Source organism: Phocoena sinus, chromosome 9, assembly GCF_008692025.1.
Source record: "Phocoena sinus isolate mPhoSin1 chromosome 9, mPhoSin1.pri, whole genome shotgun sequence".
Classification (NCBI taxonomy): Eukaryota; Metazoa; Chordata; class Mammalia; order Artiodactyla; family Phocoenidae; genus Phocoena; species Phocoena sinus.
In genome coordinates, this window is record NC_045771.1 from 52,434,996 (window position 1) to 52,679,672 (window position 244,677).

Genomic DNA, 244,677 nt, shown 5'->3' on the forward strand with positions numbered 1-244,677 from the left:
TTCAGCTATAAGACGAATAATATCTGAGATCTAATGTAAAAAATGGTGACTACAGTTGATAAAAACGGTATTAAATAGAGATTTGCTAAGCATAGAACTTAAATGTTCTCATCAAAAAAAAGAGAAATATGCGAGGTGAGAAATGTGTTAATGAACTAGCTAGTGGGAATCAAATGAAAGAAGAAAAAACAGCAAAATTCCCACAAATATGTAGATATATATATGAAATAGGAAAGATGTTGCCCGAAATGCACTACCTTCCAAGAGATTCAAAGGAGATTGTGTCCCTATAGGATGGGATGCTGTGTTTTGAAGTGCTACTGAGACAAGCTTATTCCCACTCCTCTGCCCCCATAACACATTGCTTGGGAAACTGTAGCTTAGTGCCAGAGGAATCTTCTCACTTACCTTGCCTCTTAGGAGGTCCATTCTGTCCCAGGGAGATGGAATGGTTTAAAGGCATGTATTTATTACATTTAAAAAACGCGCAAACCCTGTGAACCAAGCAATTTCTTGTTTTGGTATCTGCCTTAGAGAAATGCTCACAACACATGCGCAGGGAGGCATTGTTCATAACAGCAATATATTTAAATTTAAAAATTGTGGGGTATACTTAGAGAAGCAGAACAGTTACAAAACCTGTAAAATTAATTTTCCCAACTGAGAGAACTGGGGTAAGGATTTGGGTCCATAATGCAGGGAATGAAGGTAAAGGGCTTTTCCAGGCCCTTGGGTTCTAGTTTTATTTTACTGTAACTATTACGGAAACTTCTGCATCAAGGTCTAAAGTGCACTATTGAAATTTCGTAGTCCTTATTCAGGCTTCAGTTGCATGTCATATATAGAATTCCTAAGGGTCTCATTAGTTGAAGATTTGGGGGAAATTTTTTGAAGTGACAATAAGCTTAGTGAGATGCGGTTACTGAAATATGATAGATTTTTCTCTTAGGCAAGAATTTAGGATAACAGAAAAAAGAGTCCCTCTCTACTGTTTGCTTGGGAAACCATGTCTAAGTTGTATTTAATTCTGGATAACACAATTGGGCTGGGACACTGACACACCGGAGAGTATTTTCAAATCACCATGATGGTGCATGGACTTGAAACCATGTCAATAGAGGCAGAGACTAAAAAAAAAATTCTTCCAGGGAAGGAGGAAAACATCTCTGTACTGTACAAAACGGTATTCACTCAATATATCTGACAGCAGTTGCCTCATACCCGTGTCCTTCACTGTTGTGTCCCTTGCTCTTGTCAACTGCCATGCACATAGTAGGTGCTCAAACAATGTTTGTTGAATGATTAACTTACCATGTACTCTTGAGGGCATGATTGCCTGGTAATAATTTAAATTAACTACTAAATCTGCAGGAAACATTATTACAGTTCTTTGGCGACGCAGTGCCTGAATCCCGGCTCCCGCGTCGGCGCATTCGGGCATGCTTGGTGCCCGGAGGCCTTGCCATGGATGACCTTTCTTTCTTTCGACCTTTTCCGCCCTCCCGTGTCCAGTTTGTAAATGACCCTGTGCTCACGAGGTCGCGACAGTCCGCGCCGTCTTGGAGATGAGCGGGAAGTGGAGAGAGAACTACATTTCCCAGCTGACTCTCGTGCGCGCGCCCCTGCCCGCGCACGGAGGAAAGTGCACCCGGCGCTCGCTCCCCGCCGAGCTCTCGTCGCCCTCCGGAACCTCTGCCAGGGTATGAGGTGGGTGGCGCTAGAAACCACTTAGCTACAGCCAACCGCCCAATGCAGCACTCGCTCGCTCCCCCCGCCAGCGGAAGCGCCCGCGGAGCACAATGCAGCACTGAGGCAGCGCCGCGGTGGAGGCTGCAGCGCCGCGGTCGCCGCAACACCGGCAGGGGCTGGGAGGGGGCGGCCCAGGCGAGCCGGGGCTGCGGGGCGCGGGACCCGGACGCGGCTGCCCGGGCATGAGGAGCTGAGCGTCTCGGGCGAGGAGGGCTGACGGCTGCACCATGCAGGCGGCGGCGGCTGTATCCGTGCCCTTCTTGCTGCTCTGCGCCCTGGGGACCTGTCCCCCGGCGGGCTGCGGCCGGGCAGGTAAGTTCGCCGCCCTCTGTGGCTCCAGGACGTACTATTTTCCGGGCATCTTTGCAGCCCTCAAGCGCATTTGTAAAGAGGCATCTCCATTTCCCGAGTGCGCAGGGAGATTTTTTTGTTTTTTTAGAAGGGTGGAGAGAAGTGAAGCAAAAATACGGTGTGGATGCATTAGAAGCTTTAGGTCAAATGCCTGTTTTTCTTCTGAAGTAAAAGAGGAATGCGGAGGATGGGAGAGGGGTGCTCTGCTTCTGGGCCCCGATCCTGGATGCTCTCAGATTAGCTGGTCCAAGGCTCTGCGTCTTGTGTCTCTGCATCCTTACCAGATGGGGTCCGGGAGGGAGGGGGAGGTGGGATCTTCATAAGGGAGACGTTGGACCGCAGGATGGACGATTGTGGGTCAGGGTAATTATTTTCGCCTTTTCTCCCCAATTCCTCCTTCCCCCTTTCCTGCCTGGAGGAGACGCCTCGTTGACGGAGCTGGAGAGGAGGGAAGAAAACCGCTTCTTGGAGCGCCAGAGCATCGTGCCACTCCGGCTCATCTACAGCTCGGGCGAAGACGAAACTGGGCACGACGCGCTCGATACGCGGGTGCGGGGCGACCCCGGCGGCGGGCAGGTGAGAGGCGTGGTGCTGGGGGTGGTCCTCCGCGCGGCCCGGCCCACCCCGACCCCGCGTTTGCTCTCCGTTGCCCTGGAGATGCAATGTCTTGGGTGAAACCAGTGCAATTCTAATGCGAGTCATGCGTGGCGCTCCCTGTGCAAAAAAGAAGAGAAAGGGGCAACAAACCCCAAAAGAGCCACAGGCCGGGGGCTTTGCTGGAGAGGAGTCTGTGCGGGTTGCCTCCAGTTGTGTGGCAACCTGAGCGAAAGGGCAGAGACCCTCTCACCTCTGCCAGGCAAAAGCCATGCATAGGCAAGAAGGGATATAATATTTGAGCAGGATTTGCATCATCATTATTGTTGTTGTGGTTGTTTTAATTTTCAAAGAGAAGACTTTATGTGATTTAAGCCAAGATTGGTACTGTAGGAAAATTGGAAAAACAAGCCTAGACATCCCTAACTAAACTCAAACCTTAAAATTAAGCTGAACTGCAACGTTCTCAGCTCACTCAATTTGTGGACATCAGAGATGTACCCATTCACCTCCACCTTCCAGAAAAGGTGTCCGGCTCCCCCCTTTCTTCATTGGTAACAGTCCTCTGGGTGTAATTAGGGCCCTGTTGCTTATTGGGCATTTATAAAGTATGTTTTTAAATAAAAATCTAACTGCCGTTTACCCATATTTAGGTCAATATCACACATCCACAGATATACTTGAAAATTATTTTGAATTTACTGGTTAATTTAAGGAAATATTTGGGGGCTATGTAAGCATTTTTTGTATTTACATGTATCAACCTGGCAACCAGTTCACCCACCTGTAAGTACATATTAAGGTAGAACTTGTTCATGTAGTTGAAAATTTTGCACACTTCACTGAAGCAAAGGCAGGCTGAACATTTTCACATGTATAAATATATTCTTAATACTTTAAGATGTATCTTGATGTTGTGATACTCAGTAATTTATCTGTAAGTGTAAAATAAGTAAAAATAGAAAAATACTACTTAAATCTGTATTTGTAGCCAAGTACTTAGTACTGTTAACATTTTAACGGGATAGAAATTAATTTAAAGGGCTATAGTAATATCCATTAGTTACATTAATATAGTAGAAAATCTAATATGCCAAGCATTAATGAAGAATCCCATCATTTGAATTGTTTGGTAAATACCTATTTTATTTATTTTTTATTTGAATTTTATTTACTTATTTGAATTAATGTTTGAATTAACCTTTTCCATTTTGACTTTTTTCCATAGTAAGACTGAAAAAGCATAGGACACTGTCTTATTTTTCAATACATTAGAATTATTTCTGTAGAGGAATATTCTCATGCTCAGTTACAACTTTTGATTATAAAAAATTTCAAACACACACACAAAAGTAGACAGACTATTATAATGGACTCCCAGCTTCAACCATTAGCATCTCATAGCCAATCTCGTTTTATCTACATCCTACCTATTTTTTCTCCCTTTCTGTATTATTTTGAAGCAAATCATATCATTTCAGTTATAAAATTTCACTATGCACCTCTAAAAGATGAAGATTTTTTAGAAAATGTAACCATGATATTATCATAGCTAATATGTATTAAATATATAAATGTGTTAAATATATGTAAATATATAAAATAGATATATAAGTATTATATATATATTTAAGTTTGTTTGATCCGGGACCCAGATAATGTCTATAAACTGCAATTAGGTTTTTTTTGTTTTTAAAGTCTCTTTAATGCATGGTTTCCCCCTCCATTTCCTTGCTTTTTTCCATGCAATTTATTCATTGAAGATGTGGGGTCTTTTATCCAGTAGACTCTTTCACAATCTGAATTTTTACTGATATAGACAGTGCTTTAAAACAAGTCAGAAGGAGTTTCTCAGAGAGGAAGAAAGTAGAGATGCAGAAAATGCTGCAGGATTGCACCTCTAAACTCTGGAGTCTCTGTCTCATGCTGGTGATGTCTTTAGGTACCCTCTGCCCTTCTCTGTGTTGGTAAAGACCACCACTCTTGGACAACAGGCACTGGTCAGTCCTCCTTTTTCTCCCCATTTCTGAAATACCACTTCTGTAGATTTTTTGGTTCCTAGGCCTCTCTACTTGGGGCAGAAGATACTTGGGGCCTGTGCAGCTTCTTCTACTTCCTATAAGAATAAACCTCACTATTGAGAAGAATGACTCTGGCTTTTGGTGAGGTGTGAATGAATCGGTAGGATTTAGGTTAAACAGTGTGAGTAGATTATTCATTCAAGTCAGAAATGACAGTGAAGATCCTGTCTTATCATCAAAGTAATTATGACAAGCAATTATCTCACATGGTGAGGTATACATAGTGCATCTGGTTGGATGCCTGGATCACCTGGGAGCTGTAGCAGTTTACCATGCTCCTCAACTACAGTTAGTGATTACTGACTAGTAGGACTGAATCTGGCAGTTAGAGTTGTAAAGACTTAGTTGTCATAAGCCAACACTTCCTACAGTTAGGAAACTAAGGAGTGGTCCTGCAATTTGTCATTTCTTGTTTCGTTGAGAGCTGTCATTGAACCCCAAAACATAAGTTAATTCTGTATGGACCTTGTTATTTCTTTGATGATTAAAATAGACATAATTTATACTCATAAATATGTTTAGCAACTTCCTTTCTACTTCAGAAAAAAAATTAGGATGTTTTTCTATCAGCTCACAAAGGTATATATTGATTTGTTTATTTGTTTATTAAAAAGACATTTATATACTTGAGCTCATACTGTGTACCAATTTTTTGCAAGACCCTGGGGATTAAGAGATAAAAGACCCAGTTCTAGCCTTTAAGGAATTTACAGACAGGTAGGAAGATGGATGAGTGGATAGGCAATTACACTCTGTACTTGTGTGTGATTTTCTGGAGGTGATCACAGAGAGCTGTGGAAGAGAGAAGACAGTGCTTAACACACATGAGCAGTCAGGGCTCTCAGAGAGAGGTGTTACCTGAGCTGTGTTTTGAGGGTGAGTAGGAAGTGGCCAAATTAAAGGGAAGGGGTGGGCATATCAAACAGAAGGGGCAGGAGGTACATGGGCATGTGACATCAAGACACATTTTAAACTGCAAATAGTTAGGATTTAAGGGACAGATGAAACAAAACGGGAAACCAGAAAATAGATGCTGCAGCACCTTCATGACTTGCTGAGGAATTTGGACTTGTCCTGAAAGCGATTCAAGGATTTCAGTAAGGAGAGTTACTGACCAGATTCATGTTGTCGTGGAATAACCCTAATTGTTAGAAATGAATAATCTTTTTGTTTTGCTGCATTGGGTCTTCGTTGTTGTGCGTGTGCTTTCTCTAGTTGCGGCAAGCGGGGGCTACTCTTCATTGCAGTGCATGGGCTTCTCATTGTGGTGGCTTCTCATTGCAGAGCACAGGCTATAGGCGTGTGGGCTTCAGTAGTTGTGGCACGCGGGCTCAGTAGTTGTGGCTTGCGGGCTCTAGAGCACAGGCTTAGTAGTTGTGGCGCGGGTGCTTAGTTGCTCCACGGCATGTGGGATCTTCCCAGACCAGGGATCGAACCCATGTCCCCTGAATTGGCAGGCAGATTCTTAACCACTGTGCCACCAGGGAAGTCCTAGAAATGAATTATCTTAATTTCAAAGACTGAGTGAAAGTGGTTGTTCACGTTAATTCATTGTTAAATGCCAATTCACATACTCATTAAGCTTGTAAGAACTTAGTTACTAAGTATACTGAGCTGCTTAGTATAAATGAGTTAATATTTATAAAGCACTTAGAACAGTGCTGCATATTCTGTAAGCACTATATGAGTTTTTGTTAAATAACATTAACTCCCCCAGGCTGCTTGAGTACTGTTTAGAAATTTTATGACATTGCCTTAATGCAATATGGTGCCCTAATTACCTGAATTTAACACATTCCCAGAAGTTACAAATTACTCGAATTTACGTAAGTGGCATCTTAACAGTTGTAGAGATGGAAGAAATGTTATAAGTCATCTAATCTCATTCAAGAATCACTTCTCACCAGGTAAGATAGAGCCATTAACCTAGAGTAAGGAAACCAGCAATGTTTTACTTAATGTTTCAGAAAGCTCACAAGAACTGTGATGGTATAAGACACCTTAATTTTACTTTTAATGTGTCCTTACTTCAGTTTTCATCACTAAATGGAACTGCACAGTTATATTTTTGGAAAAAATTTTAATATTTTCTGTGGAAATACTGGCAGTTTGATTGGTGTGAAATAATCATTCTGTTTGTATGAGTCCATATTGTAAAAGATTTCTGTACTACCTGGCCAGTTACTTGAACGCATACTTTATTTTTGTCCTGAATCAGATGATCAGCCCATACTGAAAGCTTATTGTGCCATGAAGGTCTAGAAATGGTAGTCAAAGAAATTATATTTGATTGTGGGTAACCTTGTTGTCCTAAAGATCGTCTGCCTAGTCTGAAGTAATTTCAGCCCTGTAAAATAGCACTCAAAACTAGACTATTCAAAGTATTTCAGTCTTCCTTTCCTCTGGCTTGAAATGTTTTGTGCTGAAAAAATTGTATGTTGCCGATAATAGGATAAAATATATTTTTAATTGGACACCCGTGTGGGCAAGATATCACCTACTGAGTCCTACTGTTGGTTTGATACTGATGATCACATAATTTCTGTTTCTAAGGGTGAGCACCTTAATGGTTACTCCTTCTTTGCTAGCCAGGCATGATAGTTTTACTGTAGCATCAGAGGTTATTTGGTGGTTTACTTTGCTGTGTGGTCACCCCATACATTTTCAATAATTTGTTTTGCAGCCAGTAATTGCTTTTCTCCACAAGTAGCAGAATTTCTTTTTGTCAGAAGTCTTTATTGCCGGTGAATAGAGGGGGTACTTATTTTTCTATCTCATTCCCTGGAAAGTGTTGTAAGCTTCTCAAGTAGTCAAGTGCCAAGAACATAGATCTACCATTTATTATAGTTTTGATAATCAGTAGTGAATGGGGAAATGCAAGATGGTCGCAGGATGGCAAGCAGTAGCTGTGCTCCATTCGTTTTTAAAATAATTAATTAATTAATTTTTGGCTGCGTTGGGTCTTCGTTGCTGTGCGCAGGCTTTTCTCTAGTTGCGGCGAGCGGGGGCTGCTCTTTGTTGCAGTGCATGGGCTTCTCATCGCGGTGGCTTTTGTTGCAGAGCACGGGCTCTAGGTGGGGGGCTTCAGTAGTTGTGGCACACAGGCTCAGTAGTTGTGGTTCACGGGCTCTAGAGCGCAGGCTCAGTAGTTGTTGTGCATGGGCTTAGTTGCTCTGCAGCATGTAGGATCTTCCTGGACCAGGGCTTGAACCCATGTCCCCTGCTTCAGCAGGCAGATTCTTAACCACTGTGCCACCAGGGAAGTGCCTGTGCTCTGTTCTTATGAATATAATTATCCATATGCCTAAGCATGGATGAGCTGTACTTAAAATTGGGTTGTTTCACTTGGGAGCACTGAGTCAGCTTAACCATAAGTTGTCTGCAGTACTGCTTCCCTGGCGGAAAAGGACTCCTAGGAATTACAGCTTTAGAAGTATTTTGCAAGGATAGCACAAACATCTTCTTTTTTCCTTAATGTGCATTTGTTAAACCTAAGTAGCTCAATATTGATAAAGTTTGCCACCAATCAAAACTTTGTTCCACTGACATAAATAGGAAGGAGACATTTCCCAGCACATTTTTATTCTCCTGTCAACCTTCTCTTACAGTTAAATAGTTAAAGGAAAATAAAATTTAGAATTGTAGTTTTCCTTACATCTTGCTTTTAGTCTGTGAGATCCCAATTTGTATATATTTCTTTTGGGCATCTTTGAAATTCTGCCCAGTGGTTTTACCATGCATTCCGTGCACAGAAGAATCTTGTCTTTCATTGCTTCTTTACAGCTACACATGGAAAACTATGAATGACTCTAAAAGCTTATGGGATGATACAAATTGTCCTTAAGTTTTATTTCTTTCCTCTTATTTCAAAGAATGCCAAGTGTTCTATCATTTTTAATGATTAAAGCCCCTTCTAAAAGTACATGGAGGGAGGTCTGCTTTCTTGTCATATAGGGTTAGTAGTACTCTATAACTCCAGTGGGGCCCAGATATTGCCACATTTGTCATTGAGGATTATGCATAAGCCCCAAAGGGAAAAAGGATGTTATTAAAAAGAGTGGGGGAGGGCAGAAGAAGAGGAAGAGACCTTGAGGAGAATGGCAAGAAGAAGGAAGGAAAGAGAAAACCAGGAAAAGAGAAATACTTATAATAGTGTTATCATGTTATAGTATACACTAAAATATTTAATAAATTTAATAAACGGTAACTCATGTGGTTACTTTTTATGTGCTGAACAGTTTTCTGAGTACTTTTGATCTGTACAGTCTCATTACATCCTCACAAGAATCACGTGACAGGTAATATTTAGCTGCAAAATCACAAAGCTGGTAGGTAGCAGAGAGGGTATTTGAACCCAGACACTTCAGCTCCACTGCACTGCCTATGTGCTGAAGCACTAGGCTAACCTAGCCTTAGCACAGGAGGTCACCAACATTTCCTTAGATATCTTTCAATGGCACTGGGGGTAAAAGATGTCTTACATCTGTCCCATTGGAACTATATATTTCTTGCAGCACTTGAAAATGTTTTTAAAAGTTGTATAGTAGTGAAGAAGCTTGCGGAACACAGTAGGAATGCTTCATTTCTACTACCTTGAGAATGAGAATGGAATATATAAAGATATTTAACATTTAAAAGGTTAGAAACACCTCTCAAAGGATGTGTGTTTTGTTTTGGAACTGCATGTGAACATTGATTGTTATAATCTTTCTTCGTAAATCAAAGATTTCAGGATCCAGTTGTCAGTACCAAAATTATACATGCTCTTCTTCTGCTTTAAGTTTCATAAAGCAGAAACATGAAATGTTAAAAAGGGGGCTTCCCTGGTGGCGCAGTGATTGAGAGTCTGCGTGCTAATGCAGGGGACATGGGTTCGTGCCCCGGTCCGGGAAGATCCCACATGCCGCGGAGCGGCTGGGCCCGTGAGCCATGGCTGCTGAGCCTGTGCGTCTGGAGAGACCACAGCAGTAAGAGGCCCGCGTACCGCAAAAAAAAAAAAAAAAAAAAAGAAATGTTAAAAAGGAATCCATGTTTGCGTATCCTTCTCCAAATGAAAAGATACAAAATATCTTTTGTGTCTTCATAGAACAAGTAGCTCTAGAGTCCCAGATGTCAAAGCATTCAGGTCAAAGACATATGTAATAATAATAACCAAAATGATAGCTTCTGTGAACATCTAGCTGGATGTGTTTACTTTGGTAATAAAAGCATTAGAAAGCAAATATTGAGGGAAAGAGTTGAAAATAAGAATTAATACTTACTGAATATTTACCGTGTGTTAGACACTGTGCTGAGCGATTTACATGTGTTATCTCGCATTATGGGGTAGATATTATTATACCCATTTTATAGATGAGGAAACTGAGGCTTAAGGAAGCTAATTAACCAGCCCAAGGTCATACAACTGACAAGTAGTAGAATTGGGTTAAGAGTTCTCAAAGAAAATGTTAGAGATCCACATAAAATAAGCCTCTTGTAATCTTTCTTATTTAACATGTGGTTACTGTGTCATCTATGTATTGGAACAGACCTAACATTTCTCTGAAACTCTTGGCCCTGCCCTGGTCTCCTCCCTCACTAGCTTCATTCAGGGGTGAATTGATGTCCTGTTTCACACTTGTTATATGTCTTCATTTCTAGAAATGGGTATAATTTCTACCTCTACCTCAGATATTCTTTTAACCACATGGAAATATCTGAATCTTCTAAATGGCAGCAGAGAACATCTGCACTCTGAATACTTGTTGGAGTTTAATCTGCCAGAAATTCACTTAACAGAAACTATTTATGGAGAATTATCATCTATTCCTCCATACTGCATTCTGGGGTGGGAGTATTTTAAAAAGTCTCTCCAGGGGATTCCAGTTTGTACCCAGGGTCTAGGAACTCTTTGTATTCTCAAGGTTTAAGATATTTTTTCTTAAATCTCCTTGGATTTCAGTTAGTCACAAGGGAGTTTGGTATCTGAATTGGTATCAGTTTTCTCAGTCACTTCCCTGACCTCTTCAATCACCTTCCAGGCTTTTCTAAAGGATATTTTGAAGGACATTGTAAGAAATATTCCTGAGAAACCAGTTACATTATTCATTGAAGTCTTGGAGAACATTACACATGGTGTCTCAGCATGACCAAGAGGAGAGATCTATCTTGTAACTGTGTTTCCTTCCTTGATTTGGATGTCAAAAGTTTCAAGGCGAATTGTGTCCTCCTCCAAAGCGGAAGTCCCAGCATAAGTTTTCATAGCAGCTTCATTACTAGCTCATTGTCCTGTTCCTTCTCATCATCCCTATTTCAATGCAAAAGTCATCTGAAATCTCTCTCAACTAGTGATAATTTATCAATCTGGGAAGTCATAACTGTGCACGTTTTCAAGCGCACGTTAGACTAAATTAATATTAGGCTTAAAAAAAAGTGATCTCAACAGGTTTTCTCTGTCCACTTTTCTAAAGTATTCCCGTTCCACTCTCCTCCTTGTCACCATTAGTCTTTTTTCTTCCTAGCACTTGACATTCTTTTTTTTTTTTTTTTTTTTTTTTGCGGTACTCGGGCCTCTCACTGTTGTGGCCTCTCCCGTTGCGGAGCACAGGCTCCGGATGCGCAGGCTCAGCAGCCATGGCTCACCGGCCTAGCTGCTCCGCGGCATGTGGGATTCTCCCGGATGGGGCACGAACCCGTGTCACCTGCATCGGCAGGCGGACTCTCAACCACTGCGCCACCAGGGAAGCCCCTGACATTCTTTTTAACGATTGACTTGTTTATTGTCCTTCTTTCAGTATGCCATCACTGGACGGTAAACTACATGAAAATAGTGATCGTGTCTGTTCCGTCACCACACATCTCCACTGCACAGAGTTGGTGCTTAATAAATATTTATTGAATTAAAGAGTTTTCCGTCTCCCCTGGGTTCCTCATCTACTTAAAAATTTTATTTTATCTTGTAATTGTCCACATAAAACAAGCTGAAATCTTTTTTGGAATAAGGTTGGGCTCCATATGAATAAATGCATGAATAATTTCAGTCTTTTCAAATATTGAATTTACAACCCCTTTGATAATTACAATTATTTGACACAGAAATGGAGTTCAATATGCTGTATTTTAAAAAATATGAAAACATCATATAGAAAAACTGATTTTAAACTTCTAGGTGTCCTTTACTTTTTTTTTTGCGGTACGTGGGCTTCTCACTGTTGTGGCCTCTCCCTTTGCAGAGCACAGGCTCTGGACGTGCAGGCTCAGCGGCCAGGGCTCACGGGCCTAGCCGCTCTGAGGCATGTGGGATCTTCCCGGATCGGGGCATGAACCTGTGTCCCCTGCATCGACAGGCGGACTCTCAGCCACTGCACCACCAGGGAAGCCCAGTGTCCTTTACTTTTTGATTTTACCTTCTGAGTTGCTTTGAAGACAGAAATCTGTTTTCCCTAGAGCAGAGTATTATATGTAACTTGAGTTTGAAGATAAAATTTTAAATGTTGTACCATGATTCAGAAATATCAGCAGTTCTAAAGCTAGACAGAGAAAGAGTAAGGAGCTTTAATCCTTCCCTCCCCCTGCCCCATCCTGTCTCACAATCTATTTGTTGTTTGTATTGAAACGATGTTTCAGAATCATATTCATCTGTAAGGATAAATCAACATTTTTATTCTCCTTTTTAAAAATCAATTTTGTATGAGGGGATTTTAGCACTTAGCAGTAGTTGCCCTTTTGCTGCATTTTTTTTTTTTTTTTTTGTCCCAAGTAAGGAACATTAGATGACTCTTTGAAGATGGGAAATCGATGATACTTCCCTGAAGCTAGACCTCAAGAGCTCACATTTTGCAAGTCGTTTTAAAATTTTCTACCCAAGGCAGTAGAACCAGTTGACAGTTTTCTTCGACCTCTTATTCTGTTTGGCACTGAATCATGCCTCTAGCTGGTCAATTTCTATTCTTATGTATTTTTTTTTTTAATTTGCCTTTTAAGCAAGGCTCTTTGGGAGAAATTGCCTTCATTTCCTCCTCTAGTGAGGTGAGGATTTTGGGGTCAGGCTGGTACACACCAGTTGCTACTCCTGGTCAGAGCTCAAGCTTTGCTCTCAGTGGTTTCTCTTTTTTTGGATTAGATAGCAAGATGCTGCACAGAGAGCTGCCACTTCATAGACCTGGTGTCCATGAATTCCCTGGTGGATTTTTAATGCCTTTGGACTATCCTGTCAGGAGTCTGGCCTGGAACCTAGCTGTGGATCCATAGCAGTCAAGGTTATGCAGGGTAGTATTAACCTAGGGTAGGCTGGAGTCGTAGCAGTTTGCAGAAGAGTAATCTTGGGTCATCAGGCCATGGGGCAGGAGCAGGCTATGGGTAAAAGGGTAGTGGAAGGCGAGGGTCAGGGAAGTAAAAAAAAAAAAAAATCAGGTCTGGAGAGGGTCCACTGGGTCCACTGTGCCAGCTCAGTCCAGTATCCTCCTGGCTCAACTAGAGAGAGTAACCTGAAAAATTCTGAGAAACTTTCTGAGTTTTTGATCTCAGCCCATTGAGGTTTCAGGGATTGGCTCCACTCTTGACTCAGGTCTCGTGTTTTTAAAGAGAACCGTGTGTGTTTTAGCCAGACTCGCTCTAATGGCCCTTGGGATTGTTTCCACGCCCTCAGGAGCTTTAAGTGTTTGGTTCAGAGGGAGGGACCACTTTCTCCTCCTTCTGCCCCCCTACTCCTGTCCCACTCCCTCTTCCTCCACTTCATTCTCTTCTCTGCCTCCTCTTCCTCCTCTTCTTCTCCTCCTTCCTATTCTTCTTCTTTATTCCTTATTTTCCCTCCTTCCTTCCTCCCCCAAGATCATATTCTTTCTTCACTGGTCTTGTCTAAGGCTCTGCAGGCTAGTGGGAGGGGGCTTTCAGGGGCCTGCTGTTTTCCCCACTAACGTAGTTCAGATTGCAGACTGTGCCTGCCCTGGATCAGGAGATGACACTTACATAAAGATTGATTTCCTAACTCATGTGACAGCTGATGCTCTGAAAAATCACACTTAGCTTGTGCAAAATGGGCAACAAGCTCATTTTACATGGCATGTGGTACGTGTTTAAAAAAAAAATGTATGTTAATAATGGAAGAGTGTTTGTAAGTGGGAGTTTGGAAAATTTGTTCTTATTGAGATGGATAATTTTGGTGTCAGTGTCCATTTGTTATAAATAGTGGGTTATTTTCAAGATTAGTTTGGTATCACCTGCAGTTTAGCAATAGTTAGGAGTACTTTGATGTGCTTTTCAAGAAAACTTTAGGGAAGTGTTTAAGAAGAAGAATGGGAAATTTTTTTTTACAGATACATTAACAAATTTACCATTGTGTTAAGTAATCAAGCCATCATTTCTTAGAAAGAGTTTTATTGACTATGATAGAAACTTAAACACCTTTGAAGGTAATGGAAGTTTTGATGCAGGACAGGAAAATCGTTCTTATGTGTTACAAAAGTATACAGCTTGTTTAGCTATAAATAGCAGATTGCTTTTTTTCAAACTGATTTCCTCATAAAAGTACCTGAAAGCTTGGACAGATTGATTGATAAGAAGGTGGGCAAAATTCAAGTTGTGTTCATTGCTATCACCAAAGGTGAAGCCATTTCTGACTGGATGAGTGACTAGAGACGAGGCTATTTCACCATGGTGTGTAGCAACTTTTGTTGGTCCTCAGCATCCTCCAGGGTAAAAAGAGGTGCTGAGATACTATGAATTTTTCATTTAATTTAATTTCTGAGGTAAGTTTAGCATGATGTCCTTATAGTTCTTAATGATCTTGCATGGACAATGTTCTCTCATAATTAATGAAGGGAAGGTACTATTCATTCATAACTTAACCAATTTAATATGAAATCTACTTGAGGTCATTGACTAATGAGTTTTTTAGGACTTTTTTTAAATGTTCTGATTATGAAATCCTGAAGTTTGCAGTTGTCCCAGGGTGACGGGGTAAGAATTATTTCATTTTAATTTAGGGAAAAACATGGTGTGAGGGCATAAATAAAAAAATACACATTTTTATTTCTTCCCAGCATTGAGCTCAGAGCCTTGTACATAGCAAGTGCTCAAAAAGCAAATGAGAACTGGATGACATCATTGATGCCATGACTTAGAGAGCCCTGTTCCGTTCTTATGCCTCTAGACCCCTGTTGTTATATCAGGTTTTCCCTGGTCGATTATTTTTTTTCTTTTCTCTCATCTCTTTCTTTTCTCATTTCTCAGTTCAGGCTCTGTCACGTTCCTGTTGCCTCTTTCCATTTATCGTTTTCCTGTGAACATAGCCTTGCTCTGTTCACTTTCCCTATGACCCTTGGTTTATTTTGTATTTTTTCCCCTACTCTCTTTCTGTCAAATGCCTCTTTTTCTCTTAGCAACTAAAGTAAAGACAAGTCTCTGAAAGGTTATTTATATTCAGTGTTGGGAACCATCCCTGTTGCCTGTTGCTAGACTGACTTATTTTGGGATTTGCAAAATGTGTTATAGTTCAACAAGCTTCCCACTCTACTACTTACCTTTAAACCTGTTTTTAATGTGGTTTTTCTTTTTCATTTGTTGTTTCTTTTATTCCCCTTAAATTGTCCCTCATTCATTCCCTTCTTTGGGTGTGGATTGCAGTGAGTTTCACTTCTGCTCTTTGCTGTTGGAATAGTTGCCTTCCGAAAATCATTCTCCTTGTTCTCTCTGCTCATAATCCCCTGGACTTAAACTCTGAGTTATGTGTCTGGTCCATCCTGCACAATTTCTGAGCGTGTCACTTCTCAGAGTCTTCCAGAGGGGTCCATTGCTCCATTGCTGCAGGATTCAGACTCAGCATTGAGCAATGACGAGGCACTTTTACAGGTATACTAATAGTTCAACTTGCCTCACAGGCTTGGCATAAAATTATTCCTGCTCGTGTGTGTGTGTTGGTGCAGGGGTATTGGTGCACTGATCGTTTGGGTGGGTTAATAGAAGGTGCCCCCATGAGATGGACCCTAATGTTGGGCTGGAGCTTTGTCATTCGTTTTCACCATTATTTGTTCACTGCTTAACACTCTGCCTGATGGATAGGTAGTACTCAGCCAATATTTATGGTCCGCCTTTGTTTCAATTTTCAATCTCAAAGATGCAGAAAAAGTGTTCTGTGACCATTTATGTTCTTCTGATGTATTTCCAACCATCACAGTATTTCTTTCCTCCGGATTGTTAAAATCTTTTGTTGGGATGGGTTCGAGAGGAGCACGGGCCTCCTTCCACATTTATACCTTATCCCTGACCTCTTTCTTCCCCTTCCCTCGGCGTACATTCTTTTTTTATTATTATTAAAAAAAAATTTTTTTTCTCTCCGCGTACATTCTTGCCGGCCTGACAGAGCCACCCTGTCTATATAGAACGCCCAGGTTCTGTGAGGATCCCATCACAGTGAGCACCTGAACTGCAGTAGCTGTCCCCCTTGCTTCACGTGTGAGGCAGGGCCATGAGGATAGGAGAGAGAAGACTGGAGAAAGCAGTGGGAACTTGGACGATGATTGGCAGACTGATATTCTACCATCTAAAGCCACCTTGCTATCTCCCGGCTGCTTTAATCACTGTGACAAAATCATTCATGTCAATTTCTAGCCCTGTCTCTCCCAACACAAATAAATCCAAGCTATTTAACCTTTGTGTGTGACTTTATTCATCAGACTTTGCCATTTGCTGCCTGGAGCTGCATTTTCTTTAAGACAATGATGTCTGTCTTCTGGGAAAGTGACATATAGTATTTCTGATAGTTCTGAACTCGTATGACATATTTAGCTAAGGAGTTTTTCTGATATTTGTTCGTGGAGTTTTGATTTTTTTTTGAACCAGGGACAGCATCCTCTTTTTTTCCCTGTAACTAAGCCTCCAATACTTTCTTGTCTAATATTTTGTTTTATTTTTATTTTTTTCTCAATCTTTACCTCCCTATTGTGGACTAACAAGTTAATATAAAATATTTACTTTCTGGAACTTCCCCGGCCATCCAGTGGTTAAGACTCCGCACTTCCACTGCAGGGGGCACGGGTTCAATCCCAGGTTGGGGAACCAAGATCCCACATGCCAAGTGGCAAAAAACAAACAAACAAAACTCCAGGGAATTATGCTGAGTAAAAAATATTTGCTTCCTTTATTTCTTAGGTGGTAGATACTACTCTTATAGAACTATTACTCTATGAAACCTCCATGCTCTAAAAGATATGCACATTTGATTTAAATCAGAAAACACACTACTTGAGAATAGCCACTTTGGTATAAGCAGAGACCCTAGAGAGGGATGGCCCTCTGAGCTGTTTTCAAGCATTAATATCTTAGTGTGAATGAAGGATTGATCTGAAAGTAGGTTTATGATGAGAAAAGAAAGTAAGGGCTTGTGTCAGGAAGGGGGTCCCATGTCAAAATGTTAAGATTAAGTAACTGGCCCACAAAAATGAACTCTTTAACATGACTTCAGCTGATTTAGTATAATCTCAGGAACAAAATAATTCATATTTTCATTATATATAGTTATAAGGCCACTATTGAAGTATAATTTGCATACCATAGAATTCACCCATTTAACATTAGTGTACAATTCAAAGTTTATTAGTATATTCAAGCAATTGTGCAAGCATCACCATAGTCAGTTTTAAACATTTTCCTCACCTTAAAAAGAAATCCCATACACATTCCCCAGACTCTCTCCCGCCCTGCCTAGCTGCACCCCCAGCCCTGGGCAACCACTAATCTGCTTTCTGTCTTTATAGCTTTGCCTATTCTAGACATTTCATAAAATGGAATCATAGACTATCTGGTCTTTTGTGACTAGCTTTTGTTACTTAGCATAATGATTTCAAGGTTTATCCATGTTGTAGCATGCGTTTTTACCTCATTCCTTTTTTTAAAAAAGTTATTTTATTTATTTATTTTTGTCTGCGTTGGGTCTTCGTTGCTGCGCCCAGGCTTTCTCTAGTTGTGGCGAGTGGGGGCTACTCTTTGTTGTGGTGTGTGGGCTTCTCATTGTAGTGGCTTCTCTTTGTTGTGGAGCGCAGGCTCTAGGCGTGTGGGCTTCAGTAGTTGTGGCATGCGGTCTCAGTAGTTGTGGCTCGCAGGCTCTAGAATGCCGGCTCAGTAGTTGAGGCGCAGGGGCTCAGTTGCTCCGCGGCATGTGGGAATCTTCCTGGACCAGGGCTCGAACCTGTGTCCCCTGCGTTGGCAGGCAGATTCTTAACCACTGTACCACCACGGAAGTCCCCTCATTCCTGTTTATTGATGAATAACATCCGTTATTTATCCATTCACTTTGATGGAGATTTGGGTTGTTTCCACTTTGGGGGAATCACGCATAATACTGCTATGAATGTTTGTGTTAAAGTTTTCGTATGAACAAGTGAAAACACACACATACACCAAAGATCAAAACAAGTGTGTTGTGAAACAATACTTATCCTTGAAGCATGCAGTGTATGCTTTTCATTCTACTCTGTTCTTTGACATTTTCTAAAAAATCCTGGCATGGTTCATTAAAGTGATCGCAGAGCCTTCTAATGGGTCATGATCTGATCCACAGTTTAAAAAACTGTCCTACAGGATTCCTTACAGGGGAGCCTAGCAGTACCTGTGAGGCAGCTCTGGCTAAGGTTTTAAAGATTGAGTCATGTGCCTCCTGGCAGCTTCCAGCTGTTAATTTTTGTTTCTTATAGTTTTCTTGGCAACAGTATTAAAGACATCTCTGTGGCTGTGTTACTCACCCCTGAGCTGTTATGTGTGGCATCAGTGAAATCAAGCACATGAAGGTGCATATGAAAATTTCTTCAAGACAACTTTTGTTACTTTTTTTAATTTTAAAAAGCTTATGTTTTGAAATAGTTTAAATATACCAAAAAGTAGATAGAATAATGTGACAGACTTTGATTTTCAGTCTCTTATCTTGATACAGGTAAAGTAATTGAATTCATTCCTTTTTATTGCTGTCTGGCTTACCATTTTATAAACCTACCCTCATCTATGTATTTATTTTCCTATCAATGGCATTTATAGATTGACCCTGTTTTTTTTTTTTTTTTTTTTTTTGCGGTACGTGGGCCTCTCACTGTTGTGGCCTCTCCCGTTGCGGAGCACAGGCTCCAGACGCGCAGGCTCAGTGGCCATGGCTCACGGGCCTAGCCGCTCCCCGGCATGTGGGATCTTCCCAGACCGGGGCACGAACCCGTGTCCCCTGCATCGGCAGGCGGACTCTCAACCACTGTACCACCAGGGAAGCCTGACCCTGATTTTTTGATGTTATAAGCAGTGTACGCCATTAATGCGTACATGTGCGTGTGTTTCTGTGGGGCATATATTTAGAAGTGAAATTGTTGATTCTTAGGGTTTGTCCCTTCTCAACTTCTCCACATATTGACAAATCACACAACGATATACCAATTTATACTCCACCCATGGTGCATGAGAATTTCTGTGTATCCCCATCTTTATCATCATCTGGAATCATAAGACTTTAAAATTTCTAACAATATTATGGCTGTGAAATAGTGTCTGATTACTTTGCTTTCCATTTCCCTGATGACTAATGAGGTAGAACACCTTTGGTAATCTGTATTTCTTCCTTTGAATGGCCTAGTTATATACTTTCCCCATTTCTCAAGTGTCTTTTTCTTATTGATTTACAGGCATTTTAAGTATGTTATGGATTCTCTCCTATTGTTTATCTCTGTTGCAAATACTTTAAAAATTGTGGCTTATCTATTCATTCTCATGGTATCTTTTGTTGTAACAGATTAAAAAAAATTTTCTTGCTGTTATCCATATCGATTCTTTTCTACATGATTGTGTTTCTGTATTACTATACTACTGCCGAATCTACTATAGTTTTAGAATAAGTCTTCATTTTTAGTAAAACAACTCCCTGATATATAGTTTTCTTCTAAGAAAGTATTGTAGGATGGTGATTAAGAGTTTAAGAACCTGGAATTAGAGTGCATGGATTCAAAGCCCACCTTTGCCACTAACTGCACTTAATTTCTCTAATCCTGAGTTTTTACACCAATAAAATAGGAATAAGAATAGCGCCCAGCTTATATGTTGTGAGGATTAAGGAGCTAAAATGCATAAAGTTTGTAGCTGAGCATTTGGTCTATGGTAAGGGCTCCGTACATGTTAGCTCTTTTTTTTGTTGTCGTTTTTTTAGCTCCCATAATGATTATATCTTGGTATAAAACTGTTTGCCCAGTTTCTTGTGTACACAGATCACTAGATTTCTTCGATTGTTTTCACAAGAGCTGTGATTTGCATCAAATGTTTCAGGAGGGTAGAACAATTTGGACCCTCGTTCTAATTCTGGGTGCCAGCTTTGGTCTCACTGCATTTTTTCTAGGAATTTAACAAACCAAGTTTTGTTAAATATTTGTTTATTAATTAATTTGTTAAATATTGGTTTGTTAACCCCCAATATAATATTTGTTCAAACATCAGGTGGGATTTTTTTTTTTTTAATTAAATGAGTAACAATGCAGCTCCATTACTTTGGGATGGGAAGCATCTCTGCCTTAGTTGAGCCCTCAATAGTCTGTATCCTCATAGGGCTGCTCCCAGCTGGGAAGTGAGGAAAGGAAGGGAGGGCACAACATGAAGAGATTAACGGGCAGTGAGATAAAGGTTGGACTCATAGTTCCCAAACTAGGCTGAGTGTTGGAAGCTATATTTTTAATTTTAGTAGAGGATAGGATGCTCCATTTAATAGCTTGTTTTATTTTATTTTAAAAAAAACATGTTTTAAAAACATGTTCAAAAGACAAAAATCGGGCTTCCCTGGTGACGCAGTGGTTGAGAGTCTGCCTGCTGATGTAGGGGACACGGGTTCGTGCCTCGGTCCGGGAAGATCCCACATGTCGCGGAGCAGCTGGGCCCATGAGCCATGGCCGCTGGGCCTGTGCATCCGGAGCCTGTGCTCCGCAATGGGAGAGGCCACAACGGTGATAGGCCCGCGTACCACCAAAAAAAAAAGACAAAAATCTAAGAACTTCAGAAGACAAAAATCTAAGGGAACAGACAGTTGAGGAAGAAGGGCTCCCAGAATTTTATAAAAGGTAGCAGTTATTATAACAAAGACCATTCCTCTTCTGCATTTGAATTATATTTATGACCACAATCTTTAATTTTTAATATAGTTTTTTAATAACAGCTTTATTGAAATATAATTCACGTACCATAAAATTCATCCTTTTAAAGCATACGATCAGTGGTTTTTAATATAGCTTTTAAAGAAACTTTTAGTCATCCTCAGTTCTCAGTTTTCCCTTTCTCTTTTGGCTCTCTACTTTTGTCATTCTATTGTTTTTGGTCCCGTTGTAAACCAGTCATGATAATCAGTTCCTTTGCTCAGCTTCTTGCTAAGCCGACGCAGCCCAGCATTAGATGTGGCCTTCAGCTCCATGGAAGAACTTCCATTTTCTTGTAGTGGATTCCCATATTTAATAAATATTTTAACACTTAATCAATCAACCATGTGTTCCTGAATTTCCAACAGTTTTCAACAGTCTTTCCAAAATCTGTTATTCCAAAGTTAATTGTTTGTGTTATTTCTTTCTCAAGAAATAATTGGGTTAGAAGAAGCCCATATGCTTTTCTTTTAGCATCATATGCTCACTGCAGAAAGTGTTCAGCAAGAGCAGCTCCAAGTGCAGATATTATTGTTGCTGGTGGTGGTAGTGGTGTGTGTGTGTGTGTGTGTGTGTCTGTCTGTCTGTCTGTCTGGAGAGTCTTCGTGGAATAGCCCATCTCCATAGGGCCATTGAGTCTGTTTTAGTTCTCACATTTCGCTCAATGAGAGAAAAAGCTACACTTGTCTCTGCACCTTCTGGCCCTTGTGCAGTTGGGTATTTTAGTTATGTTTGAGCTATTAATCATGCCTTTTTATAGCTCCTGTTCTCTGCAGCGTGTTTTCACTAGAACTAGAGATTCTTGATTTCTCTTTTCCTTGTTCTATCTTTGAATAATGAGGGAACTGAGAAGACTGAAAATATTTAATAGACTTAGATTCCTGTTCCTTTTATGATAAAGTTTAAACTTGCCAGATTTGCAATTAAAATTTTTCCATTGGTTCTTTTATTTTTCAGATTAAGGCTCAATAACTGTTTTGGGCAATTTTAACATTGTGTGTGTATGTGTGTGTGTGTGTGTGTGTGAGAGAGAGAGAGAGAGAGAGAGAGAGAGAGAGAGAGAGAGATGGAATTAATTCCTGTGATTTGGTTTTTGAACTGACGTTTAAAAAATTTACTCCCCAAATATTTATTGAGGATCTACTACAGGCAGGCACTATCTGACTTCTTATGATACATCAATGAATTAAAAAAAAAAACAAATTTGTTTCTTCATGGGACTTATGTTCTAGTAGATAGACAAAAACATAATAAAGGATAAATTATTTAGTATATTAGAAGGTGGTAAGTACTATGGAAAAGAAAAGAAAAAATTATAGCATGGTAATGGACATTGGGAGTGCCGGGGTTGTAGGGGACATAGGTTGTAATTTTTAATAGGGTGATCCAATAGGCCTCACAGAGAAGATGACATTGGGAAAAGCTTGAAGGGAGTGGGACGTGAGCCAGGCTCTTCTGTGGAAGAGCCTTTCTGGAGGAGAGAACAGTTGATACAATGACTCCAAGGCTAGAGCATGACTGTCAAGTTTGAGTAACAAGACTACTACTCCAAAGAAGGTGGGTGATGGAGGATCTCAATGAAAACTGGATTGGGGGCTTTCCCAGTGAAGTTATTTGAAAGTATCCATATCTCTGGCGGTATTTTCAGTTTCATTATATGTTCTCAAAGGATTGTATTATCTCACCAAAGAAGACCACACAAATTTTCACTTGAGTGGCTGAATGTAATTCATCTACCACCCCCAATGTACATTTCCCCCAATGTATTGCACTTGGATTCTTCTTTGCAAGAGGGTATTACTTTGGTGCACTTAAATGTACTTCTCTTTTATGTTTATACATGCATGGCTATGGATCACTCTTTCTGCAGGATGTTTTATCCTGTGTAGTTGGTAGATATTTTTAGTGCTAGCCTGCCATAAAGCTTACAAAGTAACACATAGTTTCTGCTGTGCCTAACAGATGAGAGGCATACTTTCAAGTCATCTTTGAACGTATCCTATTTCACAAATGGAGGAAATAGGTCTAAATTGCACTAAGAGAGTTCTGTTAGCTATTGAAGAGGGGAAAGAAGATGATTCAGCATTGGGACAAACTACAGTTAGAGGTTGAGGAAATGTCTCAAAAACATGCAAAATAGGCTCAGCAATCATTTTTTCAAGATGGTTTTGAGTAGATGTTTTCTCATAGGTGGGAACTGAATCACATAACTCACTGAGGTTCCCTAAAGCTCAAAGTTCCATCCTTCTCCCTCTGAACTATAGATAATACACATTTCAAGTCATGTAGCCAAGTGGCTACAAACTCACCAACAAATGTTGATTGAATAAAATGAGCACAGGGACACAGGTAAGAACTTTTTAAGGAACAGAGTGCATATGCTGGTAAAGGTTTTACCCTCTGTAACAGTGATAGTGCCTATAAACTACTGGAGAACTAACAAAGAACCCAATAAAATAATGGGTTTAACTGACGGTATGAAAGCAGCCTTTGTTAGGGTTATATTCCTGAGAACTAGCAATACTTCCCATTTTGGGCTAATTTACAGTTTGCAACTCCATCTTATTGTCAGATGAGAGTCGTCAGATTTGTTTTAAATTTGTAAGTGAGCATGGACTTTGTGTCACACGAGGTACTGAATGCTGGGAATACAGAGGCACTTGGTCCAGAGTTGAGAATGGAGGGTGGTATAGCTGGTGAGGCGTGGACCTCCAGGAGAGAGGAATAGAGGAACTGTCATCTGGAAGTGACAAGGGGGAAGCAAGAATAATTCTGACTTCAGGACGTAACACAGAATTCTCGTCACGCACCCTCAGACTTCGGCCGCTCATGTGGTGTAATAATAAATAACATTGAGGGAACTAGACTGTTCTATATACTTTATAGGTATTCAGTCTTCTCAGCAATCCTCAGAAGTTGATACTGTTGTTCCCATTTACTAAATGGAGAAACGGAGGCACAGGGAGCTTAAATGACTTGCCCAAGATTGTTCAGTTTGGGAAGGGGTGGAATTTGAAACAGGAAATTTGGCTGTGGAATCTGGAGTCTTAGCCACTACCCTCTGCCGCTTTTCATAAGTAACTGCTCACGGTTCTAAAAGAGAGGGGATACTCTTCAGGACAAAAGAGTTTAGTACTACTGGATTATGTCACTGCCTTGTACAAGAGTAACATGTTTTACCAGACCATACAGATCTGTGGGCAGGGGTTGTATCTTTCATAACATCCGCTATGGTCCTCATGGAGTCCTGAGCACAGGTAGGGTTCAGGACGTGATGGTGGTGAGGGAGGGGATGGGACCTGCAGGGGAAGCCAGAGAAGGACAGAAAGGATGGCTTGGCGGCAGTTTGCTGATCTAGGGAACATTTTGGTCAGGAGGCTTTGCCAGGAGGCAGCTTCCCAGAAGCTCAGTGGGGTAGTTCAGAGTGACGACGTACACACTTCTCAGAAGTAAAGACATTCTCCCATTTTCTCCCAAAAAGACATTTCAATTAATAAATGAATTGAAAAGTGACTTCTGTGTTACTTCAAAGTATTCATTTGCTTCAGAGCAACAAGAAGTAAAAAGAAACAAACAAACAAAAGCTGTTATAAAACGAACAGAAAGAAAGGCTGTGCCCAGAATTTTTCCTTTATAAAAGAGAATCAGGATATCTTGTAGGGATCCTTTCTTTAACCCAGTGTGTCAGAGGCACAGAGGCCTCGTTAAACTGCCGTAATTTGCCCCCGATAGAGGCAACTATAGAGTTTGGTTTATTCAGCTTTATGTCAAAACACATCAACAGCATAGAAGCCTGTGTCATGTATGGAACATTGAAAACAGTTCAGTGCCCCTGCATGCTTACTCTTTTGTTAAGGCAGAGAGTTTAAACAGAGGGAAGTATGAATGGCTCTAATCAAGCTATTGGCTCCCAAGCTCCACTGACGCGCCTTCACAAGGTCGTGGCTCCCTGTGATCCTATCTGTGAATCTTTTTTGTTTTTTGGATCTTTTGTTTTTGGTGTTGTTGTTTTGGTTACACCACACGGGTTGTGAGATCTTAGTTCCCCGACCAGGGATTGCACCCAGGCCCTCAGCAGTGAAAGCACCAAGTCCTAACCACTGGACATCAGGGAATTCCCTGCCCTTTGTTTCTAACACAGAGGAGGTCAAGTTCCATCAACCTTTGACATGATACTGTTCCTATCAAGAGCCGAGTTCATGCCAGTGAAAAAAAGAGTGGTCAGACCTGGATTTTCTTTCTTTTTATTCAGACACAAAGTCATAACAATAGTTAGAAATCTCCGAAGTTTTGTCTTGGTTTTTTCTTGTAATGAAGACATATTTCAGGCCTAAGGGATAGTCTACATTTGATTCTGACTTTACATCACTAGACACTGTTACCTTGTCCTAGGTCTAGAGACCCTCCAGTGAGGATTTATATCCTGTCTCCATTTTAGAGCAGCAGTTATTCCTTCTATTAGATCTTTTTAGAGTTGAACTCACCAGCACTACAGAGTTTACTTGTTTTAAGTAGTAATTATTTTCTAGGTTACAGCTGACTACAAGCTATTCCTGCCATGATGTATACACAGGTATGCACACACATGCACGTGCGAGCATTATTGGATGTACAATGGATAATGTGACTTGGTTTGTTGAGGTTTTCTATCTCTCTCAATAGCAGTATCTCTTAGAATTCCTGCTTTAAGAGATTATTTACAGTCAATGTACTTTTAAAAGGCATTTCACTTTTCTAGGGAAAGTGTTTAGTGCTAAGGATTAAGTAACACGATTGATCTACTTATTGCAAGGGGCAGTAGTCACTAGTGCCAATAAATAATGGAAGTGCAAGGAAAAGTAATGTCTAGAGTTTTTTCATTACTCTTGTCCAACAGAGTAATTTCATTATTTTGCTACCCCTTAGATATTTCCTAGTAGCGTGTTTGAAAATTTTTACTCTTTAATTTCTTTAGATTCAGATGCTTTTGAAGTCCATATCCCAGAAAAACTATAGATCTGATACATGTAATGCAGCACATTTAACAAAAATTTTCTCATTGGGTATTCGTTTTCTAATAAACATGCATCATGAATGGATTCTTTCAATTTCCCTATAATTAAAGGGCAAGGAGTTACCCTTAAAAGCAGCTTGGAGACACCAGCTGGTAGTATGCGGAAGCCCATCAATTTAAGAATTTGGGGGCAGATTCATGTCATACTAAATCTCTGTAGCAGATTCTTGCTATGTTCTAACCTATGCACGCATTGAAAGATTCCATATTTCTGAGACATGGTTTCCTTAGGGATGGCTGGTAATCTGCATGCTTGCTCTTAATTGGTCAAGTTCTCTCTCTCTCTCTCTCTCTCTCTCTCACACACACACACACACACACATATCCATTCCTTCCTTCATTTCATAATTGTGGTAATTGAGATAACTGGTGTGTTCTTCCAACCAATCTTCGTTCTAGCTACTTGGGAAATCCCCAAAAATAAATAGATATTTTTGCAAGGTTTGTGTCTCATTTTGTGTCCCAGTAAAGAAAGCCTTTGGTGGGTGACTGTCAAGTTACAGATAAAAATATATCTTTTGAAGATTCTTGATATTAGAGACATTGCCTTTTTCTTCTTTTTCTTTTAAGCAGGAGCTTTGCTCTTGCAGTATTTTACTATTTCTCGACTGTGTTCTTGGAAAACTCTTGAACAGTTGAGATACTAAAGAAAGAATCTGCTCCTTCTAAGGTTTAGTATGCATGTGTATATATGTATATGTGTGAGCAGAAAGTCTTCTATAATTATGTAGTTTTAGTCTTTAGTTCTAGGAGAGAAAAAACTTTCTTACCCTATGTAAATTTGTTTCTTAAAGAAAATACTGTGGAATTCTTACATGTCAGCTATTTATCATGGCATTTTGGTCAGTGATAGCCATGATTTTTCTTTCTTCAAACACTGGGAGCTGGCCCTTTCACGGAAGTGAGCCTTAACTCTCAGATGCCTCTAATATCTATATAAGGAAGGTGAAATTAAGCAAGCAAGCAGACAAAAACCCATTGCCTTAACAACTGGGTGAAGTGAATGTTGATGTGAAGAACTCACCATTCTTAATTTTCTTCTTTAGACTTGGCCTATTTCTGATGTTGCCTCCAGGAAAGACTGTGACCCAGCTGGCAGAGATGACACTTATTTCCAGGCCTGCTTTTCTTTTTATTTTTTTAAACAAATTTTATTTATTCATTTTATATCTTTTGGCTGCGCCGTGCAGCATGTGGGATCTTATTCCCTGACAAGGGATCGAACCCACGCCCCCTGCACTGGAAGCGCAGAGTCTTAACGACTGCACCACCAGGGAAGTTCCAGACCTGCTTTTAAAATCATCCGATTTAGAGCTGAACTGACTAGTTATTCATTTGATAATATAATAGCTTAACTGCTTTTCCCCTCCTCTGTTCTTTTTTAATGTACTTTTTTTTTTTTTTTTTTTTTTTGGTACGCGGGCCTCTCACTGTTGTGGCCTCTCCCGTCGTGGAGCACAGGCTCCGGACGCGCAGGCTCAGCGGCCATGGCTCACGTGCCCAGCCGCTCCGCGGCATGTGGGATCCTCCCGGACCGGAGCACGAACCCGTGTCCCCTGCATCGGCAGGCGGACTCTCAACCACTGCGCCACCAGGGAAGCCCCTCCTCTGTTCTTTTTACCTGTGTTTTATTTAACTCTCAGTAGTTACATTATTCTTTGCAACAAGATTTTATATACTCTTTCACCATAAACAAAAATATAAGGTGTTTTTCTCACAGCATTCTATAATTCATACTATTTTCAGATCACCTTTGGGGAAAAACAGGATGAAGCATAGAAAGTTTTAGTAACTCCAAAAATCAAATGTCAAGTCAGCAGTGAGGCCAGGAAGACCTGTAATTTTTCTCCCAAGCCTTTCTTGCATTAAGGTAGAGTATCTGTTTCCCAGGACTGGTTCATCTGAGGGATTTTGTCTGCTGATTTTGTTGCATCCAAACGTTGGAGTTCCTTGCACTCAGATTAAATTACAGCTCAATATGACTACATATGGTATTATTCTCAGGATGCTAAAGATCGTAAAGGTCTGCTCCGACTTTCAGGCTTCTGAGAGAAAGTGTTTTCTTGTTCAGGCCCAAAATGAAGGCCTAGTAATGGGCGGTTAATAGCCAGGATGATGGAGAGACTGATGTATCAGAAGATAGCAGAGCATAAATAGGTAATGAGGCTGCCTGACTTCCTGAATGGAGAGGAGGAAATCAGAGCTGAAGCCAGTGTTGGCCCAGCCCCTCCACCTCCATTTTGTTGGAGCGGGGGCCACTGGAGAGAGGGGTCCTCTGCCGCTAGGAATCACAGAGTCGAGGGCTTTCAGTGACGTCAGAACTGGAAACTCAGCAAGGCAAATTCACAGAATGCCTCTCACCTAAGAAAAGCCTTTTTTTTTTTTGGCAGTGTATGTGGCTTCACCTAGGGCTCCTGGCTGCTGAGATCTATATGACATAATCTCTGTCCTTGGGTAGTACATCCCCAAACAGGCGCATGTCCACAACAGTGGAACACGTTTACATCAATTGTAAAAATTTTTACTTCAAATAATAGCAAGAACCGGCATTTGAATTATAGAGCAAGTGTGACTAGAGAGGAATTCCATGGGAATTGGTTACTCATTAGACCGACATGGTTAGCTCTTTAAAAATTCCCGTGGGAGTTACAATCTATTGCTCCTTGTCCTTCCTTTTTTTTTCTAATAGTGTGTTGAGAGTCTGCTGTGCGCAAAATAGTGTGCTAAGGTGCTTGTAGAGATGTTTCTTGGCCCTCACTTAATTTATCTAGGGAGGCCACCAGCTGGAATCCCTTTTACCTCCTTTTTTGGCCTTCTCTTACTCTCCCTCTCTATTTTTTTTAAACCTTTTTTTTCTTTTTTTACATCTTTATTGGGGTATTAATTGCTTTACAATGGTGTATTAGTTTCTGCTTTATAACAAAGTGAATCAGTTATACATATACATATGTTCCAATATCTCTTCCCTCTTGCGTCTCCCTCCCTCCCACCCTCCCTATCCCACCCCTCTAGGTGGTCACAAAGGACCGAGCTGATCTCCCTGTGCTATGCGGATGTTTCCCACTAGCTATCTGTTTTACGTTTGGTAGTGTATATATGTCCATGCCACTCTCTCACTTTCTTCCAGCTTACCCTGCCCCCTCCCCATATCCTCAAGTCCATGCTCTAGTAGGTCTGCATCTTTATTCCTGTCTTACTCCTAGGTTCTTCATGACATTTTTTTTTCTTAAATTCCATATATATGTGTTAGCATACGGTATTTGTCTTTCTCTTTCTGACTTACTTCACTCTGTATGACAGACTCTAGGTCCGTCCACCTCATTACAAATAGCTCAATTTCGTTTCTTTTTATGGCTGAGTTATATTCCATTGTATATATGTGCCACATCTTCTTTATCCATTCATCCGATGATGGACACTTAGGTTGTTTCCATCTCCAGGCTATTGTAAATAGAGCTGCAATGAACATTTTGGTACATGAGTCTTTTTGAATTATGGTTTTCTCAGGGTATATGCCCAGTAGTGGGATTGCTGGGTCATATGGTAGTTCTATTTTTAGTTTTTAAAGGAACCTCCATACTGTTCTCCATAGTGGTTGTACCAGTTCACATTCCCACCAGCAGTGCAAGAGGGTTCCCTTTTCTCCACACCCTCTCCAGCATTTATTGTTTCTAGATTTTTTGATGATGGCCATTCTGACTGGTGTGAGAAGATAACTCATTGTAGTTTTGATTTGCATTTCTCTTATGATTAATGATGTTGAGCATTCTTTCATGTGTTTGTTGGCAGTTTGTATATCTTCTTTGGAGAAATGTCTATTTAGGGCTTCTGCCCATTTTTGGATTGGCTTGTTTGTTTTTTGGATATTGAGCTGCATGAGCTGCTTGTAAATTTTGGAGACTAATCCTTTGTCAGTTGCTTCATTTGCAAATATTTTCTCCCATTCTGAGGGTTGTCTTTTGGTCTTGTTTATGGTTTCCTTTGCTGTGCAAAAGCTTTGCAGTTTCATTAGGTCCCATTTGTTTATTTTTGTTTTTATTTCCATTTCTCTAGGAGGTGGGTCAAAAAGGATCTTGCTGTGATTTATGTCATAGAGTGTTCTGCCTATGTTTTCCTCTAAGAGTTTGATAGTTTCTGGCCTTACATTTAGGTCTTTAACCCATTTTGAGCGTATTTTTGTGTATGGTGTTAGGGAGTGATCTAATCTCATACTTTTGCATGTACCTGTCCAGTTTTCCCAGCACCACTTATTGAAGAGGCTGTCCTTTCTCCACTGTACATTCCTGCCTCCTTTATCAAAGATAAGGTGACCATATGTGCGTGGGTTTACCTCTGGGCTTTCTATCCTGTTCCATTGATCTATCTTTCTGTTTTTGTGCCAGTACCATACTGTCTTGATTACTGTAGCTTTGTAGTATAGTCTGAAGTCAGGGAGCCTGATTCCTCCAGCTCTGTTTTTCGTTCTCAAGATTGCTTTGGCTATTCGGGGTCTTTTGTGTTTCCATACAAATTGTGAAATTTTTTGTTCTAGTTCTGTGAAAAATGCCATTGGTAGTTTGATAGGGATTGCATTGAATGTGTAGATTGATTTGGGTAGTAGAGTCATTTTCACAATGTTGATTCTTCCAATCCAAGAACATGGTATATCTCTCCATCTATTTGTATCATCTTTAATTTCTTTCATCAGTGTCTTATAATTTTCTGCATACAGGTCTTTTGTCTCCTTAGGTAGGTTTATTCCTAGATATTTTATTCTTTTTGTTGCAATGGTAAATGAGTGTGTTTCCTTGATTTCACTTTCAGATTTTTCATCATTAGTGTATAGGAATGCCAGAGATTTCTGTGCAACAATTTTGTATCCTGCTACTTTACCAAATTCATTGATTAGCTCTAGTAGTTTTCTGGTAGCATCTTTAGGATTCTCTATGTACAGTATCATGTCATCTGTAAACAGTGACAGCTTTACTTCTTCTTTTCCGATTTGGATTCCTTTTATTTCCTTTTCTTCTCTGATTGCTGTGGCTAAAACTTCCAAAACTATGTTGAATAAGAGTGGTGACAGTGGGCAACCTTGTCTTGTTCCTGATCTTAGTGGAAATGCTTTCAGTTTTTCACCATTGAGGATGATGTTGGCTGTGGGTTTGTCATATATGGCCTTTATTATGTTGAGGAAAGTTCCCTCTATGCCTACTTTCTGCAGGGTTTTTATCATAAATGGGTGTTGAATTTTGTCGAAAGCTTTCTCTGCATCTATTGAGATGACCATATGGTTTTTCTCCTTCAATTTGTTAATATGGTGTATCACATTGATTGATTTGCATATTTTGAAGAATCCTTGCATTCCTGGAATAAACCCCACTTGTTCATGGTGTATGATCCTTTTAATGTGCTGTTGGATTCTGTTTGCTAGTATTTTGTTGAGGATTTTTGCATCTATGTTCATCAGTGATATTGGCCTGTAGTTTTCTTTCTTTGTGACATTCTTGTCTGGTTTTGGTATCAGGGTGATGGTGACCTCGTAGAATGAGTTTGGGAGTGTTCCTCCCTCTGCTATATTTTGGAGGAGTTTGAGAAGGATAGGTGTTAGCTCTTCTCTAAATGTTTGATAGAATTCGCCTGTGAAGCCATCTGGTCCTGGGCTTTTGTTTGTTGGAAGATTTTTAATCACAGTTTCAATTTCAGTGCTTGTGATTGGTCTGTCCATATTTTCTATTTGTTCCTGATTCAGTCTTGGCAGCTTGTGCATTTCTAAGAATTTGTCCATTTCTTCCAGGTTTTCCATTTTATTGGCATAGAGCTGCTTGTAGTAATCTCTCATGATCTCTTGTATTTCTGCAGTGTCAGTTGTTACTTCTCCTTTTTCATTTCTAAGTCTATTGATTTGAGTCTTCTCCCTTTTTTTCTTGATGAGTCTGCCTAATGGTTTATCAATTTTGTTTACCTTCTCAAAGAACCAGCTTTTAGTTTTATTGATCTTTGCTATCGTTTCCTTCATTTCTTTTTCATTTATTTCTGATCTGATCTTTATGATTTCTTTCCTTCTGCTAACTTCGGGGTTTTTTTGTTCTTCTTTCTCTAATTGCTTTAGGTGCAAGATTAGGTTGTTTATTTGAGATGTTTCCTGTTTCTTAAGGTAGGATTGTATTGCTATAAACTTCCCTCTTAGAACTGCTTTTGCTTCATCCGATAGGTTTTGGGCCGTCGTGTCTCCATTGTCATTTGTTTCTAGGTATTTTTTGATTTCCTCTTTGATTTCTTCAGTGATCACTTCGTTATTAAGTAGTGTATTGTTTAGCCTCCATGTGTTTGAGTTTTTTACAGATCTTTTCCTGTAATTGATATCTAGTCTCATAGTGTTGTGGTCGGGAAAGATACTTGATACAATTTCAATTTTCTTAAATTTACCAAGGCTTTATTTGTGACCCAAGATATGATCTGTCCTGGAGAATGTTCCATGAGCACTTGAGAAAAATGTGTATTCTGTTGTTTATGGATGGAATATCCTATTAATATCAATTAAGTCCATCTTGTTTAATGTATCATTCAAAGCTTGTGTTTCCTTATTTATTTTCATTTTGGATGATCTGTCCATTGGTGAAAGTGGGGTGTTAAAGTCCCCTACTATGAATGTGTTACTGTAGATTTTCCCTTTTATGGCTGTTAGTATTTGCCTCATGTATTGAGATGCTCCTATGTTAGGTGCATAAATATTTACAATTGTTTTATTTTCCTCTTGGATCGATCCCTTGATCATTATGTAGTGTCCTTCTTTGTCTCTTCTAATAGTCTTTATTTTGAAGTCTATTTTGTCTGATATGAGAATTGCTACTCCAGCTTTCTTTTGGTTTCCATTTGCGTGGAATATCTTTTTCCATCCCCTCACTTTCAGTCTGTATGTTTCTCTAGGTCTGACGTGGGTCTCTTGTAGACAGCATATATATGGGTCTTGTTTTTGTATCCATTCAGCCAATCTGTGTGTTTTGGTGGGAGCATTTAATCCATTTACATTTAAGGTAATTATTGATATGTATGTTCCTATTTCCATTTTCTTAATTGTTTTGTGTTTGTTATTATAGGTCTTTTCCTTCTCTTGTGTTTCTTGCCTAGAGAAGATCCTTTAGCATTTGTTGTAAAGCTGGTTTGGTGGTGCTGTTTTTTTTAACTTTTAAGACTTTTATTATTTTGGTTGAACTCAACAACAAAATTCAGGCAATAAATTGTCAAAAGAACATATTTTACTTGCAAGAAATATAGGGGGATTCAATAAGTAGATCATCAGTTTCAAAACTAAACATATTTTGTCTTAAATTGTGAAGATAAGGGAAAGGAGCTATTGTTTATTGAACATCTATCATCTCAAAGCTTTTTACATCCATTTCTTATTGTTTCCAGGTTAAAGAGTACATTTCTTTCATGGTTTTATACTAGTGGTTCTGAACCCTTGGCCACCCCTCAGAATCACGCGTAGCTCTTTAAAAAATATTGATGCCCAGGATCCATCCCAGACTAAAAGAATTAGAATCTCTGAGTTTGGGGCCCAGTCAGTGGTATTTTTAAAAAAGCTTCCTGAGCAAGGCTAATATGCAATCAGGATTGAGAACCACTGGTTTGGAAGTTCTATGGCATTTGGGGTTCCAGCCTGTTCTCCCACAATAGATGCCTCACATCTTCTGTCTCAGGAATATAGCATTTCCTACAATCCCTGAGTGTGTTGAGTTTCTCATTTTTGTGCCTTTGTAGGGTCTTTTACCAGGAGTGCTTTCCCCTGCATTCTTGGTCTGAGGAGTACCTCCCCAACTCTCTGTAATCCTGTAGTCAGACGGCTGCTGTTATACCTTGTACATATATCTATTATTGGACTTTCAAATATTTTGTAATAATTTGTGTAGCAGCTCCCCTTTTTGACTGTGAGTTTCCTGGGTGTAGGGGCCATGTCTGACTGTTCTGGGTATCCCCAGAGCCTGGTGTATTTCCTGAGGTATGGTCAGTGCTCCATAAAGGTTGAATGGATTGTAACTTATCCTTTAGTTTTCACAATAAAGCTACAGAGTGTGTATTATTATTTTTGGTCTTTTAGAGACAAGGACTTTCAGTTCAGAGACATTAAACAATTTGCCCTAGTTTGTTCCATTAATAAATGGAAGACCCAGAATTCAAACCCAGTTCTGCCTGGCTTTAAAGGCTATGCTTTTTTGTTTTCTTTCATTTTGTTTAAAAATGTCCTGTTGCTGGACACTGTTTGGTTCTTGCAATACTAAATATAGAAGGTTGGATTCTAAGAGCCTTTTTGTTAAAGCTAATATGTAAATTAAGTTCAATATATGCTACAGATTATGACAACTATGGACATGATTGAGTTGACCACATGAAAAGAGGGAGACATTTAACATAGAGTCATAGATATACAATTATGAATAGAAAACACTAATGCTCTTACATATGTATTGTGCTAATTTATGTATTAGGTAGATCTATTTGGTAGAATCCTCTGTTAAAAAAGGCCATTGTTATACAATTCTGCTTCAGTAAGTTCCATATCGTAAGTAACAGACAGGGGAAAACAATATTGTTGATGTGGCTACAGGAAATTCTAGAATGAGGAATCTTAATAGGTTGTAGTATCAGTCTGTTTGAACTGTTTTGTCAGAAGTCCACATAAGGCAATGGAGTAATTACAGTCAGGTTATGGTGATTCTTCAGTTGCCTTGTCTGATGTAGAAGACCAGGCAAAATAGTTAAAAGTAATTATTGGTATTTTGTTTTTTACTGACCTCAAAGTATTTGATACCAGGAATTACACTTGTAGTTTTTAAAAAACTAAATAGAAGCAATCAAATGGCAAAGAAGAATTTAGGATGCAGAATAGCTAAATATTCTGTTACATACATTGAAGACTTCGTTTTAATTATGTAAATTATTTTCAGAATTATCCTGTTGTATAATACTGTTTAGTAATACTCCCACACCACTGATATTCATTGATTCATTATTCAGGTTGGGCTTAATTAAAAACCCAAACTACCTGTCTTTCTCCTTGTGTCAAAGTTCTGATTCTACCATGACAGTTTTAGTGTCATCTTTGCTTTAAATAAAGGTTGTAAGGACTTCCCTGGCCGTCCAGTGGTTAAGACTTCGCCTTCCAATGCAGGGTGCGGGTTCGATACCTGGTCGGGGAGCTAAGATCCCACATGCCTGGCAGCCAAAAAAAAAAGCCAAAAACGTAAAACAGAAGCAACATTGTAACAAATTCAATGAAGACTTTAAAAATGGTCCACATCAACAACAACAAAATCTTTAAAAAAAAAAAAGGTTGTAAGTAAGACAAGCTTGAAAAATTCATTTATATCTGCTCTTTGTAATATGTAGGGTTGCTCTAGTTCATGACTCTAGGAGATGTGAGGAGAAAAAGATAGGTTGTCAAGAAGCAAAATGCATAAGGAGCTTGAGGGTTATATTAACTTCACATTTAAATTTCAACTATTGCCCATGGATAATAAAGAGGCCTCAATCTGGGGATTGTATCAGGTTCTTCTGGTCCTAAAATTCTATGATTCATTTTTGAAATTTAAATTATCCTTATGTAATTATATTGATTTATTAAGTTTTCTTGCCATCTCGATAGTTATTTTATATTTTTGCCTTTTTCTCCCTCAATCTTTTTTCACAGCTATGATCAAAATCAGCCTCACTGCTTAAAACACACACACTTTACCATACCTGTTTAATTTTTTTCCTTAAAAAATGGATTTCCATGTGTATTGTAAAGTATAATGCTTAATTTCTAAGGTTGTGCTTTGTGTCAGGTGTGATAATGTTATTGACTTTTCTGATGAAGTCAGAGTTCCAAAGATTGTTTTTCATGGTTTGATTTTCTTCTAACTGCTCTAGAAGTGCTCTTTAGAACCCAGTAAAACCTGCAAGCACCTCCAAACTGCAGAATGATAGCAAAGATGAAGCATTATGGAAGAGGCCTGCCAGGAGGTGAAATGCTGCCCTACTACCAAACAGGGTGATTTGGAAATGACATTTACCCACATGCCTCAGTTTCCTTATTTGTAAAATAAGGATGTGTATTATATGACCTCTAGGTTATTCTAGGGTAACAAAGCATTTGGTTAATAGATTTTAAAATCACAAGTCATTCTTATATAGTAATTTGAAAAAATGCATTTGTGCAAAATAATAATAATTTTCAAATGTCTCTAAGAGCCATTACTACCTTTTAATCTTCTTAATAATCTTCTTAATAAAAATAATCTTCTTAATAAATATTAGATATCTAATAAATAATAACTAATATTAGTTAATAGATATTAGAATTTGGGGGGTCAATATATGTTAGGCACTCCCCCACCAAAATAAAGAGGAAAATCCTGATTAGACTAGTTCTCTCTTAAACATTTTCTTTTCTTTTGAGCTAAGAAGCTAAGAAGGTCTAAGATTAAGGTGTTGAATAATAAGCTGGATTGTTAATTGCATGAGTTCAGTGTAATTCTACTTAATTTATAATTTCTCCAAGATAACCTAAAGAAGTAAATATGTTTCTTCTCTTCAGCCGACTTGTTAAGTCAGACATTTGGGGATGGCAGGTGCCTGATTGGTAGATGACCATCCAGAATGCAAGGAAACCAAGCTAACATGTATTTTCGTGATTACTACTGCAAATTTGTTTTGGCTGGGAAGTCCTATGTTTGGAGTTGATCCTTTTGCCTTCATGAGTGTCAGTTCTACTGGTGCAGGTGCCTTGGTTTTAACCCAGCCACGGAGGAAAATGACATTGAACACTGATGCAATCAACTCGTTATTGGAGTTGCTTTTCTAAATGTTCAGGGACATTGCCAGTGATGCTGTATTAGTTTCCCATTGCTGCTGTAACACGTTATACCACAAACTTAATGTCATAAAACAACTAAAATGAATTTTCTTACAGTTCTAGAGATCAGAAGCCTGAATTAGGTCTTAAAAGGCTAAAATGAAGGTGTTCTCAGGGCTGTGCTCCTTTTGGGGGCTTTAGGGGAAAATTGTTCCTTGTTTCTTCCAGTTTCTGGGGGCTGCCAACATTCCTTGGCATGTGGCCTTTTCCTAACCTCATTTTAATCTCTACTTCCATTATCACATCTCCTTTTGTGACTCTGATCCTTATAAGACTCTGGTGACTACATTGGGTCCACCTGGATAATCCAGTATACTCTCCCCATCTCAGGGTCCCTAACTTTATCACATCTGCAAAGTCCCTTTTGCTGTGTGAGGTAACATGTTCACAAGTTCCAGAGATTAGAGTGTGGTCATCTTTGGGGCCGTCAGTCTGTCTGCCATAGATCCCTTCTAATCATCCAGATGTCATCTCCTCAGAGAGGCCTCCATACCACCTAGAACCCTGTCTACCCTGGTTACCTGTTTACCCTGTTTTATTAAATCTGAGAACAATGTATTTATATTCTAAGTTTATTTTTTATCTAATTGTTCATTTTCTGTCATTTTATTTGTCACTTTCTATCTCCTTCCCCTAGAAGATAAGCCCCACTAGAGCGGAAACATGATCAGTCTTCTTCATCTTGCCCCCCAGATCAGAAGAGTTCCCAGCACTTGGTAGACTCTCAGAAGATGTTTGTTGAATGAGTCAATCTGTATACAGTCTAAGGAAGCCTTCCTTACATTAAAACAATATTAATATAATCCCGTTCCTATTACTATCAATAATGCAAACATTTTTCACTAACGGCAGTTAAACATGCTGTCAATAGATTTTCTGTTGAATTTACATAATGGGTTTCTCCTTGGGAAATGGATGAGATCAATAAAGTAAAATACCAGATGTAAACTGAAGCTGCAGGAAAAAGAAAATATAAGAATTAGACAGAATTAATGCAAACAGTAAATATCTTGCTAAAAAAGAATAGTAATGTTTTTTGATCTAGGCTGTAATCATGATGCCGTGATGAATAACATGTGTCCTCTGGCATGTTCACAATAAATGCTGAGAAAGAATGGAGGAGAGAGAGGTTCTTTTTAATTGAGACAGAGCTTTCCTCAGGCTGTTCCCAAACATGGTTGTTAGCACTTCAGGAAACTCAAAGAGCTTTTAGAGAAAAGAAATTATCCATTGAGGTGGCATTAAGAACAACTTGATGGAAGGATGGCATTTCTGTAAGCAGGTAATTTATAGCTGTGTAATTGTTGTTCATGTGTGCATCCAGGTGATTGATCAAACAAACCCTCAAATGAGTCAGTCAGTCAGGACATACTTATTGAATACCTGATGCTGGTCAGTACTGAGGCCCTCATATCAAAATGAACCGTATTGAGGAAGAGGAGAGAAGGAAGCTAAAAGGGTTTGGGAAGACTTCCTGGGAGAGGAAAGTTTGGATTGAATTGTGTCCCCTCCAGAATTTATATATTGAAGCCCTAATGCTAATGGGACTGTATTTGGTGACAGGGTCTTTAAAGAGGTAATTAGATTAAATGAAGTTGTAAGGGTGGATGCTAATCCAATATGACTGATATCCTTAGGGGAGAGAGAGAGAGAGAGAGAGAGAGAGAGAGAGAGAGAGAGAGAGAGAGAGACCTGGGGTACACATGCATAGAGAGGAAACCATGTGGCCATCTGCAAGCCAAGGAGAGAGGCCTCAGGAGAAACCAAATCTGCCAACACCTTGAGCTTGGACTTCCAGCCTACCGAACTGTGAGAAAGCAAATTTCTGTTGTTTACGTCATCCGGTCTGTGGTACTTTCTTATGGTAGCCCGGGTAGACTAATACAAAAAGGAACTTGATCTAAGTCCTGAAGGATGAATAGGGCCATTTCTGGGAAATGGCCATGGTGAAGATCACTACCCCAGGGTCTGGTTTGGAAAAGCACAAGTGATGAATGAAAGCTATAGAAAGAGTTGGAATGCACATAGTTTGTGGAATTAAAGAGTAGAAGAGAGAACTGAGTGTGAATGGGATATGGGTGGGTCCTTGGGAACTTGTGTGCTGTTATGTCTGGGGTGGGGGGAGGTGATTGTGGAGGATCTTGATATGCAGAGAGAGAAAGTTTGTATTTGATGTAGTAGAAAATATAGGACTTACATTTGGGGTTTTGGTAAGGAGTCAGTTTTAGGAAAATCAGGGAGGATATGAACTGTGGCAGATATGAAATAAAGAGTAAAGTGTGGATCCAAGAACCATCATAAAAAGAAAAAAGAAGCCAGAATCTGGTGATAACCTGGGTGTTAATTGGGAAGAGTGAAGAGTTAGGGTTGGATGTTTAATGAGGCTAAGAAGTATCCAGATAGTTCTTCATTCTTGCGGTTTCACGAGGATTGGAATGTGTTAGCAACTGAGGTGTGGCATTCTCCCACTCCCACTTATTTCAAAGATTTTTAAATGGAAAGGTTATCCTTTGTTTCCAGAAAGCTTTATGATTATTAAGCACTCTCCTTTCTCCTGATACCATAGGTTAATGAGTGTGAAAATCCTAGGTATGATTGAGGTGCCCTTTGTGCCCCACAGAATCCTAGAATGTCCCTTCCTAAGATGCGTTGGTTCTCGGGGAGCAGCACGACCATCTGCCTCACTTGCTACATAAATACAGTTGCTCAGATGGTTTATATCTCTAAAATAGTGTATGTTTGCTTTTCTCACTGCAGGAATTATACATGTTTATTGTAGAAATTTTGGATACTATAGACAAATATGAACCAAAAAATTTATAGTTCTACTGCTCAGGTATAGCTACTGTTAATATGGGAAGTCAAAATAAATAGTTCTGCTTCCTTCCTCCTTTCTTTTCAGTTATTACATGTGGTTATTCAATACGCTAATATTAATGTTATTGGTAACACTGTATGTTTTTTAGAGTCCCTTGTGATTTTCTCTGGGAGTCCCTAGATTGGCATAGGAAACAGTGATTTTTTTCCCAATAAACTTTTGATGGGTGATGTTTGCAGTAGATGGGCAGAGGCTCAGTTTTTCTCGTAGGAAATTGTGGAAACCTCTATGAAATTACATTTGGTAAATTAGAACTGAACTATTACTTCGAAAGTATGTATTTGAGATAGGATGAAAAGGGTTTTTTAGAAGTTTAGATGTCCTCCTTGTAAATAGATCACATTCATCATCTTAATTTACTCTTGTATTGAACATATTTTCCCTATTTCTTTTTTAATCTACAAAGCTTAATTTTAAAGGAGTCAGTCATCTAAAACAGAATGAAATGTAGTTCAGTCTTCTTGGAAATGAAATGTTTAACCACTTGAGATAAAGCAGAAAGGGAGGGTACTTGCCCTTCTTGATTAAGTGGTACTTTACTTTAGATTAGTGAATAGCTTCTAAGAAGGTGCAAATTTTACTCTGTTTTTATTTAATTTCTATGTTGAACTGTTTTTCTAATTTATTATAAAACTTTCAAATGATCATGAGAAGTGCTTATCATTTGATCTCTATGGCTGAATAATAAATACCTTTTATCTTTCTGATATTGCAGTTGACTCACGTTGACCAGGCAAGCTTCCTGCTGGGTGCCTTTGGAACATCGTTTATTCTTGATGTCCTGCTAAATCAGTAAGTTTTTCTTGAGCTGCACTCACTGTTTTCAGATACACATTGAATCCAGTTTCTTATCCTGCTGTAAAAATTTTTTCTTAGTATATTTTACTTTGTTTTCTAATATCAGTTAAATACTATATTTAAAACTATTGTATCTATTGACTGTAAGTTATAAAGTCTGGTAAATAACAGAAAATGGGTATCCGCTTGAACTTGAACAACTGTAACAGCTTTAAGAATGTAAAATTGAGGGAAAGATTTACTCCAATATTTTGCATAAAGATATAGATGACCTAAGTTCCTATGAATGACAATAAATTATGAAAATAATACTTTGAGTATTAAAACATCTTTCTTAAGAACAGCAGAAAAGGTAAGTTACCCTTTTTGCTCAGTGAGTCGGGGGACTGGTTGCATGATAGTGTGATTCCAAATGATGCCATTAGATGCTTTGATTTGGGAGTTGAGTTTTGTAAGGTTTAAGGTACTGGAATTATTCTGTAAATACTATATAATTTTGGAAATTGTCATTACCTAGAATTTTAGGTTTGGGATAGTAGAGTTTTAAGTTTGGGAGTGGCTTTTGATAAATCACTGGATTTAATCTCTTCCCTCTGGGTTAGTATCTAAGAAGTCTTACAGGACATTTAGTTGTCTATTACTTTTTAAAAAAAGCATTAGTATCCCACTTCTTATCCTGGGCAAGCAGGAAGAGACCAGGGCTCTGTCAGCCAGTGTTTCTGAGCTGAGCAGCACTGGACCACAGCTTTGCTGAAATCAGCTATGCAACAACTTAGGAAGAAAGTTTGAGGCCAGGAGGACAGTATGGTAGACCGAGAGTGAGAACTAGAGGCTAGTTTGTCTACAGTGGGGAATCAGCCAGGTGGAAGACTCTGAGTTAATAAAAAAAAGGATGCAAGAGGCAGTTCTTAGAGCTGTACTATCTGGGTAGGTAGCCACTAGCCTCTTGCGGCTGTTTAAATTAAAATTAAATAATTAAAATAAAATTAAAAATTCTGTTTCTTAGTTGCATGAACCGCATTTCAAATGCTCAGTAGCCATGTGTAGGTAGTGGTTACCTTATAGGACAAGGCAGAACATTTCCAACATTGCAGAAAGTCCTGTTGCACAGTGCTGGTTTAGAGATTTCCTTTGAGGAAAGGGCACATGTGCACTATTGAGATTATTGAGCGAGGTCAATCAGTATTCAGGAGAATTCACTTCTTCCTTTTAGATTTTAGTCTATGTTTAATAGATTAATTTAATAATTAATTTTACTAGTATCCTAATTTTTCTGGAATTTATTTACAAAGTTGTCATCATACCATAGTTAATTGTTTTAGTGTTTAAGTTATATATTAGTTTATTTTTTAATTAAGCTGCCTTGTAGGTAGGTACATTTTGTAAGTAGTGCTTCCCTCTCCCCACATTTTTTTTTTTTTTTCCCCACATTTTTGTTTCACACACAATTTAAATACTGAAAAGCATGTGTTAGATGGCAGTCTGTTATTTGGGTGATGTAACAATGGGAGTGTTTTGTTCTTTGATCATGCACATTTAAAAAATGTAACATAAGTTGTATTTCTACAATACTCATTAAAATAGTTTCTTACTTTTAAAATTTATGGCTTAGAACATAAATATTAGATGTTTTATACCACACTGTATTTTACCCTAATTTCATAGGGCGTGAATAAGATTGTGTTAATATGATCTGTATTTTATATTCCTGCTTGATGTAAATACCCTAAAATTTATATGTTTGTATGACTCATTTCAGTTTTTCAGCAATTTTAATGTCATAAAGTTTTAAAAAACTCATTATGAAGGAATGCATGCTCCTTTGAAAAATAATGAAAGAGTAGAAAAACAATCTCATATAATTCTACCACTTAGACACTGATTGCCCTGTTTTAAGTTGTAACCCTCTCTGTGCTCACTTTCCCATACACCCTACTACCTATTCTCCCTTGCTTAATTTTTAAAATATTATCACAATTTAATATAAAGGTTGACTCATGAAATTGCCATTTTTGCAGGTCAAAAATTTGTTGACCATCATTGTCATATGGTCAACTAATTCTCTGTATTTTAATTTTTAATTTATTAAAAATTTTTTTTAATTTATTATTTCTTTATCTTTTTCCTCCATCTAGAATTTAAGCTCATTGAGGGCTGAGATGTTTTTTCATTTATTGTTGTATCCTTAGCCCAGAATAGGCACTAAATTCTAGGTTGGGAAGTCATATTGACTTAGAAACTAAAGGCTGGAATAGGCCAGGAGACAGAGGAGATGATGGATGAAGGTGGAGGCTGTCAACTGGGGAAGAGTGAAGCAGCAAAAAAGAAAGAGGGCAAATGTTTGGGGCTGGCTTCTAAAAAAGCTGAGCGTACACATCTAGGTATGATTTGGAAAGTCAGGTTCCTAGGTCTCTATTTCAATGACTCCTTTCCATTCCTTCAAATCATGGTTCTGCTAGATACCCGCTGCCTTGTTTTCTGGTTTCTGACATTTGTAATGCCTTGACTTTCAGTACCCCAAAGAAGAAAGGATATTTATTCATTCTGCCCAAGCCATGTCACTTCCTCTGGAGGAATCCAAGCACTATAGTTTTCTGTTCCTGAAGGGGAGACACATATGGCCATACTTATCAGAGCATGAAGCTTAGAATACTAAGGGTGAAGCAAAATTTCTTTCTAGATACTGGCAAGAACCTCCCTTCTTCTTATTGCAGTACAAAGAAGCTCCATTCTTCTTATTGCAGTACAAAGGATAAAATAATAGCATAAATAGAGATTTCCTGGGCTGAGAAATATGCAAAGTTTTTTGGCCTGGGATCTATATTAAACATAGATGTCAGGTATCTATTTTCTTTATGCTTTATGGTCTAGGATGATTTGATACAAAGGTTTTTTTTCTTATTTTTATGGAGAATGTTTTTATTTCATGGTTTCACTTTATATATTGTCTAGTGGTTATATTGGTTAAGGAGCAGAAAGATGAAAAATCGATGATGCTCTTTAAGTTTTCCTTCCTTCTTTCCTCCCTCCCTCCCTCACTCCTTCCCTCCCTCCCTCTGTTCCTTCCTTCCTTTCTTTTTTTTCCTCACTCATATGCTTACTAACATTTATTTAATGTAGTTTGTTGATTGTTTTTTTTTTACTTTTTCTTCTTAAAACGATTCTTTATTGAGGTATAGCTGATTTACAATATTATAGTCGTTTCAGGTGTACAACATAGTGATTCAAAACTATACTCCATTTAATGTTATTATAAAATAATGACTACACTCCTTGTGCTGTACAGTATATCCTTGTAGATTATTAATTTTATACATAGTCATCTTTACCTCTTAATCCTCTACCCCTGTGTTGCCCCTCCCCGCTTCTTCCCTAGCCCCACTGGAAAGCACTAGTCTGTTCTGTATATCTGTGAGTCTGTTTCTGTTTTGACATATTGATTCATTTATTTTATTTTCTGGTTCCACATATAAATGACAACATAAAGCATTTGTCTTTGTCTGACTTATTTCACTAAGCATAATACCCTCTAGGTCCATCCATGTTGTGGAAAATGCAAAATTTCATCCTTTGTATCTGGTAGGTTGGTTATGTTTCCCAGTGTTAGAGAAGTGGCCTTTTGTAGGAGATATCTTATACGTTCCAGCAGGTCTCCTCACCAGAGCTATGTACTCTAGGGGTTCCCCCTATGTGGGCTGTGTGGGTCCTTCTGTTGTGGTGGGTGGACTACTGTGGACATGCTGGTCGGCATGGCTGGCCCCCTGTTCAGCTGGTTGTCAGGCCCTGCCTTGTGTGGAGGCTGCTGGCCACTGGTTGGTAGGGCTGCATAACGACAAGGCTGGCTGTGGAGCCCCAGCGAGTCCCAGGGCTAGTGCTGGCTCACTGGTGGGTGGAGCTGGATCCTGGGGACTCTGACTGAAGGGCCCTAGGGGTCCCAAAGCTAGTGGGTGGGGCTAGATCCCAGGGCCACTGGCTTAGGTGCCCAAGGTGTCCCAAATCTGGAGTTGACCTGTTGCTGGGCAGGGTCTAGTCCTGGGGTCTCTGGCTGCAGGGTCCAGGGCTCCCAGAGCTGGTGTTGGATCACTGTTGGGTGGGGCCAGTTCCTGACACAGCTGGCTGCAGGGTCCAGGGTATCCCGAAGTTGTGTCTCCCTGCTGAAGAATGGGGTCAGATCCTGGGGCAACTGGCTGAGGGCCCCGAGGTGTCTCAGGGTTGGGGCTGGCCTGCTGGTGAGAGGACTGGGCCCTGCCATGGCAGGCTGCAGGGCTACAGTTGTTTGGGGACAGATGTCCACCTGCTGGTGGGTGAGGCTGGTACCAAGGCTAGAACTGGCTGGCTGATGGGCAGGGCTATAGCCCAGGGGGTTCTGGGATTGGTGCCTGTGCACTGCAGGTGGAGCAGGCTCCCCATGTCTCTAGCTGAAGGACCCTGGGGGGTCCCAGATCTAGTGTTTGCACCCTGGTGTGTGGGGCCATATCCTGGAATCTCTGATGGATAGGGCTGTATCCAGGATTGGCTATGGGCTCAGCAGGTGTTCAGGCAGCTGGCCTGCTGGTGGTGGGTCTGTGTCCCCTTCCAGCTAGTCGCTTGGCTTGAGATGTCTCAGTACTGGTGTCTGCAGGCTGGTGAGTGGGGACGGGGCTGGTTCTTGGAGCTAATAAGCTAGAGGGAGGGTTCCAGAATGGTGCCCGCCAGCACCAGCGTCTCCATGGTAGAACGAGCTCCCCAAAATGGCTGCTGCCGATGTCTCAGTCTCCAGTTTCCTCTTGCCTCTCTGGAACACTTTCCAGTATCAGCAGGTGGGTCTGCCACAGCTTCCTTTCAAATGACTACTTTTGCCCTGAGTCCTAGAGTATGTGAGATTTTGTGTGTACCCTTTAAGAGTGGAGTCTCTATTTCCCACAGCCCTCTGGCTCCCCCAAAAGTAATCCCTGCTGGCCTTTAAAGCCAAACATTCTGGAGGCTCATTTTCCTGGCACTGGACCCTTGGGCTGGGGAGTACAATGTAGGGCTCCAACCCCCCACCCCTTGGGAAGAATCCCTGCAGTTATAGCTATTCTCCCGTTTGTGGCTCGCCCACCCATTGGTATGGGTCTGGACTCTTTCACAATTTTGCCCCTCCTGTCTCGCTGTGGTTCCTTCTTTCTATCTTCAGCCATAGAAGGTCTTTTCTGATAGGCTCTGGTATTTCACATTGGTAGTTTCTTGTATATAAATTTATTTTCATTTTTTGGCTGCATTGGGTCTTTGTTGCTAGGTGCGGGCTTTCTCTAGTTGCGGCAAGTGGGAGCTACTCTTCATTGCAGTGTGCAGGCTTCTCATTGCAGTGGTTTCTCTTTGTTGTGGAGCATGGGCTCTAGGCGTGCACGCTTCAGTAGTTGTGGCATACAGGCTCAGTAGTTGTGGCTTGTGGGCTCTAGAACACAGGCTCAGTAGTTGTGGCACATGGGCTTAGTTGCTCCACGGCTTGTGGGATCTTCCCGGATGAGGGCACGAACACGTCCCCTGCATTGGCAGGTGGATTCTTAAACACTGCACCACCAGGGAAGCCCAGTTTCTTGTAAACAGTTGTCATTTTGGTGTGAGAGACCCTGAGAGAAGGTGAGCGTGGGGTCTTCCTACTCCACCATCTCGGGAACTCTTTAACCTAAGCTTTTTTCCTTATGAAGTAATTTATAGGGCTATGGAACAGGTACAGTTTTTTGTCTTGTTTGAAACTGGAGACAAATTAAGTAAGTCCTTGTGTAGCTGGATTCCAGTTGCAGGATGGATCCAATAATACATATTTTTAGATTGGAAGGAAGGAAAAGTATCATTATATAATATTCCTTCTGAATGTTCAGTAAACAAGGTTATCTGTAACGAAATTATATAGTAATTCAACCTTTAGGTTGTAACTTGTGCAGGAGGCAGATAAAGACTATGGGATGATTAAAAATGAAAAGCACAGCCAGTTCCTGTGTTATTAAGACTATGAAGGGTGGGAAGCAGTTCTCAACTCCTTAAAGCGGTCACACAGGTGTGAAATTTCACTCTTTGGGACAGATATGTTAATAAAACCAATCATATGGCCTGGCCTGGTCAAACTAGTCCTGCGGCCACATTGGATCTTTCTAGAGGTCAAGAACTGGTGTTATACTTTATTGTGAAAGATTCCTCAGAAGGAAAAGGCTCAAGAGGGCAGACAGCAGGAGCGAGAAAAACTACAATCCTGCAGCCTGTGGAACGAAAACCACATTCACAGAAAGATAGACAAAACGAAAAGACAACAGACTGTGGACCAGATGAAGGAACAAGATAAAACCCCAGAAAAACAACTAAATGAAGTGGAGATAGGCAATCTTCCAGAAAAAGAATTCAGAATAATGATAGTGAAGATAATCAAGGACCTTGGAAAAAGAATGGAGGCAAAGATCGAGAAGATGCAAGAAATGTTTAACAAAGACCTAGAAGAATTAAAGAACAAACACCAAGAAGAATTAAAGAACAAACAAACAGAGATGAACAATACAATAAGTGAAATGAAAAATACACTAGAAGGAATCAATAGCAGAATAACTGAGGCAGAAGAATGGATAAGTGACCTGGAAGACAGAATGGTGGAATTCACTGCCATGGAAGAGAATAAAAAAAAAAAAGGAAATGAAGACAGTCTTAAGAGACCTCTCGGACAACATTAAACAAAACAACATTTGCATTATAGGGGTCCCAGAGGAGAATAGAGAGAGAAAGGACCAGAGAAAATCTTTGAAGAGATTATAGTTGAAAACTTCCCTAAAATGGGAAAGGAAATATCCATCCAAGTCCAGGAAGTGCAGAGAATCCCAGGCAGGAAAAACCCAAGGAGAAACACGCCGAGACACATAGTAATCAAATTGACAAAAAATAAAAACTAAGAAAAATTATTAAAAACAACAAGGGAAAAACGACAAATAACATACAAGGGAACTCCCATAAGGTTAACAGCAGAAATTCTACAAGCCAGAGATAGTGGCACGATGTATTTAAGGTGATGAAAGGGAAGAACCTACAGCCAAGATTACTCTACCCAACAAGGGTCTCATTCAGATTCGTTGGAGAAATCAAAAGCTTTACAGACAAGCAAAAGCTAAAAGAATTCAGCACCACCAAACTAGCTCTACAACAAATGCTAAGGGAACTACTCTAAGTGGGAAACACAGAGAAGAAAAGGATCTACAAAAACAAACCCAAAACAATTAAGAAAATGGTCATAGGAACATACATATAGATAATTACCTTAAACATGAATGGATTAAATGCTCCAACAAAAAGACACGGGCTCTCTGAATGGATACAAAAACAAGACCCATATATATGCTGTCTACAAAAGACCCACTTCAGACCTAGGGACACATACAGACTGAAAGTGAGGGGATGGAAAAAGATATTCCATGCAAAGGAAATCAAAAGAAAGCTGGAGTAGCCATACTCGTATCAGGTAAAATAGACTTTAAAATAAAGAATGTTACAAGAGACAAGGAAGGACACTACATAATGATCAAGGGATCAATCCAAGTAGAAGGTATAACAATTATAAATATATATGCACCCAACATAGGAGCACCTCAACACATAAGACAAATGCTAAGAGCCATAATAGAGGAAATCAACACTAACACAATAATAGTGGGGGACTTTAACACCTCACTTACACCAATGGACAGATCATCCAAACAGAAAATTAATAAGTAAACACAAGCTTTAAGTGACACAGTGGACCAGGTAGATTTAATTGATATTTATAGGACATTCCATCCGAAGACAGCAGATTACACTTTCTTCTCAAGTGTACATGGAACATTCTCTGGAATAGATTACATCTTGGGTCACAAATCAAGCCTTGGTAAATTTAAGAAAACTGAAATCATATCAAGCATATTTTCCGACCACAACGCTATGAGATTAGGAATCAATTACAGGGAAAAAACCGTAAAAAACCACAAACACATGGAGTCTAATTAATACGTTACTAAATAACCAAGAGATCACTGAAGAAATCAAAGAGGAAGTCAAAAAACACCTAGAGACAAATGACAACAAAGATATGATGATCCAAGACCTATGGGATGCAGCAAAAGCAGTTCTAAGAGGGAAGTTTATAGCAATACAAGCCTACCTGAAGAAACAAGAAAAATCTCAAAAAACGATCTAACCTTACACCTAAAGGAAATAGAGAAACAAGAACAAACAAAACCCAAAGTTAGTAGAAGGAAAGAAATCATAAAGATCAGAGCAGAAATAAATGAAATAGAAACCAAGAAAACAATAGCAAAGATCAATAAAACTAAAAGCTGGTTCTTTGAGATGATAAACAAAATTGATAAACCATTAGCCAGACTCATCAAGAAAAAGAGGGAGAGGACTTAAATCAATAAAATTAGAAATGAAAAAGAAGTTACAACAGACACCGCAGAAGTACAAAGCATCCTAAGAGATTACTACAAGCAACTCTATGCCAATAAAATAGACAACCTGGAAGAAATGGCAAATTCTTAGAAAAGTATAACCTTCCAAGACTGAACCAGGAAGAAGTAGAAAATATGAACAGACTGATCACAAGTAATGAAAGTGAAACTGTGATTAAAAATCTTCCAACAGGGCTTCCCTGGTGGCACAGTCGTTGAGAATCTGCCTGCTAATGCAGGGGACACGGGTTCGAGCCCTGGTCTGGGAGGATCCCACATGCCGCGGAGCAACTAGCTCCGTGAGCCACAACTACTGAGCCTGCGCGTCTGGAGCCTGTGCTCCGCAACGAGAGAGGCCGCCATAGTGAGAGGCCCGCGCACCGCGATGAAGAATGGCCCCCGCTTGCCACAACTAGAGAAAGCCCTCACACAGAAACGAAGACCCAACACAGCCCAAAATAAATAAATTACTTAAAACTCCTACCCCCAACATCTTCTTTAAAAAAAAAAAAAAAAAAAAGAAGACATACAGATGGCCAAGAGGCACATGAAAAGCTGCTCAGCATCACTAATTGTTAGAGAAATGCAAATCAAAACTACAGTGAGGTATCACCTCACACTGGTTAGAATGGGCATCAGAAAATCTATAAACAACAAATGCTGAAGAGGGTGTGGATTGTTGGTGGGAATGTAAATTGATACAGCCACTATGGAGAACAGTATGGAGGTTCCTTAAAAAACTAAAAATAGAATTACCATACGATCCAGCAATCCCACTGCTGGGCATATACTCAGAGAAAACCATAATTCCAAAAGATGCATGCACCCTAATGTTCATTGCAGCACTATTTACAATAGCCAGTCATGGAAGCAATCTAAATGCCCATCAACAGACAAATGCATAAAGACGATGGGGTACATATATACAATGGAATATTACTCAGCCATAAGAAGGAATGAAATTGGGTCATTTGTAGAGATGTGGATGGACCTAGAGACTGTCATACAGAGTGAAGTAAGAAAGAGAAAAACAAATATATTAATGCCTATATGTGGAATCTAGAAAAATGGGACAGATGAGCCACTTTGCAAGGCAGAAATAGAGACACAGATGTAGAGATCAAATGTATGGACACCAAGGGGGGAAAGTTGGGGGTTGTGGTGGTGGGAAGAATTGGGAGGTTGGGATTTACATATATACACTAATATGTATAAAATAGATAACTAATAAGAACCTGCTCTATAAAAAAAAAAGAAAAGAAAACAAAAGATAAGGGTCAATAAAGATATTTAACTCTATTATTGAAGTAATTCAGGCCAGGTCTGTTCCTGTAACTCTCTCCTGTCTTCTTCACGAAGTGGATAATTAAACTGCCCAAAGTAATGCAAGAATATTGAAAAAATTTCTTTTCAGAACTCCTTGATTTTTTTACAACTGGTGACCTGACAGAAATAAACCACATATACACATACACACACCCCACACAACACACCATGCAAAGAAGCAAATACTCCACGTGGACTGTAGTTGGTTGTTTTAGAACGTGAAACACATAACGATAAAGAGAGAACCCATCTTTTTTTGTCAATAATTTATAAAAATATTTATTTTATATTGAAGTATGGTTGATTAACAGTGTTGATTATCTATTTTAAATATAGTTGTGTGTATGTGGAAGGGATTCTGCTGTCCAGCTATCAGATCTTGAGATGATCCAATGCTTAAATTTTGGCTTTTTAAAAAATAGGTTTTTTCACTTTTATCTTATTTCAATAACAACAAAAATAGTTCCTCTCACTCTGTGATTCTTATATCAGTCTCTTTTTTTTTCCTACTTCACGGGGGCACAGGGGTGTAGGGAGGGCATCCAGGGACTCAAATGTGACAGCTGTTGGGAGATGGGTTGCCCGTGCAGATGGGAGGTGATGTAGAGCCAGGGGTGGGAGATGAGGATGGATGGGAGGAGAAGCAGGAGCCAGGTCAGACAAGGAACACCCAAAATCTATTCAAATGAGGGAATCATCTGCCAATTAGTCATCTTTCGCTTGCTTTCCACTGAGACTCTTGAATTTGCAAGGAAAGTAGGAATCGCAATAGGTAAAAGGCAGGGAATGAATTCAGTTGGAATCGAAGGTTAAGTTTGGAAGAGTCTCATTTACTTAACCATGCCCTATTTTCAATGTGGTAAATAGAATGCTTACAGTGTAGATAAAAATAAGTGATGAGGATAAGATTATAATTAAAAATGATGATGTTATGTGATGATAATGAAAAGCATGAGATCTTTCACTGTTATTAATGAATCTAACTATCTTGCTGTTTAAATTCATTATGGTATTTGTTTATACGTACGTTTAATACAAAATTTTTGTGTAGAGCACAAATCTGTGTTAAATAGTTATTATCAATAATCATCCTTATCTTCATTTTATGCACACACATGTGTATATAAACGTGTGCACATATGTTTATACACAACACACACATATATGTACATAATGCATATGAATGCAGACACACGTGTACATACATACATACATATGTATACATATATATTCATTTCTTAAGCCTCTAGTAATTTCTAAGAGTTCTTCTACACCCTGAGGTCTCAGGACAAACAAGGAAATAAGTACCCTATTCTTAGGGAGTTTGCATTCTAGTCAGAAAAACAATGAACATGTAAACAAATAATTTCAGAGTGATAGTGCCATTAATAGCAAGTGCCTGATATGGAGGTGAGGGTGCTATTTGAGCAGTGGTTGTCAGGGACAGGCCATCTCTGAGGAGATGACTTTTGACTGAAGGGGCAGAGAGAACAGCAGGTATCAAGGCCCTGAGGCAGGAACAAACAGTATATTTGAGGCACAGGAAGATGGCTTAGGAGGTTGGAACTGAAGCCAAGAGGTTATTAAATGAGGTTGGAAAGGTAGAAGGGCCCAAATCATGTAGAAAGTTAGAAGGATCCTCTTAGGCCACAGGAAAGACTTTGGATAACAGTCTAAGCAGAGGTAACTGGTATTTTCTATACCGTAAGTTGCATTATTCATTCTTTTCTGCACTGACTTATGATCCTTTATTCATTGTATTTACTTATTGTGTATTTTAATGTCTTCTCAAAGCAATCTCTTGTAAAGGTCTGTTCATTAGTTATTGGGCCTAGTACCACCATACTATTTATTGTAGCTATATAAGTGTTTCAGTATCTAGCATGGAAAACTCTCTTGTTATTTTAGTTTCATTTTGCAAAATTTCTTAGGTATTTTTGCCTTTTCTTAGGTGGAAATTTAGGGTAATTTTGTCACTTTCTTTTTGGAATTTTAATTGGACTGTCACTAAACCTATAATTTAATTTGAGAAAAGTACACCTTTTATGGTACTAAGTCCTTCCATCAGTATCATTGTGGTTGTTGTTGGGTTTTTTTAATTTAAGCAACATTTTTCTGTCTATCGATAAAATTTAGTACTTTGGTTTTTGTAGGTCCTGCACATTTTATGTAGAACATATTCATGGGAATTGTATTTTTTTTGTTGCTACTGTGGATATTTTTTCCATCATATTTTATAATTAATTATTGGTGTCATTCTTAATATTGCTAATGATTTTTCATTGTTTCTTTTGGGTTTTCTAGTTTGACGATAACATGACTGGAAAATCATGAGAGCTTTATTTTTCTTTTCAAGATGATACTTCTTATTACTATTGTGCACCTTAGTGCTTTTTCTAGAAGTTCCTGAACTCTATTATTTGATGATAATAGCATTTTTGTCTTGGTTCTTTTGGTAATAGGAAAATCTCTAGAATTTGTTGTTAAGTAGGATGTCGATTCTTGATTTTTGAGAGCTAGTCTTTATCTAGTTTATCTAGTTTAACTAGTCTTTAGCTAGTTAAACCAGCATCCTATATCTTGTTTAAATTTTCTCTTTTTTTTAAAGGAATGGGTATTAGATTTTATTGAATGCCTTTTTAATCAATGCAGGTGAACATACGGAATTTCTTATTTGACTTATTGTGATTTAGTACAGTAATGTTTCCTGTTATTAGAAATTATTCTTGACTGTAGAGGATAAACTCTACATTGTTATGTTGGATAACTCGTTGTTCCTGGCCTCTCTCCTTGTGACTATAAAATGGAATCACACCTCCTGTTTTTATCTAAATTACTATGGCACAAGTCCCAGCTGGCCTTCCTTCTGTAAATTACCTCCATCTCCAAGTGTTTTTTTCCCTCAACTGTTTGTGAGATTTGTTCTCTAGTCTTTTACCTTGCCACTCTATTCTTGCCTCCATTAGATCCCCGGCATTGACCCTCATGACAGCTGCGCTGCTGGGCACAGCTGTCCTCCACCAGTGATGACTGCTTATATCTGCCAGGAGCGGTCCCGCTAAGAACCCACAAGTCCAAACCCATCCACAGGCCTTCTTGTAGAGGTCATTGATACCACTGGGAGCACACAGACATATCCTCTGCTCAGAGCCAGGCAGAGAAAAGGGAAAGTCCTTACTTTTCCCGGTCCAAGGCACCTTACATTTTCTTTCAAGGTGAAAAGCAATGGGGACATCCACTCTCAGAAGGTGAAACTGAACCCCTGCTTTCAGAGTTATGATCTGACTTGACTCCCATGGCTTGACAATACCTTTCCCAAAGGATGGCTTATTTTACTTTAAACAACATCCCATGTGGGGTGCCTATAGCTCAGAGCATCGAATACATTTCCTTGTCACAGTTGTTCCTCCTGCATGAAGTGAAGAAAAGATCAGGATTGCACAGCCTTCCTACTTTAACTCGGGCTCCTAGTTTCCTCTGATCCAGTGCTTAGACAAGGACAGACAGTTTTTGGGAGTGGAGCAGTCTGACAAGCAACAGACGTGTAGTGGCTTAACTCTGCAATTAACACCTTGAGGTGAGTGTAATTGCTTTTCTCTGCTGGTTCAAGCTTTCCCCACAGTTCAGACAACTCTGAGGGTTTTCTAGGGGGACCTGCCCTTCCAAAAAGGGAAGGTTGCCCAATCACAAATTCTAGTTTTCATTTTAGAATGCTGCAACTGATTTTTAAGGAGTTTTATAGCTTAAAATTATAAGATCCAGTCTCTTTAGGCACCACATTACTAACTACTAAAATAATTTTGCCGTTACATTATTTAGAATTTTTGCATCCACAGTCATAAATGAGATTGGCATTAGTCTTTTTTATTTTTTTGGTATCAGAGTTAAAAAGCTGTAAAAAATGGTATTTTTCACTTACAAAAAATTCCCTGAAACATTATCTTGTGTGTATAGGACTCATACATATATATTTTAATGTTTAAAAGTCCTTATCTTTATCCTGACTGGTGCTGTAACACTTTTAATAGATAAGACATTGATAAGCTATTTTTTGATGGGTATTGATGTATTCATCTACTTCTTGTTAAGCCAACTTTGGGAAATTGCATTTTCCCAAAGAATTGTCCACATCATTGAGCACGGCTTGTGGGATCTAAGTTCCCCAACCAGGGATTGAACCTGGGCCCCTGGCAGTGGAAGTGTGGAGTAGCCACTGGGAAGCCAGGGAATTCCACACACATGCTTTCTAGAAAATAATTTCTAAAATTTCTTCTGTATCTATTATTATATCTTCTTTCCCAATGCTACTTTTATTTGTGCTTATCTTATCAAATATAACCTGATATGCACAAACTTTTAGAAACATTTATTGCATAAAATTAAAGACTTTTCATTAAATTTTTTTATTGAGGGACTTTGCTGGTGGCTCAGTGGTTAAGAATCTGCCTGCCAATGTAGGGGACACGGGTTCGAGCCCTGGTCCAGGAAGATCCCACATGCTGCGGAACAGCTAAGCCCGTGCGCCACAACTACTGAGGCTGCACTCTAGAGCCCATGAGCCACAACTACTGAAGCCCTCATGCCACAGCTACTGAAGCCCACACGCCTAGAGCCCGTGCTCCGCAAGAGAAGCCACCGCAATGAGAAGCCTGCGCACCACAATGAAGAGTAGCTTGCGCTCGCTGCAACTAGAGAAAGCCCGCGCACAGCAACGAAGACCCAACACAGCCAAAAATAAATAAATAAATAAATTTATTTTTAAAAAAAAGCTTAAAAAAATTTTTATTGAGGTATTTTTACTTGTCATAAAATTCATCCATTTCACATTAAAAGTAACTTTACTGAGTGGTGCAACCATTACCATTACCGTAACATCAGTTTTATTTATTTATCTGTTTATTTTAATTTAAATTTAATTAATTTATTTATGGCTGCACTGGGTCTTCGTTGCTGTGCGCGGGCTTTCTCTAGTTGCGGCGAGCGCGAGCTACTCTTCATCGTGGTGCGCGGGCTTCTCATTGAGGTGGCTTCTCTTGTCGTGGAGCACCGGCTCTAGGTGCGCAGGCTTCAGTAGTTGTGGCTTGAGGGCTCTAGCAAGCAGGTTCAGTAGTTGTGGTGCATGGGCTTAGTTGCTACATGGCATGTGGGATCTTCCCAGACCACGGCTCTAACCTGTGTCCCCTGCATTGGCAGGTGGATTCTTAACCACTGTGCCACCAGGGAAGCCCTACCATAATACCAGTTTTAAAACACTCTTCGGGCTTCCCTGGTGGCATGGTGGTTGAGAGTCCACCTGCTGATGCGGGGGACACGGGTTTGTGCCGCGGTCGGGGAGGATCCCACATGCTGCGGGGCGGCTGGGCCCGTGAGCCATGGCCGCCGAGCCTACGCGTCCGGAGCCTGTGCTCGGCGGCGGGAGAGGCCACAGCGGTGAGAGGCCCGAGTACCGCAAAAAAACAAAACAAAACAAAAAAACCACTTTTCATCTCTCCAAAACAATTTTCATCTCATTTCCATTTAAACTTAATCCCCATTCCTATCTCTAGCCCCAGGCAATCACTAATTTACTTTTTATCTTTATAAATTTGCCTTTTCTGTACATTGTGTCTTTTTTCTTTTATTTGGCATGTTTTTGAAGTTCATCTCTGATGTACATGTGTCAGTACTTCATCCTTTTTATTGTTGAGTGTTACTTCATTGTATAGATATACCACATTATATCTCTCCATTGTTGTTTCTAGTTTGGGGCTATTATGAATAATGCTGCTGTGAAATTCACATGTAAGTCTCTGTGTGGATGTAAGTTTTCATTTCTCTTAGGTAGATACCTAGAAGTGGAATTTTTGAGTCCTGTGGTAGGCTTATGTTTAATTGTTTTGAGAAATGCTAAACTGGTTTCCAGAGTGGACTTTTGAGTTTTTAATAGTGCAGTAACAGCTGTTTTTCTGTAAGCTCTATTTCACAGGCGGGTGGTGTCAAGTATAAACAGTTGCTAAGCTTTCAGGTTTTCCATTCCATGTCCATGGTAAATCTGGAAAGAGTTTCATACTTCTCGTGATTATGATCTTAAGCTCTTTGGTTCATAATAAAGCTCTACCTTTGAAATATATCTTGAACTTTTGACACTTTTTGAAGGGTAGGATTCCACTATTGGTAGATTCCACTATTGGTAGAATAAGGAACTTTAAGCAGACCTCACAACTCTTAGGCCTTAGCTAAAGCATATTTCATTTCTTCTTGTTTATTCTGAATTGAAAAGTGGTAGTTTTAATCTAGGAATCCTAAAACTAGACTTTACAACTTCCTCTCACAGGCAGAAAGTCTCCTGGGCTTAGCCCAGGGTAGCCTCGGTTGTTAGTGGGACAGCTGTGAAGCCCAGAGTAAAGGGAAACTGGGTTGGAAGTTACTGGAAGGGCCATTGGGTATGTCTGACAAAGAGCCAGAAAGTGACCCAAGGCAGAGAGCCAATCCTAAAGCTAAGACCTGGAAGTTGTTTCGGAAGGGGCATCTGGAAGGAATCCTAGAGGCAATAGGACCCTAGGGGCTGGAGCCTTTTATAGGGTTTATAAGGCCAAGCTCATGGGTGAGGAGGAAGCTACTGCAAGGCTCAGGTCAGCCCTTTTATAAGGAGAGATCGGAGCTGAGTAGTGGAGTCAGCTCCCTGTGCATCTTCTTATTAAACTGGTCTATTTAAGCTTTCTGCTTTCTGGCTGGCTTTTTAAAGTACAGCCTTAGTGCAAACACATTGTCTTTAAAATATGACCTTGAGATGTTTTTAGCATTATCTGCTCTTTTAATAGGGGAATCTGGAGATTTCAGCATACTTGTAAGCATATTATTTAAATTGTAAATAAAATAATTACAGAATTATTCAATATAACTAAGACTATTTATGGTGTTAATTCTTCAAGGAAAATACCATATAAATACTATTTTTATAGTTAAAATGATTAATGTATATTTTTGTGTTACAGATTTATTAGATGAGCTGAAAATGTAATTTGCTAGATATAGTAAATAGTCTTAATGTACAACAATGAAACGTGTAATGTTTTTGCATAATTGCATAGAAACTCTTTTGTGCTTTTATAGTGATTAGGAGACATGTTGAAGATTAAATTATCAGCTCACTGCTGTTTTTCTCCCAGGTGCCAAATTACTGAACTCTGTTAAATTATCTAGCAGTGATAGTGGTATAGCCCAACCACAGGGAACTGTGACAGCAGGTACAGCAAATTGGATTCCCCAGATTTATTTAATATAATTTAAGTTTATGATACGATTGTTAAAATACTGAGTGAACAAAATCTTTGCAGTTTGAGTAACGGGACACCTGTTCTGTAATAGCGATATTTGTTTTATAGTAAAGAGCATGTAGAGTGAGGTGTAAGGTACATGCTTACCCAGGTGACACCATCTGCATAGAGCCTGCTTGTTGCTCTTTGTCTCTGAAATATTTTCTCACACATACAAAAGACATGTAAGAATCTGTTATCACACCCTGTGAAAATACCTGTTGGCATATGTTCTCAGCCAGTGAGATCTGATGTGGCAGGTTGTGCTGTATACTCTTGTCCCGTGAGTGTTAACCTTAACTATTCTCAGGCAGAGGGTAATATCTATTGTGTATCCAGAGGGCCAGTACAGACTGGGTACAACCTTTTATAAAGTCCATATTTATACCATTATATAGTTTTACCCCTTATATATGGATCCCTAAACACAAAGGTACATCTCTATCTCTTTTAAAAAATTTGAACATAGGGTAGACTTGTGCATTTTTATTTGTGAAATGTTTACATTCGATCACAGTCATTAGTCTTTGTGATGCTCAAATTATCCCAAAGTTGGCTAGTGGGAACCCTTTCATTTTGGTTCCTGTGTCCTTTTGACATGAACCCATTAATGTTTAAGTGCTTCTTTGCCTTCTGGGCCAACAAGAAAGACTTCTTGGGGCTTCCCTAGTGGCGCAGTGGTTGAGGGTCCGCCTGCCGATGCAGGGGACACGGGTTCGTGTCCCGGTCCAGGAGGATCCCACATGCCACGGAGCAGCTGGGCCCGTAAGCCATGGCCACTGAGCCTGCGCGTCTGGAGCCTGTGCTCCGCAACGGGAGAGGCCACAGCAGTGAGGGGCCCGCGTACCGCAAAAAAAAAAAAAAGAAAGACTTCTTGCCTTCTGGGACAACCGGGTTCACTTTTTACTTTAGAACTGATTTCTATTTGTTAATAGACTGATCCTTATCTTCATTTTGCTAATTCAATTGTATATCATCATCACCTTATTACATAAAAAAGCCAAGGACTGACAGCTGTCACTTATTCTTATTTTTAATCAAATATTGAACCAACACATGAATCAGTAACAAAAGCATTCCAGTTACTTGTCTTTTGGGAGGATTGCCTTACACATAATAATTAAATTAGGTGAAATACAGGATCTCAGATATATCTGCTTTAACAATATTATAATAGTTAGCCATAAGTAGGATTTGAGGTGATAATCAGGATTTTAAAACAACATCAGAATTCTAAGGGAATAAGTTCTTAATATCCTTAAGGTTGAAACAATCAATTAAAAAAGAGCTACATTTGTTTCCCTACCCACCAGTGAAATTCTTCATGTCTTTTTCTCTTCTAACCAAACGAGATTTGATTAGAAATCTGTAAACCCTAATCAGATTCAACTCAGATCAGAGAAATGATCTTGGTGTTCAGGTTACTCTTGACTGTGTGGAGGAAACGAATACCTATCCAGTGATCTATAGAGCAAGATGATCAAAGCTGATTCTAGTGGTATCAATCCAGCGAGGGAATGAACGATCTTGCCCATTAAAGGGCTTTTGATAAAACTTCACAGAAAAATTGATATTTTATTCTGAGTATTAAGCGGTGTAAGACTTTACTAGGACACGGTTTATCTAAAGCAGAGAAAAGAGAACAATGATGCGGTCATATGAAGGTGCCTTGGGGCAGAGTTGTATAAAGTTCAGGCAGCTGGGGAACTAGGAGATTAAGCTATTATATTAGGTTGGGGGCCTGACAGGTATGTCTAAGTGAGTTCTTGATTGCCATACTATCTGGACTTTATCTGGTTGGCAATGGAGGACTGTCAAAGTTTTTAAGCGATTAAGTTGTAAATTCAGAAAGATAACTTTGATAGTAGTATGGAAATCTGATTAATCGTGAAAACAAAAACCTGGTGTGTTTTGAGCTACATATTAAGAAGCTTCTTTTATTAGTGGCTTTGATTCTCAAAAATAATTCCTGAATCCCATAGGTAGTATAACTTTTCAGGTTTACTGTAGGCGGTGATTTTACTTATTCATATTATGAAATGGTTTACCTATAGCACATTTTGATAATGAATTAGTTGGGATTTTTTGGGTTAAAAATGATGGAAAAGTCTGACTCAAAGAATCTTACATAATAGGAGATTCTAATCTCACACAACTGTTAGTCCAGAGGTTGGGCAGCCCCAGGCGTGGCTCCAGCTCTGCTGCTTTGCCACTCTCGTGTCCAGAGGAGACAAAAAGACCTCCTCCCCCTCTGTCTCACTCTGGGGATCCAGGAAAAGCCTTTTTACTGAAACTTCCAAAGTCTTGTTGGCCAGAATTGAGTCAAACCGCTGTTAAACCACTCCTTGGCAAAAGGAAAGTTGTCTCTGTGATGAGTTGATAATAATCAGGGTTACCCTGGAGATGGGTGAGTTCATCTTTCTCCTGTCATATGGGAGAAGGGAGGATCTCTGACCCATTCAGGGTTCTTCTCTTAGCTAGTGGCATATGGAGTGGATATTGAGAGGTAGCCAACAGAGTCTGCCAAAGAGAACATTGGGTAAAGGTGACCTTCAAAGAATAGATTGGAGCGCTATTGCAATACTGAGGCTGAGTTCATTCCACAGACTTGCTGACATGAGAACCCTCTGATCTGCCAAATGCACATCCCTTTATCCTTGATCCGAGAGGGACTGCCTTAACCAAAAATAACGAGTCATGTGACAATAAAACCTGGGAATTCTTACTGAATTTTATTCATTGGCTTTTGTAATCCCATGTACATCTTCTTCTTATTCATATCCACTGAAACCCTGTAATAAATTGCTTTAACTTTTTTTCATTTTAGTAACTTCTGCTGTAAGTAGGTGAGTGATCAGATTAAATGTATCAAATGTCAGGTTTCCTCAGGAAAGCTGTACGAATGCTGTGAAATTCAGCCTTGTGGCTGCCTGACTCTGAACCCCACCAGAGCCCATCACTTCCCTCTGTAGGAAAGTCAGTATGCCTTAGGCCTTTCCAACCCTTGCTTTACCCTTTCCATCCCTTGCTTTACCCTTTCCATTACCTCACCCATCAAGTACACTCTGTCTTGTCCCCTGCTGGGTATCACCCAGCTACCGTGGTCCTGTTAAGAACCTGTTCTCTGATAAATTATTCCATGATGATGTGTTGCCTGGTTTGAGTCCCCTTCTTAGCCCATGTATGTGACTTTTCAGCCTCTTGGAATGACTCCAAGGATTGACTCTAAAATGTGGTATTTCAGGCCACCTAGGACTACACAGAAGGATCTTAAGCACTGTGATATCTCATAATTTTCACTGCACAAAAAGCATGGTATGCATAGAAGTTGCCCTATTCAAAGGATGATGTGAGCCCATGAACCCAGATTTACACTAGACTTCACTGAGAGATTCTGAACACTTAAGCAATAATCATTTAGAGAAAAAACAAAATCAAACCATCTTAATAATGAAAGCTTCTAAGTTTTCTGATATAAATAACATACTAAAAACAACCCCTCTCCTCTTTTTACAAAAATTATTTTGAGGGCTTCCCTGGTCATGCAGTGGTTGAGAGTCCGTCTGCCGATGCAGGGGACACGGGTTTGTGCCCCGGTCCGGGAAGATCCCACATGCCGCGGAGCGGCTAGGCCCGTGAGCCATGGCCGCTGAGCCTGCGCGTCCAGAGCCTGTGCTCCGCAACGGGAGAGGCCACAACAGTGAGAGGCCCACATACCACAAAATATATATATATATATTGAGTAGTTTTGTATTAATTCAAGTCAATTCCACAATGAAAATGATTGATTGTCATTCTTCAGCCAAACTTCATTGCAGAGATCAGGTACTCTGCTGTCGCTTGAGTAATTCTTTCCCCCAGTACTTTCTGCCTCTCTGGATCTAATTTTGATGTGGATGTAATCCATATCTCTTTTTTAAAAATATTTTTTTCTCACTCTGGTCCCACCCCAATTCCTCTTCTAAAGCTTGTGGCTCAGATTGTAACAGACAACAAAGCTTAATAGAGGTCACAGAAAATCCCATTTCTCACTTTGCTATGTACCTTGCATTTAAAGTGCATAATCACATAAACTTCCTAATTAAAATTTATCATGCGAATAAATATTCTTCAAAGTGGTGAAATGGCTTTGAAACAGCCCTCTGGTAGTGGTTTTTTAAAGGTCTTTTATTTAACTAGTAACACATGGCCATGGATATGAATACCAGAGGATTTTAGAGAAATAGCAGATGTGAATTTACTCCTCCCTCTGCAAAATTGATCTTGGAAATTCCAGTGCCTGGATGGAGAGGCTTAGGGTTTTCCCTGAAGTACACTGCTGATTGCTACTGGGCAATGTCCAGAAGGGCTCTCCTTTTGATTCCAAAAGGACTCTTCTCACAGGCCATGAACTAGCCTGCAAGCCCACCCTCAGGGACATCTTAGCTTTTTCATCTTTCCCAGTCATGCAAATTCATGCAAAATTTCTACATTAATGTCTTCCTCATTAACAGTTTTCCTAGCCCAGTGATCTCAACTCTGGCTTCATATTACAATTACTTGGGGAATTGTAAAAACTACCAATGCCTGGGTCCTATTCTAGACCAGCTGATGGTTTCCCAGTTTCGTCCCTGGACGAACAGCATAGCAGCATCCACATCATCTGGGAACTTGTTAGAGATGAACATTCAAGATCCTTACACAGACTTACTGAATCAGAACTTCTGGTGGAGTAGGACTCAGGAAACAGTGTTTTAACAAAAGCCCTCTGAGTGATTTTGATGTGTGTTCAGATTTGAGAACCACTGATCTAGTCCATTTTCCCTCTGACACTCACCTCCAGCTATCAGTTTTATTTCTCATGATCTTGATATAGTCCAGACCCCAACCCTGTATCTGTGTGCCACCCATCTCCTTATGTATATTTCAATAGGAACTTTCCGTTGTTATTGTTCAAGGTTCAATAATTTAACTGTTCTCACTCATATTATAATAAACATAGTGTCTTGTGGGTAAATCCTGTTGAAACCTATGAAGATTTTTTGCTGTTGCTGTTGATTGATTTTTAAAAAAATTTTTTTGCGGTACGCGGGCCTCTCACTGTTGTGGCCTCTCCTGTTGCGGGGCACAGGCTCCGGACGCGCAGGCTCAGTGACCATGGCTCACGGGCCCAGCCACTCCACGCCATGTGGGATCTTCCCGGACCGGGGCACGAACCCGTGTCCCCTGCATCGGCAGGCGGACTCTCAACCACTGTGCCACCAGGGAAGCCCGTGTTGATTGATTTTTTTAAAAAAAATATGCTTGGTTATTCCAAATTAGGTGGAAGAAGACTTCCTGCTGGGCCTTGTATAGCTTGCTTTGACCTGAGGTGTTGTATCCTTGAGCTGGAAGATTGTGAATTGATTCCCGTGGTGAACTCAGCCAGGCACCATGAGTTTATTTTGCACGTCCCTATTATTAATAAGGACACAGCCGTGACACAAGGGAATCTGGGATTTTCGATCCAGTTGTAGGCGTGGCTTTGCAGACTTTCACACTATGATAGGAGGAAAGGCAGCAGATTATGCTGGTTGGTTGGTTAGTGTACTGCAGTTCCGAGAGGAAATATTATTAGGACTTGAGGGGTCAGTGCGAAAGTTTGTGTAGAGAAAGATTTAGCCTGTAGATGCCAGGGCAGCAGGTACTTTGTACTTACTGTGCCAGCTGTAGGTGTGTGATTAAATGGTGCCTGTGCCAACAGAGAGGCAATGTAGCCAGGTGGTTAGCAGCAAAGCCTTTGCAGCTGGACTGCCTGGGTCTAGAAACTGTTCCGCTTCCTAGCTGTGTGACCTCGGGCAAGTCAGCTGCTCGGTACCTGGACTTCTCCACCTGTAACATAGGAAAGGTAGCAGTACTTTTCTCATGGGGTACTCGACAGGTTCAGTGGGTGAATGTATATGAAGAATCCAGAACAGTGCCTGGCTGTGGAGGTGTTCAGTAAGTATTGGCTATTATTAGCTAACAGAGGCACTGTCCTTTAAAGAGCTACTCTGAGGCCAGCTGTCTTGAAGGAACTGGCTAACATTGAAAGCTTTACAACTAAAAGGGACTTAGGTATTGAGATTATTATTGGAGTGTTTTTCTTTTTTTAATGCATATAGAACAAGGTTTTATTGAAAGTTTCAAAGCCTAGTTAGTATTTATTAACTTGGTAAGCTCACTGAACATATTTAAATCACAGAAGTCAATAGTTCTGAATCCCTTCTGTGCAATTCTGAAACCCCAGAAGCTCTGAAAACGGAAAGGTTTTGCACATTTCCAGCAACTCATTTGGACTTAAAAATCTCACTCGAACACACACATATTAGTTTTGTATTGCTGCCATGACAAATTACCCTACATTTAGCAGCTTAAAACAACAAAATTGGGCTTCCCTGGTGGCGCAGTGGTTGAGAGTCCGCCTGCCGATGCAGGGGACACGGGTTCGTGCCCCGGTCCGGGAGGATCCCACATGCTGTGGAGCGGCTGGGCCCGTGAGCCATGGCCGCTGAGCCTGCGCATCTGGAGCCTGTGCTCCACAGCGGGAGAGGCCACAACAGTGAGAGGCCCACATACGGAAAAAAAAAAAAAAAAACAACAAAATTGATTATCTCACAGTTTCCAAAAGTCAGAAGTCCGGCTCAGCTGGATCCCCTGCTTAGAGTCTCACAGGCCTCTGTCAAGGTGTCATCCAGGCTCTGCTCCTTCCTGGAGGCTTTGGGGAAGAATCTACTTCAGGCATTTTTAGATTGTTGGCAAAATTCAGTTCCTTGAGATTATAGGATTGAGGTCCCCACTTCCTTGCTGGCTTTTGGCCATGGACTGTTCTTCTAGGGCTGTCCACATTCCTTGGGCAGTGACCCCCTTCCTCCACCTTCCAAAGCAACAATGGCCGGTCCAGTCTCTCTCTCTGTCCTCCCCTTCTGCTTCAGCCTTGCTTTGCCATTCTCTTCCACCATCCCCCTTCGACTGACTTCTCAGCCTTCCTCTTCTTCTTTTAAGGACTCTTGTGATTACACTGAGCGACCCGGATAATCTAGGACAATCTAGGGTATCTCCGTATTTTAAAGTCAGCTGATTAGTAACTTTAATTCCATCTGCAAAGTCTCTTCGTGTAGTACCTAGATTAGTAGCATTGACCCTTGAACAACAAGGGATTGAACTGGGCGGGTCCACTTAAGGCGGATTCTTTTCCAATAAATATGCAGTCTGCCCTTTATATTTATGGTTTCCCGTCTGCGGAACCAACCACCACGAATTGAAATTTCCATCCACAGTTGGTCGAACCTGAGGATGTGAAACCTGTGAATATGGACGGCCAGCTGTATTCATTGTACTATGACTTTTATGTAAGGGACCTGAGCATCTGTAGATCTTAGTACTCATGGGGGCTTCTGAAACCAAATCCCCCGTAGATACCAAGGGATGACTGTATTCGACAGACTAATCAGAGAATGGGAATCCTGGGGGGATGTCTTGAAAACTGTGCCTATCTCAATGCAGAAAGCTATTTAATAGTCTTTAGCCCACTTTGTGTGACTCTCATTTGGTACAGGAATCACAAGCATACTTCAGAGATATTGTGGGTTTTGCTCTGGACCACTGCAGTAGAGCGAATATCAAAATAAAGCAAGTCATACAAATTGTTTGGTTTCCCAGTGCCTGTAAAAGTTATATTTACACTATACTGTAGTCTGTTAAGTGTGCAATAGCGTTATGTATAAAAAACAATGTATATATCTTAATTTTAAAATAATGCTGTTGGAAAAATGGCACCAATAGACTTGCTTGACACAGGGTTGCCACAAGCATTCAATTTGTAAAATACAGTATCTGGGAAGCACAATAAAATGAGGTATGCCTGTATCAATATGTTAGATAAAGGGTGTTGTCTTTGATCCTTTCATCTTGCTGGGAGCATTATGTAATATAGGGTATATGCACATTGTTACCTTTCTAAAATTAAAACATTTCTAAACTCCAAAACACATCTGGCCTCAAGGGTTGTTGAAGGGATTGTGGATGTGTTGTAAAAAGTTACAGGTAAAAGATATTTTTTAAAGCATTTATATTTATATTTTAAACTACTGTGAAATGGTACCTGTGTAACACTAACTTCTTGAGAAAACAGATATTAATGTGTTCTCCAGATTCATACTTAGAGAACTAGAAGGGACTTTCAAGACAGACTCATTATTTTGAAGATTCAGAAGGGGACATCAGTATTGTAGATAAGAAGGGAAAGGTTGGAAGAAAATAACATTTAATAAACACTATGCTATTGGTTTTATGTACATTCACACAATGTGTGTGTGTGTGTGTGTGTGTGTGTGTGTGTGAGATTTAATGTTTACTACCTGTGTGTGTTGTTAGTTTTTCATTTTACACGTGCTGGAGTTAAGAATCAGGGAAAGTGAGTAACTTGCTCAGGGTCACATGGCTGGTAGGTGTGGAACTGGAATTTGAACTTAGTTCTGACTTCAAAGCCTCCATTCGTCAAAGAAGCTCCTATTTGGAAGCTGATCTGGGATTTAAACTCTAGCCTCCTGCTTCACCCTGTTAAGGTAGTTGTTTTTAATATATAACTATTGATTTACAAGTGCTTTTTGAAATATTTAAAACGTTTTAAAACTTCTTACAGGGGCAATTTAATGATGCTTGGTTTGTTACCAGAATTAATTTGTATTTAGGATTATCAGTTATGTGGGATTACAAATTTCCTTTTTTTAAGGATTTTTTTTTATCAGTTAAACCTTAAAATTAGAGTTGCAATTGAATATTTTGTTCCTGGATGAATTCTCTATTAAAAATGATTTGCTGTAAATTGCCATCTCTTAAAATGAGACAGTTTACCAATTTAGCAGCCATTATTAAACGCTGGAAGCATTATTAAATGTTCCAATACTGGAACATTTCTGTACATTCATTGTTGTTAAGTAATCCCTTATTGTTCCTTGGATATCCAGTTTGTTATTCCTTTGACGTAAAGTATTCTCTTCTGAAAAGTAAACAGCTCCCCTGCTGATTTCTGTTTCATTTCCTCCTTGCTGTTTTGGTCTCTGTTTTCTCTGTGTAGTAAAGTGTTGACGGAAAGCAACTGTACAGAGATAAAAATATGCATCAGTTAGAACAGCAAATCACAGTGTAGTTTTCAAGAGAAGTATTTTAGCTACGATTCGAGAAACACAGCTGTAATAAGTATCTGAATAGGAATTTCTTCCGAATTGTTACTAAAATAATCTTATTGTTTTTCATTTTATAATTGTCACAGGATTAAAAAAGCTGGAATAGGCATGCATATTCAGGATTGTGCGCTGTTTTGAAAAATAAATGTGAAATGAAGACTAAAGATTTTTCTGGTGTCTTCATTCTGTTCCTGTTATTTTGTTTTCATATCCACAAAGAAAATATTCTAACTTAGCATGATTTATTATGATAAAATATTTTAAATCTTGGCTGTTAGGGAACAACTTTATGATTCAAAAAATAAATTTCATTTTACATAACATGGATTCCTTAACAAAAATAACTTTACAAATGAAGCTTTGTGATAGGTGCCTATACTGAATATGATTATTTGAATATTTGTCCATTTAGACTAAAGGTTAGGAAAATTTGTATTTCTTTCAGTAAAAATAAATACAATTTTAATTAACTGTGATATGTTGGGAAGGTAAGAAATGGAATAGTTGACAAGAGACAACTAGGTTTTGTTTTTATCCTGGTCTTAAGGAAGGTTGCTCTCCATTTCTTTTGTTTGTTGTTTATAATTTGCTTTTGCTTTATAGACAAAATGCAGGTCAAGCAATAAGATTATATTATTTTGGAATTGCTTCTATCTTTTTTGGGCTCAGACAAATTGAGATTGGTTATATTTTATGCGATATCATCCAAGGAAGGCAATTTTTACTCTGGTACCTGCTTATCTTTCAGTGACAAGGTATAGAAACATATGCAGAAAAATAATATATAAGCTTTGGGCCAAGATGGCATGACAGACAGCGGAAACTCAAAGATTAAGATATTTAGGAATAAATAATTCCGTCTTCTTTAGAGATCTATTATATCATTGTCTCTTTAGAGAGAGGACCGAGGCTCTCTGTTTTCCTGGTTTTATAGTCTTGTGTTTATACCTGGGGAGTCTGCTGCTCACTCCAAAGCCTGAGGAGATATCATTTTGAGCTTTAACGCTGGAATTGATGTGTGGCACACCATGTACTTTCACTTAATAACTTTGTATTTTCAAGGTCCAGCTTATAGTATAGAAAACAGTGATCATTTCCCCTTTGTTTCCCATGGTGCCTAACAATGTCTGTGATTCTCTTAATTACCAACATGTTAGTATTATTACAGGATCTAGCACTTGGAGAGAGAGCAAGCAGGGTGAGACAGGTGAGAACAAGCACACTGGAAGTTTCTATAAGAAAAATTATGACAGAGCAGGGACTCAGAAGACCCAGGTTTGAGTTGTAGATCTGTAACTTACTAGTGATGCAACCTTGGCCATGCTGTATAATCTCTCTGGAGATCAGGTTCCTTGGCTTTAAAATGGTAAATGTTCTTACTGTACTTGACCTGGCATAGTTGTTGTGAAAGGCAAATGTTTGTAAACTTTGCTGTGTAGTCAAATATGATGTGTATCAGTTGGGAACCTTTCATTTGCAAGTGACAAAACTTTAACTCAAATCTGTAAATGAAAATGAGATTTATTGGCTTATGCAACTGAATCCAGGGGCAGGCCTGGTTTTCAAGTCTTGGGACCCTGTCACTCTCCACTCTCCACAGAGGAGCTCTGCTCCTCTCCATCTTCAGTTTCCAACTCAATGTATACCTCTGGCCACAAGCCCTGATGTGCCTCAAGTTTAGTCCAGTAGGGAGGACTGCCTGCCTCTGTCCCAGTGAGTCTCATTGTCTGCCAACGGCTTTGATTGACTCACATGCCCATCCCTGAACCAGGTACCAAAACCAGGAAATAGGATGTAGCCATTGCCTGAGGTTAGTCTGGACCTACCCCTGGAGCTGGGGATCCTTCCCAAACCACAGGAACTGAATGTGGGGGTAGGTGTGATTCCCCAAAGGACTTTACCAATGTCAGGGAATTCTGTCACAAGAGCAACTTTCGGCTGAACAAGATACTGTTGTTTTCGTCTCTGTGAAGAGAATATTTAATGGCTTAAAAGAAAAGCTAAATAGTTCATGTGCATTTATGAAAGCCAAGAAAGGACACAATTTCGAAGGGAAATTTTATTTGATAAACCAGAGAGGATAAAGACCAGACATGATTGAGGACAGATAAAGTCAGTGAGCTGGGTGAGGCAGGACCCTCTCCTTTAGGCAGCTTGGAAGAAGTGAATCATCATACCTAGAGAAACTGACCTCCACCCTAGTAGATGACCATTTTTTGAGACTGTTTTCACTTCCTTCTTGATCCTAACCCAAGAAACAATTCATTTTTAGGGAGGTTGAGCTCAGTCCAAAGGAGTAGGATTAGGAAAACTTCACCCTTGGCTGAAATAAGAGGAGGATGTAATTTGTGAAGTGTTGGAAGCTTTAGTTAGAACTAGTAATTCTTTGTGAGAAAAGCACACGTTATTGCCAGCAAAGTAGCTACGCGGATTGCAAAATTGATTCTGATTTTGTGACTAAGTGGGGTCAGAATGAAAAAGAGTTGTAGCAGGAAATTATGAAAACGAATAAGATTTTCTTTGGGAAAGGCAAACAGCTGCAGGAGGCATGCTGTTGCTGTCCCTGTGGAGAACAAGGAGTCTTAGGAGATCTGGAAGAAACAAATTTAAAGGAGCAGTAGGGAGGCAGAAAATTAAACAACTATAACTCAAGAAAGAAACTGACCATTTAAAGTGGTCTTCTTTGTGGATTTCCCTGGTGGTCAGCGGCTAAGGCTCCACGTTCCCAATGCGGGGGGCCGGGGTTTGATCCCTGGTCAGGTAACTAAATCCCACATGCCGCAACTAAAGAGTTCACATGCCACAACTAAAAGATCCCGCATGCAGCAACTAAGACCTGTTGCAGCCAAACAAACAAACAAATATTTAAAAAATAAATAAAGTGGCCTTCTTTGTTCCAGAAACTTATGTATATACACCATCTCATTTAAACCTCATGATCATTTTCTTTTACAGATGGGGAAACTCAAGCTTAGGGAAGTTAAATAACTTGCTCAGTTATTACAACTACGAATTATTACATTTACAGCTGCTCAAGGTTAGACATGTGGCTTTACCTGGGAATCAAGTGGATCTGTGGTGCTACCACTGTAGCTCAAATATTCTATGCAGCTTCCAAAGGATTACAATGAACTTCATTCATTTGGATTTTCCTTCAAATTACATGTATCCTGAAAATCATTCTTTGAATTTTTCCAAGACAGAGTTGTAGGCCAGAATTAAATAAGATATTGTAAAATATTTGACTATTTTAAATTTGGGAAACAAATAGAAGACAGATTATCGTGTCCAAAAGCAGAGGAATCTTGTTCAGGGTAGAGAAATCTTGTTCAAAGTAGGGAAATCTTGTTCTTTAAGAAGAGGAGACTCTGAGTCAAAAGACAAGTATTTTCAGAAACTTTGGAAAAAAAATCTTATCACTGTTTAAGGGCAACTGGTATTTCTGGAGATGATTTTCAGTGTTCCTAAAGAAAAGTTTCAATGGTCAGAGAAATTTGGGAAATGCTCTGCACTGTGTCTGCCTCTTGGATTTGTATACAGATGAGCGTGTGGTGCCTGGGGAATGACCTTGATCTACCTGGGAGTCTCAAATGAGCACTTAGCAATGTACAGGATTGTTTTTGGTTGCTTGCATCTCTCTGGTAGGCAGACACAAGGCCTGAGACACAACAGTTAGGAGGGTCTGGGAAGAAAATATAAGAAAGACTTGAAAACCTAAATGAATCTTACACCATTTAAGCAGCACTGCAGCAGCTGGGGCTTTCTTGGAGATTTGAGGGCCTGGGAAGCTGATTTTTCTTCCTAGGACAGATAAAGTCAATGAGCTGGGTGAGGCAGGAGAAGCCCTGAGGTAAAGAAACTTGCTTAATTTAGCATTTCTCAAACTTTCTTGGTCATGTGTTACCTTGGGAGGGGCGGGCAGAGGTGGTGAAAACACCTATTAACATATTCTGGACCACAGTTAGGGAAATAAAGGCCCAAGATATCTAGGATCAAATTATGAATTTTGAGGCCGGAGGCACTGAAGAGAGGATGGTGACCATGTAAAATGTCATTTAAAATAAAAGAACACTAAGCTGTAAAATAAGGAGGTCCCACAAAGTTCTAATTTTCTAAATGATGAAAGCACTTACCACTTACTGTGTGCCAGGCACTGTTCTAAGCATTTCATGTATATAAATGTGTTCAAAATTTACAATAATAAACCGAGGCACAGAGAGATTAAGTAAATTTTATAAGGCCACCCATGAAGTTGGTGGTAGAGCTGAGATTCAAAACAAGACAATTTAGTGCCAGAGTTTATGCTCTTAAGCAATATATATTCTGCTTCTTAGATTAACAGTTTCAATGCTTTTGCAAACATAAGTTGAATTTTTAGTAAAAAATTTTTTTTCTCTATGGCGGGGGGGTGTCTTGCTTTCTAGAGCCCACGCAAGCATCAGCATAGATTGACTTTTGGTTAATTTAGTACTGAATGTGGGAATTTTATGCTCTATTACTATAAAGCAATAATTACCCACTCGCTTCCCAATGCATTTGTATATTATAAGGATAGGAGATTGCCTGGTTGTCCGGTTGGTGTTGCATTTTGTTCTGAATGAAGGAAAAAGAATCAGCGTGTTCTGGGGAAATGCCAGAGCAGAAGAGAAGGCCACTCTGGAGGGAAGGCCAAGTCTACATTTGGGTGGATCATTCCCATCTTCAATTGAAAGTCATTAACCAATAGTGTATAATTCAAGGCTTTGGGGATTGTGAATGGTAGGCTCAGATTAAACTGATGACTTGGTGTTAATGAGGAAGTTATTGGTGACAGTGCGACAAGGAAATGGGGCTTGGAGGAAGGAGATACAGGAAGGGCGCAGCTCCTTAATGTATAGGAATACAAAGCTGCCACCTTCTGCATGTCGGGGCCTGGGGAAGCAGGGAAGCTTCTGGGCATTGCAGGGGGTGTAGAAGGTGTCTAAATGGGCAGAAGTTTCCTACTGAGGAGGGAGATTTTGGAGCCTGTGGGCCCAATGCTGTTGCCCTCACCATGGGATCTATTGCCTTTGAACAATTTAACTTTGAAGGCACTAGAAAAGTACTCTTTCCAGACCTAACTTGCTTTTGGAGGTTTGTATCAGAATATTAACAGGCTCAGATCTTGATTCTTGGACTGGATGGATATGAGATCATAGGAGCCAGAGAGCTCCTAATTAAACACAGATGCCAGATTAGGTGGGTGAAGGGATCAGGCAGAGAGAGATGTTAAATCTGCCACATTAACCTTGACTCATGTAGGCTTAACTTGGAATTTTATTAATATGATACAGGTCTGGATCCATGGTTGGCTCCAGGTTTCCTAAGGCCTGAAAGTTACATAATTTTGATGATCTTTTAAAGAAAAAAGATACAAAATGATAAATACAAAGTTAGGTATGGATATGAACATTTATATAGAATGAGAAAAGAAATTAATATTTTTAAAGGCCAACAAATATAGGAAACATCACAAAATATGGAAAAATAACATTAAAAAATTAATTGCCTGACATACCACTTTACTACTTTATTTTAATTCTATGTACAGTAGCTGCATACTTTCTAATTATCTCTCTCCATATGATAATCATTTTGAAATATAATTTTCTATAGAGAGAATCTAGAGATAATTCAGTCTTTCCAGTAGCAAGGTTGATTGAAATTGACTTTCAATTATTGGTAATTTAGAATATTTTCTTTCAGCTTTCCATCTTGTCATTAATAATGTCTTGTAAATTTAGGGGACTTTGGACCAAATTTGGGAAAACCTCTGTCATAATAAGCAGCAAGATTTTATGGCATTTCAAGTTCTGGGGCGACCATGACTTATCTTAAATACTCTGAATTAATGACCCTAATTAAATGGTTTGTCATCAGTGTCTTTTTTTAGTGACATACTATGAGTTTTGCATTATCTTCACTCATGTCAGTATTTCATATCAAATTAGTAAGGTATTTAAATCTTTTTCTAGTATGATCATATGATTAACTCCTCTTCATAATTATAATTTTTAAACAACTCAAGAACTTATTCATTATTTTTATTTCTTTTTGATGGATTGCTGCCTTTGTTACAATATGAAAAATTTATAACATTTCCTTATCAGTGTCAAGATAATTTCAATTGGTTACATGGCTGTTCTTGGTCGCTTTTGTTTCAGATTCCATTAATTTTTTTTTTGCGGTACGTGGGCCTCTCACTGTTGTGGCCTCTCCTGTTGCAGAGCACAGGCTCCGGACGCGCAGGCTCAGCGGCCATGGCTCACGGGCCTAGCCGCTCCACGGCATGTGGGATCTTCCTGGACCGGGGCACAAACCCGTGTCCCCTGCATCGGCAGGCGGACTCTCAACCACTGCGCCACCAGGAAAGCCCCATTAATTTTTTTAATCTAAATTTTCCTTTAGTTGTTTAATAAATTTAAAAACGACAAAAGAAGGTACCCTTTGTATATATACCCAAATCAAGCATCATAATTTTCTCTAGTTTTATTGAAATATCTTTCAAATTGCAGTTAAAATGATGTATTCAAACTTTATAAAATATACCATTTCCCGTTAAAAAAGAAAAAAGAATAGTGCATTTGTGTTGAATATATTTCTGACAGGAGAGCACTTTGAATTTTGACTAGGCATCGGTGATAATGGAATCCTCTGCTTGTAATTTTAGACCTCAGTGACTGGAAAAATTTCCCACAGATTAGCTTTTATTTCAAACCTTCCATCTCCACCACTGGTATCCTTCAGTGTCAGCTGTCACAGGGCACATCCTTTCAGTGATATGACTTTGGCCCTGCACCTTCTTGTTATATTGATGACTGAGTCGGCATAAGGCTGTGGGAGTGTACCTGGATGCCGTCCCTATACCACTAAGATTAGCAATAACTTAACCCTACACGAAAGTGATGGGAACCACATAAGTGTTTTCCCAATTCTACTTTCCCTTTATCTGGATGCCAAAAATGCCCACAGCTATTTCAGCCCATTGTGGTTAAATATCTTTTGCAAATACAAAAAAAACATAAGACCATGTGAACATATTGCTAAGGTCTTCTGTAGGACTTGGAAGAAAACTGTGCTTGGAAGGGGTTCTTAGATTCAGGATAAACCTGCCTCTGGCTGTACTTCACTTTGAACAAATCGTTTAGGGTAACCATGAAAGGACAGCCAGTGGGACACTCTGGCTCGAGGGTGCCAGAAACTGACCTACTTTCAAATATATCTCATGTGAAATGATCAGAGATCTCTTGTCTGAATTGTATGTTTATGAATTTGGCTCAAGCGTCTTTTGTTTGCATGTGACAGACACCCAATTTTAACTAGTCATGGCTTTGGTGGAAAGAACTTACTGTGCAAGATAACAGAACACTGAAAGGTACACAGGTTGGAGCTAGCTTAAGGGTCATCTGGATATAGTGATTTGAATAGCTTCACATCTATTCATTCTGTCTTTTTTTTTCTTTTCCAATCTGTTTCTCTATGTTAGTTTTATTCTTCACTCCTGAAAATGATATTTTTCTAAAAAATGATTGCAGGCAGCAAGGGGTGGGGCATTGTGATTGACAAGTGATAGTTGGGAGGGAGGAGCAGGTCTCCTATAGAAGCAGGGTACCATTTTGGTCAGACAAAACCATAATTGTCACTGCAGTAGCTCAGGCTGAGTCTTGGTGTGGGGGTGGGCATGGAAATCATACAACTGATGAAGCCCACTGCGTGGAGTGTGCCATTCCTCATGTAGAACTGTAACTTATCCCCACTTTGAAGAAAAATTTAGGCACAAAATTCACTAATTCTCAGAAAGTGACTTCTCTGTGTTTGTTAGGTGTGTGCCTTTTAAAGCGTGTCATAGTGTTTTAAGAGTTAATTCATATAACCTTTCCTTGATGTATGGGTAAAATGGGACGAAATTAGTTCTAAAAATGATTCAAGGCTCAAACTCATATAATTTGGAATATAGCAGCTTGGTTGGCAGTTGGGAAACAAAGAGATTGGAGGGCCAAGGGACTTTTAGAAGCAGCATTGTTAATATTTATACTAAAATGGTTAAAAATGGAGTGTTTACAGAAACATAGACAGGATGAAAAGGCAGAGGGCTATGTAACAGATGAAGGAACAAGATAGAACCCCTGAAAAACAACTAAATGAAGTGGAGATAGGCAACCTTCCAGAAAAAGAATTCAGAATAATTATAGTAAAGATGATCCAGGACCTCAGGAAAAGAATGGAAGCAAAGATCGAGAAGATGCAAAAATGATTAAAAAAGACCTAGAAGAATTAAAGAACAAACAAACAAAGATGAGCAATACAATAACGGAAATGAAAACTACACTAGAAGGAATCAACAGCAGAATAACTGAGGCAGAACGATAAGTGACCTGGAAGACAGAATGGTGGAAGTCACTGCCATGGAACAGAATAAAGAAAAAAGAATGAAAAGAAATGAAGACAGCCTAAGAGACCCCTGGGACAACATTAAATGCAACAACATTTGCATTATAGGGGTCCCAGAAGGAGAAGAGAGAAAGAAAGGACCCGAGAAAATATTCGAAGAGATTATAGTCGAAAACTTCCCTAACATGGGAAAGGATTAGCCATCCAAGTCCAGGAAGCAGAGAGTCCCATACAGGACAAACCCAAGGAGAAACACGCCAAGACACATAGTAATCAAATTGGCAAAAATGAAAGACAAAGAAAAATTATTGAAAGCAGCAAGGGAAAAACGACAAATAACGTACAAGGGAACTCCCATAAGGTTAACAGCTGATTTTTCAGCAGAAACTCTACAAGCCAGAAGGGAGTGGCATGATATACTTAAGAAGAACCTACAACCAAGATTACTCTACCCAGAAAGGATATCATTCAGATACGATGGAGAAATCAAAAGCTTTAAAGACAAGCAAAAGCTAAGAGAATTCAGCACCACCAAACCAGCTCTACAACAAACGCTAAAGGAACTTCTCTAAGTGGGAAACACAAGAGAAGAAAAGGACCTACAAAAACAAACCCAAAACAATTAAGAAAATGGTCATAGGAACATACCTATAGATAATTACCTTAAACGTGAATGGATTAAATGCTCCAACCAAAAGACACAGGCTCGCTGAATGGATACAAAAACAGGACCCATATATATGCTGTCTGCAAGAGACGCACTTCAGACCTAGAGACACATACAGACTGAAAGTGAGGGGATGGAAAATGATATTCCATGCAAAGGAAATCAAAAGAAAGCTGGAGTAGCAATACTCATATCAGATAAAATAGACTTTAAAATAAAGAATGTTACAAGAGACAAGGAAGGACACTACATAATGATCAAGGGGTCATTCCAAGAAGAAGATATAGCAATTATAAATATATACACACCCAACATAGGAGCACATCAATACATAAGGCAACTGCTAACAGCTATAAAAGAAGAAATCGACAGTAACACAATAATAGTGGGAGACTTTAACACCTCATGTAAGCCAATGGACAGATCATGCAAACAGAAAATTAATGAGGAAACACAAGCTTTAAATGACACAATAGACCAGATAGATTTAATTGATATTTATAGGACATTACGTCCAAAAACAGCAGATTACACTTCCTTCTCAAGTGCGCATGGAACATTCTCCAGGATAGATCACATCTTGGGTCACAAATCAAGCCTCAGTAAATTTAAGATAATTGAAATCATATCAAGCATGTTTTATGACCACAACGCTATGAGTTTACAAATGAATTACAGGGAAAAAAATGTAAAAAACACAAACACATGGAGGCTAAACAATACACTACTTAATAACCAAGAGATCACTGAGGAAATCAAAGAGGAAATCAAAAAATACCCAGAGACAAATGACAATGAAAACACGAGGATCCAAAACCTATAGAATGCAGCAAAAGCAGTTCTAAGAGGGCAGTTTATAGCAGTACAAACTTACCTCAAGAAACAAGAAAAATCTCAAATAAACAATCTAACCTTACACCTAAAGGAACTAGAGAAAGAAGAAGAAACAAAACCTAAAGTTAGCAGAAGGAAAGAAATTGTAAAAATTGGGGCAGAAATAAATGAAATAGAAACAAAGAAAACAATAGCAAAGATCAATAAAACTGAAAGCTGGTTCTTTGAGAAGATAAACAAAATTGATAAACCATTACCCAGACTCATCAAGAAACAGAGGGAGAGGACTCAAATCAATAAAATTAGAAATGAAAAAGGAGAAGTTACAAGAGACACCGCAGAAATACAAAGCATCCTAAGAAACTACTACAAGCAACTCTATGCCAATAAAATGGACAACGTGGAAGAAATGGACAAATTCTTAGAAAGGTATAACCTTCCAAAACTGAACCAGGAAGAAATAGAAAATATGAACAGACCAATCACAAGTAATGAAATTGAAACTACAATTAAAAATCTTCAGCAAACAGAAGTCCAGGACCAATTGGCTTCACAGGTGAATTCTATCAAACATATAGAGAAGAGCTAACACCCATCCTTCTCATACTCTTCCAAAAAATTGCAGAGGAAAGAATACTCCTACACTTATTCTCTGAGGCCACCATCACCCTGATACCAAAACCAGACAAAGATACTACAAAAAAAGAAAATTACAGACCAATTTTACTGATGAATATAGATGTAAAAATCCTCAACAAAATACTAGCAAACAGAGTCCAACAACACTTTAAAAGGATCATACACCATGATCAAGTGGGATTTATCCCAGGAATGCAAGGATTCTTCAATATACGCAAATCAATCAATGTGATACACCATATTAACAAATTGAAGAATAAAAATGATATGGTCATCTCAATAAATGCAGAAAAAGCTTTTGACAAAATTCAACATCCATTTGTGATAAAAACTCTCCAGAAAGTGGGCATAGAGGGAACCTACCTCAACATAATAAAGGCCATATATGACAAACCCAAAGCAAACATCCTTGTCATTGGTGAAAAACTAAGATCTGGAAGAAGACAAGGATGTCCACACTCACCACTATTATTCAACATAGTTTTGGGAGTCCTAGCTATGGCAATCAGAGAAGAAAAAGAAATAAAAGGAATACAAATTGGAAAAGAAGAAGTAAAACCATCGCTGTTTGCAGATGACATGATGGTATACATAGAATCCTAAAGATGCTACCAGAAAACTACTAGAGCTAATCAATGAATCTGGTAAAGTTGCAGGATACAAAATTAATGCACAGAAATCTCTTACATTCCTATACACCAATGATGAAAAATCTGAAAGAGAAATTAAGGAAACACTCCCATTTACCACTGCAACAAAAGGAATAAAATAGCTAGGAATAAACCTACCTAGGGAGACAAAAGACCTGTAGGCAGAAAACTATAAGACACTGATGAAAGAAATTAAAGATGATACCAACAGATGGAGAGATATACCATGTTCTTGTATTTGAAGAATCAATATTGTGAAAATGACTGTACTACCCAAAGCAATCTACAGATTTGATACAATCCCTATGAAATTACCAATGGCATATTTTACAGAACCAGAACAAAAAATCTTAAAATTTGTATGGAGACACAAAAGACCTTGAATACCCAAAGCAGTCTTGAGGGAAAAAAATGGAGCTGGAGGAATCAGTCTCCTTGATTTCAGACTATACTACAAAGCTACAGTAAACAAGACAATATAGTACTGGCAGAAAAACAGAAACGTAGATGAATGCAACAGGATAGGAAGCCCAGAGATAAACGCACGCACCTGCAGCTAACTAATCTATGACAAAGGAGGCAAGGATATACAATGGAGAAAAGACATCTCTTCAATAAGTGGTGCTGGGAAATCTGGACAGCTACATATAAAAGTATGAAATTAGAACACTCCCTAACACCATACACAAAAATAAACTCCAAATGGATTAAAGACCTAAATGTAGGACCAGACACTATAAAACTCTTAGAGGAAAACATAGGAAGAACACTCTTTGACATAAATCACAGCAAGATGTTTTTAACCCACCTCCTAGAGTAATGGAAATAAAAAGAAAAATAAACAAATCTGACCTAATGAAAATTAAAAGCTTTTGCACAGCAAAGGAAACTACAAACAAGACAAAAAGACAACCCTCAGAATGGGAGAAAATATTTGCAAACGAATCAACGGACAAAGGATTAATCTCCAAAATATATAAACAGCTCATGTAGCTCAATATTAAAAAAACAAACAACCCAATCCAAAAAAGGTCAGAAGACCTAAATAGACATTTCTCCAAAGAAGACATCCAGATAGATGGCCAAGAAGCACATGAAACGCTGTTCAGCATCACTAATTATTAGAGAAATGCAAATCAAAAGTATAGTGAAGTATCATCTCACACCATTTAGAATGGGCATCATCAAAAAATGTACAAACAGCAAATGCTGTAGAGGGTGTGGAGAAAAGGGAACCCTCTTGCACTGTTGGTGGGAATGTAAATTGATACAGCCACTATGGAGAACAGTATGGAGGTTCCTTAAAAAACTAAAAATAGAATTACCATATGATCCAGCAATCCCAGTACTGGGCCTATACCCAAGGAATACCATAGTTCAAAAAGGCACATGCACCCCAATGTTCATTACAGCACTATTCACAATAGCCAGGTCACAGAAGCAACCTAAATGCCCATCAAGAGATGAATGGTTACAGAAGATGTGGTACATATATCCAATGGAATATTACTCAGCCATAAAAAAGAACGAAATTGGGTCATTTGTATGGATGTGGATGAATCTAGAGACTGTTATACACAATGAAGTAAGTCAGAAAGAGAAGAACAAATATCGTATATTAACGCATATATGTGGAACCTAGAAAAATGGTACAGATGAACCGGTTTGCAGGGCAGAAGTTGAGACACAGATGTAGAGAACAAACATATGGTCACCAAGGAGGGAAAGCAGCAGGGGCCGGGGTGGTGTGTGATGAATTGGGAGTTTGGGATTGACATATATACATTAATGTGTATAAAATGGATAACTAATAAGAACGTGCTGTATAAAAAAATAAAATTAAAGAATTTTTAAAAATTTAAAAAATGGAGTGTTTAAATTAAATTATTATTGATTTCAACTAATTAAATAAGACAACTGATATTGAATATTGAAATGATAGACTCAGCATTTTTGTTCTATTAAGTCAACCTGGTAGGGAACATTATTAGGTAATATTTGTCTTTGAATGGAAGGTGATCCCTGAAAATAACCTTCCTTCTATATCAAATATGACTTAAGCTAGACTGCATTATAATTTGTTTACATTATTAGTTTATAATTATTTCTTAATTATTTGATATTCTTTAGTAATAACATGGTCGTACATTCATTTAAAGAAGTGCAGTTGAGTTTGAACAATGCAGATGTTAATCTGAGTATAATTTATAGTCAGCCTTCTGTATCCTTAATTTCTCCATACCCATGGATTCAACCAAGTGCAGACGGTGTAGTACTCTAATATTTACTATCGAAAAATATCCTTGTATAAGTGGACCCAGTGAATTCAAGCGTCCATTGTTCAAGGGTCAATGTATAAACTTCATGAAAATATAACATAAATTAAACTTCATTCTTCATGTATTGGATCCATACTCTTGTTCTGGAAGAAATCTATTATTCATTGGATAGTACCTTTGTGAGAAACATTCTCAGTGGTAGAATGTTATAATGATATTGTCTTATTCTAGTAGAAGAGAAACAGTATCATAACTTTCAATGAGGTGACATAATTTAGATTTTGCTGGGTGTTATGCATTGTCAACATAGAATATAAAATTTCAAAATTTGATCTTGAAAAAGCATATTTAACACTGTGTATAGACAATTTGTATACTTAACATTAAAAAATATAACTGCTCTTATGGGGGAAAACATGTTTTTGAGTTATTATATTTTACTTAGAGAAAGGGGTTTGTGAAATAGCAGTTTTAGCAGGATAGACCTTGGAGGGGTCATGAAAGAAGTTGAGTATTATTAACTAGAAAGACATAATAAAATTAATAATAGGCAGCATTTATTGAACTTTTACTATGTGTCAGGCCCTATTCTAATAGTTTAACATGTACATATCCTAGTTAATCAATGTAATGCAATAGGTACAATTATTACCTCCATTTTGGAGAAGAAAAAATTGAGGCTCAGAGGGGTTAAAAAATTTGCCCATCACCCAACTAGTAAGTGGTGGAGCTGTCTTTGAACTCAATTAACTTGGCTCCAGAGCTCTTAACTATGCATTGGAAATATCTAGAATGAAAAAGATACTTGTTTCTAGATTTAAAAAAATACATTTAAATTTTGGCCTTATTGTAATATGAACATTACTATATATAATATGGTATATATTATATAATTATTATACAATATTAATAAATATTGTTTTGAAATAGTTAATTACTTCTCTGTTGTTGAGTATTTGAGTTTTCTTTTTTTTTTTTCACTGTTAAGAACAACTCTGATGAATATCCTTCTATGTAAATATTTGTGCCATCCCTAAAAGTTTCCTCAGGATGCATTCTTAAATGTAGGTTTGCTGGTTAAAGAGTGGGAATGTTTTAAAAGTTCTTGACGGGGCTTCCTTGGTGGCGCATTGGTTGAGAGTTTGCCTGCCGATGCAGGGGACACGGGTTCGTGCCCTGGTCCTGGAGGATCCCAAATGCCGCGGAGCGGCTGGGCCCGTGAGCCATGGCCTCTGAGCCTGCGCGTCCGGAGCCTGTGCTCCGCAACGGGAGAGGCCACAACAGTGAGAGGCCCGCGTAAGGAGTAAATAAGCTGCAGAATAGCTGGCTTTCAGGGCAATATTAAGGGTTGGTTAAATAGAGCAATGCAAGAAATAAATGTTTAAAAAAAAAAAAAGTTCTTGACGGTTGCTGCGATGTTCTTCAGAAAAGTACAATGAGAAAAACACCACCACAACTTACATGTGGGGAAGGAGGGTGAGAGAACATTCCATGTGTGTCCTTTTTGTACAGATACTTTTTACAGTAGAGAAATTAATTAGATTCTTCACCAATATTTAAAAGACAAAGACCAAAACAGAACCCTCCTAAGGAAGAGTCGAAATGATAGTTCTTTAGCTAAAAGAAAATAAAATTGAGAAAATTTGGTTGAAAAATTTTAAGTTTATGTTAAAAATTTATTTCAAAAGATTATAAACATTTGTTTTTGTTCAGAAGAATCCTTTTTTTCGTTCTTGCGTTTAGACACAAAGTATGATTTGTGGGAGAATGATGATGATTAAATTTTTCTTAATTCCAGCCTGACATGCCTTGCTTTTCTAGGCACTGAGGCTTTTATTTCTCTCTTATTCACCATTAATGATTATATTTTAAAATGGATTTCTGGAGGGTAAGAATCACTGTTTTTTAGGCACAGTTGCTTCTTATTTATTTTTCAGCCATCAGGAAAGGACTATTAACGAAACAAATTGGTGGATTTTTAAATTTTTTCCCTTTATTTTTAAAATATCTGTGTCTTGGGACTTCCCTGGTTGCTCAGTGGTTAAGAATCTGCCTGCCAATGGAGGGGACATGAGTTCGATCCCTGGCCCATGAAGATCCCACATGCCGCAGAGCTGCTAAGCCTGTTTGCCACAACTCCTGAAGCCCACGCGCCTAGAGCCCGTACTCCACAGCAAGAGAAGCTACCGCAATGAGAAGTTCGTGCACTGCAACGAAGAATAGTCCCCGCTTGCCACAACTAGAGAAAGCCCGTGCACAGCAACAAAGACCCAACACAGCCAAAAATAAATAAATAAATATCTGTGTCTTTATATGTAAATTGGGTTTCTTGTATACAACAACTGTTTTTTGTTAGCTCAGATGATTTCTGTCTTTTAATCAATATATTTAGACCATTCACATTAAAAGTGATTACTGACATAATTGGATTGATATCTATCATGTTTGGAATGTTCTATTTGTTGTACTTATTCTTTGTTCCTTTTTCTCCTTCCCCTCTCCTCTTTTTTGTCATCTCTGGTTTTAATTGAACTTTTTGTATAATTCCATTTTCTCTCCTCTGTTAGCATATCAGTTATACTTATTCAAAAATTTTTTTTGGTATTTCTCTAGAGCTTACAGTATATCTTTACAACCAGTCTAAGTTCACTTTCAACTAAAACTATACCACTTCTCCAGTAGTACAGATATCTTAGAGTATTTCTAATTCCTACTTCCTGTCCCTTATAATGTTGCTGTCATTCATTTCATCTATCCATATGGTATATATTTTTATCATTATTACTGTTAGATAAATTAAAAATAAGAAAAATTGAAGATTTTATTTTACCTTCACTTATTCCTTCTCTGACACTCTATCTTTACATAGAGCTGAGTTTCTGGTGTATATCATTTTCCTTCTCTCTGAAAAATCTCTTTTAACGTTGTTTGCAGGACAGGTGTGCTGGTGAGGAATTCCTTCAATATTTGTCTGAGAAAGTCTTTATATTTCTTCTCTACTTTTAAGAATAATTTAGCTAGACATAGAATTCTAGTTTGCTAGTTTTTTTTTTTCTTTCAGCTTTAGATATTTCATTCCACTCTCTTTTTGCTTGCATGGTTTCTGTAGAAAATTCTACTGTAATTATCATCCTTGTTTCTCTATAGATAAGGTGGATTTTTTTCCCTGTAGCTTCTTTCAAGATTTTCTCTTTGTCTTTGATTTGCTGTAGTTTGAATATGAAATGCCCAAGCATAGATATATTGGTATTTATCCAGCTTTATAGTCTCTGAACTTCCTAGAGCTGTGGTTTGGTGTCTGTCATGTTAATTTTGGAAATTTCTCAGCCAGCATTTCCCAAGTCATCATTCTATTGAGAAATGTGATATTCCAATGACCTCCAAATGCTGATTCTCAGACTGACTGCAGCAGAATCACTTGGGGGACTTTTGGAGAAATGATTCCCAAACCATGTTCCACCCACAGAGGTTCTGATTCAGTAGAACTGTTGGGGAGGACCTGGGAATCTGCTGGCTTGTAGGGCTCCCCAGGTGATCCCCATATAGAGCCATGACTATATATGCTCAGGTCTATGTAGTGATCATTGGTATGGGGTAGAAACATTATCTAATAGTTCAACATATAGTGTGAAACTTTTGACTTCTCATTCTAAATAAAGTACCAAGGATGTAATTAAAAAGAAAAAGAAATCGATTGTGGGTACTGAATATACCATTCTTCTGGAGAGCAAAAGAACTTTAAAAACCATTCAGAAGGAGTTAGGGGGTTAAAGTTGGTTGAGCTGATTTGAACCCTAATAAATGTTATCTGCAGATTGGTATTATGGACTGAATGTGTCCTCCCAAAATTCATTTGTTGAATGCTTATCTTCCAGTGTGATGGCATTAGTAAGTGGGGCCTTTGGGAGATAATTGGGTTTAGACGAGGTCATGAGGATGGAGCCCCTGGATGGGATTAGTGCCCTCATAAGAAGAGGAAGAGACCAAAGCTTTCTCTCTCTCAGCTATGAGAGGATAATCAAGAAGGCCACCATCTGCAAGCTAGGAAGAGTTGTGCTCACCAGACACTGAATCTGTGGGCACCTTGACCTTGGACTTCCCAGCCTCCAAAACTGTGAGAAGTAAATTGTTTAAGCCACTCAAGCTCTGGTATTTTTTTTATAGCAGTTTGGGCAGACTAAGACATTGGGAAGCCCTTAATAAATGGTGATTAGCTATGAAGTAGAAACATCTTGATCTCCTTTTAAAGAGCTAGAAAGATAGTAGTAAAATACCTAAACAATTTCCCCATATCATAGCAAAGTAAAGCAACTGTGGATTCTTGCTCTGTCCATATAACTCGGCTGTCTCTGCCATCCCTGACACCCTTCTCTGTACATTTGGAATCAATCATCACAGGCGTGCATAGCTGCAAGCATTTGGTTTCAGGAAAGAGGTTCAGAGAAGCTAAATGGTAAAAGGAATATGTTGGATCAAATTAAAAAAGCTGCAATGATGCAACTTAAGGAGGAAATGGAACCACAACTCCAACCATCACATTTCATCTTAGTGCATTAAATCTTCTTACCAAAGCCAAGCAAAGCCCAGGAAATATTAAGAGCTTGACTTCTGAAGCTAGGCGGTTTGGATTTTTCCTTGAGCACATGTCCCGGCAAATGATGAGGTTTAATATTCTCATGTATTGTTCTTTTATTACTAATCTAAAAATCTCTATGATTCATTTTGCACTTTGTGGGGTGAAAGAGCAGAGGCATTTATTGTTTTTTCCCTTGGAGTTTTTATTTTTAATCAAGTTTATGTACACACACACACATATTTTTTCGTGGCACCACATGGCTTGCATGATCTTAGTTCCCCGACCAGGGATCGAGCCTAGGCCTCTGAAGTGAAAAACCCCAAGTCCTAACCACTGGACCACCAGGGAATTGCCCAACATATATGCACTTTAAAATGAATTTAATAGTTGTCCACTTTCCCATGAGGCAACCACTTTCAATTCTTCCTTTTTCCTCATATATAATAAATATAGAAGGAAAGATAGAACTAGAAAATGTCTGTTATGCTTTCCCCTAAAACTGTGTTTTTCAAACTCAGTTCTCTGATCACTGTCATCAGTATTACCTGGGATGATTGTTAAAAATGAGGAGTCCCATTCCAGACTTACTAAGTCAGACTTGCTGGGTTGTGGGACCCAGCCATCTGTATTTTAAATAGCTTCAAAGTGATCCTTATGCAAATTAAAGTTTGAAAGTCACTTTCCTAAAGCTTCTTGATTTTTGCCAGGGGATGTGACGTTTTCTGATTTTATTTCTGTCTTCTTATCTGTTGTCATGTGGGTAGGGGCCTTCCTAACAAAGATTATGGCTTTCATGTATGATATTAACACAAACAAGACAGAATAGGAAGTTCACCCCTCCTAGAGCAATGGAAAATGGCTCTGGAGACTGAAATCTGGATCCTGTATGTGTTTATTGCTATTGGGGTATTACTTCTAGGCTCTTTAATGGGACAGATTTAAAAATTGTGAGTTATTTTAAAATTAGAATTATCAATAGGTACTTTACAGTGTATTAAATTCTATATCGTACATCTTTTTTCTTATATACTAAAATTCATAGTTCCTTAAAAAAAAAGTAACCCAATTACTTCTTGCTAATCATAAACTGCTGAATTATGTTTAAAGATTACTTTGTATCTTCTTTGGGTTTTAGATTTCCCAGTAAGGAAGTACAGTCAAAGTACTATACTTTAAATACGTATTTTCTCTGTTTAGTTATATTACCAATTTGGCATATACATAAGTTATCTGTTTCAGTTTGTTTTTGGATACAGCCAACATTTTCTCTTTTGATTTAGTTTTTGAAATATCTAAGACATATACATGTTAAAAACTAGGTAAAATATATAAAGTGTATACTCAGAGCAGTTTCATCTACATCTGTTTTTTCTATCCAGTTTCCACCTCTTCCCTTCTTATAGGTTACCATTTTTTTATTAATTTATCACTTATCCTCTCATTAGTTCTTTTTAAAAATGCAAGCATATATATATATAAAGAAGAAAATTGTATAATTACTTTGCAACAAATGATTAGATATATAATAATGTTTACATAAAGCTTGTTTCTCATACCTTTTTACAAAAAGTACAAATTATTGCTCTGCGCTTTTTTCCTCACATTTTCCCCTCCATATATATCCTGGAGATCAAGGAGAATCCTTGTGAACTACCAGTTTCTCTCAACTCCCTAAAGATTCTGAGATGGTCTCATTAAGTTAATGGTTCATTTTGTTCGTAGATCTTCTCTTGTTTCAGATCTCTAAACTAGACCTTTACTTTACAAAGAGTTGTTGTCCAGGGTCAGCATTTACTACCCATGCCAATGAAAAGGACTTAAGAAATAGCACAGTGTATCTTGTTTGTGTGCTATCTCATACGTAGATTATCCAAACAATATTTTTGTCAGGTGGCCAAGAAAGAAGTGGTTTTGCTTACTTTTGTCCTCTGAAAATAAAAGATCCAGATGTAGCATCCAGAAACCACCGTATTACCTGTTGTTTCAGTTTTTTCTAGATCCCACAGTCTATTGTGTGGCTTTTCTTCCTTAGAACATTGTTGAGAACCATTACAGAGCAGTGCCATTATTTGAGTCCTCTATAAGGGACCTTTTATTTTGTCAATAAATTATATTAGGTAATCTATAGATTGTTTTTTTTTTTTTTGCCCATCACTAGACTGTTCTACTAAATTTGCATATTCACGTTAAGTAGAGCAGAAAAACGTGAAAAAATAAATAAGCCAAATCTAATAGAATACCAATATGATTGGGATTTGGGTAGAAATACAAAGTATTGCTTTTTTCCTTATTTGCAACATGCATTGACAGTAAGGCACATTGTAAAGAAAGAAATCACTCTTTCCAAAAAAAGATTTTCCAATTGAACTAGCTGAGACTCCCAATGGTATGTTCACTTCCTGTTTTCCTGTTTCAGGCACACAAACTTGGAACATGAAAACCCCTGGAGGTCAAATGTTATTTGAATGGTTTCTTAGCAGTGAATAATGGCTCCTTAGCAATAAATAGCTCTGATTCTTACATAGTAATCTTAGAAAGAAAACTGCATAATTACTTTGCAACAAATGATTGGATATATATAATAATGTTTGCATAAAGCTTTAGACAAAGGTGGTATCATTGCACATTCCCTTTGATAGATGGCTTACGAGCTCTAAAACTTTTTGATATAAAAAGATTGAGTTTATTTATAATATCACAATATATATCATGGTTTATATCAAGGTATACTATATACCATGATATATCATACATATTGATTTCCTTTTCTGAAATCTGTTAAAAACGTGTAAAGAATTAAACTAGAAAAAATCATTAACTTTATTCCATTAACTAGCATTCCATTTTTGTATGGTGGGAAAAAACTCAGGCAATTTAGCATTGGGCTAAGGGCAAGATATATTAGCCCTTTTTAAAGTTCAGCATGCTGATTTTAAAATTTTTATGGGGGAAACTTACTTTTAATTATATTTTGTTCTTGGGGCTTCCCTGGTGGCACAGTGGTTAAGAATCCACCTGCTAATGCAGGGGACATGGGTTGGAGCCTTGGTCCGGGAAGATCCCACATGCCACGGAACAACTAAGCCTGTGCACCGCAACTACTGAGCCTGCACTCTGTAGCCTGCGAACCACAACTACTGAGCTCACGTGCCACAAGTACTGAAGCCCGCATGCCTAGAGCCCGTGCTCTGCAGCAAGAGAAGCCACTGCAATGAGAAGCCCGCGTACCACAACGAGGAGTAGCCCCCGCTCGCCGCAACTAGAGAAAAGCCCGTGCGCAGCAAGGAAAACCCAACGCAGCCAAAAATAAAATAAATAAAAATTAAAAAAAAAATTTCCTTCCTTTAAATAAATAAATAAATGTATTTTGTTCTTAAAAAGAGGAAACCTTAAACCATGAAAAACTAGTGTTGTCATCTTCCATAATACTGATGACAGTGGAATAAATGTTAAGTTCCTGAAGTTGACAAAGAATTTTGAAAGCCATCTCTGATGTGGATAGTAAGTTTTTTCTGGGGAATACTAATGATTAATCAGAAAAGGCTGTGCTGTGATACCTGTGACTTGACTGCATTCTCATGACAGCTGGTGTGGCATTAAGAGCAAGCATTAAGTATTACCCTTGGTGGGCTCTCCAACTACCAATGGGAAAGAAATTGACAATGAGAATGACAAGCTTGTTAGTATCTTTTCTCCTGGGGCCTCATTCAGGCCAGACCCATAGTGCGCTTTAAACGGAAGTTGGGACTTGCTGGCGAAAGCCTCATAAGTCTTTAAATGCTCAGCCCATGGTGTGCAGAGCATGTGTAACACTCTTCAGGGGGCGCTATACCTCACAATGCATCTTCACTCAGAAAGGAGGGTTCTTCTGTGCCAAGTGGGTGGATTTGTGATTGTACTTCCCAGCTGTCACTGGGAGAGCAGAAGCAACACTCTTGTCTTCTTGTCTGGTTTGTTTCCTCCAATTTGTATGGACCTTGGCCTCACTCCATCCTTCCCTATTCCAAACTACCTTGGCAGTACTGCTGAAATTTTACCAGGTGAGTTCTCATTAAATCTTTAACTCCTTCATCTGCCTCCCAGTGCAATAGGCCCAGGTAGTCACCAAGTCCTGCAGATTTTTTACTCCAAGATAGCATATTTAAAAAAAAAATTTAATTTATTTATTTTGTCTTCACATAGTATGTAATTCAAAATATGAAAAAGAGTGAATCAGTCAGGGTCCCAGCAGGAAACGGATGGCATTCAAAATAGGTTATTCTGGGAGGGTTAACTTACGATGAAAAATTTTACAAAAGCAGAGGGGTAAGGGAACTTCAAGGGATGATGCAGTAACCTGGCAGTAACCTGGTTAGTACCTGGTTAGTTGGGGATGAGTGTTACACATGCTCTGCACACCATGGGCTGAGCATTTAAAGACTTATGAGGCTTTCGCCAGCAAGTCCCAACTTCCGTTTAAAGCGCACTATGGGTCTGGCCTGAATGAGGCCCCAGGAGAAAAGATACTAACAAGCTTGTCATTCTCATTGTCAATTTCTTTCCCATTGGTAGTTGGAGAGCCCACCAAGGGGGCAAGTCCTATGCTATGGTAGAGTGGTCAGCCCTTGAGGAGCTGTAACCTTCTGTGGAGAGATGGCCAACTTCAGGGAAACTTGAGTGGGAGAGCCCAGAAAAAATACTCTGTCCCTACTCTACTCCCTCCCACTGACCTTCTGTCCTGCTTTCCATTGTCCAACCCAGCCGAATCCAGAGGGCAGGAAACCCTTGATACTACCCCTGCAGGTCAGCCTCCTGGGGCACAAGCACGGTGGCAAGTGGGATCTCAAGGAGCAATTAGAAGATACCTAGCACACAAGCTATATGGGGAAAGTCTCTCTCCTGCCCTGGTGCCCAGTTCCTCAGTGCAAAAGCAACCATTTACCCAAACCTTCCAGAGATCTTAAATCTTGGTATTTTGTAAGTAAACTGAGGGGTGGAGATTCTTTTTACAGATTTGAAAATTTGCCTAAAGCAAACCTTATTGCTGGGAATGATCCCCCTGATGTGTGCCAAAGGTTTGCTGAGGGTTACTTAAGACAATATGACACATATCCCGTTCCTGTGTTCTGGGAGCTTTGAATGGTCCATTTGGGCCTTAAAAATGCTAAATAGGTTAAGGATTTGTGTTATTGCCTTATGTTTCCTATTAGTGATCTGGCTCAGAAATAAAACATGTAAAAATATATTGGCTCTTTTCAGACAAGTGGTTATAGCATTTTTTTCTTAAACAGACTTTTTAATGGATCTAAAGCACAGTTTCATAACCTGCTGTTTAGATGGACACTGACTTTCTGGAACTCCTAAAATCACATATAACGTGTGACATTCAGGACAGCAGGGCCACAGCTTTCATCAGATTCTCACTGAGGACTTTGTGTCATGAAAGACTAAGAACATTGATCTAAAGGAAGTTTTGATTCATTTGGAATTTCTTCTTCCTCTTATTACATATTTTTAATGTGACCTCTGCATTCTTGGGGTTCAGTAGCCTGGACAAAGTGAATGATACCAGATGTTTCTCTTTTTTTTTTTCTTTTTTTTAAAAAATTTATTTATTTTTTAACATCTTTATTGGAGTATAATTGCTTTACAATGGTGTGTTAGTTTCTGCTTTATAACAAAGTGAATCAGTTATACATATATCCCCATATCTCTTACCTCTGGCATCTCCCTCCCTCCCACGCTCCCTATCCCACCCCACCCCTCTATGTGGTCCCAAAGCACCGAGCTGATCTCCCTGTGCTATGCAGCTGCTTCCCACGAGCTATCTATTTTACATTTGGTAGTGTATATATGTCCATGCCACTCTCTCACTTTGTCCCAGCTTATCCTTCCCCCTCCCCATGTCCTCAAGTCCATTCTCTAGTAGGTCTGCATCTTTATTCCATTCTTGCCCCTAGGTTCGTCATAACCATTTTTTTTTTTTTTAGATTTCATATATATGTGTTAGCATACAGTACTTGTTTTTCTCTTTCTGACTTACTTCACTCTGTATAACAGACTCTAGGTCCATCCACCTCACTAAAAATAACTCAATTTCGTTTCTTTTTATGGCTGAGTAATATTCCATTGTATATATGTGCCACATCTTCTTTATCTGTTCATCTGTCAGTGGACACTTAGGTTGCTTCCATGTCCTGGCTATTGTAAATAGAGCTGCAATGAATATTGTGGTACATGACTCTTTTTGAATTATGGTTTTCTCAGGGTATATGCCCAACAGTGGGATTGCTGGGTTGTATGGTAGTTCTATTTTTAGTTTTTTAAGGAACCTCCATACTGTCCTCCATAGTGGCTGTATCAATTTACATTCCCACCAGCAGTGCAAGAGGGTTCTCTTTTCTCCATACCCTCTCCAGCATTTATTGTTTATAGATTTTTTGATGACGGCCATTCTGAATACTGTGAGATGATATCTCATTGTAGTTTTGATTTGCATTTCTCTAATGATTAGTGATGTTGAGCATACTTTCATGTGTTTGTTGTCAATCTGTATATCTTCTTTGGAGAAATGTCTGTTTAGATCTTCTGCCCATTTTTGGATTGGGTTGTTTTTTTGATATTGAGCTGCATGAGCTGCTTGTAAATTTTGGAGATTAATCCTTTGTCAGTTGCTTCATTTGCAAATGTTTTCTCCCATACTGAGGGTTGTCTTTTTGTCTTGTTCATGGTGTCCTTTGCTGTTTTAACTTTCATTAGGTCCCATTTATTTTTGTTTTTATTTCCATTTCTCTAGGAGGTGGGTCAAAAAGGAGCTTGCTGTGATTTACGTCATGGAGTGTTCTGCCTATGTTTTCTTCTAAGAGTTTAATAGTGTCTGGCCTTACATTTAGGTCTTTAATCCATTTTGAGTTTATTTTTGTGTATGGTCTTAGGGAGTGTTCTAATTTCATTCTTTTACATGAAGCTGTCCAGTTTTCCCATCACCACTTATTGAAGAGGCTGTCTTTTCTCCACTGTATATTCTTGCTTCCTTTATCAAAGATACGGTGACCATATGTACGTGAGTTTATCTCTGGGCTTTCTATCCTGTTCCATTGATCTATATTTCTGTTTTTGTGCCAGTACCATACTATCTTGATTACTGTAGCTTTGTAGTATAGCCTGAAGTCAGGGAGCCTGATTCCTCCAGCTCCGTTTTTCTTTCTCAAGATTGCTTTGGCTATTCGGGGTCTTTTGTGTTTCCATACAAATTGTGAAATTTTTTGTTCTAGTTCTGTGAAAAATGCCCGTGGTAGTTTGATAGGGATTGCATTGAATGTGTAGATTGCTTTGGGTAGTAGAGTCATTTTCACAATGTTACTTCTTCCAATCCAAGAACATGGTATATCTCTCCATCTATTTGTATCATCTTTAATTTCTTTCATCAGTGTCTTATAATTTTCTGCATACAGGTCTTTTGTCTCTTTAGGTAGGTTTATTCCTAGATATTCTATTCTTTTTGTTGCAATGGTAAATGGGAGTGTTTTCTTAATTTCACTTTCAGATTTTTCATCATTAGTGTATAGGAATGCCAGAGATTTTTGTGCATTAATTTTGTATCCTGCTACTTTACCAAATTCATTGATTAGCTCTAGTAGTTTTCTTGTAACACCTTTAGGTTTCTCTATGTATAGTATCATGTCATCTGCAAACAGTGACAGCTTTACTTCTTCTTTTCTGATTTGGATTCCTTTTATTTCTTTTTCTTCTCTGATTGCTGGGGCTAAAGCTTCCAAGACTATGTTGAGTAATAGTGGTGAGAGTGGGCAACCTTGTCTTGTTCCTGATCTTAGTGGAAATGGTTTCAGTTTTTCAACATTGAGGATGATGTTGGCTGTGGGTTTGTCATATATGGCCTTTATTATGTTGAGGAAAGTTCCCTCTATGCCTACTTCCTGGAGGGTTTTTATCATAAATGGGTGTTGAATTTTGTCGAAAGCGTTCTCTGCATCTATTAAGATGATCATATGGGTTTTCTCCTTCAGTTTGTTAATATGGTGTATTACGTTGGTTGATTTGCATATTTTGAAGAATCCTTGCATTCCTGGGATAAACCCCGCTTGATCATGGTGTATGATATTTTTAATGTGCTGTTGGACTCTGTTTGCTAGTATTTTCTTGAGGATGTTTGCATCTGTGTTCATCAGTGATACTGGCCTGTAGTTTTCTTTCTTTGTGACATCTTTATCTGGTTTAGGTATCAGGGTGATGGTGGCCTCGTAGAATCAGTTTGGGAGTGTTCCTCCCTCTGCTATATTTTGGAAGAGTTTGGGAAAGATAGGTGTTAGCTCTTCTCTAAATGTTTGACAGAATTCGGCTTTGAAGCCATCTGATCCTGGGCTTTTGTTTGTTGGAATATTTTTTTTTTTTTTTTTTTTTTGCGTTATGTGGGCCTCTCACTGCTGTGGCCTCTCCCGTTGCGGAGCACAGGCTCTGGTCGCGCAGGCTCAGTGGCCATGGCTCACGGGCCCAGCCGCTTCGCGGCATGTGGGATCTTTCTGGGCTGGGGCACGAACCTGTATACCCCTGCATCAGCAGGAGGATTCTCAACCACTGTGCCACCAAGGAAGGCCCTGTTGGAAGATTTTTAATCACAGTTTCAATTTCAATGCTTGTGATTGGTCTGTTCATATTTTCTATTTCTTCCTGGTTCAGTCTCGGAAGATTGTGCGTTTCTAAGAATTTGTCCGTTTCCTCCAGGTTGTCCATTTTATTGGCATAGAGTTGCTTGTAGTAATCTCTCATGATCATTTGTATTTCTGCAGTGTCAGTTGTTACTTCTTTTTCATTTCTAATTCTATTGATTTGAGTCTTCTCTCTTTTTCTCTTGATGAGTCTGGCTAATGGTTTATCAATTATGTTTATCTTCTCAATGAACCAGCTTTTAGTTTTATTGGTCTTTGCTGTAGTTTCCTTCATTTTTTTCCCATTTATTTCTGATCTGATCTTTATGATTTCTTTCCTTCTGCTAACTTTGGGATTTTTTTGTTCTTCTTTCTCTAATTGGTTTAGGTATAAGGTTAGGTATTTTATTTGATATGTTTCTTGTTTGTTAAGGTAGGATTGTATTGCTATAAACTTCCCTCTTAGAACTGCTTTTGCTCCATCCCATAGGGTTTGTGTCATTGTGTTTTCATTGTCATTTGTTTCTAGATATTTTTTGATTTCCTCTTTGATTTCTTTAGTGATCTCTTGGTTATTAAGTAGTGTATTGTTTAGCCTCCATGTGTTTGGATTTTTTACAGATTTTTTCCTGTAGTTGATATCTAGTCCCATAGGGTTGTGGTTGGAAAAGATACTTGATACAATTTCAATTTTCTTAAATTTACCAAGGCTTTATTTGTGACCCAAGATATGATCTATCCTGAAGAATGTTCCATGAGCACTTGAGAAGAAAGTGTATTCTTTTGTTTTTGGATGGAATGTCCTATAAATATCAGTTAAGTCCATCTTGTTTAATGTATCATTTAAAGCTTGTGTTTCCTTATTTATTTTCATTTTGGATGATCTGTCCATTGATGAAAGTGGGGTGTTAAAGTCCCCTACTATGATTGTGTTACTGTCGATTTCCCCTTTTATGGCTGTTAGTATTTGCCTTATGTATTGAGGTGCTCCTATGTTGGGTGCATAAATATTTACAATTTTTATATCTTCTTCTTGGATTAATCCCTTGATCATTATGTAGTGTCCTTTGTCTGTTGTAATAGTCTTTCTTTTAAAGTCTATTTTGTCTGATGTGAGAATTGCTACTCCAGGTTTCTTTTGATTTCCATTGGCATGGAATATGTTTTTCCATCCCCTCACTTTCAGTCTATTTGTGTCCATAGGTCTGAAGTGGGTCTCTTGTAGACAGCATATATACAGGTCTTGTTTTTGGATCCATTCAGCCAGTCTATGTCTTTTGGTTGGAACATGTAATCCATTTACATTTAAGGTAATTATCGATATGTATGTTACTATTACCATTTTCTTCATTGTTTTGGGTTTGTTATTGTAGGTCTTCTCCTTCTCTTGTGTTTCCTGCCAAGAGAAGTTCCTTTAGCATTTGTTGTAAAGCTGGTTTGGTGGTGCTGGATTCTCTTAGGTTTTGCTTGTCTGTAAAGGTTTTAATTTCTCCTTTTTCATTCAGTCAAATTTCAGTCAAATCTGAATGAGATCCTTGCGGGTAGAGTAATCTTGGTTGTAGGTTTTTCCCCTTCATCAATTTTAATATGTCCTGCCACTCCCTTCTGGCTTGCAGAGTTTCTGCTGAAAGATCAGCTGTTAACCTTATGGGGATTCCCTTGTGTGTTATTTGTTGTTTTTCCCTTGCTGCTTTTAATATTTTTTCTTTGTATTTAATTTTTGATAGTTTGATTAATATGTGTCTTGGCATGTTTCTCCTTGGATTTATCGTGTATGGGACTCTCCGTGCTTCCTGGTCTTGATTAACTATTTCCTTTCCCGTATTACGGATGTTTTCAACTATAATCTCTTGAAATATTTTCTCAGTCCCTTTCTTTTTCTCTTCTTCTTCTGGGACCCCTATAATTCGAATGTTGGTGCATTTAATGTTGTCCCAGAGGTCTCTGATACTGTCCTCAAATCTTTTCATTTTTTTTCTTTATTCTGTTCTTCAGTAGTTATTTTCACTATTTTATCTTCCAGGTCACTTGTCCATTATTCTGCCTCAGTTATTGTGTTATTGATCCCTTCTAGAGAATTTTTAATTTCACTTATTGTGTTGTTCATCATGTTTGTTTGCTCTTCGGTTCTTCTAGGTCCTTGTTAAACCTATCTTGTATTTTCTCCATTCTATTTCCAAGATTTTGGAACACCTTTACTATCATTATTCTGAATTCTTTTTCAGGTAGACTGCCTATTTCCTCTTCATTTGTTAGGTCTGTTGGGTTTTTACCTTGCTCCTTCATCTGCTGTGTGTTTTTCTGTCTTCTCATTTTGCTTAACTTACTGTGTTTGGGGTTTCCATTGCAGAGGCTGCAGGTTTGTAGTTTCCGTTGGTTTTGGTGTCTGCCCCCAGTGGCTAAGGTTGGTTCAGTGTGTTGTGTAGGCTTCCTGGTGGAGGGGACTAGTGCCTGTGTTCTGGTGGATGAGGCTGGATCTTGTCTTTCTGGTGGGCAGGTCCATGTCTGGTGGTGTGTTTTGGGGTGTCTGTGACCTTATTATGATTTTAGGCAGCCTCTCTGCTAATGGGTGGGGTTGTGTTCCTGTCTTCCTAATTGTTTGGCATAGGGTGTCCAGCACTGGAGCTTGATGGTCATTGAGTGGGGCTGGGTCTTGGCCTTGAGCTGGAGATCTCTGGGAGATTTTCACTGTTTGATATTATGTGGAGGTGGGAGGTCTCTTGTGGATCAGTGTCCTGAACTTGGCTCTACCACCTCAGAGGCACAACCCTGATTCCTGGCTGGAGCACCAAGAGCCTGCCATCCACACGGCTCAGAATAAAAGGGAGAAAGAAAAGAAAGAAAAAAGAAAGAAGAAGATAAAATAAAATAATTAAAATAAAAAATAATTATTAAATATTTTTAAGTAACAAAAAAAAAAAGGAAAGAAGAGAGCAACCAAACCAAAAAATAAATCCACCAATGATAAGAAGCACTAAAAACTATACTAAAAAAAATAAAAACGGACAGACAGAGCCCTAGGACAAATGGTAAAAGCAAAGGTATACAGACAAAATCACACACAGAAGCATACACATACACACTCACAAAAGGAGAAAAAGGGGAAATATATATATATATCGTTGCTCCTAAAGTCTACCTCCTCCAATGTGGGATGATTAGTTGTCTATTCAGGTATTCCACAGTTGCAGGGTACATCAAGGTGACTGTGGAGATTTAATCTGCTGCTTCTGAGGCTGCTGGGAGAGATTTCCCTTTCTCTTCTTTGTTCGCACAGCTCCCAGGGTTCACCTTTGGATTTGGACCCGCCTCTGCGTGTAGGTCGCCTGAGGGCATCTGTTCTTTGCTCAGACAGGACGGGGTTAAAGGAGCAACTGCTTCAGGGGCTCTAGCTCACTCAGGCCGGGGGGGAGGGAGGGGTACAGAGTGTGGGGTGAGCCTGCGGCGGCAGAGGCTGACGTGACATTGCACCAGCCTGAGTCGCGCCGTGCATTCTCCCGGGGAAGTTGTCCCTGGATCCCTGGACCCTGGCAGTGGCGGGCTGCACAGGCTCCCCAGAAGGGAGGTGTGGAGAGTGACCTGTGCTCGCCCACAGGCTTCTTGGTGGCGGCAGCAGAAGCCTTAGCGACTCATGCCCGTCTCTGGTGTCCATGCTGATAGCCACGGCTCGTGCACGTCTCTGGAGCTCCTTTAAGCGGCGCTGTTAATCCCCTCTTCTCGCGCACCAGGAAACAAAGAGGGAAGAAAAAGTCTCTTGCCTCTTCGGCAGCTCCAGAATTTTTCCCGGACTCCCTCCTGGCTAGCTGTGGCGCACTAACCCCCTTCAGGCAGTGTTCATACAGCCAACCCCAGTCCTCTCCCTGGGATATGACCTCCGAAGCCAGAGCTTCAGCTCCAAGCCCCCGCCCGCCCCGGCGGGTGAGCAGAGAAGCCTCCTGGGCTGGTGAGTGCTGGTCGGCCCCGATCCTCTGTGCGAGAATCTTTCCGCTTTGCCCTCCGCACCCCTGTTGCTGCGCTCTCCTCCGTGGGTCCGAAGCTCCCCGCCTACGCCACCCGCAGCCTCCGCCCGCGAAGGGGCTTCCTAGTGTGTGGAAACCTTTCCTCCTTCACAGCTCCCTCCCACTGGTGCAGGTCCCGTTCCTATTCTTTTGTCTCTGTTTTTTCTTTTTTCTTTTGCCCTGCCCAGGTACGTGGGGAGTTTTTTGCCTTTTGGGAGGTCTGAGGTCTTCGGCCAGCATTCGGTAGGTGTTCTGTAGGAGTTGTTCCACATGTAGATGTATTTCTGAGTATTTGTGGGGAGGAAGGTGATCTCCGCGTCTTACTCTTCTGCCATCTTGAAGCTTCTCCCTAGATGTTTCTTGACATGGAAATTCAAATGCTCTCAGTAACCTACAAAGTAAAATTCTCTAATGTGATCAATTATGTGCTGAATGGTCCTTGAAATAAAACAGTGTGATCTTGGTCAAGAAATCCCACTATGGTCAGTTTACAAGATGATTTGTGTTCAGTGAGAATACTTCATTTGCATTTATCCCAGAGAAAAATGTTTTGCTTACGTGATAGGAAAGAGGATTTAGATAAATGAAAAAGTTACATACTATTTTTTTCTACATGAAATTGTCTAGCAATTTTATAGTATATTCTGTTGTGTGAAAATTGTCATTTTCTTCATATGCATATGTAGACTTGATAAATTCAACAAAGTCTTGATAAATTAAACATATTTAAGATGTTTATCATAAAATTATCGTTGCTTTCTCTGAATGATTTCAAAGGTTTGCCATATTTTGGATTCTTGCTTTATGTACTCTGTCCTCTGGCCAAATATTTTTCTGAGAAGAAAAATTCTAATTTAATATTGAAAATCTCTGAGTGAGTTCAAGATATGATTTTCTAACAGCATTTAAAGGGATGAAACTATTAATGGAGAAATATAATTCCTACTACACTGTAGCACATCATTAGACTAGATTAGATGTATCAACCCTTTACCTCTCCTTATTTCACTTTTCATTTGCTTAGGACTCAGACTACAGATGTCTGAAACCTTACTAACTTAAACAAAACAGGGAATTTCTCTTTATTTACAGGAATTATATTCAGAGCAATGGAGGCCAAGCTGGAGTCAGGCACGACAGCCAAAGTCCCAGTTTCATCAAGTCTCTTCCTTTTTATTTCCTGGCTCTTCTTCTGTCTGTATCAGCCTCATTCTCACTCTCTCTTTTTTTTTTTTTTTTTAATAAATTTATTTATTTTTGGTTGCGTTGGGTCTCTGTTGCTGCGTGTGGGCTTTCTCTAGTTGCAGCAAGAGGAGGCTACTCTTTGTTGCGGTGCGTGGGCTTCTCATTGAGGGCTTCTCTTGTTGCAGAGCATGGGTTCTAGGCACGTGGGCTTCAGTAGTTGTGGCACGTGGGCTCAGTAGTTGTGGCTCACGGGCTCTAGAGCACAGCCTCAGCAGTTGTGGCGCACAGGCTTAGTTGCTCCGCGGCATGTGGATCTTCCTGGACCAGGGCTCGAACCTGTGTTAGAGCAGGTTTGATTTGCAGGCAGATTCTTAACCACTGCACCATCAGGGAAGTCCCAGCCTCATTCTCTTTTAATACAGTTCTTCTTCATGCTGAGAAAGACATGGTTATAGAAAGATCCAGACTTGTAGCATTCCAGGGACCAGCAAACAATGTAGGAAGAAAACTTCCTACATTGTAGGAAGAAAACTTTTCTTTCCTCACTTAAGTGTATATAAAAATCCAAGGGACAGAACTTTATCAGCCTAGCATGTGTCACATGTCCAATTGTTGGATCAAGTGATAGTGCCAGCAGCTTATCCCATGATTAGTAGCCCATTCACTGAATGGTGGAGCCAGTTCCCAAAGGAAGGGGAGGAATACTATTAGCAGAGTAAGGGAATAAGGTTGCTGGACTGAGCTAACCAGCATATGTCCAGTGAGTTAATATATACATGTGTCAGAAAAGCCTGCTGCTGAATTAGTAACTAGAATGCCATCCTCTGGGCTCTGTGAGCTAAGAATTAAATTGCTTGTTCTGTTTTAAGTATAAAAGCACAAAGTCTGGGAAAATAAGGATCTGTTTCATCTCCACATGTTGTTGATCTTACTGTAGAAGAATGTTAAGTAGATAATACTTAAATATAATCACCACATAATCTTCATTGTCACAGAAGGCTTTTAAGTTACTGACTAGCTGGTAAAATCAAATATGAATGCAAATGAAAAATAAGGAGCACATTATGTCTTATGCTTCTGAACACATTTGGAAATAATTCCTGCATGAGTATTTTGAATAGAGTAGGCCTTCACTGCTCATTTTTCCGTATAATCTTCCTTTTTTTATTTTTGAAAATTGAGAAAAACCTTCACTAAAGAATGAAAAGAATCAAGAGTCATAATTGATGCAAGGTTTATTGCCCCTCCCAAAGTTCAGAAGTCCTCTAGAGTGAATGTCTTCATTCCCTTAAGTATTTTGATGGAAAAAAATAATACCTTTCTTATGTGTAGCATTCTACTTAGGGCTAGACACAGACACTAAAAGGAATAAAGGTACAAAATATGTTTCACAATCCCAGTTTCAATATATTAATTCATTTCCTCATTATATTTATTACAGTTTAGTATCCTTGTGATACAGTAACAATACATTAACAGTACAACCAGCCATATACACAGCCACCATGGACTAAAGCTATGAGATAGTTTTCTTGCCACTATTTTACAGTTCATTGGAGCAAACAAAACTGTATCTTTTCCTCTTCTTTGATGTAAAAATCTCTGAGGCCATCCTTAGTCTCTTTTGATTTTAATAATTGTTCTTTGTCATCCCTCCTTCCCACCTGAATGATGAGAAGTGAATTACAATAAAATGAAAAATTCTTCTGATTTAGTCACCCTTTTTTTTTAAAACATCTTTATTGGAGTATAATTGCTTTAGAATGTTGTGTTAGTTTCTGCTGTATAACAAAGTGAATCAGCTATATGTATACATATCTCTCCATATCCTCTCCCTCTTGGCGTCTCCCTCCCACCCTCCCTATCCCACCCCTCTAGGTGGTCACAAAGCACCGAACTGAACTCCCTGCGCTATGCAGCTGCTTCCCACTAGCTATCTATTTTACCTTTGGTAGTGTATATGTCAATGCTACGCTCTCACTTTGTCCCAGCTTACCCTTCCACCTCCCCGTGTCCTTAATAGTCACCCTTTTTTGAATGATTGTTTTATAAAAGATGCCTACAATTTATGACAACAGAAATAAAAAGAAAAAAAGACCTCTTATACAATCTTACTATCCAAAGAAAACAACTGGCTTTTCCCTCTTTGTTTCTTGTCCTTTTCCAGCGAGGGTTTGTGTGTGTGTGTGTGTGTGTGCATGTGTGTGTGTGTGTACACACACATATAGAGACACACACATAAATATATATATGTATACATATATACACAGGTATTTTATGTCATTGTCATCATATTTAGTTAGAATTTGTATTCTGCCCACTTCCTTTAACATTTGTTGTAAATGTTTCCATATGTTGCACATCCAGTTTGGCTACATATGATCTAATTTGCTGATGTTCCATAATTTGCAAAGGAATTAACATTTTATTGGACATGTATATTATTTCTGGACTTGAACTTATAAATGATGCTATTATGAACATATTTGTGTATTAGAGCCTTTTGGAGGATTTTTTCTTCAAGAAAAATTCTAAGTAATGGGGTTACTGGATCAAGGAGTATAGCACTTTTTATAATGTAATTTTACAGTGAATTTGAGATATTTTAAAAATTAGAAATATGTAGCTACCATTACAGTGTTTTAAATTGAGGTTCATGTGAGTGTAGTTTTTATTATTCATTGACTCCATCCCACACGTTCTACCAAATTACCTGTTTTAACTCTGTTAATTATGTGGGGAAACAATGAAAACCGAAAGCATAGATTCACATGTGAAAGAAAGAAAAGAGAGAGAAAGGTGAGGGGCCGTGTATTAATTTTTCTTTTCACCCTGCTGTCTAATTTCCATTAGGTCTGCCCTGATTTCTTTTATCCTTTTTTTGCCCATTGATAAGAGCTTATTTCATGACTGTATCTATGTGTTAACCTTTCAACCCAGTCATTGGTCAGTGAAGAATGATGATTTAATATTTCCCCACCATCTTTCTCTTTAAAAGAAGCTTTTGGATGATTACCCTACCTCTCATCCTTACCATACATATACACACTCTTCTGGGATTTTTTATGAAACTAGGTATTTTAAATTTTTTGTGTGTGGTATAATCATGTATTCCATCTCTCTAAGGCTTTCAGTGGGAAACATTGTGCCAGTATTGAGAAGTCTTCAGTGCCTGTTGGACAACTTGGAAAACCAAGATAATGGATTAATTCTGAACACTATACCTCATTAGCAGTTTTTTTCACCCTGTGGACATTGGATGTTGTGACATACTTCATCTGACATGGAAATGTTCAGGAGTTGTGAGCCACCTGATTGGAGGCTTGGGAAATCAGATATCATCTTGTATTTCATTTTAGCTCAGTCCCTGGCAAGTATGACTTATAGCATTCTCCACATCTCTTGGAAAGATAAGTATATTCCATCTCATTCTGTGAGCGAGAATATAGACTATAAAGGGACAAGTCCCATGAACAATTGGCTTATTTTGACTTAGGGTAAAAAATTATTAAAAAATTAATTCATTCTCTCAACATTTTTAATATACAGTATAAATTCCAGAACATGTTAGCTTATGGTTGTCAGACATATTCATTGCCTTGTCAACTACAAAGTCACTGGATAAAAACATAAGCTAGAGTCTCCATTTATAAGCAAGGTCCAAAAATTTACATGAACAGAAATATACGTCTTTGTTATTCTACCCAGTAATTGCATGCATACATTTCTTAATCCAACTGGCCATTTCCAAATTTTTTCCCAAGACTATAGATCTGCAGAGGATGGTAGCATAATCAACTTTATGAGAAGGAATTCTAAATTAGAAAACAAATAGTTTCCCATAGGGTAGCTATAATCCCACATCTTTCCAAATATTGAAGAATTCAAGAACAGGAACAGATAATAGGATTATACTTGAAATGTTTTTCATTCTTCATACATATGTGTATATTCATTTATAGAATGGTTGTGGTGATTATTATCCAGTATTTATTACCGCTCTAAAAAAGAAAAAATAATGAACCACTTTTTCGTTTTCTGTCTGGTTTCTGCCAGTATTATTCTACTGAATCTGCTCTCTCCCACATTACCAGTAACATACTCGTCTTCTAATTTGATGCCCGTTTTTGTCCTTGGCTTCTCTCTAAGTACGTGAAAAGGTTGATTCTCTCACCCTCAGAACTCTTCTTAATACTAATTCATGGACTTCCCTAGTGGTGCAGTGGTTAAGAATCCACCTGCCAATGCAGGGGACAAGGGTTCGATCCCTGGTCCACGAAGATGCCACATGCCGCGGAGCAAGTAAGCCCATGCGCCACAACTACTGAGCCTGCGCTCTAGAACCTGCAAGTCACCACTGCTGAGCCCACGTGCTGCAACTACTGAAGCCTGTGTTCTCTACAGCCCCGTGTGCCACAACTACTGAGCCCATGAACCACAACTACTGAGCCCATGTGCCACAGCTACTGAAACACATGTGTCTAGAGCCCATGCTCTGCAACAAGAGAAACCACCACAGTGAGAAGCCCGTGCACCGCAATGAAGAGTAGCCCCCGCTCACTGCAACTAGAGGAAGCCCATGCGTAGCAATGAAGACTCAGTGCAGCCAAAAATAAATTAATTAATTAAAAAAAATACTAATTCATCCTTCCTTCTCTCCTACTTCTTTGATATCACTTCTTTCTCTAACTGTGGGCATATCCAAGCCTGAGTCAATGTCCTTTTTATTCTCCCACTTATGTTTCTGAGGATATTTCCTGAACCTGACCTCTTTCATGAGTTTTCTCCCCACACCTCCAGTTCTTATTGCTACCTCTCAACGGACCAGGTTTTCTGTAATCATTTCTGGATCAACATGTTTGTTGCTGAAATCGTCTTTTTCAATATCTTCATATATCTGTACGTGGTTCTACTACTTCCCCAGACATCCAGGCTTATTAGATATCTGTTGCAGATGATTTGGTAAAGAGAAAATTTGAATTTTGATTAGGGTTAGCTTTATATTGCTGTGTAACAAATTAAACGTAGAGGCTTAAAAGAGCACAATTTATTATCTCATCGTTTCTGTGGGTCAGGAGACCATTTTCAGATTAGCTGGGTCTTCTGCTCAGGTTGGAATAAAGGTGCTGGCTGGGGAGGTCATTGCATCTGAGGCTCAGGGTTCTCTTCTGAGGTCATTCAGGTTATTGGCAGAATTCAGAATGAACTTCAGATTATATGACTAAGGTCCCTGTTTTCTTGCTAGCTGTTGTCTGGAGACCTCTCTCAGCTCCTAGACATCACCCTCAGGTGCTCGCTACATAGTCCGTTTCATTGGCAGTTCATAGCATGGCTGTTGTTCTTTCCTGGCCTGCAGGAGACCTTCTGCTGCTGCTTCTCGACCTGATTAGGTGCTCACCTGATTAAGTCAGGCCCAAGGCATATTATCTCCCTTTTCATTAACTCAGAGTCAGCTGATAAAGAACCTTAATTACATCTGCAAAATCCCTTTTTCCATATAACGTACCATAATCATGAGAGTGATAGCCCACCCTATTCGCACTTCTACCCATACTCAGGGGGAAGGGATTATGCAGGGTGCACACATCATGGGGTAAGAATCCTGGGGGCCAACACAGAATTCTGCTTATCTCGGGATGGGTGGAAGCAAGCATGGTCATGACTGCCATCATTAGTTATTTAAATGATGACCTTAAGGTAGTTACACTAACATAGGTGGTGCCAATATAATACCAGTTTAAGATTTCATTTGTGTGTGTGTGTGTCTGTTTATGAAAAATTATACTATTTATATATACATATTGGTATGTATTTTTAAAAAACATACCTAGAAAATGTTTTAATATTCATGCATCGTACATTATACTGTACTAATTTTATCTTCAATCTGTCTTTAATGCTTATTGGTACACATTTCCCACAACTCAACCGTATTTGAATGTGAAATTTAAGATTACTTTTGGAATTATTATGTTTTTATTGAGAGATACAAGTGAATACTTTTCACCCTTATTCTTTGTTATAAAATTCTGGAAAATTATACGTGTTTTTTTCCCTAGCTAACCTGGGTAAAGTATGAGGTGACTGTCTTCATCTATTCTTCCAGATAAGGCTAATTGCTTCTGGTGAATAAGCAGAGTGTGGCTTTCATCCTACTTCACCCTCTGACCTTTGGAGGAAAAACATTCCTCTTATTTTCAGTTGTTTTGCATGTATGTGTGTGAGCCAAACTACATTTGAAATGGTTTTTTTCTTAGCAACAAATCTGTTAAGAAAAGAAATAAAAATGTAGATTTCTTATTTGAATAAAGAGAATAGTGTTTCTGCTCTGGTTTCCCAAAATATATTTATAAATAACATCTGTTTCTACATAAATATAGCAATTTGTTGTTACTTATTTTTTGCTTGTGTTGCTGAAATTGGTGGTAGAGCCTTTCTTTGAGTCATATCTATTTTGTATCCTTTGCTCTGCTGTCTAAACCATTTCCCCAATCTAAGAAGAAGTACCTCTTTAGGGGAGCCACTGTTTTTTGTTGATTTTGCATAAATCAGAGCCTATTGCCAATTTTTGGCTATTTATTCAATAGGCTCTGAAAAAGGAGATATTCAAACTTCTGTTTTACAGAGGCTGGGCTTCAAAAATTTATATGATTTTTTACAAATATGGTATATTAGCCAGAGTATTTTGCAGGAAAAAAGAGGAAGAAGTAAACTTTGTTTTATTTTCAAATCAGTGGGTTATGCTGATAAGGTATTTTGCTGAAATGAAATTAAATACTGATACTTGAAGACCTGTTTTGTTTGTTTAATTTGGAGCTTCTATAGGTATCAAGGCCATTATGTGGAACATTATTTTACATATGTATTCATAGATTACTCTGCTGTAGTCCCTCTAACTTTGTACTTGATCTGAAGGCTTTTAAAATGAAATTGGAAATTAATATGCTTATCTCTACCCACATACACATTCAGTCCTCATTTCTCTTGACTGGTTTTGCATTTTCCCTCTCTTAGGGAAGAAAAAAAAGAAAGATTCATGGCTCCATCAGTAACTGTATTCATCTTCAAATTCAAGTCTTTCTTGAACTTGTTCAGGTCAGGCTGACATTTTGCCACAATTAAGGAAGTCTTGATGATTTTAAGATAATGTCTTGTTCTTGAGTGTCACTAAAATGTGTTTCTAACCCAATCTCAAGGTGTTTGATGTGTTTTAGGCCCTGGTTACCTTGTTCATTCATTGGTATTTCTTCCTATTTTCTGGGTGTTGTACCAGATCTAATTTTGAGGATATTAATAGCCTTCTAAGGAATGGAATATACCACAGCTGTAGAAGGGAGAATTTGTTGCTACTGGTAGCAAGAAGGTGGATGAAACACACTTCTTGGTGCAGTGGTCACTTTTCAAGTAGCTTACTTGTTTTTTCTCTTTGTAAATGTTTGGTGCTGGTTGCATTTTTCAAATCTGCAGTTTCAAACAATAGTGCCATTTCTTATCTGAAACATGCGTATTAGGGAAGTAACTGTTGGGAAAGTCATGAGTAATTCAGTCATTATTTTATTAAATGTGTACATTAACACAGATATATGAAAATATGGATAAGGAACGTTCTATTCTTCATGGTAAGGTTGTAGTATTCCATATTATAAAAAATGTACACTTAGAAATGTACATTCCTTTTCTATTTGAATAAAGATATACGCAACCTACTAAGGAGAGCATTTATATTATTTCAGATCTATCCGTGCTCGTCTACACATATCGACACGTGGGTGGACACTGTGGAAAATTTTTCATCAGTATGTGTACAATTTAGAAGTACAAGAGATCCCAGGGAAAATAATTTCATCCTTAGCATCAAAGATACTTCTTTTCATCTGTTTTTATGTATGTGCATTATATAAATCAAATATGCCATTCTTTTCATCGCTACAATATGGCTTATATTAAAACCAAAGAGAAGTACTTCTTTTTGAAATTGGAATAGGGAAGTGAAACAATATGCAACCTATTAAAAAGTAAATATTTTAAATATTTGTCAAAATTGTAGTCATATTATGGCTGTTTATAACTCTTAGATATTAAGCTGCAGTTTCATTCTTAGTTAAGCTATTGGTAATTACATTATTTAAAGAAAGTGGTTTAAAATTAATGTAGAAGTTATTCTTCCCTTTTAGATTATAGATAGTGCATTCACATATCATCTGTGACTATGATGATAATGGCATTTTTTAGAATGCTCATGAGCTACCATGTTATCTTCTCTTTTAGATGTTCTCATAATGATAATACACAGATGAATATGTGGAATTCCACTAATCTACCTTAAATTGGAGAAATTCATTCTAATGCATGTAATAGAGACTTTTTTTTATCATGAATCTCCTTTGCTAACCCTCTACCTACTGCAGTTAGGTTATTTTTAATAGGACTTTCATCTTGAAGAGTCCTTTCATGTTCATTGGCCATCTTGTTGCTAGAGGATAAAACCCCCAGTAGCCTGTTTTTACCCTTTTCCATTAATAGAGGGATGTGGTTGTTCAGAGTGTGGACTCAGGAATAAGACCTACTGGAAATGAATCTGGTGCTGTCATTGACCAAATGGGGAACTTTGGGCTTCCACTTGACCTCTCTAGGCTTCTGCTTCTTACCTACCAAAAAGGATCATATTTATACCTACCTTATTGGTGGATTATGTACTTCAGTGAGCTACTAATGAATGTAAAGCACCTAGCATAGTACCTGGCACCCAGTAAGCCCTCCACAAACACCAGCTGTTAGTATTATTTCCTCAACTCTAGTCCTCAGGTCTAGGCAGGCTTATCTTTTCACTACCTCTGGAGTTACTTGCAGCCTTGTCCTTCCCACAACTCCACTTTTGTTATTCCTCTCATTTGAAATGTCTTTCTCTGCTTCTCTCCATCCTACTAACATGCTGTCTATATTCTAAGAATGAACTCTTATCCCCTTGGTGAATCCTGAAATGATTGTTCTAATTCACCGAGATCTTTTCTTTTTGTGGATTCCATGTGCCTACCATCAGTTCCATTTACTGTGACTCTCAATACATAGTGCTGAGATCTGTTCTTTGTATTTTCTTGCTTCCATAATAAGACTTGAAGTTTCATGGGTTCAGGTGCCCTTTAAATTCTCACATCTTCCTGAGAACTGAACATGTAGTCATGTTGCTGAACTGTGTTTTGTCTTAAAAAAAAATAGTTTTGTGTTATTTACCATTAATTGTATATATTTGCAAATGAAAACTGAATATTCTACTAAATAGTTTAATTGTTAACAATTTTATTAAATATGTGAGTTTGGTATACATTCATGTAGAAATTTCCTTTGTCACTTATTTTGGCAGGGTCTTTCACAAAGATTTATTTAAAAAGTAAAATTTTAGATTACACATATGTAGGGCACTGTGTATTTATAAATAAATCAATGGATGAAATAAATACATCAAATGTATACATTTAAATAAAATTATGTGTAATACATAAGAAAAAAATTTAATAATTTTTTTTTTTTTTTTTTTTTTTTGCGGTACGCGGGACTCTCACTGTTGTGGCCTCTCCCATTGTGGAGCACAGGCTCTGGACGCGCAGGCTCAGCGGCCATGGCTCACGGGCCTAGCTGCTCCGTGGCATGTGGGATCTTCCCGGACCGGGTCACGAACCCGCGTCCCCTGCATCGGCAGGCGGACTCTCAACCACTGCGCCACCAGGGAAGCCCTAAATACATTTTTTAAAAAGTAAAAGATAAAAGTGGGACTAAGAAAGGTTAGGGTTTTATTTTAGATTCCACATAAAAGTGATAGCATGCAGTATTTGTCTTTCTCTATCTGACTTACTTCACTTAGCGTAATGTCCTCAAGGCCATCCATGTTGTTGCAAATGGCAAGATTTCCTTCTTTTTTATGGCTCAATAATATTCCATGGATACATTTACATTTTCTTTACCCATTCATCTGTCAGTGGACACCTAGGTTGTTTCCATGCCTTGGAAATTTAAAATAATGCTTCAGTTAACATGAATATATTTTTGATATTCTATTTTTGATATTTTATTTTAATAAAAGTGAAAATGGAAGTCCCTTGAACATCTCTGCCTCCGGGTATTCCTCTTCTGCTATGTTTTCTCGGTTTTCTCCTCACGGCCTGCCCTCTTTCTGGACTGCTGCCAACTGCTAAAACAGAATAATGGTGTTCCTTGTTACATGCGTAAAAAGGACAGTATTTGTGCTGTTCTGTTGCCTTTTTTTTTTTACTAACTTCATTTTATAAATATTTCCATATTAAAAGTAGATTCATTTCATCATTTTTAGTGGTTAAATAGTATGCCAATATATGATTGTTCTATAATTTATTTAATAATTAAGCTATTAGTGGATATTTTGATTGTTCCTAATATTTTGCTATTATAATACGAATATCATTATTCATGTATATTAGTGTTCTTGACCAATTATTTTATTCAGATACATCCTTTATTTATGATGCATATTGTCAAACTTCTATCTATAAATGTTCCCTGAAGGTCCAGTGGTTAAGACTCTGCACTTCCAATGCAGGGGGCGTGGGTTCGATCCCTGGTTGGGGAACTGGGATCCCACATGCCATGCTGCACGGCCAAAGAAACAAAATTTACTCTCTCAATATTAGTCTGTGTTCCTATAACTTCATTAATCTTTCAAAATCCTTGCCTATGATAGGTTACTTTTTTTTGTTCTTTTAATATTCTTTTCTTTATTCTTTGATTCTGGAAAAGTTTTAACATATCTTTTGATATGTTTATTGACCATTTGTAGGCATTTTATGAATCACTTCTTCATGTAATCTGCCTGTTTTCTATTGGGATGTTCACCTTTTTCTTGCTGACTTACACATTAAGAATATTAACTCTTTGTTTGATATACAGGATTGTCACCAAGTCTGGAAACACAGAAGAATATATGATGAATTTTTTATAGGTATTATATTATAATTCATGATCAAATAATATTATCTTTGTTTCCATATGTTGTGGCCATCCTATATCTTCTACAAAGAATTCACCTTTCACTCTTTACCCACCAGTGTGTCATTTATCATTAACTGAGTTTGGTGTAGCTTGTCAAAAGGACTACTTAAATTTTTATGTAGCAAAATCTATTAGATGTATTTTCAGTTTTGGTTTTAGAAAGGTCCTCTTCATTGAGGAAATTGAGGAAAGTAGTCATTCAAGTTTTCTCCTACTACTTTATGTTTTTATTTTTAATAATTGTCGGTTTAACCCATGTAGAATTTATATAGGTATTAGTGTGAAGTAAGTCTCCAGCTTTACTTTTTGGAAAGGCCTGCCAATTGTTCTCATTGGAGGCCTCTTGAAGTTTTTTTTTTAATTAATTAATTAACTTTAGGCTGCATTGGGTCTTCATTGCTGCGTGCGGGCTGTCTCTAGCTGCGGCGAGCCAGGGCTACTCTTCGTTGTGGTGCACGGCTTCTCACTGCGGTGGCTTCTCTTGTGGAGTTCAGGCTCTAGGCGTGCCGGCTTCAGTAGTTGCGGCTTATGGGCTCTAGAGCTCAGGCTCAGTAGTTGAGGTGCACGGGCTTATTTGCTCCGCGGCATGTGGGATTTTCCCGGACCAGGGCTCGAACCTGTGTCCCCTGAATTGGCAGGAGGATTCTTAACCACTGCACCACCAGGGAACCCCCTCTTCTTGACATTTTAATGGCTACTAACAGGTTACGAGTTCTGGGAAATCCCTTAACCTCTCTGACTCTCAGTTTTCTTATTTTAATTTAGGGAGTTAGGTTATTTCCCATCTTAAATCGAAGTTCACGGAAGGTAGATTACTTGTCCAGGGTCTGACATATCATCTATTCTGGAACAGAACTTTTCCATGTATACTCTTCCATGTGCCATTTGGATAACTAAAGTTTGGGGTGAATGGGATTTGTCTATCATGACATTGATCATAAATTGAGAAATCTAAGGTTAGAGTTGGTGAGTAGTTGGGACCTTGGTGATTTAATCCATCCAACACATTCACTTTATAAAGTGAAAAACAAAGTTTTTCATCTTAATGTTCTAAATTCAAAAGCAGCAATTCATTGCTTTACTTTTCTTTAAGGGAAGAACTAAAGCCAGTTGGTTTTTACTTGCCTCTGACTCTTTTTCTCTGGGTTCAAATCAGTACCCCAGTACTACAGCCCTTGATGTGGAGGGTTTTTTATAATGAAATATGCTGTTGTTTCTTCAAACTCAGCTAATATTAAAGACCTATTTTTTGCTTCTTTCTATTTTTTTTATTGCTCAATTATCCTTTGTTCTCCAGACCTTTTTTGGAACAAGTTTCCTAGGACCTACCCAAGTTTGGAAGTACTGAGAGATAGACAGGAAGCTGGAGAGCAAAGAATCACTGTTTTTTTTCTGATAAAAACATCATGCATTAGTGAGAAGGCCAGATGATCCTATTAATGCTTCCTGTCTCCATGTCCTCCAGTAACGTCTAGACTCTGGTATTTAGGACAGATTTTGGTCTGTGGAGTGGACACAGTTTCTCAGAATCTCCGTGTTCACATTGGTTGGAGCAGAGAGGAAAAGAAAAGAGAGGAGGTCCTCAGTGTTTACAATCTTTTACAAGGTTAACATTACCCAAGTCAGAAATGTGGACCAGTGTATACCTAACCAGGTCAACTCATTCCTTCAAGACAGGGAGAAGGGTAGGAATCCAGGAAAGAACCCAGTGCTGAGCCCTCACATGAAAGTGAGGAATATGGGAGGGAAAGTGAGGCTCCCAACATCTTTCTTAACCACTTCCCATGTTTAGTTATGGCTCTTTTTTTTTTTTGCCCATACCTTTTGTATGTGTTTTGGGTTTTCTCTGCTTGAACTGTAATAACCCAGTTTTCTTAGTCTCCAGCCTCTCGCCATGACAAATGTTTTACCTACTGTTTGAATTGCTAGTCATCTTTTCAGGCTTTCAAACCCTGATATCATTCCTCATGGCCCCTATGTATAAGAAAAACCCCACATGACTCTCAAGCATTTTGAGAAATGTCCTGTGCAACCTCTAGTTCCCACTTCAATTTCATTTAATTGCATTTTTTTAATATTTATGGAGTCCCTGCTAATTGTTACAGTTTTATACTTCTTAGTAGATCTGAATAGAATATTCATAGATTCTTTCTTCTCCACCTTCTTTATTTAATAAGCAAGAGAAATGCTTAAGTTTTATTAAAACATTCCCTCCAAATGCCTAATTCATTTGATACTGAAACCTAAAATTAGAGCAAAAACAAGACAGTGCCATGTGGGAGATATGTCAGCCTTGTAGATATATGTTTGGTCTTTTTCATTTGCATGTGGGTATTAATAGAGATTATTTTGTTTCAGGATCTCTGCTTATTCCCCAGTAACTGAACATGAAGCCTACCATTATGCATTGATTTCTCTTTTATAAAAACATAATTTGAAATTTATGAATGAAAAGCAGCACTGAAAACACTATTTTTCCTTTTCCTGGGTTGGTGGCTGAATTTAGACTGAGAGGAATACAATGGTTCATCAGATAATTGTGAAAAGAGGTGCCACATACAAAGGCCTTAGATAATCAATCCCTCTGTGTTTGGAGTATAGACATGCACAGCTGATATATATGACACTTTCTCCTTGGCTTTCTTATCTCCTTTTGCATATTTTCAAATGCAAAAAGTTCAGTAATTTTCCACAAGATAATGCACCCCTAAAAGGTTTCCCTAGAGGTTATTTTCTAAAATCTAAGAGAATAGGAGACCAAAGCATCCTTAACTTTTTTTTTTAAAAATTAATTAATTTTTGGCTGCGCTGGGTCTTCATTGCTGCGCGCAGGCTTTTTCTAGTTACGGTGAGTGGGGGCTACTTTTTGTTGTGGAGTGTGGGCTTCTCATCGTGATGGCTTCTCTTGTTGCGAAGCGTGGTCTCCAGGTGCGTGGGCTTCCGTAGTTGTGGCATGCGGGCTCTAGAGTGCAGGTTCAGTAGTTGTGGCACATGGGCTTAGTTATTCTGCAGCATGTGGGATCTTCCTGGACCAGGGCTCGAACCCGTGTCCCCTGCATTGGCAGGCATATTCTTAACCACTGCACCACCAGGGAAGTCCCCATCCTTAACTTTTCTGTTCGCAGTTTTGTGTTTTGATTATTAGCTCTTAGAATATAGACACTAACTCTGGGTCAGGTCATAGTGTCAAGATCCTGATTAGTTTTCTTTCCATTTATTGCTCATTTAAGCCAGTTTGAGGAGTGACTATGAGATGATGAAGCTCTTTTTAAATAAGCTTTTCAAAACTTGTGCAGTCAGGTGAGTTGTCCCATTCAAAGTTGTCACCACAGGAAGGCATTGCACTTATTACAATAACAGCTCTATTGCTCAAAGCAATGTTAGATCTTTTGAGGAGGATTGCTATAAAAGTCTATAGCACATTTTGGGAATCTTTTTTAGTGGTGACATAACATCAGTAAGTACAGGAAAATTTGAATCTCCAAAGTAGCCAACAGCCACTCACAATCATCTCTTCAGTAGGATGGGTGATTGGCCTATTTATTATTTTGAAGATATGGTTAGGGAATAATGAGACTGGTTTTCTCATGTGTCACATAAATCATCTCTGAAGGCAATTCCAAAAGGGAAAGTTTAACAAAGTTTTCAACCATTGCAGTATTACTGGCATAAGTGAAGAGGATCTCAAGAAGACAGTTTTGAAAGTGACAGCATTCAGCTGGTTATTTAGTTCTGCTACAATTTTTAAAAACCACTCTCACTCATTATTAATTGTAGCATTCTGGTATTGTGAAGAAAAAAAGGCATTTTGGTGGAACCAAAATAAAGTAGTTTGACTTGGTGTGATTACCATTTGCACATTAGATGGAAATGGCCCTTGGAATTGAAAGATAGGTAAGGAAATGACAGCTAATGGAATAGAATGAAATGTGTGAGAGCAGAAAGGGCACCTTTTAAGGACTTATTGCTAGAGTTTTGAGACATGGAGAGATATAATTTTCTATCTTTGGTGTCAATTTCATACCCATATGGCCTAGATTTCCTTAGCTCAGGTTTACTCTAATAATTTTCCATCATAAAAATTATATGAGCATGACAGAAAAAGAAACATTTCAAATGCCCTGCATACATATCTGGCAGATTCAACCCTTACATATATCTTTCCTCCGTTATAATGACAGTGAGGGTGTAATAAGCTTACAAGAAGAAAGCAGACAAGAGACATCAATAAAATTTTGGAAGATGTAACAAAAATGGACAAGTGGTAACTGACTTAACCAAGTGGAAAAAGCTGACTCCTAATTGCAATGGGAAGCAGAACCTGGGAAAGACTCTGGAGATGGAGGCTCCAGATATCTCAGAAAACTGGGGTGTGGTGTGGGGCTGAAGAAGGTAGGTTTACCAGCTTAAAAAGATATTAACTCTACAACTTTGTTTTATAATGGCAAGTCCAACAGTCATCCTTTTATTTTGTTTTACATCTATAAACATGGAAGAAGATGGAAGTGCCAGAGATATTCTTTTGGCTTAACAATTATTTGTGCTTTACAGAAAACAGATATGTCTGTTAAATATTTTAATAGGATAACAGATTATTAAGTAAAGCAACTAAATAGAATTACTGACTTTTTGTTTCTCACAGAATATTCTAGATATTGGATATTGGCAAATTCTGAACTCACAGCACAAGCATGAGTTGAGATGGCAGTGCTTTTCCCACTGCTTACAAGAAATACAACTCTCTCCTGCCCCAAGAAGTTTGTGTGGCTAGTAAGGAATTCCTGCCTGATGTTATTCCCTCAGAAGCAGGGCTCCTGGCCTGGATTCTAAAATAAAAGTCTGTCTCATGTTCAAAAAAAAAAAAGAATTACAGACTTTTTTTTTTGCGGTACTGGGGGCTCTCACTGTTGTAGCCTCTCCCGTTGCAGAGAACAGGCTCCGGATGCGCAGGCTCAGTGGCCATGGCTCACGGGCCTAGCTGCTCCGCGACATGTGAGATCTCCCCAGACCGGGGCACGAACCCGTGTCCCCTGCATCGGCAGGCAGACTCTCAACCACTGTGCCACCAGGGAAGCCCTAATTACAGACTTTTTAAAGGCTATACTTACTTTTATAAGACATAGCAACACTTTTTCACATCTGGATTCTGGATAAGAATCTATTGTTGGAAATCATGTTTTCTAAGACTATTCTATGACTTAGATTAGTATTTGCTTTCCTACTGCTCTAGAAGAAGGAATGTTTTCTTTTCATCTTGACAAACTTTCTTTCACCAATAGTTGGAAGAGCCTATCTTGTTAAAGCTGAGTGTTGGAATTCCAGTAGTTAGAAAAAAGCAGGTTTGAAATGCACGAAGCTTATAATATGGATTACCAGATAATTAAGGAGAATATCTAACAAAAAAGGAGGCGATCAAAACAAACAGATGAAAAGAATTCAGTTGAAACAAAGCAAATGAAGGGAACAGAAGAAAATCTTTAAAAACTAACTCAATAATAACATATTCAGAGGTATAAGTACTGCATCTATGAAACAAGAAAGTGCTATTTAAAAATACAAAGAAAACAATTAGAAAAAATATTAGAAACAATAAAAATCAATAGAAGGGTTGAATAATAAAGTTAGGGGAAAAAAAGTCTCTCAGAAAACAGGACTAAAGGTGAAGAAATAGAACATAGGAGAGAAAAGATAAAAATTGTGAGAGGATTAATCCAGGAGATTAAACATCTGACTAGTAAGAATCCCATAAAGAGAGTAGAGAGAAAATAGAGAAAGGAAATTATCAAAGATTATTCTTCATAACTGAAGGACATGAATTTCCAGATTGAAAGGTCTCAAGTGTCCAGAATAATGAATGAATGAAGACCCACATAAAGTCATATAATTTTGAAGTTTTAGGATAGTGGAGATAAAAGAGAAGGTCAAAAAAGCTTCTTTAAACAAGAACTAGGTCACATTGGAAGGAACAGAATCAGAATAACACCCGATTTCTCATTAGTAATACTAGATGCTGGGAGACAGTGGAGCAATGCTGTGTCAATTCTGAGGGATCTCTGTACTTACAAGTCCAAACCAGCAATCAAAGGTGAGTTCTCAAAAAATGTACATGCAAGGTCTGAAATAAATGAACATCATGCATTATTTATTTGGAAGGCACTGGAGACTGAGTCCCACCAAAATAAGAGGGAGAAGATCAAAAAAGATGAAGATGTGAGATATGGAAACAGGTTTACAATGAGAGAATCAAAGAGGATTCCAAGGATCATGGTGAATGAGAGATAATCAGGATTACAGCTGTGCAACAAGCTTAGAGTCCATTAGTCCAGATATGAGCAGGAGGATGGAGGACCACAGGCGGGATGTAGCTAAGAAAAAAAATGAAATTGATGTAGTTCCTGACGTGTTTGAGCACATTGAAGGCTTTGCGGCTCTGTGGGAAAGTTTGGGCTGATTTAGTAACATACGTAGAAAATTAAATAAATGAGAAGGGAAAGTACGTGTTGGGGTTGGGTTTCATTGGGCAAGAGGATGAACTCTGGAGTCAGACCATCTAAATTTGAATCCTGTCTCTACCACTTATCACACTTGAGTGTCCTTCAGTAAGTTACTTATCTCTCTGTGCTTCCGTTTCCTCATCTGTATGGAAATACTAATGATACCTACTTAACAGTATTGTTGTGAAGATTAAATGAGTTAATGCCTGTGAAGCTGTTAGGTCAGTAGTAGTAGTATTAGTAGTAATAGTAGTAGTAAGGGCTCAAAATTATAACCATTATTTTATTATTGCTATTAATTTTAAAATTAAAAAAAAATCCAGACATATAAGTTTAAGCATACTTCTTTTTGAGAAATGTGGTGATAAATACCCAGAAGAAACTGCTTAACAAACTGAAAACAAAACAAAAAATTTTAATATCCTATAGGGCCATCACTCAAAGGTGAATTTTTTAAACATTTGGTTGCATTTCCTTCCAATTGTTTTTTCTATGCATTGTTTTATTTATATAATTGTTCCATTCTTTCTGTATAATTTCATGTACTGCTTTTTTTTGTGTGTGTGGTACGCGGGCTTCTCACTGTTGTGGCCTCTCCCGTTGTGGAGCACAGGCTCCGGACGCGCAGGCTCAGTGGCCATGGTTCACGGGCCCAGCCGCTCCGCGGCATGTGGAATCTTCCCGGACCGGGGCACGAACCCATGTCCCCTGCATCGGCAGGCGGACTCTCAACCACTGCGCCACCAGGGAAGCCCTGCTTTTCTTTTGTAATTTAAGAAGCATTCCCCTGTTAATACAAACTCTTATTAAAACATTTTGTTGAATTCATTATTTTCCACTAAATGGATGGAAAAATAATTTGCTCAACCAATCATCTCTTTTTGTATACTGAGGTTGTTTTGTGAATAACTTTGGGATGATGGCTTTGTGAAATACATTTCAAATTTAGTTTTGTTTATTTCCATGAAATTAAATATGTAACGTTTCTTTAGTTTCTTAAATGTAAAACATGTTTATTGTAGATGTTTTAGATAACATGTAGAAGTAAAACAAGTAAAATAAATGTAGCAGTTAACTAATTACCTGGAGATAAACACTGCTAGCATCTTTTTTTTTTTTAACATCTTTATTGGGGTGTAATTGCTTTACAATGGTGTGTTAGTTTCTGCTTTATAACAAAGTGAATCAGTTATACATATACATATGTTCCCATATCTCTTCCCTCTTGCATCTCCCTCCCTCCCACCCTGCTAGCATCTTAATGTATGCTTTATTCTCTTTTTCCTTCATACATATATATTTTTCTTTTTTTTGCAAAATTTGGAACTTTTATTAAGTAGACATTATGAAAAATCTTTTAATATCTTCAATGACATGTTAGTGTTAGCAGAATATTCAATTCTAAATTGTTGTACCCTATTTACTTAATTGCTTTTCTGTTATTTCCAGTGTTTCTCCATGATAATGTTGTATTGACAATCTTTATGACTAAGCATCTGTACACATTAAAAATTATTTTCCTAGGTTACATTCTTAGAAACAGAGTTGCAGTTAAAAAGGATACACATCATAAAGCAGAAACTAACACACCATTGTAAAGCAATTATACTCCAATAAATATGTTTTTAAAAAAAAGGATACACATTTAATATGTAGTGTCAGACTGTCCTCCATGAAAAGTCTACAAAACTATGCTCACAGTGTTTGCGCTAGTGATTCCCTAGTAGCCTTTCAACACTAGGTTTTCTAATAAAAATTATTTATAAAATGGCATAAAACAACTTCTATGTAGTTGTTTTCCTTCATTAGATTCCTGGGTACGAAGAATATCAGAATTTTAAGACATTTACTAAATTTTGAAAGATTGCTTTCTCAAAAGATGGCAGTAATTGACCATCATTAACAGTGGGTAATAATGCCTAGTAATCTGTGTTCTCACTAAGGATGAGACTGTTCTATTCCTTGCACAGATAAAACATTGACGGGTTGACAGAAAAAGGCATTGTAATAATCCAGGCAAGATATTATGGTGATTCAGAGCAGAGTGGTAGCAATGAAAGTGGTCATATTCTGGATATATTTTGTAAGAGAAATTGAGGAGACAGTGACCACTCCTTGGTTTTTGGCCAGGGTGACTGGAAAGACAAAGTAGCCATTTTTGAAGATGGGAAGACTGTAGGAAAATCCTGTTTGTCAAGCCAGATCAGGGGCTCAGGTTTGGACATATTAAGTGTGATATGCTTATTTGGTAAACGGGAGGAGATGTTGAGTATGGAGCTGGACATATGATTCAGGAATTGAAAGGAGAATTCTAAACTGGAGACATAAATCTAAGGGTCATCAGAATATAGCTGTTATTCAAGGGGAGACGTTAGATGAAATCACCAAAAGAGTGAGAGCAGGATCAAAGACTGAACCTCCAGGCACTACAATGTCTAGAGGTTGGGGGAATGGGAAGAAACTAGCAAAGGGTATGGAAAAACAGCAGCAGGAGAAGTAGGAGAAAAACCAGGAGAGTGTGGTGCCTGGTAGGAAGTCTAAGGAAATATTTCCAAGAGAAGGGGGCGATCAGCTGAGTCAAATGCTGCTTATAGGTCAAGTAATATGAAGATTGAGAAGTGACATTAGATATAACAACATGGAAAGGTAATTAGTGACTTCGATAAGAGTGGTTTTGGTGAAGTGTGATGAAAATCTGATTAGATGGGTTCAAGAGATAAGGGAGGAGAAAAAGGAAAGATAATGACTATGGGTAATTCTCTTGAGTGGTTTTGCTTAATGGACAGAAGGATATATAGCAGTCGTTGGACAGGAAAATTGTGTTGATAATTGTTTTGTTTTTGGAAATGGGAGAAATAACAGAGTTTATTCAGTAATAGTAGGAAAGAGCTAGTAGAATGGGAGAATTTGATGATGCAGGAGAGGGAGGGATATCTGGTGCCATGTTCTTGGATAGGCAAGAAGGGATGGATTGTGGTGACCAGTGTGGGGATTGGCTTTGAATAATTACATGGACAGCTAATTCCTAGGACGGGAGGAAAGGCTGAGCATATGAGTGCAGATGCTGGTGTAGCGAAGTGGTGATGGGAGTCTATGGAACTTACCTTTTGATTGCTTTTTTCTCAGTGATGTAGGGAGCATAATCATTTACTCAGAACAGATGGGGGGTAGATGTTAGAGGTTTGAGAAAAGAGGGAGAAGGTGTGAAATGGTATTGAGACACAGTTGGGGGAGTAAATGTCCTAGAAAAATGAAGTATAATTGCCAGGCAGCTTTAAGGGACCCCTTGAGGTTAGTGGTTTTCCGTGTAAAGTGAGCACAGTCAGCCTGATGATATGCTATTCTTCAGCTTCCTTCAGCTGCACTGAGCGGGCATGAAGCCAGTAAAGAGTTTGTTTCAACTAGGCTTGGTTTAGGGAAGGGAGAATCAGATTTTAGGAGATGGGTAGGGAGATTTGCAAAGCACTGAATATTAAGATTGAATTTAATCTGAGCAAGGAGGGGAGTGAGACATGAGGGAGGTGAAGAAAGTGAAATAGTAGTAAGTTTGTGGGTTATGGGTCTTATTGGGGTCTGAAATGGAGTTTTGAAAGAGAAAGCTAGGATGGATGGAGTTGGTCAGAGAGTGAGATGCTTGAATTTGAGAATATGTTGGGTGGGTGATGTAGAATGGAGAAGATCATTGGAGGAGATGAGTTCAAGTAGCTGAGAAGCCAGAATTGGAACAGTCGCCTAAGTAGATATAAAAATCACCAGTAATTGTATCAGGGGTAGTGCTGGAGAGTGTGATTGTAAACTAGAAGTTAAAATCTTCAGGGAAATGCGGGGAAGTGACCAGGAGGCAATAAATTACTACAGGAATCAATGATAGGTGGTACAGTCTGATGATACAGGATATAAAGTGGGGTTGTTTTTAGTGGAATGAGGGAGAATGGCATGACATGGCAATGAGAAGCAAGAAGGATATCCCCATTCCCCCCACCAAACGTGCAGGGTTTGCAGGAGAAGCATTTCCTCCACTGGAGAGCTGGGTCTCAGGGTAAGATGGTGAAGGAAATATTCAAGGAAGAGACTGGAGATAGGGGATTTTGCTAATGGCATGTGTGAGTTCCAGAAAACATCATCAAAGGGTATCTGGAGATGGTTGGAAAGGGCGACAGAACCTTATGTGGATTAGAGAGCTGGAGATGAAGGATGATTTGGGAGCCTGAGCTTCTTGAGGTGGCAGACATGAATGAGGATAAAGGGCCTCATTAAGTTAATCTTGATGATTTTAAAGCATATGGCCGTGATGAGACTGAGTTGATGGTAGATAGATGTTCTCTTGCCAGGAACTAACAGAATTTGGGACTCCCACTTGACTCCAACTCATAAGGTCATGAAGATGGGGTTGGGGAGCAGTCTTATTTTGAGCCCTGGGCTGTTGATCTCTGAGGATGGAGTCTGGCCATGGGATACGGTCTCACTCCTAGAATGTGGATGTGGAGAGGAAGGAGATAAAGAAGGTAAAGATGTTTATCAGTCAGATGGCAATAGAGAGAATTTGAGGCTAGCTCTGCCTTGCTGATTTTCAACTAATTAATATTATAAAAATTTAATCTTTAATTAATATAATTTATTTGAACCACACCTAAAATTTGCAACTTTATAAAAATACCAAAATCTCCCATTTCTAGGGTACTCACACAAAATTTAAGTAAGTTTTGAAGTAAGTCTGGCAATTGTCTTCTTAAAAAATTAGTTCTTGATTTGGTTGTAATGGAGAGGAACATGCCTCCCTCTGTTGATTATGTGCCATGAGATTTATCAGGGACTTCTTTTAATTGCTTTGCTGTAATGTGTTGCCTGATGTCTTTGGCTTTCAGTGTGGTAATGAGTCACAATGATCAGAATATGTCAACACACCATTATATTAATAGAATTTTACTAGAATGTTTGTAGACTTAATGTGATTATACTTTCATGTCCTGGTAACATTTTTTATATATCAGAATAAACTCAGGAGATTCTGATTTGGTAGGTGTGGGGATGCCCAGGCATAAGGAATAAGGATTTTATAAATAAGAGCTAATGTTAATGATAGTGCCTATTTCAACTTTCATAACCACATTTACTTTAAGTGCCCTAGTCCTGGCATACACGCTGAAAGCTCCCTGAAAATTCTCATCAGAGTATGACTTCCTCAGTAGAATATAGCTAAAGTAGCTTCCCCTGTAGCCACAAGGGTGTACAGAAAATCTCTTGCGTGTGTATAAACAGGAAAGGAATTTTCATGTTTATAAATTGGAAAACAATAAAATGAAACTTTCATCTAAAAGGCAAATTTTGGAAAAGCTTTTAATTCACATTTGTAGTTTCCCTTTAATTTAGTTCAAACAAAATAGGAATTTTAAGTACTAGTTATTACATACTGAGGATATAGATAACAGTTTTTGCACAAAACAAAGCTAAAAACTGGATGATTAATTCTCAGTGGTATGAAAGTTCAGGACATTTATCCATTTTCTGTAGTGAGGATTCTCAGCAAAGACTAGTTTGCCAAAAGGATCTGGAAGGTTAATGCTTGGCTAGACAGAATAAGAAAATAAAGAGAGAGAAGATGAAATGGGGGGAACAATGCAGAGAATGGAGAGAATGGGAAAAATGTTTTCTTTTAAAAAACTTTCTAAGCTTGTAATTTTTTATTCCTCTTAAATAAAATAAAATAATGAAATTTGAGTCCTTACATTTTTCGTTTTCCCAGTTCTGTTCTTCTGAAAAGCTTTTCATGACTTAAATACCTAATGAAATCTCTTAATTTTCCATTGTGACCCATGACCTATGGGAATTTTTACTACTTCACTGGGTGGATTATAGTCATATTTGAAGCTTTTATGATTCTTTTGCAGATCTTCCTCGACTTATGATTGGGTTATGTCTCGATAAACCCATTGTACATTGTAAGTTTAAAATGCATTTAATACACCTAACTTACTGAACATCATAGCTTAGTCTAGCCTACCTTAAATGTGCTCAGAGCACTTACATTTGTCTACTGTTGGGCAGAATCATCTAACACAAAACCTGTTTTATAATAAAGTGTTGAACATCTCATGTAATTTATTGAATACTGTATTGAAAGTGAAAAACAGAAAGGTTGCATGGGTTTGGAATAGTTGTAAGTGTATTGGTTGGTCACCATCGTGATTGCGTGGCTGACTGGGAGCTGCTGCTCACTGCATCATGAGAGAGTGTCATACAGCATACTGCTAGGCCAGGAAATGATCGAAATTCAAAATTTGAAGTATGGTTTCTACTGCATGCATATAGCTTTTGTACCATCATAAAGTCGAAAAATCCTAAATTGTCTGTATGTTAATATTATCCAAAACAAATTATATTGTACTCATTTGGAGGCTGCTCTTTTTTTTTTTTTTTTTTTTTTTTTTAAATGGCCTTGCCATGCAGCTTGTGGGATCTTAGTTCCCCGACCAGGGATCGAACCTCGGCCCCGACAGTGAAAGCACCAAGTCCTAACCACTGGACCGCCAGGGAATTCTCTGTAGACGGCTCTAAGGAAAACATGACGTTGTGCAGTAAAACAATCATTGAATGTTCTAATAAGAAGGCATGATCAACCTATCGCCTTACAGTGTGTTATTTTGTACAATTCTGTGGGTTGACTGGGCAGTTTTGCTTCATGTGATGTTAGCTGGGGCATTATTACATCTGGAAGTTCCAAAATGGCTTCAATCACATGGTTGGACATTAGTGCCAGCACTGGCTGGAAATTCAGCTGGGTCTATCAGCTAGGGACTTTGGTTCTCCTCTACAAGGGCCTTGTTACGTGGTTGCTTAGACTTCCTCACAGCATGGTGGATGGATTCAAATATTCAAAGATGGAGAGTTCCATATGCATGGAAGTGGAAGTTGCAGATCTCAGATGTTATGCAATATTACTTCTGTCTCATTGTGTTTGTTATAGGAACAGCTCAGATGCAAGGAAAGGAGAAATGGTCTCCACTTTACCATGAGAGGAGTCACAAAGCATTTTTAGACATTTTTGTTCAACCACAGTCTATCCTTTGACCACAAATTATTTACGTTTCCCATATATGTAAAATGCACTAATTCCTCCAAAGATTTCCTGAAAAATCTCATTCCATTATACTATCAGGCTCAAACTCAAGGTTCAAATTCTTATCATCTCAATCTGATTAAGGCTTTTAGATGAAGTAACACAGGTACAGACCTTTGAACTAAAATGACAAGTTATCTATTCCATATACACTCAGTATACAGTGGGGAGATGAGGACAGGATGATTGCAGTGGATATTCCTATTTAAAAATGGGAGAAATAGGAGGTACCTAGCTATCATTGGTCCTCTGAAATTCTGATATTCAGCCAGGTGTATGTCACCAATTGCCCCGTTTTGGGAAAGGGAATGTATCTTGAGTAAAACTCTGTTCTAATTCCTGATAGTGGTTGCCTTTGGTTCTTGGTTCCACCCTTTGAGTCACCATTTCTTTTCCATGAGAAATCACCCAGGCCTTAATCTAAGTATATTTCTAGGTCTGCTTCCTGACTGTAAAAGGTTTGAATTGACTTATCCATTTTAATCCAAGCTGGTGGTGTTTCCATTGGTGGGTTTCATGTGTATCTGAGGGATTTACCCCATCAGACAAAACCACATCCACAAATCGTCTTGAGATAGGCCTTTCTCTACTTTGGACTGTGAGTTAAGATGCCCTTAAGATTCTGAGAAGTCTTTTGTTTAGGTGAGAATATCTATGAGTCATACCTTAAGGTTCTTAGAAACTTTATGGTGTAGCTGAGGATCTATCAATAATAGGCAGGCTCTTAAGAATCTCAGAAACTTTTTAAATATAGATGATATAGTCTAGGCAAAACAGCATTAAAAGTCCTTCTGAGGTCTTATCAAAGTGTCTTACAACCATACCCTTGATTTGATCTTGACCTTGAGGTCACATTTGAATGGCAGCACTTTGGATTAGATCTTTGCTCTGAAGCTATTTCTTTGAAAAGCTATTGCTGATTCAGGCTTCTCTATTCATTTGTTTCTTTCTTTCTTATGCATTTTTAGTGGGAATACTGTAGATGATTTATCCATCTCAGTGCATCACTTTGGGAGCCCATGATTTTGGTTTCTTCCATTATTGGCAATGTTAACTCAGTTAAGGTGATGTCCCCCAGTTTTCTTCACTGTGAAGTTACTAGTAGGATACATTTTGAGTTGGGAATTGACTATTGCGATTTGGCTGAGAGAGTTATGCATTAACCATGTTGAGTTTGAGATGTCTGGCTGCTCGCACCTCGAAAGCCAATACTGGAGAGGCAAGTGTTGCTAGAAAGAAAAGTTTGTTTTACTGCGGAGGCTGGCAGCTGGGGGAGAAGGCAGAATCATTTCCAAAACCCAACTCTCCACTGTTGATCAGTGGGCAAGAGCTTTTAAAGGGGAGTTTCGGGGGTGTATATGCAGAGGGAAAGGGCTACACGCAGAACAGCACGGTCAGCTCTGATTATCATCTTGAAATTAGCCATGTGGTGGTCTGATCAGCATCATCTTGATTGTTTTAGGTACAGTTCATCTTCAGTTGGAGCGTTGGTTTTCTTGAGTCCAGTGCTCAGAATTGTGGCAGCTCATGTCATGGCTACAGTCTGGTCATCCTGTAGTTAACTTCTTCCACCTGGTGGGGGTTTCAGTATCTACAAAACAGCTCCAAGGATGTGGCTCAGAATATTATTTATAGCCCTTGAGGATGAACTAAAGGTCCTTGACTTTTCTTAATGACTAAACTATTATTATTTGGTATTATTTGACTGTTTTCCTTTGCTTCTGCATTTTCTCATTTCTCTCATTAAATTTATTATTTGGCTAAAGTTTTTCTACAGACAAAAGGTGGGCGGTGGACGTGGAGGAAGTTCTGTCCTGGGAAGGCCCCATAGTGTCTTGGTCTGTTTCAGAGACTGGTTCAGAAAACAGGGGTGTTGGTGGATTGGAAAGATGAAGCAGCCCTTTTCTGTTTCCACTTTCTCAGTGGATACAGAAGTGAGGTCATCAGCAGGGAGTGATGATCAAGAAATGCCTTGGAGATTTTAGGAGAGAAAAGTTTGGAAGGGTCTTCTCAGAGTAAATTGTCTAGTAAAATGGACTAGTGGATTTATGGGCAGTATTGTGTTAAGGGGAACCACTTGATATTGTGGTCATAAATTACGTGGTTCAATGTACGACCATTCAGGATGTTCCGCTTCTAGGGGATCAGACTTTGATTCGTAGAAGAGTTAAGTTTTACCATGGTTGAGGTTTGGCCAATGAGCATAGTGGAGAGAGAGAGGAGGAAGGGAGTGATTTTCATGATGAATCATGGACTGTAAGCTAGATTAGGGGGTGTCAGAGGGAGGTGAAGGACAGTGAAAAAGTAGTAGGTAGGGTCAATGGTTTAAGTCTCCAAATGAAATGGAGCTGGACCCCGTGGGGCCCTCCTAGGTATAAATCCTTTCTGTTTCCCCATTTCTTGTTTGTAGGTGATGGGTTTCATTCAGCCCCCTTGACCTTCCTCAAGTTCCAAATGGCAAACAGTTGCTTATCAGGGAATGAACGGAGGGAATGAAGAAACAAAGGAGAAGCAGTCAAGAAACAATAGTGCAGCAATGCAGGAGGGTTCTGGTTCCTCCTCAAGGAATATAATACCCAATACCTTTGAGTTCTTTTGTAGGAACTAAGGTCCCACGCAGGTGGAGGATGGTAACTTCAGGCTGAGCACAAGATTCCTGGAGCACCGCCCTGTTACCTCACTACCAACCAATCAGAAGAAAGTTTGCACACAGTGGAAGATAATGAAGACTCTGACCCCCTCCCCAAATGATTCTCTCTTTAAAAACTTTCATGGTCAAGCAGAATCTTCGGAGTTGGTTTTTGGTCACAAGTCTGCCTTCTCCCCAGGTTGCTGGCCTCCTGATTAAAGCAGCCTTTTCTTTCCTACCAACACGCGTCTCTCAAGTACTGGCTTTCCAGCTGAAGCTGGGTTCCGTAACACAAACAGTTAAAGTGCGAGTTCTAGAGAAAGATGGATAGGAGATGATGAATAAGGAGTGGGATAATTGAAATCAGGATTTGGGAGGCCTTTCACATATGTTCTGATTTAATACCGTACCAACTTTATAAAGAAATTTTTATTATCTTCATTTTAGATATGGGCAAATTGTGTTCATAAAGATTAAATAACTTGGCCAAGGTCACATAGTTAGTAAATGGCAGCGTTTGGATAGGAAATCAGAATATTTGCTCTTTTGTTTTTAAATTCCAAAACCTTTGTACTATACCAGCTGCCTCTGATTCAGTAGCACAATAGACAAAGGATAATCATTATTATGACTGAAAATGTTTACATTGTATTTGTTTTGCTTATTCCAGGCATATTATGGCATGCAAATAAATTTTAAAAAAGGGGCCTCAGAATACATTTCTAATTTTTAAAACATCTCTTTCCTTTAGAAAATGAGAGGGTTTAGAATTTGACTGAAAATGATTTTCACTTCCATCTTTCAAAATTCACAAAGAAGCATTCACACATTAGTTTTGAGTTAGCTGTTAACAGGAAGCAAATTCTACCCGGTCAGATAAAATTTCCCATGTGTTAAGAAGATCCTTCATTTTCCCACACTTAAAATTAAGTAGATTCCTACTTAATGATAAACAATGATCTTAAAAAAAAAATAGAACTTAGGGTAATTTTGATTACCTCTACTTTAGGAGGCTTCAGAAATTTTTACTGAGGTTCTAAGTTGGTGGTAGTAAGGATTTTATGCTTCAGTAGAAGAAAAAATTACTTTTTTTTTTTTACACATCTTTATTGGAGTATAATTGCTTTTCAATGTTGTGTTAGTTTCTGCTGTATAACAAAGTGAATTATCTATACATATACATATATCCCCATATTCCCTCCCGCTTGCGTCTCCCTTCCACCCTCCCTATCCTACCCCTCTGATCTCCCTGTGCTATGCAGCTCCTTCCCACTAGCTATCTATTTTACATTTGGTAGTGTATATATATGTCAGTGCCACCCTCTCACTTAGTCCCAGTTTACCCTTCTCCCTCCCTGTGTCCTCAAGTCCATTCTCTACGACGGCAAACAATGACATTTTAAATAGAAGGTTTTTCAGCCCAATAATTAAAATAACGATACTTAGCAGACTTCCACAATACCGAAAACAAACAAAACCAAAAATTGCATGGGCTGATTTTGGTTTAAATTACAGACAGCCCTTTCTAGCAATACTTGTAGGTATAGAGGCTTGATTGAAATAGCTGCATAATTCCTGAGCAGAGGCTTTTCTTTGCTGTAATTCATGTGGTGACTCATACTCTCTTAATTCCTAGATTTTATAATTCAAAGAAAAATATTCCCTTGAAATTTGAATACCTGGAAGACTCAAAAGCTGTTTGTTTTTTTTAAAAAGTATTATTATTATTACTCCTACTACTATACGATTCTTCCCCACCCCCCCTTTTTTTTTTTTTTTTTTTTTTTTTTTGCGGTACGCGGGTCTCTCACTGTTGCGGCGTCTCGCGTTGCAGAGCACAGGCTCCGGACGCGCAGGCTCAGCAGCCATGGCTCACGGGCCCAGCCGCTCCACGGCATGTGGGATCTTCCCGGACCGGGGCACGAACCCGTGTCCCCTGTATCGGCAGGCGGGCTCTCAACCACTGCGCCACCAGGGAAGCCCCCTCCTCCTTTTTGATCTCACTCCTGCTGGCTCCAGTAATGGGGGTTTACTCACAGGGCAGTGAAGGAGAAAGGTATCCAACATCACGGCTGGGCTGGAGGAAAAGACCAGATACAGGTTTTTGACATAGAAGCCATTTATGATCTAAGCCTGGCCACAGTGCTTACCCTTGAATAGATCTCAGTAATAATGATCTTAAGGGAACAAAGAGTAAGCTGTTTTCAGGCAAGAGAAGTAACAATAGCAAAGATAATAAATCAGTTGTAAAGACTCCTAGTTCTGTTTCAGTGGTAAAGATTAGCCCCAAGCACTTTCTTGAGCCGTTTTGAAGAATTTAAATCCCCCTGGAGCACTCAACCACCCTATGGAATGGAACCTAAGGAATGATGATATTGACCTTTTCTGACCCTCATGACTTCGATCGACTAATGTGTGGACTCTGTTGACCATTGCCCCAATTCTATGCTGAATTTTCTTCACCTCAAGCCCTTTCATGAATATGCATGTAACCTTAGCTTAAAACTTCCCCAGTTTTGCTCTTGGGGGAGACACTGCTTTGGGAAAGATCCCTGGTGTCCTCCCTACTTGCTGCAAGTAATAAATTCTTCCTTCTCCCACTCTTAGGCTTGAGATCCACCAAGAGAGGAACCACTTTTTGGGTAACAGGATTCACCACTGGCACAGCCCAGTTTCTCTCAAGTGACTGCTTATTTTTGACTTTCTGTTTCTCTTTTCTTCATCCACTGAATGATTCTTTTTTTCTGAATTTACTAGTTCAGATTCCCAAGAGAGGGAATCTGGCTGGCTCTGCTAATAAACACTAACTCTGTAGGGTAATTTTTCGCTCTCACTGCTGGAGAAGTTGTTGGAGACTGATAGCAAGGTTAGGGGGCAGTTTTTTGCAGACATCTGTCTGGTACCTCTCCTGTTGAGGGTATGGTCTTGGATAAAGAGTGGGATGTGGATGGTGGAGCAATGACAGGTTTTGCTTCAGCAGATCTTGACCATGAAGCTTCACTATTTTGTTCGAAACCTTGGGAAATTTGTGAAGTATCCAACATACTCATGATAAAAATTATATTAAAAAAAAAAAAAGACAGGGGCTTCCCTGGTGGCGCAGTGGTTGAGAGTCCGCCTGCCGATGCAGGGGACACGGGTTCGTGCCCCGGTCCGGGAAGATCCCACATGCCGCGGAGCGGCTGGGCTCGTGAGCCATGGCCGCTGAGCCTGTGCGTCCGGAGCCTGTGCTCCGCAGCGGGAGAGGCCGCAACAACAACAACAAAAAGACTGGCTTTGGCAGGGCCAAGTAATGTAATCCTGGCAAAACATACTTGAGAAGATGAATGCTAGAGGCTTTTCGTGGAGAGTTTGCTGACTTGTAAAGAAATACGAGGCTTTTTTACCTTGGGATATCTTTATCTGCATGAGATGCTTAGATCTGCAGCAGCCATGTTAGGGTCATGAGAGGAGCCAGTTACAAGTACACGTCACCCACCATTCTGATGGCAGAGCAGAAGGATGGACATGCTCCTGGTCTCATTAATGGTGCTGAGCTACCACATGAACCAGCCCTGGAACTGCTGTGATGTCCAGTGGAAAATTACTCTGCTGCAATGGTTGCCTACAAGTATACTAGCTAGCAAGCTATCCCAGAAGTAAGGGAACAAACAGCAAGCCCTCACAGACCAAATTAAAATCCTCAAATCACATAATTTGCTGAATCAAATTAAAGCACACAGTGAGAAGCAAGAGGAAAGAAAAGGGTAGGTTAGCACGCTTAGGATAGGGTGCAAGTGGGGTGGAAGGACCACTCTAGCTAATGTGTACTGGGATACATTGTATTCTTAGGATCTGCTTCTCTCTCTGCTGCATCTGCCTTCGCTGCTGATATGTAGTTACAAGGACCAGAGATGCGGTTTGGGCAAGCTCCACAGATGCAAGGTGGCCTGAGCTAATGACACCCACGTGCTGTATCTGAGAGACACAGGGACAGATATGCTTGGTCAGGAGCTACAGCCTGCCAATTAGCTTGATGAACAGCCATGAATTCTGTTGGTTCGGAGAAAACATGGGGCAGGAATGGGTGTCAGTAGCAGTTCTTAACCAGGGTAGTTTTACCCCCCAGTGTACATTTGGCAATGTCTGGAGACGTTTGTGATTGTCATGGCTGGTGTGTGTGTGTGTGTGTGTGTGTGTGTGTGTGTGATGTGGCATCTAGTGGGTGGAGGTCATGCATATTGCTAATCATGTGACAATGCATGAGATACTCCCCAAGACCAAGAATTATCTGGCCTGAAATGTCAGTATTGTGGAAGTTGAGAAATCTTGGGTGTTACCAATAGGTGGTTGAAATAAGACCTCATAAATATTAACTGTTTATGTATAAGCATATCTTGCATATATAGCGTCTTTTATATATTTGTTATATCATGAACACTTATTACCCAGGTGCCTTAAAAATGTTACGTATCTTTTGGTCATCCATCCCTTTCTATCAATGTGAGGTACACATATGATCTTCTTACTTATGCTTTACACATCTTATGCATTCTGCCCACATCTAACAAAATTTTGCTTAGTAGCTACTTATCTATATTTAAAACATCTTAAAAAGTGTTTTGCCTATATTTTGTAAACTTTAAATGTATTCACCTACCAGAATTGAAGAGTTGCAGAAGCAAATTCACATCACACCTGCCCTGGAATTTCTAACAAGAAATGATATCAATGTCCTGATTATTTAAGCCACTTTTAGTTGTGTTTTCTACAACTTGCAGCTTAGAGTATTCTAGCTGTTTCCCCGTAGAGTCAATAGGAAAATGTATTCCAAAGACAAATGAAACAAGGACTTAGACTATAATTATAGGTTACCTAGATAGAAATGTAAGCATCAGATACTATAAGAAACTGACTCTCGTGCCTGCATTAATGTAATGCGTGTTTGATCTTTCTGTTTACATTCCAAGCAACTGTAGGCATAGTGCTTATCATGGTAGCTCTTGTGCTTAGAAATTCACCTTCTTTTATGATTGGGACAATTTTGGATGGTGACCTTCAGAGCACTGTGAAACACAGTTTTTTAGTTGGGTGAATGTTTATTAATAGAGGGGTAGATTTAGAAGTTTATATTTTTATTTATTAATGTAAATTTTATCTACATTTTACTGCTTTAAAAATTTAAAGACTTTAAGACTGTTTATTGGAGTTGTGCCTTGAGGTGCCTCTGTTAAAGGGGAAATTTTTTCCTCTTATATAGAATTAAAGAGAAGTATATTTAAGATGATGTAAACATTTAAAAATTATACAAGAAGGTGGTGGTTGTTTAGGAGAGATTTCAAAAAAGCTTGTTTTAAAATGCTGAAAGTATATTCTTTTTCATTTCTTCTAACTTTCTTTGCCTCTGTTTAATTTTTTTGTGGGGGAAACTAATATTTTGTTAGATAAAATATCACACGTAACATATGAGAAATGGTAAAGTATGGTAGTAAATCAAAAGTGTTTGATAAAAAGCTAAAGCAAGGATGTGGGGTGTGAGAAGAGTCAATAATTTCAGTTTTGGGCAAAGCAGTTGAAATGATGGTGTTGATGTTAGCTGTTGTGGAAGGCTGTGGGCTGAGCAGGTGATGGGGAATGGGTGAGGGTCAGAGAATTCAGCCTTGGCATGTTAAGTTTGAGATGCCTGTTAGATATTTAAGCAGTGATGTCCAGTAGGCAGTTACATCTACAGTTTGAGAAAAGGTCTGAATTAGAAATATATATTTAGAAATTGACAACATCTTAATACTTAAAGACATGAGATAGGAAAAGAGCACCAAGGAATGTAGGGAGACTAAGCCTCCTAGGCGTACCCCACTATTCAAAGGTTAGGGGAGAGAAACAGCAAAGAAGGATGTAAGGTATAATAAAAACTTAAATAAAAATCTTCACACACAAAAAAGCTAAAGTAAAAAAGGGAAGAATAAGATGTCTTAAAAATAATGGTAGTTTCCTAGAATTGCTGAACTAGATTGGTGGAACTAGCTCTGCTAAGCAACGGGGTGACAGGTGATTTAGTCAGTTTAGCCTCATATCCTTTTACAAGTACTAGGCTGTGTGTGTGTGTGTGTGTGTGAGAGAGAGAGAGAGAGAGAGAGAGAGAGAGAGAGAGAGAGAGAGAGACCTATAAAGTTTTATTTTTGTTTTAAAATCTGGATTAAAGAATCATTCAAGCTGGGCTTCCCTGGTGGCGCAGTGGTTAAGAATCCGCCTGCCAATGCAGGGAACACGGGTTCGAGCCCTGGTCTGGGACGATCCCACATGCTGTGAAGCAACTAAGCCCATGTGCCACAGCTACTGAGCCTGCATTCTAGAGCCCGCGAGCCACAACTTCTGAGCTCATGCGTCTAGAGCCTGTGCTCTACAACAAGAGAAGCCACCGCAGTGAGAAGCCCGCCCACTGCAACAGAGTAGCCCCCACTCGCCGCAACTAGAGAAAGCCCGCGCCCAGCAATGAAGACCCAACGCAGCCAAAAATAAATAAATAAATTTATAAAAGAAAAAAACAAAACAAAACAAACAAAAAGAATCATTCAAGCTGGAATGTTGTAAACTTAATGGTGATTTTCAAGGTCCTCTTTCATCATCATTTCTTTCTGTTGCAGTGATTTGCTGTCCTCTGAATATGTGGAGAGACATATTGAACATGGAGGGAAGACTGTGGAAGTGAAAGTAAGTAAAATTTTTCTCTTGGGGGAAACTTTTGAGAATCTTTTAAGTACTGATTATGATTTTAATCTTCAGTGATACTTCCAATGTAGTTTTGGGGTTTTTATATTTCAGAATTTATCAAGAGAGGGTGGTGTCACTGACTTAGGGAAAAATAATTAGTTACCAGAAAATGAATTCTTACTGTACTACCGGAATTGTTGGAGTTATGCTTTGTGGGATTAATATTACTGCAAGTAGTTCTCTTTTAGATTATGTCACAGAAAATAATTTCTGAAATTTGCTTTTAAGGTTAGCGCTGAGAATCAAGAGGTGAAATCTTGGGTCCAGGGTAGGTGCCTGGCTTTGCATTCATTTGGGAAAGATTTCTCTGGTAAAATTATGAACCTATTATGTCAACAGGGATGTCCCAGGGAGTTTTAAATCCCTGGAGACAAATCTCAAGGTATTGGTTCTTGTCAGGTAAGTTCTGAAAAAGATTACATACCAAAAAAAAAAAAAAAATTTCTCCAGTTATAGGCATAAGAATGTATGTGTCTTTCATATCAGTGATGATGTTGTCTGAGGCATATGAAATCAAACCCCACCCAAGAGTTTCTTTAGAACCAATGTTTAGTATAAAGAGTTTTAGCTAAGTGTTTATTTTCTTCTGAACAGCATTCAGACTGTCTATTCTGCCTTATCAGAATTATAACGCCATATATATATATATATATATATATAAAGAAAGCAAATATGTATATTTGCTTTCTTTTTCTGATTATTCATTTAATTTGTACTCATTTTAGAAAACTCGTTAGTGGAGAAGAATGTATCAAAAAAGGAAAAATCATCCATAAACTCATCACTGACAGATAAACTTTGTTTTCATTTTGTTGTATTTCCTTCTAGTATTTTTTTTGTCCTGTGCATATATTTATGCTTTCATATTTTACAGAGTTGGTGTCATATATATTTACAATATTGTATCTTGCTCTTTAACAGTAAACATTATATTGTAAACATTTTCTAAAGTTTCTTTCCTTTAAACTTATGTCTACTGCTTTTCAATTTAAATGTATTACTGTAACAAAGCGTTTTATTTAAATTAAACTCTGTTATCAATAACCAAAATAAATTACATTGTCCTAGTCCAGTGACAAGTGAAGGGGATTGGATTTTGCAATTATATGTTAACTAAAAAAAGAAAACTTTTTATTACAGAACGTCTCAGTCATATACAGAGGTAAAAAGAATACTACAATGAACTCCTACATACCCATTATCCAGCATCAACAGTTATAAACATTTTGATAATCTTTTCACTCTCTACGTGTGTGTAGTATTTTAAACTGTCAGGAGGAAGAAATTTTTCTCTACCCTTCTATGTTCTTCTAGCTGCTGTGTGAATTAAATATACATGAGACAAATTAACAGGACAAAAATCAAGCAAAAGTTTGATAACATGTATACATGGGAGAGACCAAGAACTGAGTAATTCGCCAAAAAGGATGAAATCCTCACCTTAAATACCATCTTCAGCTAAAGACAAAAGATGTTGAGGGTAGTGGTTTGGGACTTCAAAGAGGGGGAAGGCAATTCACATGGAGATGGAAAAGCAAATGTTTGGTAACCAGATGTTTGCTGGGTCACATAGAGACAATGGGACACAGAGAGGAGATTTAGGAACAGACTTTGCTAGGTTCCTCCCTGTCTACACACCTAGTTCATCCTGTAGTCATCTGTGGTGATGGCTCCCTTCCTGGAACAGGTCCTCTAACAACACTCTTTGGGTAGTTTTAGGGAAGGTCGAAGTTTCTTCCTGAGTCATTTGGGGTCTTGGTTATTTTCAGCTCCAAATAATCCATATGCCAAAGAGACATTTTGGGATGGCAAATTTTGTTCCTCTACAAAAGCAAGTTCCAGACATTGGGACATTTTTCCCAGGAAATAAATCTTTACACATCTATACATCTCTAAATGATAAACACTTAAAGCAAAATGTTAATTTTTACAAGTGATCTAGATATAATAATTATGCCAGTCCCTCTAGAAAGTTATTCTAAACTTATTTGAAAACTGACTAATTGAATGTTTGATTGATTTATATCACTGTGTTACATCAGAAAGCATATTAAGATTCTTCTTAGTATGACATAAGAAAATGGAGCCATTTTGCTTATAGTTGGAAAAAATATTTAACTAGATTTAGAATCTCTGGACCCCTTTTAATCTCATCCCTGTTTATTTGATTTCATTTTCTATTTTGTATGATGCTTTTCAGAATGCAGAGTGTATCTTATTCCTTTGCTAAATTAGGGAAGAGAGGAAACAGGCAGTTCACAATTTATTTCCATTTACGTCTGTCAGTGGAATGATGAAATGCAAATATAAGCATGGAGGTTTGGAGGGTGTATCCAGCAATAGCTATCTGCTGTCTCTACAGTAGTATCCCTTTGCAGGAAACTTATATTAATCAACAAAGCATAGTCCACTCAGATCATTAGGCTCCATGGGTATATATAACACACAGAACACGGACTTCACCACACAACCACTGCTGATTTTCCAGCCTGAGAATTGCATTTTCTTCCTTGATGGTTTGCCTAACTCCCAAGCCTATCCAACCAGGGAAATGTAAATCCAAACTTCATCCAAACCCTAGAACCAGAGGAATTTCTCCCATTAAGAAAACCACTTTGCGGCTTCTCAGGTGGCACAGTGGTTGAGAGTCTGCCTGCCGATGCAGGGGACACGGGTTCGTGCCCCGGTCCGGGAAGATCCCACATGCCGCAGAGCGGCTGGGCCCATGAGCCATGGCCGCTGAGCCTGCGCGTCCGGAGCCTGTGCTCCACAACGGGAGAGGCCACAACAGTGAGAGGCCCACGTACCGCAAAAAAAAAAAAAAGAAAAAAAGAAAACCACTTTGATCTCACCCATCACCTCAATTTGTTTTTAGTCCATTTAAAACTCAAAACTCTCCTCTGGGTTTTTTCCAGAAACCATATTGAAAGCGTTGAGTCCTGTCCCATCAAATCAAAGTCAGTAGCCAGTTATTTTCCTGCTGGTTTCCTCATGTCTTGCCCTCTGTGCTTAGCTCTTTGGGTGTTTCTTTTTACATGGAGTCTGTTAGGTCTCCATTCTTTACTAATGACTCAGAACTTTCTTAAGTTTCTCTATTTACTATACATTATGAGTCGAGTAAAACTAAAATTATAACATTTCATATTTTTCTTTTTCTTCCCTCTACTACTTAAAAAAAAAAACAGAATATTTTATTCCTCCTTTACCTTCTACATTAGTTTGCTAGGGCTGCCATAACAAAGTCCCATAGACAGGGTGGCTTGAACAGAGAAATTTATTTTATTTTCTTACAGTTCTGGAGACTAGAAGTCCAAGATCAAGGTATCAGCAGGCTTGGTTTCTTTAAGCCTCTCTCTTTGGCTTACAGATGGCTGTCTTCTCTCTGTGTCTTCACATGATCTTCTCTCTGTGTGTATCTGTATCCTAATTTCTTCTTAGAAGGACACCAGTCCAGTCATACTGGATCAGGGCCCACCCTAATGACCTCATTTTAACTTAATTACCTCTTGAAAAACTCTATCTCCAAATATAGTTATAATCTGAGGTACTAGGAGTTAGGACTTCAATGCACGAATTTTAGGTGAATACAATATAAAATTCAGCCCATAACACCTTCCCTAAGAGGGCTATGAATTTTTTTTCTAAATTGGCTTTCCTCCTGGCATTGAAGTATTTGAAAGGGTATATGGGATCAAAGCAAAACTGTAGGTAAGAACTTTTTGTTTATGTCAGTTGGCACAAACATAATCATACTGATCTTTTTTTCATATAAATTTATTCATTTTATTTATTTATTTTTGGCTGTGTTGGATCTTTGTTGCTGTGCACAGGCTTTTCTCTAGTTGGGGCAAGTGGGGGGCTACTCTTCCTTGTGGTGCGTGGGCTTCTCACTGTAGTGGCTTCTCTTGTTGCGGAGCATGGGCTCTAGACGCTTGGGCTTCAGTAGTTGTGGCACACGGGCTCAGTAGTTGTGGCTCATGGGTTCTAGAGCACAGGCTCAGTAGTTGTGGTGCATGGGCTTAGTTGCTCCGCGGCATGTGGGATCTTCCCGGGCCAGGGCTCGAACCCGTGTCCCCTGCATTGGCAGGTGGATTCTCAACCACTGCACCACCAGGGAAGCCCAATCATATTGATCTTGAGGATGCAAAATTAAAATCAAAATAATTATCAAGTCTGATTTAAACAATGGCTAGAAACCAGCCTGGTAAATGACTCTGCTCAGGTGCCATGGAACCTTTATTTGTGAAAATTCAGGTGCAGTGCATTTGATTTAAGGTTGTGAGTATGTATGTGGGTAAAGGAAGACATTTTCATGAAAAAAAAAATACTTAATACCTACTTTGGTGAATCTTTTAGATTGTAATTTTATTTTTAAAATCTTTTTAATTGTAAAATATAATACTGACACAAAAATGATTAAAGGGTGAACACCTGATAACCACTATCCAGTTTAAGAAATAGACCTTGAAGGGCTTCCCTGGTGGTGCAGTGGTTGGGAGTCTGCCTGCTGATGCAGGGGACACGGGTTCGTGCCCCGGTCCGGGAGGATCCCACATGCCGCAGAGTGGCTGGGCCCGTGGGCCATGGCCCCTGAGCCTGTGCTCCGCAACAGGAGAGGCCACAGCGGTGGGAGGCCCGCGTACTGCAAAAAAAAAAAAAAAAAAAGAAATAGACCTTGGCCCACTTTTCCATGTGCTGCTTCCCAAGCCCAGGTCCCTCCCTCCTCCTCTTGTAAGACATGTAAACACTATCCTGACTTTTGTGGTTATTTTTTCCTTAGTTTTGTTTATAGTTTTATCACCCAAGTGTGTCCTAGAGTTTAGTTTTGTGTGTTTAGGTTTTTTTTTTTTTACTAAGTTTTTAAAAGTCTCCTTTAATCCATTGGTTTCCGCTTATCTTTCTCGTTTTATTCTTCCTTACAATTTATTGATATTTGTTGAAGGAATCAGGTTGTTTATCCTATACAGTCTCTCACAGTGTGGGTTTTGCTCTTGATTGAAATTTTATATTTACAGTAAAAGGAAATATATTTTAGTGATCTTTCCTTAAGATAATGATTTGTATTATCTGCAAGACATCCTATGTCTCATGGAAGGTCGTTTTATTCCGATCATAGAGGTGCATAATCCTGATCTTGAAGTTCTATCTAAACCTTTTTTTTCACCCAAAGTTTACAAAGAAAGGCTTTAAGCAGGAATAAAACATGATACTTTTTATTTGTTCCTTTAATAAAACATATTAATATCATCTTTCACTTCATTTATTTCCAACTCATTTAAAAATTAAATTTGAAATTTGCCCCTTAGTTGAAGGAGAACTTTTGTGTGTTTGACATAAACTTTAAAAAGAATTTAAACATAAAACCTCTATTAATCAGAATACCCTGGGAACAGAATCTTTTTATTTTGATTGTGGCCAACTATGGTTCTGGCTTCTTAAGACAAAGGAAACTGAAATTGATGAGTAGCAGCGAATGAGTCTAAACCATGCGGTTTGCTGTTTTTTTTTTTTTTTTTTTTTTTTTAGCGGTACGCAGGCCTCTCACTGTCATGGCCTCTCCCGTTGCGGAGCACAGGCTCCGGACGTGCAGTCCCAGCGGCCATGGCTCACGGGCCCAGCCGCTCCGCGGCATGTGGGATCCGGACCAGGGCACGAACCCGTGTCCCCTGCATCGGCAGGCAGACCCTCAACCACTGCGCCACCAGGGAAGCCCCAGTTTGCTGTTTTATTGTTAGCTAACTTTTTTATCTTGAACCTGACAACTGCCAATATGCTGGTCAGTCTAAGTCTCCCATTATGTAGGCTCTGGTTAATCAGTATTATAATCCTAATAATAGTAATCACTAACATTTATTGTTCATGATGTCACAGGTGTATGAATTTACATATATGCAATCCTCAAAGCAACCTCCGATTATAAATATAACTATTATCCCACTTGACAGGAAACTGAGGTATAGAGAGGTTACATAACTTGCTGAAAGTAGCACAGTAAGGAGGGGTAGAGCTGCAGTTTGAATCTAGGTTATCTAACTCCAGAGCTGACTCTTATACCATATTATCTATATATATTCTACAGTATGTAAAATAGGATAGCTATACAAATTGATAGATATTTTATGTAGACTTATTATATACATATCTCAATTTTTGGAGGTCCCTAACAATTACTCCTTTATCGTCTTCTCTTTAAACTGAAATGGTGGTCTAAGTGAAGAGCCTTTAGGTATCCCTCTTAAATTTGGTTATGCAGTTGGGTAGCTTTTTTTTTTTTTTTTTTTTGTGGTACGCGGGCCTCTCAGTGCTGTGGCATCCCCCGTCGCGGAGCACAGGCTCCGGACGTGCAGGCTCAGCGGCCATGGCTCACGGGCCCAGCTGCTCCGCGGCATGTGGGATCCTCCTGGACCGGGGCACGAACCCGTGTTCCCTGCATCAGCAGGCGAACTCCCAATTACTGCGCCACCAGGGAAGCCCACAGTTGGGTAGCTTTTAGATAACGTCAGTTGCCTTAGGCAAAAATGGTAAAGACACACTCTAGTACAAAGTCTGTTTTACTTTTCACATCTCAGGAAATAGCCATAGTAGGAGTTTTAGAATACTAGGAGAGGAATGGTAAATCCTCTAGATATGTATGGATGAGGGAGGAAGTGGATTTCCTTGGAGTCAAAAAGTAAAAATAGACATCTTGGAAGAGATATGATTAATTGTATTATTAACAATGAAAGATCATGACCAGTCATCAGTATTATTAGTTCTGGGCTTCCCTGGTGGCGCAGTGGTTGAGAGTCCGCCTGCCGATGCAGGGGACACGGGTTCGTGCCCCGGTCTGGGAAGATCCCACATGCCGCGGAGCAGCTGCGCCCGTGAGCCATGGCCGCTGAGCCTGCGCGTCCGGAGCCTGTGCTCCGCAACGGGAGAGACCGCAACAGTGAGAGACCCGCGTATGGCAAAAAAATATATATATATATTAGTTCTGATAGTGTTTTTTTGGTTAAATTATTTGATCTGTTATGATAATAATCAAAAGTAATAGCTGCTGAGTGTCTTTTTTTTTATTAGTTCAAATTATTTCTAAACTGTATGTGAGCACTCCCAACTCGTCCTTGAATCCGGATACCAATCGTTAAGGATGGATATGTAGAGACACGCATTTTCCAGTATTGACTTTTGACTGGCACTTAACTGGTTACTACCCATCACTTAATTGAATTGAGTGCACTCAAGGATCATTGTCTCAAAGTCTTAATTATGTCCATAGTGGCAGGAAGAAGATGGATAAGAAGTCAAAAGGAAAGGGTCAAGGTTGAAGTCTGGAAATGGGTGAAGGAATTGGAGAGAGTGTTATGTGTTGGAGAGCAGGTGTCAGGGGAGAAAGTGTCTGCTTAATGGGTGGGAGAGGTTATTGTGACTCTAGAGAACCTTTTACTCTGATGGAATGGTGGTGTAATTTTCCTTAAAAAATATTGTTTAGGCAAACTGAAATGGCCACAGTCACTTCTGGAAACAGAGTATCAGGGATGTTGATATAGAAGCAAGTAGAAAGCCTGAGTGTATTTTACAAGATAGTTTTTCTCCTGGTGATCACATCCATCTCCCCTCCCTGAGGTTGGAGGTCCATGAAAGATTTTTAGCTCAGCACCATATCATCTCCCAGCAGGTGGTTGTGCTACCAGTAGACTCTCTAGGGATACAAATTCCTTTTGCATTCATTTTTCTAAGTCAGATTTCCATTTCAATTCTATTTTCTTAAAAAAAAGATATACCTTTGTTTTTTTTTAAATCCCACCTTAATTTTTTTGTCTTCCACAATGAATCTGTCAATAACAAGCAAAAAATACTAGTAGAGGACAGCTATAAGAAATCACTTAGAAAAATTTATGTATGCTGACTGTCAGGACAACAGATACCTTCCTGGCTCATGCTAACTCTCTAGCTTCTGTAAACCTAAAAAGCATCCATAGAAAATTGCTTGTGATCTTGAATTGTATTCACACTTTCTCATACTGTTTTCTAGATTTCTCCATGAGGACCGTAATTCTCAATACTTGAATACTTCAAATGTGCACAACGTGTTAAAAGAATAATGTTTCTTAAGGTGTCTGTTTAAAAAAATTTATTTATTTATTTTTGGCTGCATTGGGTCTTCCTTGCTACGTGCCAGCTTTCTCTCATTGAGGAGAGTGGGGGTTACTCTTTGTTGCAGTGTGCAGGCTTCTCATTGTGGTGGCTTCTGTTGGGAGCACGGGCTGTAGGCACACAGGCTTCAGTAGTTGTGGCACGTGGGCTCAGTAGTTGCAGCGCCCAGGCTTAGTTGCTCCGCGGCATGTGGTATCTTCCCAAACCAGGGCTGGAACCCGTGTCCCCTGCATTGGCAGATGGATTCTTAACCACTGCGCCACCAGGGAAGCCCCAATTAACGATCTTTAGTTGGTTCTTTGAGGGGCTCCTGCTGCAATGATAGGAATGTTTGACAGATACAACTACCCATATGTTAGAATCTGTATTTGTGTTCTTCTGCTGCACTTTTTGGGAGATTTAGGTTAAGGACTCAGAGCACTGAGCCTAAACTCTGAGAGCAGAACCTCTGGTGCAGGATGAAGGAAAACTTCAGATGCAGGTGACACAGGTTCTGGGATCGGCATGCAGGTACCTCACACAGGTTCTTTTGCCAGAGCAAAAATTTCAGATGTCATAGCTATGGACATGATATCTTTTTACACTACTAAAAATCAGAGAAATTTCTGAAGTCCATTCTCTGAAACAGTTTAGCCATGACTTAACATCAGTATGACTAGTAATAAAATTAGAATGATTAAAAAATATTGATCAATGTATTTTCCTTATACACAATATTTACTTATTAGCTGTAGCTAAACTAGTTTTAAATTTTATTATATTTAATGACTTCATTAGCTCCTAACTGCTGACGTAAATGATTTTTCTTAAACCTCAGGTTATAAGAATCCTACAAGAATGAGATCTAGACTTTCTAAAAAATAAATATACAAATAGGATTAAACTTCTAGTAATTTGATAAAAAATTATTGAATTGAATTTTAGGGATGGTGGGATTCAATTCCAGGATCTTCTAATTTAGAGATGACCAGCACAGGAAACCTTGTCCTTTGGGTTCTCTGGGTTTGAGCTGCTGCCCACTTTTAAATACTTTCATTTTTAAGTGGTGAATTATATCAGAAGGAGGATTCATTAATTTTCTCTATTACTATTGCAAGAGCCATGATATCCTCACAAAAGTATTATGAAGTATTTTAAATGCTGAACAAAAGTATAGTGGAAGGACTTCCCTGGTGGGGCAGTGGTTGAGAGTCCGCCTGCCGATGCAGGGGTCTCAGGTTCGTGCCCTGGTCCGGGAGAATCCCACGTGCCGCGGAGCGGCTGGGCCTGTGAGCCATGGCTGCTGGGCCTATGCGTCCGGAGCCTGTGCTCTGCGACGGGAGAAGCCACAACAGTGAGAGGCCCGCATACCGCAAAAAAAAAAAAAAAAAAAAAAGTATAGCGGGAAAACCATATATTTGATGGTTGATGTATGGGAGTCCTAGTGAGCTGCTTTCACTGATAATTACCATATGTTACTATCTTACTGTACTGTAGAAAGACTAGGCTTTCATTTGCTATCTATTAACTCCAAGGGTGCATCTTATCTTAGAGGCAAATAACAGCTGCCAGTGGTTTAATGCCAGTCACTTGGAAGAGTTAACCACTTCTTACAAAGCCAAACTCATCTTACTTCCTTAAGACTATGGGTGGCATGTTCTCTCCAGCTAATGAAACACTCACTTTAACTGAATTTTTAAATATAATTACTTGCTATAATGACTTTATATCATTCTCAAATTTTTGTATTTTTTTCAAATAAATAATTATTATACCCATAAGTGTTCATTTTACCATTCTGGATTTCCCATTTTGTACAATCTCTACCTCTTTGAATAATGTTCATATTTTTGATGGGATCACCACTTGTAACTGGACTGAGGAGTAATAAGAGTAGAATTACTAGTAGCAGTTGGAGAAATAGCAAACATTTGTATGGTACTTACTATGTTTCAGGCACTAGTCTAATAAGTGTTTTACATATTTTACGTCATTTAATCCCTCAGTAGTACCATTGGTATCCTCAATTTGCAGATGAGGAAACTGAGCACATAAAGTTTAACTAACTTGCCCAGGAATTTGTAGCCAGGCAGCCTGGTGCTGGAATTCATGCTAGTATCCCCTATAGTCTATCCTCTCTGTGGAAACCAATAATTATAGTAGCAGAGGAATTGAAACGCAAATATTTACGTTACAGCACTTCATTTTACCATTTGCAATTATATCTTCCTTAGTAGATGTTTTAGTAAGACATGAATTGAAGATGTAACTGTTTGGTTCAGGTGAGTCTCTTATTCTAAACATAAAATTTCCATTATCCTAAAGAAAAGTAAATGCCTTGTAAGGAAACCCTGTTTTTTCAACTGTTTTCTCTTGAAGTTTATTTTTAGCTCTTCTCTGTACTCCTTAGAAGTTAGACTGAGTATTGTTCAGTAGAGGGAATTGCTGTGGCTTTTAAACTGTAGCCATGTGAAATATGTGGCCATTTTGCACATGGCAAACACATGGCTCAATTCTAATGCCCATCGTACGCTTATGTGTACATTTGTCTGTGTGTGGAAGAAATGTGAAGTTTTATGGACAAGAGTAGCGAAGCTGAAACATGTCATCATTCTGCAAAAAGACTAGAAGATATTTGGTTGTATCCCTGCCAAGGTGCTTCAAAATGCCTGTCCCCCTTCCTTCCCCGCCCCTCCCCCACCCCCCCCACCCCACCCCCCCGCACCCAGGGAAGAAAGTAAAAGATCTGCATAAATCTCATAAACAAACTGATAAAATATTTGTTTCTTCCTCACATGCAACAGTTATTCCAGGTATGTCTCCTAACTTTACTTTTTATCTGCTGACAATCATCTATTTAGCATCTTTTTGATGAGCTGGACACTGCATTTTCCCCCTGGCAGGCTTGTGCAGACATATGTTCCTCTGCCATCTTGTAATCAGTGTGGTTTCAGGGAGGTCTCAGGTTTCATGATTTAGTTTTCTTTATATTATTGGAAAAAATTCTTTGGGGATTAAGTAAATTTTGCTTTCCCTTGGGACCAAAGCAAGGTTGCTCTGGGTCCGTCACCATGAATAATGCATCAGCTGCCTTAATGGCATTGTTAAGATTGCAAGTAGTCTTGACTCTGTAGCCTGAAGAAAATATATTGGCCCATTACCAGTTTATACAGGTCAGGTATCTTAGTGCTGGGGGTAAGGAGAAATGGAATGTGACAGCTGGTGTCAGCATGAGTTCTGTTTCTAAGCTCTGTAACCTATTTCAGTAGGAAGTCCTCTTTATTTTCTTTCCAGTGTAAGTTTTTTTTTCGGTTAAATATCTAAAGAATTATTTCATCTGTTAATATTCAAGATGTTGTCTATAAACTTAAAAAGACATGTTCAGCCATAAATTTAAAAACATTTGAAGTAGCACTAATAGCATTTCTATATATGGAGCCAATTAACTATTTTATAATAGAATATTGTTCCTATTTTAATTCTAATTACAAAACTAATCTTTGTATTATATAATGTCTTATACAAATATACTGTCAGAAAATTTTTTGAAATTAGAGTGAACTATGATTGAGCAGGAAATTGCAGAAATGTTGTTTTTGATGAGTTTGAAACTGGTTTGAAGCACCCCCCCAAAAAAAAATCACAAATTATTCCCTGGGTGTTGTCCCAAACTAGTATTATTTTCTTTTTCATTTATAAAAAATTCTTATTTTCTGGTGAATAAGTGGCCACTATAAACATAAGAACAGGTAATAAGGACCAGAGAATTAGTACCTTGGTATTGAGTAGTTTGGGTGTTTTCAGCCATGTTTGGGAGTAATTGATTAGATTTCCAGTTGATGTTTTATCATAGTAAACTTTTTATTGCATCTATGAAGTACAAAAGGAGGAAGGTGTAGGTGCACTTGATTATCCCCATAGGAACTCCTAAAAATTTAGGCATGTGGAGATTAAGTGACCTTAGACACTTAATGGAGACGGTGGTACAAGAGGGAAAAAAGCTACACTGTTGCTGGGAATGTAAATTGGTGCAGCTACTATGGAAAACAGTATGGAGATTCCTCAAAAAATTAAAAATAGAGCTACCATATGATCCAACAATCCTACTCCTGGGCATATATCTGGACAAAACTGTAATTTGAAAAGATATATGCACCCCTACGTTCATAGCAGCACTATTCACAATAGCCAAGACATTGAAACAATCTAAATGTCCATCAGCAGATGAATGGATAAAGAAGATGAGGTGTATACACACACACACACACACACACACACACACACACAAAATGAAATATTTTTCAGCCATAAAAAAGAATGAAATAATGCCATTTTCAGCAACATGGATGGGCCTAGAGATTATCATACTAAGTGAAGTAAACCAGACAGAGAAAGACAAATATTATATGATTATCACTTATATGTGGAATTTAAAATATAACACAAATGAACTTATCGAAACAGAAACAGACTCACAGACATAGAGAACAGACTTGTGGTTGCCAAGGGGGAGGGGGTTGGGGGAGGGATGGGTTGGGAGTTTGGGATTAGCAGATGCAAACTCTTATGTATCGGATGGATAAACAACAAGGTCCTACTGTATCGCACAGGAACTATATTCAATACTCTGTAATAAACCATAATGGAAAAGAATATGAGAAATTATTAATTCTTCAATTTTATATATATATAATTGAATCACTTTGCTGTACAGCAGAAATTAACACAACATTGTAAGTCAACTATACTTCAATAAAATGAATTTTTTAAAAAAAGGGAGAGAAAGCAGGAGTATAGCATTTGAGCAGAGCCTCGACCCAAAGAAATCAGGTATGACGTAATGGAAACAAGACCAAGTATGCCTTTGGACTTCACATACTGATTACTTTCTTCCTTTGTTTTCTCTTCTCTCCATATTCTCAAAAATCTGAAAGTGTACCTCTAACTGTCTTTAGAAGGCAGAGTGGTTTCTTGGGTAATTCTGAGTGGGGTCAACAGGTCTCCCACACAGCAATGTGATGTTTGGACAGAGTAAGTGCTGTCTTCTTGAGGTCACTGCTACCTTTCTGATTTAAAAAAATTTAAAAAAAATTTTTTTTCCACTAGTGTTAATAAATGAAACTAGTCATTTCTTTTGTTTCTAAGTCCAGGATAAATCTGTAGTTTGGAGGCAGTAAACTTAGAGACCAAGGGTATTGTTAGGGATAGATAGACCTAAATTCAAATCCTGACTATGCCAATCAATTTTCATGTGGCCTTGGACAATTTACTTATTTCTTCCATGGTTCATTTTTCTCATCTGTTAAATGAGAAAGACAGACATGTAGCTCAGAGCTTTGGGTATGGGAAATGCTCCATAAATATTAGTGTTGAGATCATTATTGAGGTAAAGTGGAAATTTGTAAAGAATTTCTGGCTAGGTCTTTGGTGGCCTGTACTTCTTACTGGCAGTTTCTGATTCTGCTTGAGATACAGGAAGCACGTCAGGATCACCCACAGCACTTCTTCATGCTCTGCTTCATATGAAGACAATCTTCTATGCCCCTAGACTATGTATAGTAACTTCTATGAGAAGTTGCTCCAAGAGTAGACTCCCAGGGGAACTTGTACTGAGTTCCTAGCTCTTAGCATAATATATGTACCTCGAAAACAATAATTCAACAATTTTTTTTGTTGAACAGAAAAATTAAGTGAGTGAATTAAGCCACGTGTCAGGAAATTGGGTAGTTTCTTCTGTTCACCCAATGCTATGTGGGGAGAAGTCCAGTTTGGACAGGTCTGGGAGAGCAGATTATTCCCCCTGCTATGAAAAGATGCAGTGAATAGAAACAGGAAAAATAAAAATGTTCCATCTGCTTACCTGATGCTAAGGTCATCCTGTGTACTGAGGCTCATATTCATGTGCTGTCTTTGGAAGGTATATTAGAGCCACTTCTAAATCAGTTTTAAATTTCAGGTCATGAAATACCAGCAATTGACCTATGATAAAAATTTCAGTAACTTTGAAATATTCCAAACATAATAAAAATTCTATAAAATGTTGTAAAAGATACATGTGTAGATACATGTTAGCATTTTATTAAATTTGCTTCAAGTCATTTTTGGTTTTTAAAGTCTGATAATTCTGTATCAGAGTATCTCCTGTTTCATTTCTATTATACTTTATTTGTGCCTTTACTTTTACTTGGTTAATCTTGTTTGAGTTTTTTAAGATATATTTTGTTCAAGGAACTAGCTCTGCTTCTGTTATTAATGTCTACTTTCTTTTACTTAAAAAAATTCTCCTTTGTTCTTTTCATAACTCACTGAGTTAAAATTTAACTTATTCATTATCAATCTTTCTTTTCTATCAGCATCTAGGGATGAAGAATTTATTCTTAAGTACCATTTTAGCAGCATCCTAAAAGTTCTGATACATACATTTTTTCACTGCTCATAAATATGTATATTTTGTATTTATACTATGATTCTTATATGACTCGTCAATTATTTGAAATTTTAGAAATAATTTTTAAACTGTTTAAAATTTTTGTATGTAATATTTAAAATTTTTCCAAACACATGAGTATCTTTTGTTGTTGGTTTAATTTTTTTAATGGTAAATGCAGTGTAAAAGATATTAATTCCTTGAAAGTTGGCCTGATTATTTAAAAGAAATAAAAAGTTGGTAAGCTTTGAATTTTTAAAAATAGATTGCAAATCATAGAACCAGAAAGAACTTTAGAGACCACAAAATTCAACTCCTCCTTCATTTTACAGGAAAATACCCCCAAAATGGCAAATGACGATCATGCGCTCATAGAAACATTGCTGAAAGAAAAGCACTTAATTTTTTCAGGTTTAGCATCACTTCTTGTCAGATACAACCCTTAAATACTACTTTGCCTCCCTGAAGGAATCGTTTGAGCAGTTCGTCCGTAGTAAGCCAACCCTTTGTTTGTACCTTTAAATTAATCCTGGGCTAATGCAGAATCATTCGCTGAGGAATAAGAATGACCACTGGATGCTAGTGTTGAGTTCTTGAGCACAGTGTTGAAGGATCAAGTATAACAGGAGAAAGAGATGCTGCAATGCAGCCTTCTTTTGGCAGCTAGAAGTTTTCCCTGTTTATCCTTCCTTTTTCAAAAAAAGAGTGGATGGGAGGATGATAGAATGGAAGTGAAATTAAAGGAGAATAAGTTCTTGGTGGTAGTGGGAAAAAATGTCTTTTTTTCTTTACCTCTAACCCTCATATAGTTACACCTTCTAAAACAAAAAAGGAAGAGAAGAAAACAACAGAAGTATTTTTCGTTTCAGATGGAACAGAAATCTTTTTCTTCCTTTATTTTAGGGATGCCAAATATGTTTTCGTTTTCTGTAACTGTCTTCTAGACAATTATATTGATATTCAAACACCAACTACAGAAGAAAGTTTTAGGTAATACGCATGTCTTATGCTAAAGCATTCACATAGAGCAATACATTCAAGTGTCTATTATTTGTTAAAAAGATACAGTAATGTAGTAATTTCCTGGAAAGAGTTATAATTTCATGAGTTTATAATTATACAGTCACTGTATGTGGTCCTCATTGACTTTCCATTCTCTCAATTTAGAACTGCAACATAGAGAACCTGCTAAGTACCCTCTCTGCATTACAGTAATTGGTTGCTGAGGAGCATTCTGTGGGAACCTAAAACGTTTTCGTAGTCTGATCAGACATTGTTATATTAATAGGTCTGTAAATGATTACCTGACAGCTGAAAAATAATTTTTCTTGCCTATTTTCTGGTTAAAAATAAGCAATTTTGGAAGCTCTGTTCGACTTAATAAAAGAACTGAAGATCAGGTTTACCGTATTATTTGTGTAAAATAATGATGAGTATTGTTAAATTAAGCTATGGGAAACTAGAATGTCTGGCTAGAGGTAATTAAGATACGGGTTAATCTTTTTAGATGAGGGCTGCTGTAGTAGACACCTGCAGTTTATTTCACTGAGCCAAGCTTCTTAGAAGCAAAATCTCTGGATTAGGAATATAAAAATTCAATTGGTCACATTGAAAGAGATGAGAAATTGTACTGTGTTGAATAGTGTCCCCTCAAAAGTCATGTCCCCTGGTACCTGTGAATGTGACCTTTTTTGCAAACAGGGCCTTTGCAGGTGTGATCATGTTAAGAGGAGGGCCCTAATCCAATGACTGGTGTCCTTATAAGAGGGAAGTGTAGACACAGAGATGCAGAGACAGACGCAGAGGAAGAATGCCATGTGAAGAAGGTGGCAGAGATTGGAGGTTGCATCTCCAAGACAAGGAACACTTAGAATTGTTGGCAACCACTGGAAGTTAGGAAGAAGCAAGGAAGGATTCTTGTCTAGAGGGAGCATGGCTCTGCCAACACCTTGATTTCAGACTTCTCATCTGCAGTACTGTGAGAGAATAAATTTCTGTTGTTTTAAGCCTCCCAGGTTTTGGTAATCTGTTATGATAGTCCTAGGAAATGAATACAGAAGGCATTTTTATTATAACTGATGTAAAAACAATTAGAGCATGTGCTGGAGGTGCCTGAGCCTACATACAAGAGGAGAGGGAGTAAGTCTTTAACTTTTAAAAATGGATTGCATCTCAAAAAGACTTTAACAATTGTTCAGTTAGGATACTTGTGAGCTTTAACTCCTGGAAACCTATCATCATTTTTATGTTTTGTTTTCCACAGCTGACAATACCCAGGGGAAATCAGTATAAGGAAAGATTCCTGCACAACAATAAAAATAGATTTTAAGTTCACTGTGTCTCTAGTGGACTTTTTTTTTTTTTAAACTTGAGAGTTCATAAGACATTTATGGTTCCTATTTTCTGTGGTGTTCACCATTTTCCAATAAGAAACTTTTGCTTATCACTTTTATTTATATCCAATGGCTGGCTTTCTAGTTCTGTCTCTTTTCTCCTTTCTTGTAGAAACTTTCGCTACAATAATATTCAAGAATATTTGCTGCAATAATATTCTTATATACCTTTCCTCTTCAACAGGAACCACGCATATTTTTAAATGAAATTATTTCCTTTTTTGTCAGCTAGATTTGTCTTCTTTTAGTTTTTAAAATGTTTTTCGGTTGATGACTATGTTGCAAGATCCTAGTGCTTATCGATGAGTATTAAAATAGTGGAGAGATTTTTTTTTTTTTTTTTTTTTTTTTTTGGCGGTACGCGGGCCTCTCACTGTTGTGGCCTCTCCCGTTGCGGAGCACAGGTTCCGGACGCGCAGGCTCGGCGGCCATGGCTCATGGGCCTAGCCGTTCCGTGGCATGTGGGATCCTCCCGGACTGGGGCACGAACCCGTGTCCCCTGCATCGGCAGGCGGACTCTCAACCACCGCGCCACCAGGGAAACCCTAGTGCTGAGATTTTGAAGGACCATTTAGCTTTCGATGTTGAAATGAGGTGATAATTTTGATACTGCTTGAACACTTGTATCCTGGAATGGGATGGCGAACACAAATGTCCAAAGGTGTCAACTAGTGGTATAAATGAGAGACAGGCTAGCTGTAGTAAGATGGACAATGTGTATCTTATTCTTATCAGCAGCTGATTTGTATCCTACAGCAAAATGCAAATGTGGGAATGGAGGCTCACTGTTAACAAATCTCCTAATCTTTGGGGGAAAATGGAAATCCAAGTTTCAACAACTGTGAGGGTCTAAGACTTTATCCTACTTGCAAGTTAACAAGTTAGCCTGTTGCAGTTTCATCTATGCTGGCGGAAGACAGGAGATCCTGGGTCAAAGTAGCCAGAATATCTGCATTTTCTTATGCTTGTATCGTGAGCCTCGATCCCCAGAGGGTGACAGAGGAAGGGGCCAGGTGACACCTGCACACACAGCATGTTGTGTTACTAGAGAAATTCTGAATTTAAGAAACTCGAATCTTTTATCATAGGAAGTAAACATGCTTCTTTTGCTCTAGAGGGAGATAGCTCTATCTTCAAAGGCTTTTCACTCTGCAAACATCCTTGAAAGGACAGTCCAGAACAATTTCAGGCAGTGAGGAGTCCTAGATTATTGTTATAGAAAAGTGTTATTGAGTAACCTTTTAGAAATTATCTCTATGGGTTATATTAAAAATTACATTTTAATAAGTCATTTAAATTAAGCTTGTTTACATAAGGGTAGTTTTTAAAAAAACTTATTTTGAAACCTATAGTGCTAAGTTAGAGTCTAGGAAATACTCATTCATACTCTTGATCCTGGACTTGCATTTCATAGCCCAGTATACTAACAAAACAAATTTTAGATCAATATAGGGTTGCCAGTCTTTTTATTTTACTGTATATGGAAACAGCCCCTTCAAAATTCCTAAATTCTATTTACTATTGCTCCCAGTGCAAAAAGAATGACTGTGACAACTAATGCAATATGGTAACCTGGACTGGATCCTGGAACAGAAAGAGGAAGTTAATGGAAACACTAGTGAAATCTAAATGTTCAGAGCCTAGTAATTGGTAACATTCTGATATCAGTCTTTTAGTTTTGACAAACGTACTCAGGTGATGTAAGATGTTAACAATGGGAGAAACTGAGTGATAGATATACTAGAACTCTCTGTACCATCTTTGCAACTTTTCTGTGAATCTACAATTATTTCAAAATAAAAAAGCCTATTAAAAATTAAAGATGGAAAATTTTAATAAAAAGAAGGCAAGAATAAATCTCAAAACAAAGGAGAGTTATATGAAAATTAAATGCATTTAGCTTTATGAAAAACTGACTGAATTGCCCTTATTTTTCTTATTTTGGCATGAACTGGTAAAGATTTTGACATGCATAGTGTAGATCCATGGATTATCGACCATGTGATAGCTTTATTTAATTTAATTTACTGTAAAATAAGATGAGATTGCTTTTCTGTCTATTTTCCTTGGAGAGCCTGTAGAATCAGATAAGCTTACATTCTGTAACTGAACAAATGTTTAAAATATGCCCCTTTTATGAATCCCATCTGATTCTATATAATTCCAGGTTATACATTTTAATCAGGGTAGGTTGCTGGATCCTCTCCAAAATAAGATTTAGCTTTTCTAGGAATTTCCTTGATGTAGATGACCCTAGGGAGACTCGGAATATTCTTGACTTTAAAATGTCATTTCTCACTATTGGGAGGGAGAGGCACGTCATGTCAATGCCAATCAGGAGGAAATGGGGAAGAGGCTATTGTAGACAAATGCCCGGCAGAACAGATTCCAGCCATGCAGCCACAAACAGAAGTCTGGCCGGTGCACGTGCCTGGGTGCAGAAGAGTTCAGGGACAGGTTTTCAGTTCCTGCAAAGGGGAAATTGCCTAGAGCATAGCTTCTCAACCTAAGGCAGCATGTTGGAATCATCTGGGCAGTTTAAAATAATGTTCAGTTTCCATCCCTAGAGGTCCTGATATAAATGGCATGGAAAAAGCCTTGATCTTTTTAAAAAAAAACTTCCCTCGTGGCAGTAACATGACACTAATGTGCACCCAGGGTGGCGAACTTCTAGAGTGAGCAAGGGTCTCACTTATGGAAGAGGATGACTGGCATGAACCCCAATCTGCAGGGCAGAAGCCAGTCCTGGGACTGGTGCCCACAGAGGGGTAGAGAGCTATGACTCAGGGAGCAGAGCAGGAACACAAGGGTTACAGGCTGGTGTTTGGGTCTGGAAGTGTCTGCAGTAACCCTGTCCCTTTTGGGATGACCAAACTCATGCTGATTTGCCTGTGACTTTCATGGATGGAGCACTGAATGACCTGCATCCTGGGAGACCCCTTAGTTCCAGGCTAATGGGATGTTGACTGCTCTAGTCCCTTGAGTCCTGGCAAAGCATCCTGTATGGTACCCTCTTACCAGCACCTACAAAGAATAGCTCTGCTCTTCCTGGCTCTGTACATGGTAAAATTCTCACATAATCTTTTTTTAATATTTTTATTTATTTATTTGGTTGCACCAGGTCTTAGTTGCAGCAGGTGGGCTTCTTAGATGTGGCATGCATATGAGATCTAGTTCCCTGACCAAGGATCGAACCTGGGCCCCCTGCATTGGGAGTGCAGAGTCTTATCCACTGCGCCACCAGGAAAGTCCCTCACGTATTCTTTTTTGTTTGTTTGTTTGTTTTTTTCCTCACGTATTCTTATTTCACCTTTTGCCCTCAATTCTGTTTCTGATAAAACCAGCTGGCTTTGGGAGAAAAAGAGAAGTGGAGAAGAGCTATGGCTGTTTATATCTTTTATGCTTCAGTTAGACTTTGCTCAGGAACTGGTGTAGGATTTCAGGGCGCTCAGTAAATGAGGAGCTTTAAAACGCAGAGGCAGATGTAGCGAAAAGCAGTTGTTCTTAAATTTTGAGTGCCTGGAAGTCACTGGAGAGCTTCCAGAGCCTCTGATGGGAGTATGTCTGGGGAGAGGCTTACGAATTTACATTTCTAATAAGCTGATGCTTTGGGGCTGGACACCACTCTTTGAGAACCACCAACGTAAAGAGACTTGACTCTGCATCAGGCATACCTGGGTGTGAAGGCTCACTTTAAATCTACATTTTCTCACTTGTGAAATGGAAAAATTAATATTCACTTCATCAGTCATCATGAAATAGTACATTCATCACCAAGCAGAATGCCCAGGTTATGGCATACACTTTCATTCTCTGAAAGATCTCAGTCTTTCTGGGATCCTCTACATGGGGATGGTTTGGTATTGGGTTGCATATTTTTAGGTTAATAATTCCAAATATGATCATCAAAATCAGCTGGGGAACTTTCTGCAGCCCTAAAAAGCCTAGAGCCCTCTCTCCTTGGAGATTTGGATCCAGTAGGTCTGAGGGAATGCCTGGGAACCAGTGGATGATTCTGGGAGTCACGGTGATTCTGATAGTCAGTTTTGAGAACCCCTGCTGTTGAGCAATATTTCTTTAGGGCAGGGACTCTCAGACACTGTAGCTTCATTGAATCATCTGGAGCACTTAAAAAGATGCTGAGGCCTGCGTCCCGTCTCCAGAGAGTATGATTTAATTGGGTTGGAGTACAGCCTGAGCATTGGGATTTTGAAAGCTCCCCAAGGTGTTTCTGATATGCAGCCAAGGTTGAGGACCACTGCTCTAGTGTATTCTTAGAGTAAGAAAACCATGGGATATTTGTTAAAATGCAGATTCTTGGGTCTAACCTCAGAGCTGCCTAAACAGACTCTCTGGGCGAGAGACACAGTAATCTGCATTATTAATTAGCTAATGCCCTGAATTTAACAATTTGTTAGTCTTAACAAATAAAGTATGAGAATCATAGCTAGAGGGACATATAGAATCCCTCACTGAGTAAATATTGCCTGACTGCACCTAATTATATAGCAGTTTACAGTGGACTTGACTTTGTATCTCATGGATTCCACTGCATCCTTTTGTGAGGCAGTGTGGGTTGTTATTTTCCCCATTTGATTGATGAGGAAGCTGAGATTCTGGGAGGCTCTACCCCTAACAGCACACTTGGGGATGTAAATCAGGCACCTGTGCTTCCCTGAAAGGAGACCATAGTTTAGTGGGGGCATGGGACAGAAACAAGAATGCAGGTAGACGGAGATAAAATATGAAAATTCAGAGAAAGAATGGTTAGCAAGGTTAATTTTATGAGGAGGAGGGAATCTGAGAAGGCTTTTTGGAAGAGGTGGCCCTGGTCCATCTTGGAGCTGATAAAGTTGTAGTTTCCTTTGAGGGTCTGGATGGAGAGCAAATGACCATGGCCTTGCAGCTGTGCTCTAATTAGTTTCTTTTATTGGGTTTTCATAGTTTTATAACCCAGGCTGTGTAACTTCCTTTGCATTATCATCTCAGCATATTTGTAATAAATTCTGCTTTTCTTTTGAATGCTTAATAAAAATGTGGTTTGTGTTTGAAATTTTCAAATAAATGATTCTTTCGACTCCCCTAGAATTAAATTTCAGTAAGCTTTTTTTCCACAGGGAAGGTAAACCAATATGACATGTGAATTATCATATAGTTCATTTTTATAGAGGTGGGTAGTTTTTTTAGCTACAACTATCTAATTAGCTAAAAATAAACATCTGTACTGTTATGACTGTGTTATTAAATCAAGGAGTATGAAGAAAGTTTTAAGGACAATTGATTTATTTCTGGAACAAGAGACAGTAAGGAATAAAGCCAAGACTGGCAGTTGGATAAAGAGCTAAACTCTATTGGGATGTGCTGGCTTTTTTCTTTTCCTACAACATCTGTCTTAGGTTATTTTTTATAATACCTACTTCCATAAAGCATCTCGTTCCTTAAGAAAGTCATGTGAAGATATGGAGAATCTTTATTATTGATAAGATTTGAGAAAGTTGGTTTAAATGGTAGTCTTTATTAAAATATGTAATTTTTAATAAAATGCACTTTAGAGCTTCCCTGGTGGCGCAGTGGTTGAGAGTCCGCCTGCTGATGCAGGGGACGCAGGTTCGTGCCCCGGTCCGGGAAGATCCCACATGCCGCAGAGCAGCTGGGCCCGTGAGCCATGGCCGCTGAGCCTGCGCGTCCGGAGCCTGTGCTCTGCAACGGGAGAGGCCACAACAGTGAGAGGCCCGCGTACCGCAAAAAAAAAAGCAATGGGAGAAGCCACAACAGTGAGAGGCCTGCGTACTGCAATAAAAATAAAATGCATTTTATTATTTTAAAATGCCATGCATCTTTTAAAACAGATATGTGTAAAGAAATGCAATTATATTTGTCTTTTAAACTATCCACTAAAATTTTAAATGCACATATTCTTTGACCTACACATCTGGTAATCTATCCTACATATATACTGACAGAAGTGCACAGAAATATATGAAAGAATGTTTGTTGCAATAACCTAAATGTCCATTTGTACAGGATTGTTTAAATGAATTGTGGTTCACCCCTGTGGTAGAATATTCTGCCACAATTGAAACAATGAGGTTGATGCTAAGGTTACCTTAAGGAAAAAACTCAAGTAGCAGAACAGTATGTGTAGTGTAAACTCATTTATGCACTGAAAAGGTTGTATGTATATTTATGTATATACACATTTCCTTAAATATGCATAGACAACTCCTGATGTGGTACACAAAATCTGTCAAAAATGCTTACCTTTTAGGAAGCGACTGCAGCCTGGACAATGTGTAGGAAGGGGATATTTTCACTCTTTACCATGTACCACCTGAATTCTTAGGATTTTTGCCATAAGCATTTATTATTTTAAAAATAATGTGTGAAAATACTTATTTAAAAGCAAAAATCTATTAAATTTATTTTGTCTATTTATTTTAATAATTTAACTATAGATTTATATAAATTAAAGAAGCCCTTTAACATTAAGGCCTCTGTTCTGGACTAAGAAATATTTCCAGGCATGTCAAAGGAAAAAAAAATCTACTTTAGCTCTAAGTTGAAATAATTGTTGATTTATGGCAAATAATTCCTGAAAAAAAAGTTACAACACAAAAATTAATTTCCACCATTATTTAGAAGAATTACATATAATGCCAGTTGAGACCCTCAAGATTTGAATTACAATAGTCTAAATTGAGGAGATGTCCCCCCCTACGTACCACCACCACCCCCACCCCCCACCCTGGTGTTTGTGCTTCTCTTGAAGTGTCATGGAAACATTTGATAATGATTCAACCATATTGAGCTCTTCACTTCATTTGCAGTGTTAGGCTTTTGTGCAGATGGATCATGATCATGCTGTTTTTGGACTGACTCCTATTTATCAGAATCAGAAATTAGTGAAAGATTGTTTTCTTTTATCTAATCATCTATTTAGCCCCTATATAATGGATTGTTTCAAAACATGAGTTCTTTGTCTTTTTTTATGATTTAACATAACATGTTTCCAAAGTTGTTTTTTTTTGTTTTTGTTGTTTTTTGCGGTACGTGGGCCTCTCACTGTTGTGGCCTCTCCCGTTGCGGAGCACAGGCTCTGGACGCACAGGCTCAGCGGCCATGGCTCACGGGCCCAGCCGCTCCGCGGCATGTGGGATCTTACCGGACCGGGTCACAAACCCACGTCCCCTGCATCGACAGGCGGACTCTCAACCACTGCGCCACCAGGGAAGCCCCCAAAGTTGGTATTTTAAAGAAAACTTTAGTAATTTATAAAACATGTCTTGTATGCCTTTACCTCTGATGTATTTTCCCCACATACAATGACTTGTCAGCTTCCATTGTTCCCTAACCTGATACCGTAATTCTTGTGATTATCTTCCTGGTTTCTGCTTCTCTTTGTTTCTACTATCTTTCTACCTACTCTTCACTGTGAGTTTTAGACCTCTGAGAGAGATCTGATTGGGTCTGTGTCCAATTAGTCTGTGTCCAATTTAAAGAAATGCTGCTCTGTTCTTTCCAGGTCACCCCATTGACTGCTAGCTTTTTGTTTCTGGCCCATCAAATGCTAGAGTTTTGATTGGTCCAATCAAATGTGTCCAGGAAATCAAGGTCATTTGAAACATAGTAACCTGTCCTCCACTAATCTTTTGGATAGTTCACCAGTCCAACAGCCCAACAGAGGGAATTTTAAGTCCTGTTAAATTTACCCCCCAGCTTTACTCCAAAAATTAAAAACAAACAAACAAACAAAAACAGCCTAGGGGAAGCTTGCATTGCATAACTCTCAAGTTCTAGGTCCAACTCATAAGTAATGTAGGGGGAAGGACATAGGCCTTGCATTCACACAAAGTCTGCACCCCTACTTGGCAACTTCCCAGGTGGACAGCCTTGACTCTCAGAGATTGTGACCTCCTATGTGAAATAGAGATGACAATATTTCTTTGTAGAAGCGATGTGAGGATTTAAGGAGATTGTGTGTGTAAACTGAGTAGGGCAATAAGAGACACACAGTAATCATAATGGTAGCAAACATTTACTGAGTGTGTACCAAGTGCCATGCATTATTCTAATCCCTTTATGCATGTTAGCTCTTTAATGCTCTGAACAGCCCTATGAGATTATTACACAGGGAGGCTCTGTGATTTGCTTGAGATTACACGGCTAGTAAGTGAAAGAGCTAATAGCTCACACTGTTAAATCCAAACCAACGCTACCCCGGAAGTCAGGAACTGGCTTTGTTTCTCCCCTTAAGTCTATGGCCTTCTGGGTTCCATTGCCTGTCAGAATTACACGTGAAGTACCTCCCTGTTTTATCCTCCATCCGATCCAACCCCAGTCCTCAGTTGATGATTCTCAGTGACTCCCTTGGGAATTTGGAGGTGTTAGAGCGTCAGGGCTTGTGCCGCGAGCCATTTTGCCTGCTCTCTGCTCCCTCAGCAAAGCTGAGCTTCACCCTGTCCTGTGGGATTCTCTCATGAGGAGCAGCAGGCTCAGGCCAGGCTGCCTTCCTTGGAATCCCAGTGAAGAAAATGTCTTCAACCTTGTTCCATCATTACGTCTTCCTGTTCTCTCCCCTGCCCTTGTCAAGCACTGAGTATTTTAAGTGGGGTTAGTCCTTAAGCCAGACTGTGAAGTAGGTAACATTTGCCCCTTTAAACCACTCATTCCTTCAGTCCTTCCTACATTGCTCTTTCACATACCAGTGAGTCAGTTGAATTAAAAGCTTTCAGCTTCTGAGGAATTGGGAGATTAGTGGGGGAATGGGAAAGGTCATTTAGACTAGTGCTTTTTAAACTTAAATGTGCGCTATGAATCACCTAGGTACCTTGTGAAAATGCTGATTCTGATCCAGTAGGTCGGGGGTGGGCCCTGGGATTCTGCATTTCTGACGTGCTTCTGGTGATGCCAGCGCTGCTGTTTTCTAGACCACAGTCTGAGTAGCAAGCATCTAAAGACTGGGGTACCACCTTGAGATGCCAGAGGCTCTACCCTGTTACCTTTTCCAGGAACATTTAATCCAAACAAATGAGTCTCTTAGTGGAATTTCATTAATGTGGCTCACTTCTAGAAGAAACTTCTCAATTTCAAACCCTACCCTAGACTGCTTACCAGTAAAGCCATTCCTGGTTGGAGAAAAGACTAGTGTAAATTTGTCAAGTTTTGATAACTGTGAAAATAGGCATTTTTTCCATCAACTTAATTTAGTGACTCTCAGATGATTTATATTCATCTTACTTCACTTTATGGGAAAGCACACCATTTTGCTGCTACTCAAGTTTGAGTTTCTCAGGACTGGGGAAATCGCCGATTGAACTTTTCCTGGTGCTGGGGGCCACATATGTATTTCAGAGTCTGTTTCTTTGTTCCGTCTATCATCACCTACATAAAAGGAAAGCTAAGTCAACTTTTATTTCCCTGTCTTTTGATTTGCAGTCAGCTCGCTGGGAGTGTTTATGAATAATTCTGTTACAAATGGCTTGATAATACTAGCCTGGATAGTGAAACATTGTACAGAGCTTTGCACATGGAGGTGCAGTGTGGGCAGAAACCTGTGAAACGCTGTGGCAGATTCTCTTTGTGATGGCAAAGGCTTATGTTCTCTATTTCTGCTTTCAGGGAGGAGAACACTGTTACTACCAGGGCCACATCCGAGGAAACCCTGCCTCATTTGTGGCATTGTCAACATGCCATGGACTTCAGTAAGTGTCCCCAAATTTTTTGTATCATCCATTTTTTTCCCAATCACTTATTTTCTTTATTTTTAATGCACCGTGGTCAAAATCTCTATTTTATATCAAGAACTAATTTTAAATCGGTGGTGGATCAAATCTTTTTCTCCTTTGTGGTTTATAAACCAAGCAGATTGTTAAATTAGAGATGCAGAAACCAGGGGCTCTATGATTGTAATATGCATCCTTAGTGATGTTTGAAACATTTTTCTAGTTTCATCCAGATGGAGACAGGAGTGGTTTGGGTAACTTTGTTCTCTGTTTCCGTGGGTGTTTAGCCCCTTGGTACCCGTTCTACCCCTCATACTCCTTGATGTTCATTTTTACATTTGTATGGAATAATAGAGATTTCAGGAGGTAGAAACTCCTGACTCCTTGCACAAAAACAAGGGCTGCAGGTGACCTCAAGAGCTCATGTGTTTTAGCCCTTTATTCAGCCAGAATCCCATCTAACTCACAGCAAACTCGTGGGAGGGTTCATTTGTTCTCAGAAATCTCTATGGAAGGAAGTTCATCCTTCCTCAGGGCCTTGCTTCCTTTTATGTAACCTTCACTATCAAAGTAGGTTTGCTGATGTTTACTGTGGAAATAGATCAGCTTCCTCCATCCTGTCTATGATGGTGATACCCAGGTAGCTGTCTGTCTCTTACTTGTCTTGTGACCCCTTATAAAGATACTGTGTCAGCCCTCAGCATTCTACTTAGACTAAATCATCCAACCTCCTTGTTACTTTTTGGGGCCCAGAACCAGCTAGCACTTTAGTTTTGTGAAAGTTTTGTTTGGAAGCTTTAAAATACTTCCTGTCCGTTACCAAGTTAGAGACGTGGATTTTCCATCTAACAAACAGTTATTGAGCGTCTGGTGTGTGCCAGCCACTTGGAATATTAAGGGGATTAGAACGTGAGCCCTGCCCGCAAGAGCTCCCAGTCTAGTGGGGAAGCTAAATCTAGCCCAGCTTCGTGCTATGGAATGTGGTAGGTATATTTGTTTTCTTTGAGAGAGAAAAAACCTGAGAAAAACGCAAGCTGAGAGTGGGCACTGAATGAGGTCATCCCTGAGGGCTCCAGAGAGATGTCACCTGAAGAAGGTGGAGTGGGCCCTGGAACAGGCTTTGATAGAATCTTCCAGGAGGAGGGGTTCGACTGACAGGTCCAAAGAAAGTGAGGAAAGAGACCTAATGAGAAAGGCTGGGAAATCTAGCCAGTCTGCCTAAGTGGTGCCTCTGGTCATGTTCTGGCAGTAGGTACGTGAGAGGCAGGAAGGAGAGAGCACAGGGATCAGATAAATGGCCAGAGAAAGGAGGTCACATGCCTGAGAGCAGGATAGACCTCCATTTGCTTATTGGTTTTTTCTAAAGGACCATTTTACTAATTTTAAATAAATTCTTTGAATAAGGAGACATTTTTACAAACATGGAATCCGTTCCTAATATCTGAGAGCCTCAGCATTCTTAATCTGGAAAAAGAAACGTCGATATCCCCTTCAGCAGTAAAATTGTCATCTCTGATCTCAAGATGAGCACAGCTGTCAGCCAGGAATAGTACACTGGGCTTGCCGACTTTTGTGACAACAAATGTCTGTTCTAGGCTTTTTCCTTCCTCTCTCTTCCTCTTAAAATCTCAGTCCAAAGTCACAGTGTAAGTGTCTTGCCCAGTACATGTTCCAATTCCTCCCTGCCCCTCCCCTCCCCCACCCTCCAGTTTTCCAAATGGACACAATATTGTGAAAATAAGAGAGAAGGTATTACTGCCTTCTAAAGACCCTAACAGACCTGAGACCCTCAGACCAAGAGCTACTAATCCTACACAGTTCTAAGGATGGAAAGGGAACTTTAAGGATGTTTTAGTGACTAGTTGAGGAGTTGAACTCAGAGCCTGCTTCTGTTGTTTTAACTAAGTAAAATTTATTTCTCCCTTTAGAAACTTTTTCATTTAAGACTAAACAAGAAGAAACAAACAGAAAACCCACCATGTGTAGGGACACTGTCAGGACTGTGTACAAGTGTATTTTGGTGTTCTTAGACTTTTATGAGCATGTTGAATAAGTTCACTCTTGTTCCTTTTTGTTATTTATTAATTATTACTTTTCATCTTGATTTTACTTTCTGAACAAACATTGCTGACAGAAATATTTGGGGGAGCTATTTCTAAATATTAAATAATTTATGTTGTCTCAATTGCAGTGATTTAGATATGAGATATATTATTTCATCCATGACTCATCTTCTATAAATGACCAAGTACATGTTGAGATTTTCCGTTTTTCTTGATTTACTGAATTCCATTAAAGAACATAAAGGGTAAAATAATCAAACTCACATCTTTTCCATAAAGAACCTGCAGGAGCACATTTTTTTTTCAAATTCGAAGGACTGATGGGCAATATTTTGGTCCTGGTATGTCTGATGTTTTGACAAAATCCTGTAACTATGGGAACATTAAAGAATGGAATCAAATGTAAGTTTATTGCCCTCTTGTGGCAATTTGTATGAATATTTCCTTTCAAAATCTTGCTTTGATACAGCCTTTTAAAATTTTAGCTCAATCAATTGGCCGGTAATGACTTGGTCCTAGCTATAGGATTTTATCAATTATAAACTCTGTGATGGACTCAGTATACTATTTGGAATTTATATAAATGTAACAGAAAGCTTTCAGTCCTCAAACAAAGTAAATGAAACACACATGCTTTTTAATTGTTAAAGAATCAAAAATGGCATATTTTCGTTTAGGGAACCAGGACTTCCCTGGTGGTCCAGTGGTTAAGACTCCACACTTCCAGTGCAGGGGGCATGGGTTCGATCCCTAGTCTGGGAAGTTCCACATGCCCTGGGGCCAAAATAATAATAATAATTCATTTAGGGAACCAGAATCTTCATGGATGGTGTCAGAATCTGCTTTGTTTATATCATGTTTGTATCATGATGTTTAAATCCAATAAAAAATAACTGATTTTTGCATTGGATACTAACCTAATTCAAGAGGAAATAGTACCCAATGCTATTTAAACAAAACAATCTGCTTGCTACTTAATCAGTGTATCCATGTGAACTTTGGCAAAGGGTGATGGTTTCATACAGCTTTCTGGTTGGGTCTGGCCTGTTATCAGCAGAATGTTCACTGCCGTGAACATTTGGTGTCTACTGTTCTGAAAATGCTCCCCTCACTGATTCCTTAGGCATATATTGTCAGTAATATCTTACAAACTGCATTTGTTTATCTTTAAATTCCAAATGCAGTGTCATCCAAATTCAGAAAGTGCACTTTGGGTTGAAAACATTACAGATGTGAAAAGGGCATTTCTAATGGTATATGAAAGTAGAGGACATGTGGAAGATGTTACTGCAGGAGTGAATGAATTTGGATAGACACGGAGCTGGAGGCCATTATAATTATAGCTCAGGAAACCAGCCGATTTCGCTAAGCGATCAATGAAAGACACATACTATTCTATGGTTAGCAGCTTGGGTATAATGCAGTCATTTCCACCTAACGCTGAAACGTGACTGCAGAAGATCACAGCTTCACCCCCCTCAGACACCTGAGTGGTAACACAAGTTCCCTCAGTATCCGAAGGGACCTGATCTTAGTAGAAGAACCACATTACTCTAAAAGGGACGGCTATCGGATCTCTCCGAGTGGGAGCTGAGGCCATATGTAGCTTAAGATGCCCTCCAGAGGATTTCCCAATTGGCTGACAATCATCTCTAGCCAGTGAGGTCCAGAATTGAACTTCAGATTTGCGCCCTGTTCCCTGCATCCTGCTGCCTTGTGCCCGCCCTATTCTGCTCTTCCTGCAGCTTTTGTCATCTTATTAAATGTATATGATGTGTGTGTATGTATGTGTGTGTGTGTGAGATACGTGGAGTGAGATGTGTGTCTTGTGTGGTGTGTGTGTGAGTGTCTGTGGTATGTGGTGTGTATATGTGTGGGGCTGTGGGGTGTAATGTACGGTATAATGGTGTGTGTGTGGTATGGTATGTGGGTGGTGTGTGTGTGTGTATGATGTGTGGTGTGTGTGGTGTGTGTGTGTGTGTGGTATGGGTAGTGTGTGTGAGTGTGATCTGTGGTGTGTGTGGTGTGTGTGAGTGTGTATGATGTGCGCTGTGGGTGGTATGTGTGTGGGGGGGGTGTGCTATGTGGTGTGCACCCCGTGTGATGGGTGGGACTGGGAAGTGGGCATTGAGAAGTAAACTGGTCCTCCGGCTGCTGCTGACTTTAAAATGATCTTGTTTTGAGGCAAGAGTCAATTGCCAGGCCTAAGTATTTTCTTGTCCTTGGCAGTGGGATGTTCTATGATGGGAACCACACCTATCTCATCGAGCCGGAAGGAAATGATACCTCCCAAGTAAGTGCTCCTTCTGTTTGCTGTGGCAAATGTAAATGTTGATGCTGGGAGCTTTTTTCCCCCTCTTTTTTCTCTCTATTTTGCTTTATTTTCATATTTTAGGGTCAGGAATATATGTATACATATATACGTGTAATATGTACACATATACATTTAAATTAAATCGTGAAAAAGGCAAAATCACAGTGATTTTTTTAAAAAAAATCTGCCTGTTACTCTTCCATTCAGTAGGAAATACTTTCCTTCTGAGGTGTTCTGAAGCCTTCATTTCTATCTCCACCATAATGTGCTGTGGTCTGTCTTAGTCTGCTCAGGCTATCATTATAAAATACTGGGTGGCTTAAACAAGAGAAATTTATTTTCGCACAGTTCTGGGGACTGGAAGTCCAAGATCAAGGTGCCAGCAGGGTCAGTGTTCATTGAGGGCTCTCCCTGGGGTGCAGACAGCCACCTTCTGACTGTGTCCTCACATGACAGAGAGAGAGTGTGAGGTCTGGTGTCTTTTCCTCTTCTCATAAGGGCACAAACCTTATCAGATTAGGATCTCACTCTTGTGACCTCTGTTAACCTTTGTCGCATCCTCAACAGGCCCTGTCTCCCAATATAATCACATTAGGAGTTTAGGGCTTAAACATGAATTTTGGGAGACACATAGTCAGTTCATAACAGATCGAATCCATAGATAATGTGATTTTCCAACCTTTTTCTTTTCTAGATTCCAGATTTTTCTCTATTGCCCATTTTCTTTAAGGCCCCGTGGTGATGAAGTTTAGAGAAATCTGGGTTTTCTCAATTCTCTCTCTCACTTTAGTTGAAACATTCTTTTTCACAAATTAGAAAAGGGTTACTATTATTGACTATAGAGAAACATAATGCACTTCCATCCTAGCTCTGTACACACAGATATTCTTCCATGTATCATGGAACACTGATCAAACACTTAGAGAGGCAAATAATTTCAAGAAACACACATTGTTTTGCCACTCATAAACAGTCTTGTGTGGGAAACTATCTGTTTTGTGTGTTATTTTCTGGGTACCCACTGAGAGTTGTCCTGTCACTTTGCTTGACAGTGTGATTTTTTTTTAAATACATTTAGTTATTTATTTTTGGCTGTGTTGGGTCTTCGTTGCTGTGTGGGGGCTTTCTCTAGTTGCAGTGAGCAGGGGCTACTCTTCATTGTGGTGCGCGGGTTTCTCATTGTGGTGGCTTCTCTTGTTGCAGAGCACGGGCTCTAGGCGCACGGGCTCAGTAGTTGTGGCTTGCGGGCTCTAGAGTGCAGGCTCAAGAGTTGTGGCGCACGGGCTTAGTTGCTCTGCGGCATGTGGGATCTTCCCGGACCAGGGCTTGAACCCGCGTCCCCTGCATTGGCAGGCGAATTCCTAACCACTGCGCCACCAGGGAAGCCCAACAGCGTGACTTTTTAAAAAAGTAATATCATGAAACTTGACTCTTTATGACATTCTTTTTTTGGTAATTGAAGGAAGCCAGATGAAGTTATTTGAATGTTCATTAAGTTTTCTTAGATGAAACATGGCTTTTTATCTGTTGGTTTTTCGCAGAAGTTTATGTGACACTTGAATGTTGAGGCAGGGTCTGCTTTGGGCGTTCTGCTTGTTCCAGTCATCCGGCTCCCCAGTACAGGGAGACTGTGAGCTCTGCAGTGTGCCTAACAAAGCTATCAGGCTCTAAAAGGGGGCAGGGCTCCGTGGAAAGGAACCAGTTGTAAAAAACATTAACCCGTTTCCCCAGGCGTCTTGCTTCTCCTTGGGGGAATAGGTCCATTCATTTCTTTTTGATTACTGCAGGCTTTGGCTTCTCTGTCTGTGAAGGTGTTTTGCTTTTAATGGGCTGTCACTCTGATGCTGGGAGAATACAGGAGTGAGCTGGAGGGGTTGTGCAATGGCTCTTCGCCTTTCCAAACCCAAGAGAATGCGTAGTCAAGCGACGGTTCTTTTAAGGTCTAAGCTCCTCCAGCTATGATTGCCTGAGCCTGGAGATATCTGGTTGTCCCTGCCTCATCTCTCTTGTTTGTGTTGTTTCAGGAGGATTTCCGTTTTCATTCGGTTTACAAATCCAGACTGTTTGAATTTCCCTTGGATGATCTTCCATCTGGTATGATCTTCTTATAGTGATTTAAAAAAAAAAAGACTTTAGTAATTCATTTTAATGCTTTAGAGCTAATTATATGTGGAATATCATCAGCCTGTGACTGCTCATAACAGTTTTAGAAAGTCAAGTAACATCAAGAGAGAGAATAAAATGCAAACCTACCTCATGTTTATAGTGGATGAGTTTGGAAAGATATAGCTTGAACATGATGAAGGAAAACTTTTTAAAATTATAAGACTCAAAGTAAGGTATTCCAGGAGAAATAATGTTAAAGCAAAAATCGGTCTGCATACATAGAATATATAAAATTCATTCTTGGTGACATACTGAGTTTGTAAACATAGAGATGAACCCTTAATTATTTTCCCGTTTGTTGTTTCCTCATCTCGTTTTGCCCCAGCATTTTAAGAAAGAATATTGTAGATTAACATTTATTATGATGATGTGCTATTTGTGAAATTGGTCTTCCTTCCCATGTGTGTTTATGGGTCCATCTATTTATAGATTTGATTCGAGAGTTGCATCCATGTCTTGTCTTGGCAAGAAAGGCAGAGTACTCAGGCTTTGGCCTCATTAGTGGAGCAATGATTATGCAGAGTGCATTTATCTTTGGCTATGCTAGACTCATTCATGTTCTCCTTCTAAAGATAGGGCACACTTTGAATATCTGACGTGGAGATGCTTCCTCCCCTATTTAGTGAGCCCTGACTATGGCCATAGTACATTCTAATTTTTAAACTCTTTTTAATCTTTGCAACAGCTCTGTGAGGTCAATATTATCATTCCCATTTTATAGATGAAGAAACAGAAGCTCAGCTAGTTTGTTTTTTCTAAGGTCCCACAGCTAGTAAGGGGCTGAGTGGGGGTTTGGATTATGGCACTACGAGAATGTACCCTGGGAGAGAGGCACAAGGGCAAATGGAAAAAATTACTAGACTAAAGCAAACCCTAAACTACTACTTAGGAAAATGACTTAAAGGCTGCATTGTCTTCTCATTGGAAAATGAAGTAAGTGTTTTCTAATGTTCCTTCCTCTCTGAAACAAACTTGTAACTCCTTGACCTTCTGCGGTTATCCCGAAGAGAAACAGAACTCACCCCTTTTCTCCTGCTGCCAAAGAAATAGAAGATCCTATTTTATAGAATTCACTATTTGGAAAAATCTGCAAATGAGCATATAGCTAGCTGATTTTACTTTACATGGACACTTTAGACTGTTCCTTCGTTATCTTACGAAACTTTTTATAATCCCTATTATGGGAAGAAAATAAATCATGGTTAGCTGCCTGAGAACAAAGTTACAATGTTATAGACATTACTGGAAACAATAATTAATATTTAAAGTAATAAATAAAGAGTCCCCCCTAAGGACTTTATTGTAGGCTTGCTTTGATACAATCTTATAATTTTTTTAAAACTTTGTTCAGGGTTTCTTTACAATAGAAACTTTGGAAGTGACTCAGCAGTTTTGCTGTTATTAAAAATGAGTTTTGAACATATTCTTTGAAAACTCAAGTCTGTCTCAGTTTGTTATGGTTTTCTTTTCTTATCAGAAGTTTACAGTGTTGATTTTGAGTGTCATTTGTCTCTCAACATATTTAGATTTACTATGACAAATTAGAAGGAAACAAAAAGCAGACAAATGTTAAAACTGCAATTTTTGTGATATAAGCTCAAAAGGAAGCTTTTTTATTTTAGATTTAATAGTGTCACTGAGTTATGGATTATATTATGTCTTTTTTTTTTTTGCTATGCATTATGTATTTGCCAGAGATAGAAATATGATCAGGTGCTCCTCAAACGTGTTTGACTGTGGAACGTTTTGTTTCATTTGACACATCTCTCAGGACTAGTATTCCTAAGAACACATTTTGAGAAAAGCTTATTTATTTAAACACTGACCACTTAGCCCTCAGTGTTTTAAAAATTACTACAATAAAAAACAAAACAAGCAAACGGAACAGAAATAGACTCATAGATACAGAGAACAGTTGGGTGATTGCCAGAGCAGATGGGAATGGGGGCCAGGTGAAATAGGTGAAGAAGGTGATGAGGTACAAACTTCCAGTTATAAAATAAATACGTCATGGGGATGTAATATAAAGTATAGGGAATGTAGTCAATAATATTGTAATAACTTTGTATGGAGACAGATGGTAACTAGACTTACCTAACCATTTCAAACTATATACATTCAATAAATATCAAATCACTGTGATGTACACCTGAAATTAATATGATATTGTATGTCAATTGTACTGCAGTAGAAAATTACTATGATGAAATACACAAAACTAGTGTACTGTTTGCTGAGTCTTGACACCCATATTCTCCCCTGGTGAGATATAGAGCATTTCTATTACGCCAGTAACTTTCTTTGTGTCTGTTCCCTGTCAGTGCCACCACTTCTGCAGTTCCTTTTCTGACTTTTTCACCATAGATTAGTTTCTCCTGTTGTAGCTCTTCATACAAATGGAATTATGCATCATGTTCAGTTTCTTTTGCTTAGCACATGCCTGAGATCTATGTTGTTGAGGGTAGCAATTGTTCTTTCTTTTATATTATTGAGTATGTTCTTATTGTATGAATATACCACAATTTTTTATCTCTTCCGTCGATGGACATTTGGATTGTTTCCAGTTTTGGGCTATTATGACTATAACAGCTATGAAAATTCTGGTCAAAAATCTTTTTTGTGGACACACGTTTACATTTCTCTATCAAATACCTGGGAGTGAAATCACTGGGTCATAAGGTAGGTATATGTTTAACTGTATAACATTGTTCTGAAACTTCAGCATGCATCAGAATCACCTGGAGGGCTTGGTAAACACAGGTTGCTGGCCTCGTCTTTAGGTTTTTTGTTTTCTTTTTTTTCAGCTGCTTTATTATGGTATAATTGACATACAAAAAGCTTTATATGTTTACTGTATACAACTTGATGAGTTTGGAGATAAATATACACCCGTGAAATCATCATCACAATCTCTGCCATAAACATATCCATCCATTCCAAAAGTTTCCTCCAGCCCTCTTTATTTATGATGATGATAAAAACACTTAACATAAAATCTAATACAATACAGTATCCTTAACTATATGCACTAAGCTGTACAGTAGATCTCTAGGACTTACTCATCTTGTATAACTGAAACTTTGTGCACTTTGACTAATAACTCCTTATATCCCCTCCCCGCAGCCCCTGGCAACTACCATTCTAATCTCTGTTTCTCTGAGTTTGACTATTTTAGATCCCTCATATAAGTGGTATCATATAGTATTTGTCCTTCTGTGTCTAGCTTATTTCACTTAACAGAATGTCCTCTAGGTTCATCTGTGTTGTCGCAAATGGCAGGATTTCCTTTTTTAAGGCTGAATAATATTCCGTTGTATGTATATATCTTAGTTTCTTTATCCACTCATCCACTGATGGACATTTAGGTTGCTTCTGTATCTTGACTGTTGTTAATAATGCTGCAGTGAACATGGGAGTACAGATATTTCTTTGAGATCCTGATTTAAATTCCTTTGGCTATATACCCAGAAGTGGGATTGCTGGATCATATGGTATTTCTCTTTTAAATTCTTTCATGAACCTTCATAATGTTTTCCATAGTGGCTGCACTAGCTTCTACAGCTTTTGGTTAAGTATACCTTGGGTGGGTTATGAGAAATTGCATTTCCAAGTTCCCAGGTAATGCTGATGCCACCAGTCCAAGGATCACAATTTAAGAACTACTGTTGGAAGAGAAATTGCAGAACCTTTTCCCAAAGTGGTTATACCATTTTATACTCTCATCAGCATTATATGAGAGTTCTAACTGCTCCACATCTTCACCAGCATTTGGTGTGTCATTCTTTAGTGAAGGTCAGTGGTGGAAGTGAAGGTCGAGTGGCTATTCAGACAATTCCCCATAAAAATGTGATGGTATTTGTAGGAGAATTTTGAGAAAAATTTTGAGGTAAATTAGAACAGGAATAATGTTTGAGATTTTTTTTGAATTGTATTCCTTCGTGGTATGTTTATTTAGTATTCATATGAATGCAGTTACTTAGATCAATGTTTTGTATTTTCCTTAAGCACAATATTATATATTATAAAATTCATAATTAGTTATAATTCTGTAATTTATAAATTATAATTATAATACTCATTGATGATTAAAGTACAGTTATAATTTATACTAAGAAGGGCTAGTAAAACTTTGATTACCCTTCATGAAAAAAACCTGGCAAATGCACTAAGTTAAATTTAATTTATTTTTATTTCCTTTTAGAATTCCAACAAGTAAACATCACTCCACCAAAATTTATTTTGAAGCCAAGACCAAAACGGAGTAAACGACAGGTATGTATTCACAGGTATATGTCATGATGTTTTAAAAACATTTGGCAACTGCCAATCAATTTAATCTACATGAAGTCTGTGAGGGATAAGAATTAGTTCAGGCATTTGCTATAGTGTGGTAAACAAGAAGGGTTGACACATTCGTAGGAGCAGTGGAGTTGGGGCCATATTATTTCATAGACTCAAAAGCACTCATAGTGGTGATAATATAGTCATTCATCATACAGACGGATTATGAGGCCCCTGCTGTGGCATCTCAGGTTCTTTCTACCATAGGCCTCTTTCCTTGCCTGGGTGTACACCACAACATGGAGTCTACTTGGGTGGTACACGTCCTTGTATTTATCCCCTTAAAGATACCCCCTTAAGAGTGACTCCATCAGGTTTTGAAGCCACAAAATGGTATTTTCACACTTGAGCTATCAACACTTTGTGGAGTCTAGGATATAAAACCCGAATGTCTGCTTTAGGAATGTTCAAAGGGTATTGAACTTAATAATAACAACAGTTCATACAGTGCTTTTAACCACATGAAGTAGGTGCTATTATTTCCCTTTCACAGCAAAAAAAAATGATGTCTCTGAAATGTGCAAATGACTTGCCCAGAATCGTAGAGCTGGTAAATAGTTTAGACAAAATAAGAACTCTGGTCATCAGAATTAAGATATTATGACAGTTGTGGTGGTGGTTGGTATGAATGTGTGTGTATGGCATAAAAATAGGATGAGAGAAATAGATCTCTAATAAGATAAAGCCGTTGAAGGAATGAAGTATCTTCTTTTTAATATGTGTTTAGTAAGTATGAAATAAAATGTGTTTACATACAGATTTCTAATATGAATGATAATTCCTAAATGTTATTGAGTACTCACCGTGTACAATTGTATTAACATGCTTAATCCTCATAACAATCTTTTGAAGAGGGAATTATTATTAATATTATCACTAATTTACTGATAAAGACATTGACGCATAAGAGGCTTAAGAAGCTTGCCCAGGGTTACATTGGATTACCCAGTGGTGGAGCTGGGATTCTGACCTAGAAGTCTGGTCTCAGAGCAGTGCTTATAACCATGTATGCATTACATACTGCCTCTCAGAAGCTGTTGTGTCCCGTGAATTACTACTATGAGCTCTATGTGTTTTGTGAATATACACATATACTGAAGCCCCGTTAAATAGATAAAAGTAATTGCCGTCAGGATTTAATTTGAATCAGTATTTACTTTCATGACTTAAGAACCAAGAGAATGGGATAGTTTTCTTTTGACATGATCCTTGAAGTTCTTCATAAACATCTGCAACATCCAGTCATTTGCTAAGCAGACAGACCCTTGATTTTTCTTTATGAGAAAGCTGTGGACCCTGGAGGCGAGGTGTTATAAAACCGTGTGGCCAATATGGCAACTCTCTGACACTAAGAAAATACTGGGACTTGTTATAAGTCTACTTGTTAGAAAGGCTCAGGTCTCTACCACAATTAACAAAGCAAATAGTATCATCCTAACAACATCCTTTTTTTTTTTCTAGAAATGTTTTATTGTTTATACATTTGTGAATTTGATTTCTAATAATTGATATAAATTTTATTTTAGTATTACATCTGTAAAAAATCCATTAAGAAAACTCTTGTCAGTGGATGCAGTTTATGTTATTTTTTGGTTTCCAAAACCAGAATTATAGTCTATTATTTCCTATTAACTCGATGTTTTAAGGGATTTTGAAAAGTAAAGTTTTTTAGAATTTGGGAATGCATTAGCAATGAAACAAAATCCATGTGGCAGAAATATTTTAGTTTAAATGCAATACTCAAACATTCATGTATTTTTTTAGGTTTGATTGTATACCCTTATCACAAAAATGGCCCTCGGGCAAGTGAACAAAAAGGTTTATTGAAAAACTAAATGTGTGTCAAAGTATGGCACAAAGGAAAAAGTTAATTTTGCAGATCTTGTTAAAGATTGTGCTATAGACTAATTTCAGAGAACCAAAGGATGTGGCTGCCTTCGTGACTCTTGACAGTACCATTCATTGGTCATGATTTTGAAGGTGGAGAAAATTTGTGGTTGAACAGACAGATACAGCTGCACTGGGTAACCAAAGATTGCCTGAGAGCTCTCCAAACTATCCTAACAGAGCTCCTGTATATCACTTGGGGCATCCTCTGAACCCTATCAGCAGAAGGGGCATGTCTCAGAGCCTGATTTGGAGATTATATAGTAAAAGTGTCAATCATTTCACTCCCTATGTAGAACTCTCAGAGATTCTCAGGAGCTTAAACCATGTGTTATAATCTCCAAGATATACTGTTAAATGAAAATAGACTGATGCAAGAGAGAAGGAGATAAATGGAAGTACAAAATAAAATATATCTCATATTTGATTTTATATGCATAAATATTTCTGGAAGAAACCAGTAACTGTGCTGTACCCATTGTGGGGGAAGGAGTAACAATTGGTAGATGGGGGACAGAGGTGAGAGGAGAACTTTCATCCTATACCTTTTCATAATTCTTTAATTTTTGAACCATGCAAATTTATTACTCACTCAAAAACTAAGTAAATTGATGAAAATGAAAAAAATACTAAATAAATAAAAGGGGAAATTTTGTTTTGTTTATTTCTCCCATATTTAAAATTTTTTAATTAAAAAAATTGTTTCAGCTTATTGAAGTATAATTGACAAATGTAAGATATTTAAAGTATACAGTTGGATGATTTGATATACATTATATTTGTGAAAGGATTCCCCTCATGGATTTAATTAACATATCCATCACCTTATGTATTTCCTTTTTGTTTTTCTTTTTTGGTGAGAGCATTGAAATTCTACTCTATTAGCAAATTTCAATTATACAATATAGTGTTATCAATGTAAGTGTCCATCAGTGGATGAATGGACAAAGAAAATGTATATATATATATATATATATATACACACACACACACACACACACACACACACACACACAGATACACTCACACACACACACAATGGAATGTTACTCAGCCTTAATAAAGAAGGAAACACTGTCATTTGCGACAACATGGATGAACCTGGAGGGCATTATGCTAAGTGAAATAAGCCAAACAGAGAAAGACAAATATGGCATCGTATCACCTACATGTGGAATCTAAAAAAAAAAAAACCTCATAGAGACAGAGTGAAAAAGCGGTTGCCAGGGGCTAGGTAGTGGGGGAAACTAGGTAGGGAGAGGTTGGTAAAAGAGTACAAACTTTCAGCTAAAAGAGGGATAATATCTGAGAATCTAATATGTAACATAAGTTTCCCATAGCCAAGATCGGAGGCTTATTTACGAGCTATTTCCTTTATCATATTGCAGCTTCGTCGATATCCTCGTAACATAGAGGAGGAAACCAAATATATTGAACTGATGATTGTGAATGATCATCTCATGGTAGGATTTGCTGAATTTTGTGTTGTTTGAACTTGTCTGTGCCTAGGGTAAAACTAGTGGGTGCAGGAATATGTTTAGAAGAAAGAAGTCCGTAAAGTTGTAAGTTGGAGAAGGTATATGTATAAAGAAACATGTCTGTTACCCAGCAACAACCTGTAAGTAGGAAACACTCTTAGGTAAAGCAATTAACAGTATTTTGTGAGGTTCCAAAAATATTTCTGTGACTCATAATGTTAACTCTTTGGATTCACTTAGTTAATGTAGGGGCTAATATCTTCTCTTACAAAAATCGCAAGGTTAAAAAAAAAAAGGGAAACTTCCGTTTTATATTGAAAAAGTGAAGCAGCAATAATGTGATTCTTTAGTTTGCAATGTACATCTTTATCCTAATAAATGGAAAGCAATTTTTCTGTTTCTGTCTTGCTATGTAGTAAACCATTTGGAAAGGCTTATAAACTTATTTACAAAACAGAAACAGACTCACAGACTTAGAGAATGAACTTATGGTTACCAGGGGAAAAGGGTGGAGGGGAGGGATAGATGGGGAGTTTGGGATTGACATGTACACACTACTGTATTTCAAATAGATAACCAACAAGTATCTACTGTATAGCACAGAGAACTCTGCTCAATATTCTGTAATAACCAAAATGGGAAAAGAATTTAAAAAAGAGTAGATACATGTATAGTATAACTGAATCACTTTACTGTACACCCAAAACTAACACAACATTGTTAATCAATATATGCTGTAATATAGAATAACACTTAGAAAAAAATACCTTATATAGCCAAGCAGTGAAGATTTTTAGGCTAAAAACCTAGCCAAACTTCCTTTTTTGTTGAGTCAGGTTTTTTTTAATACTCAATTCATGGGCATGTTGTATATTCAGTTCATGAGCATGTTGTATACTCAATTCATGGGCAGAATTTTAAACTAAAAATATTCAGTGATGCACGTTGCTGAATTTTACTTAATTTCAGGTACACATACATTTTAATTTACTTTGAATTATTTATTTGGGGGAAAATGTGTCATTTATTTAAATATGATTAAACTAATAACATTGATTATTAATTAATAATGATAATTATTATTGAGTGCTTCTTCCTTGTACAGGGTAGGACTAAGTTCTATCTTCCTACCGATGTGATTTCGTGAATGTTACTTTTTCCTGAGATTTTTACAGAATAAAAATAAGTTGCAAGAACACATATTTTAGACATTTTAGGATATCATAAATTCAGATGTCTGTAAGCATCTGTAGCACATAATTCGAATAAAGTGAGCCAGGTATAAAACAATAGGGAGGGGTGAGGCCTGTGGCAAAAGAGTAGTCACATGGTCTGCCCAACGGGAGAGTCTGCTTCTCAGTCCTTGCCAGTTATTACCATGTGGGGAATACTAATTTTGAGTGAAGCCAGAAATCATGATATTTCCTGATTTTTAAAACAGCACTGAGGCCAAACCAAAGATATATGTCATTCACATCAAGCCTATAAGCCACCTCCTCGTGACCATTAGGGCTTTCTTCTCTTTACTGAGTAAGTCTTGTGGAACTTTTTATACTTTCAGCATTATTCATTCAGTTTTTCTGGCTTTCACCCTACCTTTATTTGTATGTCTTGCAATTTATCAACAACTTTCATATGTTTTATCATTTTGAATTAACAATCTTGTGATAAAAAATAAACTTTTGAAATGGATGGAATGGATGTTTTCTACTTTACCTCAAAGTGAGGTAAGGCCTCAAACTTTTAGGGAGGCCTCAAACTTCTAGGAGCGTTGCCCCAGGCTATGCAGCATCTAAAGAACTAGGTGTCAACTTGCAGTTTTTACAGAAAGCTTTAGAGGCCTTTCAATTACACCGTATTTCCTCTGCTGAGATGAGTATTTGCTGATGATCTTGAAGCCCTTCACTTGTTTTCTTTTGCTTTCAGTTTAAAAAACATCGGCTTTCAGTGGTACTTACCAATACCTATGCGAAATCTGTGGTGAACCTGGCGGATTTAGTAAGTATGAACCCGATTCAGTATTGCCACAGAGGAAGTTTATCTCCTGATTGCTAATAAATCGGATAATGTTCTTATACTTTCCCTGCCCTAAATTGCACTTTAGCCAAGGTGTCCTGTTAAGTCCCTGGTAACTTTGCCATGAACTTTATTGACTTTGATCTCTGGCTGGGAAAATGATAAAAAGAAGTGGTCAGAGTTACAGCTTTATGCCTGAAGTTTTTTATGCCTGTATTTTTATGCCTGTATTTATGCCTGTATTTTTCACACTGGAAAAGAAAAGGTTGAGTCGTAGCCCCTAACAAAGATATTCACAGTGTAGTTCTAGCAATGGAGAAACAGTTGTGCCTTTTCAAAAGAGTGCCTGGTGCCGTGGGAAAGTTGCAACTAAATAATTCTACTGAAACTACTTTCCAAATCTTCCCGACAAGGCAATGCCAGTACCTTCCCCATGAGTTTAATTAGGGCCAGTTAGGGTGTACAGAAATTATCTCCTTCATGAGTGTTCCACTTTTTGCTAGTGTGAATCTTATAGGGTGCCAGAAAATGGACTTTGGGGGAACCTTGAGTAAGGGTGCAAAGATTTGTCAAAAAGCAATATTTTGTTTCTACTAGTACTCTATTCTTTGGTTATGACTTGGTAAACAATTGGATTCTCTATTACTCAAGGGAAATGCATGTAAGTTAGAAAAACAATTATCTCCCCTAAAAACAGTGGAATTTCTCACATTTAGCTAAAACTCGAGGAGTTTCCATAAAAGGAGCTTTGTAGTCCTGTTCATAAATCAGTTGATTTTTACCACATGTATAGCTGTGTGTTCATTTTGTTAATATACTAGATATATAAAGACCAACTTAAGACAAGGATAGTATTGGTTGCCATGGAAACCTGGGCGGCTGACAACAAGTTTGCCATATCTGAAAATCCATTGATCACCCTACGTGAATTTATGAAATACAGGAGGGATTTTATCAAAGAGAAAAGTGATGCAGTTCACCTTTTTTCGTACGTAACTTTTGTAATGATTTATTACTTTTTTTTATTCCATGTTGAATATTGTATTACTTGTGGATGAGATGTATTCTTTCTACTGCATAATGCAATTAGGATTTGATGTGGCAGATATATTTGAAAGAAGTTTTAGAGTACAGATTGTTTGAAACTGTCATGAATATTCAATAGATTTAATTTTGAGTTATTTTATTATTGCATGTACATTTCATATAATTTTTTTCAAGAGATTTAATCAGAGCATTTACTGAATGAAAGTACTATTAATTCTCATAAAGAGTATTCTTAACAGCAGATTATTATATATTCTTTAAAGTTGCTGTCTTTTAAATGTTAATGTTATCTTTGTTTTTGGTATAAGGGGAGAGCTTAGTATACCTAGGGTACATTTTATTTTTTATTTTTTCTTACTCTATGGTTTTTCTGGGGGGTAACCTGCATATTTGATGTAAGAGCAAATCATAAATTGCAGCAATTTAAAAACCTACCATCTAAAGCCAGAGCTGTTGAAGAAAGTTACAAATGGAAGTAAAAGAGTATTTTTGAGGTAACTTTTTATTTTACACAATTCCAAATTTACAGAAAAGTTGCAAGAATAATACAAGGAAACACCATATGCCCTTTACCCGGATTCATCAATTGTTAACATTTTATCCCATTTGTTTTATGATTTTCTTCTTTCTATCCTTCTTCCTTCCTTGCATCTATCTATCTATCAGTGTCTTTTTTTGTTTTTTTTCCTGAACTATTTGAGAGTAAGTTGGAGACATTTACTTACTGGGCCTTTACTACTAAATACTTACATATATATTCCCTAAGAATAAAGACATTCTCTTATATAACCACAGTAAACTGTCAAAACCAGAAAATTTTAAATTGGTACAATGTTTTTATCTAACCCACTGTCTATATTCAGATTTCACCAATTGTTTCAATAATGTTTTATAGCTACCCCCCAACCCTTGCCCAAATCCAGGATCCAATCCAGGATCACACATTACATTTAATCGTCACGTCTCTTTACTTTGCTTTAATCTGAAATATTTCCTCAGCCTTTCTTTGTCTCTTTTGAGGTTAACATTTTTGAAGAGTATAGGCCAGTTATTTTATAGCATGTTCCTCATTGTGAGAATGTCTGATGTTTTCTCACTATGAGATTCAAGTTATATGTATTTTTGATGGAAATACCACGAAGTGTACCTCATGTTAGAGATCCTTTTTTCATAGGTATAGTTCTATTTAAGATATTTATTGATCATGTTGGGGAAACATTCCTCAGAAACCTTTTCCTTTGGTTATGCGTGCCAACAATTTTCATATTCCTCCCTTACCTCAGGAGTATATAGTAGAGAAATGTATGTGCATTGAGAAAATAAGTGTGGTAACTTAATAATGAGAGGTGCTATGATATGTGGACTGTCAGCAGTAAGCCTTTTTCATTTCCTTTTCTGAAAGGGGAAGTCAATTTGAGAGTAGCCGGAGCGGGGCAGCTTATATTGGTGGGATTTGCTCGTTGCTGAAAGGAGGAGGCGTGAATGAAGTAGGTGTGAACATCTGTAAGATATTAAGTGATATGATGGCTGATGATGTTTTCCTAATATTTAAGGGACAGTTTCTCAGTATTCCACATACTCCAGATATTGTTATTTTATTAACAACCAACATGGTTAGTGCCAGAGGCCAGAATAGGGAAATAAGGAAAGGTAATATTGGATAATTCTGTTCATGTTCTACTTAGAATAATTTCCAGGTTTAGCTATATACAGATTAGATAGAGAAAATCTTTACCTTTACCTTTATTGAAAATAAGGCCCTATTTATCACGTTGACTGTTTTTCCAGAGAATTGAGTAATTCCCTGAAGCACTGGGTTACTACTTAAGAACTCAATTGAAAATTGTCTTCCTCAATATTTGGCAAATTTTTGGAGGAAAAAATAGACTAGGTTTTCCAAAGGGTTAACTTCTACCCCTAGGGCACTAAACCTGATGGAAGTGATCTAAAAGAAAAATACCTGAATCTTTGGGAGGCTGCATATCGAAAAAAATATCCCTAGGTCTTTTCAAGTTTCTTGTGGCCAAAGATCGTCACCATTTCCTATGACTCATACCATTGGTTTTCTGAAGCCAAGTTCTATTCAGTTTGGGGATTTTAGGAGTGCTTGTGGACACACAAGGATGAACAAGTTCCAAATAAATTATACATTTATTTTATTTTCTCTTATCTGAAAGACTGGCTTAACTGTGGTACAAGTATTCAGTTTTTCAGGAATGTCACCGGTGAAATTTGGGCTCAAAATTAGATGTAAGTTTCCAAATCTGAAAGTCGATGATTCCCTGGCTTCTAGTCTTCTCTGTAAGACTTAGTCAAACATGGATTTATTTCTTACTACTTCTTCCCAAATGCTTAGTAGTTCAGCACTAGCTATTATGTGTTTAACCTCTGCTAAATAAAATGCTCAGAAATTGCTTATTTTCAATTATATTGTGACATTTTCTCTGGCCCATCTTAAATAAAAAATAATTTGCATTTACAAGTATTTTATTTTTGTCTTTCAGTTTGGGAAAACGGATTTAATGGCAGTTACACTTGCCCAGTCATTAGCCCATAATATTGGTATTATCTCAGACAAAAGAAAGTTAGCAAGTGGTAAGTTTAAGTACATGTGTGGTTTAGTTGTATTTAAAGTAGACTATCTGAAAAATATTTTAGAGAATGAAATTCTTTAATTCAGTTGATAGATCAAAAGAGTTTAAGTGATAATATAAAGATATCCAGGACACAAAAATTTTTTTTTCCAAAAGTAATACAGATGTTAATATTTACATTACAGATGAATTTCCTCCATGTATAATAAACATTTAAAGCCAGGTGATGTTAAATTCACAGTTGAATTTAATCTAAAAAAGGACATAAATTCAGTTCGGTAATTTTAAATGGTCTGGGCATAAAGGTTTAAGGCATACTGTTGTTTTTTTTTCTGTATTTTTGTACCATATAAGTCATTTGCTTTTCAGGTTTATTATTTATTGACTATCTCCTGTGCTAGAATGTGAGCTTCCTGAAGAAAGGGCCCTTTATTTTGATTAGTTATGTATCCCAGTGCTAAGAACAGAGCCTGGCACATAGGAGGTGTTCAAACCAGTGTCGTTGAATGAATAAACTTAGAAGTAAATTGCATTAAGTTCACAAGGTGGGTTATAGAGGTGGGTCTGTGTGACTCCAAAACCCAAGCATTTCCACTAAGCCTATGCTAATATAAGTTATTCATAAGGCATACTACTTTATTACAGTTTATTTAAAACATCTTTTAGTATTGCCACAGACGTAGAATTTGCCTGCCAGGATCAGACCTGATAAAGGGCTTAATACAATATGGGCCTAGTAAAATATGCTAGGTTTAGCATCTATGATGAATATATTTTCCCAAGTAGGTAAAGTTACTTTACCAGGAATGGATAAACACTATATATTTGGAGTAAGTTGATTATAATCATATTTATTGTATTATTTCAGTAATAAATATGATCGTTTATATTAACTACAACTATTACCTTTTATGAAGTACCCATTATGTAACAGATAATTGAATGCCAGAATTATATACATCTAGATGCTCATTTAATCCTCAAGATAATCCTGCAAGATATTCATTATCAGCTCCCATTTTACAGATAAAGTGACTAGATCTTAAAAGTGTAATGTCTCCAGGATTACACATATATTAAGTGGCATACCCAGATTTTGAACCTAGGTATTTCTGATTCTGAGGACCTTTTGCTTAACCAATATACTATACTGCCTTCTACCAGAAGCCTTGGGTGCAGAGGTTTTAAAAATGGATGAGAAATTGTTAGAATTCCAATAAAGGCTTATGAAACCAGAATCCTATAGTGGTACATCACTATTTCATTGGTATTTGATTGTTAAGCCATTTTAAGTGAGTGCTTTACAAATATGGCCACTTGTTAAAATATGAAAAGATTTTATTTTAGTAAAAATTATATAAGCTCGATAGGGTCAAAGTACAATAGATTTTTGTTGCTATGCTTTACATAAAACAGAACATATACTTTTTAAAATAGTAACTACTTTAATGCATCTGTTTTCACTTTGTAACAAGGCATGTGTATTCATTTTCTCTTAGGTGAGTGTAAATGTGAGGACACGTGGTCTGGATGCATAATGGGAGACACTGGGTGAGCCACTTCTATTTAAAAATAACTCACTGTTCCTTTCTCTGCTGTGCTTTGTCTTCTTAGGAGGATGACACTCAATAACTTAGTGCCTGGAACCTTACCACAGGCATTTAAAATTGTATTTATGAAAACAATTGCTGTTCTTTAAGCTAGTAGGTCAAAGTTTTTTTTTTGGCTGGGGGAATTTGAAATGTGGTGAGTCAGGGGCATGCAGGATATATGATTCCACCAACTTCAGGTAAATATAATAATTGTTTTGAAGCATTTCTTTCTTTTTTAAAAAATTTATTGAAGTATAGTTGATTTACAGTGTTGCATTAAGTTCTACTGTACAGCAAAGTGATTCAGGTATACATACATATATACATTCTTTTTCATATTTTTTCCATTGTGGTTTATTACAGGATATTGAATATAGTTCTCTTTGCTATACAGTAGGACCTTGTTCTTTATCCATTCTATATATAATAGTTTGCATCTGCTAATCCCAAACTCCCAATCCATCCCTCCCCCCGGCAACCCCAAGTCTGTTCTCTATGTCTGTGAGTCTGTTTCTGTTTTGTAGATAAGTTCATTTGTGTCATATTTTAGATTCCACATATAAGTGGTATTATATGGTATTTGTCTGTATCTTTCTGACTTACTTCACTCAGAATGATAATCTCTAGTTGCATCCATGTTGCGGCAAATGGCATTATTTCATTCTTTTTAATGGCTGAGTAGTATTCCATTGTATATATTACCACATCTTCTTTATCCATTCATCTGTTGATGGACGTTTAGGTTGTTTCCATGTCTTGGCTATTGTAAATAGTGCTGCTGTGAACATTGGGGTGCATGTATCTTTTTGAATTATAGTTTTGTCTGGATATACGCCTAGGAGTGGAATTGCTGGATCATACGGTAATTCTATTTTTAGTTTATTGAGGAACCTCCATAATGTTTTCCAGAGTGGCTGCACCCATCAACAGTGTAGGAGGGTTCCCTTTTCTCCACACCCTCTCCAGCATTTGTTATTCGTTAATTTTTTAAAGATGGCCATTTTGACCAGTGTGAGGTGGTACCTTGTCGTAGTTTGATCAAAGACTTTTTAGCCTTGAATTTAGTCTGGAAATGTAAGAAATGAGCAACAACTTTGTTCTTGAAGTCTTACTTTCTAATTCCCTTTCCTTTTATCTTCTTCTATTCTAATTAAATGAGTTATAAACAGAAGTGTGTCTCAAAAGCAAAAACAAGAAGAGAGCCCTGATGAGTAGTTTTCTCAGATTTCCAGCAGCCTTCTACCTTATGTAAAAGCCTATGGTGTAAATGCTCCCACAGTGGCTGATTTCAAGCTACCTCTGTGAATTAAGAGTGGGAAGTGGTGTGCTCAGTCCATTTCCTAAGAAAAGTTTTCATTTTTATACTGTCATACCCTTGACACACTATCAGGCATCAATCTTTTATTCTTTCTAAATAAATTTTACAGCCATCCCTTTCATGCCAAGCTTATCATTACCACCTTACTTTAAACTTTTATTATCTTGTGCTGTTATTATTTTGATAACATTCCAGCTACTCACACAGCTTTCAGGCTCCCTCTCTCCCCTCCTGAACTCCACTTCCATCATAATTGAAAGGTATAAAGAATAAAAGAGTATACACTTGTATACGATCACCTAGATAAAAACAAAACAAGACACTGTCTGCACAGTTAAATCCCCCTGTGTTCTGTCTTATCGGTTCCCAACCCCGGCTAAGGTAACCACCACCTTGAATTTGGTTTACATCATTCACAGGTCAAATTTGGTCTATATCATTCACAGGTCCTTTTTTGTACTTTTACTGTATATGTGTGTGTGTGTTGGAGTAATACATAGCATGGCTTTGCATGTTTTCAGTTTATATGAAAGGCGTCATACTATATTTATTTTTCTGTGACTTACTTTCTTGATCAGCTTTATGTTTGTGGGGTTCATCCATGCTGATGTACATATATATATATATATATATATATATATATATATACAGCTCTAGTTCATTGAATGTGTACAGCACAATTTCTCCATTCTTCTTTTAATGCACATGAATTTTTATGTCAAACAGACGAATCATGTCATTTTCCTGCTCAGAACTTTTGTGTCTCCATTGTGTAAAGAATAAGGTTCACATTCCTTCCTTCAGTATTTAGAGGTCCAAAATCTTTCTTCATACTCATTTGCAATCTCATTTTCTACTACTATTTATGCAGTTTGTTTACCGTAATTGTATATGGGTTTCCACCTTTTCTGATTTGTTAACCGTAATTCTACATGGATGTTCAGCCTCTGAAAAATATGCTCATCATAATTGTACATGAATTTCCAGCTTCTTTTGATTTCTTTAATATATTCTCTTCATCTGGAATTCTCAGGTTTTTTTCTATCTAACCACATTTTTAACCACTTGAGATTTATTATAATTTTTAACTCCTGCATTATAATTTGATTTTGTATGTCTTTGTTTCCTCTCACCAATTAAAATTTGTAAATTTTTGAGGATTATATATTGCACTAATTTTTATTTTTGTCAGACCTCACACCATACTCTCTTATACAGACTTGTTTTTCAATAAATATGTATTGATTGTATTTGAAATGTGAACTCCCAGCATATGCATGACAAGAAGAATAGATGATGGAGGGAATATACATGCAAATATTTTTCAAAATATCTTTGGACTTTTTGTGTTTAAAATATTTTTCAAAATATCTTTGGACTGGGCTTCTCTGGTGGCGCAGTGGTTGAGAGTCCACCTGCAGATGCAGGGGACACGGGTTCGTGCCCCAGTCCGGGAAGATCCCACATGCCGCAGAGCGGCTGGGCCCGTGACCCATGGCCGCTGAGCCTGCGCGTTCGGAGCCTGTGCTCCGCAAGGGGAGAGGCCACAGCAGTGAGAGGCCCGTGTAACGCAAAAAAAAAAAAAAAAAAAATCTTTGGACTTTTTGCTTAGTATTAAGAAGAAATGATAAAAGTCTTTGTAGTTGTAATTTTCTAACAATTACTAAATTCCATGCTAGAGGTTCTTGTTTTTTAATCTTGTCTGATTATTCTGATTAAATAAAAGAATTATACAGACAATCTGCTTAGCACTAAGCATAATATGCAGCAAAATCAGTGGCTACACTCGAATATGCGTAGCTCTTTGCATTGGAACTCCTTACATCAAATAGTTGCATACAAGAGAAAAGCTCTTTACATAAAACATTGTCTGGTATGATGCCAGATATCATTTGATCTGTGCCAAACATCACCTATCAGCACTAATTATGGACATATATTTCCCATGGGTACATTCCCTCCCATTTCTACTTTCTGAAGTTCCTCTGTATTGTTAAATGTTGGAAAGCATTGTTGAAATGAAGACTGTCGGTCCTATTTAAAGGTATAAGAATTAAAAATGTAAGAATGCATTGAATAGATTTGTTACCCTGCAAAAAAGAAACTTTGGGGCCAAGCTTAGGGAGAGAAATGGTATCTGCTTTCAGGTATTGGAAGGGCCATGGTATGGTAAAGAATTAGTCTCATTGATATAGTTAACAATACAGGACTGTGTGCGGCAGTTATAGGAAGTCAGATGTGGCATAGGGAAGGTAAGTGCAATGTACAGATTTCAACTCTTCATGTGTAAAAAGAGCTTCCCTATCTGGGAAGAGTTTCTTGTCACTACTGGAGAGCAGACTGAGCTCCCAGCTGTGTAGTGGGCAGGAGGTTGGGCTAACCTGAACCCCCGATGCTGCCTTTGCAGGGCAGGGGCTGAACTAGGCTTTGACTTCTAAGGGTCCAACACTGTAAATCAGTGACTTTCTTCTATAGCAGTAGAGAACCACCTCCGATTTTGACCAGTAGAATAAAGAGGGAACTTGAAGAAATTCCTGTTTAAATTCCATAATCCTGACAGGGATATATACGATGGATTATAGATAAGGCGATAAAAACATTGGCTGAAGTGTAGGCACTGAAAAGCAAAAAGGAAGTAATATATGTAAGAAAATTTTAAAATAATAAAGTTTATGACTTATTAGGAAAATGAAGCAAAGGAAGTAAAGTAGTTCAGACAGTTTAAACCCAAGACAACTTTATTTGGAGAGCTTGGCATGAAATACCTGGTAAATGAGTTTAGGGTAAATAATCGTAAATTCCATTAGTCAGTTCACTTAAGCATTAATCGTTATGCTAGGAAGAAGTAGGCATATAAACGGACAGGCTAGTGGGAGAGACTTTCCATTCTTATCTTAATTGTGTTTTCACTTTTATACAAAGCTCAATGTAAAATAATTTTTGAAAAATACAGAAAATAAAATTTGTATCACCTCTTTTCTCACCATTGGGTGACAACTGTGTTAATGTTAAAATACTGCTGCTTAAATCTAGCAGTTTTGGGACTTTGCTAGCGGTCCAGTGGTTAGGACTCTGTGCTTCCACTATACAGGGCATGGGTTCGATCCCTGGTCAGGAACTAAGATCCTGCATGCCGCGTGGCGTGGCTAAAAAATAAAATAAAATAAATCCAGTAGTTTTTTCTCTTTACATGTTTACTATTTTATAAAATTTGGACTATGTTGGATATAACAGTTTATTCATTTTTTATTTAACATTATATATAGTCAGCATTTTTCTGAGCCTTCATTCTTTAACACTACCATGAATATTAATAAGTACATGGTATTCTATTTTATTAATATATCACAGTTTAGTTAACAGTTTTCTACTGTTGAACATTTAGATTATTTTCATGTTATTTGCTACTATAAATTGTGCCACCATAAATATCTTTATTCAGACATCTCTGCACACATAGCAAATCAACTCCTCAAGAAAAATTTCTGAGAGTAAAATTACTAGATTTAAGGATATTTCACATTCTGAAGATTCTTAATGCATAGTTCCAAATTGCTCTACTGTGAGGTTTCTTTTTTCTATTGACCCTTGATTATTTTGGGGGGGTATAATTTTTTTTTTTTTTTTTTTGTATTTTGAAGCAGTCTGAAACTTGAAGAGTTAGAAGAATAGTTACAAAGAACCTTTTTGTCTCTGAATTGCAAGTTTTTACATGGTGCCTATCACCTCCAAATACCTAACTTTATGTGCCTTTCTGCAAACAAAGGCATCTTCCTATAGGACCACAATACCACCAAGAAAATCATCTAATTCTTATCCCTCATTCAAGATCAGCCCTGTGTTTCTCCCATGTCATTTTAGCAAACGCTTCAGAATCAGGCATCACAGTCAGTTTTTGTTCTCTTCAATCTGGAACAATTCCTCAGTCTTTCTTTGACTGTCATGGCTTTGACACGTTCGGAGATTATAGGTCAGTTATTTTGCAGAATGCCCTGCAGTTTGGGTTCCAGCCCAGGTTTAATATTTAGGAAAGACTCATTGTGAAATAAACTATTTCTAACTCTCTTTGATGGAAATTACAGGTACTATAGGTGTGTTTCCTTTGAATGGATATGCAGATAATGAGCAAACCGTAGTTACTATTAGCCACCTAATGAAGAATTTAGAAAACTGCTTATTGAATAAACTCTTATGGATTGAATGCAAATGTTATACATAAGTGGAATTTTTTATTTATTCTTTTTTTTTTTTAGGAATAATGTACGTTAACAGTGTTCAGTTTTAAGACTAATCTACAAACAAGGGAGACTAAAATTGTACCCAGCTATTGCTTTTCTTCTCTTTTATAGCTATTATCTTCCTAAAAAGTTCACCCAGTGTAATATTGAAGAGTATCATGACTTCCTGAATAGTGGAGGTGGTGCCTGCCTTTTCAACAAACCTTCTAAGGTAATAAGTGTGATCAGAGTTATTAGTTATTAATCTTTCTAAAGTATTGTAAACACAGATTTTCATTCATTGTGTCTTATAAAAGAAAGCTTTTCAACTAGCTTATATATACACATTCTAGATACACTAAATATCTACATTTCTAAGTTGAACTAATCTTGGGCATTTGGGGTTACTCTGATGGGAATAAAAAGCAGGTAGAAATTAGTTTTGCTTTCTGAAAAATGTCCATTTTCTTTTTATATGGCCAAATGAGGATTCAGGGTTAGCTTACAAAAATGGTTTCACTTTGCCTTTCTTTTTCATGTTCTTGATACATTCCCCTCCCCTGCCTTTGGATACCGAATCACAATTCATACTGGTAGAAAAGGAGGCCTGTCTCCCCTCTTTACTCCCCACCACTGCCTTTCAGAATGAGCAGTACGATCAAAATTACAATACTTCTCATTATAAAAACTATCAAAATTACAATACTTCTCAGTATAAAAGCTAAGTCTGCTAAAAAGGAGAAGGTCTGGACTGAGACTGTCAGAGGCTTTCATAGCTTGCAGAGCATCCTCTGGTTACTGACTAGAAAACAGGTCTTCATCATACATTTGGAAGACTTTCCATGTTAAAGAAGAGTGTTTTGTCCTCGGTAATTATGTGAACTATGAAGTGCTTCCCTATATCACAGTGATATGTGGCATTGCCTTTGTAATCATTTACCTGGTTTCATTCTCTGTTCACTCCAGTGAAATTTAGGAAATTTCATACTGCACTGAAAATCAAATTGACAATTTTAAGACTCTTTCCAAAAGCTTCAGAAGGGATATTGGAACTAAATTCCTGCTTCTATAAATGAAAAACAATTCAAGTCTTTTAACCAAACTAATTGATTATTCTGAGCCCAGAGTAAGAGAATAACTGTGTTTTTTCATCTGGAGAATTTTAGTTTTGGCTTTCAAAGCTGCCACATTCATTATGACCCTTTCAACTAAAAATGAAATCTAGAGATGAGTTGATTCTTTTGTAGGAGAGGAGAGAGTATTTGAAATTAGGTGGGGACTTTTGTTGTTGCTTTCTTGATTTTTTGTTTGTTTGTTTGCTTGTTTTTTCCTTCTAGTTGGTTAAGAAAGTGTGTGTGTGTGCATGCATGCATGTGGGTGTGTACTCACTTCCATTCTATAATATGTAAACTTGTATTAACTTTTGAATGAATATTATATATCTGGAACATAGCAGCTATTTACTAGTTTTACCTATCACCATAAGATAAATTATACTCAAAAGATAATAAAATCAGCAGAAAGTTAAAAAATATAGAAGTCTCAAAATATACTCTTGTACAGGCCAAAAACTGCTTCCATCTCTGGGGCAAATTAATATTGCTGTTCTCTGCAGAGCTATCTTAATAGGAAGAGTTGTATTTTATATTAAATAAATCAGTGGATTTATTAATTTTTGTGATGTTTTCCTTATTGTCCATGAAAAAACTTTCTGTTTCACAAGGAAATAACAGTTAATAAAGGGCTTTTCGCATGTAATTGAACTTGATCCTCATAACAATTCATTAAGTAGATGGGAAGCTAATATTATTATTATTCCTGTCTTAAATACGAAAACACTTGGGCTCTGAGATGGCAAGCCATTTGCGCAAGATAAGTAGCTGAGCCACAATTTGAATCCAGATGTCTGACTCCAAATCCCTTGCGTCCTGTTTGAAATGAAATTTCAGGAGTCCATCTGGCTTGGTTTTAGTCAATGCCAAGATCATCTTTTATTTTGATGACACTTATCAGACCCTGCTTGATAGGTATGTTATATATGAAAATATGATTAAATATGAAATGGAAACAATATTAGACACTATGTTCTAAAGTTTCCAGTTCTAAAATTCTGAAGTCATACTTTGCAGTTTAGGAAAATAAAAATATATTTTGGAATGACTGACAGATACGCCAGAAGTGTAGGTGTGGCACTTGTGGTCTCTCGTAAGGTCTTTGATGTTGATTTTTCTGCATTTTAGTGCCCTTTTTGGTTTTCATTCCACAGCTTCTTGATCCTCCTGAGTGTGGCAATGGCTTCATTGAAACTGGAGAGGAGTGTGACTGTGGGACCCCGGCAGTAAGTCTCTGGGTGTTGGGATGATTTCTTTAGGTTGTTCGGGGTTATTCCAGGTTCACACACTGAAACATGAAGAGCAAGTATTATGCCTAGAAATTCATAAGATTTGTGGAAGGAAGATGCTCACTTTGAGGCTGTACATTGGTTTTAGAAAATATCCTGGTACTTTCAGGAAAATGACACCATTCTCTGACGTTTTGCAAATGTTTATATTCCTTAGGAATGTGTCCTTGAAGGAGCAGAGTGTTGTAAGAAATGCACCTTGACTCAAGACTCCCAGTGCAGTGATGGTCTTTGTTGTAAAAAGTGCAAGGTAAATAAATGTTGATTAATAACCAGCTGAAAGAAAAGAGGACATATGTGATTAAATTGTTAAGGCTAGGTAAATATAACCAAATAACAATAGTAAGACCTAACATTTGTTGAGTGATTAAGTGCCAGGTGCTTTACAGGAGCCTCGCAAACTTTGTCAGGAGTAGTTACTCTTTTTATTCCCATCTAACAGATGAGAACACAGAGGCTTGTAGTGATTAAGTAGTTTTCCCTGGGTCTTATACCAAGTCAGGAGCTAGGGCCTGAATGTTTGTAATCCCCAGAGTTTGTCCTCTCTCTACTGCCTCTCTGAGGAGCATGCACGTTAAATGAAACCATTTAATGTGCTATCATATATATGTAATAACAATAATAAAAATAAAATGTAATATAATTTAAATGAAACTATTTTTTGAATGATGTGTTTCCTTCATTGTAAAGCCAAGTGGATATTCAATAGATCCTTCCCTTCTTGGTGCTCAGCTTGGTATATCTCTTGCATTAGCTGTTGAGGGAACAAAAGAAATCCCTTTAGACATTAAAACACCTTTCATGTGTTGTGCATGAGAGTTTAATGCATCCTTATACACCTTGTCTGTTTTCATCCTCCCAACAGTATCCTGTACCTGCCCCCAAATATTTAAGCCTCTACATCAAGACTACAGTTACCTGGGGCTTACCTTGCTCAAAGAAATCTATCTTTTTTCTCTTCTCATATAAAATCTGGTACAATATTCTACATTATTTCTGAGGTTCAATATCTTCCTCTCCCTCAGGTCTGTACATTTTATGGAGGCAGAGCCAGGCACTTACACTGTAATTGGTACAGGTCTTCAGTAAATAATTGTTGAATGAATGAATAAATATGCACAGCACTCTCTTACTGATTATTTGCTGATTGACTAAGTTTAATGAGTTAAGAGAGGGTGAAATATGAACCTATCATATTAAATACCCTATTGTGTGCCAGAAACTGTACTAAGCACTTTCAAATTATGTCATCCTATATCCAGGTTTCATAACCCTGGCACTGTTGACATTTTTGGCCAGATAATTCTTCATTGTGAGGGTGTGTCTTACGTCTTGTAGGATATTTAGCAACATCCCTGACTTCTACCTACTAGTTGCCAGCAGCATCCTTCCAAGTCATGACACCACAGTGTCTTCAGACATTGCCAAATGTCCTGTTGTTGAGACTGCTGTCTTAGATAATGCTCATGGCTACACTTTTGGGATGGGCATTGTTATCCAGATGTTTCCAATGAGCAGTGCCAGTCTCCAGGAAGTGAAATAGCCTGCATAGGCTCACTCAGCTAGTAAGGGATAAACGTGCAGTTACATCCCACATTTGCTGGCAGGAATTTCTGTTGTTTCCACGTTACCACTGTGTCTCTGGCAGCGTTTTAAGAGAAGCAAAGCGCAGGCAGAGATCTCTGAAAGCACTCTCTAAAAACGGAAGATTAAACCAAATGTTAAACAGACATTCTTTCATGTTGGCTACCTCAACTGTTTATTCTCTCAGTTCCTCCCGCTGCTTTCCAGGGATCCCCAATCATTTATTTTAATTCTCAGTGTTTTAAGTCTGCCCATCCATAAAATGCATTTAATTATGCCATTTTTTCTTGGATTTCTACAGTTAGACTCTTTGTGATATAATCATTGACAGGAACAAGTACAAAATAATAAAATTAAAATATACAATAAAATGGCAGGGTTAACTATCCCAGAATATAAGTTACAACTTTACCAGTCAAGTAAGATCTCTTCTGCCACTTTCTCTACCCCACACCCCGACTCTCATCCCTAAAGGAGTCAGGCAGAAGAGTGAATGGAAAGGAGGGAATGGAAGAACAAGATGAGAAATCATATGTATCTCTGTTTTCTCCTGTATGTATTTATAATAATGTATCTGTAAGTCAGAGTTGGCAAACACTTTCTGTAAAGGGCCAGATAGCAAATAGTTTATGCTTTGTGGGTTATAAGGTCTCTGTTTCACTTACTCAACTCTTTCTTTGAAAGCAGCCATCGAAAATACAGAAGTAAATGGGTGTGGCAGTGTTCCAATAAAACTTTATGTATAAAAACAGGTAGCCGGGCTTCCCTGGTGGCGCAGTGGTTGAGAGTCCGCCTGCCGATGCTAGGGGACACGGGTTCGTGCCCCGGTCCAGGAAGATCCCACATGCCGTGGAGCAGCTGGGCCCGTGAGCCATGGCTGCTGAGCCTGCAAGTCCGGAGCCTGTGCTCCGCAATGGGAGAGGCCACAACAGTGAGAGGCCTGCATACCGCAAAAAACAAACAAACAAACAAAAAAAACAGGTAGCCAACCAAAGTTTGCCCTCAAGCCATGATTTGGGGACTCATTGGTTATTTACTTCTTTACTCTTTTTCTCCTTTTATTTGTATGTAAATTCCAAGAGGGCAGGGATTTGGGTTGATTTATTTACTGCTTTATCCCAGCACTTAGAACAAGTTCTCCTTTACTATGCTTTCTTTCAGAAGTTTCCTGACAGTTCTTGAACATTTACACTCCCACATAAACTCTACCTTAAATCTGCTCGTACTTCTACCTCAGAAGTTCTAGAATTGTAGCTTGCACCAATCCCAAGGAGGAAGAGAACCAGAGTATATGAAATTAACTTATCTTGCTTATTGCCTTATTTTTATGGCTTATGTACTCCCACTGAAATGTAAGTTCCTTGCCAGCAGGATTCTTGTGTTTTCTTCTCCACTGAGTCTCCAGTGGCTAGAGAGTCCCTAGCACATTTTAAGTGCCTAGCAAACACTTGGTGAATAAATGAATGAACACAAGTTTTGTTCTGATCTTCTGAAAAATATCTGTTGAACTCCTGATTGCAGTTGACAGTGTGCTGCTCATGTTCTATGGACAGCAGGAAACTGAAATGCCTGGAGGGTCGTGAACAAGGGAGAGAAGATGAAAGTTGTATGTGTGTGTGTGTATGGATGGGTGGGGAGGGGTCCCGAATACTGTGTATGTTTGTGTGAGCAGAGATAAAAGCATGGAAGGATCCCTCCCCAAATAGTAACGTTTTGGAGCAGGAAAGAGAGTGGGATTAAAGAGAGAAGGAGAAGGATGATAATTTTATAGATCTCTTTGTTTTGTTATAATGAATACTCTTGCAATTTATGAATCCAACAAGCATAACATTTAGTTGTACAACTCCCACACTTACAAAAAATATTTGAGTTGAAAACAGACAAAAAAACTCTCATACACAAATACAAATAATAGAAACATTAAAAAAGGAATAAAAGACCAAGCTATAGATCTGTATAAAAATTAGGCAGGAGAGAAGATGGTAAAGGAAAGCATGGGAGGAAACAGCTTTGCCAGAAAATCTAACTTTTACAATTCAGTCCAAAATGTAACTTCCAAATTCTTGGCTGATGAGGTAAAAAAGAAAAATATGATAAAGGTGCCAGTAAGAATGAAGGGTAAAGTGTAAATCCAAAAGCTATTTGGAAGGAAGAATTACTAGAACTTGGACTGACTGTCCTTCTGGTACAGATGTACCATCAAGCACATCCTATTTTAACAAGATCTTGTAAGGCTTATGTGTGATGGCTATGCAAATTACTTTATATGTGAGAAACTCTGAGAACAATTAAGTTGACATTTCATGCAGTAACTGTGGTTTTCACAGATTTCCATCTTAAACTAGTTTAAGCTATTCCTATCCAAAAAAAAGATTCATTTCTCTTTTTTTAAAGATGATACTGTGAGAGGTTTTTTCCTTTGACAGCTTTGCACATTGATTTCTGTTCATTTTAGTTTCAGCCTATGGGAACTGTGTGCCGTGAAGCAGTAAATGATTGTGATATTCGTGAAACATGCTCAGGAAATTCAAGCCAGGTAATTTACGAATAATTTCTCTAAACCCAATGGGGGAAAAGTAGGAGTATGTTTAGTGTGCTGACCCCCAGGTGAAATGGAAACGGACAAGATACTCATGTTTCTCTTTCACGTCAACTCTCACCCTCCTTTTATTAATTTTTTGAGAATTGAAGTTTCAGTAATCAAAGCTTGAGCAGAGGTTCGGCGTGATTTTGTCTTAATGTTGAACTAATTTAAGACTGTATACATACGTGCCTTAACTATTTTGTTTTTGTTTAAAGTAGAGGGTAAAAGGCATTTGCTTTTTGTCTAGCTAGTGAAGGAGGAATCAAAGAGACTCTCTTCAGCTGGTTGAAACAGGAGTCAGCCAAGGCAGAGAGGCCCACCGGGTATTGGGTTCTGAAAAGGGACCTGTCTTGACTCTTGTTTATCTGACACAGCTTGCCACTAATAGCTGCTCTTGAATTTAATATCATTTAGTTGTCAGTAGGGAAGATAGGGAAGTTGATAAACTTGGTCAGGGGTTCACAGATTTCAGTGTACATGTATGTAGGCAGTCCTTACTTTGCATATTAGTGCAGGAACACAAATGACCATGCAAGCTGAAACCACGTAAAGTTATTCTAGTACTCAATGGAAAAAGTTACAGTTGTTCTGCGATCTTTAAAAAATGTCAGATGATTAAAAACTCTCTTACTGTTGGTCTTAAATGAATAGGGAAACAAAAAAAAAACTAACATTTATTTAGCATATTAAATTAAAACAGAAACACTGAAAATTATAGTATTTTATTTCTTTGTTAAAAAACTTACCAAGAGTAGTTTGAGCTGTGCTTACCTTCTCCTGGTCATAAACCTTATGACACTTGGTGAGCATCTTTTCTATGCCTTGTTGAATTGCCACACTCCTTTCTAAGTTTGTATCAGCTTTTGACATTTTATCCTTTGTGCTTTCAATGTCCTGAAATATCTCCAAGAGATGTGAAGTTGTGAATGGGAAGTTTTTGCTGAACAGCGGTATCAACATTCCATTCCCATAGTGATTTTTTTCTATCACACCATTTACATTTGACTTGAATTTCTCTTCCAATGTCATCACTTTTCATTTCTTTGGTGCACTTTCATCTTTGTTGGCCAGTTTCCTCTTTCAATCATTCGATTTTGTAAGATGTCACATGGTATCACCCAGAGAGAGAGAGGTAACAATCTACATTCTCTGTTGTCCATGCATGAACTGAATGAACAGATGCTCAGCGAGCAATCACCAACAGACTTTGAAAGAAGTGACTAGATGGGTCATTGACTGTGATGGGCATCTCTTGTTTACCTAGTGATCAGTGGACTGACGAGCTAGTAGCAAAGTTTGTACTTCATGCAATTACTCACAGTTAATCTATTGTGGTAACTGAAATTGGAACTGTGTCCTTGGGGTACTGGTGTTGTTTAACAAAACCACGGTGAGTGAAATTCATGCTCTAGTGTGAGTGAAATTCATGCAAAATGAAGACTGCCCACATCTTTTTTTCTCTAGAGAAGAGGGATTCAGTAGTGGTATATCTACTTTAACCATTAAAAATGCTTTATTTTAAAGGTAGTCATCCTAAGAGATTAAAGATCTTTTGTGTAAAAGTACTTTCCTTTCCTACTATCTAATTAGCATTATGCTTCTAACCTAACACCTAGTGATGATGGAGATACAGTGAATGGGCTCTGGGAGTGAAAGTATATTAGAGCAACTTCTTTGAAACGTGATTATATGATAAGCAGGGATTTTAAAAGAATTCTAAATCCGAAAATGTTGTACGTACAAAGATGCTCCTGTTCCGTTGGTTGTAACAGCATAAATTGGAGATAGTTATAACTAAATATTTTAGTACATTGATTATATGGTTTGTTAGCTCAGGGCAATGTGTTACAGCTATCAAGATGATACCTTCAAAAAAGTTTATTATGATGTGAGGAAACTTGTATGATGAAAGTGAAGGGCTGAAACAGAATATAAAACATTATCTATAACTTGATTACACTTATGTTTAAAAATATCATATTTTGGGCTTCCCTGGTGGCGCAGTGGTTGAGAGTCCGCCTGCCGATGCTAGGGGACACGGGTTTGTGCCCTGGTCCGGGAAGATCCCACATGCCGCGGAGCGGCTGGGCCCGTGAGCCATGGCCGCTGAGCCTGCGCTTCCAGAGCCTGTGCTCCGCAACGGGAGAGGCCACAGCAGTGAGAGGCCCGCGTACCGCAAAAAAAAAAAAAAAAAAAAAATCGCATTTTGTAGAAAATGATAGAGGAAAAAAATGTTCCAAAATATAAAAAATAGTTGTCTTTGGGTGGTAGGAAAATGAGAGACTTTAATTTTTCCTACTTTTTCACATTTTCTAACTTTTCTCAAATGAGTATGTAATTACTATAATGTAGAAAAGAGGTATAATAAATTTAAAAATTACACTCTGTTTCTATCCACATAAGAATGCTTTGCAGTCTTTTCTGCAATTGCTACAAGGAAAGAAAAGGGGGTGGGTGGGCTCTAAAGCATGTCTTTTTCTAACATGTCCAGGGTAGACCTTTGCTTGAGAGTCATTTTAAGTGTAAGGGCGATGTTACTTCTCATGGCGAAAAAGAGGAAACCATACCTATGGCTCCATCTGTTGTCATCTTCCTTGCTTTTGTCTTGTGCTCTTGTTTTTCTTGCTCTGGGGAATAGTGTGTCTGTGTAAGTTAGCTGAGTCATTGCTGTCAGTTCTTTTTATTTGTAAATAAGGATTTACAAATCAACTACTTTTGCCTCTGGTAGATCCATATTTTTAGGGGAAAGTGCACCAATTGTTACATTTCCTTTTGATTTCTCTTGATCTTGTTTGTTTTTATTTTCAGATGGTTTGGGAGACTATCCTATATTATCAGACTTTATTTTTAAAATGAAAATATTTATAAAGGGATTAGCTCATCTTGACATTTTGCTGTGCATTTGGTTCATACTTCTGTTTTCTATTCCTAGTGTGCCCCCAATATTCATAAGATGGATGGTTATTCATGTGATGGTGTCCAGGTAAGTTACTTCATCTTTACCTAAATGTTTCATGTGTACCAGCATGAAAGAAATACTGAAGTCTTATCAAAGTAGGAAGATCATATTAAATGTTTTGTAATCAACTCTGAAGATAAAAGGCCCTTATAATACTCATCTACTAGTTTTCCTAGTCATATTTACATTTTCAGTTATCTGACAGAAGGGGACGTCGTGTCGCTAATGGGTATGCTTTTCCATTTTAGGGAATTTGCTTTGGAGGAAGATGTAAAACCAGGGATAGACAATGCAAATACATCTGGGGGCAAAGTGAGTAAATAGTATGGCTTGATCCTTTTCAAATTATGGTATCTGGCCCAAAGACATGTGAGCTGGAAATAATTTTTCAACTACTTTATGACTAGGGGATTTTCAAAGCCACTGCAGGTCTTAGCAGGGGCACTTTTGTGGAAATTAGAGAAAAGCACCTTCTTTGAGAAGATACAGCTCCATACCTCTTGGCTAGCTGGCAGTGTCTTTGGACAGAAAGTGTCTTTGCTTCCAGGCAGGTAAAGTCCACTCTAGTGCGTGCAGCTTGGAGAATAGAGCAAACCTGGGTTTTAGCTCCTCTTATGCTGCCTTTAGTATCCTTAGGCAAAACCCATCAACCACATGGAATGGACATGGACCCTTGGATAAGAACTGTAGCATTTTAGCTAGAATTGCTTTTTCTTCCTTAACTCTCTTTCTTAATCTCCAGCTGGTTTTCCTAGTTATAGGTGAATTTCTGCTGAGGTATTTCTGCCATATCATAAAGATATTTTAATGTTATTTCTTTCAAAATCATCAGATTTTCAGAGGGAAACATATAACATTTATATCTAAAACATATTTAACTTGAATGTATATTTAAATGTGATATATTTTCCAGAAGTATTACTGGCCCTTTTGAAAGCAGTTTTTGTTTTAAACTCTTCCAAGAGATGATTTGTATTAGAAAGCCAGCTATAAATATAATGATAATCCTTAATTGTCACAAACAGTGGCTATAATCCTTTTGGGAGGGGAAGTGTATGCTCTCTTTGGAACAACTAGAGAAACATGGGGATGGGAGAAAAATTTAGTTATGTAGGTTTATGCTCTGGACAAAGAAATATGGTTTGTGCTTCTTCCCCTTAAGAAAAATTAGTGGCTGACAGCAAGAAGTAGGAAAAGAAACTACCAATATAGTAAGTTTAAAATATATCTATATATACATACCGACAATCATCTTTGATTAGTTTGCAAAAGTCGTTTTGATCTAACTCGTGGATGGCTCCATGTATCAGCCTTGGCTTTAGCAAAAATAATCCTGACAAAGATGCTGACATGACTAAAAAATGTTATTTGACTTTCAGAGATTTAACCAGAATTCAAGTTTGTTTAAAAGTAGAGTAACGTTTTTCGATAGCTATTAAGAATTAATAAACAAGGTGGAAATACTGCTGTTTCTTGAATCTTTAATTATAGTACATCACTCGTTTAATAAAATTGTCTTTATGATTCATAAAAGTTGCTGAGTGAGAAATTCGTGCTTTATATTTGGCACTGAGATTAAAGCACTGAGTATTTATTCAATGAAATATTTGGTAGCATCTTCCCCTAATGACTGGCCAAATTCTGAGGAGTGTTGTTCTTAGAACCTATAGCCTGAGTCCTGTCAAAGATCTAAATAGATTTGTTTTCCAAGTTTCAAAGGAGCAGTTGTGAAAAATGTGCCTGAGTGATGGATGCTTGTGATATAGGGCACTCTTGTGAACCATAGCTACAATTTTTGGAATTGATAACATTGTAGTGAAGGAGAGTCCTTCGTGCGTGTTTTCCCCTTACTGCAGACATGCTGAACAACTCATGTGGTGTATCTCTCACTGATAGAAAACTCTATTCTGCTTCAGAGGTGACGGCATCAGACAAATACTGCTATGAGAAACTGAATATTGAAGGCACCGAGAAGGGTAACTGTGGGAAAGACAAAGACACATGGATACAATGCAACAAACGGTGAGATGGAGAAATTAGCTAGAGTTTATACCTCAGTTGCAGGCACTACTTTTTGAACGACCAGGACTTTCCTGTTTTCTGCATCCTGTAAAGCATTCTTTTCACCTCATCTCTTCCCACAGTTCCAGCATCGCCATTGCAGAAAGCTCCCAAATCTTAACACGCATTCTGACCTCTCCCCTAAGGCTCAGGCCATGCCTATAGCTGCCTCAGGACTTTCTCACCTAGAAGACACCTGTCAGCATCTCAAAGGCAACAAGAATTAAAGCCAACAGAATATATCCTCAGTACTGGTAGATTGAATTAACTGGCTCTGACTTTTCTAAAGGCCTGTTTTTGCCAAAGGTCTTAATATCTCACTGTCCTTCTGTTTAGAAGCCTCAGGGTGATCCCTGATGCCACCTGCCCTCTGGCTCCTTGTCCAAATGCCAAATCATGTTCATTATTCTCTTTTACTCCTCTACCCTTTGTCTTTAATTCATCTCTTCATTTCTACTTCTATTGTATTACCCCAACCGAGACCTATATCAACTCTACAACTATTACAAAAGCCTGTTACTAGTTTTCAATGCCAGCAGTCTCTAGCATGCTCCCATCAGAATAATCTTTTCCTGAATCTTTTTGACCATGTCAAAAATTCTTTGTTCAAATTTCACTGGTTCCACATACCTAATTAATAGTAAGAATAATGCCCAACATCTATTGAATGCGCACTATGCGTTAAGCGCTGTATCACACTTTACATAAGTTATATCATCTAATCTTTATGGCAGTTTGCCCTGTTTTATGGAGGAGAAAACTGAGACACAGTTAATTAATTTGACCAAGGTCATGTAACTAGGATATAACAGAAGCAGAATTAGAATTCCAGCAGTCTGATTTTAGAGCTCCCTCTTAACCACTTTGCTGAATGTCGTACTGTCTTGCTTAACAAACAAAATCGAACCTTAGCTTGGCTCTGTACCTCTTCCTCAGTTTGGCCCCAACCTACATATTTTGTTTTTTCTGCTCTTCCAAAGTCTAGCAAACCTGGCTATTTCTAATACATTTTATTGTCCTACCTCCACGCCTGTGCGTGTGCTATTCATTCCTTAGGAAGCACCCTCTATACTCACTCCTTTACCAGCCAAAAATTTAGCCATCCTCAAAGCCCCGCTTGGACAATGCTCTCTCTGTAAATTATTTCTGGATTTACTCTGGAAATAAATCCTCTCCCTATTCTCCACTGAACTCCCACAGCCCTTTGTACTATTTTTATGGCCCTTTTTGCCAGCTCTATGTTTTATAATTGTTTAATGTATATGATTCTCTTCTCATCCAGAGTATAATTTCCTTGGGGATAAAAATCATGTCTAATTTTTTTATATATCCTAAAGTATTTAGTAAACTCCAACAAAAAAATGTTCAGTGCATATCTCTTCTATGTTAAGAAAGCATTTTCATTTATGATAGATATAATAAAATGATGATATAACTTGAAAAAAATATTTTTCAGGAATGAAATAATACATATTTTTCTGTGTTGGTGATAGATACAAGTCTTAATTTTTCTCTTTTTCTATCTGATGAAGCCTAATATTTCCATATATAGTCTTGCTGGCCTGCTAATCAGTCTTTGTAAGATATTTATTAGAACATGTGTTTATCATTATTCTATTAACAATTAAAATGTGTTAAATATAGAGAATAAGTAAGATAGTGTTTAGCACAAGTGAAAATATTTTACAAGTTAAACTAGAATTGTATGTGATAGCTGGGGGAGTGGTGACATACATTGAAAAAGGGATCATGAGCCTATGTTGTTGAGAATCTACAAAGTATATGAAATGTGTAATCTCTTCTTTAATTCTGGTGCCACAGGTTGAAGGAAGTACTGTATTCTAAAAGAATACTCATCCAAAGATCATTCATTCACTCATCAAATATTTTTATAAATGTTTTAGTATATCCAGTGATGTGTTATGGGGAAAGAGATTCGGATATAAAAAAAGTCTACTTCATGGGTAATTTCCTTTAGATAAATACTAAATGGACAGTAAAGGAAAGGCTAGAACACAGTTGGGATTTTGGTGCATCAACAAGAGTTTCAGAGAAGACACTTTTTAAAGCAGGGGTAAACTAATTTGAGCTCATTTTATTTTGCTTATAATTGGAGGAAATAGTATAGTTGATAAAAAACAAATGCTAAAATTAGATAAGGTGATTGTTCTAACTTTACAGGATTTGTTATGTCTTTGGAGAAAGAAGTAAAGTAAATATTTCATACTTTTTTGACACAGGGATGTGCTTTGTGGTTACCTTTTGTGTACGAACATTGGTAATATCCCGAGGCTTGGAGAACTCGATGGTGAAATCACATCTACTTTAGTTGTACAGCAGGCAAGAACATTAAACTGCAGGTAATGGTCTAACCATTCTATGAGAACATTAGTCATCTTACTTCCCAGGAATGTAGCTTAGGATCACTTCTGTTTTCAGTCCATGTGTATGTTAGTAAGATGAAATGGACTCTAGTCCATAGAGGTGATGAAGGAAATCCTGACAGAAAAGATATGAAAAGAAGAGAATTAGTTGACTGCGGAATGTTATATGGTGGCTAGAGTTATGTTTAATTGGTCAGTAAAATCTTTCAGGGTTTAGTTTGCATTTCATTCTTACTAAGGGAAATGAGAGAGGATTTCTGGGTAAAATCAGTAGATTAAATATATGCATCTTCTTTTGCTCCCTTCTGAAATCCCCCTAAAATGACACCAAATGGATCTTTTTTAGAATTCATTTATCCACAGGGAAGCAGAGAAAGGGAGGGGAAACAACAGCAACAAAATTTTGGAACGTGGAGAGCAAATAGATGTGTGGTAGATGATTATCAAAACTAAGAAAGACAAATATACGATATCGCTTATATGTGGAATCTATAAAAAGGGTACAAATGAACTTATTTGCAAAACAGAAGTAGAGTCACAGATGTAGAAAACAAACTTATGGTTACCAGGGGGTAAGAGGGAGAGGAGGGCTAGATTGGAGACTGGGGTTGACATATACATGCTACTATATATAAAAAATAGAGGGCTTCCCTGGTGGCATAGTGGTTGGGAGTCCGCCTGCCGATGCAGGGGACATGGGTTTATGCCCCGGTCCGGGAGGATCCCACATGCCGCAGAGCAGCTGGACCCGTGAGCCATGGCCACGGAGCCTGTGCGTCCGGAGCCTGTGCTCCACAATGGGAGAGGCCCCAACAGTGAGAGGCCCGCGTACCACCAAAAAAAAAGAAAACTAATAAGAACCTACTATATAGCACAGAGAACTCTACTCAATATTCTGTAATGGCCCATATGGGAAAAGAATCTAAAAGAGTGGACATATGTATAACTGATTCACTTTGCTGTACACTAACACAACATTGTAAATCAACTGTACACCAATAAAAATTAAAAATAAAATAGATAAACAACAACAACAAACAAAAACTAAGAAAGCTGAAGTCCTAAGTCAGTAATGGGGAAAACCAAGAAATAACCCAATACATACTGTCAGTCCCGAAAAGCTCAAAAATGGGCAGTGTCATCTACTTCTGGAAGAGGGAGTAAATAAGTTGGAGATTGAGAAAGGATCTAAAATAAAGAAGATAGGTGAAGTCTGTTAGAGAAGCTGCTAGATCCACAGATTGCTTCCCTGACTCAGCTAAACTGGGGATTGCTCACCCTCCCATAAAAGATTTGAGCGTTACAGTCTGCAAAAAATAAAACAGAAGGTTTCCAAACTGAAGGACAGCAGGATATATCAATATCAGATTTGTATAGAAGTGGTCCAGCCTCATTGGTATTCAGTCAGAAAGTCCTAGAATTTCTCATCATCTGTCTGATTCCCCAACTCAAATATGAGCAGATTATCAGATTTGTGAAGAAAGACTCTAACATGAAAAGAGAGAGAGAGGGAGAGAAACCAACAACAGAAAATACAGCAACCAGCTATCAACATTTCTCAGAGATAAGACATTTCTATCATGAAACAAGAATAGAGTGCTATTTTTTAAAATGAGGAACATTAAGAAAAGAAAAGAAAGGCTGTTGGAAATTAAAAACACGATGGCAGAAATTTAACTCAATAGTTGAAATTATCTCCCAGAAAATAGGGCAAAGAGGGAAAGAAGGGGAACATAGAGCAAAGCTCCCCATTTTGGAATGGAAATAATAAAGAAAAGAGAAAACAGCAGGGAGGAAATTAGCAATGAGTACCTCCAAGAGAATTATCTAGAACTGCTGGACTTGAATTTCCATATTGCCAGGCTCACCAAGTGCAAGGTGCAATGAGCGAAATTAGAGACACATCAAAACTTATCGTTAGGAAATTTCAGAACCTTAGGACAAAGAAAAAGATCCCAACTGTTTCCAGAGAGGAAAGAAAGAAAGGATCAGTCATTAGAATGGTTTAGGGTCTATCAACAAGAGCCCTGGGATCCAGAAGACAATGGAGAAAATGATTTCCAAACTAGAATTCTGTACCCAGGCAAAATATGAATCAAGTGTGAGGGTAGAAAATAAAGTCACATTTAAATACGCAAGTTTCCCCCGAGTTTACTCCCCTATGTCCTTTCTCAGGAAGCTATTAGAAATTGTGCTGCACCAAAATGAAGAAGTAAACTAAGAAAGAAACACAGGGAATTTAGGAAACAAGATACTCACCATGGAAAGAGATATGGCAATCCTCCAATGAATCGTGAGGGGAAATCCAAGATGTCCAGCTCTGAACCATTTACAGGAGCGGAGCCAACCAAATCAGATAGGAGCAGAGGAAACTTCAGGTGGAAACTCCAGGAGAGATTATTTCAGGAAGGTGAACTGATGTTCAGACACATCTTAAGTGGAGATTTTGGCAGCAGAATTGGACTAATTTTGAGGTAGTGATACTTCAACAAACAAATAAGAGACTTGCTAATCTGAGGGAAAACAAAAAGGTGTACAAGGAAAAGAAAGGGGTTTAATTATGGCGTACTGTATCACTCAACTAAATAACATTTACATAATCATAATAATGCACAATTTGTTATTGATTTAACTATTGATCAACAAAATATGTGATGGAAGGTAGGGGAGAGATGAATTCTCAAATTCCATAGAGGGAAGTCAACTGATAATACTTAAAATGGAAAAATTAAAAATAGTGATACAAACTCATTATTTAAAGATATGTACATAAAAAACAAATGAGTCAATTAAGAGTAGAAACTGGTTTCCTTCAGGGAGGGATATACGGAGCAGTAGGGGGCAGTGGATCACTTTATTGCATTTTAAAAACCAATTTGTCCCTATGTGCATGCATAATTTTGCTAAAAATAAAAGAATGGAGATTTTTATAGTAGCACTGACATGGTACCATATGCATAAATTGATTATGAATATACATTTTCAGTTCCCATCCTGCTTATTTAATTTATTTGTTTTTATCCTGTTTATTTTTTATTCCTGCATAATATGTGGGCTTGCTATTTTAAATAGCTGTTGCAGTAGTATAGTCTTCTCAAATATACAGTTGATCCTTGAACAACACTGGTTTGAACTATGAGGGTCCACTTTTACGTGGATTTTTTTCAACAAATATGTGCTACGGCACTACACAACTCCCCATTGGTTGAATCTGTGGACGTGGAACTTGGATTTCCGACTGCGGGGAGGGGTGGCACTCCGAAACCCCACATCGTTCAAAGGTCAGCTGTAATTTGTTAATAGAACAATCTTTTTTGGGAAATGTAAACCCAAACCAAAAATTCTCATCCTTGTTTGAAATATATTTGACATCTTGAAACCTACTTATTTATCAAGTCAAATGCTAGTAATAATGGCTTACTTGACTTGTACGTGGTAGCCAAGGCAAAATGATAAAGCCATTTCAATTCAGGCCCTTGTTATAATAATTATGTTTAAATCTTAAGATATATCAATATCTCTGAAAGGAATTAGATCAAAAGGTTCAATGGCTGTCTCCATTTAAAGGTTGAAAATGTTTATGCTGCTGTTTTTTGTTAGATAATAAAGAGAAAGTAGAGAAAGTGATATTGCCTACTTTTAAGTTTTTAAGCATGTTCTCAAGATGAATGTGAATTCACGGAATCCCATTTTCTTTTTGCTCTCCATTTATTTTTAGTGGTGGGCATGTTAAGCTTGACGAAGATGTAGACCTTGGCTATGTGGAAGATGGGACACCTTGTGGTCCCCAAATGATGTGCTTAGAACACAGGTGTCTTCCTGTGGCTTCCTTCAACTTTAGTACTTGTTTAAGCACTAAAGAAGGCACTGTTTGTTCTGGAAATGGAGTAAGTATTCAGTACCTCACCATGGGGAACTATTCAGTCCTTTTATATCACAGAAACAGACAAGACCCTAAACTGCTTATTTCTGTAATAATCTAAAACATGCTTGTCCATGTTTCTCTAGCTGGTATGTGAACCGTCATGTGGTCATAGTCCTTTGAATATGTCTGCCGTGTAATCTGTGAAAGCCTGGGAATAAGAAAAACTTTAATGTTCCTAACCAAATTCTTTCATCTTCCTCTCCTATTAGGTTAAATTGATCTTTAATATAATGCTAGTTTTCTACAAGTGACTTAGGAGACAAATTTTAACAAACTATAATGGGATAAAAAAGGGAGTGCAAAGCAGGGGCAATGGCCACAATATTTAACAACTGGTATGATCCAGGCACTGACTGGTTAGAACAGACCATAAGTAACCGCCTTGGCCACAACAGTAGGTACCAGCTGAGAATAACTTCTAGAAATAGAAGCAGAATAATTAAGGAAATGTTTCTCAGAAATAAATGGAAAGAATGGTGGTATTTAAAAGACCAAATTCTATATGTTAAGTCATATATCTGATAATGTAGGTCCTATATAAGTAAGTTTATAGGTTAAAGAAACATGCTCTATTAGTGATTCCAGTTTTGACATTTTCAGTTAGGAATTCGTACACTAACGAAAACTTCCTGTTCTTTTTCTTTTGGCATGTGCTATGATTTTCTTTTTATTCTCCTTCTGGATTCTTTGCTTAAACTGGTTATACTATCCAGTTGAGGTAAAGGACCCCTGTCCTGGAATTGTAAGCCTTCAGTCCTGGTCATTCCATGTATATCCCTAAGGGATATGCCAAGAATTTCCTTAGGGAGGTATTAGTAATTGTTACTTTTTGCCAAAGGATAGGGACTCTGATGGCACAGGAGAATAGAGAAGACATATAGTAAGTTGTTCTGCTCCTATAAAGAGATCTGCTAAGTCTTCTTTCCTTAATAATGAAGAGGATGCTAGGGAGAGATGCTTTTTGGGGGGATGGGAGGAAAGAATAATGGAATTCTTTCTTGATCATTATGCTAATGAATAACTGTATCTTATTCATCTAGAAGTCCTGAGTGTGAAGCACAGTTGTGTCAATTAACTATTTGTTTAAGGAATGAGTAAATGAGTGATAGACACAAGTAAATCAGGTGGCAAATAGCATCCAATAATTTTTAATAATTATGCATAATTATTATAAAGGTTATAGTCTGTGTATTTTTAATATAACTCTGTATATGTGACAGAAATTAAAATGAGAAATACAGTAGATATTCTCTATATAGTATACATCATGTAGGTTAAGAGTATGGGCTTGGAATCAGTCTGAGTTTAAATCCCAGCTCTACTTCTTACTAACTGGGTGAGATTGGGCAAACTACTTAGCCTCTCTGTGACTCACTTTCTTCCTCTGTAAAATGGGAATAATAATATTGCCTAGTTTACAGGATTGTTGTGAAGAATCAATGAATTAACACCTGTAACTTATATGTAATACTTAAAACGATCCTTGTGACATAGTGAGTGTCCAATAACATTAGCTATGACTGGTTTTATTATGATCATCGTACATGGGTGTCACTGTTCTTGTCACTATGTCACTGGTGCTGTTGTATGATATGGAAACATACTTGGAGAAACCAGTTGGCCTCGTTATGGTCTGTTGAAAAGATAGTGGTGAAGTGGGGTCTCAAACCCAGGCCTTTTTTTTTCTTCCTGCATGTTTGTTAATCTGCAGAAATTTGCTAATCTGAATTAATTTGAAATCTGCACTTTGTTAATCATATTTTATAGTTACATTTAGATCTGCATGTATGTTGTCTTCTGGCAAATTCAAGCAGACAAAAGACAAACCTATCCAGTCAAAATCTGTCTCCTGAAGCGCTTCTCTGATCTTAACCCTAACTGAATTCTCTCCTACTTCTCACTCCTTTCAAAGTTGCTTTGAATCATAGGACCTTAGGTATAGATTCTGTTTCCTGGATGTATAAATGAAGACATTATTGTCTGATAATTTTTAAAAATTTGGTGCCATTTTATGTGAATTTTTTTCCTAGGTTCTGTTTGAGGGAATTCTCAGTTTCCATGACCCTGAGGTAGCTAATCTCTAGAGCTTGGGCTGAGGTGCCCAGGTTACGGTTTTGTGAAGCTTTCTTCTCAGACCACTGCAAAGCCTCAGGCCTCCCCTCCTCTTTGTCAGATTTCTCTTTATCTCATCTGCTTCCTAAAAGATGAATAAAATTTTGGTATAAAGATCCTTTCTTTAGAAGAAAGAAAACTTTAGGGACTTCCCTGGTGGCGCAGTGGTTAAGAATACGCCTGCTGGTGCAGGGGACACAGGTTCAAACCCTGGTCTGGGAAAATCCCACATGCCGTGGAGCAACTAGGCCCATGCACCACAACTGCTGAGCCCACACGCCGCAACTACTGAAGCCCATGCTCCTAGAGCCTGTGCTCCGCAACAAGAGAAGCCACCTCAGTGAGACGCCTGCACACTGCAACAAGGAGCAGCCCCCGCTCGCCGCAACTAGAGAGAGGCCCGCGCGCAGCAACAAAGAAAGACCCAACGCAGCCAAAAATAAATAAATTTATTTTAAAAGAAGAAGAAGAAGAAGAAAGAAACCTTTGTATTGGATAATTGGCAAATGATTATAATTCTGCTTAGTTTTTAAAATCTCCCTCATAAAATTTGAGTTAATGAAATTCAAACCAATCATTTCATTGATTTTTGTTTTAGACGTATAAATTCATTCCTCTGTTAAAATTCACTGTTCCCTCTGGGTCAACTGTTGATCTCTAGAAAATATTTTTTTAAGTACTTGAGTAAGATATAAAGTAGTAGTAGGAAGAAAGTACCAATAAATTTTGAGGCCCATCAAATTCTAGGCATATAATAATTAGAAATTAATGTTTATTTTTCATGCCTCTGCACCAGAGACTTGGCATTGACTCTAGATTGATTTTGGATTTCAGGTTTGCAGTAATGAGCTGAAGTGTGTGTGTAACAGACACTGGGTAGGTGAGGACTGCAGCACTTACTTCCCTTACAATGATGATGCAAAGGCTGGCATTACTCTGTCTGGCAATGGTAGGTACTTAATTTGGTCCCATTATGTTGTCGTTATGCACAAGGAAGGAGAAAACTGCCCTTCTGAAAGTTTCATTTCGATTACTCTTATATAACTCAAATATAAGTTAAATCCACATAATAATGAATTACAGTATACACTTGGGGCCCATATTATGAAACTGATTGTTTCCATTAACTTGTAATGATATGAAATATTGAATATAACTTAGTCACCTGATTTAGCTGGATTTTGTCCTATATCAGACGGAGATTTTCCAAGTATTGTACTCATTTGGTGCTGACAACAGACCCTACCATTTCTTTTCAATGAAGAAAGTAGTCAAAATTCTTAAGTGTCTGATTTTATATTTTATATATTTTATATGTTTATATATTGGGACTGAATAAATGAGGAAAAATTGGAATTGATTTTAAAATATTTTGTTGACTTTAATATTCTTTCTTAAAGAACCTCATCTATATTCAACTCCAGTTCTGTAGCCTGAACTGTAGGTAATTCTAGAAGTAGTAACCTTGGCCAAGGTGCCTGGAAGGGGTTCGACATGTGTAACAAACAGTGGGTGCAGTTCTAAAAGCTAGAGTGGCCCAAATGGAGAAGTAGAAATTAAATGCAGATAGATACCTTGGAGATGAATGTCCCCTTTTAAACTATTTTTATCATTTCGTTATTGAGTATTCTTCTGCATAAAATAATGCTGAAATCCTGACGTCCATTCACCTCCAAAGAATGAGAAAATGATTATTTTCATTCTAATCATCCATACAGGTTAAACATCTTAGCCAATGTGACTTTAATAATGAAACTCACAGAATGATTAGGGTTTTGGCATCCTCAGTCTTAGCAATAGTAGTGTGGTTCCGGCAGTTAATACAGAGATGAAGCTATTCACGTCCGTGGATTTAAGTAACTCGTCAAAAGTCATACCATTGCTTAGAAGTAATCAGGAATAGCATTCAGGTTTATTGATCCCTGTTAAATCTCTGGAAGCAAAGGAAGGGTAGACAGATAGGCTAGGTCTTAGAGTAGGAAAATCTCAATGTCCCGGGGTGCATCTGTACCCACCCATCCCCCAGAAGACCTGGGCAGAGTGGAGTTGGCCAGTCTCCTAGATGCCCGAGCCATGCTATCCCCCGTGACTACCGAGGGCTCCCAGATAGGGAGGCTGCCATTTCTGTCATGGGGAATTGGAATCTGCTCCAGTCACCCATGATTACTGACCTTTGATGTCCAGAAGGACTCCTCAGGAGTGCAGCAGACAATGAGATGTATGAGCTGCTCTGGGTGAGAGCCCTGAAATTTAACATGGGGTGTAAGTCATTATCAGCAAAACCGGTCTCCTGGTATCAGAGCCAGGCCTTTTCTGCTCTTGGGCTCTCACTTGCACTTGTTGTCCAGGCCTTTGACTCACTGGGCCGCTCTCACTGCTGTGATCCCTTAAGGATTGCAGCGCAGCCTGCCTGACAGTGGATGCTGCCAGACACAACAGTGCCATTGCCCAGTCCTGAGCTCCAGCCCTGCCCTGGCCTCCTGTTAGTCTGGTGTAGCCTCGCTCTCACACCTCACCAGCACCAACCTCCAGCTCACCAGACTCTATCTTACCTTTGGTTTTTCCTCCTCTAGGATGCCACAGCCATTACTGTCAAGACTGGGAACTACAGTCTTCTATCATCTACACCACCTGAGCCCTGATTCTGTTCATCTGTAGGCATGTTTTCCCCCTTTAGAAGCTTATATTTACGTAGACAAAATAAGGACCTTACACTGGTTGTCAAAATGGAGTGATAGGAACAACAGCATTTCTAGAATTTCTGAGAAAGAGGTCAGGGTCAAAAAGAACATGGATTTCTAAATATTCCTCCCCAGAGGATGCTATGCTATATGGTGATACAGTAGTATCACCCCTCCTTTCTTCCCCTTAACTTTACTCTTCTTTCTTTTAGTTCAATGACCTTATTATATTTTCCAGAAAAATACATGGAAAATAAAACTGTGCAAAACACACTTGGACAAGAATTAACAGGGAACATACAGAAATAACTATTTATTTTAAAAAAACAATTGATATGGATTGCTAAGTTATGGTCGATTTTTCTTCCCTTGAAAAATACCTACTTTTAATTTCAAGGTATATACGAATATCAGATCATTGTCATACACCTGAAAGTAATATAATGTTATGTGTCAGTTATATCTGAATAAATAAATAAAATTTGAAAAAAAAAGTTCTCTAAAATTAAAACTGTATAAAGAAAAAAATACCCACTTTTTAAAACAAATAATGTTATTAGTGTGATGATTACAGATCTGGAGAATAAAGTTCCTGAAAGAATTTTATATCAAAATTTCAATTATATACACTGATCTTCATTGTTTCTTTTTTCCCCCCAGGTGTTGCTGGTACCAATATTATAATAGGCATAATTGCTGGCACCATTTTAGTGCTGGCCCTCATATTAGGAATAACTGCATGGGGCTATAAGTAAGTGAAATGGCTCAGTATGTTACTGTCAAACTATACTTTAAAATATTTATCTAAACGAATTAAACATCTAGAAAGTTTTGTATCATTGGATAAATATACCTGCAGTGAAAATAAGTCTGGCTCAATATTCAATCAATGATTATTCTTGGCATGATTAGAGGTAATAATAATTTATCATTTTTTAGATTTTGAGATAACTCCCTTCTATTCTAAAAATACTGAGTATTTCTTAAAACCATTGCATGAAGTAAAATCAATCTAAATCATGTCTTATACAAAGGCCGTGTTGGTTTGCTCTTTAGTGATGCAGGTTCTCTTGACTTAAACCCGTTCCCCCAAATCTAGGCAAGATAGTGAATTAGAGAGCATAGCGCTTTAATAACAAAGGTCATATCAACAAGAACAACAGCAGGATCTGCTCCTGAGTGCTTTCACTGTGGCCATGCATCCTGCAAAGAGCAAAACCTCTCCACAGCCCGTATGAAGGAGGCATTGTTATTTGTTACATATGTGGGTGTTTTTGTGTGAAGAAAAAACTCCTCAGAGATGTAATTTGTTAAAATTGAAATTCAACTATAAGTTACAACTTTTAGAAACCTAATTCTTAAGCTTCAAAGTTCAACTTACAATTTTTTGGTTCTATTGATAAACTTGAAAAAGTTATACATTTTATAACTGTTGAATATTGGATCCCCTTAGCTAGGCATTTAGCTAAGTAAATGACTTCACACATTCCAAACTTATTTGTATACTTAATATGTTCATTTCCCTTTTTAAGTACTTCAATCTTATGATGTGAAAAATTTCGTTAGTATTCAAATAGCTTATTTATGTTTAATAAAGTAAAACTTAAATGTGACGAACCTTAAGTTTTTAAAATATTTCAAGTTAAAATCATAGTCCTACTGATCTCTGAAATGTTGTATCAGGTCCCCAGGCTTGGGGTGTTTCTCCATTTGGAAAGAAGTCCTGCAAATTTTGCTAGACTTTCTGCGTATTAGCCCATTTTATAGTTTTTTTTTTTTAATTCATAGATCAAATTTGGCTTACTAAAAGACTTGGGAATTAGACTTTTTTAGACTTTAAAATTACCCCAAACCTTTCAATAAACTAGGCATTATATAATCATTGGTTGCTGTTGTTGTTATTATTATTATTGCCCGACATGGTTTTCAGCCAACTGAATTAACAGAAACTTCCTTAAAAGTGTTTGTGGCTCTTGCTTGTTGTGAGATCAAAACCCAGAAAGTTTCTTTGGCTGAAAGGAGAGGGCAATTAGTTGACTGCCAGGATAAACTTTGTATGTTGTAAGTATTAAAATGCAGAAAGACATTTGTGCAAGGTTGTATTAACGAATAGCACAGACAGCAGGGTAAAGTTTAGCGTAATGTAGTTAACGTGGCATAGCACAGCGAAGGAGGGTACAGCATAGTGGTAATGCTTTGCCCTAATTAAATGGGTACCTAGCTCTGTACCAGCTCATAGATACTCAGTACCTATATGCCTTTTTAATGTGCAGTGCGTTAGGCACATTGCATACTTACATTTGCACAGGCTGATTTCAGCATAGCACTTGGAGTATAAAATTACATGTCTGAAAGGAAGGCTTTTCTGTATATATATTGTTTGAGCTCTTCTCACACCTCAGGTGAATTAGCCCCATCTTGGAGTCACACTATTTCCTTGACTTCCCTGATACAAGACTTATGTAGTAATTGCCGTCACAACCTTGCTGTTTTGAAGTAGTTCAGTGGTTTCATTTGGTCATGTGAGAGGGAAAGCAAAATTGTTAGTTCTGTGATTTTCTGCCACCTACTGATGCAAATTGATATTTCATGGTTACAATTTTGGAAAAAATTACCCTTTCAGAAATATGAAACCTAAACATCTACTCCTACTGCTAATGAAATTACCTGTGTCTGTTTGTTTTAATGATTAGAATGAAAAGTACTTCTTTCTGTATATCATTTCTTAGTTTTATGATATTTAAGTGGTTTCACTTTTTTCATTTCTGAATGTATGTACTTTGCAGATTATTAAGGAAAAAGACAAACCTTGTTCATACCACAGTATTCTCTTCATAAATAATTTGAACCTGACTGATGAAAGTTTTAGTGTTACTAAATTTATTCAAATATGTGTAAAAATAGAATAAGGATGTAGAAATTTTAATACACGAATTAAATTCATGAATATGCTGTTTCACATATTCTATTTCAAATTCCAAAATGAATTTAGGACCTGAGAACTCATTTTTTCATTAATCCTTCCAATTAAACTTTCTACCCCTTCTCCAAGCCTTGGGGGAATGGCAGGAATAGGAAATGAGGAATACTCATTTGGAACTGGTGGACCACTCAGGTAATCAGATTGAGACAATAAAAAGTAAAACATGTTGAATAGAAAGATTTTGGCTTATTTTTCTCTTCTATCTTATGGTTTCAGGAATGAAAAATATTAAGTATCAAATTGGCACTTTTACTCTCATGAACTCATTATTAAATGAGATAGACAGTGCATGGAATAGATTGGCAGGTGAAAGTGCTACAAACGAAATCCATATGGAAACATTAGCCTTGATCTTGGAGGAAGGAGCCTACTGCTCAGTTGCTTGACCTTCCAACACGTCTTCAAAATATTAACACCTAATTAGGTCATGATAGAAAGTTTTAAATGGACTTTTTTGATTTGAAAGTTAAAAATCATTGGCACCTCACTACCACACTCTCTAGAACACATTTTTGTTTCAGAATGGTTTATTCTGAAACTAATGCAATTTTATTTTAGGAGATGGCCAAATAAAAAACAGAGACTTTGAACAAAGTGTTTCCAATGTAGCTTTCAGTGAAGCTTCAGTGAATAAGTAGTGATGACTTGGGAGGTCCATAACAGCTGTGAATTCTATTATTATTCTTGTGTACGATAAATTAATTACCTGTTTAGCTGTTATGATAACTAATTTATCATACACAAAATGTTCTTGTGTTCAGTTATGTTTTCCTATTTGAAATTCTTAGGAAGAGCTTAGTTTGGGGTATGTATTCCAAAAAGAATGATTGTAATTTTTATTTGTATGAAAACATAGTTAATATATATAAGTAACTTGACTAATTTCCTGATTTAAATCAATGTACATGTCTGAAAACCTCTATTTGAAATAGGGTTGACTTTAGGGCATTACTAAATGTTTAATATACAATTGACATTGAGGAAACAATTACTTTTTAATAACTGAAGCTTTATGCTTTTAAACAATGGTTACTTGAAGATATTGTCACTAACCCTTTGGTGTCACTTCCTTGAAAGACGAAGTGAAATTTATGTGTGTGTGTGTGTGTGTGTGTGTGTGTGTGAGAGAGGGAGACTGTGTTTTTATTCCCCATTTTAATTCTGCAATTAGAAATTCTAGTGGAGACCTTTCAACGAATGCTAGAGCTCTTATGTTTACTGGTCTCTCTTAATGTACTTTTGTAGGTAACTAATTCTCTCTCTCTCTCTCTCTCTCTCTCTCTCTTCTTGTCCATAAAAAGAAACTATCGAGAACAGAGGTATGTGATGAGAATAATCTGAACATAGAACTGAAAACTGAAAGGTTTAAATCCTGTTAGCATCTTTGGAATTCGTACATACAGTTGTAAATCAAGTTCACTTTGTTTTTATGCTGTAATGGTCATAAACTAATCTTGATTTTTCATGACCTTGAAATGATAATTTTAGTAATGTTGCTGTGGAATGTATTAATTTAAAATAGATCTGTCATTATTTAGTTTTAATGGTTCTGTCATCCAACAATACTATAATTAATAGTTCTTATTTGTGTTACTTTTATAGTAATATATATTTGGAGTTGATTTTTTTTTCCTACCTAAAACAAAATTCCTTTATGTTAAGGTGTCACCTTTGTTTACATTGGTTGATTGGCTTTTGTTCATGTTTATAACACCCTTATTACCTAACACTTTCTGAGGGAACTTATTTTTTGTTACTGTTGTTATATTAGTAACTTTCATTCATAAATGATAAAATTTATACGGGCACAGTGCTGTGGTCAGGAGAACGTCTTGGCATTTGAAGAGTCTGTTTTATCGCTGCATAAGAAAATATTTTTTTGTATGGATTAGGTAATTGCACAGGTAGTGAAAGAAATAATTTGCATAGTTAGAATCTCTGATTGCCCAGTGCACTTTTTTTTTTTTAAATAAAAAAGCCCCTAAAGTCAGGCACTCCACTCATCATAACCTTAAAATCTATGTTTAACCAGCAGTGTAAAAAGAGATACAAAGCATTCATGTAGTCCTGTAAGACTTGCCTGTTTTTTCTAAATCTAAATTAGCCCATATTGGGGTACATCCTTCACTTTTTACACTTAAAAAATTATGAATACTATTAGCTATTGATATAAAAAATTAAAATATCCTGGAAATTGATAATCTAGACCATATCACATGGTACTAGTTTTGTACTCAGGATACCTATGCAGGTTCCTAACTTACTTACCTTTTCCAACTGTTCCATTAAATGCCTGAGGCATATTAGGAATAAGACATAATAAATGTGGTGACACTTTTTCAGGACCCAGCCACGGCTTTAATTATTTTTCAGAAACTAGAACTTTAAACTTGTTCTATTTCTTTCTATGTTGTAATTTAAAATCCCTGTAAGGTTTTATCCGTAAGAGGTACCTACAGGGTACCCATTGAGATCCTGATCAGTTAGCCATAGATATTAGAAAATATTGACCTTGCCCTGGAGTAACTGACTTCTACCATTAGTGGAGAAAGTAAAATTGAAAGAAAATTAATGAAATTTAAAAAAACCACAAAACACTAGACTTCTTTGTGACCCGTTTTAAACTCTTGTGTCCAAAAAGACTGGAGAAGAGCTGGAGCTATTTATGCTTTCTGTTGGGTAGAAGTTGATCAGCCATATCAGAAGTGTAAGTTTGGTGGCTTTCTTCAGTGAAAAATAAAATCAGAATACCAAGATCAAAAACTGATGATTTAGCTCCATTTCCATAGGAATTAAGGCTATCATGTAATTTAATATTGCTGACTATATAAAAAGGAAAGCACAGTGTCCCAAATAAGTAACGTAAGCAAAGCTGTTATGGTGCTCTAAGATGTGTTCTCACCAGGGATATTCTCCAGAATAAAGTAAGTGCCCACACTACAAAAAATGATAAATATGTAAACCTGTGCACCAATTTCCTATTCTAACTAAATATATGCATAGGTACAGTTAAGAAAAATTTTATGCTAGAAATCTCTTTTTTGTGCCTGATGTAATTTCATGCCTCCTGGTGTTACTGAGTCACCATTTCATCAGTCTGGCCACTCTGTTGGAGTCTAGTGCATATTTTGAGAGTTGTCACATTTCAGCAGATATAATTTTTTATATTTTGCTATGTTTCAGCACAACCTTTATTTGTTTATTTTTGCCCTTGTCCATAGCTAATGAATCTCAGGGTTGTATAATAATTCTTAAAATGGAGAAACAGCAAGGAAGGGACTTTAGATCAGGAAGTTGTGAGTGTATAAATATCTTCTGAAGGGTTGTCCTTTTTTAGAATATATGTTAGTGGTTATAGAGAATGTGGTAAGGCCAATGGACCAAAGCATGCATTAGGAAATTTACAATCTTGTGAAAATATCTGAAGATATTCCAGTAAAGATGTGCTCAATTCCAAAGGGTGCTAGGGAGTAGAAATAAGAATTTTGAGTTTTGAGTTAAATTAAGTTTTCCTCTGAGGTTCCATGGTGGGAGGACCAATTGAAAAAGAATCAGAAATCCACTTGCTAGTATGTGGTCTTGGGAAACCATTTAAACTTACCTCAACTCTAAAAACAGACAAAAGTTCTTTGTAATCTGTGAAGCATTCTAGTAAGGAAAGTTATTAATGTGTGGTCTCTGAAGACTTTGCATTTCTCTAATCTTCAAATGAAAGAGGTAGGTAGGTATGGCTGTCCTCAAAGAGGAAAGCAGCATTCCTGACATGAGTAAGGCCTGTACTTGCTGGTATGAAAGCATTGGTGAACATATGGGTTTGCTTTGACATTGAATGCATATTAAGTATGTAGCCACTTCTCAGATTCTTATTGATGATACAGTGGCTCAGAAATGCCAAACTGAACATAACTTTCAAATTACTGGAAACGTCAGGCAAGTAATTCTGTGAAGAAACCTGATAACCTGGTAAATTTTCCCACCAGAGAATGTGTCCTCAAGGTTTTCTTTATATTGAAGGAATGTGTGATAGGTTTAATTTCATGTCTGGCAAAAAGATGAGAAGGAAACCCATTTTTTTGTTTGTTTGTTTACCAACTGCCTAGTAAAAAATAGAAGTCCGATTCTGGGAGACAGAATGCCATACATGAACGGTATCACTTTAAATTTGCCAGTGTCATCTTGTGAAGGGTAGGACCATGGGACTGTGGAGCCATGGAGAATTCTTAGATGTCGTATAGTTGGAAGGACGGCTATTGATTATTTACCTTAAAATCTCCAGGAACGAAGACCTCCATAATTTTTTTTCAGTTGATGCTATTGTTTCTATTTTACCATAATTGCTTTAGGACTTAGCAGCTGTGTACTTTGTAACAAGAATTAGAAATTTGAATTTTGGTTTTCAGGCAGGTTTGCAAATAGCAATAGGATAAGAAAACATTCATTAAACTTGGATTTATAAAGCATCCACATTCCTCAATGTTCTCTTCCTTTGTCTGAAATGAACATACATCACTGAACATACATAATGTGAATTAGAATAAATAATTAGATCATGTCTTCCTGATCCATATCTTAAGCAGAAACCCCCTTTCCCATTTCTTTTCTCTCTCTCACCTGTTTTAGCCACTTTACTTTCTGCTTGTGAGCCTCCCTCCTTATTTTTTCAAGCCTTTCTTAGTTTTTTTTAAATACTATTATTATTTCAGTGATACTCATGCATCCGTCAGTGTGACTTAGTACACATTACACAATATTTCTTCAAACAGAAAAGTAACAATTCCAATAGCAGACAGCCCAGACACCTACAAAGCTTTGGAGAAATGGCTCCTTCAGCATTAAGGTTAAGACTTAATTTTTTTCATTGTAATCTCATTTTGAGTATGTGTAAGGACTATTAAGTTAAATATCATGGTTCAGTGGACTCTTTAAGGAAACATTAGACTTCCCTCATAACAGGAATCCTTTCTGAGGAAAAAGAATTTAGTTAAATAAGCTTTTATTTTCTTTTGGTCATTATTTATAAAAGAAATTCATATATATGTCTAAAATATTTGCATGTGATATTGGAAATATGAGGTAATTTTTCCATTATAAAACTTAGCATTGGTCAGGCCACCTAATTCCAAAATTCTATTGAAACTAGCAAAATTTAGGAAGAAAACTATAAAGACTAGAAAAATAAATTCAATTTTAACAAATTTAAAGCTATTACTTAGTTGGTCATTTATGATCTTTTATAATAAATGATGAAATGGTATTTTATTGATCGCGGGGACCTGATACTCTCTATCTTCACTAAAGGTTAATCAAGAAGAAATAGGTTTGTAATAATATGTAATTGGATATTGAAAAAAGAATAAATTTCTGGACAGTGAAGGATGTTAAGTATTATTCTTAAAAGATCTTTAACGAAGTTCCTCATCTATTATTAACATTTTAATGCATTTATTGTGTGAAGAAAGTTACATGCATTCCTTGTGGCATTTTAAGGAGAATGCAGAGTAGTTTCTTTATTTTGGAGACTTCACAGTAGAGATAGATAGGAATCTAATCTGCCTGGGATGATAAAAGCAAGGCCATACCCCCAGAGTTCATTGAACTTAAACTTTCCTTTCAACCCTTTGACTGAAGCCCATAGTTTATGATATGTTTAGCATTTAGGACGTTTGTGCACAGTGTAAAAGATGACAGTGGACTGCAGAGAAATGACATTGAAGGACTGGTAAAATGTGCTTAGGTAAAACAGACAAACAAACAAATGAACAAAAAATTTAAAAAAACACCATCCATTGCGAGAGGCAGTTCGTTTAATCCTGCAGTCTTAGCTAGGTGAGCCCTCGGTAAGTGCCCGAATGTCAGAACCATGTAAAGAGAGAGTAGTTTGGGGGATAGATTAGTGGGCAAGATCAAGTGTAGTCAGAACTTATCTTTATTTAATTTGAATTTAGTGAGGCACATCTCATCAGTTTATAAAGATTATCATTAAAGGTAATAGTGACAGAAATGACTTGTTAGCCATAAGGATTATTATTGGAAATGTAATGTTGATAGGATGTTCTTTGGCATTCTTGTATAAATATTAATATGATACAAAAGGGAATTTTCCTACCTGAGGCAACTTACAGAATTTTGATTTTATTGAGAGCATTTTTCAAAGAATTGATAGAGTATTTTACTGATAATCAGAGGCAAGACAGAAAATATGATTCCAGAGATTTAAAGAGCTCTTGCATAAGCAGATATATCATTTGTCCTGTGTTATTAACACTATAAATATGGGGAAATTGCGTTGTTTTTCCTATAAAATTAATGTTTCATAATACACTGGGAAAAAGAAAGATTATAATTATGAGCTGAAGTCACTTAAAGGGTTAAAAATATTTTGAAGGAATATGTATCAAAGAATTATAGGTAAAATCAATCTTACATACAAGTCTAATGAGAAATTTGATTTCTTTAAAGGGGAGGAGTAGATTTAATCACACAAATTAATATAGGTGCTTTGTATCAGTTGAACAATTTTATTTGTAGAGATGTGTGAATATATAGCATTGAAAGAGTATAAGAGAGCATATTCAGTCATTCGAAAGAATGAATGACCAAGCATTTTAAACATTTAAAACAATGTGGTAGTTGGCATAAGCAAGGAAACAGCCGAAACATTTTAGGGATTGAATTTAGCATCAGCAAGTAACTATGACTAGTGTAGTAACTAAGGGAAAAATAAATAGGAAGAGGCGTTAGCAAATGTAGGCCTTTGTTGAAGACCTAGTTAAGTACAGCTCTGTTTAAAATTCTCAGTCCAACACTAGTTTGTACCACCTCCAACTTTAGTGCTGAATGGAACCAAATCAAGTTTGAGGTGCAGTTGTTTGTCTGGGGGCCATGCACTGGCAAAGGATCAGATTAGCTACCAAGGTAGGAGGGTTGACCAGGCGGTCCTATCTAAAGTTTTCTACCCTGTTCCCTTAGGAGAAGTAATAAAAATCTGTTCCAATCTTAGTTAATTCAAACTCAGAGTGAGTGGGGTCAGTAATAGTGCAGACTATGTAGATTTTCCCTTGTTGGAGATGAAGAATGGAGATCACCCACCAGCCACCTATAAGTATCTCCCTCTAGTCTCAACAAGAATTCTGTTATTTTTTCAACCCTTTCTTCCTTTTGCTAAATTACCTTCCTTTACACATTCTAGTGTGCAGTTATAGAATTACATTTTTGATTGCCCTTTGAATCTCTTTCAATTATATTTCTGTTACATGAACAGTGAGGCTCCAGATTGAACAGAAAACTCGAATAAGAATTTATTTGGATTAAATTATAGAACATAGTTTAGAAATCAATCAGTTCTTTTAAGACCAAATCAAGGTTACATTATATAATATTTAGAAATTATGAATAGTTTACTCACCACAGTGAGAAAAACGATGCCTTATCTGGGCAAGGACTGTCTGTCTCAACATGTCTCCTTCAGCACCAGGTTTTTTTGTGTGTCTTTTTTTTTTTTTTTTTTTTTAAGACAAAACAGCAGTTCACATCTCTAAGTGTAATGAAGTTACAGTGAAAAACCTCATCTTTTCCTGTATTTCCCCTGAAGCAAGGATTTGTTCATCCAGACTGTAAAGACTTCAGTGATTGCATTTCTGACCTCTACAGTTAGAATGACTTTAACTTGTCACATTTATTAATAATCTTACATGTTGTTATAGACTTGATTCATGGAGCTCATTATCCCTACCTCTTTTTTCCTAAAATACTATTTGTATATGTCTGTGCTCATGTGTGTGTCTTGTTTTCTGACTCTGAAATGTTTATTATGCCTTAGACAGTTACCCCAGGGAGATTATGTAAAAGAGCCTGGAGATGGCGACTCTTTTTATAGCGACATTCCTCCTGGAGTGAGCACAAACTCAGCATCTAGTTCTAAGAAGAGGTCTGCTTTTCTGTCGCATTTTCAGATTTCTACCTGTTCCATCACACATTATTCCATTAGTCAGAACATTTCATTATTTTGCAGCAGGTTTGATTACTTCTTCCTTCTTTCTTGAATGTTAAAAAAAAATAGTATCCTTTGTTCTTTGATTACTCTACTTCAAAATGCCATATGCTCAGAACCACTGGTTTAACAAATCAGGCCAGAAATCCAAACAAAACAAAACTAAGCAAATAACAACCCTAAATCTATATAGAAACCCCAGGGTTTTTCAATCTTGCTCTTATACTGCCTAAGAAACAACACATAGTATTTTATCGTATTTTAAATGGTGAGCTTTATGTCATGCTTGGTAGTCAAAGAAAAAGGTTACTGTCACGCTTCAATAAAAGCAGTTGTTAAAATAAATTGGTAATATAATGCTGCATTGAATATTTTTTTAATTTTAAATTTATCAAGCTAAGCTTGGTGTGAAAAAAAAAGATTGCTTCTCTGTGAATCATATATTTGAATATTACGATTTTGCCTTTCATTCCTGGAATGACTAATTCTAGACTTTATAACTTAGAGCTTGGTTGCCAAATTAATTTAAGCATATTTAATGTTTGCCTGAGTTTTATAACAGTCCAAATGGGCTTAATATATTATTTATATGTCTTAAACTTGGATGCTGTATTCTTGCTCTAGGATCTTAAGGTGTATAAGACCATTTAAAATTCTGCATGCTTTATAACTGCTTAATAAAATAAGCTGACAGAAGAAATAAATAGTTGGAATGTTCTAGGAAATGAGACCTACATTCACATTGAAAAAAGCTAAAGTATTCCTGTGGAAGAGTTTCTTTAAACTTATTGGTAGGGGTGTAATATATAGAAAAAAAGACTTGATAGCCCCCGGCATAACTTTGGACACAGTAGTTACTTTGTAGACTGAAAGGGAAATTGCTAGTTTATTGAGAAGAAACATGATCTCTTCTGGAGTTCTAAATAGAGTAAATACTCTGTAAAAATTCTGCAGTGGATCTCACTCTTTATAAACATCAGGAAAAAGAATAGAAGGAATTAGTGAGATCTGGGAACTCTCTGTGGAACTGTCCTCAGCATGAAGGATGTTTTTACTCAAATAACATAGCCTAAAGCAAAAGTAAAATGATTAGTTTCTGCATAAGGAGTACAGTTCTATAGTAGGATGTTCAAAATGTTTATTCTTTTAATTTATTGGGGAGTTTTTGGCTAAGAGAATAAGATTTACTTAAATTCTCTCACTATATAATTATTTTCTTGGTCAAGTATTTACTTTTAAATTAAATAATATGGTAAAGAAGTGTAGAAATCAATGAATTCCAGCAGAATTTCTGTTGTTCTTTTGTACAAAATAGGAGTCATTCTATACTTAGCAAATGGTGTTGAAAAATCTAGGGAATTATGTAATAATTGTGCTAAGTTCCATTTATTTTCATTCGTCTGTAGAAAGTTCCTTTTAAAATAGACATTGTTAGCAATTAACTGGTTTGATACGTGGAAAAGATTTAAAGTCCAGTGCTATTTTCTAAAGTACTTCAAGAAGAGCTTAAAATATCAATTTGAATCATTACCAGATTTTAGCAAAGTCTCAATGGGTTTTGACTTTTAAACAGTTAAGTATTGTACCAAATTATGTGACTCCTCCTAAGTATATGTAGTTTGTCAAAATGCTTTTCTTATGTGGTACAAGGTGGGTATGTAAATTTTGCTTCTTGTAGACAATTCATTTAAAGATGGCAGGACACAAAGAGCAGAAGGTCTTAACGGTACATGGACTTTGTGAGAGACACCTCCATGATAAACATCTGACTCATTTCAGTTATTGGACATTTAACCAACAGTGTCATGTTTGGGGGGAACATATTTGTGGAGAAAAATGCCAATTCTCAGAAAATAATTTTGTTGTTTAAGAAAACCTAAATATTACTTTGATAAAGGCAGGTTCAATTGAGCAAATCTTAATGAAATCTCTTGGAAGTCCATGTTCTCATAATATTTGAATGGAAGCCATTGCTTTACAATTAAGAAACATCTATGGTGGGACCCCATTATAACTCTGTTGCGTGGGTTATGTAACCGAAATATGTAGTGAATTTGCTATGTATGGTTCTTGGGAATGGAATTGGCTTGCCTTGCATCCTGATACTTTTCAATTACAAACTCTTGTAATGGGGTTCCATTGTATTTGACTTTTCTTAAATTGAATGTTGTGTAATTCTGCCTTCTTCATGAAGACTTTCATGTTCTCTTCATTCTTTCATTTCAGATTTTTTCTTTCTTGATTTATTTTAATGCACAGTAATGCTTAGAAATGTTGCTTTACTGATTTCAAAACATTCATTTGATTATATTTTTGAACAATATATATATATTTTCCATTTCAGGTCAAATGGACTCTCTCATTCTTGGAGTGAAAGGATTCCAGACACAAAACATATTTCGGACATCTGTGAAAATGGGCGACCTCGCAGTAACTCTTGGCAAGGTATAGGGCAGCATTCTGAACCCATCTGTCCACATAACCTAAAGTCCATATTTTGTGGTTCCTGGTTGTAAAGACTTGTTCTTTTTTGTTAGGTCTTAAGCTCTTCTCCCAACAGAGAGGAGGGCATTTATTATGAGAGAATCCAGTTCTTTTTTCTTGGATGGGGAATGATGGGATTTGGTAGCACCAGCTCACTGGACACATTGAGAAGGCTGCCCAATGCTCTAACGTCCTCTGTTCTGGGCTGGTGCTGGTTGTGAATTGCACCCACTTGAAATCCCGTAATTAAACACACAGTGATTGTTTTATTTATATTCAAATCTAGCCATAAACCATCTTTTTCAGGTAACCTGGGAAGCAACAGAAAGAAAATCAGAGGCAAAAGATTTAGACCTCGGTCTAATTCAACTGAGTAAGTCTGAACCTCTAATGGAAAAAGACACTCCAAGGTCCTGTGCAATTAGTGTGAAAAGTTAATTAACCAGATCATCAAAGAACTGTAAACCATGCCTCTTGGTCTTGGTTTTGTCTTTTTAATTCTTTTTTTTTTTTTGCCGTTTTAAAATTAACCATGGCTTTTCTCTTTTACATAGGCATCTCCGCAACTGTGCCCAAACCAATACTCCTTGATAGTGGGGGTCTCACCCTCGCTGCAGGCTTTGTCCTCCAGTAACCTGCCATTGTGGTGTTTCAGTTCCGTTTGAAGGGAATTTTGATAACATTCCTTTCTTCTCATCACCCGGGGGTCCAGCCATTTAGAGGGGTCACCCTTCCTCTTCCCAGTATTCACACAACCTAGAAGCATCAGGGGAAGATTCCCACTGTACTAGAGCATGAGAACTGCTCACAGTGTGAAACCACCGCTCCAAGGGCTTCATGGCTGCCATCTAAGCATTCTCTCAGACTACTGGAATATGGTTCCCTTTTAAATTTTCCTTCTGAGGACATTTAAAAGGGCATTTACCTAAACTTGCTCTTTAACGGAATCATTGTCACTAAATGCAACACTATCCATTTTAAATGATAGCCACACTTTTTTTTTTTTTATAGTGGAGATAGGGTCAGCAGTTACATTTAAAGTCATTTATAATGAAGTAAACACCATACACTTTTTTTGTTTGTTTCTCCACTTAAGAAAGTTCAAGCAAAACCAAGCTTCCTGCAACCTTTATCTCCCATCATGGAATAAAACACATCCTTAGTTTCCTTGTGGACCTTGCCACCTGGTTTTAATTAACTGTACTCTTTGCACCCACCTAAAAAAAAAATTTTTTTTTTTTACTTATTTCTCACTGCAGTGCTAGTGATGATTCCCTGCATCTCTATTGCTTCTTCGTGCCTTAATACTTAAAAAAGTCTGAATAGCAGATATTTGTTAACCGCTTGTCAGAAACTCACGTTAGCTTTTCCATCATATACCCTGCCTTTTTCAGTCCAGGACAATAACATTGCCCTGAAATTTGGAGCTTCCTGCTGATGGTATTGTCTTGTAAGTGGCTTGTCAAAGTTTACTAGAGGATACTTTACCTTAGGAACAATAGATAGGTTCCAGTGATACCACTGCATGGTCCAGACTGGCATCATAGAACTCCATCACAAATAACTAATCCGTTAGAGTTTATCTTATACATCCCCAAAGCGCTTGAATGCTTTAGGGCTCATTGTGGATAAACTCTTCTTGGAATGTTGTTTGATTTGTTTTGCATGAGGTCACCTGGTAAGAGCTTCTTAGCTTATCTCAGTTGCTCACAAGAGTACAGGTAAAACTGCAGAATGTCCTTCAGAACTTCCTTTGTGTACTGTTTAGTGTTCTAACAGTATTTCCTATAACAAGGCTTTGAAAACTCTTAAGTGAACAACAACCAAATATCCAATATTGTATTAAAGCTATGAGTTTAGGACCCAAGGAACACTTGGTGTTTAGCAACATTTTCTAGCATAATCACTTATTTTTTTTTAAAAAAATTACGTATCATGTAACAAATATTATGATCTATAGATGCCCCTTGAGAAATCTTGCCTGTGAGATAATTATGACATTTAATAAGACATTATAATGAAGTCATCTTTATGAAGAAGTGTTCAGGACTCTCAGATTTTTCAGACTTTCAGATTTGGTTACATGACTCATGTAACCTAAATGGAGCCAAGTCCGTGAAGCTGATCACTGTTCTCACATTCTCACACACCTTATTGGTCGGACACTATGTTTTATTTTGTTTTTCTTAAAAGAAATCCTAATACACAGCATATCAAGAATTATGTCGACAGGTTTTTAAAATACTTTCCGTATTTGTTAAATAATCCCATTTGCTTCTGATATAGCAGTATCACTTGTGTAATTATAAGAGGAGCAGAATGACCATGGACAAACATCTCTTTAAAAATTTTTTTTAGATAATGAGGTATTATCGGGTCCATTATTTCAACATTCCCTTTAGTATCTCATCATCCCAAAGGATGATGAAACATCAGGACATGAATGAAACCATGCCCCACAAATGCATACTCTGCTATAAAATGTCCTTGTTTATTGTACTGTTTTTCCACTCAAAGTTTTGCATCTTCCTCACTGTTGTACATGATGTAAAGAAAGTTTTTGGCTTAGACTTTGTATTATATATTGTGTTTTTACAGGAGGGAGCCCCAAGCACCTGAGCCTGGGCACTCCCTCGCCCAGACAGTCCCATCCCAAGGCATAAACCCAGGGGGCTCTGACAGCCCCCAGACAGGGAGTCTGGATCACAGGTCAGTCTCCACCTGCCCCTTCATTTTGGGCTGCCACTTAATCTGCCTCCAAGTCCCTTCCTTGGCTGAGAACAGGGTCATTTGATCTGTGACTGACCCCCGGCGTCTGCTCGGAGGTGGTCCTGGTCCAGCCAGCATCAGCTAATTTTCCTCTGCCTTTCCATCCTGGAGAACACAGAGAGCTCTCCTCTCCTGTCGAACGCATTTTTTTTTTTTTTTTTTTGCATGTTGCGCTACAAGCCAAGTCAAGCCACGTAGGCAGATGTATCACAGTTTGATGAAATCCCATCACTCCAGTCAGCACTACCTAGAGATGTTAGGAGGCCCACTGTGAAGACACTTTCATGGGCACATCCCCAGAGGGAACTACAGTGGAGAGCTCTCTTCAGTGACCTCTAGTGAAGTGATCACAGCTTTCTGAGATGTTCCCAGACAGAGAGAGAAAGGTCCACCATGTGCAAGTCAGGCCATGTAGCTGTAGGTTTCCTGGAACATCCATGGCTGTCCCTTAGAGCTTCTGAGATTGACAGTGAAAGGAACACATGTCTCCTCCTAGAAGTGGCCGACTGCCTGTGGGTGACTCAGTTTGCTGTGCGGCTGTGTTTCACCCGGTAACAGCTGCATGGGCTTTTTCTATGGTTTTCCCCAGGCCAGAGCATTCACTAGCCTTTATGTGTGGCTGCACTTGCTTTTTGACTTTTTTCTTTTTGTTCAGAGTCTCAGTGGAAATCTTTATGCAAGTTTTAATTGGCTATCTCTGTCAAAAGCACAAGTTGGCAATGATTGTGGCTAAAGGCAAAAAGAAGTGCGAGTTGTTCTCAAGTCAGGGGACACTGTCTTAGCAAAAATGGTCGTGTAAGCATGAAAAACAATCAAGCCCTTCTCTCAGGAGGGAACTCGTGATGTTATTTTGTGGCGTACATTGGTTATAGCTAACAAGTTGAGGGAAATCACTATGGAAAATAATCTAATTTTGTTTGTTTAACTGTGGAAATGTATCTTGATTTAAATGTATCTACTAACTAAAACTAAATATGGAGGAAAGAAGCAGACTTTAACCACAAAAAAAGCAGTGTTTTTTATCACTTTCCCTGGTTTGTTTCCAAATAACTTTAAAAGTTTTATGGAGCTCGAATCTTTATTGTCTATAGCATCTCTAGAAGTTACCTTTTAAATGAGAAAACTCAGTAAAACCTCCAAATTCTTCCATGAGTGAATTTGTTGAAACTGTATTTATTTGACAAGGGCATATTCTAAGAGAATGTGATTTTGCTTGGCTCCCAGGGTAAAAATCAAAAGAAACTGAAAAAAACCAAAAAAACCCCAAAAAACCCTTGCACTCATAATTTTACTGCCTTTAACATTTTTCTTTATGCAGTAATTCTGATGGAGACTTTGGCCAGATCCATCAGGGAAATGTTAACTAAGGTTGTTGTTATCCTCTGGCAGTCACTCCTTAGTGATCAGACACTTGGAAGGCAACCTGTGAGAGCCATTTCCTACTGGAAACATGAGTGTGGAGTGCACAAAGGGGAGGAAGGGACATCGCAGCTGCACCTAAGTTACTAAACCCACCTTCAAGAACATGGAGGCCTCTTGGGACCACACTTACCGTGTGCTGGGGCTCCAGGATCAGAAGAGTGGGTCCCTTTCTGCTCCTTATAGAGCCAGCTGGGTCACCTTTCTCGTTGACTCCTGCTTGGGATCTGCTCTCAGGAGTGAGACAGAGGCCGTGTAAAATCTTTCCTTTCATATTGGAAAGAGAACGTGGCCCCTTTTAATTGCTCTTGGGGTGTTATATTCCCAAACACCAGGTTGGAATTGCAGCCATCTGAATATTCTCAAAAAGGCCCATTATCATTTGAAAACCAAGAAGCCAAATGAGTGGTGGCCTGGAAAAAGCCACTTTGGAGGTGGGTGAATGGGACTGCTGACAGATCTCTGAGAGAGAGCTTCTGATCCACTTTGGGAAACCACTGGAAAGGCTTTCCCTGAAAGGTTGAATGCATTCTAGAATGCCTTGAGCCTTGTTGTAGCTGAGTTTATTGCCATGTCATTGTACAGACTGCCTCATAATCACCCAGCATCCATCCTGGTTTATTTGCCATAGTCATTAGTGTTTGGAGGGTGAAGAACATCCTTGCTAAGCTTGTGCTGTGTATTTTCAGATTTTCTATCTTGTTCTGCTTTCTTTGTTCCTTCCATTGCTTTCTGCAGGTATTTAAACCCATGGTTCAAAAGAGACTATAATGTAGCTAAGTGGGTAGAAGATGTGAATAAAAACACTGAAGGACCATACTTTAGGTATTTTATAAATTAATTTTATATCCTTTTCAAACTCTCCCAGCACATTCAAATACTGTAGTGTGACTGGCTCTCTATCTTGTATCTCCCAATACAAGTTCCCATAGGTGGAAAGGGTCCTTGTTTATTTGCTGCCTTTTGATCTCTGTTTTTGGCTTCGTGAGCAAGTCTAGTTCTTTTCTGAACGTTTCAAATGAAGCCATTTGAAAGGGTTGCCATTTAGTGCATGTCCCTATCCCCATCTTGAGCTTTTTAGTAGCTTTCTCTTCATGCTATGCTATGTAGTGTTCTATGGGCATGAAACATACTTTCCACTAATAAAGAAGCACTATTAACCCGAACAATTTAATTTCTAGAATCTAGCGGTTTCATAATGCATCTTTCCTATTACTGCCTGAAGAGTGCATAGTGCATACAAAAACTCAAGGAAAAACGTGAAAAGAAACCATATGAAATGTGGTGGAATTTTACTTTGAGTAAAAACACTGCTTTGATGGAACTTGAAAATTGTTAAGATAATATTGACCACACGAGAGTGTGTGGAATGATTTAGGCTTTATTTGTTCAGTACAACCATTTGCTATCAGAGAAGGCTATGCTGGAAAAGGGTTTTACAGATTCTCAAAAAAGCATCTCAAGGAATTTTTTATTCCAGTAAGAATGTCGTTGTCTTACCCTTCAGATAGAACAGGAAACAGCTCAGAAACACGATCTTGATTCACAAAAGAGCAGACAGAATACTCCTACATTTTAGAAACTAGCAAATTTACTCAGTTCACTGCAGCTCGTGTAACATTAGAGGTCAGAGAGAATTTCCACGGCTCTTAATGGCATTTTTTTCACTCTTTATAATATCAAACTGACTTCCTAGATGTAAACATCGACTTTATATCTGACTACTTTGTGGACAACTAATGTAAAGAAGCCATATAGACTCAATTACTACCTCTTCTGAACATAACTTCAACAATAAGCTTTCAGATTACTTATTACCATGACTTGGGTCAGCATTTATCAGATATCAAAATATGTATGTGTTTTTAACTCTCAGCACCCATATAAGGTGGACTTTCTCTTCCAGTGTACCATTTAGTTTAGACATGTATAGTTTGAGAAAATGATTAGACCTACCTGCGTTTTAATTTGATCCATACATTTGCATATAACCCAAGGGAAGCATAACCCCTGCCTGCTCACAAAAATACCTCCTGCTTTTATACCCCATCTTTCCCTCCTGCCCTGCCCCTCTGCTAATACCACTTTCGCACTGAACCTCATATACATACACTCACATTCAAACATCCCACCCTCACCTGTAGCTCCCAAGATGGCCAGCGTCAGGAAGACAGGTAAGATGATTTTGAATGTTATTTGGAATCTTGGCTCACCTGCAGTCCTATTTCTCTTTTCTCTTTTCCTCAGGCTTGTGGGCAGATTATAATTTGTATTAGCCGTGGAACCAAAACACAATGACTTTGGTCCCTTATGGGGTAGGGCTTATATACCTAAATGGACTTAGCATTTTGCAGCAGTAATTTGTGAAATGGTACTCCGGAAGAGTTGATTCACCTCCCTGGGTAAGCTGAGTAGTTTATGTGGCTCCCAGAGAAGAGTTCACATTTCTTAAAACCAGCCCCCAGGTCTGCCCAGAAGCTGCATGACTAAATGTAATTTGGATGGGGAAATGCTTCAGCTCCCCCAGGTGCACGTGCAAAGCTGCAAGGGCAATTGTAGAGGGTTCCTTTATCTCCTCTTGTAATATGAGATGTTGGTCCTACAGTGGACAGTCATAGGAAGAATTCCTTATTAAAAATCCATATTTATGTTTAAAGGCTAGATATAATTCAGAGGAGGGTTACAAGTTAACTGTCATTTTGGGGTTAATAAGGGTTATGCCTGAAAGACTTGGAAATCAACATAGAATTTTTGTGGAAGTGGTGAATAATTGAGGTATCCCAGGGCTTGCAACGCAATGATTCTAACGCAACAGAGTGAATTTCATCCACTGTCTGTCCACACCAAGCCTCATGTAGGAAGCACAGAGCATCCACACCTTGGCTTATGCTCTGCCAGCCCTATGGTTAAGCTCAGGTCTGCTTCATCTGCCGCCAGGTCATTCAGGGCTACCTCTCCTGCCAAAACCACCAATGAGGGCAAAGGTCACTTTATTAATCACCCACGGGGTGTGGGGTTTGTGGCATCCTTATCAAAATGCAATGTGGGGACTTTGCAGAAAACTGGTCCGAAATACTGCCCAGCATTAAAAAAAAAAAAAAAAAAATTGTATCCATATCACTATGAAGAGCAAAGCAAATGCCAAAAGATTTTGAGCGATCAGAGTGCCTCACTTGGGCTCCCTTACCCAGTTCTCATAGGACAGCATTTGCTCAAATTGTTGTCAATATATATTCAGATCATCACAAAGGAGCAGGTGAGGTCAGAGTGAGAGCATTATCTTCTCATACCTAGATCCTGGGGGCAGTTCTGTTGGTGACAGTGCTTTACAAGCTCTTAGAAGGTTTCTTTACTATTGGGTATTGTCCACTGGATTACTCACTTCATCAGTGGTTTGTGAGTTCTCTTCCATGATCTTGTGGAAATGCAGTAACTCTGGAAAGAAACTAATGATAATACCTGTCTGAGTGCCTGCATTGTTCCTTTATTTCTCACAACATCATGAGATGTAGGCATTCTTATTCCCTTTCTATGAAGCAAAAGAGTAACTCGAGATAGCATAGCCAGTAAGTGTCAGAACCCGAATTACAAGCCTGGCTCTGACTCCAAAATCTCTTCTTTTTCCATCAGACTACTATAAAATTTGCACATGAGCACAGCTGAGTGAATAGGTGGTAGGCGTGTGTCCCACGTGTGTGACTGGCCTGGTTTTTGCCTGTTCTGGGGGACAGAAGTGAGATTGGCCTTGCCTATCTACAGAAGGCAAACCCAGGAGGTCTGATGTAGCCCCAAGACACACCACAATCCATTGGCACAGGGACGTACCTTCACTGTGTAATTCTAAGTGGCACCCACTATGGTTATTACGGTTTTTAAAAACGCAGTAATGATAACGGTTAGCATTTGTCCAAAATTTACTTTGTAAGTGAATGAGCTGAGCTGGTGCCTGGTTTTCAGTGGAAGCCAGATTGGAACCACCAACCAAGTAGCCAAGGTCAGAAAAGAACCTGGAGGTGGTTTTGAAGAAATGTCTTTCGTAGACATTTGTGAAATATGAAGTTTGTTTTCCCTAAACTGATTTACCCTGCCTTGTTCTCTACTCTTATTTTGACGCCTGCTCTGGTGCTGCCCATCCCCCCAAGATAATTCCCTTGATGCTGTCACACACTACCCAACCTCACACCTGATGCCCCTTGCTCCTACTAAACTGTGCTGCTTGGTTTCTCTTCCCATTAGGGTCCAAAGTGTCAGTTAAACTAGTGTGTTAGTGTGAGAAGTAGTAAATGTGCAGTTTCTGTGGGGTTCTGGAGGACACCACTATGTTTTTTTTTTAAAAAAAAACTCATCGGCTTTGGCCAGGGAAAGCTATTTGAGGGGAAGACTGGACTTCCAGCACCCTCACTGGAATGGCCCTGTATGTATACAAAGCTGGTCACTTGGACCCATGGCCGAGTGAATGGCTGGCATGACTTTGAAGCTATAAGCCATATACCTCATCCTATGGACACCCACACACACTGCAGAGAATGAAAAAGAGGACTCAGTTTGTACGATCCCCTAAAGTAAACAAGATTTAGCTGTTTGCATACCTGACTCGTTTTTCTGAACATGGATATCTTATCAGTAGTGATTAGGCTAAAATCCAAACCCAGGTTAATATCCCTAGTTTTAGAAAGATATACTTAAATCTTTACATACAAAAGTATGTGCTCATTCTACACATACTGAATTTGTTTCCTAAAGATCATCGTCCTATTTGAAATGTCTTCCTAAAATTGAAAATAATCATGAATTTCTGAATTAGAAAAAGATGTGGTAGTACATTGCTTTAATAGTACTTAAAAAAAAAATAGTACTTTAGAGGATTTGAAGTACTTACATTCTAAGTTCCACCCACCTGCTCCACGATGGATAGCATTAATACGGCAGAGGTCAAACAGCTGCAATATTGTGACAGTTCACATTAAGGAGTGAACATTTCTGCACAGAGGAAACATTAGGAATTACAGATTTAAAGTAAACTGAATCACTCTTGAGTCTTAAAATTGAGCCAAATCTCAGGGTTTGTAGGAAAAATTGTTTTCAAATCTTAGCTTGAATTTAGTGTCCATAAAATAGAAACTGATTTGAAAACTACAGCAGAACCAGAGCAAAGAATGATATATGGATAGGATCGGAAATTTAAAATCAGGGAGAAAAGGACATCTTCATTTGGTGCAGACAGTACGGTAACTAGATCTCCCCCCTACAGAAGGCTACCACACCACAAGCACTCGCAGGCTGAGTCAGTCGCTTACAGCAGATGCAATGCACCCCACTGAAATAGGTCCCTGTGCTTCAGCATGGCGGTGCCACCAGTTCAGTGATGTGGTCATTACCGCCTCGCACCAGGAATTGAGGAGTCATGGATGTGCAGTGGTGACATTTGTGAATGGGTAGCTACTGCCGAATTATCATGTTTATTTTTCATTGACACAGTGTAGATCGAGGCTTTTCACTCTCAGCTGTTTTTTTTTCACTTTAAAGACAAAATAGCAGGTACGGTCTCTTCCAGTGCGCTCTGCTTAGTCACAAATATTACCACTGTGCATGCAGAATCAAACAAGAACAGCACAATGCACCAAGAGCTTATGCAGATCTTTCATATGGAATATCTGTCTCCATGATGAGAAACACATGTTATCCCAATAGGAAGAGTTTTGTTGTTGTGTTTGGTTTTAGTTTTAGTAAAATTCCAGCCATTAAAGTGTTGCCACCCTTATTGACATGACAGGTATACCCTACATGAGTTACCAAGGTCTATGTCTATGGCTTAGAATCCTCCCCTATACAGAAATGATGATTGTAGGGACTAATCAGACCATTTTTGTATGTTCTCATCAGATTCTTTGTTTGGCTGGAACTCTGCACTCCTTACCGCTTGCATGTTTACTAATGTGTTATTAAAACCCTCGTATTTGCCTTTGTTCTTTCACAACTAACACACTGGCCTCTGAATGCATGAGTTTTGTGTAAACTGGTGTGTGACTTAGTAACTAATAAATGTATCAGTTGTGCTTTCAGATCTTAAAACTATAATTGGAATTACTGGACTAAAAACATTTTTTACATTAAGTGATAAAAATAAGGTAGACTATTAATATATCGTACACTTAATTTACCACTATGAGCTCTTAGAGTATTTTTTGATCCCTTCTTCATTTCAGCTTTTTAAAAATCTATTCTATAAAAAACCTCATTAGTGGCTTTCTAGCTGAAAAGTATTCTGTGTACTAATATTTAAACAATCCATTGCAGTTTTGAAGTTAGGAAGATAAAATTCTAGCATTCTAGTGTTGTGAATGACAGAGTATGTCCCAGTAGTTAAACCTTTGCAGTAGTGGCCTATGAAAGTAGAAATCAGAGGGTTCTTTCTGAACCCATTTTTCAGATATTTGAAAAGATATTAGGCAATCACATAATATGTATTTCATGTGTTCTCAACGTCTCAGGACTTTATCTCCTGCCAAGTCTCCTTCTTCGTCAACTGGGTCTATTGCCTCCAGCAGAAAATACCCTTATCCAATGCCTCCCCTTCCCGATGAGGAGAAGAAAGTGAACCGACAAAGTGCCAGGGTATGTGGGAACTTCTTCCATATGCTAACATCCTCAGTCATGATTGTTTATCTGTGAGTTGATGTTTTAAAAGAGAGAGCCATTTTTCCTTTTTTTGTTCATAAGAACATGAGAAGAATTGAGTTTGGAAAATAGTAGATTCTTGGGGCTTTTTGGGCCCAGATTTGTATTGGCAAATTTGTTTAATTATTGATGAATTCTAGAGATATTTGGCTTATATTAACTATTCACTGCTATATATTTACATCTTTTATTCATTGCAGCTAATATATTACAACCTGGAAGAGACAAAACAGAGAGTGTATTTTGCTTTATCAGTTTTTACATATACCTTGAAATGCCAGAGATTAAGTAAACCAGCCTCATTTCCATGCCCAGTTTGCTAACTCAGGCCTTTTGTTGGCTAATAAGACCCAGTAGGATTTAAAAAATAGGAACCCATGACAGAAAGTCAGATCAGTGTCTTGGGGATGGGGGTGGAATTTGGATAACTGTACAAGGAAAGGAACCTTGAAAATCTGTAATATTAAGAGTATGGCGGGGGCTTCCCTGGTGGCGCAGTGGTTGAGAGTACGCCTGCCGATTCAGGGGATGCGGGTTCGTGCCCCAGTCCGGATAGGCCCGTTAGCCATGGCCGCTGGGCCTGCGTGTCCGGAGCCTGTGCTCCGCAACGGGAGAGGCCACATCAGTGAGAGGCCCGCCTACCGCAAAAAAAACCCACAAAAAACAAAACAAAAAAAGAGTATGGCCAAGGGTATGGTGAAATTTAGCAACCTTTTATTTAAAAAAAACATTAAAAACATATTTGGAATTTACTATTTTTATAAAACTGATTCATCAGAAGTTTCATGTAAATACTAAGTCCTCCTTTACATTTAAATTATGATTTTATTTAGTCTCACATCATTCCCAGAACACATCCATTATGTGAAATTTGAGATACAGTCGAGTTTAGAGAGGCAGACCAACCCTCAGAAACTTACGTGAAAGATATAACTAAAGAATATTACCTTTATTGGTGTCCAGGCTCTGTTGTGGTCAGTTACACTATAATTTTGATCTTCTCAGAAACAATGTTGCAAAAAAATAAAGCTTTAAAAGCCTGGACAGATTTATCTGCTAGTGAGTCCTTGGTTCCTAGGCTTTTTGGTTTTGAAAGATATTTCAGAGCCTCTTAGACCATGAACTTACATTATGGGGTCCAAGGTAAACATGGATCATTCAATTTTTAACTTGATCAATTCAGAGTCAGTAAGAAAACATGTGCTGGTTAGATCACTATAATCGAAAAGACTTTAAAAACAATCGGTGGTATTTTATTAACCATACAAAAAATTACCTTCATATATTAATATGGGCAATGGTAAAAGATGGAAAGGAAGACGATAACTCAGATTCCCAGCACTCAGCTTTTGGCCTTAAAAAAAAAAAAGACTTGTGAGTAGGCATCCACTTGTTTGTGATATAAGTATGTGGTAATAAAACTTTAGGCTGATGTCATTCCTTCCCTCCCCAGGGAATTGCTGAAGTAGAACACCTCACATTTTCTCCCTGATAAATTGTCTACATTGCTGTTTTGTTCTATCTAACTGGGGACATTCTTTTAACTGTTGTCATGCCAGGGTGCAGGTTTTTGGAGATGTTCCCACATGAGAGCCCATGAAAATGACATCCTCCAGAAGAAATGGCTGGCCCTTGACCTTTTCTCTAGGCTGACTGGGGCAGCTGTGAAGACTGTAGCCTTGGGGACAGTTGTGTGAAAGGTCTGCTTGGTTCTTGGTTCCCATGAGCAAGTAGCAGAATCCCATAGAATAGGCAGCCCCTGTCTCTGGGCTGTCTTTGTGGGCTGTGGACAATCTAACGAGCAGATCTTTCTATCAGCAAGCCTTCTGTTACAGCTATCCAGACACGGCCAAGGTCATGCCTATTCTTAAAAGCGATGGCTTGGCAATTCTTGGTTCCTTTTTCCTCACTGGGATAATCGTCACCTTCAGGTTTTCCCAGTGTCATTTCTTTGTTCCTCTCTTCTTTCTGCGAGCTGTCATTTATTATTTAATCTTCGTAACCATTTGTGAAGAAACTGGGCTCACTGAAGGTGAAGTCTGGACTCTTAACTACTCTGTATCATCATCTGAGCGTCAATCCAGATCTTCTTTCCCTCAGACGCCCTGCACACCTCCTGCTTAACCACTCATTTTCACTTGTCTCCACCAACAGGTGTCATCCACACACAAAGATCCTCACAGTTGAGAGATCTGGTGTCTTTTTTTAATGAAAAGGACATATAAAGCGGACCTAAAGTAGGTAACAGAATATTTCCATGAAGAGTCAAGAGAACATATTAAGAGAATCTGTAGAGAAACATCCACTTAGTCACTTAGCTATTCCTCCTTTTTTTATCCTCAGAAACTCATTGGGTATCATACTATGACTGGCCCCAGATTTCCAGTAAAAATGGGATTTGGTTGGAAATTGGATGCAACCTATGTTACACTAATCTTAGTCTTTCTTTGTTCATGTTCATAATAATTATACCCACATCGTATTGCCTGGAAACGTATTTTATCAGCTTGATCTTTTTACTTTTATTTTAATTGGCCTTCCTTCTCTGGTGAACTGAATTGCACTTATATTTGATCATGCCAAACTTGTATTCAGTCCATTAAGGCAATTACTGAATATTTTAGAAATTAGATATCAATGGGGCTGGTAAAAAGAAATGGTGGCAGAGGCCAGGAGAGGGAAGAGGTGAGGGAATTACGAAATTGACATCCTGCCCTGGATACATCTTTCTACTCTGATATGTCCACTCCTGAGAGAGGACAATTGTTTAGCAGATAGTGATGGACTTGGAGAGTGTATAGCCTGACCACAGGCCCAGAGCAATGATTTTTAATTGGGCGGTGGTGGTATTAATGGACTCACACTTTCCTAAGGTCAGTAGTTCTCAGCATTGACTGTACTGAATTGTCTGAAGGACTTTTAAAATATACTGATGCCTGAGTCCCACCCAGAGAGATTTTGATTTAGTTGGTCTGGTGTGCTGTCTAGGCAGTGGGATTTTTAAAACATCCCCAGATCATTGAAATATACAGCTGGGTTGAGAACTACTGTTCTAGATGGCTGTATCAGAATCCTGGGGAAAATAAGGGTATGTGTAGTTTTAAAAAAATAATATTTTAAGTTATTTCATTTGAGACACAATATTTAATTTATTCAAAATTTCAAGTAGTATTGGGTGGGCCAAAAAGTTCGTTTGGTTTTTTCCGTAAGATGGCTCTAGTAGCACTTAGTTGTCTTTAACTGGACTCGAAACAATTTTGTTGGATTGAATTGTGACAGCTGTCATGTCAGCGTGCATTAAAAAAAAAAAACTTATCAAAATTGGTGAATTTTCGTGTAGCCATTTTAATTTTTAAGATGGAAGAGAAAAGCAACATTTCAGCATATTATGCTTTATTATTTCAAGAAAGGTAAAAATGCAACTGAAAAGCAAAAAAAAGATTTGTGCAGTGTATGGAGAAGGTGCTGTGACTGATCGAACGTGTCAAAAGTGGTTTGTGAAGTTTTGTGCTGGAGATTTCTCACTGGATGATGCTCCACAGTCGGGCAGACCAGTTGAAGTTGATAGCGATCAAATCGAGATATTAATTGAGAACGATCAACGTTATACCACGTGGGAGATAGCCAGCATACTCAAAATATCCAAATCAAGCATTGAAAATCATTTGCACCAGCTTGGTTATTTGAATCGCTTTGACGTTTGGGTTCCCCATAAGCAAAAAAAAACCCTTCTTGACCATATTTCCACATGCAATTCTCTACTGAAACGTAATGAAAATGTTCCCTTTTTAAAACAAATTGTGACAGGCGATGAAAAGTGTATACTGTACAATAACGTGGAACGGAAGAAAGTGTGGGGCAAGCAAAATGAACCACCACCAACCACACCAAAGGCAGGTCTTCATCCAAAGAAATGTGATGTTGCATATACGGTGGGATTGGAAGGGAGTCCTCTATTATGAGCCCCTTCCAGAAAAACTAAATGATTAATTCCCACAAGTACTGCATACAGTTAAACCAACTGAAAGCAGCACTCAACAAAAAGCATCCGGAATTATTCAACAGAAAACGCATAATCTTCCAGCAGGATAACGCAAGACCGCATGCTTCTTTGATGACCAGGCGAAAACTGTTACAGCTTGGCTGGGGAGTTCTGATTCATCTGCTGTATTCACCAGACATTGCACCTTCGGATTTCCATTTATTTCGGTCTTGACAAAATTCTCTTAATGTAAAAAAATTCAGTTCCCTGGAAGACTGTAAAAGGCACCTGGAACAGTTCTTTGCTCAAAAAGATAAAAAGTTTTGGGAAGATGGAATTATGAAGTTGCCTGAAAAATGGCAGAAGGTAGTGGAACAAAAGGGTGAATATGTTGTTCAATAAAGTTTTTGGTGAAAATGAAAAACGTGTCTTTTATTTTTACTTTAAAACCGAAGGAACTTTTTGGCCAGCCCAATATTAAATGAGGATGTGAGGGTTTTGTGTATTGAAAGGTGGCCGTTGTTAAAAACGTTGAGACTCAGGTTTAGAGGAAAAAGAGAACTAAAAATTAGAGTGTTTATTTTATCCATTATGAGACTTCGCATCCACAATCACATAAGTATAGATGAAATTACTGAATCTTTTTCATCTTTGTAGCTCAGAATATGTCTGTTTCCTGCTTTCGCAGTGTGAAATTTTGCTTTTCTCTGTTGTGCAGCTATGGGAGACATCCATTTAAGATCAGCTGTTTACATGTGATACATCGAAACTGTTTACTTCAACTTTTATAGAAACTCAGCCTCACTGAATCACTGCAAATCTATCTGCTCTTCAAACAACTCGAAAACATCTCTGAATGCCACAGAGGAGAGGAAGCCGAGACTCACATCTGGATACCATTTTCTTTTTGTCATTGGCTTCAGATTTAATTGAACCATGAAAAGAACTACTGAAATGTTACACTATAACATGGAACAACTAAGGTACTGGTATGTTAATGGATAATCCGCATGACAGATATATGTAGAAATATCACTGAAATTAACTCACATGACCCAAATGTAGCAAGTTTCCTAAGGGACAATAATGGATTCAGAACTTGACATTCTGAAGCACATCCTCATTGTAGACAGTAATGCTATGTGCATGAGGCTTCTGTTTATTGTTTTCCACATTTAAGGAAACAACATCCCATAATAGAAACTAGCATGCTGGGCTAAGGCATATAGGATTTCTTCTGCAGGACTTTAAAGCTTGAGAGGCCAATATCCCATATGCTAACTGTAAACGTGTATTTTTCCTTTTTTTTCTTTTTTTTTTACTTTTCATATTTATATCAGCATACAAGGACAATTGTACATATGTAAACATTTTTAAAATTTAAAAAAAGCAGCTGTTAACACACAAGTGTATTTTGCCAGATGCCTAAAAACAATCAGTCACAATCACGTCATCATCCATCAAATGGTCTTTAAAGATTATGACCGGATGATGTTGTAAATATAGTGGTCAGGGCTGTATGTGTGTCTCCCCATAACTGGTATTTGTCCAAACCATGTGCTATCCCTTTAAAGTGTGCACAGTCTAGAGGCAGTTTTATTGAGTAATTAATTGAACAAGAGAACAAAATGTCTGACAGAACTTAGGGCCTCCACAGCTTGCTTACTGCCTCAAGGCGCTCTGCTAGCAGCTGGCCGCTCCCTGGGAATCCTCCAGCCTGTCCATCTTCCTTCTGGGGGCTATAGCGCCTGCCTCAGTGGCTATCCTTTTTCGGTGCCAGAGCACATCTGCTAGTCTCACCTGGGGGGGCCTGTGAGTCCCACAGCAGTGTGTCCTGCTGAGTTAAACAAATGCACCAAAGACACAGGAGGCCACAGCTGCTGATGCATTGGTAGCTTCCAACTTGCCAATACTCTAACCCTTTGTGGCCTAAACTTTTGTTCTTTAACAAAGCTTTTTAGCCACCCTTATCTGTGACATGAATGACGTGTTTTAATGAAAACAACTTTCACACTGTTTATTGAGGGTATTTATCATCAGTGGGATGTGAGTCCCAGCAGGTCATTCTGCACTGATTTGTAAGTAAGATATGGAAGGTTCTACCAGCTGGGCTGGGAAGCCTCAACAGGTCGCAGAGGGTTCAAAGAAACCTAAAACTCCAAGGGTGCAGCAACTGTGAAGTTATCCAAACAGCCGGCAAGGGGTAGAATCTGATGTTCTGAACTCTCTACGTTTTTAATCCATAGAAAAGTGAGAAATCTATGTTAAATCCCCTTCTTTAAAACCAAAGTTCGATAGCTGTCATCATGTAGCTCTGCCATTCTTAAAGAAAACTTCTCTTGGGAGGCGACCCTAAGTGAGCTCAGAAATTAATGGGATCAATCAGATGCTTTGATGTAAAGAGTACTTCTGAATTTTCTAATTTTCTCTCCTTCTTCTTGAGAGGAATGGAATCTGCAGACAAGATTTCAGAAATATCCTCTAAATTTGATCTCTGCCAGTAGTGTCCGAGAACAAAACCCATTTCATCTCCGTGTATAATCATCTTGGAGGCCCAAACTAAAGGGCCCGTTAGAAGGCAGTGTTTTCTCCTCTATGTGTCTATGTCTTCCGTAACGGACCTCTCTTCTGAAAGTCTTTGAAAACATTTGAAAAGCAGTTTAATTATCCAAAATGATAAAGTATAAACAGCAGTTTTCATGACAGGAAGGGATGTGATTGTCGAGACTATGATAAAATGATCCATCAGTCTCAAGTTGGGTGATGTTGCCATGTAGCCCAAGCCAAGGACAGGAAGGCAGACAGATTTAAAGATGTAGCAAATAAAGTGGCTTTTGACCAAGATCACTTTAATGTGCACTGAATGTTTTCTGATATTGAGTGTATAAAAGGCTAATGTTAGAAGGTTTATTTTGACTATAAAAGAGTTATAGATTTGAATGTAAGATACCTTATGTAAATATGCTTCCTAGTTAATGGTTACACATCCCTCATTTGAAAGAATCCACGAATGATTAGCTATGTAGTCAATGGATCCCTTCACCCTTCTGTCTTTGCTTACCTTCTGAATTATTTTTACATGAAGATTATTATTTCAAGTGAAAAATCATTATTTGTGCCTTTTGGGAGACATGGTTGCTCTAGAGGTATACAGTTTATAGTCATCCTCCTCGATAATAAACTTCACATAGAACTGAATGCAAAGTGTTTTATTTGCAGAGAGACTATGATTTGTGGCCTCTCCCGTTGCGGAGCTCAGGCTCCGGATGCGCAGGCTCAGTGGCCATGGCTCATGGGCCCAGCCGCTCCGCGGCATGTGGGATCTTCCCGGTCCGGGGCACGAACCCGTGTCCTCTGCATCGGCAGGCGGACTCTCAAACACTGCGCCACCAGGGAAGCCCCAAGAGACTATGATTTTATAGTACCTTTGATGTTCTATTCTAGGTATCTACTCTATCTAGGAATGTGTAAACATTCTTACAGCCATTTGCCGCATTCTTTGACAAGTTTATAATTTCAGTGGCTAGTTGTGAGAAGTACCTATATGTGAACTCATGGTTGGTGTTCTAGATGTATTAAATCTAAATATCTATGACTTTTCATCCACTGAAGCAGGGAGAATGGACCCATGGCACTAAACGCAAGCACAGCATTATTATTATTATTAATTTTTTTTGAGTATCTATTTTGGAGAGCAACTTAGAGGCCACATAGCAGTTTGTATCATGAAACTAATATTTATAGCCCCCAGTCAACTATAGGACTGTTATACTAAGCAGAGAAGAGCAGCTTTTTGGCCTTTGTGTTCCATTGTATGCCTTTTTTCTCTCTTTCTGAAGTTTTGTGCGTAGGTTAGACTTCAGATTGACAACTCTGCAGCCTGAGATGTTCCATTTATCCATATTTGTTACAGTATAGTAAACCCTGATTTAAAGCAACACATATCTCTCCCCTAAGAGTGTCAACAAAGGAGGTGTGGGAAACATGGAGCTATAAAGGAGCTGACTGGTCAGATTAACTGGTTTCTGTGTCCAGCCCCTCATTCTTTAGACAGGAAGTGGCCCCCTCCTCTGGGGTCTCCCAGCTAGAAAGTGGCCCCCAGGCCACATGCAATCGGTGGAAAGGAATAAACTCCTCAAACAGTGCAGCATCAGGAGGCCTTTCAATTTGTGGTTGCTGTATTTTTTTAAAGATTCCCAGTGCTTTTCCTTAAAATAAAATGTTGACTAATAAAGTAAATGCCAAAGCTATTTTCCAGGTTGATATATAGGTGCTTTATTAAATGATACTACAGTTTCACTCCCCTGCCCACCTCCACCCGCCTTGCTTTTAAAATGGCTTTTAAAATTGTGTTACTGCGTAAAGTCAATCCAGCATAGATTTCTGAACATAAGATTGATAGGGTTTCTAAAAGAAGTTGCTGAAAAGATAAAATCAGGTATTCTGTGCACTTCCACAGAAGGACTATTTATGTTTGAATTCCCAAACAGTCTTAACATTTCTCTATTTTTTCTGTTGATCCCCTTGCAGATTTGCATAATTTAATCCCCTCTATTGTCTCAGATCTTTTTGTGTCTGCTTTACCTTTTACCTTCTTAGGTTTTCTTTAATTTTTATAGTTACCTATGGGCTAGAGGAAATATGGTATTTCTGTTCACTTTCAGTGTTTCAAAATTGTTCATTTATTAATCTCATCCATTCTTCATTTCCCGCTGTCATGTAGTTCTATTTTAACATATATATTTAGTGCTTTAAATATTTCCTTGTGTTATTCGACATGATAATAAATCCTTACGTAAAGAGAAGACTATTTTATTTTACTTTATTCTACTTAAAAAGGGAATATACTGGAACTTACCGAGTAGCTTGCCGAGTGTATGGGAAGGGGAGCTGAATAAAGGCAGTGAGGGAAGGAAAGGGAAGCAGGCCTGCTGCCTCCGCAGCCTGATAGAACACCGCCCCCTGCTACCAGGACGCCCCCTATGGGCAGCATTTTTTTTTTTTTTTTTTTTGGCCAAGCCGCATGTGGGATCTTAAATTCCCCCACGAGAGATCAAACCTGTTCCCCCTGCAGTGGAAGCGCAGCGTCTTAATCACTGGACCGCCAGGGAAGTCCCTGGGCAGCATATTTTAAGTACAATCGTACCAGTTGGTAAGTAGACATGAATTTTACATGAAACGTTCTGACTCCCATTTGTAGCATAATGTCTACTTTTTTATGCTTCTAATTATTTTTTTCTATCCTGTCTATGTTTCCTCTAAAACTGACACTCAAATACTTCTTTTCTTAAATTGAGTCAAGATGAATTTCTCATTCTATTAGCTTAAAATATATACGAAGCAAACATAGGGCTTAATTGGAGGCTCAAACTTTGAATTTTTCTCCTCTGAGATATTTTCTGAAGGGCTAAGACTTCTGATTTCGGAGGCAGCAACTTTCCTCCAGCCTGGGAGAGCTAAGAACTTTCCTAAACAGCGTCCCCTGTTTATTGGACCCTGAGGAGCCCAGCCTGCTCTTGTGAAAATCAGCTGAGAGGGAGCAGCCTATCTGGCTCTGGGTGTGTGCTGGGGTCTGGGCGTGGGGGTCGGAGCAGCCACACCTGCTGGGAACCTTCGGGGCATGCTCCTAGCATCTGCTCTGTGGGCAGGTGCTTTTAATTCCAAGAGGAATTTTCCACCCCACCTGCAGATGCAGAGCAAACAAAGATGGAGCCGGATCTTAGAAATCAGGAGTACTTCTTCTTTGTCAGAGTCCCCCCAAATGGGGCATCTTATGGTTCAGTTTGTAGGTAGAAAAACAAAACATTCGGAAACAACAAAAACCTGCCTAGTGTTTTTGTCATTTATATCCATAGCCTGACAAACAGTAAGCATTCTCACTGTGGGTTTGAGAGATGCTTCCAGACCCTTCCTACTTCCAAAGTCGCTCTCTCTTCAGTAGCTGTCAGACCTTTTCTCCTGACTAGGAACTTTCACTGCCATGGAGGTAAGTCACTTATTCGCCTGAATTGGCACTCGGGGAACCATTGGGGCGTGGAATTAGGGGAGAGAGGCACTTTTAGCCTTCCATCGGCATCTGGGCATGGATTATGCAACTTGGGAAGTCACTGAGAGGTTGGTTGTCAGGGTGTGTTTCAGGCTGGAGGGGAGATAAGAAACAGCAAGGCTTGGGAGGTCATGGGGCATTTAGCCCTGGATAGGAGCAGAATGGAGAGGCGCAGGGAGAGCTCAGAAGCCAAGCCAGTGGAAGAGCACAGGTCGGCCACTGGTGGTATGATAGGGAGAAGTGCTGCGTGCCTAGGGCAGACCTGTGTGCTTTGCAGTTTTACTGAGTGTTGGCTGTTGTAAAGCCTCATTGTCTGGTGTGGCTGTCCCTGTTGCATCGTTCATAGAACCTGTATCGTACCTGGAGGTGCTTCAAGGCTGACAGAGGTTTGGATTAAGGACATCATCATTTCATGCTTTTAGGTGTTCTTGAAATCAAAACCAGGGAAAAAGTGTTTTTTTTTTTTCTTTTCTGTTTTTCGTTTTTTACAAAAAGGCATACAATGAGTCTAGCAATGTTGAGATAATATGCTTAACAAATTCATCAATACTGTTTTTGAAGAGTTATGAGTTTTTGAAGAAACGCGCATTTTCCTCTCGTTAAAAAATACATATGCATACAATACTGTACTATACTATGATACGTTTACTTTAGGGCTTAGTCTCTCGTTTTATGAAGTTTCAGATGTGGATTTGTGTTTTGATGGTCAAGCTCTTAAAAAATGCAAAGAGCCCCCAAATCTTTAAACACAGTGGTGCTAAGTTACACTAGATAACACAATACAGAAAGTGCTGATAGGAATTAATACATTTATTCAGTAATAATACAAGAGTTCTTGCTAAATTATACATGTGTATCACTGCCTGATGAGAATCCCCACTTTTCTAATCCAGTACAAAATCAAACTGTGATTCTACAGCCAGTCTTTTTAATGGGTAAAAATGACCCAACATCTTTGTTTTGTATGGAAAACTTTTTTTTTTTTACACTAACTTCAGAGATGCTTAGCAAAGGTTTATTCAGAATAATAAGCACGTGCTCCTTTTTTAACTTCCTGGAAGAGGCTTGCCTCTCCAATGTAGCATCACAAAAAGACTTCTTTTAAAAACGGAGCATTTTTACCTAAACATAGCAGTTCATATGTTAGCCAGCGTAGGTGTGCACTGGTGTTTTCCACATCTATCATCTTCAAGGGGTGATGTCCCATCTACAGCTAGTGGAAGACACTGCGTGGGGAAGTGTTAATGGCGGCACCGTTTCACTTTTGGTAACCAGGTAATCAGGTGTATATAGTTTGGCTTCATTTTAACATTATATTCTCTCG

The 244,677-nt window shown here is 38.2% G+C and overlaps 1 protein-coding gene across 3 annotated transcripts; it reads left to right on the top strand.

The window, feature by feature from the left end:
• Positions 1–1,650: 1,650 nt before the first annotated feature.
• Positions 1,651–240,505, top strand: ADAM22 (ADAM metallopeptidase domain 22). Of its 3 annotated transcripts, XM_032643824.1 has the most exons (32): positions 1,841–2,061; positions 2,519–2,676; positions 40,416–40,492; positions 115,630–115,716; positions 132,495–132,561; positions 159,175–159,257; positions 163,571–163,634; positions 165,680–165,749; positions 170,023–170,093; positions 173,438–173,512; positions 175,454–175,525; positions 176,365–176,531; positions 177,993–178,077; positions 179,095–179,185; positions 180,684–180,735; positions 186,444–186,543; positions 188,578–188,649; positions 188,870–188,962; positions 192,752–192,832; positions 195,813–195,863; positions 196,088–196,151; positions 197,756–197,861; positions 200,141–200,260; positions 204,003–204,171; positions 207,156–207,270; positions 209,663–209,753; positions 213,287–213,304; positions 222,320–222,420; positions 222,766–222,832; positions 225,058–225,168; positions 233,139–233,262; positions 238,026–240,505. In XM_032643824.1, the coding sequence occupies exons 1-32, from the start codon at positions 1,977–1,979 to the stop codon at positions 238,044–238,046; spliced, it is 2,808 nt and encodes a 935-aa protein (XP_032499715.1). In that variant the 5' UTR covers positions 1,841–1,976; the 3' UTR covers positions 238,047–240,505. The 3 variants fall into 3 exon arrangements, with proteins under 3 accessions (XP_032499716.1, XP_032499717.1, XP_032499715.1); XM_032643825.1 differs by lacking the exons at positions 115,630–115,716; positions 225,058–225,168 and adding an exon at positions 227,386–227,472 and having other exon boundaries at positions 1,651–2,061; XM_032643826.1 differs by lacking the exons at positions 115,630–115,716; positions 225,058–225,168 and having other exon boundaries at positions 1,651–2,061.
• The last annotated feature ends 4,172 nt before the right edge of the window (positions 240,506–244,677 follow it).

Bases quoted from the DNA above. Each gene is read 5' to 3' on its own strand.
- ADAM22 (XM_032643824.1), top strand. From the start codon at position 1,977: ATGCAGGCGGCGGCGGCTGTATCCGTGCCCTTCTTGCTGCTCTGCGCC. The intron at 180,736-186,443 runs GTGAGCCACTTC...TCTCTTTTATAG, and splicing joins TGCATAATGGGAGACACTGG to CTATTATCTTCCTAAAAAGT. The intron at 196,152-197,755 runs GTGAGTAAATAG...ATTCTGCTTCAG, and splicing joins CAAATACATCTGGGGGCAAA to AGGTGACGGCATCAGACAAA.